Source organism: Ursus arctos, unplaced genomic scaffold, assembly GCF_023065955.2.
Source record: "Ursus arctos isolate Adak ecotype North America unplaced genomic scaffold, UrsArc2.0 scaffold_34, whole genome shotgun sequence".
In the NCBI taxonomy this organism is placed as follows: Eukaryota; Metazoa; Chordata; class Mammalia; order Carnivora; family Ursidae; genus Ursus; species Ursus arctos.
Window position 1 is genome coordinate 12,485,734 of NW_026623030.1, and position 246,729 is coordinate 12,732,462.

The 246,729-nt window shown below is 44.6% G+C and overlaps 4 protein-coding genes across 15 annotated transcripts; 2 read left to right on the forward strand and 2 right to left on the reverse strand.

Annotated features, from left to right (window-relative positions):
* Window positions 1-29,849: 29,849 nt before the first annotated feature.
* DRG1 (developmentally regulated GTP binding protein 1) lies at window positions 29,850-51,245 on the forward strand. Its single transcript, XM_026484874.4, has 9 exons — window positions 29,850-30,022; window positions 30,931-31,054; window positions 32,884-33,059; window positions 39,302-39,371; window positions 42,667-42,836; window positions 45,222-45,352; window positions 46,697-46,864; window positions 47,138-47,260; window positions 50,556-51,245. Exons 1-9 carry the CDS (start codon window positions 29,981-29,983, stop codon window positions 50,653-50,655), a joined length of 1,104 nt encoding a protein of 367 aa, XP_026340659.1. The 5' UTR covers window positions 29,850-29,980; the 3' UTR covers window positions 50,656-51,245.
* A 3,849-nt stretch (window positions 51,246-55,094) lies between these two features.
* On the reverse strand, window positions 55,095-98,939 carry EIF4ENIF1 (eukaryotic translation initiation factor 4E nuclear import factor 1). 8 transcript variants are annotated; one of them, XM_048221414.2, is made up of 19 exons: window positions 98,833-98,939; window positions 97,778-97,900; window positions 85,381-85,454; window positions 82,663-82,790; window positions 79,817-80,103; window positions 79,338-79,539; window positions 74,629-74,804; window positions 69,437-69,572; window positions 69,033-69,212; window positions 68,025-68,257; window positions 64,967-65,038; window positions 64,340-64,523; window positions 63,348-63,427; window positions 62,881-63,020; window positions 60,179-60,263; window positions 58,718-58,850; window positions 56,860-57,204; window positions 56,420-56,584; window positions 55,095-55,848 (listed from the first exon to the last, which is right to left on the reverse strand). In XM_048221414.2, the coding sequence occupies exons 2-19, from the start codon at window positions 97,871-97,873 to the stop codon at window positions 55,607-55,609; spliced, it is 2,958 nt and encodes a 985-aa protein (XP_048077371.1). In that variant the 5' UTR covers window positions 97,874-97,900; window positions 98,833-98,939; the 3' UTR covers window positions 55,095-55,606. The 8 variants fall into 8 exon arrangements, with proteins under 8 accessions (XP_048077371.1, XP_026340656.1, XP_048077369.1 ...); XM_026484871.4 differs by having other exon boundaries at window positions 62,881-63,023; window positions 98,833-98,931; XM_048221412.2 differs by lacking the exon at window positions 98,833-98,939 and adding an exon at window positions 98,536-98,650.
* Window positions 98,940-101,632: 2,693 nt separating this feature from the next.
* Window positions 101,633-191,532, forward strand: SFI1 (SFI1 centrin binding protein). Its single transcript, XM_057305897.1, is given in 33 exon segments — window positions 101,633-103,646; window positions 110,160-110,230; window positions 110,232-110,287; window positions 116,215-116,388; window positions 118,452-118,523; window positions 127,495-127,605; window positions 131,956-132,050; window positions 143,476-143,593; window positions 145,145-145,247; window positions 154,371-154,527; window positions 155,771-155,932; window positions 157,724-157,794; window positions 159,417-159,509; window positions 161,167-161,264; window positions 162,574-162,640; window positions 166,217-166,347; window positions 178,916-178,997; window positions 179,327-179,505; window positions 180,492-180,567; window positions 181,002-181,097; window positions 181,471-181,547; window positions 182,482-182,584; window positions 183,766-183,862; window positions 186,306-186,466; window positions 186,795-186,869; window positions 187,494-187,568; window positions 187,689-187,865; window positions 187,939-188,195; window positions 188,952-189,056; window positions 189,153-189,384; window positions 190,572-190,900; window positions 191,129-191,240; window positions 191,319-191,532. Coding segments are annotated over 32 exon segments (3,885 nt in total). The 5' UTR covers window positions 101,633-103,646; window positions 110,160-110,191; the 3' UTR covers window positions 191,424-191,532.
* On the reverse strand, window positions 191,479-233,564 carry PISD (phosphatidylserine decarboxylase). 5 transcript variants are annotated; one of them, XM_026484877.4, is made up of 8 exons: window positions 233,460-233,564; window positions 223,335-223,414; window positions 219,607-219,782; window positions 194,406-194,642; window positions 194,076-194,214; window positions 193,727-193,873; window positions 193,361-193,521; window positions 191,479-192,768 (listed from the first exon to the last, which is right to left on the reverse strand). In XM_026484877.4, the coding sequence occupies exons 1-8, from the start codon at window positions 233,522-233,524 to the stop codon at window positions 192,544-192,546; spliced, it is 1,230 nt and encodes a 409-aa protein (XP_026340662.1). In that variant the 5' UTR covers window positions 233,525-233,564; the 3' UTR covers window positions 191,479-192,543. The 5 variants fall into 5 exon arrangements, with proteins under 5 accessions (XP_026340662.1, XP_057161881.1, XP_026340664.1 ...); XM_057305898.1 differs by lacking the exon at window positions 233,460-233,564 and adding an exon at window positions 226,424-226,610; XM_026484879.4 differs by lacking the exon at window positions 233,460-233,564 and adding an exon at window positions 195,951-196,116.
* Window positions 233,565-246,729: the final 13,165 nt, after the last annotated feature.

Below are 246,729 nucleotides of genomic sequence, written 5' to 3' on the forward strand. Positions count from 1 at the left end.
GTGTTCTGGTGTTACTTGGCTTCTCTGAAGCCTCTGTTAAACAGAGTCAGTTTCCTAACATATACACCCGGGATAGTAGCACCTGTCTCATGAAGAGATGAGGATTCGAAGGTCACGTCTACACAGCACTTAATTCTGTGCTAGGTCTCTCTCCTTACACACCGCCGTTCTAGGGCGTAGTAGGTGCCAAACGCCTGTTGGAGAGAATACGTGAACTTAAGAGGCTTGAGGAAAGTTCCCTTTATCTGGAGGCAGGCGATCTATGCTCTAAGTCCAAATCAGTTGTGTGACATCGGGCTAGTGGCCTTATCCTCTCTGAGCCACAGCTTAGATATTCTTGGCCAGATCCCAGGAACTGACAATATTTGTGTTCAAGAGCCATAAAGAGGAAAGGGATCTGATTATTGAGTGCTTACGGTATACGTACATCCTCTCTCGAAGGTAGATGTAAATACATTCTACCGCTGAAGAAACAGGAAGATGAGTGACTCGCCCAGGGCCACACAAATCCAACCGGTTAACCTGAGTGTGCTCTTTCCATAAGAGTACCTCATGAACCAGGAACTGGCTCTCATTGTACCGTGCTTAGAAGGCAGTCCTGTGATTGCCTTCATCCCAAAGGATTCACAGAGTGCTCTCAGGACCCTCATCCACAGTGCAGTGAGGATAAGGGAAGATGCATCGGCCCCATTCTGCAGATAGGTAGCCTGAGACTCAGGGAGCTTGAGTGAGCGGCCCAGGATTCCACCGTGGAGAAGTGGCCAGGGACAGATCCAGATCTCAGTTCTGGCCACAGCTACACGTCACCTTGGCAGTATAATTGGGGTGGGGGCAGGGCTGCTGTGATAATCTCTCAAATTCATCTCTAGCTCAACCTTCAGTTTTGTTCATCTCTTAGGCTCCCAAGATTCAATTCTGTAACTTCAGGCTTCAAGGTGTGCTTACAGGACACACTTTTGTTTTTTGTTTGTTTGTTTTTTTGGTAATTGAGGTGAAATTCACCTGACAAAAATCAACTATTATAAAGTGTGTAATTCAGTAGCGCATATTACATTCACAATGTTGTACAACAATACCTCTATCAAGTTCCAGAACATTTTCATTACTCCCAAAGAAGATTCTGTATCCATTAGGCAGTCCCTCCCCACTCCCAGCCCCTGTCAACCACCAAGCTGCATTATGTCTCTATGGATTTACCTGTTGTAGATATGTAATATAAATGGAGTCATATAATATCTGATCTTTTGAGTCGGGCTTCTTTCACTTAGCATAATGTTTTTGAGTTCATCCACGTCATAGTACAAATCAGTGCTTCATAACTTTTAATGGCTGAATTCCATTGTATGGATATACCATCTTTATCCATTCAGCCATTGATGGTGTTTTGGCTATTGTGAATGCCATGAACATTCGTGTACAAGTATTTGTTTTAGTACCTGTTTTCAATTCTTCTGTTTATTTACCTACTGATAGAAGTGCTGGGTCATATGATAATTCTATGTTTAACTTTTTGAGAAACCAAACTGTTTCACAGCTGTTGTACTATTTTACATTCTTATCACACACATCTTTTTATAAGTAATTCTAGAGTTGGTCAAACTTCCTATAAATGAACATGAGGCTCAGAGAGGTTAAGTAACCTGTCCAAGGTCACACAGCAGGGTCAGACTAGAACAAATCTTTCCTGAGTCCCTAGCTTTCCACCCATTAAGAGCCTCCCACCCTCCTTCAAAGACCTAAACCACCATTCACTGATATATTTGACAGACCTGTACAGTGAAGAACTGAGTTAACCATATTTATGAAGCTCCTTCCCTTCCCTCAACATTTGTGGAAAAAGCCCACTGCCATGTTCCCAATTTCCAGGCTGCACCTTGAAAAGATGCAGAGCTCACAGTCCCTGCATCTGCCTCCTGCTGCTGGCCAGCGGCCCCTCTTCTGTTGCTGTGGAAACCACGCACCGCACCTCGGTTTTGGCAGTGCACCAGCTGGACAGGGAACTGAGAGCATCCTTGTATCCCAGGCTAAGTGGAGCTGTCAAGGTTATTCGCTCACTAGATCCGTATTTATTGAGCACCTACTAAGCACCAGATTTGGGGCTTCTTTGTTTTAGATGCTAGGGATACAGCAGTGAACAAGCTAGACCATGGACGGGGCCCCTGGGAGCCCACAGCCTAGGAGAAGAAACAGATAAAACACAAAGAAATAAAAAAAGGTTTTTTTCTGGCTCTCCTCCCCAGTTCTTCAATTCTCCCATCTTTTCAAACCCTGCTCAAATCCCACTTCCCCTGGGACATACTCCTCACAAGCTCAGATCCAAGTGATAGCTCCTCTCAGCTCTCACAGAGCACTTTTTTTTTCTGATTGCAAATGGTATGTGCATTGCAGAAAAATGTAGAAAAGACATGAAAAGACAAAGAAAAATAAAGATCTCTTGTCATTTTACCACCAAGAGTTAAGCACTGTCAACATTTCCTTCTGGTCTTTTCCCCTTTCTACATATGTATCATACTTCGGGGTTTTTAAAAATATAATTGGGTCCTATTTTATATATCGCTTTATAATCTTATCTCATAATAATACATTTTCTTCCCAACACGTTTTGAAGTTCCCTGAGGGCAGAGACAGGGTGCTGATAACAACAGAGAACATTCACGAGCGCTAACTGTGCCATGGTTCTGAGTACATTAGTTGGTCGATCTTCTGTAATTCTCAAAACACCCATATGAGGTGTCTACCCCGGGATTCTTATTTTACAGATGAAGAAACTTAAGGACTGGCCAGGTAAGGAAGGGAAAGGGATGGCCGAAAGCATACATGAGACAGAGTGGCCCCTGAACCTTGGTTTGCTTCTGGGGCCTTCCCCATGCACCCCCACTGCCAGGCTTTGTTAAATGATTGACCATGAGCCAGGGACCCAAGGGGGGGAGATGACAGAGTAGAGCATAGGAGAGAGGCACTGGCATTTCTGCGGGATAACAAGAAACCACCCCTCCCACTTTTATTTTTTTAAGGTTCTCAATTTTTTTAGTAATTTCTACACCCAAGGTGGGACTCGAACTCACAACCCTGACATCAAGAGTCCTACGCTCTTCCAACTGAGCCTGTCAGGCACTCCCCTGCCCCCACTTGCCTTTATTGGGCTTGCTTAGAAGGCATGTGAGGCTAACCCACCTCCTTCGTGGGCTCTCTTCAATGCTGGCCTGTGTCTGGCGCGCGCTCTCTTTTTTTTTAGAGAGAGAGGAAGAGGAGCAGAGGGAGAGGGACAAGCAGATTCTACGCTGAGCGCAGAGCCCAATGACCCCAAGATCACGACCTGAGCCGAAATCAAGAGTTGGACTCTTAACCACCCAGGTGCCCCTGTGTCTGGCTCTCTAATAACAACAGCGACAAGATTATTCATGGTATCACAGTACCTCGTGCAGGAGCAGAGCTCTGGGTTTGGAGCCAAAGAGACGTGAGTTCAAATTCCAGCTCTGCCTCTTGCTGACAGTGTAGCTCTGGGTGACCTGTGCCAGTGTGTTTAGTCCTGCCAGCCTCCCTCTGACGGTAGGATGATTGTCCCCTTTTTAGAGGTAACTGGGAAGTTAGGTGGTTCATTCAAGCCTGTGCCAGTGAGGGGTGGGGGCCAAATTGAGTGCAGGCCTCCCTAACTCCTAACTCCAACAGCCAGGCTCTTTCCACTGAACCCTGGGCCTCTTTTCTTTCTCCTGACAATTGGGTTTCCTTTGTGACTGGAAGGAGTGTGCAGATCATCTGCCTGTTCTGTTCTTCCTGTTCTCTTTGAGCTTCACCAGGGATCCCGCAAGAGGCAGGCACAGGCTCAGAAGCTCCTGCCTCCTGCCCCCACCAGGGTTATCTAGGGCCCTCTGTGCTGTGGTCTTCGGGGTGACAGTGCTCTTGTGGGCCATGGTTTATCATCAACAGTATTTCCTGCCTCTTTGTCACCAGCAGGACCGTAACTCTTTTTCAGTTAATCAGGAACAAGAAAGGAAAAAAAAATCCTCATATGCAGTTGTTCTTGATTTTCTATACTCCAATTTACGAAGGTTTTCTTTTTTTGTTCCTAAAGGACAGTTAAGGTGCTGCTGGTGACACAGGGCAGGGAAACATGGCAGGTGATAAACTACAGTGCACACCGTGTGCGCACGCACACGCACACACACACACACACACACACACAAAAGGCAAATGGCCAGTGGAAGAGAACTGACTATACGTGACAGAGAAAGAGTTAAGATCCTAAATGTCAACAGAGTTCTTAAAGATGGATAAAAAAATCAAGATACTTGTTTTACTGCTTTTTAGACATTATCCAAAATAAATTAATTTTGAAAATTGTTCATTAACTTAAATGTCACTGAATTGTACACTCTATTTTTTTTTAAGATTTTATTTATTTATTTATCAGAGAGAGCGAGAGAGCACACGCGAGGGAGCTGCAGGCAGAGGGAGAAGCAGGCTCCCCACTGAGCAAGGAATCCCAATGCAGGGCTCGATCCCAGGAGCCTGAGATCATGACCTCAGCAGAAGGCAGGCGCTTAACCAGCTGAGCCACCCAGGCATCCTGAATTGCACACTTTAAAATGGTTACAAGGGTGACTTTTATATGTTCATTTTACCTCAATTTAAAATTTCTTAAAAAAAAAAAGAATGCGTGGGGTCGCCGTGGTGGCTCAGTAGGTTAACTTAACCATCTGCCAGTAGGATCAGGTCATGATCTCAGGGTCCGGGGATCCAGCTGCGCGTGGGGCTCCCTGCTCATTGGGGAGCCTGCTTCTCCCTCTGTCTGTAGCTCCCCCCGCTTGTGCTCTCTCTCTCTGTCAAATAAATAAATATGAAAGAAAGAAAGAAAGAAAGAAAGAAAGAAAGAAAGAAAGAAAGAAAGAAAGAAAGAAAGAAAGCCCTAAAGGAAAAAAAATATGCAAAGGACACCAGGAGGCAACTCACAAAAGAGGAAACACAAACGGCCTACAAAAACTAAATACTGTTTCCAATGTACTAATTGGTCTCTGCCTAAATGCTGCTTTCTCAAAGAGGCTGCCCCAGACACCCTCCTAGTTAAGTCCTAGTACATTTCCAACAATGTCCTGAGCTTCCCCAACACTGATGCCACTACTCCTTAAGGTAATAATTACCCCCTAAGTTGGGTTCTCTCCCAACTAGACAGTCTCCAAAGGCAGGGTCTCCTACAATCTTGACCCCATACCATCTCCATTGCTCAGTGCAGTGCATGGCTCTCATAAATACTGTTGAATGAACACACGAAACATCATCTTTGGCTATCAAGTTATCAAATATTTTGCGACCTGCCACCCTGGCTGGCGATAGCCTAGAAGGACCCAGAGTTCTCATATCACCCTGCTGGGAGGATACGCTGGGGCAAATTTCTGGAAAGTGGTCTGGAGATACATTTTAAAAGCCTAAGAAACACACTTAACCCTTTGACCCAGCAATTTCACTTGTAGGAATCTGATGAAATAAGCACAGCTGGGCTTCATGATGCAGGTTCGAGAGTGTTTGCTGGAGCACTCTTTCTACTAGTGAAAACCGGAAACCATCTAAATGTCCAACAGTAGGGGCCATTTGCATTAACAAAGGTGATGGTGCTTGGATCAAGTTAAGCTTCTAGCTGAAGATTCGATTCGGGGTGCTGTGTGATCGAACCAGCGGCTCCTTCTGAGCACTTTGTGTCAGCACAACCGCACCGTGCGAAGGCAGAATGGTCCCTGGGATAGACTCTGGCTCAGGAATTTGGGGTGTCAATCCAAGTTGGTCAATGGTCATCCACCTCAACCCCCCGCTGGGGCAAGGATAGGTGGGGATACAAGCAGAAGTTTGCGATTCATGGTTCACATTTAAAAAACATCACCAAGCTCTTTGAGGTTCCTTCCTGGGGTGACTCCCCAGCTCCCATCTGTGCACGCCTGACATTTTAAGATTCACATGGGGAACCTGGAAAGCCAAGGTGATGGAGTAAAACCACATCCTCAGGACTTTGGGCTTCACTTGGTTCTGAAAATCCATTTCTAGCAACTGAGGGACAGAAAATAGGAAGCGTATCAGTTTCTTGTCAGACAGAGGTCTGAACCCACTTCCAGCTGTGGGATTTGGGGTAAATTCACTTTACTTCTCAGAACCTAGGGAGTTCTTATGGGAAATTAGTGAGAATATTATTATGCACGTTGTAAATGTGTAAGCAAATGGCAGCCATTTTGTTGTTATTGTTTGCAATTCAGTGTTAAATGCTTTGATGAGGGAAGCTCAGGATCACAACTCATCTCTGGGGATGATAAAAACCAGTCTGGGGTAGCAGGGCAAGCTTCCTATCGGACACTACAGACACATTCCAAATGGTAAAGGAGAAAGGCCCAGGATATTTCTTTTCTAGACCACTCTGAGTGAGAATGTGACATATTCTAGTGCCAGGGGATTCCCAAACCTGGCTGGGGTAGGGATGAGGAGGTGGAGGGGTTGGGCTGGCGGGTTACAGCGGGAACTGCTGTTCCATTCTGTGTGAGGCCCCTGGCATCCAGTAGGCTTTTGACCTTCACCTCAAGCTGAGGATTCCTGGTTTTCTGGTCCATGGCTTGTTCTCCAAAAGAAACACAGAACCGGGAATCATACCCTGGAAACCAGCTGCTCTCTCCAGTCTTTGTGACCCCAGCTAAAGTCCCTTCTTCTCTCTAGGATTCAGTTTCCTCACTTTGTAAAACATGGTAGGTCAAACTCATATTCCTCCAGGCCCCAAGGTAACCTGGTGAAGTGTGTAGGCCCACTAGGGACTCCAAGGTTGAGGAAGGTACCACAGAATGGGGCAGCCAGAGTCCAGCCAACCATGGGAATGTGGACCCACTGTTGTCAGGTCTTCTTGTTTTTCACGAAAATCTAGAAATCTGAAAATCGCTCATTTTTAAATGTTTGGTATCTAGTCCAAGCTTTTCAATAAACATTGTGCTGGCCAAGCGAAACAGACCTCTGGGCCAAAGTGGGCCTCCAGCCACTAATTTATCATCCCTGGGACGGCTCTTCTCAGAGTCCTCCGACTCACGGTTTGCCATTGTATGTGCCTGGAGATTGCTCCCGGGATTCCTGGGTGGGCCTTTCTCTGACAATAGTATGTAATATATGACCTTGGGTAGCGAGGTCAAGTGCTTTGAGCCTGCAGGCTGTACCCCCACCATAGAAGCGCTGTGAGATGGGGCCTGGGCCTTCAGGTAAGCCCCTGGTAGCCTCTCACAAACTCAGCTCTTTCTTAGAAATTCCTAGAAACTCTGGCAGTCTCCCAGCTTTGGAAGACTCATCTAATCCATTAGACGCAGGGTGGCAGACAAATTGTAAGTCAGAACTTGGATTCACAGGAAGTAAGCCTGGACTGAGCCTTAGGTATCATGTGGAGCAGTGCCACCATTGTACAGACACAGAGTAGAAAGCAGTCTGCCTCAGATCCAGAAAGGCCCAGATCCTCGTAGCAGAGACAGCGGTTACTAGTGAGCACTTAGAGGAGCCAGACAGGCCTCGGTTCAAATCCTGGCTTTGCCACTCGCCAGCTCCTGATGTTAGCCCTTTTTTCAAGATAAATAAATCTGTCCCATGATGCACTTCTGTTTCTCACCTTTACACCTTTGCCTTGCTTGAATTCCTACAGGAATTCCCCTTTCCTTTCATTTTTCTCTTCTAAAAAAAGCATTCTTCTTGTTTTTCAACAGTTGGCTCAGATTTTAACTCCTCTCTGAAGACATTCATCCATCTATTCATTTGAATGGGTGATATACTCACAAACACACTCAAAGTTCAAATGCAGTGAAGTCCTTCTTAATCTCTATCCTCTATCCCAATAGCTTTGACCTCTCTCACCATTAAGTTTCCTCAGTGTCCAGGATGGGGTCTCACAATGAAGGGGGAATGGTTGTGAAAATAAGATTCAGCCGTGAGAGGAAATCCTACGCAGCCGTTAAAAATGAAGTGGAAAAACTGTGGAAAAGACTTAAAAAATTGTTGCTGAGTTGAAAGAGTAGGTTACTCCTTTCTTCCTTTTTTTTTTTTTTTTTTTTTAAAGATTGTATTTATTTGAGAGCAAGAGTATGAGCGGGGCGGGCAGGGGCAGAGGGAAAAGCAGACTCCCTGCTGAGCTGGAAGCCCCACTCAGGGCTCTATCTCAGGACCCCGGGATCATGATTTGAGCCGAAGGCAGTTGCTTAACTGACTGAGCCACCCAGGGGCCCCTAGGTTACCCCCTCCTACAAAACAGTAGGATTCTAATTTTGTCAGGCAAAAAAAAAAAAAAAAAAAAAAGACCTAACTTACGGCATTTAGTCAGGGGCAGAATTACAGGCAAAAATTTTTTTCTACTTCCCTACTTTTTTTTTTTAAATATTTTATTTATTTATTGACAGAGGGGCGCCTGGGTGGCTCAGTCAGTTAAGCGGTTGCCTTCAGCTCAGGTCATGATCTCAGGGTCCTGGGATGGAGCCCCACATCGGGCCCCCTGCTCAGCAGGGAGTCTGCTTCTCCCCCTCCCTCTGCTCCTCCCCCCGTTCGTGCTCTCTCTCTCTCAAATAAGTAAAATAAAATCTTTAAAAAAATACATTTATTTATTGACAGAGAGAGAAAGAAAGAACACAAGCAGGGAGGAGGGGCAGAAGGAGAGGGAGAAGCAGACTCCCTACAAAGTATGGAGCCCAACTCGGGCCTCAATCCCAGGACCCTGGGATCATGACCTGAGCCAGAGGCAGACGCTTAACCAACTGAGCCACCCAGGCGCCCCCTACTTCGCTTTTCATGTTATTCTTTATTTTCGGAATTTTCTACATAACCATGTATTCACTTTGTAGTCATTATAAAATAACTTCTTTACACCATCGAATCTCTTATACTCTGTGACCACCCAACAACTCCGGTGATCAGTAAGGTGAGGACTATTATTCCCATTTTACAGATACACAGACTAAGATTAGAAGGGGAGCTAGGGCTTGCCCGAAGCTTAAAACTAAGATGCAGAGCAATGACTGAAACCCAGATCCTCCCAAGTCCTGTTCTTTGCTTTCTTTTTTTTTTTTTTTAAGATTTTATTTATTTATTCGACAGAGGTAGAGACAGCCAGCGAGAGAGGGAACACAAGCAGGGGGAGTGGGAGAGGAAGAAGCAGGCTCATAGCGGAGGAGCCTGATGTGGGGCTCGATCCCATTACGCCGGGATCACGCCCTGAGCCGAAGGCAGATACTTAACCACTGTGCCACCCAGGCGCCCCTGTTCTTTGCTTTCTTAAGGGAAACCCCCCAGTCACTTCCTGCATTCCCCTAGCCGTGCACATGTGGCGTCTAAAGATTGGGCAAGGGGCAGAGAGACTAGTGAAAACAGACATGAGGCGACATCTTGTAATAGGGCGGGAGGAGTTTTGTCCAAAGTTGACTTCCACGAGCATATGGGCATGTGTCGATACCTACATTGATACAAATGTGTTGTTTTAGTCAAAGCTCTTTTGGAAGCAAAGAGCAAAGATCTATTTTAAAAAGTTTAAATGAACAGAACAGGAATTTACTGGAAGGGCACTGTCAGGTCTTACTAAACCCAAAAGTAATGGGGCCTCAGAGGCCTAGAATGAGACAGGGGAAGGAGTCAGGAGTCCTGAGAATCAGAGCTCTTTTGGGTGCAGGTAACAAAGTTAACTCAAACGCAAACTCAAAAAAACAAAACAGGGGCGCCTGGGTGGCATAGTGGTTGGGTGTCTGCCTTCGGCTCAGGGCGTGATCCCGGAGTGATGGGATCAAGCCCCACATCGGGCTCTTCCACTATGAGCCTGCTTCTTCCTCTCCCACTCCCCCTGCTTGTGTTCCCTCTCTCGCTGGCTGTCTCTATCTCTGTCGAATAAATAAATAAAATCTTTAAAAAACAAAACAAAACAAACACCTCTATTTGGAAGACACCAGGGTGTTTCCTAGAACAAAACAGGAATGCCGGCAGGTCCGGAAGGAGGGACAAGAGCACTCTGGGGACCGAGGTAGTCTTTTCTCTCCATCATTTATCTCCAACATGCTTTTCTCAGGCTGCAGACCCATTTCTCTGCTTCTCTGGTCTCTTTGGGGAAGAGAACACGTCTGCCCCCAACTCTCCAGTGTCACACAGGTAGTTCCAGCACACAGAGAGACTGGACCTCTCGTCAGATTCTTAGGGGAAAGACTAACTGGCCAGACTTGGATCTGCTGCCATGTGGGTCCATTCAGCTGGGGTCAAAGGCAGGACAGTACAAAGCTGCCAGGAGCCGGTTCTCGTTTCTTCTTTCGCCTGAGCATCCTTGCCCTCTAGAGATTGGTTTCTCAAAATTTTTCCAGATTTTGTTATGTTTGTCATCGCAGCCACACTAGAAACTGACTAGAACCGCGGAGCCCAAAGCTGAATCCCTCGGACAGAGAATTGGATGCGTCCAACTCAGATCCCTCATCCACCCCGGTGCCAGTCTGTGGCTAGGAAAGAGGGGAGGGGTCTTGTCCTACCACATGGCTACCTTGGCCCACACATGGGGAGAGGGCCATTCTCAGAAAATGTGGATTGTTATGAACTGGTCAGATACCTCACAAGATGATGGTTCTTCCCAATGCAATGACATCATGTTGCCCCGCTAAGCTCGAGAGCATCTTCACAAATGAAGCTCGCTTCATTATCGTCTCTTGAAGCCCCAGAAAAACTGGGGCGTCTATTCATTTCAGGGACACCAGGATTAGAAACTTTGTGCACAGCGACTAATTCAATTTGGCCAACACACTGGGCACCTACCTTGAGCCAGGCGCCGTGCCATGCCCTCACCATCCAGAGACGACCAAGGATCATCTCTGCTCAGTAGATCCCTCTCCCTGCCCCCATTATGGTGTTTATATCAGTCAAGCTCATTTAGAAATCTGTTCTTTCTTTCCTCTTTTTTTTTTTTTTAAGATTTTATTTATTTATTTGACAGAGAGAGAGACAGCCAGCGAGGGAGGGAACACAGGCAGGGGGAGTGGGAGAGGAAGAAGCAGGCTCCCAGCCGAGGAGCCCGATGTGGGGCTCGATCCCAGAACGCCGGGACCACGCCCTGAGCCAAAGGCAGATGCCTAACGACTGAGCCACCCAGGCGCCCCAGAAATCTGTTATTTCTGACACAGCTGCTTTGGAACTTCCCCCTGACTGCATCAGGAGGCACTGAATTGCATGAATTCATCTGAGAGTCAAGATCACAGGAACTAATAATGTACTTGATCTCCTTACTCCGAATCATCATTTTTTAAAACAAAAATATTATGAAGGCCATTGACAGTGGTGAAATTAATATCCTGTTGGAATTTCCCAAGCAGCCGTGGAGGCCCGTCATGATGGAGTAGAATCCGGGCCAGACACTCTCGTGATGCTCTCCAGTGTCTGTGTTGGCTTGTTGTGGTTCTGCCGAAGGCATGAGGGGAACACACACAATACGGGAGGCAGACCTCTCTGGATTTAAGTCCTGACTCTTCCGTGTACCAGCCGGGGCACTGTGGATGGCTCACGTCCTCTCTCTGAGCCTCAGTCACCCCCACTCTGGAAAAGGGCACAGAACCACGCATTAGCTGCTGATTCTTCTGGGAGGAGTGGGAATTCCAGTGAGCAGCACAAGGACATTTTCACATATTACTTCATCAGATATTGTCTGAATTAAGTACAGAGAGAGTGTGTTTCTGTTGAGATTTTCAAAACAAATTTTAAAAACTCAGAGGAAAATAGACAAACGCAATTTTTTTTAAGTTGCATATCAGCTTTTTTTTGGTTTGTTTTCTCAAGAATCGGGCAGCATCCCACGTAGCAAGCAGAGAGATACTCCCTGCCTCTCAGTTTTGAACATGTCTAGGCACAAATTGCTGCTAATCTCATCTTGTACTCCAGCCAGGTAACTGGTGCTGCTGTCTCAGCTTTGTGTTTTGTTTTGTTTTTTACTCTGAGCACCTCACTCAAAGGCAGAGAGATCCTAGGATTTCTTGGATCTTGGCTGCCCCTAGGGCTGGCTATTATCATTGGTGGGATCCCATGCAAAATGAAAATGTGGGTCCCCTTGTACAAAAAGCAGAGAAGAGTGCTGTTAAAAGTAGTAACATGTACAGCTTTTTCCTTTCTCCTTCGGTCTCTCACCACTTGTCATTTCTTATGTGCTATTTACGTGCTATTTATGTCCTCCTCAGAAAAGAAAAAATAAAATGTTAAGTTATTAGCATGAATTTTACCGTCCGTGTTTATCCCATACAATACTAGTTTCAAATGCAAAAAATATAGGATGTAACTCATGTGTGGAATCACCAGATTTACACAGTTTGCGTTTTGTAACACGTACGTGCATTTGTGTTTTGTTCTTGCTGCGGCAGTGGAAATACTGCCCCAAACAAATTCATCTGTTTTTGTTTCATTTCTTGATACGCGTTCATTCTACCAACACTCTCAGCTCACCGATGAATAGGGATGGACTGAAAGGAAAAGCAACTGTGGGTTGTCCTATCTTTCCCTTTTATTCTGTCATTTTTGGCATAAGTAGTTCGCTAATATGGAGAAGGCACGTGAGTAAGAAAGGATATTACTTCTTTGAGAGAGAGAGAGAGAGCGTGAATGTGAGCGGGGGAGGGGCAGAGGGAGAAGCAGACTCCCCGCGGAGCAGGGAGCTCCATAGGGACAGACACTCGATCCCAGGACCCTGGGACGGTGACCTGAGCCAAAGGCAGATGCTTAACTGACTGAGCCTCCTAAGCACCCCAGTCATTCATGTTTCTAAGACTATTAGTGACTTCTTCCTGTGCTCAAACAAGTTCGGATTCAAATGGAGGCCATGTCCTCTCAGGGCTGTGCCCCGCTTACTCAGTCTGTGAGTACCCCAACGACCTTGTACTTGCTTTGAGTATCGCTGAACTCCCATGCTGGGGGCGGGGGCACGCTGGAATTCTGTGCTCATGGGGCATCAAGAAGGCTATGACCAGGGGCGCCTGGCTGGCTTAGCCGTTAAACGTCTGCCTTCGGCTCAGGTCCTGATCCCAGGGTCCTGGGATCGAGCCACACATCGGGCTCCCTGATCAGCGGGAAGTCTGCTTCTCCCTCTCCCACTCCCCCTGTTTGTGTTCCCTCTCTCACTGTGTCTCTCTCTGTCAAAGAAATAAAATCTCTAAAAAAAAAAAAAATGCTGTGACCAGTCTTGATACATAAGTATGTATAATTACGTAGAAGTGCGTGTTTTGTACTTACCTTCTTGTTCCATTGTCCCATGGGACTTCGCTTACAAAATGCCATTTCAAAGATAAAATTATGAAGAATTTCAAGACAGGGGATTACATTTCAAGGTCAAAGCCCTTCCAGATGAGGAGCACCTGTGGGACTGCATGGGTTGCACACCCATGATGCCAGCTTTGGCTGTCCCCTCCTCAGCACGGTGGAGCCCACACACTGAACGGGCCGCAGTCGAAGGCAGAGGGCCTTGGATGGGGAGTTAGGAGTCGTGCTCTGGTTCCAGAGATGCTGCTGCTTTTGGCAGGAACTTGGATTAAATATCTTTATTTCATCGGCTTCCAGATACATCTAGATTATTCCCCTGCTAGCTCCAAAGCCTACCCCTGCCTCCTTTTGGTTTCAGGTCTCAGCTTAAAAGTCATGTCCTTACAAAAGCTTCCCCGGCCTATCCAAACAAATCCTACCCCCAATATTCTTTTTATCACCACACGCTCTTTATTTCCTTAACAACATGTTCTCCAAATTATGATTATACATTGTTTTGTGTGTTTGGTTTTTTTCTGCCTCCCCTACCAGAGTATAAGCTCTAAGTTGGGTTGGTTTCTGGTTATAGCACAGAGCAGGTGCTCAGTTAATATCTGCTTGAATGTGAGTTGAACTCCAGAAGTATTTCCCCACAGGGATTCTAATGAACTGAAAATTGTTAACGAAGAGAAAAAAGCGTTCATGATATAATATTGAGTTCAAAGAAATAGGGGTACAAAACTGGTTATGAAGAACGATCCACTGGGGGTTGCCAGTGGGAAGGCAGTGGGAGGATAGGTGAAATAGATAGAGGGGATTAAGAGGTACAAACCTCCGGGGTGCCTGGGTGGCACAGCAGTTAAGCGTCTGCCTTCGGCTCAGGGCGTGATCCCGGCGTTATGGGATCGAGCCCCACATCAGGCTCCTCTGGTATGAGCCTGCTTCTTCCTCTCCCACTCCCCCTGCTTGTGTTCCCTCTCTCGCTGGCTGTCTATCTCTGTCAAATAAATAAATAAAATCTTTAAAAAAAAAAAAAGAGGTACAAACTTCCAATTATAAAATAAATAAGTCATAGGGAAGAAAAGTACAGCATAGGGAATGTAGTCAATAACACTGTAATAACTTTGGCGACAGATGGTAATTACACTTCATAAGGTATGGAATTGTTGAATTACTGTGTTGTATATCTGAAACAAATACGATATTGTATGTAAACTGTACTTCAACTAAAAATAAAAGTTCACCCCCGCAAAAAACCCCACAAAAACCAAATGATCTCCAATTTGATGTAGAGAAAAATTAAATGCAGAGAAAAATGTCTGTAGGCTACGTTTGATCTTCATTTTCTTCTTTTTGTGTATCTGTGTTTTCTAAAGTTTCTGTACTGAATACTTATTACTTTTGTAATAAGAAAAAAATTAAATATAAACTAATACGTGTGCATTCAAAGAAGGCCTATAAGGAAACATACAAAAACAATAGTGGATGGTGGGGTTGTAGGTGTTTTATATTGTTTTCCTTATATTTTTTTGTATGTTCCAAACTGTCTACAAGGAGACATTTTTATTTTTTAATTTAATTTTATTATTTTTTAAGATATTTTTTATTTTTAAGTAATCTCTCTCTCTTTTTTTTTTTAAAGATTTTATTTATTTATTTGACAGAGATAGAGACAGCCAGCGAGAGAGGGAACACAAGCAGGGGGAGTGGGAGAGGAAGAAGCAGGCTTCCCGCGGAGCAGGGAGCCTGATGTGGGCCTCAATCCCAGGACTCTGGGAGCACGCCCTGAGCCGAAGGCAGACGCTTAACGACTGAGCCACCCAGGCGCCCCTAAAATAAGTATTTCTAAATTTCAGAAGCACTACTGAATGTACTTGGTTTTGGGGTTTTTTTTTTAAAGATTTTATTTATTTATTTGACAGAGACAGCAAGAGTGGGAACACAAGCAAGGGGAGTGTGAGAGGGAGAAGCAGGCTTCCCACCTGAGCTGAAGGCAGACGCTTAATGGCAGAGCCACCCTGTATGTACTTGTTTTAACAAGTGAAACAAATCTGGGGCACCTGGGTGGCACATTCGGTTAAGCGTCCAACTCTTGTTTTCCACCCAAATCGTGATCTCAGGGTTGTGAGATCAGGCCCAACCTTGGGCTCCACGCTCAGTCCAGAGTCTGCCTAAGCCTCTCTCTGCCCCTCCCTTTGCCCCCTCTGCCACACACATGCTCTCACTCTGTAAAATAAATAAGTCTTAAAAAAAACAAGTGAAATAAATCTTAATAAACTCTTCCCATCTGCCTCCATTTCCACCCCCTTGATGTGACAAGGATCTACCTCTTTCTCAACACCCATACACATATCTATGGATAAACATAACCGTATGTATACATATAGGATTTTTGAAAAATAAACTTTAATTTTTAGGACCGCTTAATTTTTTTCCTTTTTTTTTCTTGAGTGAGTTCTACACTCCATGTGGGGCTTGAACTCACAACCTTGCCATAAAGTCACATGCTCTACCAACTGAGCCAGCCAGGTGCCCCTATTTATTTTTTCTTCTTTAAATTGAAGGATAATTAATAAATAATGTTATATTAGTTTCAGGTGTACAATATAATGGTTTGAAAAGTCTATACATTACTCAGTGCTTATCAGGATAAGTGTACTCAGTACCCTCTGTCTGCTTCATCCCTCCCCCAGCGTCTCCCCTCTGGTAGCCACAAATTTGTTCTCTGTATTTAAAAGTCTTTTTCCTTCTTTTCTCTTTGTTTTGTTTCTTAAATTCCACATATGAGCAAAATCATATGGTGTTTGTCTTTTTCTGATTGACTTATTTCCCTTAGCATTATACCCTCTAGGTCCATCCCCATGTTGTTGTAAGTGTCAAGATCTCATTCTTTTTTTTTATGGTTAATATTCCATTACACACACACACACACACACACACACACACACACACACACACACCACGTCTTCTTTATCCATTCATCTATGAATGGAATGAACACTTGGGTTACTTCCATATCTTGGCTATAGTAAATAATTGTAAATAATGCTGTAATAGGGGCGCCTGGGTGGCTCAGTTGTTCAAGCTTCAGTCTTCAGCTCAGGTCATGATCCCAAAGTTCTGGGATCAAGCCCCACATCGGGCCCTCTGCTCAGTGGGGAGCCTGCTTCTCCCTCTCCCTCTGCCTGCCCCTCCCCCTGCTTGTGTGTTCTCTCTCTCTCTGTCAAATAAATAAATAAAATCTTCTAAAAAATAATGCTGCAATAAATGTAGGGGTGCATATATCTTTTCACTCTAGTGTTTTAGTTTTCTCTGGGTAAATACTCAGTAGTGAAATTACTGGATCATATGGTAATTTTTTTTTTTTTTAAGATTTTATTTATTTATTCGACAGAGAGAGACAGCCAGCGAGAGAGGGAACACAAGCAGGGGGAGTGGGAGAGGAAGAAGCAGGCTCCTAGCGGAAGAGCCTGATGTGGGACTCGATCCCGTAACGCTGGAATCACGCCCTGAGCCGAAGGCAGACGATTAACCGCTGTGCCACCCAGGCGCCCCTATTTTTTTTAAAAAAAGATTTATTCATTTATTTGAGAGAGAGAGAGAGAGCAGGAGCAGGGGGAGGGGCAGAGAGAGAGGGAGAGAATCTCAAGCAGACTCCCTGGTGAGTGTGGAGCCCAACACGGGGCTCCATCCCACAACCCTGAGACCATGGCCTGAGCTAAAATCAAGAGTCTGATGCTCAATGGACTGAGCCACCCAGGCGCCCCAGTAATTCTACTTTTAATTTTTTGAGGAACCTCCATACTGTTTTCCACATTGGCTACACCAGTTTGCATTTCCACCAACAGTGCATGAGGGTTTCTTTTTCTCTACGTCCTTGCCAACACTTGCCGTTTCTCGTGTATTTGATTTTAGCCATTCTAACAAAGATAAGGTGCTATCTCATTGTGGTTTTGATTTGCATTTCCCTGATGATGAGCGATACTGAGCAGGTTTTCATGTGTCTATTGGCTGGGACTGTTTTAGATTTACAGAAAATCTGAGAAGATAGTATAGAGAGTTCCCATATACTACACACACAGTTTCGCCTACTATTAACATCCTACATTAGGATGCTACATTTATTACAATTGATGAGCAATATTGATACATTAGCAAAGGTCCATAATTTCGTTAAGATTTTCTTGGTTTTTTACCTAATATCCTAGATCCCATCCAGGAGACCATGTTTCATTTAACTGTCAAGTCTCCTAGAATGTCCCTCTATTGGGATCTGTCTGATGTTTCCCTCATAATCAGATTGGGATTATTGGTTTGGGGGAGGAAGACTGCAGAGGTAAATTGCCATTTTCATTACATCCTGTGAAGGGCACATATTATCTACATGACTTACCACTAATGATATTGGCCTTGATCACCTGGCTAAGACAGTATTTGTCAGGGTTCTCTGCCGAGGTACTCCCCACCCACCCCCACCCCCATACGCACTGTACTCTTTAGAAGAGTCACCATGTAGAGCCCACACCTAAGTATTGGGGACTTATGTTCCCTTTCCTTGTTGATGGAGTGTCTGTATAAATCATCTGGAATTCTAAGCAGACTTGTCTCTTCTCCCTCATGGATATACTTATTCAATCATTTATATCGGTATGGACTTGTGGATACTTCTTACCTATAGTTTGGGTTATAATCCAATACTTCTATATTTATCTTGTTGCTCAATTGGTTCCAGCTTTGGCCATTAGAAACTCGTATCTAGGGGCGCCTGGGTAGCGCAGTGGTTAAGCATCTGCCTTCGGCTCAGGGCGTGATCCCGGCGTTCTGGGATCGAGCCCCACATCAGGCTCCTCCGCTAAGAGCCTGCTTCTTCCACTCCCACTCCACCTGCTTGTGTTCCTTCTCTCGCTGGCTGTCTCTCTCTCTCTCTGTCAAATAAATAAATACAATCTTTAAAAAAAAGAAAAAAAAGAAACTCGTATCTATAGGATTTTATGTGAGGTTTTTTTTTTTATTTTTTTAAAAATTAGGTAAACTGTACATATTACTCTATAAACTGATTTTATATACTGTATACCATGTATATGCCTCCTAGGAAAAATAATAAAGACCTTACTCATTCTTTTTTAGTAGCTCTGTAACATACCATATTGTTCATATACATAGTGGATTCTACTCTTCCCCTACTGATGGATGTTGGATTGTTTCAGGCTTTTTCCTTTTCTTTTGTAACTACAAACTAAACAGCCATAAACATTCTTGTGTTTATTCAGGAATTATAGGATAGATTCCCCAAAGTGGGAATGCTGGGTCGAAGGGCATGAATGTTTTACATTTTAGTAAATATTATCATTTTATTTCCCAAAAAGATTGTAACAATTCACCTTTTTTTTTTTTTAAGATTTTTATTTATTTATTGGACAGAGAGAGACAGCCAGCGAGAGAGGGAACGCAAGCAGGGGGAGTGGGAGAGGAAGAAGCAGGCTCATAGCGGAGGAGCCTGACGTGGGGCTCGATCCCAGAACGCCGGGATCACGCCCTGAGCCGAAGGCAGACGCTTAACGACTGTGCCACCCAGGCACCCCAACAATTCACCTTTCTAGTAGCAAGGAATGAGGGTGACCTTTTTTCCACATTCGTACTAACACTGGATGTCATTTCTTTCTTTTTTTTTTTAAGATTTTATTTTTTAAAGTAATCTCTATACCCAATGTGGGGCTCGAACTCATAACCCTGAGATCAAGAGTTGCATGCTCCACTGACTGAGACAGCCAGGTGCCCCTAGATGTCATTTCTGTGTTTTTATGAATACGATAGCAGCAAAATGCTCTCTCGTTGTTTCTGTAATTGGAATTTCCCAGATCAGTAGACAGGGTAAGCAGTTTTCATGTTTATTGACCATTTGAGTTTCCTCTTGGAGTCTCCTGTTCATATCCTTTGCTCACTTCTCCATTGGATTGTTTTATCTTTTTTTCACAACAATTTGTAGAGGCTTTTTTGTATAGTAGGAATTGTAAACTCTTGTCTTTCTTGTGTCTTGTGTTGCGAATTTTTTTTTACCAATTGGTCGTTTATTTTTTACTTTGTTTTGGTGTCTTCTGCAGTCCAGAAATACATATTTTTTGTAGTTAAATTTGCCAGTCATTTCCTTAAAGGCCCCTGGGTTTGCCTTATTTTAGGAGGTTTCTCTCACCCACAGTTTTATAAATGTTTTCCTGTAGTTTCTTTAAATTGTGGTCATTTTTAAAAGATTTAAAATTGTACCATTTCATGTGAAATGTGAGACTCTTACAACAGTGTACAATTGACCCTTGAACCACACAAGAGTTAGGGATGCTGACCCCAGGCACGGTCAAAAATCCATGTATAACTTTTGACTTCCCAAGAACTTAACTATTAGCCTATTCTTTTTTTTTTTTTTTATAATTTCTGTCTTAGTCTTTTTTTTTTCTAAAGATTTTATTTATTTATTTGACAGAGATAGAGACAGCCAGCGAGAGAGGGAACACAAGCAGGGGGAGTGGGAGAGGAAGAAGCAGGCTCATGGTGGAAGAGCCTGATGTGGGGCTCGATCCTGTAACGCCGGGATCGCACCCTGAGCCGAAGGCAGACGCTTAACCGCTGTGCCACCCAGGCGCCCCTTATTAGCCTATTCTTGATCAGAAGCATTACTGATACATGAACAGCTGATTAACACATATTTTATATGATATATATATATATATACTGTTATATATATATACTGTTATATATATATATATATATACTGTATTTTTTACAGTAAAGTAAGCTAGAGAGAAGAAAATGTCATTAAGAAAATTGTTGACACTAAATTCTACACGTGAAACTAATATTAAATGGTATGTGTTAACTAACTGGAATTTAAATAAAAACTTGGAAAAAAAAGAAAGAGTAAAGTGTAAGAAAGAGAAAATATTTTTACAATATTGTACTGTATTTATTGAAAAAATTCTGTGTATAAGTGGACCTGTTCCATTCAAATCTGTGTTGCTCAAGGTTCAACTGTAATTCCATTTACACCCCTAATATTATCTTTTGTCCCATTAGTCTTATATTTCATGGGTATATACAAACCTGGCAATACAATAGTACTGTTTTTGTTTTAAACAGTTGTCTTTTAAAGAAAATAAGAAAACAGGGGCACCTAGCTGGCTTAGTCAGTAGAGCAAATGACTCTTGATCTTGGGCTTGTGAGTTCGAACCCCACGTTGGGTATAGAGATTACTATTAATAAAAAAAAGAATAAGAGAGCACCTGGTTGGCTCCCTTGGTAGAGCCTGCGACTCTTGATCTCTGGGTCCTGATTTCAAGCCCCACGTTGATTGTGGAGCCCACTTAAAATAAAAAAGAAAAGAAGGAAACATAAACGACAAATTTTCCAGTTTCACTGAAATATAGTCAACCTATAATTGAGAAGATAATTATTAAAATATTTATCCACATATTTCTCATTTCTAGTGTTCTTCATTCCTTACTGCAGATCTGAGTTTTATCTGGTATCATTTCCATTCAGCCTGGAGGATTTCCTTGAGCATTTCTTGTGTCTGGCAATGGACTCTCTTTAACTTTTGTTTATCTGAACACATCTTTATTTCACTCTTTGTTTTTGAGGGATATTTTTACTGGATGGAGTTCTGGATTGACACTTTCTTATTTCAGCATTAATTTTTATCTATTTTTTTTTAAAGATTTTTTATTTATTCGAGAGAGAATGCATAAGCAGGGGGAGGCACAGAGGAAGAGGGAGAAGCAGGCTTCCCACTGAGCAGGGAGCCCGATGCGGGGCTGATCCCAGGACCCGGGGATCACGACCCAAGCCGAAGGCAGCTGCTTAACCAACTGAGCCACCCAGGCGCCCCTATCTATTTTTTTTAAAGATGCTATTTTTAAGTAATCTCTCTACCCAGCATGGGGCTTGAACTCACAAGCCCAAGATCAAGAGTCGCATGCTCTCCTGGCTGAGTAAGTCAGGCGCCCCCCTATTTCAGCACTTTAAAGATCTTGCTCCAGTATCTTCTGGCATTTGTTTTCAATGAGAAGTGAGTTGTCATATTCATTGTGTTCTATCTGTGTGTAAATGTATCTTTACCCCTCTTGCTGCTGCTTAGATTTTCTCCTTATTTGTAGTTTCAGTGCTTTGAATATTATGTTCCTAAGAGTGTGTTTGTTTGTATTTATCTTACTTGGGGTGTGCTGGGCTTCTTGGATCTGTAGGGTGATGTTTTCTGCCAAATTTGGGAAATTTGGACCCTTACTTCTTCACGTGGTTTTTCTTTTCTTTTTTTTTTTTAAAGATTTTATTTATTTATTTGACAGAGATGGAGACAGCCAGCGAGAGAGGGGACACAAGCAGGGGGAGTGGGAGAGGAAGAAGCAGGCTCATAGCAGAGGAGCCCGATGTGGGGCTCGATCCCATAACGCCAGGATCACGCCCTGAGCCGAAGGCAGACGCTTAACCGCTGTGCCACCCAGGCGCCCCAATTCACGTGGTTTTTCTACCCCTTTATCTCTCCTTTACTTTTGGGCTCTTATTACAGATAGGTTACAGTTTGATATTGTCCTATGGGACACTAAGAACCTCTTCATTTTTTTCTCAACTCTTTTCCCTTTGTTTTTCAATTTAGATAATTTGTATTGATCCTTCAAGCTTATTGAAGCTTTACTCGGCACTTCTTTGTCTTTTGTTAACTTTGCATGGTGAATTTTTCAGTTCAGATATTGTACTTACCTGTTCTATAGATCCCAATTTTTAAAATTTTCCATTTCTCTGCTGAGTGGTTCCCTCATTAGGTTCATTTTTTCCCCTTTAAATCATTGAACATGTTTATTATAGTTGTGTTAAATCCTTTTCTAATTCCAACATCAAGGTCCTCTTGGGATCTTTTTCCACTGACTTTCTCTAGATCGTTTATCTCATTTTCCTTCATCTTTGCATACATAATATCTTTTTATTGTATGGTAGACATGAATGACACATTCTAGGGAGTCTGGATTTTATTGCATTCTTTTCAAGGGTTTTGAATTTTGTTCTGATAAGTGGTTAAATTACTGGTGGAGTTTCTCATACCTATCAGGATTGGTTTTAAATTTTATTTGGGACAGTCTCTTGATTTTGTCTTTGGTTCTAGGGCATGGTCCTTACTCTAGGATGCAGTCCTTACTCCTACAGCATGGCCTTTTGGGGTCTCAACTAAATACCCAAAATGTTCAACATGCCTACTCTGGTTGGGCTTGAATGCTAAGATGTTCTAACATTGAGCAAACTCCGGTGTCTCGGATCAGTTCTCAGCCCTGAGTGAGCAGTTGTTCTCTGCTAAGCCTCATGGAGTCTCACTCTGTACACACACAACCCACAGCCCAGCCTTCTTTGGCCAAGGACTCAAGAATTCCTGTGTAGACTTCTGCCTCCTCCCACCTCCTGTTGTGCTGTTATTCCCTGCTTTTCTGTACCCTGACCTGCAAATTCCTGCTGCTTCAGCAACCCCAAATACTGATTTCTGCCTCTTAAGCTCGGGAAGACCACTGCTTTGCTTGGGATTCACTGTAGTTGGGAAATTGTTCCAGGCAGAAAGCCAGGACAAACAGGGGACGCATCTAGTCTATTCTTTTCTCAAGAGTCATAGTGTACGTTGCCCATTTGCCAATGCCTGAAAACAATCATCTCCAGTTTTATGGTTGTTTAGGATTAGAGGATTAGCTCATCATCGCTGGAAGTGGGTGTCCTACTTTCTCTGTCTTTTCATAAACATCTTTTTCGAGGTATCATTGCCATACAATACATTGTACATATTTAAAGTGTACAATTGATGAGTTTTGATTTATGCATATCCCTATGGAACCATCACCACAATGAAGAAATGAAGATAATGGAACATATCTATCACCCCAAGTTTCCTCTTGTTCTTTAAAATTGAAGACATCTCAGTTGTAAATCCATCTGTACTTGGTGCCTTCTAAGATGATTGATACTTACCTTTTCAGTCTCTCTTACAGTTGGTTTACTTAGGCTTCCTTTCTCTTCTGAGATGAATTATAGGTTGGGTTGTTGTTTGTTTTGTTTTGTTTTTTGTTTGGGCCAGGAAGTTATTTCCCCTAGATTATCTAATTATTTGGCACACATAATACATAATAACCTCTTTTAATTGCTATTATTGCTGGTTATATTTCCTTTCTTATTAATGAGTACTGTTTATTATTATTTTTTGCTATACTTTACCCTTTATTCAGGCTTGCCAAGATATTTTTCTCTTCTATTTTATTGGTCCTTTCAAATCCTTTAAAATATTTTTTTAAAGATTTTATTTATTTATTTATTTGACAGAAAGAGGGAGACAGAGCACGCGAGCACAAGCAGGGGGAAAGGCAGAGGGAGAGGGAGAAGCAGGCTCCCCGCTGAGCAGGGAGCCCAGTGTCGGGCTTGATCCCAGGACCCTGGGATCCTGACCTGAGCTGACAGCAGATGCTTAACTGACTGAGCCACCCAGGTGCCCCTTAAATCCTTTAAAATATTTTTGACCAATTGTTATTTTGTTAATTTTAGATTTTAATGTTTTTGAATTTTCTTTTTCTTTTATTTTGGTGTACATGGTTCTTATACTATTTTAGATTTTGAATATTTAATTCATTCATCTTTTTTAAATAATAAAAACCTTCAAGGCTATACAATTTCCTCTGAATACAACTTTAGCAGCATTCCCATGTTTGGTATGAAGTGTTTTGTTGTTGTTGTTTTATTTTGTTTTGTTTTTAAGATTTTTTATTTATTTATTTATTTATTTATTTATTTATTTATTTATTTATTTGAAAAAGAGAGAGGGAGAGAAAGCAGGGAGAGGAAAAGAGGGAGAGGGACAAGCAGACTCCATGTGGAGCCTGGAACCCTATGCAGGGCTCAACATGGGGTGTGATCCCACAACTCTGAGATCATGACCCAAGCTGAAGCCAAGAGTCATACGCTTAAGCTACCCAGGCGCTCCTGGTATGAAGTGTTTTATTCATAATATTATAGGTGACTTGAAATTTCACTTTTTGTTTTTACTTATTTAAGGAAGTGTTTCTTAATTTCCAAGTGGTTACATTTTCCTCCTGTTTTTGCTGCTGATATTTCGTTTTACTAGATTATGTTCAGAGAATGCAGCCTATGTAATCTCTACTATTTGGAGTATTTGAAAGATTTTCCAGAATATTCTTGCATTTTTTTACTACAATGGCTTTTAGTATATTCACACGTTTATGCAGCTATCATCACAATCAATTTTATAACATTGTCATCACCTCAAAAAGAAACTTCATACCCTTTAGCAGTCATTCTCCCCAGCCCTCATTCACCAAAGTCCTAGGCAGCTGCTAGTTCACTTCCTGTCTCTACAGATTTGCCTATTCTGGACATTTCATGCAAGTGGAATCATATAATACATGTTCTTTTGTGGTTCGCTTTTATCATTCAACATAATGTTTTTAAGGTTAGTGTATCAGTACTTCATTCCTTTTTCATTGCTGAATAATCCATTCATGGGTATACTACAGTTTATCCATTCATCAGTTGATACACATCTGACTTATTTCCAATTTTTCCCTGTTATGAATAATGCTGTTTGCTTTTTGTTTGCATTTATCTGGCATATATTTGATCACATATATATCTATTTTCGTTCATTCATTTTTTGAAGTAATTTCTACACCCAACATGGGGCTCAAACTTACAACCCTGAGATCAAGAATCACATGCTCTACTGACTGAGCCAGCCAGGACTCCCATTTGTTTATTTTTAACTTTTCCTGTCACATTGTTTAGGTGGGTTCCATCTCTCTGTCTCTGTCTCTGTCTCTCTCTCTCTCTCTCTATATATATATATTTAAAATCCAGCTAGGGGTGCCTGACTGGCTTCTTTGGTAGAGCATGTGACTCTTGATCTCAGGGTTGTAAGTTCAAGCCTTATGTTGGGTATGGCAATTAATTAAAAATAAAATCTTAAAAAAAAATCCAGCTAGATTAAAAAAATCCAATTTGTCACTATGCGTGTGAAAGGGGGATTCAGCCTGTTTATTGTATAACAGATACATCGGCTGTTATTCCTTTCATTCCATTTTATGCTTACTATTTATTCTAATTTCCCCTTTGTCCTTTTCCTTACTTTTGCTGCCTTAATACCATTTCCTTATCCCTTATTTTAGTAATCTCGACACCCAAAATGGGGCTCAAACTCATGACTCTGAGATCAAGAGTCACACGCTCTTCCAACTGAGCCAGCCAGGAGCCCCCATTCTCCCTGTTATTTTAGAAACTCTATTATGCTTTTCAGTTCTACCACGGTTACCTTCCCATTGCTAACCAATGTGTATTTTTTAAATAACATATCACAATTACATAATGACTAAGACTTTAGGGCACATTTATTTCTCTAGTCTGCCCCACTCTCAATGTCTCCATTTTGCTACGCTAGATTAACATTTCTAGTCCAGGTTTTTTGTTTGTTTTTTCGTAGTCCAGGCTTTTTATCTTCAGTTCGTATCTTCTGTTTTGAGCATACTTAAGAACAAACAAGTTTTTCGACATTTTTACAACTTTCTCAGAAGGTGGCTATGGAAGGAAAGTGAATTATTTTTTTGGCAAAGTAGTATTTTGCTCTTTACTAAAAAAAAAAAAAAAGAAATAACTGCCTATGTGACCATATTGGCAATCTCACATAAGTAAGATGTGTGCTGATGTTCAAGAATAATTTTCTGGGGCGCCTGGGTGACTCAGTCAGTTAAGCAGTTGATTTGATTTCAGCTCAGGTCACGACCTCAGAGTTGTGAGATTGAGCCCCATATCGGGCTCCATGCTGAGTGAGGAGCCTGCTTAAGATTCTCTCTCTCTCCTTCTCCCTCTGGCCTCCTCCCCCATGCACCACTCTCTTGCTAAATAATAATAATAATAATAATAATAATAATAATAATAATAATAATTTTCTGTTTTGGGAAGTCAGCATATACACTCTGACCCAGCCCAGTGGCATTTACAGAGAATGCAGATGTGTGCCGTGGCTCCCTTGGCCCCGTCCTTGTTCATCTACCTGAAATGTTTCCTTTCTACCACCTCCATTTCTATCTTCCCAGGTTCCTCTTCTTCAGATCCTTTCTTTTTTTTTTTTTTTTTTAAAGATTTTATTTATTTATTTGACAGAGACAGCCAGCGAGAGAGGGAACACAAGCAAGGCAAGTGGGAGAGAAAGAAGCAGGCTCCTAGCGGAGAAGCCTGATGTGGGGCTCGATCCCAGGACTCTGGGATCATGCCCTGAGCCAAAGGCAGACGCTTAACAACTGCACCACCCAGGTGCCCCAGAGCCCCCCCCCCTTTTTTTTTTTTTAAGATTTTATTTATTTATTTGACAGAGGGAGAGAGAGCACAAGCAGGGGGAGCGGCAGATGGAGGAAGAGGGAGAAGCAGGCTCCCTACTGGTAAGGAGCCTGATGTGGAACTCAATCCCAGGACCCTGGGATCATGACCTAAGCCGAAGGCAGAAGCTTAACCGACTGAGCCACCCAGTTGCCCCCCACAAGGCTTCTTGTTTATATCTCTTCTGACACTTTCTTCACTGGGCCTTCTGTTACTGAGATTTGGGTTTTTACATACCTTCACCCTCTCCTATACTCTTCCTAGGACGTAAAAAAAGAGTATCCCGTCTTTGTACCCCTACTGCCTAGCACAGTCCCTGGCACATAATACACACTGAACTTAAATGACCAGAATGTACTATATGGGTCAGGGAATCACCCACTTGGCAAAAAAAAAGAGCAGACTTTGCTTTAGTGAAGACTTTTTTGTACTTTTATTGTTTGCATTTAAGAAACAAAGTGTTTGTGGGGAAGAATTATCTTCATCATGCCCTGAATGAGCACATCCTCCAGATATCTGTTTCTAAAAGCAAAACATTTACCACTTAGTAATGATATGAATAACTGTCCTTCATCAAGGGCTTCCTACTCTCTACTGCTACAGTATCCTGGGAATTTTGATCTCTGTTTAGAAGCTTGGCTTAAAAACGTGGTAACATGGATTTTTCATGTGTCATCCTGTTACTTCTCATTCCATGAATGAGAACGAGCTGTTCAGCTCTTAATTACTGTGGTGTCTGTAATAAGGTAAAAGGGCTCATTTAGGGGGGGAAAGCCATTTAAATACCTCCTCTGCTTAACATTTTTTCCCAGTCTCTTTGTTTTTATTCCCACTTGATTAATAGATATGTTTCAAGAACTTGGTATAGCTGCCTCCGTGCTGGTGCTATATACTGCTTCCCCCTCCTGAGGTCATGGCTTAGTGGGGAATCAGACGAACAAAGAAGCAGAGTGATTGCGCTCTGATGGAGTGAGAACCTGTGACTGCAGAACCTCGAGACGGACCAAGGATGTTTCTCAAGGGCTAAAAGTCTCAGAAGGCTATAAGGTTGAGGATGAGTTAGCCAGACATGGGTGCTGGAAGAAGAAAAGGGTGGGCCAATAGGATACTGAGCAGAAAAAACAAGTGCCAGAGAGCACCTGCACATTCAACCAAATGCAATTATTGCAAATGGTTGGAGTGTCCTGGCAAGAGATGAAGCTTTTTTGTCTGTCTTCTGTTTCGTTAAAAAAAAAAAAAAAAAAAATTTTTTTTTTTAAAGAAATACAGTGCCAAGGCACTGGTGGTTTAGCCATATGGCAAAACAGGTTCTCTGTTGCAGTCAGTACAAAGCAGAGCTGGGCTAGCTACAGCTCTTGGGAGCTGAGCTTCAAGGTCTGGCCTTGGCCTCCTAACCTAGATACTTCTTAAGCGTAGAGACAGTGTCTGATTCACTCTGCTCTGTCCCCAGCCCTGGTACAGTGCCAGGTAGCAGTCAGAGCCCAGTAAATATTCTGACTGGGACGAATAAGATGGTCACCCACAGAACCCTGGGGGAGATATTACCCTTTGACACAACTTGGGGCCCCCAAGGTGGGCCCTAGGGTGTCCTTGAGTAGTGAAGTTTTTAACTGCAGGCCTCCTATGACAGATTTACTAAGGAGAACCTACTCATGGAGCAGTGATGCCCTTGATACTGTCAGCCAATTAATTCTTTAAGTACTTCAAGTTAGGAAAGGCCTGCTGATTTGATTTTATCTGTCTTTTAAGATTGATCTATCTTCATATCCCATTCCAGCTGGACTTCCTCTCCTCTTCTTCCTCCCCCATTACTGATGGTACAGGATCTAATTACCTCATCACCCCTTAATTTATTTATGAAAGGGCTGAGGTTAAAGAAAAGAAGAACGAAACTCCTGGGTCCTTTGGGGACCTTCTGTAAAAGCTTTCCTTTCCCCATTCCCTCCCTTATGCCCAATAAAAACCTCCTTTTCTGTTTCTGGCAAGTTGGAATTGTTCTTACTTACAAATTTAAATAAATAAACTTCCCTCCCAGGGCTGAGTGGAAGCCAGCCGCGTGGGTTAAGCCTAGTTTGCGGGCTCCCGGTGGATCAATCAATCTATCAACAAGAATTTATTGATCCCACAGGAAGCAGCTTCCAAAACCAGCACATAGCTCCTGGATGTCGTGGCTTCCTCTTCACAAGACACTTGGGGAAGAGGAGTCTTTTGAAATTTTTAATTTAAATTAAACAATACATGGATAACATTCATTTTTTAAATTCAAAAGACACAGATACGTAAAATAACAAGTGAGAAGTCGTTCTCCCTCTTTCCTTGCATCCCACCCCACTGTTGAGCTTGAGACTCTATGCTTTTTATTCAGACCTTTGAACAATGCACTTTCATACAAGTACACCTGTATAAACAACTCATTTAAAAATAAAAGAAATGGGATCACAACATAGGTGCAGTTGTTCTTTTTTAAACAATATGTCCTGGACATTCTTCCAGTCAGACCACACAGATCAACGTTTTAATGGTTGCAATAGTATTTTACAGCATAGGGGTACCATTATTTATCCATTTCCCTACTGATGGACCTTAACATAGCTTCAAATTTTTCAGTATTACAACCTATGTTGCAAACACTGGTTCTTTGGCAATTACCCAATCACCCATTTACTGCAGGCTCACCACGTGCCACGCACAGTACTCGGGGTTGGGGGATAAAACAGACACCTAAATACAGTTTTGAGTGATTGAAAGGAGGCATTTTCTTTTTTCAAATGCGCCAGACAGGCTGAAGATTAGTCTCTATTCAATCCAGGAGGCCGAGGAGTCGCCGCGGTGTCTCCCCGGCTGTGAAAAAGGGGGCCTCTGGACCCGTCGCTGCTGGCGAGGAAAAGGAGTAGACAGCTCGAGTCCGCTTTTAGCTCACGCCCTAGGTCGGAAGGCTGCGGGTCTAGCCGGCAGTAACGAAACACCATTCCTCACACACCACGCGCCGGGCGCGGAACAGTGCGTGGGCGCAGGTCCGGCAGGGCGGGGCCGAGCGGCGCGCGACCCTCCGCGCGCTCGGGGAGGCACAGACCCGGGCGGCCTCTCTGGCCCCCACTCCCGCGGGCTCTATGACACCGCGCTGGCTCGCGGGACGGGGCGGGGTTGGTTGAGGGGGAGGAGACCTCTCCAAGCTGTACATCTCGCGGTGAGCCGCGAGTTGAGCTCTCTCGCGAGAAATAGGAAGTACCGCGCTTGCGCGTTGCGTAGGACTTCCTGGCCTTGGCAGGTTCCCCCGGCGGTTGTCTGAGGGGCGGTAATCCGTGCGGAGGCCACTACGCTTTCCCCCCAACCCCGCCGTGACTCGCCACCATGAGCAGCACCTTAGCCAAGATCGCGGAGATCGAAGCCGAGGTAATGGGCAGAGCTGGCGCTTCACTGTCCCTCGGAGTGTTCTTTTTTAGGTAGCGGTGCTCTTGCCTGTACTCCCTTGAGCTGCATCAGGACCGGCCCAGTTTCTCCGACCCGCCTCAGCCCGGCCCCGAGTCCCCCGACTCCGCTTAGTACGGGCCCGCGTCCCCCTCTACCCGGTCCTGCGTTCCCCGACCTCCCTCAGCCTCCACTGGAGGCCCCCCCCCCCCGACTCCCCTCAGCCGGGGCCTGCGTTCCACACTCCTGCTCCTTGGTCGGTACCCCGTTCCGTGTTCGGTTCCTGTCCGAACATCGATCCTCTCAGTCTTCCTTTTTCTGTGAGCAACACAATCCTCTCCGCCCCCCTACTCCAGCCCTGACCCGCTCACGCACTTCAGTATCTTTCATCATCTCCCAAAACTCATCTCCCTTTCTTCAATCTCTACTTTGAAGACCGCGTTTCCCAGAATATTGCTCCCAGGAATGGATCTGGGATAACATGTGCGGTAGCTGTTGATTCCACCTGAATTACTATGTGATTCTGTTGTCTGAAGTGCTCAGAGCTCTTTAAAATCCGGAAAGTGGTGACCTTATATCAGATGGTGCATACCAGGTACAAGCAGTAGAAAAGGACTCCGCAGCTGAGTTTTAGTCTGATCTGTGGATGCTGATTGCCATGACCGTGGTCATGTTTCTTCTTTGGGCCTCAGTTGTTCGCCCTGTAATGAGAGGAATGGGGTGGGTAATGAAGAGAATGACTTTTCACTCTTTTTTAAGTATGACTAAAATGGGTATATTGACATTAGGTAAGATCTAGAAAAAAATCATTCACAGTTGGGGGAGAGTTCATTCTGGATATTTTACCCTGTAGGAACTGCTTCTGATTTATGGCTGTGATTCCTCCCTTTCAGATGGCTCGGACTCAAAAGAACAAGGCCACAGCACACCATCTAGGGCTGCTTAAGGCTCGCCTTGCTAAGCTCCGTAGAGAGCTCATTACCCCAAAAGGTGGTGGTGGTGGTGGGCCAGGAGAAGGTTTGTGTTTTTCTTCAAAAAAATTTTTGTGGTGTAATTTCTGTCAAAATAATATAGGTGTATGGTTTAAAAGTAATTTTAAAATTTCTGTAATAGTAGTAGGTTTGTATTTTCTAATCCTTAATTCATGAGTTGTGTTTATTCTGTTGGTTTCAGAGGCAAATGAATGTTGTCTAAGTGATAAACTAGAGTTTTATATATATCCTTTTTTTTAAGTTTATTTTTTTATAATCCCTATGCCCAGCGTGTGTCCCGAACTCAAGATCTTGAGATCAAGAGTTGCATGCTCTTCCAACTGAGCCAGCCAGGCACCCCTATGTGTATCCTATATTGATCCAAAATAGGTTTTAATTGGCTTACAGGAATACCTAAATACATACATCAACAAGGTAAAAAATAAGTAAGGAAATTGATGCAAAGGGAAGTGAAGGTACGAAGAATAATTTGAAGCAAGAGAGATAAGGTTAGGACCAAAATAATGTCATAAAGTCTGTACGCTTCCCAGAGGAGGGCCACGAATTTGGCTTTGAAGTTGTTTGCAGCTATTAAAAAAAAAAAAAAAAAGAAAATCCAGTCAGTCACAGAGTTCCTAGAGTTTGTAAGACAAAGAAGAAACCCATTTTTATTTATTTATTTTATTTTATTTTTAAAAACTTTTTTTAACTTAAATTTTGTTTTTAATTCTGGTAACATTAACAGTGTTATATTAGTTTCAGGTGTACAATATAGTGATTCAGCAATTCTATACATTACTCAGTGCTCATCACAATACGTGGGCTCTTAATCCCCTTCACCTATTTCATCCATCCCTCCACCTCCCTTCTAGTGACCATCTGTTCTGTTTAAGAGTCTGATTTTTTGTTTCTCTCTTTTTGCTTTTGTTTTGTTTCTTATATCCCACATATGAAGAAACCTGTTTTAATTAATTAATTTATTAATTAAAAGATTTTATTTATTTGACAGAGCCAGTCAGAGAGGGAGCACAAGCAAGGGGAGTATGAGAGGGAGAAGCAGGCTTCCCGCCGAGCAGGGAGCCCGATGCGGGGCTAGATCCCAGGACCCTGCGATCATGACCTGAGCCGAAGGCAGACGCTTAACGACTGAGCCACCCAGGCGCCCCTGAAGAAACCCGTTTTTAAAAGATTTTATTTATTTATTTGAGAGAAAGAGAGCACATGTGCGAGTGCACACACACAAAGTGGGGGGGATGGACAAGGATAAGCAGACCGCACTGAGCGCAGAGCCGTATGGGCTTGATCTCTTAACCCTGAGATGACCGGAGCAAAATCAAGAGTTGGCTGCAGCTTCACTGACAGCCACCCAGGCGACCCACCCATTTTTAGATCAATTATTATATAATCTTTGAGTGTTAAATACTACGGGTATTAGAAAGGTGTGTAATAGTGTAAGTGGTAGAGGAATAAAATTTCTAAATAAATACTCCATTAAACAATGTTAGGGGTGCCTGGGTGGCTCAGTCAGTTAAGCATCTGCCTTCAGCTCAGGTCATGATCTCAGGATCCTGAGATCCAGCCCCATGGGGCTCACTGCTTGGCGGGGAGTCTACTTCTCCCTCTCCCCCCCCCCCCTCCCGCGCTTGTGCACGCATGCTCTCTCTCTCTGTCTCAAATAATTAGATAAAATCTAAAAAAAATTAAAACAGTGTTAATTGCTATTTTGTGTGCTTAAGTTCTGGAGAGGTAAATTATACAAAGTTGGAGAAATATGTCCTAGATAGATAGGCTACTAGAATGTGAAAGAAATTTCATGAATCTCAACACTTCAAGAGATAACTTTCCTCTTCTTTTTGATATTTATTGATTTTTTAGGTTTCGATGTGGCCAAGACAGGTGATGCTCGAATTGGGTTTGTGGGTTTTCCATCAGTGGGGAAGTCAACACTGCTTAGTAACCTGGCAGGGGTATATTCTGAGGTGGCAGCCTATGAGTTCACTACTCTGACCACTGTGCCCGGTGTCATCAGATACAAAGGTGCCAAGATCCAGGTAAGTCAGGCCTGCAGGCCACAGATGGGAAGAAATCCATTCTTTCATTCATTTAAAAAGCACTTATTGGAAGCTCTCTGTATGCTAGACCTGATCTTTGACCTACTAGGCCCTTCCTGTCTAGCAAGGAAGATAGAACAGTACATAAAGACAGTAACCCAGTGGGATAGTGTTTGTGAAAACACGGAGAAAGAAGGGACTACTTTTTCACCTGAGGATATTGGGGAAATGTCTGGTAAGACTAGAAAAGCTTTATGTAGAAAATGACAGTGCAGGTGGTTGTTGAAGTTCAGGTAGAATTTCATCAGCCAGAGAAGGTAAAGGGCAGTTTCAGGTAGCCCTAATGGTAAATAGCATGCTTGGGTGCAAGCTGAGGTGTGGGACAGGAGTGGTAGAAACTGAATCTGGAAAAGTAGGCTGGAACTGAATTATGAAGGGCCTTGTGTGCCTGCTAAGGAATTTGAATTTTATCTTATATGTAGCTAGGAACCATCAGAAACTTTGTAATAAAGAAATAGCAAGATCCTTTTATTTTTTATTTTTGTATTATTTGGTGAGATCCTTTTTAGAAGATAATTCTTGTCTGTGAGACCTAATGAAGTTGGTGTCATAAGTTTTTCTTAGGTGATGGATTTAGGGCTTCCAAAGGAAGAGTCCCTTTGGGTATGAAAGTGGGTGTATGCAAATGTAAGCTTTAATGGGTCATATTCTTGTTGGCTGCACAGCTAAGAAGGCAAGATTCTGAATTCTATGACATTTAAATCTAGGCTGGAGGTTCCCAGACTTTCTTGGCTCACAGCACCCTTAGTGTTTCAGCAATTATTTCCTGGTCCTTTTCTTGTCCCAGTAATTTTTTTTGTCGTGCCCCAGGCCAAAAGAAATACCTAATGGTTCTGTTTGTTAGGTCCAAACAGCTTAAGTATTTATGTCCTTAAAGCCATAGTTATTTATTTACCAGTGGGATGTGTGCGCTCTTACGTACCACGTAACTTCTCAAACCTTGGAATCAGATTGGATACCACCACACTTGTTTCCTTTTCCACATTGGTTTTTGTGTGGTGCTTTTTATTATAGCAACTGATGAAAAATCTAACTTCTCAAAGATTTGGATATGACATAATTGAAAGCAGTGTAGAGTGGGATGTAATGTTGAAATTGTGAGCTATGTGGAGCTACTAGTTCTTTCATTGTTTGACATATATCAAGAATTGCGGTCCCTCTTGAAAATTTAGAGTATCCCTTGGCACCCTTAAGTTCTCTGTGGTGCCCCAGAGTACCTTGGCTCATGGCTTGGAAACTATTGGTATAAGCATTTGTTTTCCCTCTTGCTGAGCTACAGTGAGTTGTGAGGTGCATTTGTGCTTCTTTATTAATCTGAAGTAGGAAGGGACCAGTGTCCTGGTGGTATTTTCAATTTTCCTGCCCATGCGGAGACCATGTTGGGACATGGACCTTTCAGGAACTCCATGTCCAAATGTATATAAAAAGAATGAGGATGCTTGAGCATATCTGGACCACTGCTTGATACCATCTGGTTTTAGAGCCTTGGTGATAATCACAGTTTTGGCAGCTCAGAGGATAACTTCTTCCCTGATGAGATGCTGTTGACACCTCTTTCAGGGCTTTTGAGTATATCAGAGTAAAGAACTATTTAACCCTCTCTTTTCTTGTCTTTCCCGCAAAGCATGCATTTCAGTGTCTCCTGACATGTTAGGGTTTGTTTTTTTTCCCCCCTTTTTTGCACGATGCTTTCTTTTCTGTGCCACCCAGGCGCCCCTTCTCTTACTACATGTTATTAGTACTCTCCTCTCCCTCCCACCCCTGCCCCGACTTTATTCAGAAACCAAGTTAAGGTGTACATAACAGGATGAAAATGACCGCCCTTGAATGTTTTTTAAGTAGCTGTTTTGTGGCAGAGTGCTCATTATCTGTGACATGGAGGGAGAGGTGTACAAAATTAGAACCATTTAATAAGCATTATAAGGAAGGAAAGTTCTGGTTTTCTGTTAGGAAGGATGATGTTTTTAACAGTAAAGGTGCCTAAGAATGGAATGGTACCTCTTGAGGTAATGAATCACTGTGTCTGGAGGTGTTTTAAGTAGTGGGCTGTTATAAAGCAAACTGATGTATCACATAGGCAGAGATTAGCCTGCAGAATGGGTGTTCAGTTTTAAAAATTATGGGGCTTATTTTCACCTTGCTAGGGTCCCTAGGACTTCTTTTGTTCTATATAAATAATTGCCTTGCACGTTTAACTGCTTTAACCTCTAAAGGCATTTGAGTTTGAGTTAGTTTAATGTTAAATTCTTAAAATCCTCCAGTTTCATGATTTAAAAAAAATTTTGTTCTTGTCTCTTTGTTGTAATATGGAATTCAGATATGTAAAGCATGGGTTATTTTATTGAGTGGAATTTAATTGCCATGTCTACAGCCATAGCACCCTGAACGTGCCTGATATTGTCTGAAATTTAGTTGCCACGTTTAAATAGTTTGATGTAACTTTAAAAATATTTCCCTGTCAAGAAAAGTTAAATTTAGGTTGTTTTTACTTTTGTAGGGGCTTCAGTAAATTTCCCCCTGTTTTCAGTTGCGATAGTTAGAAAGCCTGTGCTCTTTTCTCTTAGTGTAATATTCTCTCTTTCAGATGGTCTTTTATAGCCATATTCTAGGTTTAAGAGTTTTAGATTTTCCAGATGGATTTTCCTTTTTGGGTTCTTGAGAACATTAGCTAGGCTCAATATACACTAAAACCTTTTGCTGATGTAATATATATGTGTGTGTGTGTGTGTATATTTTTAGCAGAAGTAGTATATATATTTTTTAGCAGATCAGGATTTACTAAGTGTTAGAAATAGATTATAGAATCTTTGGGAGAGTTGAAGAAGTAGAGTGTAGACTTAGTTTCTAGGAACAATTGATGGTGAACTTTTTGTTTTTTCAAACATCCTTATTGAGGTATAATTCACATACAATAAACTGCAGATAAAGTATACAGGTTGACATAGCTATATACTGGTGAAAAGTTTCTGCGTGCCCCTTCCCTCCTGGTCCCCTTCATCTCCAAGCAATTACTTACTTACATTTTGTCACTACAGATTAGTTTACATGTTGATTTTTACAGAAGTAAGACCATGTGTAAATATAAATGTACTCTTTTTTGGGTGGCTTTTTTCATTCAACGTAATTATTTTCAGGTTCTCTTGTATCACTCATGTTGCTGCCCCTTATGTGAACATCCTACATAATCACTGAAGAATTATGAGGAATAGATTAACATTGATGCAGTAGTCACTAAACTACAGACTTTATTCAAATTTTTACCAATTTTCCCACCAACGTCCTTTTCCAAGATTTTATCTGGGATCATCCTGTGTTGCTTTTAGTCATTCTTCCTTATTCTCCTGCCATCTGTAGTAGTTACTTGGTCTTGTCCTTTAAAACCTTGACACTCAAAGAGTATTGAGGAGTTGTTTCATGGAATGTCCCTTAGTTTGGGTTTGTCAGATGTTTTTTCACAATTAGGTGGAGATATTAGTATTTTGTCAAGAATACCATGAAATGATGGTGTGTCCTTCTCAGTGCATCTTACGGGATTCATGATGTTATATGTCTTGTTTTTGTTTTTAAAGATTTTAGTCATTTTTTGAACACAGAGAGACACAGCGAGAGAGGGAACACCAGCATGGGGAGTGGGAGAGGGAGAAGCAGGCTTCCCACTGAGTGGGGAGCCTGATGTGGGGCTCCATCCCGGGACCCTGGGATCATGACCCGAGCCGAAGGCAGCCGCTTAATGACTGAGCCACCCAGGCGCCCCCATGATGTTATATGTCTTGATTGGTGATGTTGACCTCCATTAGTTGGTGGTATCTGCAGGACTTCTCTACTGTAAAGCTATTATCTTTTTAAAAAAATTATTATCTTTCTTTTTGTAGTTAAATATCTTGGGAGCGGTACTTTGAGAAGATACAAATCCTGTCTCTCAAACTTGCCCACTCATTTTAGTATCCATCTGGATCCTGTCTGCAGCAGTTAGTACTCTGCTTCTTGCCTAATGGTGATTCTTTATTTTTCTCTTACTACATGTTTTTTTTTTTTTTTAAAGATTTTATTTATTTATTTGACAGAGATAGAGACAGCCAGCGAGAGAGGGAACACCAGCAGGGGGAATGGGAGAGGAAGAAGCAGGCTGCCAGTGGAGGAGCCTGATGTGGGGCTCGATCCCGTAACGCCGGGATCACGCCCTGAGCCGAAGGCAGACGCTTAACCGCTGTGCCACCCAGGCGCCCCTTCTCTTACTACATGTTATTAGAATTCTACTATTTGGAAGAGCTGTTCTTTCATTTATTTATCCAATAATATGTGTCAATGTGGGCTTGTGGATATTTGTTTTATTTTGTGGGTTATAATCCAGTACTGCCATTATTTTATTACTCGTTTTGTTCCAGCTTTGACAATTAGGAATTCCTTCAGGTTGGCTCCCCTGTACTTTCCATACCCATCTTTTTGTGAGTACTTTCTTATTTTTTGGCATGACACGATGTTCCATGCTAATCTTAGATTTTTCCCTGCTCCAGGCCTGAAATCAACCACTTCTGAAGGAGCTCTAGTTTCCTTTATTGGAAAATGGTGTTTAGAAATCAAGATCTGGTGTGCTTAATCCTTCCTATGTAGCCTTGTAAATCAATGTAACTAAAGTTTCCAAGTCAGGGCTGATGTATTCAACATAAATTATAAAAGGGTAGCTCAGTTTGGTGTGTTGTGTTAGTCTTAGAGGATGTAACATTATTTATTATGTAGTGAAGAATAGGGAGGAACTTTGAGTAGGCTCTTGAAAGGAAAAGTTGAACTGTCTAACACCTCCTGAATTAGTTCTTTTTCATTGTGGTTTAGTTACTTTTAAAATTTATTCATTGTAAGTAATCTCTACACCCATCATGGGGCTCATCAAGACTCAGAGATCATGAGTCTCATGCTCTTCCAACTGAGCTAGCCAGGCGCCCCCATTGTGGTTTATTTAATGTGAAGTATATTTTTATAATGTCAGATAGGCTTATAGCAAAGGCTGGTTTTAAATGATGTTTTGATAAGTTACCACTCTGTTCATTGTCCATTCATGTGGATAATACAATATTGGCCATATAGTGGACCCTTGATATTTTCAGATTTTATATGTGCTCTTAACTGTTTTCAGTGGACTCTTTAAGGGTTTATAACTAATAGTTCGTAATTTTGCTGAGATGTGCATTTGATTTGTGTGCTATGAAGTTGGGTTTTATGTTCTCACTGTTATGTACATACACTATGAGTTCTGTGAAGTTTTACCTTTACTGCATTTTCTGGGCAATTAAGCAGTCATTTTCAATTGGGGACACACATCAGAGTCACCTGTGGAGCCTTTTGAAGTACAGATCAATATCTGAACCATACTTTGCCCTTTTAAATTAGAATTTGTAGGGATGGGGCTTGGATATCTGCATTTTTAATGGTTTTACAGGTGATTATTTTGTGCTCTCCTGGTTAAGAATGACTGCAGAAATTTTTGTGAATTGGGGAATTTGGAGGATTTGCAACGCTCTCAGTATGTATCATGTGAATATCAAGATTCAGCTATTATCTACAGTAAGGAATTGGTATGGAGGCTCAATCTTCTGAAAAGAAGGAATATTAGAAGATATTTTCTAATATTATATATAAATATATAATACATATATAATATATATTATTTATTTTAGAGAGGTGGTGGGGAGCAGAGGGAGAGAGACAATTTTAAATAGGCTCTGGGCCCAACTTGGGGCTCGATCTCACAACCCTGAGATCATGACCTGAGCCAAAATCAAGACTCAGACACTTAACCGACTGAGCCACCCAGGCGCCCCTAGAAGATATTAATGTAGAATAATGGGTTTGGCCCTCAAAATGTGACTTATAATCTTTTTGATTTACTAGGATTGTGGTCTTGGGCAAATCATTTAACCTCTGTGAACCTTAGCTAATATCTTTATCTCAGAGTTGTTAGGCATTTTAAACTAGGTAAAGTATATAAAAAACTTGCATATAAAAAAGTATATAAAAACTGACATTTAAATGCATAGTAAAAGTAGTATACACTCAACTTAAAAGGAAGGGTGGATTTGGATCTTTTATACTTTGGATACTTGAAAAATAAATCATTCTTTTTGATCTGTTCAGATTCATGACTTCCTTTTCCCCCTCTCTCCTTTACCCTGTCCTTAATCTTACAGCTCCTGGATCTTCCAGGTATCATTGAGGGTGCCAAGGATGGGAAAGGTAGAGGCCGTCAAGTCATTGCAGGTGAGTGGTCCAGGGCCACCATCATGGGATATCATCCCTTTATTGGGTAGTGTTCCTTTAGTTGGGGACTGTTGGACTTAAGAGATTTTACCACAATGAAGGGCCTAGTTTTACCTGACTTCTTATTGGAGTAGCTGTCAGAATGTGAAGGAACCTCAGAGAGTAATAGTCCAGATCTCCATTTGAGAAGAAACACTAAGGATGGGAGAAGTGAAGTGCTTCTGCTCATTGTTGCACTGGTTGTGGCCAATTCAGAACTAGAACTTGGGTTTCCTGACTCCCGCCCATGCCTTTCCTTCTTTTCTTTTACTTGAAGTAAAATATTATAAAAGGCTCATCATAAATTGGAACAATCTGCTACTCCACCATTCCTCACCTCCACTGTCATTCCCCATAGGCAACTATTATCATCTCTTCAACTGTTCCTTCTGTTATTTACCTTCATATTTTCAAGTATTATGCTTATATTGCTATTTTACTATTAGTTAATTAATTTTATTATTTTTTTTTAAGATTTTATTTATTTATTCGACAGAGATAGAGACAGCCAGTGAGAGAGGGAACACAAGCAGGGGAAGTGGGAGAGGAAGAAGCAGGCTCATAGCGGAAGAGCCTGATGTGGGGCTCGATCCCGTAACGCCGGGATCACGCCCTGAGCCGAAGGCAGACGCTTAACTGCTGTGCCACCCAGGCGCCCCTAATTAATTAATTTTAGATATCATCTGCTGGTTTCATGTTATGGTAGAGAGTTTCTATACCTTTTTTCCCATTCTTCTTAAAAAATTTTATTTTTATGTTCAAAATCATTAGCCATCAAGGAAATTCAAATCAAAACCACACTGAGATACCACCTTACGCCAGTTAGAATGGCAAAAATAGACAAGGCAAGAAACAACACTTGCTGGAGAGGATGTGGAGAAAGGGGATCCCTCCTACATTGTTGGTGGGAATGCAAGTTGGTACAGCCACTCTGGAAAACAGTGTGGAGGTCCCTTAAAAAGTTAAAAATTGAGCTACCCTATGATCCAGCCATTGCACTACTGGGTGTTTACCCCAAAGATACAGACGTAGTAAAGAGAAGGGCCATATGCACCCCAATGTTCATAGCAACAATGTCCACAATAGCTAAATCGTGGAAGGAGCCGAGATGCCCTTCAACAGATGACTGGATTAAGAAGTTGTGGTCCATATATACAATGGAATATTACTCAGCTATCAGAAAGAACGAGTTCTCAACATTTGCTGCAACATGGACGGCACTGGAGGAGATAATGCTAAGTGAAATAAGTCAAGCAGAGAAAGACAACTATCATATGATTTCTCTCATCTATGGAACATAAGAACTAGGAAGATCGGTAGGAGAAGAAAGGGATAAAGAAAGGGGGGGTAATCAGAAGGGGGAATGAAACATGAGAGACTATGGACTATGAGAAACAAACTGAGGGCTTCAAAGGGGAGGGGGGTGGGGGAATGGGATAGACCGGTGATGGGTAGTAAGGAGGGCACGTATTGCATGGTGCACTGGGTGTTATACGCAACTAATGAATCATCGAGCCTTACATCGGAAACCGGGGATGTACTGTATGGTGACTAACATAATATAATAAAAAATCATTTAAAAAAATTTTTTATTTTTAAGTAATCTTCACACCTAATTAGCATGGGGCTCAAACTTAAACAACCCTTAGATCAAGAGTCACATGCTCCACTGACTGAGCCAGCTAGTGCTGCCCCGTCCTTTCTTTCAAATAAATTATATCACAGTTTTTAGTTAACTTATCAGTCATAGTTTACATTATTATGTAACGAATGTGTAACTTTTGTTCAGTGCTAAGATAAGTGGAATATTATGACGTGGTTTCTTTTCTCTTGACATCTGTTTTTGAAATTTGTTTTTCATGGAGTTAATAATTGTTTCTTTTTTGTTTTGTTTTTATTTACTTTCTTTGTGTTTGCTAATATTTTTCAAATGTTCTAACAGATCAAATGCCTATCAGTCAGTTTTCTAGATAGTTAAATATAGCTCCAAATACAGTCTTACTGATTTCATTCTTTCCCTCACAACCCTGACAGTACTCTCCTGTACCCTGTCTTCTTGCAGTAATCTGGATTGGTTGCTTTCTAGATCAGCACTGTCCAGTAGAGGAAATGGTGTGAATCTGTGCTTTCCAGTATGGTAGCCCCTAGGCATGTGTTGTTATTGAGTGCTTTAAATGACCCTGGTGCAATTGAGGAACCAAATTTCAAATTTTATTTCATTTTTATTAGTTTACATATCCCCATGGCTAGTGGAGTATAGACTTTTTGCCTGGCTATCATCCTGAGACTTTCTTCTCTGTTTTTGTGTGGGATCCTGCTTCCTGGAGAGTCCGTGTCTTTTTTGGGTTCACTTTCATGTTTTGCTGACGCACATGCTTTAGTAAACTTCCAGAGAAAGGATGAATGATAGGTAAATTTTTGTTTTTTCATGTTCGAAAGTGTTTTTGTTCTACCCTTATATTGAATTACTAACTTAGCTATTTATACAATTATGTATTAGAAGTTATTCATGGATGAATATCAGGAACATTATGCTAAATTAAAAGAGTGAGGCACATAAGACTATATTTTGTGTAATTCGATTTATATGAAATTTTTTAAAAATGCAGACTAACCTATGGTGACAGCAGATCAGTGGTTGAATGGGAATCAAGGGGAAGATTGATTTTAGAGGTGATGGAAATGTTCTCTATCTTGCTTGCCTGTGGTGGTTACACAGGTATATACATTTGTCGTTAGACCATATGCTTAATGTGGATACAGTTTTTTTTTTGTAAATTACACTGATTTTATATATACATAATATATATACACACACACACACACATATATATGTGTTATATATATGTGTGTGTGTGTGTGTATATATATAATTACACTGATAATAGTGTTAACTAAAAATGTGCCAAGCAGATAGTCTTATGTTTTTAGAATCTTACTGTTTTAAATCTTTCTGAACTTTTTCAGGGATTTAGGTTATTGCTCGGTTCTTACCTTCATTCTGACTTGTTTTTCTGCTAGTGTATCTAGAAGTTAACACATCTAGATATACCAGTGGAAAACCAGGCATACATTGCAGATTGACTTCTGGCATAGAATTCAGTAACCTTAAGAACTTCATGTGTCTGTGTATTTATTAAAAAATCCTTTGTCTTAATGGAACGCCACCACCCCGCACCCCAGCTTTTGAGTATTTGGCTTAGTTAAGTCTTTCATGAGCTTTGCTTGGATATAAATTATTTTTTCCATTCTTCAGTGGCCCGAACATGTAACTTGATCCTGATTGTTCTGGATGTCCTGAAACCTTTGGGACATAAAAAGATAATTGAAAATGAGCTGGAAGGCTTTGGCATTCGCTTGAACAGCAAACCCCCCAACATTGGCTTTAAGAAGAAGGATAAAGGAGGCATTAATCTCACGGCCACTGTAAGTGGAGGTGATATGGGGGCAGGCTGCTGAAGGGACTGGGGTAGAGAGTGGATTGAAGCACAGGGATACTGACCTTTGGAAATTACCTGGCTCCTGCCAGCAAGCACTAACAGAGGTGGCACAGTGACCTTGCAGTGACTAACAGAGTAGGACAGGAATCAATCTCAGACTTAACTTCATTTCTTCTTTTGGGTTATTTATTTGGTGTGGTATGGGAGTATAGACCAGTTTTAATGCTTACATGAAGTAGATGGCTGCTAATATCTTGTGTTCAACACAGATTTATAGAGTGCCTACCATGACCCAAGCATTGTTTTAGGCTCTTGTTGGGCAGAGGGGTAGGTTGGAAGAGAGAGCAAAATAGAAATCTCTTTCCTTACATTCTATGTGGAAAAGTAGTGAACAAGATTAATGAGTTAATACATTATATTAGATGATGATGAAGCTAAGGACAAAAATGAACTAGGAAAAGGGATAGAGAGTGCTGGTGGGAGAGTTAATTAGAGAAATCTTCACTGAGTTGACATGAAGTACTTAACAAAAGGGATATCTTTTTTTTTTTTTTTTAAAGATTTTATTTATTTATTTGACAGAGATAGAGACAGGCAGCGAGAGAGGGAACACAAGCAGGGGGAGTGGGAGAGGAAGAAGCAGGCTCATAGCAGAAGAGCCTGATGTGGGGCTCGATCCCAGATCGCCGGGATCACGCCCTGAGCCGAAGGCAGACGCTTAACCGCTGTGCCACCCAGGCGCCCCCAAAAGGGATATCTTGGGGAAGAATTCCATATAGAGGGACATCCCAGTGCTGCAAAGCCCTGAGGTACAGCATGCCTTTGCATGTTTGGGGAAGAGCCGAGTGAGCAAGTAGGAGAGTGGTAAGAGATGAAGTCATAGCATAGGGCCATATGTGCTTTTACTTTGCAGGAGATGGATAACTATTGGTTGGGTTCCATCTATGGAGTGAACATGATTTGATTTAGGTTTGGTGGAATCAGTCTAGCTGTTTGTTGAGATCAGGTTGGATTGGGTTAAGAACAGAAGAAACAGAAGCAAAGAAGCCATTTAAGAGGTAATTGCAATAATCCAATCAAGAAGTGATGTTTCTCTCAGAGCAGAGTTTTATAACTGTGGGAGAGATGAGAAGTGGTTGATTATCAAATCAAAACATTTTGAAAGTAGCTGGTAGGAATTAGACCTGGATTGGATGTGGGTTGTGAGAGAGATAACTATAAGATTTTTTCCTGAGCTAGAAAAATAGACTCTCATTACTAAAATGGTAAGACTTTGAATAGGATAGGATTGGAGGGGAGGGGAAGATCAGGATATACAGTTTGAGATGCTAGACACCCAAGTATTACCATCGAATAGGCATATGAGGAATTATTTAGGCTAGAGGTATAAATTTAGTGGATAGCAACTCTAGAGCCATGAACTTAGCTGAGATAACTAGGAATGAATATAAATAGAAAAGAGGTTCAAGGATTGAGCCTTATGCCCCCCCCCCCCCCCAGTGATTATAGGTTGGGATATGGGAAGAATCAGCAAATATGATTTTTTAGACAAAGAAGGAGAAAAACCAGGAGAGTTTGGAATCTTGGAAGCCAAGTAAAGAAACTGTTTCAGATTAGAGGAGTGATCAGCTGTCCAATTCTGCTTGCTTCTAAGTCATAGAATTGAGGACTGAGAATTTACTACAACATTTAACATTCTAGAGGTCCAGATGATATGACTAGCTCAGAGTTAAGTTGTCCTGCCCAGAAGATCTTTCTTATCCTGTCATAATGTTTGAATTTGAACATTTAGTATTCTTTCTTTCTTTGCTAAGGCTGCCGTAATAAAGTGCCATAGATTGGGTGGCTTAAACAACAGAACTTTATTTTGTCTTAATTCTGGAGGCACTAGATATCTGAGGTCAAGGTATGAGCAGGGTTGGTTTCTTCTGAGGCCTCTACTTGGTTTGTAGATGGCTGTCTTCTCCCTGTGTCTATACCTGGTCTTCCATCTGTGTGTCTGTATCCTAATCTCCCTTTCTTGTAAGGATGTCATTCACATTGAATTAGGGTTCATCCATTTGACCTCATTATAACTTAGTCACCTCTTTAAAGACCCTATCTTTAACCATAACAGTCACATTCTGAGATACTGGGGTTAGAAATTCAACATATGAATTTGGGTGGGAGTGATTCAGTCCACAACACCTTCATTTGAGGTTGGAAAGATTATTAGTTTTTAAGTATTTCCTAATAAAAGCCAGTTACTCTCATCGAGAATAACAGATTTTAGAAATGAATTTGTACTTTAGAATTATCCAGGTATAATGGTGGATATTTTTGGGAGATTGTTTTTGCTCTGTAACCAGTCATTGTCTTCATGCACATTCAGTGCCCTCAGAGTGAGCTGGATGCTGAAACTGTGAAGAGCATTCTGGCTGAATACAAAATTCACAATGCTGACGTGACACTGCGTAGTGATGCCACAGCTGACGACCTCATTGATGTGGTGGAAGGAAACAGGTACTGACTAAGTATACAGTCTGGTGCCTGAGTTTGAATTTGAAGCCTGTGGTGGAAACAGTATTGGATTATGAATCTGGAAGACATTGATTCTAACTGGCTGTGCAACTGTCTCAAATAATAGTGACCTTGGTTTTGTTAGCTGTAAATTGAAGGGTTGGTTTTGATTTCTAACATTCTTCTTTCCTCTGAAATTTGATTATGATGGTCAAATTCTCCATTTCTATTACTTGCTGAGAACTAGGCCGTTCTCTGAACTGCTGTGTCATATGATGGTGGAAGAGAGTAATTCTCAGTCTGCTCTCTCAGAATTAATCCATCCGAGAAATCCTATAGGCTGTCGTATAGAACTCAGAGCATGCTGGGCTGTATTTGTTCTAAGGGTAACCTAAAGGTATGTAGCTGAAGCCCTATTCCATGAAAAATTACTATTATTAACATTTTAAATTAAACATAAGCCACTGTTAAACTTTTTCCTGGCATTTGAGCATAGTATTGTTCAGTTGCTTTCCTGTTCATTTGTTCCTGTTTATTGGTTGGAATTATTTGATTCTCATTTGAAAACAAATGCCAGTTCTTTGAGTTAGGCATTGTATAAGTGAGGCAATTGAAGCCTGAAAAGTTGTGGCTTGCTATAAATTATTAGTAACCTTAGCTGCCATATTGATATGGACATTAGGATTGTGACATTGTTAGATGTTACGTTTTTTATTTTAAAATTTATCATGAAATATATATACATACATATATATATATTTTTAAAGATTTTATTTATTTATTTAACAGAGAGACAGCCAGCGAGAGAGGGAAGACAAGCAGGGGGTGTGGGAGAGGAAGAAGCAGGCTCATAGCGGAGGAGCCTGATGTGGGGCTCGATCCCATAACGCCGGGATCACGCCCTGAGCTGAAGGCGGATGCTTAACGGCTACGCCACCCAGGCGCCCCTATCATGAAATATATTAAAAATATATTTACATTTACAGTTCATAAAACAATTTGTGGGAAATTGAGACTTGCCCAGGGGATTTAGATCAGGAAATGACAGAGCTGGGAGTAGATTGAGTCTGTGTGATTCCAAAGCTTGTGTTCCTTTGTGATGCCTCTCAGCTGCATGGCTCATACTGGGGCCTGAGTTTTGTTACTTCTCAACTCATAGTTCAGTTTTTGGACATTCTACCTTATTTTGGGAGGAAGCCTTTTGGGGGCGGGGTTGAGGGGTTGGTCTGCCTCTTACGTTTTGCGAGTCTCTGATTTGGGGTCCTGGGCGAGAGGATGCTGATAATCACACTGACAGCCTTGTTGACGGCTCCAGACTAATGTCCTGTTTTTCTTTTACTTCTGTAGAGTTTATATCCCTTGTATCTACGTGTTGAATAAGATTGATCAAATCTCCATTGAGGAATTGGATATCATCTATAAGGTGCCTCACTGTGTACCCATCTCTGCCCATCACCGCTGGAATTTTGATGACCTGTTGGAAAAGATCTGGGACTATCTGAAACTAGTGAGGATGTAAGTCTTAGTGGAAGGGGTCATTTTGCTGTAGGAATTAAACCAGATTATCCTAAAATGATACTTCTCTGGAGCTCATTGACATAATTTGTCTCTTTTTGGAGATATAAACAAATTAATTTCTGTCATCTGCTAGGCCATATTGAGGACACTTTCTTCCTTAATTGGAGGTTATCTGTGTCTCATCTTTTCAGGGGTGATGGAGGGTTGATTTGCATTCAATACATGAAACATTCCAAGAAGTAGGCAACCTCTGCTCCCTCTCTGTTCTAGTTACACCAAACCCAAAGGCCAGTTGCCAGATTATACATCCCCAGTGGTGCTGCCTTACTCCAGGACTACAGTGGAGGATTTCTGCATGAAGATTCACAAAAATCTTATCAAAGAATTTAAATAGTAAGTATCATGGGCATGTAGTGCCGCCTTTTCCCTGTGAGCTCTTGATTCTACTAACTAGCAGTTCTTAGGTTAGCATTAAAGAAAATGGCATCAGGGGGCCTGCTAAAATGCTTGTTTGGTTAGAACTCTGCAGTGTCTTCCTAAAACCATGCCAAGTTGGAGCAGGAAGAGCTCTAGAAGCCTTGTCAGGTCGGATGGGCTGACAGTACACAGGGCTCTGATTTTCTGTTGTTAATTGGTCTTCCTCTTGGCAAACACAAATGTTAATTCTTCTTGCCAGCATCATACTGGCCTCCAGTGGGTACTGAGACCACCTCTAAACCTTAAGCATGGGTAAATGCCCCTAATTCTCCTTAGTATACTTTCATTGCTGATACAGGCTGAAAAAAATGTTCTAACATCTTTATTTTGAGCTAATTGAGCTAATTTTATTTATCTTATTTTTCTAAAGATTTATTTGTGTGTGAGAGAGAGTGTGTGTGCACCCATGAGCGGGGACAGGAGCAGAGAGAGTCTCAAGCAGACTCCTTACTGAGTGTGGAGCCTGACACAGGGCTTGATCCTACGACCCTGAGACCATGACCTGAGCCAAAACCAAGAGTCGTACGTTCAACCGACAGAGCCACCCAGGCACTCTGAGCTAATTTTAGACTTACAGAAAAGTTGAAAAAATAGTGCAAAGAGTTTCCTTATATCCCTTACCACTTTTCTAACATTATCAGCTCAAGTAACTATAGTATAGTTGTCAAGAACAATTTTTTTCCCCATCGGTTGATGAGAAGATGTGGTGTATATACATAAAATAGGGTATTATTCAGCCATAAAAAAGAATGAAATCTTGTCATTTGCAATGACATGGATGGAGCTAGAGAGTATAATGTCAAGTAAGTCAGAGAAAGACAAATACTATATGATTTCACTCTTGTGGAAATTAAGAAACAAGCAAAGGGGGGAAAAGGAGAAAATAAGAAATAGACTCTTAAGTATAGAGAACAAACGAATGGTTACCAGAGGGGAAGTGGTTGGGGGGATGGGTTAAATAGGTGATGGGGATTAAGGAGTAGTGCACTTGTGATGAGCACTGGGTGATATATGTTGAATCACTATCTTGTACACCTGAAACTAATATAATAAACACTGTTAACTGGAATTAAGGTAAAAACTTTAAAAAAATACTTGTTTCTGATCCTAAGAATACTGGAAGAGTGAAGGCCTTTATTAAACTTCGCATTCCTTTTATCCAAAATAACTGTTTCCCCGTGCAGGTGCTGATTTCCACTATCTTCAGACCTGTACATTTTGGCATATATTTGAATCAGTGAAGGAGAGTCTTGTGAAGTTAGATTATTTTCCTTTTTCAAACTTCATAGATTTCTTTGTAAGTCTTGCCTTCCATGGTGGCAGAACACTGTTCTGTGTCTAGAACTATAAGTTAACAAGGGAATTAAATGAGAAGGGAGAAAAATATTTTGGGGGAAAGACCTGTCAAAGCAAATAGAATTTTATCTGGTCACTATTTTCCTTTTTTTTTAAATTATGGAACAAATAGCATTTAAACCATCTTAATAGAAAAAAATTCAGCGTTAGACCTACAAATTATAACATTTGTCCTTGTTACATTCCGTTTGTCCTTGAATACACGCACATGTTCTTTGATCTTGTACTATGTGTTTTCTGTTACAAGATTCACATTTTTATAACCACATTTTTCCTATTTATTGCTACTTTACATAGTTTTCTTGTGTTCATACACAAACCTTTTAATTTCTTTAATCTAGGATTTATGATAATATGGCCTTTGATATATTTTGCTTCATTGCTCTCCAAAAGAGCTGGACCTATTTACACTGCCATCAACAAAATGGGAGGCACTGATGTTGCTGCAGACACTGAATATGATCGCTAAAAACTAGTTTTCTGGGGACCTGGGTGCTCAGTCGGTAAAGCATCGGCCTTCAGCTCGGGTCATGATCCCAGGGTCCTGGGATTGAGTCTTGTGTTGGGCTCCCTGCTCAGCGGGGAGTCTCCTTTCCCCTCTCCCCTTCCCCTGCTCTCTCTCTCTCTTGCTTGCTCTCTCTCAAATAAATAAATCATCTTTATAATTAAAAAAACAAACTAGTTTTCTAGTTTAAGATTATAAAATGGTTACCTTGCATTTATCTTGTTAGTGTTTTGAAAATTATATATATTTTACTAATGCTGTTATAGTTGTCTTTTTTTCAAAGTGAAATCTTGTTCAGTGATTTCTTTTTGGAACATAGGTTATTTTTGGATTGATTTATTTATTTTAGAGAGAAAAAGGGAGAGAGAGCGCACACGTGAGGCTGGAGGGGTGTGGAGCCCTATGTGGGGCTCTATCCCATGACCCTGAGATCACGACCTGAGCCGAAACCAAGAGTTGGGCACTTAACCGACTGTGCCATCCAGATGCCCTGGAGCGTAGGTTTTTAAAGATGTTTTGTTGCAAAGGCAATACAGTAGCAGTAATGTGGCCGCTATTTTCTATCCCTTGGTACATAGTTCCTAGCCTTTGTGAGGCGGGTCTCAGTGTCTTCACCATTTTCCATCACTAGCACAACATACATTTAGTATTGGAGGTCTGTAGATAAAAATTACCTTCGTGAGGCGCCCGGCTGGCTCAGTCTGCTTCTCCCTCCCCCTGCTCTTGTGCTCTTGCTCACTTTCTGTTTTTCAAATAAATAAATAAATACAATCTTAAAAAAAATTACCTTTGTAAATTCCAAAAAATCAGAACATACCAATTATGGTGTCTTGGGAGGGAGAGAGAATTTTCCTAGCATGAGTAAGGAGGGAGGCTCTATATTTATTAGTACCCACTGATGGTTTTAGTAGACCCAATAAAAACTGGTATTCTGTAACAATCTATAACTGACACTGTAAGACTCAATTTCTAATCTGAATTATTTCAGAGTACTTTTCTATAACAAACCCATGCTTTCTTCCTTTTAATTTTAAACTAGTCTTGTCACATTTCTTGTTTGTGTTTTTTCTCTTTGACTTTCCTAAATTGGCTCTGGAACAAGAAGAACCACACAACTTCCAGAAGTCTTTGCCACTTTGTATGTGAAGGCTCCGTTGTGCCATACTGCTGGGGAAGCTAACGCCTGTGGGCTTTGAATGTGGTCCTTGACGGGGGAGAGAGGATGTTGCAAGCCTATGGTTCTTAAAAGATGGAATGCTAAATCTAAGCAGAAAGGTAGCACCCACATAGCTAGGGTAGAAGCTAGGTGATTATTTACACTGACTTTTTTTTTTTTTCCCTTCCATACAGCGCTCTGGTCTGGGGTCTGTCTGTGAAACACAATCCTCAAAAAGTGGGTAAAGATCATACGTTGGAGGACGAGGATGTCATTCAGATTGTGAAGAAATGAAACCTTCCCCTCTGCCCATCTGCTGGGCCAACTGTAGCAGCTTTTCCCATGATCAAGCACCCTACCCTCCTAGCTTTGGCAGCCATTGGATCAGGATTCAGGGGAGGAAGATGAAGGCACCCAAGCTGGAACTTTACTTGTCTTAACTTAGTGTCACCTTGTAAATTCAACTGCATAAAGGACCTGGTAGGCGAGCCAGCTATGTGCAGTTCATGTGTCATTGTCAGAGTTTGTTTTGGGATGGACTAAATGAGGATGGGTATTGAGGCATTTGCAGAAAGGGTACGTGGGAGCTTGGTCTTAAGTGTGAAATGGATAACAGTGTGACTGCAACATCTTATTTGATGTTTAGTCATGGGGAACCCTTCCAACTTTATGTGGCCTTTACTCAAGTGGTCTTTCGCAGATGATACTGGAAAGAGGAAGGACATGATGTAAGGTAACTGATTATGCCCTGCAAGGCTGGCCCATGTGGGGGATAGTGTCGTGTGGCAGTTGAGTAAAGTACTCTATCCAGACACATCAAGAGTTTGAATTGCGTGGCCACTTCTAATTAGCTGTGAAACCCTGCATAAATTATACAACCTCTATACCTGTCTGTTTCCTCATGTAACATGGAGATGGTAGTAGCACTTACCTTCCAGAGTGGAGACTGTTAGTATTAAAGGAGACGGTACTTGTAAAATACTTAGCATGGTATTTGGCATAGCAGCTTAGTGAATGTTGGCTGTTATCGCTGGTCCCTTTCCTTGACCTGAGCAGCAGGTTTGTGTGTATACATGTGACGCATGGAGGTGGGATGTTAGAAGGAAAGGTGGGGTCAAGACTACTTAAGAGGGTACTGAGGACATAATGAGAGGTTTTGGGCTGAGAATACAGGAATATAGAGGGATCACCCGATACCGGGAAATTGGCAAAAATCTTTGTGCGGTAGACTGGGTTAATGGGAATAATGGCACAGGGAGGGTGTGGTTATGTAGGTACACAGAAGTCTAAACTTGGTAATTGATTGACTTCCTCTTTGGTGAAAAAGAAGACAAAGATTATTTCAATATGGATTACAGGGATAGAGAAGGGTAGTCCCTGAGAAAATTAGGAATGGAAACAGATTTGCAAGAAGACAGAGTTTGATTTTAGATGAAGTGAGCTAGAGCTTCTAGCAGGTTGTGACAGATGGGGATGTGGGATTATCCACATATGACTTAGCCTTTTCCAGTATTTGTTTTTCATGCCACCTTAGTAACAGTTGTTTCTCTGATCGTCTTTCAGGAGCTTGGACTTAGAATTGTCTCCAGACCCAGGAGATAAGCCTGGTATCCTGGTCACTTTGTAGAATATAGACCTTGAGATCACTGGTGCATTCATGATAGAGGTCAAAATCTAGAGCCTACCTCAGCTCTTCAGAGAAACATTGGCTTTCTGAGCTTTGGGATTTCCAGCAAGGTTTGCTCTCCAGCCAGAGCAAATACTGGGTTTCAGGGAAATCCTCCTGCTCAAATTCACATCATTGAGCAAGACCTCAGGATGTGCTTTGAACAGGCCTTGCTTCCATCATTCAGAATCCTCCTCTCCCCCTCTCAGTGGCCCCGATGCTTGGCCCCGATGCTTGAGGAGAGCATTACTCTACTATTTTCCTTTTTTTCCCTTTTGGGCTCAGACTTGAGGGTTCTGGGAAAGGAATGCTGTCTGGGGTAGGGCTGCTAAGGAGGGGCATTCCTGTAGTAAAGGCTTTCTCTTCATGGACTCCAAGACTACAGTGGTTTGGCTGTCACAGCATGGCTCGAATTTCCTGTATGGTTACACATTCCATTTCTTTCCTGATCTTTTTAAAGTCTGTTTATTTAAGCAATCTCTACACCCAGTGTGAGCCTCCAACTCATGACCCTGAGATTAAGAGCTGCGTGTTCTACCAACTGAGCCAGCCATGTGCCCCTTTCCTGATTTTTTTTAGTACGGCTTAACAGACTCACTGTTTTGTGCCATTTGCATACTTTTAACTGTGTTTAACAGCAAACACTTAACCAGCTGAAGCGGAAGGAAACTTATCTCAGACATAAGTTTAACGGAGCTCAGATGGGCTCATGGCAGCTGTAATGCCATTGGAGATACAAATTTTTTCATCAGTCAGCTCTGTCCGCTGCAGTTGGTTGGCTTTGCTGAGCATCTGGCTTCCCTTACAAGCAGAATGTCTGCTGCAGTCCCCGGCTTTACTTCCAGAGGATAATAGTGAGGACTGATGCTTACCTTTTTGGGAAGCTATTTGCCAGAAACGGCCCAATGTGTCCTTGGGTCTTCTGGCCTAAATTGGGTCACAAGCCTATTCCTGAATCAGCTGTTGGTAAAGAGAACAGAATTCTTGAAGATAAGAGTTTACTCCTGTCAGTTATCTTCATTCCTGGATTTGGTTTGTGCTCATCTCAGTCCTTTACAAAGAAGGGCCAGTGGAGCTGGCTACTCTTCTTGGTAGAGCCTGGCTTAAAGATACTCAGTAGCTATCTCCTGAAGAAGGGTTGGCTGTACTAGCCAGTTTTTTCCCCACTTCTTACTGGTTGCACTGACTTCTCGAGTACTGGCTGCTCAGCTGCTTCCTTTGGGAGGCACTAATTCTTTCCTCTCCTGACCACCCTCCTTAAAGGTAGATCTTCCATGAGGTTCTTTGTGGTGTTCCTGTTTTATTTTGAGGCTGCCTTCCACATCCTTAGCTTTTTTTTTTTTTTAATTATAGCTGACACACAATGTTACATTAGTTTCAGGTATACAAGGGCTGATCCAACAAGTCTACATGTTATGCTCACAGGTGTAGCTAACGCCATACAGTACCATTGCCCATATTCCCTGTGCTGCATCTTTTATTCCCATGGTTCTCTTGACCTTTGTGTTGCACATCCTTCTAGTCCTGATTGCTACTAAACTCTGTTCATGCCTTCTAGACTTCCCAAAATTGTTCCGTGTATGACCCCTCCTGGTAGCAGAGACATCACTTCCATTTGCCCTGACCCTTTTATCAGGCTCTTAGCTCCTGGAAGACTGCATTAGCTTCCTCTTTTGCTTCCACTCCCTCCCCTACAGCAAAATAGTTTTAAAATCTATCATCTGCCTTCTGCAGCACTCCCTTACTTCCTTCTGGCTCGGTCTCATCAACCACTGGCAAATGGCTTTGCCCATTGCTTGGTGCCTACATTGTTCATTTTGGTCCTGTCAGCTTTTAGCCTGAAAATTCCTGAAAATTGGCAGCTCCAGCCCAGTTCTTCCCACCGAACACCTACAACTCTTGGTTCAACACGAAGGGGAAGGAAGTGAGGGAAGACACAGGACAGGTGGAACTGGATTCAGGCATCTGTGTTCTTTTGTTACTTGAGACTGCTTTCCAGCTTCTACCTGTGGAAACAAAGCATTTGCAAGAATTCTGAACATAGGCTTTATTTCTAAAGCTAAGGAATCCCAAGAGCAAATCCCATGGGGGCCTGGGCTAATGAAGTTGAAGTACCAGGAAGACAAAGACCTCATGTTCAGTCCACAAAGCTAGGTTTTGCTGAAGGGCAACCTCGTTTCTTGTGTTCCTGGCAGTAGTAAGTAAGGGTGGGCAGCTCCCCGTTTATATGCAACACTCCTAACACTGAAGACTCAGGCTATTTTTTACCCTTGCAGTCAAAATCCAGTCACCTTGACCTTCACCTGTGAATTAGTGAACCACCTCCGTATTTGACCCTCTAGCATCAAGTCAGAGTAGCTCTGATGGCACTACATGGACAAGTATTGAGAACTAGGGCAAATTAACGAGTTTGAGAAAAGTTAACACCTCAGAGAGGACTGAAAAACCTTCGGTCAGGAAAGGGGACTCAAGACCATAGCTATAGTATTCTGGCAGAATACTGTTCTAATGCTGTGCATATAGTTAAGGTGAATAATGAATAATTGTGAGCTGAGGAATGAGACACAAAACATAAGGAGTCTGCTAACACAGTCTTGAGGGCAGTTTCATATGACAAAACTTAATGGGTTGAATGAGAACTCTCAGGTCCTGTTGTTCTTTACAGAGGACTTCGAGGTGGAGAACGGGAAGCCAACAGATGATTCACTTTTCCCCCAGTAAACGTGGATTTGTTTGGGAGAAGCTACCGTATACATGATTACCCAATAAATTGTTTTTACTAGGTGGTTTTAATGTAAGACAGTACACATTACAAGCTGGTGTTAACCGCAAGGCTTCCTATAAGGTCACTCCAGCCTAAGCTGGCCCGTTAGGGTCTTCAGGGCTCAAAAAAGGCGGCCAGTGCTGCTTCCTTCTAGATGAGATAAAGAGTTCAATTCTGGGTTGTAAAGAAAATTTAAGACTTCTGATCACTTCCCTCAGGGAACCTACTGAACCTCACAGGTCAGCTGGTTATAAATGAGAAGGAATGAATTCAGGAAGAAATAAACACAACAATGCCATTCGCTTCATTCACACACACCATATGCAACTTTAATCAACAAAAGAAAAAGTCCCAAATGTACAAGTGGAAAAAAAAATCAAACTGTTGACACAGGCTTAACTAATATCAGCTACTTTTATGTACAGCTGTATAAGTTCAAAAAAGCTATCCTATATGTATATACAAAAGTTGTTTATACACAAGTCTGTACATAGGGTCTATACATTTATTTCCTCAGAACCCTTAGGTGCCACCTCTTGGTGAGGACACCAACACTTCATTCACATATCTTACAGAAAAAGACTATTTCCAGGATTAACAACACTGTGCATCCTGTATTCAGACCACGTAGGCTCCATTCAGTCGGTTAAGATCCTTCCGTCAGTGCAGACCACACCAGGTGCCTGGGCTTCCCTAAACAGCTTCGCACAGAGTGCCCCGAAGTAAAAGTCCATAAACCAACCCGAGATGAGGAAGCAGAGTCCTAATCAGGGTGCCACCATAGGTCCAGGCACAGGTGAGCCTGCCTGCCCTGTTCATTGACGGTACTCCAATTCGTCTACACTGATGACTTTGGCAGGCATGGAGGGCAGGGGCTGCTGTAGCACATCTGAGCCAAACCACTTGGCGAGGCCCACCGGGGAGCTGCTCCTCTGGCTGGGGCGATGCTCCAGCTGGGAGTGCATGTGGGGCAGGCCTGACCTGGTGGGCACATTCTGAGGGGTCGTCTGAACGCTGACAGCTGCTGCCTGGGAACTAGAGCCTGGAGGATGAAGAACTATGGGGATAAGAAAGAAGGTTATCATTCAGAACATGGGGGAAAGTTCTGTATCAGGCCTTGCCTCCCTCAAATCCTATCCATAAAATGCCAAACAGAATTCTGTACCGGAGGTTTTATTCTAGGGCTTCCTTAACTCCCTTGTAAAATGCCCACAAGACAGCACCTTGGAAAGTAGAGCTATTCAGAAGCCATCCTAAAGGACATGACCACTACCTTCCCATGACAAGCAGCCGCATCACAGAAGTACTAACATTAGATGGGGAGAGGCATCTACTCTGGATAGTCTCTATGCTAAACCTGTCAGGATTCTCAGCCGCCTCTAAGAGGCAGAGGACAAAAAATGCCAAAGCATAGTCAGCTCTCCTGCTATCTTTATATGGATAGGAATTCCATGTTCCATAGAGGTTGTTTTACTTCATCCCATCCTCTGGTTATCCCCTTATCCCAGTCTTGCTAGGTATAAGTTAGAGAATGAATCAGGTAATTCATCCTCTCCACTAGAAACTGGTCCAAAAGCTTTAAGCCCATTCAGGCCATCCCCAGCTCCCCGGCCCACTCCTGAACCCACCTGAGCGCTGTAGCTGCTGCTGCATCATTGCCAGATGCAGAGGTGTCCCAGGGCGAGGGTTTAGGAGAGGGTGACTAGCCGCAGGTAAAGGGTAAAAGGGCTGACCCAGGATTGGGCCAGATAGTCCCTGTAAATGAGTCAGGTCCATCCCAGGAGGAAGCACACCTGTTGGGCAGGGAAAAGAAAAAAAAACAAAACTGGTAAGAAGTAATCAATCTGCCTGGAAATTTTCAAGCTTTGCTGATCTACAAGTTTAAAAATGAGCAATGCTTAAGCTAGCTTCATCTTTTAATGGACTAAGGGATAGTTTGGATTGGACACACTGCCCACCAGTTAGATGGAAAAATCTAGCAACATTTTTCTAGGGATAGAACTTGTACTTCACAGTATAGTACTTCATCAGTTCTGGCAAGTGTTGTCATGTCAGGTCAGAAACTCACCAGCCTGGAGCAAACTTGGAAGATGCTGTGGATGTACTCCCTGGGCCAGCATCCTTTGGACCAACCCTGGGTGAAGCTGGTGAGCAGGCCGAACGATCGGGACATGGGGGACAAGGGGAACTTGGTGGACAGGGCGGAGAAAAGGTGTTCCTGGAACTGGGGATGCCAAGGTGGGTGTTTTTCTCCCAGCTGCTTTAGGTCGATAGTCTTGCTCTTTGGTGTAACGGTTAGTCTGAGACAGTGGGGTAGAACATGACGACCGCTGCAACGTTGAAAGTTTGGGATTTGTAGTGGGAGAAGAGTCCCGATCGGCACTGGGCACAGAGCTGGATGACAGCAGGTTCTCTGTAAGGACCCAGACAGTATTTTGGTATTGGCAAACTTCTCCCAAACACGGTCTTCCCAATGATCCAGCAAATCTCATTTCTTAGAAAGTTTACAGTCCTTATTTGATGCCCTCAGCAGATTTAGAGGACTGTATCCTAGGAATCATCATTTGCCTTATGAACAGGCCTAGTCAGGGTCATCGGAGTAGTTAGGGACAGAGCTGGAACTAGACCCCAAGATTTCTAGTCTCCAAATACCTTGTTGGAACAGAGTTTATTTTTCTTACAATCCTTGCAACCCAGGAATAGCTATGGGCAAGTGAACCTGGCTTTAGGTCTGGTGGTCTAACTTAGGCACCTTGCTCTGCCTGCCCATATGGCTGTGGTTCAGATCTGGGTGGGAGCTAGTACTGTCCTAGTCGACTGCTTGGGATTAACATGCTTTTTTTAGCCTAAGGGGAAAATCTAAAGTAAAATTACGCAAGTCTATCACAACAGAAATTACAGTCTAGTGAAGGAATCTGAACTGCCTTTTAGTAGGACTAACAGGATTTCCTTTTTTCCAGAAGTTTTCTCATAGGCAAAAAAGCTCTTGGACCAATACTGCAGACTTGTGTAAACCTAACTCACTAGAATCTACTTCACCACATCCTTGACAGTCCCAACTGTGGGATTTCTAAAAGCCTTGCTCACACTTTCAATATCTTTTTTTTTTTTTTTTTAAGATTTTATTTAGCGAGTGAGCGATCGCACACACGCAAGCAGGGGGAGGGGCAGAGGGAGGAGAATCTCAAGCAGACTTCAGGCTGAGCACACAGCTGGGGCTCCATCTTATGACCCTGAGGATCATGACTTGAGCCGAAATCAAGAGTCGGATGCTTAACCGACTGAGCCACTCAGGCACCCCTTCTATATACTTCTAAAAGGCTCTCCACACCTTATGCTTCACCCATTGCACAGACTTTGTTGGATACTTAGTCTCCATAGACTAGAGAGGACATTTCAACAGTAAAACTGGTTGTACCACATTAATTCGCCAAATAAATGTAGTAATCAACTTGGAAGCCTCAATAAGGATTCTAAGCTAGGGGCGCTTGGGTATCTTAGTTGGTTAAGTGTCTGCCTTCGACTCAGGTCATGATCCTAGAGTGCCGGGACGGAGCCTGGCACCCAGCTCCCTGCTCAGCTGGGAGTCTGCTTCTCCCTTTGCTTCTCCCACCGGCTCGTGTTCATTCTCTCTCTCTCACAGAAATAGAAAAAAATCTTAAAAAAAAAAAGGGGGGGGGTTCTAAACTAAAACTCCTCCTCATACTAGCACTCATACCACTATGAGATTGGTCAGAATTTCAAATGGCTAAGCAACTGTGAACTAGTACAGTGCTTTTCTCACGGTCAAGACAGCGAACTGTGGTCCAAAGGAGGGAGGGTTTTCTGTAGGGATCTGCAGAGAGTAAGGTCAGCTAGTCAGCACTCAGGCCCATGCTCTGTCACATATTTTCCTGGGCACTGCACCCTCGACAGCTCTGCATTACCTTCACCGGCCTTCTGAGTGTCGTCCTTACTGTCACCAAGAGCCGCTTTTCCAGATGTCGGCTCCTCCTTGCTTTTCTCTTTGCTCTCGTACATCTTACGAATCACTGAGGTAGGGGTGAAGGAAGGAGAAAGCTGCAGAGAAAAACAGTATTAGCATGTTCTCTAAATGCCTTTCCTCATCAAGCCAGGCTTAACTGGTCAAACTACTCGACAAGCTGAAGAGTCAGTCCCCTTATTGGCTACCTGTGGCAGAGACCAACTCCAGTGTTCTGGTGTCTAGCTCCTGGAGGAGAAGGAACAGGATGGGCCGGACAGGTGGTGCCCCAAGTGCATCATCCCTTGCTCACAATGCATTTTCATCAAAACCTAGATTTAGCTCTAGCACAAAGGGAGTTAAAGCACAGAGCTTCAACCTGTCCACCCGTCGGTGTCTGTGGTGATAGGGGCTGACCGATGCAGCCCCTGCTTCAGCCATTTCCCTAGCCTGGGATTCGGCTGAGAATAGGGAAGAACAAGGCCAGAAGTACACCCTAGAGCAAGGGCCCTACCAGCTGGGAAGGGACAGTTCAGACACAGCCTCAGAACCTAAATTTCTCTATACTCTTAATATACTCTTATGTATCCCATCTTGACTTGGCTACCAGAAAATTCACAATTAACAGTCTCCTCAGCCCCTAAGATTCACCTTTTGGGGTCATTTGTTCCAATCTCTTCACTGCCCATTTTTACTTTGATGATTTTATTGTGCATGTGACTTTTCTCATTAACCCTAACTCCTTGATGGCAGGAGACAGGGCATGAATTATGAACAGAGAAGGCCCTTCTAGACCCTATCTGCAAAGTGCTTGATGCAAAGACCCACTTGGGGTCCTGAAGCAGAGTTACAATTTTTCCCCTTGTCTATCAGCTTTGACTAGGTGATAAGAGGTTTCTGGGGGATAAAACTTAAAAAAAAAAAAAAAAAAAAAAAAAAAAGGAAAGAAAAGAAAAGCTAATATATGAATGAACCAGTTGTAAAACTAGATTTAACAACACAAAGAAGCAAACTCTTTTGTCCTAGCGTTAATTCATATCACAGACCTGAATCTGTGAAGTCCCCACCATGTTTCACTGGATTCTCCATGATCCAACCCGTTCACCCCATCCATCTCCCCTCCTATCTTTCACCCCTTTCATCCTCTACTCCCCACTCCAACTGTTCATTTGTTTGAACATACTATATCACCTTGTATGTTTTAGCCATATGCATCTATCCTCAATGTAGGGGCTTCACTAGAACCCTAAGAGCGAGACTGTATCCTGAAAGGGGAAGATCTAATGCGCAAGCAGGTATGAAAGACTATTAAGTCAGTTATTCCTGTGAAGGTATTTAAGGACATTTTGGGGTACACAGTGATACATTAAATGCACAACCAAACAGAGATGGCTTCAAGTCATTCACAAAAGCAAAGGTCACTGACCATGCTTGTGATGGAGGCAGCGGGGGCAGGGGAAGAGGAATTCCCTCGGTGCACGGGTGCTGGTGACTTGGTCACTCGCTGTTGCCTGTGAACAAACCAAGTATCAGTATGAACTCCAAGCTGCTCAAACTCCAAATCCTAAAACCAAACAATACTCAAGACCAGACCAGGGCTTTAACATGCCATTTCTCCCATCCATTTCCATTTTCCAAGCATTTATTAAGTGCCCAACATATGCAAAACCACATGCTAAGTTCTGAGGGAAGACAAATATTAACCATGGTCCTGGGCCTTGCAGGAATTCTTGTCTCGTGGGGAGACACTAACCAGGACAAACGAAGGCACGTAGGTATTCGATAACAATAAGGTGAAATGGAAAATGAAGTCCAGAAGGAGTGACACAATACTACTGAACAGACTTCGGGAAAGCTTGTCTGGGAAGGAGCTGTGTTAAATTGAGTGTGACCAATGAGACAGCTAGAAGATGGAGAACAACGATTCAGGCAGAAGGGTCAGGTACAAGGCCTTGAGAAGGCCTTGGGGATGTAGGGTTATCCAGGGCCGGTGTACAGTTTATTTGCAGATTAGGCTACGGGCAGCAGGGCAGGCTATGAGTCTTCATTCTGTGGGCCAGGCTGTGCTCCAGAGAGCAGGGAGCGGTACTGACTAGCACAAGGCCTGGCACAGAACTGCTGCTGTATAAGCCACTGTTTCAGATCAAACAGAGCACCAGGAGTTTCAGCTACCGCAAGGCCCAGTACCGTGCAGCGTTCCGCATCACTCCCCATCACTCCTGGTCCACACACAAGGCTGATCCCAGGCCTCCCAAGTTAAAGTTTAAATGAATAGACTTCCCTTCTCTCCCCACTCTACTCATTCTCCCTTCACTTGGAGAAAACAGGAAACAGTTGATGAAGATGTAGAAAGACTGAGAGAAGAATGAATTATAGGAGCTCACTGGTTAATGAGAGTTTCACTGCATTTCAGCTGTCAGACCTTGCACCACGAGGGCCAAAGCCTTAGTCAGTGATTCTGAGGAGTTCCTAAATCGTAAGCACATGAGACTCCTAACCCATGACTTCTTTCCAGTCTGTACCAGGTAAGCCCCACTGCTGCCACACAGACCCCAAGGCTGGTGGTTCTGCACACCTATCATTTATTCCTTCTATGAACACACTGAGCATCCACTAGGTGCTAGACACTGGGCTCAAGTGTGGGGATATACAGCAATAAAACAGACAAAAAAATCTCTGGCCTCATTACATTCTTTTGGTTGCAGGGTAGAGGGGTTACCATGGGCAGAAAGATGAAAAATAGTAACCAAGAAGGTGGTAAGTACAATTTAAAAAAAAAAAAAGACATGTCTGTTGGGGGACACAAATGTATACAGGGCGTTCAGGGAGGGCCTGAGAGGTTGACATTTGATTCAAACAACATGAAGGCTCTGCTGACACTGACTCGGGTCTACTTATTAGTTTTGAGGAACTTTTATTTAAAAAATCCAAGTTTCTATATCTGTAAAATGCCGTTATTTATACCAACTATCTCACAGGGTTGTTGCCAAAAGCCAATAAAATTTTGGATATCAAAAATGCTTTGAAAGTCAATAAATCAAGTCAACGATTTATTAAGAAACTACATTACAGAGAGAAATCCAGTGAGGGGCTCAGCAGACCAGTCCTGAGTTCTCTGTTTAGGCTGAGGGCTACTACATACAGATAGAATATATTTATGCAAGAATACAGGGTACTTACAGGTTTTAATGTTTTCTGAAAGTATCAACATATAAAACCAGCTGAAGACAATGAGACACTGATACGACAATTTTAAGAATCAAAAATATAAGTACTTCTTAATTACCAAGTATATTGTATGGGCAGGACTTAGTGTTCAGGGATAAACATTTTGGTGATAAAACTGAAAAAATGAAAGTGGTATTTACTTTTTTTTTTTTTTTAGTAATCTGTACACCCAACGTGGGGCTCGAACTTACAAACCCGAGATCAAGAGTTTGCAAGCTTTTCTCACTGAGCCAGCCAGGCACCCCTTTTAAAGGCTGGATGGGATCTGAGAGAGGGAAGAGATATCACCAGGACAGGGCACACAGGGGGCTTCTGGGTAGCTAACAAAGGAGTTTGTCTTGTAATAAACTACACATTTGTTTAATGCAGTTTTCTGTTTTGTAACAAAAGAGAACGGTATTGCTGCCCCTTTCCCCTAATTTATGGTTCATTTTACTACTTGTTGCAACTACTGGAAGGAACAGAAGGAGAATGAAGTCAGTAGTCATTTGTTTATAGCTTTGATCACAAACCCATTAGCTCTAACAAATAATGGATCAGCAAACCTGCATCAAAGGACAGTTTGGTACCTCCACAAGGAATGTGCAGGGGAGGAAGCTAGGTGGAGTTTTACTTTTCATCATCTTACAACAACAAATAAGGAGTTACGCTAGCTAGCTACATTTGTAAAAATGAATCCTTTCAATCAAGAATATAAATAAAATTACGTAGAATGAAAAGCCTATGACCCTGCAGAATCCAATTGTATCACTTCCTCCACAGCACATCTGGAGATGGAATTCTCACCATATATCGTATAAACTATCAGTGTGTACCACAGAATGTCACTGTGGATAACTAATTATTTGTGGAAAACTAATTTGCAAATCCCTACAAGGGTAGGATTAGTCAGTAACTTACCTGTTTCTGAATCCGTCTCTGGTTCTGTCCACCTGCGGTTTGCCAAAACCAGGCTGGTAGAAGTTTGCTGCCTGCACCGCAAGGTCATGTGGCAGGGCCAGCCCCTCCAAAGCTGCCTGTTGCAATTCCAGCTGGCTCATCTGCTGAACGGAGGCGGCATTGGAAGATCAGCAGAAAAATGAGGATCGTCCATGCACTTTCTACAGAGGTCTCTCTTCACTCTTAGAAAGGTATGTTTAGGCAGCGGCTGAGAAATGAGGCACTGCAAGCCTTACTAAATTGTGCTGCCATCCACTGAACAGGATTTTAATGAACTAGGACTTTAATTGTTCTCCAATCTTCTAGCCTTTACTGAGCTCATATTGTAGTTCAAAACCACGTCCAAGCATTGCAACGATTCTCCATCCCACAGTCAACAGTAAGGATGAAAAGCAAGCAAAAAACTTAGAGAAAAAGCTCAGACAGACCTGGGCTGTGACAGGGCTCACGGGCTTGCGCATGCCTTGGAATGGATCTCCGAGTAGCTGCTGTGGTCCTGGTGTGAAACCTGATGGGAAAGTTGCATATCAGTGAGTGTCGAGAGAGCACACATCCATGAGAGAAGCATGAGCACTGCTGCATGCTGCTGCTTGGTGAACACCGTCTCTTTCAGGCAAGTAATGACTTCCGGGCTGATCATGTCCCTCTTCTGTGCTCCCACACTGAGCTATGTGGACCTTAATCAGAGCACTGAATGATCCAAATACCTGGTGTATTCATCTACCCCACTAAGCTGTCAGCTTTGTCCCTTTCAGAGCTGAGACCTCTATCTGAGAGAGAAGTGCTGTTCTAGTCTCTGATTTGGCTCATCATCACCGAGCCAGCCGATAACCAAAGTAGAGTCCAGGGCTTTGAGGCTTATACTCTTGCCATTCTATCTTGCTAACTGGGGGACAAACAGTACAAAAACTTACTCTCGAGGTATGACTGGCAGGGGCCAGAGTGGCCAGCAACCTAAAGTGGTCCAGGGTGACAGGAACACTGAAATTTTGCACAACATTTATGCTAAGACAGCTTTTGGCCACAAGACCCCACAGCTGATTATGTACCAACTTAATGAAGTTGGTGGAGAGCCACCACCCTGACTCCCACCCTATCAAGTAAAAACCTAGGAAGCCAAATTAACTTCTTTGAGTTCCCCAAATAAGGAACAAGATTAAAGAGCCAGATCCAATTTATACAATGTTGGTCAATCTTAGGAGAAAGAACTGTGAATATATTTATCTAGAAGGGCAACCAGATAAACTATCTTCTAATTTTGTGCCTCACCATCTCCCCAAAAAGGCATAATAAATTCACACATTTCTTTTTAAACTCTTCAGGGACGCCCACGAAAAAGACTGCCGGTTCTAGGGACAAGGGTAACCTTTGTGGGGGGTCGGGGGAGAATGGACAGACATCAACGCACAACAGCATTTACCAATTGGTGATGGTATTCTAGGACGAAGGTAGTCTGCTGAGGCTGCTCGTGTCTGAAACACCTGTGACAAGGGAGGAGAGGGTGCTCTTTGGCCCAGTAAAGATGTTGTAGGCTCCAAACTCCCCATAAGGCCACTCAGAAGATTGGAAGAAGCAGGTCTCTGAACTGGCGGACCCAGAAGTTCCTAAGGGCAGAAAAAGTCATGCTTCTGAACATACCTAGCTCTTCCTCCTAGTCAGAGGCTGTGAATTACAAATTAACTTTTGGAAGCCAGCAATGAATCTCCCTCATGCTCCACTGAAGGACTTGGCACACGTACGTGCAACACGTCTGTCCCCGTTCAGCTGGCAACATCTGCTTTAAGTTAGTAGGTTGGATACTTTCAAATTCTATAGAAATTGCAAACCTGTAAGCTGGAACTCAAGGGCTTACGTTGTCATCTTCAGCCACCTCCCCGCCCCACAATGAGATTAATGGCAACACAGAACTACATCAGGCAGCAACACAGGATCCTCAATTGCCAGGCCACACGGATCATTCTCTAAGGCCCAAAGCTGGACCACTACACAAAACTGGTTCACACTAGTGTTCAGGACTCCGAGGCCTTGGTATAAGATGGTGAAGTACCTGCAGGATGTTCTTAGGGACAGGCTGGCCTGGAATCTCAGCAGGGGACATCAAATGGCTTTCAAGGTTTCGCTAAAAAAGTCAAAGGAAAACTGGTTTTAACCTTCGTACACACTTAACTTACAGGTGCATTGGGGACCATAAGAAAGCATTAAAAACTCCCCAGGGAGTGAGCACTTAGGCAGAATGAAATCCAGGGCACAGAAAACTAACTCAGATCCACTTGTTCCACTTGCTCGGTTCCAAAGATCTGGAAATGGAAAGAATATTCACATGTACATGCAAAGTTCACTCAGAGACTCTCAGATGGTCTTTTCCTCCCTGTGGTAACCCTAGTGCATTTCACTGTTTCTAACACTGTGACCAAAAGAAGGGAGAAAAAAATGGTGAAATACAGGAGCACTACGTAAGAAGCCACAAGCAGGAAACTGCGATCATTTATAGATTTTAATTTTCAAGGCAACTTTTGCTACCCATTATCTTTGAAACAAGATTTACAGACCACAGACACTAGTTAAAAACCTAGTGAACAACATGAAAGTTTGGCCAGAATCGTTACGTTTCAGAGTTTCACACTTCAGGAAATTTTAACTTTATTATTTTTAAACAGGCTGTTCCCAAATGGCTCTCACATTCGGGGCAGAATTCAGATCCTCCACTCTTTGTTCTTTTAATGCGGCAGCAGTTATCCAACTGACATTACCTCCCGCACTTCAGGACCTCCTTGTGCCTGTTCAGCTTTGCCTGAAGTGCCTTCTCTGGTGCAGTTTTCCTTCTACTAGGTGACGCTGCAGAGGTCCACAGCAATGTCCTCAGGCGTGACACAGAGCCCCAAGACAGCCTAGTGTTTTACTGTTGGTTTTAGAATCGAGACTGACTGCAGATTTTTTTTTTTAAGTAGGCTCCACGCCTAGTGTGGAGCCCAACTCGGGGCTTGAACTCAAGACTCTGAGATCAAGATCTGAGCTGAGATCAAGAGTCGGACGCTCAACCGAGGCGCCCCTAACTGCAGATGATTTTATTTTTTTATTTTTATTTTATTATTTTTTAAAGATTTTATTTATTTATTCGACAGAGATAGAGACAGCCAGCGAGAGAGGGAACACAAGCAGGGGGAGTGGGAGAGGAAGAAGCAGGCTCATGGCGGAGGAGCCTGATGTGGGGCTCGATCCCACAACGCTGGGATCACGCCCTGAGCCGAAGGCAGACGCTTAACCGCTGTGCCACCCAGGCGCCCCTAACTGCAGATGATTTTAATAAGAGATCTCAAGAGTCATTTAATGCCATCTAACAAAAACGGGCAACTTTGCACTACACGGCTTACTGTATTTGGAGGCTAGAGCCTCTACAATTCAGTTTGAAATGGAGTTTAGACTGAACCAACATGTCCGATTTTGGTGATGAAACAATAGGCCTGAACCTAAAAGATGGAGGCAGACCAGTAGTACACATAACACATAGAGCCACAGTAACTGAAGACTTGATGTTAGAGCGGACCATGACTTAACGACATGCAAATTAAGCAATATTTTGGGATAATACCTGGTGTGCTTATTACATTACTTTCCTTGTTGCTTTCTTTTCTAGGTTAGGTTTGTGTTACTTTTTGTGTAGCAACTTGAATTATATTATCCATCCCTTTACACATGTGTTTGAGGGTCACTCCCTTGGCCAGATGTATTTCAGAGAACTGAAACCTCAACATCAAACCAGTTACCCTCACAACTGCAGGGCCAACTGTTATCAATATCAAACCCCAGCATCATATCTGAAACAAAATGTTCAAAACATCAGGTAAACTACTGAATCCCCCTGCTCCCACTTCTTTACTCATTCACACTAAAAGAAGATGCTTACAAGATTTGACCTAAGCTGCTTATAAGCACCCAATCACCAAGAGCCAGCTGAACAAGAAAAAAAGGATAGTTCGTGATCTTTTAATCTGGTCCTCATTTGAAAAGATCTGTATCTAATAACTCATTGTATGGCAATAACTCTTAAGTAATTAGGCAGTGGTTTAGGAGAAACGTTCCCCTATAACTGGCGTGGTGTGCTCAGACACAAGGAAATAAGTCTACCCGAGATGCCTCCTGTCAGAGGTAGAGTCGGTCCCGGCACTAAGGCCAGGAACAACGGCACCTCTACTGGAATCTATTGCCAAGTGCTGGTCAGATAAAAAAAACCACCAGTTTCCTTCCCTTGGTACAAGGCACAATGAATCATGACCAACTACTGATATCATGACCAACGTGTAGTTCCCAGAAAAGATGATGACAGGAGAAAACAAAAGGCAAAATTCAATTTAATCAATCTGCTGTAACTTAGCAACAAGAAGAAATCTATGTTTGTGTCTTTATTACTCAAGTTTGCCCGGCGCCCTCTATCACCTTTACTATCAAGGGATAGCAATATTGACACAAAGGCCATGGCTGGGAGCCACGGCTAATGTGTCATGACAAAGACCAGTAAGTGTCACGCACCTGCATTTTCTGACACGCAGTCACCACATGCATAACCCAAATTCATGCCCCAAAGTGTTTTTACGAGTCACAGCTTTTTCTATTTGATAAATTGACAGAATGCAACTATCTTGAAAAATCCGTCTTAGATATTTTACAAGTGATATGTACAATGCCTAATCAAGAAAGCAGGTTATTCCATGTATATAGGGATGATTAAAACATGTGAGAAGAAAGACTTTACTATAAAAACATGCTGAGTTACTTTGTCTTAAGTAGCTGAATAAACAGAAAACTTTTTTTGGAGTGCATCCAAAAAGATATTTTTACACTTTTTTTTTTTTTAAAGCAGTGACTTAGTTATATCCAAATCTTTCAATTGTTATACTGTCACCCTTAAAACATACAGACTAACCACAAGCCTACTTTTTCTAGTAACAAATAGCACAGTGATAATTAAAGAACACACAAAAGCATCAAGGACCAAATGACTATTAAAGAACTTCCAACTTACTCACAATACCATTTTTTAAGTCCATTTATTATAGTGGGAAGTAGAATAGAAAGGGAAAAGGCTGGGGTTTGTGCCAAATACTTACGCTGACTTTGGGCTGAGAAGGCAAAGTCCCACTTGCCTTCATGGTGCTCACTAGTTTGTTGAACGCAGTCATATCTCCATCTTTCTTGAGCTGTCGATTGCTGGCTACAGCACTCAGGGTCTCCTCTAAGTGTTCTGCCATGAAGGGGGTCGAATTTTTCACTTGCTGGTCCACCTTCAAGCCCTTGAGCCCCGCTTCTACCTCTTCCACTGACAGTACAACTCCTGAATGTGCTGAAAGATTGAGAAAATCCAGATCAAGCCAAGCAGGGAATACGTGGCAGGAATGCTCTTTGGCTACCGTGGTGGTTAAAGTGAAAATAATTTATTTCACAGTTGAACTAAGGTTGTCAGAAAAGGCTGACACCAAAAACAGACAAACTGAAGACTCTTAAAATCATGGTTGCTCAGTGGAAATAAGGCCATAATTATGTATTTGGGAAGAGAGGGCATAAAATAAATCTAAAATGTTTAGATGCTAGAAGCTGGGGGACCATAACCATGGGGTGTTATGCTTTAAGACTTGATAAGATCCGAACGTGCATCCCGCAGGAGGGCCTCTCACAATGAGTCTACTGGAGACTTGTCACCAGGGACGAGAATCCCAGATAGCCTAACCCCAGCACGACTGCCACCTGTGCTATGGTTACTGTATTACTAAGGTTTATGTTGAGGGTGCATAACCTAAGCAAGAACATGGCAGACTGGGGCAGAGCTGTGAGAAGCTGCCAAGTTATGCCCAGAAGAACTACGGCATTAACTGGAATATAATGATCAGGCTCCAGGTCAGGAGGAGGACTTGGGAGGAGGACTGGGGAGGAAAAGCCCATGACCCACTAACTACTAGATTCTCAAGGAGGTGGTGTTTGATAAAAATTTTGAAATACATTAAATAAAACCCACTCTCTACTTGACTTCTGATGAAACAGCAGTGTGTGAGAATCAACTGCCCTAAGACTGAGATCCACACTTTTTCAAATGCCTTACGCAGACTCTAATAAACACTTACAGCTTTCCTTAAGCTTTTCTTTATTTGCAGAAAGACTGGAAAGAAGAGGTTTTAAATCCACTTTGGCTTTCTGTAGCATTTCTAAAATATCCACTTTATTTTCAGCATGGTCTTCCAGTGGGATAGGAGCAAAATAATTCCCCGAGTTCTGCCCAGGAGAGAGGATGGCTTGTTCCAGACCTGATATTTTAAGTAAATACATTCATTAATTAATTGGTCCCAATAAAGCACAGAAACAGATCTTCAACAGTATTAAAAGGGCACAAATGGAAGGTGTTTTGGTTGTTGTTGTCGTTTAAGCATCCAGAGACCCTTTAGCCCTAATGGACCCTAATGAAGACAGAATGAACCATGTCAGAGAAGACTCAAAACCACATTAAAGTCAGAATCTGAAGCCACCTTACCTGCTAGTCTCTCCAGTTCTTCATGTGGTGTTGACCCAAGACTGCTGGATCGGCTTCCTGATCGGCTCGGGTTCGAAAACCACCTACTGAACCGACTGGCAGAAACTGACCCTTCTCCCAAAACATCTTCTATCATCTAAAGGGAAAGACAAAAGGAGCTAAGATAATGGTTTCTAGGCGAAAAGAATTAACAAGGTTCAAATTTTTAGAAAAGGTCACTTACTTTGAAACTTCCTTTGATGCTGCTGACCTGAAGGTAAACACCCTCAGAATTTACGATTTTCAAGATCTTTAATTTTTCTTCCCCTCCAGGGTCATTTCTGAGTAACCCAGAGGTGGGCATTACCGACCATGTACTTTCTGAGCATATAATGAAAAACCTCTGTGTCACAGAATATGTTTTGGTTTTCTATCCTTTAGTCTCATTAGAAAATCCATCAATGACTTAATGTTCTCAGAGGACATAGTTTCAAAATCAAAGTCAGCACCACAGTAAAGCATTCCATTGCCAAGCCGATGAGTGGCCTTCAACTAAATATCAAGTATGGAGAAATGATGAAAGAAAGCCCTCGCTTCAAACTTTAACTTTCGCAAGGTTGTGATGAACATCATAAAATTCAATGGTGACAATTTCAGAAGCTAAGAAGTAGAGCTCATAGAGATCATAATTCCAGTCCACGTTTAGAAAGTGTCGGAATGTGAAAGACGAACTTTTAACTGAGCTCTAATATCTGTTTGAACTTAATAGGGAGTTTGCAGGTATTTGCTGTCTTTTAAATTCAACCTCAATAGTTTTTAGTTTAGTAATAACTGATGTGCTACAATCAGAAACAATTTCACACTATTTCATAACAGTAACTTCCATTATCAATCCTTAAAAACTAGACTGACGCATTAAAAATATTTCAATTCTGTTCTATCGTAAATCCAGTTAAATATCCAAATTGATCTTTATGCAGCGTTCTTATCGGTATTTCGGAAAGACGAGGTAAAGCATATGTCAATGCTTTACAAAAACGAGGCACACCTTGAAAGGCATAAACTTTCATTTCTACAGCAATGATAAAGAGCAAACAGGTTTCCCCCAAGGGCACACGGATGGCAAAGGAGTGACACTGTTTTACCTGAAGACTGGAACCCACAATTTCCAGTCAAAATTCAGCAACAACAGGTTAGATTTATTATTTTATTCTCATCTGGAAGAATTTTCTCATAATGTACCCAAACTAATAAGCCATGGAATACTTCTCTCAAACACAAGAATGAGAGATTTTAATTCATGATGCTAATTTATTACTTGCGGTACTCTTATTTTCTGAGGTATTATTCAGTTTCACTCACTCACTTTTAGACTCACGGACTTTCAACTGTACTAACTTTGCCATAATTAAAATATGAGAAGCTTTCATCAGTAAATGTTTCACTGTGGAAAACTGAGAACTGTATCTAAAATATACCACCTTAGGGATAAATAGGATTATTTTAAAACTAAAAGCTATAGCCATTAAAAAGGTTTTAATGTTGAAAAGAATGTGAAATTTTACACATAGCCAAAAATCTCTTTGCATTTTAACCCTTTAATTTCCTCTAATCATAGTGTATCTGAAAATGTCAGAAGATACACAAGAGGGACATGAAAAAGTAAAGGACATGAAGTTAAAGCATCTGGACATCTTCTAAAGAGGACAGTGAGAGAGTCATTTCCATATTTTGATCAGTGACCAACTTTGTTTCTGTTAGAACTGTTTTATTACAGCTACAACATAAAAAGTAGAAACAAAGTTACTCTTACACACATTTACTGGAAATGCCAAATTCAAGAAACTAAAGCATGTTAAGCCCAAAATGAATCCTAAGAGGATTTATCTAGTCAGTCATTTTTACCACCCAGCAAGCCGGGATGACTCGACAGCAGTGAGATTTCCTGAACCTTGGTGAAGGAAATGGAGCGGCGGACCCGCTGCTCTGACTTCTTGGTCAAGACACCCTCTGCTACATTCCTGTCAGCCACCAGCTGGTCAAGAGGAGGAGCCTATGAACTGTAATCTGGTATGTTTAAACTGTTCCTTCTGCATTTTTAATAATATTTTAAGGTAACTTATGACTGTTACTCTGGTCCTTCAAACAAGTCATTTAGACAAGTCATATCTTAAAATTCACATAATTCTGATGGTCAGATACTGTGAAATATTTTGTCTTTGACAATTACTAAGTTTTACTGATCAATGTTCTCCTTCTAGTACTTTCCACTTTTATGGAAATTTCTATAGTTTTGTATTTGTTTCACTCCAGTTTGATTTTTGGGATTTTAACAAATGTACTTAAAGATATACATTTTCTTCTGAGTACGCTTTTGATTACACCACCAAGGTTTTTCTACGTCATGGTCCTTGTTCATCCTCTGAATAGTTCATGATTTCCACTCTGATTTCCTTTTTCTTCATTCAACATACGTAAGCACCTCGTATGTGTCACGCGCTGTAGTAAGACTTGCATCGTATCTAAAATAAACTTATTTTTAATTATTTAACTGAAAGTACTTGCACATGTGATCCAAATTTTCAGTTTGATTTTTTATGATTTTCAACTTCTAATTATTGTAATGCCAGTACATATAGCCTATAAGTACAGGTATAATTCTGTTTTTATCTATTAATACCTAACATGTGTGGAGCTTACTGAGTGCCATGTACTACTTCAAGCTCTTAGATAACCTTTGTCAGTTGATACTCAAATCCTATACAGTTCTTATTTTTCCTAATTGGTCAATTATTGAGCGTAACAGAATTACGCAGCACAATTTGTTTTTAACTGATCGCGGATTTGCTTCTAAGTGAACCTATTATAGAATATACGCCTTAATGAGCAGGACCTTCATGAAAAACATGGAGACCTCCTAGCCTAGTAGCAACTACTGCTCAGCTTTAGCCAAATTTTGGTGGAGGGTGAGGGCCAAAGGCTAAGATACTGTGAAGCTCCCATACCACCTTTTATGCGTTAGAGGCAGTATAGTTATGCGGAATTAAAAACAAAGACCCTTAACTGAAACTGCCACAAATCAAAATTCAGTGCCCACCACTTACTGGGTGTGTGACTTTGGGCAAGTTATTTAAGCCTCGGTGCTGTCTCCTCATGTGTAAAATGGAACCGGTAGTCATCTAATTTACAAGGGTTTGTGAGCATTAGATAACTTATTGTATGTAAGCCTAAAATAATCAGCACTCTAATGAATGTTACCTATTATTAAAAGTTTAGCTTTGAATTCTTCTGTGTAAGCACACGGGTTAAGTTTCACAGGTGCTCACATTTGGAGCCAAGAATAGGCCTATAAATTTTGACCTTTTGCTGTGAGAACTTTTTACGGTGAGATTTCCACCTAAGAGTAAAGGGGGGGAAAAAGCAACTAATGCCCCCTCAAAAGCTAAGAATTTTCCACCAAGGAAATAAAGCTCCTGTGTGAATGCAACCCTTCTGCTCACGGTGAGCCAAAGGACTATCACTGACTAGCTGACCGCACGCGAGGTATGTGACTGGGAGACTTACAGTTAAAATTACTGCTAGAGCTTAAGGACAGAACCCACCACGCAGCTGCCAGCTGGTTCAGAGCCACACTCCACAAGCTCCCGAAGGGCACTCTAGACAAATGTGCTCTTACCATGCGGACAGAAGTTCAGAGAGTCAAAGTAAATGCTTAGGCACTTTTATAGCAGTTTGGCCCTGCTGTGACATTTGTACTTTATACTAAAGTATTGGTCCTCATGGACTGGAAATACAACCTGGCCCCTCATCACAGAGAACTTCAGAAGCGCTGCCCTAGAACTCACCTGTGACCTTGTACCTATCAGTGCTATGCAGGGTCTGCCCACCTATTCTGGGTGGCCATCTTTTGGGGACTGGGGCTGCAAATGACAAAGGAGACAAGCCGATGTTGTCTGTTCTGTCATGCCCAGTTCTCTCTGCTCACGCAATAATCAAACTTACTTCTACAGTTAAGAAGTAGAGTCATTTAAATTCCATGAACCACCAATTTTAAAGGACTGGTCAAATGTATTTGCCGTATTTGGTGCTGTAAATGGGACCTCTAGAACATACAGATGCTTTTGAGCAAATGTAGGCTTTGGTTTTGTTTTGGTTTTGAGAGAGAGAGAGAGAGAGAGGTGGGGGAGGAGCAGGGGGAGAGAGAATCTTAAGCAGCTCCATGCCCTTCACGGAGCCTGACGCACGGTTCAATCTCACAACCCCGAAAGAAATCATGACCTGAACCAAAATCAAGAGTCGGACGCTTAACCAACTGAGCCACCCAGGTGCCCCAAATGTTTAAAATTCTGTTTCATCATGGGGCACCTGGGTGGCTCAGTTGGTTGAGTGTCTGCCTTCAGCTCAGGTCATGATCCCAGGGTCCTGGGATGGAGCCCTGTATCAGGTTCCCTGCTCAGCGGAGAGTCTGCTTCTCCCTTTCTCTCTCCCTCTGACACCCCCCCCCCCCACTCTCTCAAATAGCATCTTTTAAAAAATCCTGTTTCATCGTGATTCTATGTACTCTTTCAATAACCACAGAACAATCTCGTTTCTGTGTGCACAGGTCAGAGTTCTATCTTTTCTCCAACTTGTCGAGGCTACAGTAATCCCTAAAGGACCAAAGGGGATAGGAAAAGGGCAGGCAGCAAGTGAAGATTTGGGATGTCTTACTGCTTCTACTTTGAAAGTCGAGAAAAGATTGGACCGCAACAGTTCAACAGCAACACTGATAGTACTTCAAGGTGCTTTTCACTAAAGGTTTTCAGAACCATCACAGCACAAAGTTACCACCTAACTAGTCAACCTTACGCAAGGAATACGCATCAGCACGACGCTAATCACCAGTCATAAAAATCCACCTTCCACAGCACGTCTTTATAACAAACACTTAACTACTGAAAAATAAATGCAGACAATGTTCTTTAACATCTGAAGAATTCTTAGTCCAATGCTGCCAGGCTGGAAAAAGAGGTAACTGGTACAGAATTCTCACTTGGTCATTTCCACTAGGCCTCTCAAAACAAAACCACGAAAACTCAAATATTTAGGAATAAAAGCCCAAATCCCCCAAACATCTAGCAACACAATACTTTAAAAAGAGTATCTTAAATACTCAGGTCAAATTTAACCATCCAGTTGCTCCATCTCGTTTGTAAGCGTGCTGCTACACTCACCGAAGCCAAGCCTGGCACCTTATCAAGGTTAAAGAACTCATTAAAGTCAAATTCTCCCGGGGACTGCTCAGGCAAGACGGCGTCCCTTGGCACTTCCTGATCAGCAGCCGGCTCCTGTGCGAGGATGACCTCCACCTCATCCTCTTCAGCCACTCCTCCATTGCATTCGACTATGCCTGAAAGCAAAACCAGGACAAAAAATGGTCTGATCAAGTGAACCACTCTAGACTTATTCTGTGGCCTTAGCCATCATCACACGTGCAAAAGAGCCACCGATAACTTTAACGGCAGATCTCGTGTGCCGATACGGCATTTGCAAGAGTAAAACCTTTCCTACGGGAGCTGGGGGAAGAAAGCAGCCTTAACAACGAGCCAGAACACCAGCACAACGCAGGACGGATGGTCCCTCCACCACCCATTCTTCAAGTTTTCTATAATGTAGCACATTCTTTTTCTAATGTTTTTTTTTTTTTTTTAAGACAGTTTTTGCAAGTCTGTTACTGCTTAAAAATGCAACCGTATTAATTTGGCCCTGCCCTCATCCATGTATCCGCACCACCACTTCAAGCCGGGGTTCGGCAATCTAAGGTATTCACGTGAAACCCAGCATGAGGGCAATTTTCACCTGCCTACAGGTTGGCTGCCACTCGTCCTTCAAGGCGAAGCTCAAGTATTACCTCTTCTGGGAAGCCTGACCTGCCTCCCCGTGTTTACCATGCCCAGAAAAATTAATCACTGCCTTCTCTATAACCCTCGTGTTGTCTCTCAGAGTACTTATCACACTGTATTATAATAATTGTCTAGTGAGACTGTGTCTCTGAAGACAGGTAATCTGCTCTACTCAGTTTTGTCTTACTCTGTGGTGCCTGGTCAATTTAAAACGAAGTATTGTTCAGTTGTTGTCAGGATGTGAGGGTAAGGGCTAAGTGAAGCTACCAAATGTTAACATTTAAGGAATCTAATACTATAGTTTTAGCTGGAATATGGGCAAAAGGCAAAATCCTTAGGATAAAACATTTTCTTTTAAATAAGTGCACTGAGAGATACTAGACATTCAACTTTTTGAAGAACTCCCAAAGCCCCACCCCACAAAAGCACCTATATAAGAGCTGCCTGTGGTTTCAAGATCTACAGCAGACATCAAGTTCTCCTGGGGAAAAGCCATCTCCTGGACCCATCCCTTCTTAAAAGTCCCCAGATGTTATTTCAGTCTTTTTTTTTTTTTTTTAAGATTTTATTTATTTATTTGACAGAGAGAGACAGCCAGTGAGAGAGGGCACACAAGCAGGGGGAGTGGGAGAGGAAGAAGCAGGCTCCCATCAGAGGAGACCGACATGGGGCTCGATCCCAGAACGCCAGGATCATGCCCCGAGCCGAAGGTAGACGCCTAACGACTGTGCCACCCAGACGCCCCTTCAGTCTCGTTATTAATCAGACCAAGAGTCGCTACACGCTATCAGCTGCTTGCACTCCACTCATGCTTCAAAAGCTAGAGAGCAGCGCAGGGGACTATAACTGAAGGATTAAGTGGCTTGCTGACCCAAGGTCTCAATACCAGCCAAGTGGCAGAGGCGTCAACCCTAAGACGGCCACCAATACTGTTCCACACCAAGCCGTGTGTAGCAAGGCAGCACGGCTCCTCCACAGGGGTGGCTGCCACCTGCCTACCCTGAGCCCTCTGAGTGCCTGCGCAACCAGTGAGACAAAGTGTGTGAGCCACGGACAAGGCAATCAGCGGTCTCTCCAGTGGGTAGGCACATGCTTACTGCCAAACAGAAGCAAATACCGTTCGTTACAGACTGACATTTAAACTCAAATGACTGCTTTCGTGGAGGTACTGCCCTCACTTTAGAAAGAAAGGGAGCCCTAGAAAAATGAACAACTCAACAGCCTAATCAGTGCCAACTCTGTATCCTTGTCCACTAGAGCAGTGCTTCTCCCTGACCCATTTTACCCAGCAGAACCTGCCTGCCCTCCTCAGGACAAGTGACATTTTGCTGCATTTTGGGTCCCAACTTAAGGATGAAAGGTGGCAATGAGAGTGTGTACTTGGCTCAAACATTTACAAAAGCTTTAATACGTCTCCTATCCCTTTTATTTTGTGTCAATATGGGAACATCTCTTAACAGATAAATAGCTTTTGCAGGCAGCAGGAGTGTCCCACATGCAATTTTATGCCACTGTCAAGCTCTCTGGAAAGCAGATGGGGTCTGTCACCTGAGAGTGGGTAAGAGTGGGTAGGGATGTGCACTAGTAGACAAACGCAACTGGCCATTATGATAGACTCATAAGGCAGAGACCTAGGAAAGAGAACTAGGGGGAGGTTTTATCACATGGATAAAAGGATCATATGCCTTCATTAGAGAATGCAAATTAAAATTTTTGTTTGTTTTTTAGAGAGAGCATGTGGGCTGTGCAGAGAAGGGCAGAGGGAGAGAGAATCTTAAGCAGGCTCCATGCCCTAGCATGGAGGCCAAAACAGGGCTTGATCTCACAACCCTGAAATCAAGAGTCGGATGCTTAACTGACTGAGCCACCCAGGAGCTCCTAAAATGTTCTTTCCTATCAATGGAGGGTTTTAGCCATTTCTAACATCTAAATTTTTTCTGGTTACAGGTGTAATGCATATTCAAATTACTTCAATTATTACCATTTATATATTATCTAGCACTGGGCCCTGTGTAGAGTGAGTGCTCATTACACATCGGTCTTAAAACTCAAACAGGCAAGGAATAGGTTTGTCTTGTTCACTGCCACATTCCCAGCACTAGGATGTACCTGCACAGAACCGCTATGTAAAAAAATTCTGTGGAGGGGCGCCTGGGTGGCTCAGCAGGTGAAGCGTCTGACTCTTTGATTTCGGCTCAGGTCATGATCTTGGGGTTGTGAGACTGATCCCTGAGTTGGGCTCCATGCTCAGCGGGGAGTCTGCTTGAGTTTCTGTCTCTCACTCTGCCCCTCACCAACTCCCCCCCCCATAAAAAAAATTTGTGGAAAACTAGAATATAGATACGAAAATGGACTAAAAGGCACTCACCAGCCCTCCCCTTTCATTCTTGCAGCCAAGATGGAATTCAGGGTACCTGTTTATCCTAAATACAGTAGCTAGGACAGCCTGGGGACCTTCTGCAATTAACTACTGGGGTGAGTGAGCTAGGACGCCTGGATTCCACTCGAGGCTCTGCCATGAAATCCATGTACAGGGTCTCAGGTTGTCCCATTTCCAGGCCTCTCTTTGTATCTATAAGGTAAGGAGGTGATACTCTCAACTCCCTGTGGCTCACCCACTTGTTGATACAAGAATGGGTAAAATTCAGACTGCACCTCAGTTAAGAAAAACATGTGCTTTTTTTCACCAGAAGCCTTATCTTTATCATTGTGTGAAAAGACCACACTTGGCTGGTGCTGCTTTAGCCTGAAAATGACACAAGGGCATGTCTCAAAGGCTATTTAAGAGCAACATCTCCCCAGTTACCCATCGATTTCCTCCATCACCCCAGGGAACAATGTGTAGCAGCATAAAGATAATATCTATTGTATCTTAAAAATATTACAAAAAAAGCACAAGTGATTTCTCCCTTTTCTTTCCCTGAAATAATTTCCACTAGCTCATTTTCTGCTTAAATATATCTTAGCCTCAAAATATTAAGGTGCCACTAAACACTTAACGTATTAAAATAGCTTTCTACTTTTGTTAACTAATATCTGCCAAATGGTGTTTTCCAATTAAACCTGGAAGCTGAAGAGAACCAGAACTTACTCAAGAAGTGCCCACAAGAAAAAAAAAAAAAAAGTGCCCACAAGAGGCTGAGCTCTGATGTTCTCATTCGATCTTTAATGCTAAAAGTAACCCTTCAGTTATGGAGTAGGCACTGTCTTCACCTTACAAAGAAACAGGCCCACCTCAAGAGTTTTATCAAAGATGGATAATCTTTTTGTAAGCAGCAGCCCCAATACTCGAACCCAGGCTAGCCAGCCTGGCTCTTCACTGCCAATTCTCAGGATCACCAGTCCAGGACTGGCCACCCTGGAGCCAGGCTACTGCCCTGAAAACAACTAATGGGCCCCCAACTCTGCACCACGCACCTCTCCCACATTAGCTCCGGCGTCTTCAGCTTAGCAACGGAGATACCTCACCTCGTCTCATAGCTAACTGAGTCTGGGAGAAGCTAAGTCACAAACAACTCCTTTAGGAAGGTCTAACACCATTGGTGACGAAGGTGGGCTCTGAAGGACAAAAGGACTTGTTCACCCAACTTCACTACTTACTTCCTCAGCATCCACAGACAAGTCCCTCGAGTCTCCTGTGTCTCCATTTGCTCATCCATAAAAGCAGCGACCTCACAGGGTTGTTAGAAGTGGGATCGTACAGACAAAACGCTTACCACTGTGCCTAGTGCTCAATAAATGAGGCTCCTTCACGACTTCCGCCATGTTTTCATCTCTAGGGACCCTTCTGTGTACACAGTGCTCCCATAGGGTAATGTGAGACTTCTCTGTCTAGCACCACAGGCAGAACAAGTTGAGGACAGAGTATAATATACACCTAGTAATTCATACTTAGGAAGCAGCTTCAAAATCAGGCTGCAACATTAGAAACTTGCCACTTGCTGGCAACTGGTGCAGTTGTTCTCAAATGCATAATTAAGCTACTTATAAGCACATCTCATATTAAAACAGTGACCTCCCCTCTCAAAGCTTTTGCTTACCTTCCTTCACAGAGGCTGTCCGTCGCCTTGTTCTTTTTCTCCCCTTATGATCTTCTTCCAGTATCTTATCATCAAAGCCAGTCAGCTCAATGGTCTCAGACTGACTCGTGGGTCCAGCTGAGAACCATTCTGGTTCTTCTTCTGTGTAGGAATCATTTCTTCTTCGCTCACCAAAGACGCGCTTACTGTCGCCAAACTCCCTCTGGAAAAGCAAACAATGCAAGATAAAAAATAAGGTTCTAGTTAAGGCATTTCTATCTCAGTCAAGGTCTTGATGAATTAGGTAGTGCTCAACAGTGCAATGACGATACGATGCTGCAGACTTGAAGCCCCGCCCCGCCCCCCGCACACACTCTGTTCCTTTCTATCTGGCTGAAGAATGGGCCGTGTTCATCCAGCATCCGAAAATAACCTGGCATAAATGAAGTGCATGTCAAGTCCCTAAGCACATGGAGGGCCAAAGGATCTAGAAGACAAACCCTGAACCGCTTGTCCTTATAGTCCCTCTCTCGATCTCGGTCTCTCAAGTCCCGCAGCTCCTTATCACTAAGACGATGATCCTTCTCAAAGGTCCGAGCAGAGATTATCCTCCCACTGCCAATCCTTCGTCCGCCAAGCAGGCGAAGCCCATCACCGTCTTTTTCCAATGGGCTTCCTGAGTGCCGGGAACTAACAGCAGCCGTCACATGGCAGCCCCCTCCAAAGCTTCGTCTCTGTGGGCTGAGAACAACATCTAAGTCATCTTCTTTCACACGCTCTCGTGGATCTGGAAAAACGCCAGAAAGAGAAAGATAAGCAGATCAACAGAGTACTTCCCCTTTCTCAGTGGTATGTCCACTAGTGGTGGTGAGGTGCCAGAAAAGAGTCACCACTGAAACAGCTACAGAGTGACATGTACCTTACATATTTAAATAAGACTCTTTTGCTTTTTCTCCTTGGAGCGATAAATGTACTTCATAATGATTTTCCATGATTAGTCTCCATAGTCCCTTATTTTTGACAAAGGTCTTACCTATGTAACTACTAGAAACTATTTTGTCATTAATAAACTACAGTAGGTGTCAGTATTTGAAAAAGTAACTACTTAAAAAGTTGACGTGTTTCTTCAACAAATGGTATTTAACAGGTAACCATATGCAAAAAACTGAATTTGAATTGATAACTCATACCACACACAAAACACAAATGGATCATAGATCTAAATGATATAAAACTTCCAGAAAAAAATATAAAAGGAAATCTTTGTGACACTGGGTTAAGCAGAGTTTTCTTAGACACGACACCATGAGCGTAATCCATTTAAAAAAATGGTAAAATGACAAACTGGGCTTGATTGAAACTGAAAACTTCTGCTCTTTGAAAGATACTGCTCTAAGAGTGCAAAAAAAAAAAAAAAAAAAAAAAAAAAAAAAGCCACAGACGGGAAAAACATTTCTAAGTGTGTATCTGATAAAGGACGGACCTGTATCAGGTACATACAAAAACTCTTCAAAATTAAAACACAATCTGATTAGAAAATGGACAAATGCTTTGAACAGATACTAAAGAGGATATATGGATAGCAAATAGACATATGAAAAGATACTCAACATTATTAGTCATTAGGGAAATGCAAATTAAACCATAACGTGATACCATTGCGCACTTACTAGACTGGCTAAAATCTCAAAGAGGTGCAAGGATGTGGAACAAGTGGAACTCTTGCTGCTGGTGGAAATGTAAAGTGGTAAAACCATGTTGGAAAACAGCTTGGCGGTTTCTCAAAATGCGAAACATACATTTACTAGAGGACCCAGCCATTCTACTCTTAGGTATTTACTCGAGAGAAAAGAAAACATATGCCTATACAGAGACTTGTACATGAATGGTTGTAATAGTTTTGGTTAATAGAAACTGGAAACAACCCAAATGTGCATCAACAGATAAATGGATCCACTGTGGTGAATTCATACAACGGAATACTACGAGGCAATAAAAAGGAACTATTTATACCCCCAACATCACGACTGAATCTTAAAACAACCATTCTGAGTGAAAGAAGCTACCCAAAGAGTGCACGCTGTAGGATTCCATCTACACGGAATTCTAGAAAATGTAAACTAATCCGTAGTGACAGAAAGCAAATCAGTGCTTGGGGGAGAGGGGCGAGGGGGGATGGGAAGTATGAGGAGGGACTCACAGGTACCAGGAACTTTTGGGGGTGATGGAAATGCTTATTACTTTGATCATGGTAATGGTTTCACAAGTGTATACACCTGCCAAAACATCAAATGGTACACTTTACATGCAGTCTATGTCAATTATATCTCAATAAAGATATGAGAAAATCAAACATGTTACCACACAAAAATTCTTCCTAGAAAAACCAGAAAACCCAAGTCCAAGTGAGAAAATGTTCCTTTAATCTTTTCACCAGAAACAGTACCTAAAACGTATGTACTTCTCCAGAATTTCCATGGGGTGTCTCCATGTTTTCCAAAAACGACACAGTATGGACGAGTTTCCAATTTATAGCTGAACAATTCAATACTCCTACATATGGACGTACCAAAGTTTATGTAACCCGTTTCTACCCCTGGACATTTAAATTGCTTACTAGTTTTCATCATTTAATAAAGTTTCTGCGCACATCTTTAATGAGTCTCCTAAAATAAATTCTCTGTTCAAGGGACGTTACTGCATTAAGTGGACTGTAAGATTGTGTAAAAAGATCTTATATCTCAAACTAGAGTCACCCCTATCTTCTTTGCCCAGTTCCACATTTGTTTTATGATGGGTTTTCCTCTTCTCTCCAAAGAAGTCCCTCTTTCAACAAGTTCCTTCACTAGCTTTCTCCACTGCCAGCCCTCCACTTCACTTTTCAGTATCTTTTCAGGTTTAAAGAGTAAAGGTATGGAAAACCAAACTTTAGTCCAGTCTCAAATCATATTCAAACCCTGTATTCAGACCATAATCCACTATTAAGAATTGCCAGAAAGGATTTATATCTGAGGACTAGTTTCAGAGATGAGACTAAGCGTAACTGGTTTCCAGCAGTTTTATGCTCACTGCCATGCTCCCCATCACATCTTACTCAGTGATCCCTATCAGCGAAAGACAGCAGTACTTTTAATTCCAAAAGCACACAGTCTAATGCAGTCTACTTGCCACTGCTGTATAGGAAAGCTGATTTTTTTTCTCTGCTAATCAGGGAAAACCCAGTTAATAAACCAGTTTCCTGATAATGACATTTTCCCTGAATGCATAAAACTCTCAGCTAAGAATTCAATCAGTGGCAAACAAACTTGCTGCTCCAAAACTGGTGCCCCGACTTTTACCCGCTCACCTACGATCCTGCGCACAAGGGAAGGCCGGTCTGGATCCAACTCTTTCTTCAGACCTTCCACTGGTGAGTTCCGCCCTGAAGCTGGGTAGAGAGAGGCATGCCACTTTTCAGGGTCCCAGACGCCATCACTACAAGTCAAAGGGTACCAACAGTTAGCACTTCCACCCACAGACCACATATGTGGTCTAATTTCTAAATTTCTTCAGGTAGTAAGTTATGGAAACCCTTTCTGATATAAAACTTCATGGTTGCCATCAGAATGGTTACCCCTTTTAAGATGAAAACAAACAGCTACAGATGGTCCCTGACTTACTGTGGTTTCACTCAGGAGGGTGGCACTTTGCAGCGGTACACATTCAGTAGAAACTGTGCTTTGAACTGTCTGATCATTTTGCAGGCTAGCGATACGTGCTACGAGAGCCTCCCGCGACGCTGCACGTCGGCAGTGAGCACCGCCGCAGTTCCCGCTCAGCTGGTGTGAACGCGGGGTAAACTGCACCGCCGCAGCTCCCGCTCAGCCGGTGTGAACGCGGGGTAAACCACACCATTCCGCGTTTTACTTTCAATACAGCACTCACTAGGTCATGAGATATTTGACACGGTGTTATAAAACAGGCTTCATGTTAGATGATTTTGCCCAACTGTAGGCTAAGTGTTCTGAGCACCTTTAAGATAGCTAGGTGAAGCTACGATGTTCAGTAGGCCAGGTGTATTAAACGCATTTCCGACTAACAAGGTTTTCAACTTATGATGGGTTTATTGGGACATATCCCATTGTATGTTGGGGAAGATCTGTATTAATTCAGTAACATTTTGTGGTTTTTCTTTTTTTTTTCCCCCATAGAACACCAATAGTCACTTGAAGACCAGTGTTGTGTGTGAAAACTGAAACCTCATACGCAGACCTTGGGGTGCATAGGGATTACAGTAACTCTGCCTATCCTACGCAACCAAGGTGCTCCACCAATACTGATTCATTTGTTGAATGAGGAAAAAACCCAGCTGACTGAAGATTAATAAAAGGGACGGAGAAAAAACTCTCCCTTGAAGTAGTTCCTGGAATGCCTCGTATGTACGTTTCCAGAATTTCTATGCATACTGTCTCAGTTTTTCCCCCACAGGCAAGACAGAAGGCTCTTAAGAACTAAAATGTGTGACTTGGGTTCCATTTTGTTACTCCCTAATGAGAAGGTGGCAGGTGGCAGAGTGTGCAGAGCAGAAGCCCTGGAGTCCAATGATCTGGGACGGAATTCTAGTTTTGCCATCACCACCGGGGACGTCCTGGACAAGTTAAAAAGCTAGGCCCCTCACTCCCAACACCCAGATCAGACCAGGCTGTGCTAAACCTGAGCAGCAGGGTACTCTGCGCTTGCTCCTCATGCCTGTAATGGCGGTAATGCTAAACTCTCGAGTACCTGACCGCGTCCTTCCACGGACCAGTGCTCCATTAGTGCATCTCTGACAGCACCTGACACGGTATTTGCCACACCGCAGCCAGTACTAACTGAACGTTTCTCCAATGAGTGAGTCAACCTCTCAATCTCAAACTCCTCACAATAAAGGAGATATTACCTACCTTCTGGTGCGGCTGTGAGGGTTACTTGGAGCTCAAGAATCAAACAAATTTTAACTCTGAGATGCGAAATACCAGGATGGGAAGCTCTTTCCTCTTTCTTATTTTTATTACTATTACTAGCACGTTTCCACTTCAGAATAAAAGTATGTGTATCCTGATAATTTTATGCTGAGAAGAAATCATTTTAACATGAAAATTCAACTTGAGGCATAAAAAAGATTGACAGCTTTAATGAAAAACAAACAAAAACAGCTTATCTGAGCCATATCAAAAAATCCTAACCAACTGGCACAGCCTTTATTCAAGTACCACCTTCATCAGGGGAAAGTGGTGAGGAATTGAGACTTAGCAACCTTCTTAAGAGTAGATATACAAATAAAAACAGTATGGCCTATTCAACCAAGAAATTAAACATAATATACTTTATAGGTTAAAAATGTGGGCCATCTGAACCATCTACCTTGACATTTAAGAAGTGACCCTAAAATCTTAAGGTGGCCATAACGAGTGCAATGCAGGGTTATGGTAAGATTTTCAGACCATAATTTAGCTCTAGTCTTCTCAGACTAAAGCCTTCTACCTCTTACGAAGGAGCCCAAGATGCAAGAGGGCTAATGTAAACAGCTGAATGGTTCTTCGGGCTGGGGGCAGGGAGCGGGGTGGAGCAGTGCTACAAGGCTGAGTCCTCCTGACCACCCTTCGCAAGGCAGGCCCTCGAAGGACCCCCAAAGCACAGTGCGAAAACAACCACTGACAGCAAAGACCGCGGAGAGGACTCCTGTGTTCAAATCTCAATCCTGCTTTCTGACTACGTGCCTCTGACCAAGTCATTTTCTAACTTTAGTTTCATCATCAGTTCGTTGAAAGGAAATTGGTTTAGTCGTCCTTAGTCCCGTGAAGCTCAGCTTTTTGAGTAGTTTAAAGTTTAAATTAATAATAAAACTGATGAAGACAATGCAGTAAGGTGCTACTTAGTCCACAGTTTATCTGTGATGTATTTGTGCTGAAGCCTAATGTCGTCATCCCTGAAATCTCCCCACTCATCATTCTACCAAAAAATTCCAAAACAATTCTTAAATTACCAAGTTTGGTATAACAAGAAGTTGACTAGAAGGAGCACATCCCTCCCCCTGCCCCCATACCTGTCATATTTTTCAGAGAGGCATGATGGCCTTTGTTTGGAATGAGGGCGTTCTTTTATATCCAAGAGCTCCTCCTAGAAAGAGAAACCAAATGGTGATTTTTTTTTTTTTAAGATTTTATTTATTTATTTGACAGAGACAGCCAGTGAGAGAGGGAACACAAGCAGGGGGAGTGGGAGAGGAAGAAGCAGGCTCGATCCCAGAATGCTGGGATCACGCCCTGAGCCGAAGGCAGACGCTTAACGACTGTGCCACCCAGGCGCCCCCCGAATGGTGATTTTGAATAATACTTCTCATGCCACATATTTTCACCTTACATTTGTTCTCAGTAATGACCGGACTGTCTATCTTAAGCATGTCACACAGTTATTTATTTATACCTTGACTTATTCCAGAAAGGAATGGAGTTAGCTCAAGATTCTTACAAGAGGAAGCTCAAGCAGAATTGGCAAATAACTTCATAGTGATCGGTTTTCTTGCGGAAACACAATTCTCTCACAGATTGCTATCCAATAATATAGTTATAGTCCACAACACTGAATGCTCATTGAGCTCTGGCAACTTCAGGCTTAAATAAAACCTCCAGTTAATTAATATTCTTAAATGCATTAGATGCCAATTTACAAGCAGGTACATTTTTTAAATGTGAAGTTGCAAGAAAACAAAGCACCCAAAACATCCATTTACCATTTCTCTGATTTGCCTGTTAACATCTTCTCCCATTTCCTGTAGCATTTGGGTTCTCTATACCTTTTGTTTTTTAAACCATTTAAGAGTAAATTGCAGAGTCATGGTCCTTTACCCTCAAACACTTCAGTGCTTATTTCCTGGGAATGAGGATATTCTTTCGGTCTCTTATCCAGTTCCACGAGAATTAAGCACTACAGAAAATAATGTGAGTGACTAGTTTTCCATTCTTCCCAGGATTATATTTGGCCAGTTATCACTGTAGATGCACAGAAGAGAAGCAAATCCATTACGGGCGTCAGCTGCCTGAGGGCGGAAGGGCTTACTTTCTGCAGAACCTGGTTGAGAAGGGCTGCCAGTTTTATACAATCAGTTTCAAGAATACCCTTACCTAACCTACCCCTCCCAGATTCCAATTTCTCAAATGACCCAATAATGTCCTTTATATTGTTTTAGCCACCAATGCAGGATACAGTCTAGCATCAGATATCGGCTGTCATATTTCTTCGGGACATTTCTACAACTGGAACATCTCTACGATTTCTTCTTTTAGGACGCTTTTTTTTTTTTAAGATTTTATTTATTTGACAGAGAGACACACAGCTAGTGAGAGAGGGAACACAAGCAGGGGGAGCGGGAGAGGAAGAAGCAGGATCCCAGCGGAACAGGGAGCCTGATGCGGGGCTCGATCCCAGGACCCCGGGATCATGCCACGGGCCTAAGGCAGACGCTTAACGACTAAGCCACCCAGGTGCCCCAGGACACTGACATTTCTAAAGAATACAGCCTACTCCTCTCTCCCCCACAAGAGAACATTATTCATTTGAAGTTTATCTAATGTTTCCTCGTGATTACACTGAGGCTAAGCATCCACAGAAGAGAATACTAACCTTAGAAATGTTGTGTCCATCTGCCCCTTAGTAGCGATCCTGATTTTGACCACATGGTCAGGGTATTCTCCAGTTTCTCTACTGTTCAGTTGCTACTTTCCCACTTGCGATTAGTATGCAATCTGTGGGGAGACTGTAAATACCCTGGTCTTCCTCAAAATTCCCCCCTGAACTTATTAGCACCTATTGATGAATCTTGCCCAAACCAATCTTGATTTCCCAACTCTAGGCCTCTCTCTGTATTTACCAGTCAGCGGCTGGCATTTCACCGGGAGGGAAAAGACAAACCCTCCCTCTTCCCTCGTGTATTTACCTGTTATTGGCGTGGACTCACAGATTCCTAGTTTTTCCAGTGGTCTGGAATTCCATTCATTCATGTCCTTAAGTATTTGGGGCTTCAAGTTGGGAGCCTCTTCAAGCTGGTTCTGTGTCCTTTGGACATGCCCATCATTTTTTAAAAAGCACTTCCTCACTTTCTGTCTTATCTTGTACCTATTCTAGCCCTCATGTCAGCCATTTCTTGGAGAAATCCAAGTTCCTTTAAGTGAGGAATGGTATCAGAAACCAACGTCTGGGAACTAGATATCCTCACCTGCTTCTCAGTTCTTTCAGCAGAGCTAGGAAATAAGTGCAATCACACATGCACACGTATACAGTACACACGCGCGTCACTATACACACATCTGCTCGTACACATGCACAGACACGAAGAACCACTGCCTCGTTACATTTCGACATGTTCATAATAAAGTAAAAAAGGCAATTCCCAACCTTTCACTGCATAAAATGCTACAACTGCTCTGCATAAAAGTACATACATACCACTGTGCCGTGACCTCAGCAATAGCCCCATGACAGGCCTCCTAATAGAATGCTTGCTGCTTCTCTGATCACTGTTTCCCATATTTTGGGGTAAACACAGATTTACTCTCTCAGCCTATAGGAATCACTGCACACAAGCATACCACGAGTTCACTCAGTGTCTTCAGACACCTGAAGCATCTAAATATTTTCTTCACGAAAGCAAATGCCCTAGGACCAGATGACATTTTAGTTTTAAAACCAGCACATCAATCATTTGCATTTTTTAAAAATTTTTATTTATTTGACAGAAAGAGTGAGCAAGTACGTGCAAGAGCACAAGCAGGAAGAGTGGGAGGGAGAGGGAGAATCAGGCTCAGCAGGGACCCTGACGTGGGGGCTCGATCCCAGGATGCTGGGATCATGATCTGAGTGGAAGGCGGACACTTCACTGACTGAGCCACCCAGGCGCCCCATCATTTGCATTTTTTAGGATTTATGAATTATGTCTTTTTAACTGGGAAGAAATACCTAGAAAAATATAGAAGTCTGAGATAAACAGAATTCCAAGTATAAGAAAATATCTAGAGACTGCCCCAAATTCTGAAATAAACTGTCAAAACAATGACCTACAACCCAGAAATCACCAGTAAAGACTGGAGTCCAGTGACATCGTCAGGGCAAAGACCGTGTCAGGGATGCAGAGTGACACCAGTTTGGTGGTGGGTGAAGGGTGGATGGACCAATAGTAGTTATAATGATAGTAAATACTACAATACAGAAATCCTGAGGACAGGAAGACTTAAAACATATTCCAGTAGAAACAGGAAGGACCTTATAATATAGGAAATACTTATTCATATTACTACAGGAAAAATACTGCAAAGCAACTTTCTGCTATTAGAAGCAACCCAAAGATTATTTCATATCCCTTACCCCACCACCCTCAAATCCAAATATTAAACTAAGAACCCTAGTATACTATTAAACCAAGAGCAACATATTTTATACTTAAATATGTATACTCTCAATATACTCAAGTTTCTATGTAATAAGGCTTTGTTTGAAACGTAACTGCCAAAGAGAATAGGGAGCCCAGGTGATAGGTGTCTTCTATTACGACTACACCTGTTCGCTGAATCTAATGATTTTACTTATTTATTTAGGAGCCAACTGGAAAAAAATTAACATTTTAACATACCCACAAAACAAGCAGGAGGAACAAATGTTCTATTTGTGGGGATCAAAAAAAAATATTTTCACAAAGGTAACAATCTTATAAAAAGGGAAATAGGGAGACTAAGGAGAGATGATGACTCTATTTAATGTGGAATCCCAAATGGGATCCTGGAACAGAAAAAGACATTAGATAAAAAACGAAGGACAGGTGAATAAAGTATGGATTTTAGTTAATATCAATGTATCAACATTGCTAATTGTAACAAATATTACATACTAACATATCAACAGAGAAAACTCTACTATGTTCCCAGTTTTTCTACAAATCTCACAGTGTTCTAAAAAATAAAGTTTATTTCTACTTTATACCATATACAAAAATGAGCTAAAAATGTATCAAAGACCTGGACGTAAGAGTTGTAACTATAAAACTCTTAGAAGAAAATGCAGGTGTAAAAAGTTCACGACCTCAGATTAAGCAACGTTTCTTAGCTGGGATAGTGAAAAAGCATAAGCAACCAAAGGAAAAAAACAGATATGCTGGACTCTTAAAGTTTAGGAACCTTTGTGCTTCAAATGATTATCCAGGTGAAAGACAACATACAGAACGGGAAAAAATATTTACAAATCATGTATCTGGTAAGGGTCTAGTGTCCAGAATATGCAGAGAACATGTACAATTTAACAACAAAGACAGCAAACAACCCAATTTACAAACAGGTAACAGATTTCAATAGATTTTTCTCCAAAGAAGATACACAAATGGCCAAAAAGCACATGATGGATCTTCAAAATCATTAGTCACTAAGGAAATGCAAGTCAAAACCACAGTGAGATGCCACTTCACATGTACTAGGATGGCTATTAGAAAAGAAAAAAGGGAAAATAACCAGTATTGGCAAGGATGTGGAGCAACTGGAACCCCTGCGCACTGCTGATAGGAATGTAAAACGGTGCAGCTGCTGTGGAAAACAGTGGCAGTTTCTCCAAAAGTTCAGCAGGTTACTCTGTGACCCAGCAAGTCCATGCCTAGGTATTTACCAAGAGGAACTGAACAAATTATGTCCACACAATGTCCAACTTGTAAACAACTGCTCATAGCAGCCTTATTCACAATAGCAAAAAAATGGAAACAACCCCGTATGCCCATCACTGATGAATAGACAAAATGTGGTAAACCCATACAATGGATTATTCGGCAATAAAAAGGAATGAAGTACTGATACATGCTATAACACAAACCTTGAAAATGGTAAGTGTAAGAAGCCAGACAAAAAAGGCCACATACGGTATGATTCTGTTTACATGCGATGTTTAGAACAGGTAAATCCATGGAGTCAAAGAGTAATCAGGGGCTGGGGAAAGGGGACAATGGGAGAGACCGCTAACGGGTACAGAGTTTCTGTATGGGGTGATGAAAATACTCAAGAATTAGATAACAGTGATGCTTGTACGACTTTGTGAATTTACTGAAAACCAATGAATAGTACACTTTTAAAGGGATGAATTTTATGTATGTGAATTATATCTCAATAAAAAATATTTTTAAGTAAACCAAACTAAGGTGTTGTTACCAGAGGTTAATATTTTCTTTTCTTACAGACTTACTGCCCTAATCACAGACTAATGCCAACAGCCCTCAGATACGAGTTGCTCAGGTTGCTTAAAAATCTTTTAACTTTCCCTCCCATATTATTCCAGTTGACTTTATACTACACACACACACACACACACACACACACACACACACTTAGTGTGAATAAACTGACTATATGACTTGACAGGATTCTAAGCACCCAGTTATACACACGGGCATGAATGATGCCAGCAACACAAACGGCTCTGCTGACCAAGTGCAATGGCTAAGACCTAGCCCACCTGTCTACAGAGGATGAAGAGCCATTTTCTTTGGTAACAGGCTGGTAAATGGGAAAACAAAACAACAGTTCTGCTGGGAATAACTTTAAACATCTAGGTAAAATGAGACTTACAGTTCTTGAAAGCGGGGATTCTTTTTTGTTTGTTTTTTTAAAGATTTTATTTATTTATTTGACAGAGACAGCCAGCGAGAGAGGGAACACAAGCAGGGGGAATGGAAGAGGAAGAAGCAGGCTCCTAGACGAGGAGCCTGATGTGGGGCTCGATCCTGGAACGCCAGGATCACGCCCTGAGCCGAAGGCAGATGCTTAACGACCGCACCACCCAGGCGCCCCAGAAAGCGGGGATTCTTAAACCAATTTCATGGCCCCAAGGAAACCACATGCAAAACCGTGCATTTCTGCAATTCCTGCAGTGAGTATTCATACCTTCAAAAGATCTCCAATGGACCCCAAAGAAGTTAAGAAGTAGTGCTTTTAAGTGGATGTTTCTGAAAATGTGGCTCAAAGTCCACCTGGACATCTAGGGACAATGAGAGGCCCTCTTCGTGGGGTTTAGACAGTTAAATCTGTTACCTTCCACCAGTGTCTTAAGTTACATAAGATGGTATCCCAGCCTAGAGGTCCCCCACATAAGTGGGGAGGGGAGAAACCACGAGCTAAGTGAATACAAAAATTGCTCTTTTCATAGCTGTCCACAGAACGTTTCCTGTGTGCCAGGCTTAGTAGCTAGCATATGCAGAGGACTCTTGGCCCTGGCCCCATGGTTCTCCAGTCTCTCAAGGGAAATGTTCTTGAACTTGCCATCTCATCGAGAGCCCTTAAGAGCAATATTCCTGAAAAGGAACCCATCTGGGATATTTTCAAAGAAAATCTTCAACTTTGGCTAAATGCAAAATACTTGGAAAGTGCCCATTCTGAGCTGGGAATGCTCTTTCCATATGAGTATTACAGAAGGAAATGGGAGATTACCCTTTTGCAGAGTCCTAAGAACCCAAAAGGAACTAATTATAAACAAATTCACTACAATCACCATCTGGACAAGAAGAGTTAATATCTGAAACCTTATTTTTTGCACAGGTTTTAAAACCTCACTAAGCAAGAAATAAGCTGCTAATTGCCCAAGAGCCACACAGCCAAAAAAAGTATAAACACATTTTCTTAGTTTTAGCAGCCTTCCTTAAAGAAAATTTGTCAAGCCTCCCAAAACAATCTATTTGGGAATTACTAATATGGATACCCACTTTCAGGAATCAGTATTGAAGTAGAAAGCAAATGAATGTGAACATAAGCTCAAAACAACAGTGGTTAAAATCCAAATCCAGTTTCTTGTTGCAGAAATTCCATGCAGAAGCAGCTATGCATTCTGATGACATTCTAACATTATAAAAGAATTTCACACAAGTCACTTACATAAGACGAAAAGAAAATAGTCTTTACCTTTGTAAGCTGAATTCATAAGAGTAAAAAGCTCAACTTTTAAAAATTAACATAGATATTTTGTAAAAAACAAAACCAAAAACACCCAGAGTTTTACTTGTTAGTGGTCAAAAGACTCTAGAAGTGACCCAGTACCTTACCTGTGTGTGTGTGTGTGTGTGTGTGTGTGTGTGTGCGCGCGCGCGCGCGCGCCTGACTCTTCCTAAAGAAGCACATGTCCCTGGAGCAGTGTTTGGGTTGGGTCATCCGCCTTTGACCTCCTGTCCCAGTCCCCACCCTCCACATACCCACTAGCACCGGGGTTGGTCATCAAGCTCTTAGACGGTTGCTGACTGACCAGATATTCATTCTGCCGAGTCAGATGACTTTTCTGAAAGGATTAGAAAGCTGTTAAAAATAGATCACAACAGGGGTAATGGTACCCACAGATGATAGCCAACGCAACGGTGAACTAACAACATAGGGGGTACATGGGATACATTCCACCATCCCGCACTTAGGAAGTTTGTTGCTGCAGGCATCATTTAGAACAGTTCTTACAGGCAGGTCAGGATTTGAACGATCCTGCAGAGCTGTTAAGCATGACTTCGCACCTGAATTCATCCAAGCATCGAATGGTGGCTCATTTGATGCAAAGACTTTCTTCTATTGAAAGATTTGAAACTAAGGAAATGGGAATGGGGGGAAAAACCAGAAAAGTCTTGTTTTCTCTGTTGATCTGGCCAAAACAATAAAAATAAACCTTGGCTTTTAAATGTGTTTATACAACTGATAAAAATATAAAACGTTAAACAGGTAAACACTAGAAGGAAACTTAAAATCATTTTCAGGGTGGTGGCATTACATATTCAACAGGACTTTCTGGTTTCATATTAAAATGGAAATGGTTACTGTGACATTTAAAAAATAAGCATCTTGGTCTAAAGCTGGATCTATTATCTTTTAGTGCGCCCCTTATTACATCATAAACAGTTTTCGGCACTTACTGTGTGCCAGTCACTTTTCTAAGCACTTGACATGCATTTTTCTCATTTATTCCCCACAAAAATCCTATGAAGTAGACACTATATTCCACCCACATTTTACTGAGGAAAAGGATGAGAATCAGAGAAGCTAAGTATATGGATGAAGGCCACACAGGGTAATTAAGTGGTAAAGTAGGGGATCCTAAACCAGGAAGTGGGGCTCAATGCCCCTATCCTCCCCTCTTCACTGCTTCTCTTGAGAGGACAAGGGAAGGTACATGACACCTCCCAGCAGCTGTCACTCAGTGTTGGGTTTGTCCCTGCCCAGTGGACTACTGGGAACTCTTGAGTCAAACTGCCACATCCTTGGGCAGGCTTCCCTTAAGCCAGCCTCCATTCATAGCACCCCTTCCTGAATGAAAGGCCCTACCCACAAATTCCTATGTTAAAGGTTCCAACTGTAAAATGACCAGTTCCTTATCTAGTTAGAAGTTCTCACCATGAGCAAATAGGAGAGGATAGTCATGGGGGTAATGGCCCTGAATCCCAACTTTTCAAGATGACTGTTCCAAGAACTGGAACAGGTAGGAAAGAGCAATCAGAAGACAGTATGTATGGTTTTGCCAGCTGACCCCCTCTAAGAACTTCCAGCTAGCTAGGTTTTCTGAATAGCTGAAACATTAAGACTGTATAATAATTCCTCATACCATAATTCTGCCTTTCCAAAAGGCATCCTTATTTTTATTTTAGCTTAAGAAGTTTGTAGCAAAACAGGTCACTGAAAATCCACCTGTTAGAGGTTACTTCTCAACTCAGTTTTTGGAAAATATCTACAAAGTGATCAAACAAGATCTCTGTATAGTTAAACTTGACCATATGACTACTGACTTCAACCTAAGATTTAAATCCTTCTTCCTCTTTTCTCAGAGGCTGGACTGATTGTCTCCAAAAAGGCTAGGAGAGTTACTCAAATCAGTCCACTTCAGGTGCTTGTCTATTTTTTTCATGTTTTTAAAGCAAAGACATAAGGGTGCCTGGGTGGCTCAGCTGACTGAAGTGTCTGCCTTCAGCTCAGGTCATGATCTCAGGGTCCTGGGACCGAGCCCCATGTCAGGATTCCCACTCAGTCGAGGGAATCTGCTTCTCCCTCTTCCTCTGCCCCTCTCCTCCACTCATGCTCACTCTAATAAAATCTTAAAAAAAAAAAAAAAAAAAAGCAAAGACATAAACATGGCTGCATCACTGTGACTAACTGCCCATCAGCTACAAATTAGGGTGAACTCCTTTGAATCCCTATAGACACTGGTGACTAAAATGGTGCCAACTTATAACTAATCAAGGCAATGAAGAGCACACATGAAATTAAGCTCAGATAATCCAATGCCTACTTTTTAGCTGGTAGATTTACCGTATATGATTAACACTGGTCAGTATCAAGCTGAATGTTATGTGTGCTCCCTGCTTTTATACCCTGTTCAACTGGCAGGTGGTAACACTTAATAAGGAATCAATGGCAAGATACAGGTGCAAAGGAAGAACAGCACCAACTATGTATACTCTAAATTCAGTCTGTCCGCTCAAAGAAAAAACATGGATCTGAAGAGCGGAACAGTCCAAAGCATTTCTACTCTATTTGAAGCAGTAAATGGTATCACTAATAGTAGGTACTGTACCTCAAGAACTGGTAAAACAAGGTAAGCTGATGGGTCCCAAAGTTTTCTCCATTAATAAGCATGACCACTTCATCTTGTTTTCTAAACTAATGGTCCTCAAATTTGAATCAGAGTTCCCTGAAAGACTTAATACATGTGGATGGCTGGACCCTACTCCTAATATCTGATTTAACACCACTGAAGTGCGACCTGAGATTTTGTATTTCTAACTAGTTACCAGGCAGTGCTAAATGCTAGTTTAGGGACTACTCTTTGAGAACCACCGTCTAAAAACACTTTTAATCCATGATTTTGAGGTGAGATCCCACTCTGTAGCTCCAAAAGTCCTTCAGCATCATTCAATCACTTTATAAATAGCACATTTAAGTACCACCAGGAACAGTCTTTGGTCTTAGGAACCTGGCCTGGCAAAATGGACCTGAGTGGACTTATAAATTAAGGGCTCAGACTCTCAGGATAACAGGTGCATATGATAAATCCACTGATAACCATCCCAATTAATCATCACTGAGGCCTAGGGGTAGGCCTGAAAGTATCTAATGTGATTCTAACTTGACTTCCTAAGGCATTCATGGAAAAACAACGGACACCAACCGAACCCTAGGGAGTAATTATGCATCCAAGTTGCTTGACAACATCAAGACCATACATCAAGTTCTCCAAAGAAGACTAAAGCCTTGCTACTCAAAGTATGGTCAGTGGACCAGCAGTATGGGCACCATCTGGAAGCAGATTAAAAAGCTAGATTTTGAAGGCCGCTCATGACCTAACAACCAGAATTCACACTTTATGAGGGTTCATGGGTAATTCCCAAACAGATAACATTTAGGAAGCTGGACTAAAGAATGCCATAACACACAGGAGACTCTGCTGTTACCCTATAAAGCACTAGGCCAAACTCCTGGACTCCTCCACCCTCATGGAAAAAACCCTAGAATTCTGAACAGACTATTAATGTTATCTCCTAAAACGAATGCTAAAAACTAAGGTCAAAGTTTAAGAAGCACTCTCATCTGGAGAACGTGTTTTTTTGATTTTGTAGTAAACATCCTACGTTTATCAGTTTTCACAAACCATGTAACTTGTAAAATCACTGAGGACAATTTCCTTCTCTTGCCCATGAACTTGAAGCAGCAGAAACATTACTAAATGCTTTATTTATGCCAATAGTCTGATCTCAATATGGAGATAAGGAGTAGGATGGCTCAAGTATTATTCCAGTTGTGCACCAGACCATTTATTATAGTTCTCAGAACACAGGATTGTTTCAAGCTTTCTTCAAAGAGAAAGGCTTAGTTTGCCTCAGTACCACATACTCGAGTGTGAGAAACACATATGTATGAAAGCACCACCCAAACACTGCCTAAACATGATCCTAAAATTGCCATTAACAAATCTTCTCTAATGGAGTGGACAGTAAACCAATTTCCAACTAAATTTGGTAGAGAAGACAATTAAAGCTAAGCTCCGCTGTCATCAATCTAAAAAATGCTTTTCTTAATCATTTCTTTGAGGAACATTTATCTAAGTCTGATAGAATTCTGAAACTATTAAAAATGGGCAATACTGAGCTTCTTAATCTTTAGACGCACGTAAGTCCTAGCCTAAGATCACTAGTATCTTTCCCCAAAATGACTTGAGCCTAAATATGGATATACATAAAGATGACACACACACGCGACCCTCTGATCAGTGTGAAAGTGATGCAGAAGCCTCTGTGTGGACTCTACAAGTAGAATACAAGTACTTTTATTCAAAAAGTGCTAAGAGAATTGAAATCATAAGCTTACGAAAGCAGTTCAAATTAGTTCCCCTTCATTTAATAAGCTTTTCTCCATTCGGTATTCACCTGTCAACATTTTAGGTAATGAATTTAAGTTGTGAAATGTTATTCAAGCACTCTCAGGTCTGAGAAAAACACTTGTGAAGACCAAATCTGAATGAATAAAATGCCATCAGTTTTTTAATGCTAAAAATGAATATTCCTCTGACAGCACTAGATACTTTATCAAGTAGGTATGAGTAGTGGCACCAGTACACAAATAAGGCCTGACTCCAAATATTAATCAGTCAGTGTTCTGGAAAGTCAGGGACAATAACCACATCAGAACCCTTGATTGAGTCCATACTTAGAAAATAGAGATATGGGACCAACTAGACCATGACTCTTCCCACCAACAGTCCCAAGCACATTTTTTGTACTCTGCCAATACATTTCAGGGAATGAGAAATGAATTCACACCTCAATGAGTCCTGTCAACCCCTTCAGAAACATCCAGAGGCCAACAAGCAACAGCTTAAGTACAGGACCTTGAGTGATTTGTATACCAGAACTGGAATTCTTACTCTACAGCATATAAGTCACTAACACACCAGTTACACACAATTGTTACAGAACATGTGTGCCAACATAGGCTGATCCACAAATCCATATGCTAAATGGGCCAATATTTCCTCTACCCGAAAGCTAATTAGAAGCAAATTCTAGGTTAAACTGCATATTCACACTTGCAGAAAAAAGTTCAAAGCAATTCTTTATTAAATCTAGTTAATATTTAGGGGCGCCTGGGTGGCGCAGTCGTTAAGCGTCTGCCTTCGGCTCAGGGCATGATCCCAGCATTCTGGTATCGAGCCCCGCATCAGGCTCCTCTGCTAGGAGCCTGCTTCTTCCTCTCCCACTCCCCCTGCTTGTGTTCCCTCTCTCGCTGGCTGTCTCCCTCTCTATCAAATAAATAAATAAAATCTTAAAAAAAAATCTAGTTAATATTTAGTCTATACAGTCAGAATGAGACTCTGGCTTTAGATAATACTAATGAAATACCTACACAATGTTACTAATCTCCCCACCTATAAAGAAACACTATTTCATTGGTAACAACGCTTACTTTTGTATAGCGATGGGGGGATTTGGAGGACGGTTGCTTCTTCAGGTCAAGGAAAGCATCTCCATTTTCTGTTTCACCCAAACTTCTCCTATCCATGGCTCCTTGGTCTACAATTCTTTGCACCTGGAAGATAAATCAGCAAGACTGTCATGGGGAACAATACATTTTCAGAAGTCTTGACCGTTTAAAACACTGAAACTCTTCTCTGTTAAAATAACTACCTTTACAAAACAAAGCCTCACCCAACAAAACCAGAACCCATTTAGAAATAGAATGACTGGTACTTTATCTCTTCTGGTAAAGTGCTCTAAAAATCAAAAGGATAAGGAAAGCCTAAGTGGAAGGAACCCAAATGAGGGCACAGCCTTTAAGAAGCTTTAGGACAAAAAGAAACCAAAATTAGTCATTGCCACCCATGAGGACCGTTCAGACAGTCGTGGGGAAGTTTCCCGAGTGGGGGCAGGTAGGAGACTGGTTGGGGATCCGGGAAGTCGGACTGTGGTAAAGTGCCTGTCACTTGCCAAGGGACGGCGCCAGCTGCCCCTTGTTATCTAGGGGCCGGGGGCTGGGGCCCGAGCGCCCCTCACCCGGCCGGCGGCACCTGTGGCCATGTCAGGCGCGCCCGTGGCAAGGAAGGGGCGAGCGCCGGCTCCAGCTCCGAAACTCGGCTTTCCCGGGCCGCGACCCCAACCCCCGGCCTCTCGCGAAGGCCCCGGCCCAGCGGCCTCCTTCGGAGGAAGGGCGGGGACTGTACTCACGGAGGGGAGGCGGGCCGGAGGGAGCTGGGAGGCCGAATCCACCGGCCCGGCCGCTCCGTGCTGGAGCCGGCGCAGGCCCGCCGCCGTCCGCCCCGGCCCGGCGGCTCGGGCCCCGCCAGCCCGCCCGCCTGCTGCCCGCCGGCCGCCCCGCTGGCCTCGCGCCCCTGCCCGCCCCCCGCGCGCACCCCGGGGCTCGCGCTCACGCACGCGACCCCAGGAGCAGCGCGCCCGCGCCCCTGCCCTCCCTGCGGCCCTTGGCGCGAGGCGCCCCGGCTCCCGCTGCCGCCGGGCCCTTACTCGGTGCCTCCGCCGCTCGGCGGCTCTTCGCCTCGGTCGCCGCTCCCCTCCCCGCCGCCCGCGCCGGTCCGAGGGCTTCTCCGCGCGGCCTTCGCTCTCGCCCCCCCCCACCCGTTCGGACTGTCTCTCTTCAGCCGCCGTAACCACGGCCCAGCCCTCCGCCCCTCCTCCCAGGTCCTCCTCCCCCTTAATAACTCCCTCCACGCACCCGGGCCCCAGCACCGCCTTCGCCACTGCGCGCCCGGATGTGAGGTGGCCGCAGCGGTGCCGGGCGGAAAAGAGACACATTGCGGCGCGCTCCCTGGGCGCCGGCCCCAGCGTGCGCCCGGTGGCGGCGAGGCGGAGGCAGGGAGGAGATGGCGGCGGCGGGGAGGGGGCTGGGGCGGCGGCGGCGGAACCCTTTCCCGGTGCGCCCAGGCGGTCGTCCCGGGCAGCCCTAGGGAGGACGCTGCGTTCCCACGCGCGCTTCGGGGCGGGGCGGAACGGGGCGGGCGATGCTTGGAGTCGGCAGTTCTCGCCTGGCAGCTCTCCCTGGAAGTCGATGGTACCCGCGATGTGGGCCGGGGTTCCCGACCTGGTGCGACTTGGGAGCGCGTCGACTGCTGCGTTCGCACGGTTCGCGGTGGCGGAGAACCGTGGGGCTTTGAGGGTTGCAGTCTGAGGCGAACCTGGGGGCTTTTGTGGGCTTGCATCTCAGGTTTTTCTTTAGCGGTGTAATGTTAGGCAAAGCCCTGACTTCTTTTGAGTTTTCTCTCTTCTCCTTTCTAAAATGGCTCCTGTCTATAATTTATGTGACTGTGTTGTTGCATTAACAAACTTGCCACGATTGCTTTTGATTGAGCTAAAGGCGACTGACAGGTTCATTGAAAGGTTTTTTTCCCCGCCCATAACCCGAATCTTTCCAGAGCCTGCACGGGAAGGGGAAGTGCGAATGTGTTTGGGTGAAAATGAGACGGCGGATGTGAAGCGCATAGTACACAGTGGCGAGACTAGCAAATGGGAGCCCAGCGATGCAAACACAATTTCCCTACTCTGAGAAATGAGAGTAATTGCCGTGCTGGGAAGAAGCCATCAATAAAGGTTTGACGGAGATCACCTGTGAGCCCGGTCTGCAGGAATATTCCCAGCCCCAGTTTCTGTCACGTGGGACCGCCCGGGATTTGTGTAAAATGATACAGGGGCGTAGAGGGAAACGCAGTTTTTCTCGCTGAAGGGTAGAGAAGTCTACATTTCTTTGAAGGGGCATGCTTTCTTTGAGCTTCACTTGTAAAATAAGGGGACTGGGCATTGAGTGGTTGCTAAGTTCCCTTCCTATGAGTCTTGGCAACAGCGAAAATTATGAAAACATTCTTCTTTTCGTCTGTAATATTGAATAAAATGCATGGTTTTTGTTTTTGTTCTTTAATGTGTTAACTATCTTTGCAGGCAAGACGCAGAGGAAAATGTTTGCAAATTGGGCCCGAGTTTGCATCCCAGCTCTGCCACACCCTACAGGCTGGGGAAAATTAGTCCAGTTCTTTATTCTTAGCCTCGGTTTTCTAATCAGTAAAATTGGAAAGATGATAACCCAATTCACAGAGGCTGTTGTCAAGATTAAGAAGGATTAGGTGGGTAAAAAGCCTTATCCAACCTCCATGAAGCTCCTGTGTTGTGTTTTTTTTTTTTTAAATAAAGATTTGGTTGCTTCTTTTTTTTTTAAAGATTTTATTTATTTATTTGACAGAGAGAGACAGCCAGCGAGAGAGGGAACACAAGCAGGGGAGAGTGGGAGAGGAAGAAGCAGGCCCCTAGTGGAGGAGCCTGATGTGGGGCTTGATCCCAGGACTCTGGGATGATGCCCTGAGCCGAAGGCAGACGCTTAACGACTGAGCCACCCAGGCTCCCCTGTTTTTTGTTTTTTTTTAAGGCTATTCAGTTGTAGGTAATCAAACAGTGCTTGTCTTATTATTTTAGAAATCAAGATGCTTTGGGAATCCAGGTTCTTCCTAAGGTTGAGGATAATGGTATAATCCTTTTGCTATCAGGAATAATGAAGAAGGCCCATTCTTTGAAGCTCTCTGTATCTTGGTTCTGCTGCTTGGTGTGAAACCTAAGCCAGTCTTTTCATTTTTTTGAATCTGTTTGCTCTGTCAAGAAGGGGTATCAGTACCTACTTCTCAGGGTTTTAATGGAAATTAGAGATATTAAGAACGTTGTTCTGGTCATCTATTGCTGTGTAAAAAACCACCCCAAAACTCAGTGGCTTAACTCAGTATTTTGCACCCAAATCTGCAGTTTAGGCCACTTCTAGCTGGGACACCTGGTTTCTGCTCCATTCAGATGGGTGGGAGGCTTGGGGCTAGGATCATTTAATGGCTCGTTTACTCAAACATTTGGTGCTTGATGGTGGCTGTCCACTGGGACTCCTGGAGCTTTGGGCTGGAACGTGTATACACACACCCTCTGTGGCCTGAGCTTTTCTTACCACATGGCGGCATTCTGCGGGCACCTAGTTGCTGAATTGTCTTTTCTAACCTAGCTTCAGAGTCACTCAGTGTTCTGCCACATGCCATATTCTGTTAGAAGTCAATAAAGGGGGGCGCCTGGGTGGCACAGCGGTTAAGCGTCTGCCTTCGGCTCAGGGCGTGATCCCGGGGTTATGGGATCGAGCCCCACATCAGGCTCCTCCGCTGTGAGCCTGCTTCTTCCTCTCCCACTCCCCCTGCTTGTGTTCCCTCTCTCCCTGGCTGTCTCTATCTCTGTTGAATAAATAAATAAAATCTTTAAAAAAAAAAAAAAAAAAAAAAAGAAGTCAATAAAGGGAGGGGACTTGACTACTTTTATATAGAAGTGTTAACAAATTTGTGGACATACTTTTAAATGACCACAGATACACATAAAATCTGCTCAAGGCATTGTAGCTACCATGATAGAGGCCTAGCCTGGAGCTAATTTCTTGGGCCCTCTGGTTTATCCTAGTTGGGATGCACTTATCCACGGAGTTCTCCTTTAGTATCTTGTAGAACCTTGGTCTTAACTCACTTCTTATCTCTCAGAGACTCAATTTGTCCTTGTGAAAGGAGATGCAAATTAGTACCTGGGAATAAAGGTAATAATTTATTGAGGGAAGGTATCTGTGAATGTCTTTCACCTGTGTCATGCAAAACCTAGATGCTTGCAAGTCCTTGTTTCATTGTAGCTTTTGAATATTCTTGGTAAGAATGATAATTTGTGGGGCACCTGGGTGGCTCAGTTGTTAAGCATCTGCCTTCAGCTCAGGTTGATGGGATCGAGCCCCACTTCGGGCTCCCTGTTCAGTGGGGAGCCTGCTTCTCCCCCTGCTTGTGCTCTGTCAAATATATAAAATCTTTAAAAAAAAAATCATTTGAATTCTAAATGCCCCTTTTTGCAGTTAATTTTCAAATATCAGTATGAGAAGCCTCTGAGAATAAGAAAAAATATTTACTCTTGTTCTTTACTAAATATTTGTAAGATCTTAGTTTAGCTTCAATTGTTGGTTCAAATCGTGGCATAAGGGGACTCAAAAGTTAAGTCATTTGGGGAAATTAGCAGTCCAAGAGCAGTAGAGAAGCAAATGAAAATAGCAGAAACCTAGTAATTTTGAGAGCAGCCTCATCTCAGCAAGTTGGGATTACACCTCAGGTTGTCAGTGTCTCTCTAAATGGGCTTTTTTAGTGTTCAGTTTGTCTTGCTCTAAGGGTAATCCCCGGTTCTGAGAAAAGAGTTCAATGGTTTCACAGGTGTGTGGCGTCATGTTAGGTTAAGGGCTATAAAGAATTTAAAGGACTTTTAGAAGACCACACAACAAATTCTTTGCTGAGCCTCTACCCTTTCCGGTGCTTTACAGGTTTAATTTTACTTATGGGAAGTACTTAACAGCAGAGACAACTGAAATCATGTAAGTGCTACTGCACTAGCTGTTGTTACTCTATACTGATTTATGTTCTAATCTTTCCTGACAGGAGTAATTATTTACATTGTAACTCAAATGAAAATGCCTTTTATTCCTTCCGAAATTAGTCAAAGTTGACGGTAGTAAAGGTACATGACAGGAATAAGGCATCAGCAAATCATCTAGAAAGCATAAAGTACTTATAAGAAAGACTAATTTTACAGTTAGTAAATATTAGCGTTAATTAGGACTTTGAAACTCACTAAAGTAGTCATCCCTAAAAGTTTGGTTCCTGTGTCCTGCTAAAGTGGAACTTCTCCTTTTAAAAACCCGTTTGTTTTTACAAAAATTAGCATATGTAGAAAATAGAGCAAAAATGCAAACTACCTGTGTGATTTTAATCCCGGAACACTCAAATTATTTTACCTGATATTTGTAATATAAAATCTTTCAAGCATTTAAGTACATAATGCTAACCTTTGCTCTCCACCAGATATCTCATGTGCTTTCAAATGTTTTACAAAACACAGGAGAAAAGCAGATAAAAGTGCCCCACCTATCTTCCCTTACTCCTATTTTAAAAAGATGATCAGAGTTTTAAAAAAATTTAACAACTATTTACTAACAATTAGTGCTTGTTAACTACATTTTTAAAGGAAGGGTTCAGAGAAGATCCCAGCCTGGGATAATTTAAATTCGGAGGCGGCAGAACAACTTCCGCCGCCCTTTAGTTTGACAACCTCCCTGGTCCACGCATGCGCGCGCCCTATTCCTTAGGGGCTGGCTTGCACTCGCTGGGAACCATGGAGAACTAAGAGCCAGAGAGGCTCACGCGGGAGCCTGGAAGTAGCGGGGGGAAGGAGGACCGTCATCCGCGTGGGCCCCCAGATGGGAACCTCATCCCTAGTCCTTGCCGCGCGAGGTATAGCTCGGAAGTCCGATTCGAAACAACTACTCTAAGAGTGGGTGTAAGAAGCTGAGCTCTGAGAGGAGCGAGTGGGCCAAGGAGGCAGAGAGCCCCCCCTTGAGGTTCCCCAGACGGTGCGTTCATCCGCGCACTTTGGAGCAAACTCAGCTTTTCAGGTGCCTCTTGGCGGCCAGAGGGAGGCGTGTCACCTATCGGACTGAGGCTGCGCGAACTCCTGAGGCGGGCGGAGGGGCGTCTCGCACGCACGCCGCGTCGCCGTGGAGACGGGGGCGGGGCCGGCGCGAGACTCCAGAGACGGCGGGAAGCCGTGAGGCGGATGTGGGCCCGGCGGGTAGAGGGAGCGCGGGCCGCGTCCGCCCACTACTGCTGGGACTTCCCGAGGCGCGAGACAGTGTTCGGCTTGTCAGGTATGAGGCCCGGTCGAATCGTCTCCAGCCTGAGTGGCTTGGCTTCTTCGGTTTGGAGTCCGGCGGCGAGCTGGACCCCGAACTGGGCCTGTGACTCTCCTCTCGGAGCCTCCGCTTTCTTCTCTATAGGAGTGCAGGCGATGCTGCCTACCCACGGACTGTGATTTGGGAGTGGAAGAGGTGTGAAGAGAGTGCGCAGGGCTTTCGGAACCCGCCCAGCGCGGTGCTTGCGCCCTTCTTGCCGGGTGCTGCTTCCCTTCAGCGTCAAGTTGCCCGGGCCCAGGACGCCGCTTCCTCCCGCGCGTCTGGTGCTGCAGGCGGGTGCCGGTGCCTGCATCCTTGCAAGGCTCAGTAGCGTGCGCGGATCCGAATCAGGAGTTTCTGGATCCCTGCTGCGTGGCCGGGCCAGGGGCTAGTGTGCACAAACCTCGGGGGCCTCGTCTGAACCCAGAGGGCCCAACAGGGCAACAACAGTGAAGCCTCCCCAGCGGCAGAAGATAAATGCTTCGGTTTTATCTCGTGGGAGGTGGTTCAGGTTTCTTGTCAACCTGTGTAGATGCATAGTAAATATTTGCTGAACGAATGGTGTTAGGTACCTGAGTACCACCCCCAGCCCTACCACTTAACTAGTGACCTCAATTAGATACTTCGTCTGTAAAATGAAATGGCTACCACCTGTTCGGGTGGTTGTTAAAAGGCAGGTTATTAATGAAAAGTGCTTCGTACTATCTATACCTGACACAGCGTTCCTGCTCCGCAAGTGGTTTTTAAATCTATTCGTTTTAGATTTCATGGTACCCGCCTAAGTGCCGTGAGAGTATGAGACTTGGTGGCAGGGAAGGCTTCCTGGGAGAAGTAGTTGAAACATTTTGGGGCTTAAGATATAAGTTTAGGTCTTTCCTTGCTTTTCTTTAGTAGGATCATTGATTTCTCAGTCATTGTTAGCAGCTGCAAAATACTGTAGAAACTTCTTTAATTTTTCAAGTTAACGTACATGACTTTAAAAACCAATATTAAAAGCTTATAATAGGAAATAACCCCATGCGCCAGTTATAATTTCCATTCTGCTAGCTGTTTTTCCTGATCTTGGAAGTAAATATCCTTATGAGCGATATTTCCTGATTTTTTAGTTTTATACATAAAGTGTTGACTGTTACTCATGGAAGATAAATGCTTAGCTTGCAGTTTTCCTTCCATCATCTCACCAGTGTGGTTATGTGTTATTGTTAAATTAATGGCCAGTGTTACACAACATTTCACAGCTATACCAAGTAGAGTACTGCAACTGTTCTTTCTTGTACATCCCATTTTCTCTGAAAATTAACAATTATTTTTTCATTTGCCTACTACTCATGCATTAATTTTTTTTCCTGAATGCATCAGCATTTCTCATATGCCTGTCTAATTTTTTTGCAAAATTACTCTCAAAACTGTCCGTTTCATCTTTTTCCTGGAGATCCTCCACTTCTCTGATCTGGTGGCTCTGTACCAGCTGTACTCAGTTCAAATCCAGAAACTTCTTTTCACGTCTATCTTGAGATTTGCTTCTTTTTGCTATTCTCTTGTATTGAATTTGCTGTTGCCTCGGTTCCTTTTTTTCCCTTTAATTTGCTTCCTTGGTTTTTGGGATACATTTTCCTTTACTAACTATTGCTTCTACTTCCTCCTCCTCCTCCTTTTCTTCCTTTGACAGCTTTATTGCAATATAATTCACATAGAATACAATTCAACCGATTGAAAGTGTTCAGTGGTTTTTCATATATTCAGTTATGCAACCATCACCATAATCCATTTTAGAACATTTTCATCACCCTGAAAAGAAACCCTTAATGTTAGGAGTCACTCCCCATTTCCCTTCAGTCCTTCCAGCCCTAGGCAGCCAAGCATTTACTTTATGACTCTATAGATTTATCTGTTCCGGACATTTCATATAAATGGAATCATGATATATGGTCCTTTGTGATTGGCTTCTTTCACTTAGCATGTGCCAGTATGTATCCATGTTTTAACATGTAACAGTACTGCATTTCCTTTTATGGTTGCATGATACTTCATTTGTATGGATATACCATATTTTGTTTGTCCATCCATGAGTTGGTGGACATTTGGGCTTTCACTTCTTTGGCTATTATTAATGTTGCCTTGAACATTCATATACAAGTTTTTGTGTAGACGTTTGTTTTAAGTTCTCTTGGCTATGTACCTAGGAATGGAACTGCTGGATCAAATGGTAACTCTATCTTTTTGAGGAATTGCCAGTTTTCCAAAGTGGTTGCACCATTTTACACTATCACCAGCAGTGTATGAGGGTTCCACTTTCTCTACATCCTCACCAACACTGGTTATTATTTTTCTGTCTTTGTTTTTTTTTTTAAGTTTATTTATTGAAATATCTCTACACCCAGTGTGGGGCTCGAACTCACGACCTTGAGATCAGCATTGCATGTTCCTCTGACTGAGCCAGCCAGGTGCCCCAATCTTTCTTTCTTTTTGATTGTAGCTGTCCTAATGGTTATCTCATTGGGATTTGATAATGCATTTCCTTGATGGCTTATGATATTGAATGTCTTGTAATGTGCTTATTGGCCATTTATGTATTTTCTTGGAGAAATGTCTGTTCACATCCTTTGTCCACTTTAAAATTGGGTTTTTTAAAAATTACTGAATAGTAGGAATTTTAAAAAATATAACCTAGATATGTCTCTTAGTAGATTTGCCAGTATTTTCTCCCATTCAGTGAGTTGTCTTTTCACTTTCTTAATGGTGTCCTTTGAAACACAATTGTTTTTAATTTTGACAGCATCCAGTTTTCCTGTAACTTCTCAAGAATGAGATAGCTTAGGGGCGCCTGGGTAGGTCAGTCAGTTAAGCTTCTGTCTTCTGCTCAGGTCATGGTCCCGGGGTCCTGGGATCAAGCCCTACATGGGGCTCCCTGCTTAGTGGAGAGCCTGCTTCTCTCTCTCCCTCCGCAGCTCCCCCTTTTTTGTGCTCTCTTGCTCTCTCTTTCAAATAAATAAATAAAATCTTAAGAAAACAAAACAAAACGGGATAGCTTAAACTTTTTCTCCTTGTGTGGGGGGGAAAAAGTGTTTGATCTCTGACATTTGGCCTCTGTGCAGGATCTCTCATCTGAGGATTTGCATCCTTCAGTTTTGAAAGACTTTCTTCTTTTCTTTTTTAAAAAGATTTATTTTAGTGAGAGAGAGAGTGTGCACGAGCCAGGGGAGGGGGAGAGGGAGAGGGAGAGAGAGGATTTCGAGCAGATTCCATGCTGATGCCGAGCTCAGAGCCCAACACAGGGCTCAGTCTCACAACCCTGAGGTCAAGACCTGAGCTGAGATCAAGAGTCGGACACCCAACCAACTGAGCCACCCAGGTGCCCCCCCCAATTAATGATACATCTTTAATAACTCATTAAAATATTTTTAGATTAGAAAAAGTTTAAAGTTTAAGTTTCCCCGATTGTTTCATATTTTTTGTTTGACAGTTAGTTTGCAGTTAGTTAAAATCAAGATCCAAAATCAAAGAACATACATTGCATCTGATTGGTCTATATCTTAAGTGTCTTTTAATGTGTAAGTTTCCGCCTCTTTCCTTTGCACTTTATTTGTTGAGGGAACTGGGTCGTTAGTCCTGTGAAGTTTCCAACATCATCCATTTTGCTGATTGCAGAATCATTTTTATTTGTTCCCTGTATTTTTGTAAGTTGGTACTTAGTTGTAGATGAGGCTTGATGACATTTAGATTCAAGTTCTTAGCGGGGGTACATCATGGGGTCATGGCACTCCCTCAGATTTCTTTGTTTGCTTTGGTCTCTTTCTTGTTGGAGGTCGCATTCAAATGTCTTGTGATTCTTGATTGTCCATTCATACGTAAGTGTCAGCAACTGAGAAATTAGAAGCTCCCAGTGTCTGAGCAGGACTTGTAGGTTAGTGAGCTTCTGTCTAGGGGCGAGCCTGCTTTTTCTTTTCTTTTTTTTTTTTTTAAGATTTTATTTATTTATTCGACAGAGATAGAGACAGCCAGCGAGAGAGGGAACACAAGCAGGGGGAGTGGGAGAGGAAGAAGCAGGCTCACAGCGGAGGAGCCTGATGTGGGGCTCGATCCCAGAACGCTGGGATCACGCCCTGAGCGGAAGGCAGACGCTTAACCGCTGTGCCACCCAGGCGCCGAGCCTGCTTTTTCATTGAGGGAGGTGGGGCACAGATGTGAGACTCTTGAGGGCTTTTAGTTCTTAGCTGCTTCTGCAAAGATTCTTCCAGTCTCCCGACTTGGAGGTACCAGTCGAGCTGCCAGAATTCCGGAAGCAGGGTGTGGAGAAGGAGCTGGATATCCTGCCTGGCAGGGTTGGGAAGGACACCAGGGGCCCCAAATGCTCACCATGTCGACTTTGATTCAGTCCCCTCATTTGTGGCCAGTGGTTACAATTTTGGGAGCCACTCCTTGTTCCTTCTAGTTCGGCGCTCTGCTGAGATTCTGTAAGCCTGCGTCTCATTGGTATCCCACTTGGTAGGTATTCCAGAGAATCATTATAAACAAGACATGAAACCAAGGCAATGACCCATTTATTATAGCAGTATCTAGCCAAAAATCCCTGTTTGAAATATCCTTTAACTTACAGAAATAGTCGCTAATGGTGACCTTTGTTACCTGGAGTATGATACCAGAAAGACGAGGCGGACAAATGTTTGATCTCAGTAAAGACTACTCGTTTTGTACGGATGAACTCTCTTTTCTGGTTAATTCCTTCTCTAATTGTCACTGAAATAGGTGACCTTGATTATAAAGGGTGATTTCATTCTTTTAGAATGAATGTCTTATTATAAATGCCTCACAGTTACTCAACATAGGGCAAGTCCACTCTATTAGCTTTCTTCCACCACGTACTTAAATCTTACTCTTTTCCTTACTACTCGAATTAGTTTCCAAGGGCTGCTCTGACAAAATAGTATACACTTGGTGGCTTATAAACAACAGAAATGTATTGTCTCATGGTTCTGGAAGCTAGAAATCTGACATCAGGATGTCAACAGGGCCATCCTCTTTCTGGAGACTCTGGAGGAGGATCTGTTTCATGGGTTTCTCTTAGCTTCTGGTCTTGCCAGCAGTCCTTGGTGTTCCCGTGCTTGTGGACACATCATTCTGGTCTCTGCTTTCATCATCACGTGCTGTTCTCTCTGTATGTCTGTCTTTGCATGGCCTTCTCCTATCTGTGTGTGTCTGTCCCTCTGTCTCATCTCTTCTTTTTATAAAGATGCCAATCCTATTGGATTAAGGGCCCACCTTATTCCAGTGTGACCTCATCTTAATTACATCTGCAAAGACGATTTCCAAATCAGGTCAATTCATAGGTACTCAGGGTTGGGACTTCTTTTAGGGGGGACGAATCCAAACCACAACATTGCTGTTCTTTGCTTTAAGAAATAAATAAAAACTATGTTGCTTATTTGGCTCATAATGAATATTACTGGTAGAAATTATCACCAAGTGAAAATGGAAACTATACACAGTAATTTACTATTAACCAAAACTGCCTGGAGATTCTTAGAGGTAACATTGACAACCAAAAAAATTAATGTAGGCAAAAAATAAGAAATCTAGGCCCCTCTTGTTCTTACGAAGGAAAGTCAGAAGTCTTAGAGCATCACCTGGACAAGAAGAATGAGCCAGTTAAAACTTTTTGAGTGTCATTCTCTCTCCTCCCAGCTTCCTTTCTTATAAAATAACTTTTTAAAAATACAATTAAAAAATTTCAGAGACTTGCCATGTTCATCTAATGTTGACTTAAGAAGAGGAGATGAGAGGGGCGCCTGGGTGGCACAGCAGTTAAACGTCTGCCTTCGGCTCAGGGCGTGATCCCGGCGTTATGGGATCGAGCCCCACATCAGGCTCCTCCGCTATGAGCCTGCTTCTTCCTCTCCCACTCCCCCTGCTTGTGTTCCCTCTCTCGCTGGCTGCCTCTCTGTCGAATAAATAAATAAAATCTTAAAAAAAAAAAAAAAAAAAAGAAGAGATGAGGAGCTGGCATGTAGCTATTCAGAAATGTGGCTGTTAAGAGGCTTCAGACAATTTACTCTCCTTTTCCCTCTTTTTCTTATAGTTAAAAGGGGAAGATAAAAGACTTCTTGATTCATGAAGAATCTGCTCACCAGGAAGTGTATATCAAGCCACTGCCGATTTCCATCAAAAAAGGAGTAAGCAGAGAATGCAGAGGAAGGTAGACCCCCGGTGAGTGATAGAACTTGATAAAAAAAAAAAAAAAGATAACTGAAATGGTGGCCCATATAAAAACCTGTAAACATTTTGTGTGTAAAAATGATAAATAGTAAAAAAGTAGTTTCACCTAAATCATGAATGGTGAGAAAGGAACTTTGGGTAAGGATTTTTTTGTTGATACTTTAGGTTTCTCATCTAGAGTATAATGTACATTTCATACCTAATGTTACAGTTTAAAACCATTTTGAGAGTGAGGAAATATCCATCATTAAGATTATAAGTTTGAGCAAGAATGAGGGTGATTTTCCTGAAATTGGAAGTTCTTCCCCCCCCCACCCACAAATGCTTTATTGAATTCAATTGTAGGCATGTATATAAAATGCTGTGAAAGGAGTGACAGCCTCAGGCTATGGGCAGCTGCTAATAGCTTCCATAATATTTTATGTTCTCTGAAATTGCTTAGAAAATTGTCAGTGAGCCAGTGGCAAAAATAATGATGTGTTGGGCTTCCTGCTCAGCGGGGAGTCTGGTTCTCCCTTTCCCTCTGCCACTACCCCATGCTCATGCTCTCTCTTTCTCACAAAGAAGATCTTTATTTTTTATTTTTAAAAAGATTTTATTTGTCAGAGAGATAATAAGCAGGGGGAGCAGCAGGCAGAGGGAGAAGCAGATTCCCTGCTGAGCAGGGAGCTTGATGCGGGGCTCAATCCCAGGACCCTGGGATCAGGACCTGAGCTGAAGGCAGACGCCTAACCAACTGAGCCACCCAGGCTCCCCTAAATATAATCTTTAAAAAAGAAATACGAACATAATGATCAGAAGGAGGCCCAAGACAAGGGCGCAGGTGTTCAGGCACTTCGCGGTGGAGGCATAGGCCTGGGTCCCGGTCACATCACACGCCATCTTCTGGTCAGTAGACTTCATGGAGTACGTGAATGCCGTGAAGCCCAGGCAGCACAAGTTCGTGAAGATTGTGTTGAAGGGGGACCGGGCGATGTGGTTGGGCAGTGCCGTCTTGCTGCGGATGGTGATCGTGGTGGTTGCCATGGGAGCTGAGCTCTAGGGCTTCTGGAGTACAGCCACCTTGTGCTCCTCCTTGAGCATCTCGTGGGTTGTGGGGACGCCAGTGTGGACACCAGGGAAGAAGCACTGGGAATTGCAGTTCGTGGTGCAAGATGAAGCAGCTGTGCTCTGGGTGCTGGACAGTGCTCTGGGCCCTCCGTTTCTCCAGTAGTTTTGATTTCTCCAAAGAGTTCTTTTTTGGTGTTTGGGAAGTCCCGAGGTTGGAAGCTTTAACACCCAAGGCTGACTGGATGTTGAAGCTTTCTCCTGCTTTTGATCGTGGTGACTTTCAGCCTGATGAAGGTTCTTTTGATTCCAAATAGCAGAATCCAACTCTGGCTAACCTTGACAAAAGGAACGAATTTACAGGAAAGAATGCAGTTTACTAACAAACCTCAGACTCAGGGGGGTGGGTATATGGCTTGTAGCTGGCCAGTCATGAGTGTCCCACTGCCCTGGGCACTGTGATTGGTTCAGGGGTGGGCACATGACTACAAAGGCTAATCAGGGGTTTTTCTCTACAACTGAGACAGCCATTTAAGGAGAGGGTAGCTCTCTCTTGCTGAGGTTGCAATGATAGCTGTTACGGTATCCACCACCAGAACCTTGTGCTGGTAAACAGGTCAGCACACTGAGAGAAGCAAGAAGATCTGACAATGTTGAGACACCAGTTCTAGTTCTTGTACAGAATTCTTCCAAAGCGCAAGAGCTAGGGAATGACTTCTTTGTGCTGGATATCTAACCTCCACTCATCGGCATCCAGGGTTTCCTGATGGGATTAGCTAAAGAGGACTTCCGGCAGGAGGTAGGAGGGAGGGAGAAGAATGATGCCAGACTATTTATTTATTCCCTTGGCTCCCTCCTTGCAAGATGTTTTGGGTTGGCTGTGTCCCTCCGCAGAAGCTCACAGAGCACCTGGTAAGGCAACAGACTCTGACTCTCCTTCTCCCTTTGGGCCTAGAGGTGGCACTAACTTAGCTTCTGCTTGCTTCAGGTTCCTGCACTTCCCCTTGTGGTTCCTCTACACCCACACCTTTGTAAATATGCCGTCCTCAAATTCTCCTGTTTTTAGTATATCATCAGTTTTCTTTGGGAATCTTGGGACTTTTTATCATGACTGGTGTTGGATTTTGTCAGATGGTTTTTCTGCATCTGTTGAAATGATCTTACGGTTTTTGTCCTTTATTAATAGGGTATATTACATTGATTTTCAGATGTTAAACTAACTTTGCATTCCTAGGATAAATCCAACTTGGGCATGGTGTTTTTTTGTATGGTTCTTATATGTTGGATTTGGTTTACTAATATATTTTGAGGATTTTTGTGTTGATAGTTCTGTTTATTAGATATTGGTCTATATTTTGTGTGTGTGTGATTTTTTTTAAGATTGATTGATTTATTTGAAAGAGAGAGAGAGAGAACACAAGCGGGGAGGGGCAGAGGGAGAGAGAGAAGCAGACTCCCTGCTGAGCAGGGAGCCCAACATGGGGCTTGATCCCTGGACTCCAGGATCATACCTGAGCTGAAGGCAGACACTTAACCCACTGAGTCACCCACATGCCCCAGTGTGTGTGTATATCTTTGTCTGCCTTTGGTATCAGGGTGTGATACCGGCTCAAAGAATGAGTTTGCAAGTGCTCCTTCCTCCTCTATTTTCTGGAAGAATTTATAGACTATCGGTGTCATTTATTTTTAAAATATTTGCTAGAATTCATCAGTGGAGCCATCTGGACCTGGGCACTTCTGTATAGGAAACATTTTAATTACTAACTCAATTTCTTCACTTGTTACAGGTCTCTTCAGAGTTTCTACTTCTTGAGTCAATTTTGGTAATCTGTGTTTTTCTGGGAATGTGTTCATTTCATCTCAGTTATTTGTAGCATAAAGTTCATGGTATTCCTTTATATTCCTTCAGTTTATGAAAAGGTAGTGGTGACGTCCTCTTTTTCATTCCTACTCTTAGTAATTTGCTAAAGGCTTGTCAGTTTTGTTGAAGGACCTTACTGTTGTTACACTCTTTTTTCCTTATGCTAATCTGAATTGGGTTCTTATATTACCTGCAACCTATGATACTAACAAACATACAGAAATTTTCTGCAGAACTGCCTAGGCCTTGGGCACGGTGGAAGCCAGGGTGGGAGGGACCTATCTGGCAGTTGTTTTGCCCCTTCCTCCTGAGGGGGGCCGTATTGGTGCTTCAGCCTCCAACTCCTGTTCAGTCTGTGTTTCAGCTCAAAATTCAGCTCTGGGTTGCTCCCGTGTGAGTCAGGTTTCTCCTCCTGCCCACCAGGACTTGGAGAAGGGTTGTGGAGTTCCAGCATAGCTGCTGAGGTCTGCCCCTGCTGATCCCACAGGAAAGGGATCCTTGAAAGCTGAATCAGCACCCTGACCGCGTTTACCGTATGACCTGCAGGGTACTCTTCTGGCCAGCCTTGTTTCATCCTCCGAAGCAAATGAGCCGTGGCTTAAAGTGAAGCTCTGGAGCTTCTAACTCTGGCTTAGTTCCCCCGATTTACAACTTTAGATGTGGGAACTTGAGAAGGGAATGTGTTTGCTTTAAAAAGGAAAAAATGAACCTTCTAGAACACAGTGTAGATTCAGAAAGGTTCATAGAATGTACTGTTTGTTTATTATATTATTTTGAAACAAACATGTAACCATCACACCTGTAAAGAAACAACATATTGTCAACACCTCAGAAGTCCCTTTTTATGTACCCTTTCCTAATCACACCCGCTCCTTCTTCCCTAGAGTAAACCAGTGTCCTACCTTAATAGTAATCACTTTTTCAAATTTCTTTGTTTTTACTAAGTATGCATTCTGAAACAATAGTTTAGTTTTGCCTCTTTGCCTTGTATAAATGGAATCGTATGTATTCTTTTGTGTCTTGATTCTTTCTCTCAAGGCTTTAAGATTCCTTCTTGTTATTGTCTGTAGTTGTAGTTTGCTCATTCTCCTTGCTTTGTGATACATTATAAGAATATTGCACAATCTGTCCGTTCCGTTGATGGGCATCTGGGCCGTTTCCAGTTTGTGAGTGCGATGAACATTCTCACGTGCGTCGTGTGGCCCACAGCAGTTCTCAAGTTTGAGCCTGCGTCAGAATGGTCTGGAGGGCTTGGTGAACACAGATGGCGGGACTCCACCATCAGAGTTCTGATTCAGTAGATCTGGGGTCATGCCCAATGATTTGTATTTCTGGTAAGTTTTCAGTTGATGCTGATGCTATTGGTTTGGGAGTCACACTTTGGTAACCACTATTTTGGGTATATGTATTCATTAGTGAGATGGATGTAAACTTTTCTTTCTTAAAATTTCCTTGTTAGGTTTTGTATTACAGTTATGGCTAGTCTCCTAAAATAACCTGGTTTTATGTAGATTTGGGGTGGGTAGTGTTTTTTTGTTTTTTGTTTTTGTGGGTTTTTTTTGTTTTTGTTTATGTTTTTTTTTTTTAAAGAAATCTCAGGGGGTGCCTGTGGGTGGGTTAGTTTGTTCAGTGTCTGACTCTTGATTTCGGCTCAGGTCATGATCTCAGGGTTGTGAGATCAAGTCCCATGTCAAGCTCTGTGCTGAGCGCTGTGTGTGGAGGCTGCTTGAGATTCTCTCTCCCCCCCTCCCTCTGCTCCTCCCCTGTTCTCTCTCTCTCTCTCTCTGTCTCTTTCTCTCTCCAACAGAATAGGATTGAATAAAACAGTAGAAAAAATTTTTTAAATTCTCGGAATAGTTTATGGGAGATTGGCGTGAATTTTTCCTTACATTTTGGTAGAACTTGACAGCAAGACCATCTAGGCCTGGAGATTTTGTTGTGGAAAGGTTTTTACTACTGTTTATTCTTGCTAATGGTTATTGGACTGTTGACATTTTATACTTCTTGTGTGGTTTTGGTAAGTTTTGCTTTTCTAGCTGTTTATCTGTTTTACCTATATCTTCAGATTTATTTTTATCAAGTTTTATACAGTATCTCTTAGGATCTGTAATGATGTGTTTCCTTTTTCCCCCCAGTATTGGTTTTTAGCCTTCTGTCTCTCTTCTTGATCAGTTTCATTGACTATTTGTCAATTTTATTAGTGTTTTTAAAGAACTCACTTTCCTTCTTGCTCTTCTCTGTTATGTTTGTTTTCCATTCATTCAAAAGAGAATTAACATTGCAGGCCTGAGACTGCTATCCTTAGAAAGTCCTGCTTACGAGGTTGGCTCTTGACTGGTGTCTAGAAACTTAGATTTCGAGAGGGTTCTCACCATTCCTTGACTGATAAGTGTAGTTAACTGTGCCCGAACTGTTTGTGCAAACAATGTGGTTTATACTGAGCACATGCTTTCCTTCTAGGAATCTAGAATTTTGGTATGTGATAGGCAGAGGGTGCCTGTACGACCAGCCCTCAGTAAGAACTTTGGCCACCGAGTCTCTAATGAGCTTCCCTGGTAGATGACACTTCACATGTGTTCACGTAATTCGTAATTCGATGCTGGGGAAATTAAGGGTATCCCGTGTGATTCCACTGGGAGAGGACTCTTGGAAGCATGCATCTGATTTCCGGCAGCCTTTGCCCCATGCTCCTTATCTCTTTACTGATTTTGCTTTGTGCCCTCTTGCTGTAATAAATCATAGCCCCAAGTGCAACTATATGCTAAGTCCTATAGTCCTTCTACCTAATCGTCACTGAATCTAGGGGGTAGCCTTCGGGATGTTTGACACACCATTGTGAATGGCAGGTATTTCTATCAGAGATTGGGCTCTCATTGTCCTTGAAGCATAGTTACTATCAGTCTGTCCCACTGAGCTTATCTATTTAATTTCACTTGTGGTTAAAAGATATTTGCGTCACATGCGGAGATGATTTGATTCTTTCCTTTCCCCATTGCTCCTCAAATTTAAGGTCTTTTAAGGATGGTACAGTTAAGAAAACTTATCCTCCAAAGATACTGGCCAACCAGAAGTCTCCTGCCTCCTCTGGGATCCAGAGTGAGATATCTAGGGCCAGTCATCCAGTTCAGCATCATGCCTCACATGGTTGGATCCGAAGGAACCGGTTACGAGAATTGCGTATCAGGTGAGCTTGCAAGTTGTCACCTGCCTGCAGTGGCTTTTCCATTGTTCTCCCTTCTTGGTTAAAATGAGGGGTTCATTGTTATTCTCTGATCTCAATTAGTCGAGACTCTGATGCCTACTGTTTGTGACAGAATGTTCAGAAGAAAAGGATATTTAGGAATCTGCAGACTTAAAGTCTGTCATTTGGTGTTTTCATTCACATTCTCTAGTTGTACCCACAAGGTGTAAGCTCTAGAGAATCTTCCAGAAAAAGTCCAAACATAGCCCGAGAAAAATTATCATTTTCCTGTACTCTTGATTAGGTCTCTCAAAGGCATTCATTTATTCACTCAACAAAAATTTTTTTTTAAAGATTTTATTTATTTGAGAGAGAGAGAGAGAGAGAGAGAGCGAGAGAGCATGAGCAGGGGGGAGGAACAGAGGGAGAAGGGGATGCAGACTCCCAACTGAGCCCAGGACCCTGGGATCATGACCGGAGCCGAAGGCAGATGCTTAACTGACTGAGCCACCCAGGTCCCCTCAACAAAAATTTATCAGGCTTTCTCTTCCTCGGCGCTGCCTGAGGAGGTGGCAGCCATCTCCTACTCAGTCAGCCTCATGGCCTCCCTCTGACCCCTGCTGAAACCCAAGATCATTACAAAGAGGACCAAGAAATTTATCTGGCACCAGATATGTCAAAATTAAGTGCAACTGGAGGAAACCCAGAGGCATTGACAGTTGGGTGCTCAGAAGATTCAAGGGCCAGATCTTGATGCCCAGCATATGTTATGGGAGCAACAGGAATACCAAGCATTTGCTGCCCGGTGGCTTCCGGGAGTTCCTGGTCCACGGCGTCAAGGAGCTTGAAGTGCTGCAGACGTGCAACAAATCTCACTGTGCAGGGACTGTCACAGTGTCTCCTCTAAGAACTGCAAAGCCATCGTGGAAAGGGCAGCCCCGCTGGCCGTCAGAGCCACCAATCCCAATGCCAGGCTGCGAGGCGAAGAGAATGAATAGATAGCTTATGTGCACATTGTGTTTGTGTTAATAAAACCATAAAACTACAAAAAACAATTTATCAGGTGCCTGCTTGGCCAGGTGGTGTGCTAGATGCTGAGCATACGAGGTGATTAAGACGTTCCTGGCCTGTGACCTCATGAAAGCTTAAAATCATGTAGACTTGACAGACTGCTAAGTCACACCAAGAAAGCAGGATAAATGCTATAAGATGAGAGGATGTGGTGCTGCAGGCCCCACAGGGCTAGAACAGCCCCACTAGTGTAGCCAGAGGAGCTTCCTGGAAGGAGTGGGGTTTCAGGTGAGTCCTAAAGGATAGTGTAAGAATAAGCCAGATAAAGGGCAGGAGGAAGAAGAGTGTTCCAAGCTGAACCTGGAGACTAACTGGCCAAGACAAGCCACCATTTTTCGTGTGTACCAGGCACTGTGCTAGGTACTTGGGATACTATAAGACATGGTCCCCGTTCTCAGGGACTCACAGTGCAGAGGGAACAACAGATCCCCTGTGAACCGATTACTGTGATTTGGTATCATAACATTATATTATGCTAAGGGTTGGATCAGAGCGTTTGGGTTGGGGAAGGTCCAGGAAGGCTTCACACAGGAGCAGGCATTGAAGATGAGTCTTGATAGGTGAGTGGGCATTTGCTAGGTGTTTTAGGCAGTAAGAATAATATGAATAAAAAGCATTGTCATATACTTTCTTTTCCTCAACTCTGAAGTCTTCATTGATGAAAGACTTGATATTGAAAGTATTTTTCAAAAATAACCAGCTTGGGGACACCTGGCTGGCTCAGTCAGTAGAGCATATGACTCTTGATCTCAGTGTAGTGAGTTGAAGCCCCACAGTGAGGGTACAGATTACTTCTGGAGATAAAAATAATCTGCTTGATCTTTGCTTTATAAATCTGTCCCATCCTGTGCTTTATTTGATGCGAGATTATCTGTGATTCACCTTTTGACTCATGCTACCGTCTCTCCCCATGGGACCTTAGTTTCCCTCTGCTTTCCAGAAAATTATAAGCCAAATGGAGTTTTAAAATGTGTATATATCCTTTCTTCTTTCAGATGCGTGGCCAGAAAGTTCTTATATTTGTGGATTCGAATGACTTTTGGAAGAGTATTTCCCTCTAAAGCCAGGTAGTATTAGCTCAGAACACCAGACTTCTCTGAGTTCATTCTAGGTTTTTGTTTTGTGTTAAGCCCATGTGTAACCTTCGTTACGGCATGTGTTACATTCCCCCGCCCACTCCACCAGCCTCCAGCAGGCATATAATGGTAACCCAGCATAAAAACGAATGTGTGAAGGAATCCTGACTAAACCAGGATAGCTAAGACCTTCTCTGAAAAAAAAGTATTTGCCCAGAAGTAAATAATCTCTCTTTCAGGGCACTGTTGAGACTGACCACATTAACTAGGTCTAGGACAGAACCTGGGCGAAAAGTTGGCATTGGCAAGGGGAGTGACATTTTAGTCCAGAGAATGTCCCTGTGCCGCAGCTTCACTTCGTATGGGCCACTGCCCCCTGCTGCGGGTTTTGGTTAAACTTGCTTGAGCTGCAGCACGAAGAACGAGGGGAGCCCCCAGGGTCAGGGACATGTGCAGCAGCTTGTGGGGTCCAGTGGAGGGTATATTTCAGAGGAAGAATTGGCAGCCATTGAGATGTAAGCATTTAAAAAAAAAACAAGCAAACGTTGTGGGTTCTTAACCCCTCCACTCTTCCCTTATTACAACATTTCTTTTCTTTTTTTTTTTTTTAAGATTTTATTTATTTATTCGACAGAGAGAGAGACAGCCAGCAAGAGAGGGAACACAAGCAGGGGGAGTGGGAGAGGAAGAAGCAGGCTCCCAGCAGAAGAGCCTGATGTGGGGCTCGATCCCATAACGCCGGGATCACGCCCTGAGCCGAAGGCAGACGCTTAACCGCTGTGCCACCCAGGCGCCCCTCTTACAACATTTCTTGTTTCATTTTTCTGACATTGTAGCTTTCCTCATCTGGAACATCATCCAAATCTTTTGATTCAAAGTCTTTAAAGCAAATTTGGCCTGTGGGTGTCCTCTGAAATCTTTGCATATGCCCTGTGGGGGGCCCATGCTGTTCCCACCTCCTTTGTGTGTCTTTACCAGTGAAGCTCCCAGTGTGGCAGCGGTCCGTCCCAGCTGCACAGGGTAGGCACAGTTCACCTCTGCTTTTCCTTCTTCTCCTGGACCTTGACCCTGTCCTTTTCACTTCCTTGATAGCTTTTCAGTACCTTCAAATAAAGTTGTTGTGTGTTTCTTAAATTCAGTTGAGTATTTCATTTATTACCCCCCCATTAGCTTAGAAGTTTTATACTTTTATTCTTCTTTTAGTGACTGCCCTAAAGAATATAATATATATCTTTAATTTATCAGAGTCTAATGTTAATTGGCCCTTTTGCCCTCTTCCCAAACAAGGCAAGGTTCTTAGAACACTTTAACTCTGTCTGTCCCTCTCCTCACTTACATACCCTTATCATAAGGTATTTTAATTCGATTTCTATTTTAAAATCCGCAAAACATTATTTTTTCTTGTTTTATACAGCTAATATTCATTTAGATTTATTCACGTATTTACCCTTCCTGTTCTTTTTTTTCTCTGCGTCTCCAGGTTTCCATCTGTGATTATTTTCCTTCTGTCATTGGAACATCGTGATCATTTGCTTTAGAATAGATCTGCTTGTGATGAATTCTCTGAGATTTTGTCTAAAATTTTTTTTATCTCACTTTCGTTTTTGAAGGATATTTAACTGCATAGGGAAGTCTAGGTTGCCAGTTTTTTCCCAGCATTTTGAAGATATTTCATTGTCTCACGGCTTGATTTGTAAGTCGTTAGTCTTAATTATTGCTGTTTGGAAGATTCATTATCTTGTTTTTCAGAGTTTTTTTTTTTTTTTTAAGACTTTATTTATTTGACAGAGTGAGAGAGCACAAGCAGAGGGAACAGTAGAGGAAGAGGGAGAAGCAGACTCCTCGCTGAGCGGGAGCCTGAAGCAGGGCCCGATCACAGTACCCTGGGGTCGTGATCTGAGCTGAAGGCAGATGCTTTACCCATTTGAACCACCCAGGCACCCCTTATATTTCAGAGTTTTAATATGATATGGCTAGGTGTGGATTTATTTTATTTATTTTTTTTAAAGATTTTATTTATTTATTTGACAGAGATAGAGACAGCCAGCGAGAGAGGGAACACAAGCAGGGGGAGTGGGAGAGGAAGAAGCAGGCTCATAGCGGAAGAGCCTGATGTGGGGCTCGATCCCATAACGCCAGGATCACGCCCTGAGCCGAAGGCAGACGCTTAACCGCTGTGCTACCCAGGCGCCCCTGGATTTATTTTCTTAAAGTCTTTTAGCTCATTCTGAGATAATAGGTAACAGGGTTTTGTATTTTTGCTTTGTTTTGTGGACACATCTTTCTGGCATACTTTGTCTGTAGGCATGTTATTCTCCTTTTCCTTTCTCATACAATAACTTCGTATAGGATTTGACCTCAAATATCTTGTTGCTCATTTTAATGTGGAATTGATCTTTCTGAACTTTTCAGAGTGAGGTAAGATCAGTTAACTTTCCTATTTCACAGAACTCCCACTTCTGTCTTATTTGTAGTATTAAAAAATATGGCGCTTGCTCTATGGGATATCCTAGTTCTGTTCCCCTAAAATACTTAGTGTGATCCTCTCCTTCCTTGTCTCTCTTATTCCTCTCCTGCTCAATTTCTATTCTACTTCCAGCAGTTTTTCCTCATTCTGAAGCTCTGGCCTAAAGGGGAGCCTGGCATGTTTCTGAGACGAGGGACAAGACTGCTTCAACTGTTATCAGTTCTGTCTACATGAACCCTGGTAGTGGAAAGGAGAAAACTGCTCTCAGGTTCAGCTGCTAGTCTCAGATGGGGCCTGGACACTTTGTGGTGACCATTTATTGGCTGTTTTGGGGTTTCCCCATTCTTAGTTTCCTTAGATGCCACCCCCATTGCTCCTTCTTCCTCCTGTAGAAATGTTAATACCATGGGGGTCTTTTGACTATGGATGGTTTGTCTTCGCTTGCTTGCATTTTGTTTTCATGGGGATACCTTGTCCCCTGGTTTTGTTTTAATTGATACATGAATTTTTGGTTTTGCTACATGGTTGCTGTGTGTGTTTTATGGGGATTCAGAGACTGGAAAACTATGTTGTCCCCTCCACTATCTTCCCCAAATTCTTTTCCTACTTAATGTTATTTAACTTAATATTTGACCCATATTTAACTGGAAATGTCTGTTTAAATAATACCCATTTATAGTCCCAGTACTTGGGAAATGCTGATTATATTAGAAATGCATTTGACTCTTAAGAGTAAGTCTGACAGTGGCTTTAACAAATTGCGATTTGCTTTTTCTCATAAGCAATCTGGAGGTTGGTGTAGGTTTAGCTGCTCGGGGAAGCCATCAAAGATTCAGGCTTTTAGTACCTTTCGAGTTCACCATTCTTAACATATTGGTCCTTTGTCTTCACAGATGACACTGCATAGTTGCAAAATGACTGTTCTGTTTTACACAGGAAGGAGTAGGGAAGGGTGGTGTCAGATCTGTCTTTTACACAGGAAAACAGAACTTTCCTGGAAGCCCTCAGCTGCATTCTGCTTCTGCCTCATTGTCCAGAGCTGTCCATTGGCTACTTTTTGCTACAGAGGAGGCTGGGAAAGAAACCTTTCCAGCCTCTGCACCAGATGCCTATGAGGAGGCAGAGGCTTGACAGTGGGTGTCAGGTTAGGCAGTGACCAATGTCTGCCATACTACTTGAAAATCATCCTGTTATACTCTACTTTCTTTGCTCTTAAGTGGTAGCAGGGTCTGGGGGAGAGAATACTGGACTGGAATTTGGGAGACCTGAGTTTTGGTCCTAGCCCAGACCCTAGCTAATTGTTTGATCTGGGGATAAGTTATGGCTCTGGGCCTTAGTTTCTCAAATTGTGAAATGTGAGAGTAAGAATACTGCTTGTTCTCTAAGCATCTATCAGAATTAAAATTCTGATACTGTGTTGACCTAGAAATGTAGGATAGGATTTTTTTTTTTATATCCAGGTTGTAATCTCTTTTTAAATCAAGTGGGTTTTTTATTAGTTTGGGGAAGATTGGACATATTTATGTTTGCTTTTTTGTTTGTTTTGCTCTTTTTTTTCATGTTATTCCTCACTTTTAGGAATATTAGGGAAGAATTAATGTCTACCAGAAAATGCAGACTAATGTCTTTATGTTCTTGGAGATGTTCTTAGAACTTTTATAAACTGGCATTGTTTTATCATTAATAAACCGAACCAAAATGACCATTGACTTAGTAGGGCAAAAATAATGCAGTAGATGTCCATATATAAGGTAGTCTTAAATATGAAGTAGTCACCTATTTTCCTGGAGAGAAGATCTGAACAAAGTTTTTTTGTTAACTTGAGAAGTAGGTGAAACAGTCATGTCCTCTGCAGTATTTAGTTCATCAAGATTTCTTCCTCATTCTTAGCTAATGGCCTTGCTTCCTACCTCCTTGATAGAAACAACGGAAGAGGGGCACCTGGGGGGCTCAGGTGGCTAAGCGTCTGCCTTGGGCTCAGGTCATGATCTTAGGGTCTTGGGATCGAGTCCCACATCGGGCTCCCTGCTTGGTGGGGAGTCTCCTTTTCCCTCTCCCTCTGCTCGTGTGCTCTCTCTCTCACTCACCCTGTCTCTCAAATAAATAAAAGCTTTAAAAAAAGAAGAAGAAGAAAAAGAAACAACAGAGGAGACCCGTACAAGCTCCCTCCATCACATCCACCCACCACCAACATGTCACCGTGCAAGCTGCTTTCCCTACCATCAGGCAGGTGACCTGTCCTTGCTCTCGCCTGCGGCAGAATCTTGGCTTTTGCACCGTTTCCTTCATGCCCACTCAAGGCTGTTACTCGAGCAATTTGTTTTTCTCTCTTCCACGTCAATTTTTTGCCTTTGACTGGATCATTTGCAGCAGCATATACCCTTATTTCTCTCAACCTGAAAAAAAATCTTTTGGGCGTCCTCCTGCAGCTCGCAGTGCGTCTGTTTGCTCCCCTTACATCAGCTCCCCTGGCCGTACTGCCTCTGACACGTCTTACAGTCTCTCTTAAATCCATCCCGCTAGGCCTTAGATCCTACCTGTCCACCGAAACTGTTTTTGTTAAAGTCACTACATCATCTTTGCACTGCTTCTGTGTCCCTCACAGCCGTGGCAATCTCATCAACTCTCAGGACGATTGCCAAATATATCCGCCCTGCCCAGACCTCTCCCTTGTCCAGACTCTGCTATGTACATGACAGTTCCACTGTGTGTCTAATACATGTCACAACTTAATATGCTCAAGACCAAAATCTAGGTCATCCCCACAAACCACTCTGCCAAACTTTCTCCCTCTCAGTTAATGGAAACTCCCATATTTCCAGGAACCCGGGTCAGAAACCTGGGAGTCACCTTTCACATCTCTTTTTCTCTCACACCCCAATTTGCAAAGCCAAATGCCAAAATTGTGGTGACTCCACTTTCAAAATGTATTCAGACTCCAGCTCTCTCCAGCACCTCCAGCTACTACCACCCTGGTCCAGGTCATCGTCGTGTCTCCCCTGAATGACCGCAGTAACTTCACTGGTCTCCTGCTTCCAGCCCTGCCCCAGTCAGTCCCTTCACGACAGGTATTTTGAGTAGATCAAGTCCTGTCACTCCTCCACTCAGATGGCAGATGGCTTCCCTTCTGGCTGAGATTACGTAAAAGCCATAGTCCTTACTTGGCCCATAAGGCCAATCACCTTTTTGTTTTACCTATCTATGGATTTTTTTTTTTTTTTTTTTACTTTCTGCTGTCCTGTTTTAAATTTCATACACCTCATTTTGTTCTCTGATTATTCCTTTTTTAAAGAATAGCATCCTGGAGATTCATAATTTTTTGAGGTTAATGTAGCAATTTGTTTTTAAGATTTTTGCTTATATTGTCTCTTTCTCCTCAGCCCCTTTTTTCTCTGTGCTTTTGGTCATTGTCTCATATGGGAGCCTTTCCCTAAATGTCAAAAGATCCTTTTATTGTCTGTTCATTTTTAGGAGTTAGGCACTAAAATGCTGATTTTGGAAGCTTTTCTATGTATGCACAGGGACTCGTAAATTGAAGGCTTCACTTTAGGCTTTTGAGACAGAAACCAGAACGTTTTCACTGGGAAACCTCCAACTCTCAGTATCTAAAAGCCTTCTCCCGGGGGTGCCTGGGTGGCTCAGTCAGTTAAGCATCTGCCTTGGGCTCAGGGTCCTGGGATCAAGCCCTGTGGTGTGCTCCCTGCTCAGTGGGGAGTCTGCTTCTCTCTCTCCCTCGCTGTTCCCCCTGCTTGTGCGCTCTCCCTCTCTCTCTCTCAAATAAATAAATAAAATCTTTAAAAAATCATAATAAAAGCCTTTTGCTTAGGCTGATCAGTTTTCCCCAGAGGAGAAGAATCCTCCAAACTCCTTCTGGGGTTGAGTGGCTTGGAGGCAGGTGGTAGTGGGTATAAGCTTGGCTGTAGGCACAGGAGAGGGAGTGCAGGTCTCACTGTTGAGCGTGTGGACTCTGTTGAAGACCCTCTCCAGACTCTGCCTGGTGTTCTGCAGTCCAGTGCCCGGCTGTTCAGCCTCTGCGGAGAGAAGCCGCAGTCTCTGCTTGGGTGAATAACAGGACCTAGGGGCCTAACTGCTTATGCCCCAGCTTGCCAGCAATCCTGTGTTTTCTTCTCCAGCCAGGGCTCCCCCATTCCTGATGCCACATGTTCCCTGCCTTTCCAGGGTCTCTGCCACCAGCTGGTTGCTCCTTGATTCCCTCAGCACAGGACCCTTAGCTGTCCCTCTGCTTTCTCTGCCCTGTTGATTCAGTCGCCACTCGCCTGCCTGCTTTACTATCATCTAAAAGTTGTTGACATCACTTGTCTATCCTGGTTGCTCCTATTCTCCGTCTTTGTGGGCTTACACCTTTCAGAAGCTGTTATTTTAGTGGAGTTTTGGGAAGAGAAGGAAGTAGAGGGACCGTAGTAGATGGTAGAAGGAAGTACATGTGCAAATGCAAGTGGTTCTTTTCCATTAACATTTTTAAAAATCATGAACAAAGTTGTTGTTTAAAAAATTTTCAGGGGCGCCTGGGTGGCATAGCGGTTAAGCGTCTGCCTTCGGCTCAGGGCGTGATCCCGGCGTTACGGGATCGAGCCCCACATCAGGCTCCTCCGCTATGAGCCTGCTTCTTCCTCTCCCACTCCCCCTGCTTGTGCTCCCTCTCTCGCTGGCTGTCTCTGTCTCTGTCGAATAAATAAATAAAATCTTTTAAAAAAAATTTTTTCAAACTATAGACACGTGTAATAGAAAACACCAGTCTCCTATAATCTCACCCTGAGAGATAACCGCTGGTAATATTTTGGTATACTGGAAACTTTTTCACGCTTTTAATAAGTATAACATAATCATTTATGTATGTGCACAGAGTGTATGCATATACACGTAGGTATGTTTTTATGTATGCATACAAATATGTGTGCATACATTATATATATATAGAAGTATATGTAAATTTGGTACTGGAAATACAAAAAAATTAATTTTTAAAAATGGTGTCATACATACTATGAGGTAGCTTTATCTTTTCACCTAACAGCTTCTCTGGAACATCTCTCCATTTCAGCATCACTTAGCTCTACTTCAGGAAAAATGACTAGGTGGTATTGATTGAATTTAACCTGTCCCCTTTTGAGGGGCATTTGTTGTAATTTTCTCTCTTTCTCTCTCTCTGTTTTTTTTTTATTACGAACAGTGGTGAAGTGAATTTCCCCGTGTGTGTGTGTGTATATATATATATATATATATTTTTTTTTTAAGATTTTATTTATTTATTTGACAGAGATAGAGACAGCCAGCGAGAGAGGGAACACAAGCAGGGGGAGTGGGAGAGGAAGAAGCAGGCTTCCAGCGGAGGAGCCTGATGTGGGGCTCGATCCCATAACGCCGGGATCACGCCCTGAGCCGAAGGCAGACGCTTAACCACTGTGCCACCCAGGTGCCCCTCCCCATGTATATTTTTGCTAGCTAGTCTTTTAGAAGCCATGAGCAGTGAGGAGGAAGGACATGTTAGTAACCTGCAGAACCATGAAAAGAAATTCAAAGTGACTGGCACAGAGTTCTTGAGTCACTAGTCACCTTGACAGTGCCTGTTAGCATCGACACAATCTGCCATTGCTCTTGTTTTCTTTCTGATTGCCCTGATGGCCCTGTCTTTATTTCCTCTACCTATCTTTGGCTATTTTTATAACTCCTCTGGCCAGATTTCAGTTAAACTAATATGCTCTCTTCCTGTAAGTACTAGGAATACCATTAGGCATTTGCTTATATCTTTTAATCTCCTGTATAGGTAAATGGGAAGTGTAGCTACCAATCAAAAATATTTTTTAGTCTGATTATGCTAAGTGAAGTAAGTCAAGCAGAGAAAGACAATTATCATATGGTTTCACTCATTTATGGAACATAAGAAGTAGCAGGGAGATTGGTAGAAGGAAGGGAAGAATGAAGTGGGGGTAAACAGAAGGGGGAATGAACCACGAGAGACTGTGGACTCTGGGAAACAAACTGACGGCTTCATAGGGGAGGGGGGTGGGGGGTTGGGGTAGGCCAGTGATGGGTATTAAGGAGGGCATATATTGCATGGAGCACTGGGTGTTACACGCAAACAATGAATCATGGAACACTACAGCAAAAACTAAGGATGTACTGTATGGTGACTAACACAACATAATAAAAAAATTAAAAAAATTCTTTAGTCTGATGAAGGAAAAAAAACGAGAATAATTATCAACTCACGGTATTTGGAAAGTCAGATTTTTATTTTACCTTAACCTCTTTAATTGGTAAGATCTGTAGTATAATATTTTTCAGCTTTCTTTCTAATTTAAGTAGTTCTAAGGTTTTGATCTGAAAAATATCTGTTTTTATTCTATTCTGGTGTTGTCAAATAATGAGCCACACTTTTCTGTGAGAAAGCAAAGGCAATATGAAACTGATTTGGAAATAAATATCAGCTCCCACATCATCATGGATCTCTCTGATTTTTGTTCATTGCTGAAGGTTTTACTATGAGCAAAGAATACTTCGGAAGGTCTTTGAGGAATGGAAAGAAGAGTGGTGGGTGTTCCAGCGAGAGTGGAAACTCTGTGTTCGAGCAGACTGTCACTACAGGTGAGGTTTCCTGTTATATTACTTTAATTTTACTGATACACATTATTAAACAGTTGTTAGCACGTTTTTGGTCAAAAGGAGAAAGTTTATTTGTTTGTTTTCCAAAGATTGACTTATTTATATGAGAGAGAGAGAAAGAGTGCGAGCAGGGGCAGAGAGAGAGGGAAAGAATCTCAGGTAGACTCCCAACTGAGCGGGGAGCCTGACATGGGGCCCAATCCCATGACCCTGAGATCATGACCTGAGTCAAAGTCAAGAGTTGGACGATCAACCAATTGAGCCATCCAGGCGCCCCAAAAGAAGAAAGTTTTTTGCCCCCAGTTTTATTGAGATAGAATTGACATGTCACTGTATGAGTTTTAGATATACAGCCTGAAGGTTTGATTGTGAAATGATTACCACAATAAGTTTAGCTTACGTCCATCATCTCATACAGATACAATAAAAAGAAATGGGGAAAAAAGAAAAAAGCTGGGTGGCTCAGTTGGTTAAGCATCTGACTTCAGCTCAGGTCATGATCTCAGGGTCCTCGGAACTGACACTCATTGGGCTCCCTGCTCATCAGTGAGTCTGTTTCCCCCTCTCCCTCTGTCTCTCCCCCCACTCATGTTCTCTCTCGCTCTCTCTCTCAAATAAATAAATAAAATCTTTTTTTAAAAAAAAGGTTTCTTTTAGTTATAATGGAAAGTCTTAGTATTTATTCTCCTAACAACTTTCACACATATCATACAGTAGTGGTAACTGTAGGCATTGTGTTGTACATTTCATCTCCAGGACTTCTCTGTTTTATAATTAGAAGTTTGTACCATTTGACCACTTTCCTCCAATTCCCTCTCCCATCCCTGCCTCCAGTAACCACGTATCCGATCTTTTTCTCTGAGTTTTTTGTGTTTGCTTTTAGATTCCACCTGTAAATGAGATCATACAGTATTTGTCTTTGTCTGACTTAATCACTCAGTGTAATGCCTTCAGGGTTCATCCATGTTGTCACAAATGGCAGGATTTCTTTGCTTTTTATTCCATTGTATGTATATACCACACCTTTTCCATTCATCTATCCAAGTTCCATGTGTTGGCTGTTGTAAATAGTGCTGCTGTGAACATGGGGGTACAAATATCTTTTCGAGTTAGTGTTTTCATTTGCGTTGACTATATTCCCAGAAGTGAAATTGCCGGGTCATGTGGTAGTTCTACTTTTAATTTTTTGTGGATCCTCCATACTGTTTTCTATAGTGGCGGTAGCAGTTAATAGTCCCACCAACAGTGCACAGAGGTCCCTTTTCTCCACATTCGTGCCTGCTTTTGTTATCTCTTGTCTTTTTGATCATGGTCATTCTAACAGGTGTGAGGCGATAACTCCTTGTGGTTTTGATTTGCATTTCCCTAATGACTAGTGATGTTGAACATCTTTTCATGAACCTGTTGGCCTTTCATATATATATATATATATCTTCTTTGGGAAAATGTCTATTCAGTTTCTTTGCCTATTTTTTAATTGGATTATTTGGAGGTTTTTTTGCCATCAAGTTGTAGGAGTTCTTCATATGTTTTGGATATTAACCCTTTATCAAATATATGGTTTGCAGATATTTTTTCCCATTCCGTAGGTCATCTTTTTCACTTTGTTGATGTTTCTTTTGGTGTGGGGAAGTTTTTTGGTTTGATGTAGTCCCATTCGTTTATGTTCGATTTCATTGCTTGTGCTTTAGGTGTCATATCAAAAAAATCATTGCTAAGACCCATGTGAAGGAGCTCTTTTCCTGTATTCTTTTTGGGAGTTTCATGGTTTCTGGGTCTTATATTTAAGTCTTTAACCCACTGTGAGTTAATTTTTGTGAGTGGTTTAAGATAGGGGTCTAGTATCATTCTTTTATACGTGAGTATTGAATTTTCCCAGCACCATTTTTCGTAGAGATTGTCATTTCTCCATTGAGTAGTCTTGGCTCCTTTGTCAAATATTAGTTGACCATATATACTTGGGTTTGTTTCTGTTCCATTGGTCTGTTTTTATGTCCGTGTCATACTGCTTTGATTACTATAGCTTTATAGTACAGCTTTAAATCAGGAAGTGTGATGCCTCCTGCTTTGTTCTTCTTTCTCAGAATTGCTTTGGATGTTTTGGGTCTTTTGTGGGTCCATGGAAATTTTAGGGTTGTGCTACTTCTGTAGAAAATGCCATTAGAATCTTGATAGGGCTTACCTTGAATCTATAGATGGATTTTGGTAGTATTATTTTAATTGTTTTAATAATATTTTAATATTAACATTTAATTATGTAATTAAATTACATAATTTAAAAACATTTTAATTGTATTAATTCTTCTAATCCTTGAACGCGGGATACCTTTCCATTTATTTTTGTCTTTGATTTCTTTTGTCAGTGTTATGCAGTTTTCAGAATAGAGATCTTTCACCTCCTTGGTTAAATTTATTACAGAATTTTTTTATTGTTTTTGATGCTGTTGTTAATGGAATTGATTTGTTTTTCAGATAGTTCACTGTTCATGTATGGAAATGCTACTGATTTCTGTGTGTTGATTTTGTATCCTGCAAAGTTTACTGAATTTTTTATTAAATATAATAGCTTTAGGTCTGAGTCTTTAGGATTTTCTATATATAAAATCATGTCGCTTACAAGTAGAGACAATTTCACTTCTTCCTTTCCAATTTTGATGCTTTTTATTTGTTTTTCTTTCCTGATTGCTTTGACTGGGACTTTCAGTATTATGTTGAATAGGAGTGGTGAGAGTGGACACTTTTGTCTTGTTCCTGATCTTAGAGGAAAAGCTCTCAGCCTTTCTCCTTTGAGTATGATGTTAGCTGTGGGCTTGTTATATATGGCCTTTATTAGATATGTTTGGTCTATCTGTAATTTGTTAAATGTCTTTATCATGAATGGTTGTTGAGTTTTGTCACATGCTTTTTCTGTGTCTATTGAGGTGATCCTGTGATTCTTTTTCATTCTGTTAATGTGATGGATCACAGTGATTGGAGAAGAGTTTTGAATCCTATTCTCTTTTTCTTCAAATTCTTTCTAGAATAAGTAAGATCAAAGTCCTAAATTAAACCCAAGCACATGTGCATATGGGCACACACACAGAGACACCTCTTTAAGTAACTATTATTTGTTGCTCATGTTAATGATTTGAATAGGGTTTTCTCACTGATTCTCAATTCTGTATAATTGCTAAGAGTGTTCTGTTTTTTTAAAATAGTAAGTTGCTTTAATTTTTATTGATTATAGGAGAAAATAAATGCCCAATATGGGACATTAAGAAAATAGAAATAGAAAAAACTAAATCTTGATATTGGTACTCCCAAGTATAAGTAGAGGAAAAAGTAAAAATTGGAATTATATCAAATACACATTTTATACCTTTTTTATACAATAAAAAATTAATGTATCTTACACATTGTATCTTTTAAAAATAGTATTTACTGTCATAATCACTTCTTTATTTAGGTTCTTTGGGTCAGGGTTTCTTTTTTCTCTTTTTTTTAAGATTTTATTTATTTATTTGACAGACAGCCAGCGAGAGAGGGAACACAAGCAGAGGGGGTGGGAGAGGAAGAAGCAGGCTCATAGCGGAGGAGCCTGATGTGGGGCTCGATCCCATAACACCGGGATCACGCCCTGAGCCAAAGGCAGACGCTTAACCACTATGCCACCCAGGCGCCCCTGGGTCAGGGTTTCTGATTTGTGGATATTTCAGATAAAGTAAAGACAATGTTGAATCATTCTAATAAGCTTATAGAGTATCAAATCAAGTCTTAGGAAATGGGATAGTGAAAATATGGAGGGACTGACAGTCTTAATGTGTATAGTGTATGGAGAAGGAAAAGACAAAAGTATCATTGACCATGTTTAGTGCAGAGGAGAGGTAACGTTTTCATAATGTGGATGATTAAAGTGATAAGGGTATGACTGCTACTCCAAATGTCACAGCTTTGTGAATGCTGAAGGTGAAGTCATTCTCAGATAATTCAAGCCTATTTTTCCTTAGTGATACTGTGAGGTGAGGAGAATGACTGTCCATCAAGGAGAATAGGGTTCACTGTGACTATGGGAAATAAAATTTTAGCTTAGGATATAGATATGGCTTTCTTGGATCAGAAGCCTCCATGTTAATTTCTGAGTACAGAATGGACTGGGTATATTGAATTAGGAGGTTTTTTTTTGGTTTAAAGAAATGCCAGTTGGGGCACCTGACTGGCTCCAGTCTGTGGAGTACGAGACTCTTAATCTCGGGGTTATGAGTTCAAGCCCCATGTTGGGTGTAGAGATTATAAATAAACTAACTTTAAAAAAATAAAGAAATGCCATTTGCTTTTTTTTTTTTCCCTCCTCAGATATCACTTGTACAACCTGATGTTCCAGACCTGGAGGACCTATGTGCATCAGCAGCAGGAGATGAGGAACAAGTACCTTAGAGCTGAGAATCATGGTGAGAAAAGGAAGTACACGTCTAAAGAAAATGCCTCCGTTTATTTGATTGTCTTTTATGAACACATTTTTTGAGAGCAGTTTTAGTTAGGTTCATAGTGCAAAATTAAGGGGAAGATACGGTGATTACCCATATACCTCTTCCCTCACACATGCGTAGTCTCTCCCACTATCAGCATCTCTCACGAGAGCGGTACGTCTGTGACAGTGAACCCACATCAACACATCATAATCACTCGAAGTCCATAGTTTACACTAGGGTTAACTCTTAGTGTTGTACCTTCTGCGGACATGTATCCATCATTATGGTATCATACAGAGTATTTTCACTGCTCTAAAGATCTTCTGTGCTCTGCCTATTTAGCTCATCTTCTCCACTTGGGAACTTTTTTTTTTTTTTTTAAGATTTATTTATTTGAGAGAGAGAGCACGAGTGGGAGGGGCAGAAGGAGAGGGAGAGTGACTCTCAGGCAGACTCCACGCAGAGCATGGAGCCCAGTGCAGGGCTCAGTCTCCCAACCCCGAGATCATGGCCTGATCTGAAACCAAGGGTTGGACGCTCAACCGACTGCACCACCCAGGCACCCATCTACCCCACCCCCAGATCTACCCCACCCCCAGCAACTTTCTACTGTCTTCATAGTTTTGCCTTTTCCAGAATGTCCTATAATTGAAATCATATAGTGTATAGCCCTTTCAGATTGGCGGCTTTTACCTAATATGAACTTAGGGTTCCTCCATATCTTTTTATGGTTTGATACCTCATTTCTTTTTAGTGCTGAATAGCACTCCATTGTCTGGATGTACCACAATCTGTTTATCCATTTCTAAGAAGGACATCTTGGTTGCTTCCAAATTTCAGCAGTTATAAATAAAGCTGCTATAAATTTCCATATGCAAGTTTTTGTATGGACATAAGTTGCCAGCTCCTCTGGATAAATACCAAGGATGGCAATTGCTGGATCATATGATAAGAGTATGTTTAGTTTTGTAAGAAACTGCCAAACTGTCTTGCGGAGTGGCTGTACTATTGTGCATTTCCACTAGCAATGAATGGGTGTCTGTTGCTCCACATCCTTACGCATGTGGTGTTGACAGTGTTCCGGATTTTGGCCATTCTAATAGGTGTGTTGTGGTATCTTGTGGTTTTAATTTGTATTCTCTGATGACATATGACATGGAGCATCTTTTCATATGCTTATTTGCCATCTGTATATTTTTGCTGAGGTGTCTTTTGTCCATTTTTTAAATTGGATTGTTTTTTTGTTGAGTTTTAAGAATTCTTTGTATATTTTGGATAATAATCTTTAATCAACTGTGTCTTTTGCAAATATTTTCTCCCAGTCTGTGGCTTGTCTTCTCATCTCTTTACATTGTCTTTTGCAAAGCAAAAATTTTAATAAAGTCCAGCTCATCAAATTTTTTTTTTTTTTAAAGATTTTATTTATTTATTCGACAGGATAGAGACAGCCAGCGAGAGAGGGAACACAAGCGGGGGGAGTGGGAGAGGAAGAAGCAGGCTCACAGCGGAGGAGCCTGATGTGGGGCTCGATCCCGTAACGCCGGGATCACGCCCTGAGCCGAAGGCAGACGCTTAACCGCTGTGCCACCCAGGCGCCCCAAGCTCATCAAATTTTTCTTTCATGGATCATGCTTTTGGTGGTGTTATCATACCCAAGGTCATCTGACTTTTCACCTATGTTATTGTCAAGGAGTTTTATCGTTTTGTGTTTTACATTTAGGTCAGTAGTCCATTTTGAGTTAATTTTTATGACGAATGTAAGATCTGTGTCTAGATTCTTTTTTTTTTTTAATGTCTAAGTCCATTTGATTCTGCACCATTTGTTGAAAAGACTGTTTTTGCTCCATTGTATTGCCCCTGCTACTTTGTCAAAGATAAATTGGCTGTATTTACATGGGTCTGTTTCTGGGTCCTCTCTTCTGTTCCATTGATCTATTTGTCAGTTCCTTCACCAATACCATTTTGTTTTGACTACTGTAGCTTTATAGTAAGTCTTGAAGTCCGGTAATGTCATTCCCCAACCTTGTTCTTTTCCTTTAATATTGTGTTGGCTATTCTGGGTCTTCTGTCTCTCCATGTAAACTTTAGACTCAGTTTGTTGATATCCACAAAATAACCTAGTGGGATTTTGGTTAAGATTGCTTTGAATCTATATATCAAGTTGGGAAGAAGTGACATTTTGACAATACGGAGTCTCCCTATCCATGAAAATGGAATATCCCTCCATTTATGTAGTTCTTTGATTTTGTTCATCAGAGTTTTGCAGTTTTCCTCATATTGACATTGTATATATTTTGTTAGATTTATACCTGAGTATTTTATTTTTGGGGGTGCTAATGTCAATGGTATTGTGCTTTCAGTTCCAAATTCCATTTGCTCATTGTTGGTATATAGGAAAGCAATTAACTTTTGTATATTAACTTTGCATCTCAGCCTTGCTATGGATTGCTTATTACTTCCAGGCATTTTTTTTTTTTTTTTTTGCTTGTTTTGTCAGTTCTTTTAGATTCTCTGCATGGACAGTTGTGTCACCTGTGAACACCTTTCTGATCTTTATACCTCTTACTGCTTTTTCTTGTCTTGTTGCATTAGCTAGAATGTCTATTATAATGTTGAAAAGCAGTAGTTGAGGGGTGCCTGGGTTGCACAGTCGGTTGAGTGTCCAACTTTTGGTTTCAGCTCAGGTCTGATCTCACGGTTGGTCAGGAGATCAAGCCCTGTGTTGGGCTCCGCACTCAGCACAGAGTCTGCTTGTTTCTCTCTCCCTCTCCCTGCACGCGCTCTCTCTCTCTAAAATAAGTAAAATAAATCTTAGAGAAAAAAAAAGAAAAGGAATAGTTGAGAGGGGTCATTTCTGCCTTGTACATGATCTTAGTGGGAAAATTTTGAGTGTCTCATCATTAAGTATGATACAGGCTTTTTGTAGATATTCTTTATCAAGTTGAGGAAGGCCCCTCTCTTTTTTCCTAGTTTCCTGAGAGCCCACATTTACTTTTACAGAAGCTCTTGGGGAAGACAAATACATTATCTCTGAGAGAAAATAACTCCAAGTCAAAGGGAACATTTGTTTGATCCCGTTTCTTATTATCCAGAATCTCTATCTCTGAGCAAGAACTGCCGTATCTCCTATATAGTCATATCCCTTTTTCTCCATATGGCATGGTTTTGGCACCTCCAACTCATTTAAGCATGATTTCTGTGAACTGGCTCTTCTTGCCCTCCCACAGCATCTGGAGCAGTTGTCTGTCTAGTTGTCATGTGTCAGGTTGCAGTGCTTACTTCTGGTCTTCCTTGTCCAGGTTGCCCCTTGGTGATCTTGTGGCCAGTTTAGCTCTGGTCAGTATCTGGTTCCTCTGTGCGTTGAGTCCAGAAACCCATGTTGGGAGTCTAAGAGAAAAAGGCACTGAGTTTCAGAATGATAGTGCAGCCTGCGTTAGCAGCTGCCTCATACCCATTTCACGTGAATGCCTTGCAGATACCTCAAACTCAGCAAGTTCCAAATACAGCTTGTCAATTGCCCCACATTTAGATCTGCTTTTCCTCCTACTTTTTCCTAGCTCAGTGAGAAACCTTACTGAGGCGTGGACTATCCATTCCTCATGCCTCACATCATTCATCTACGCATATAATATGGCTCTCCGATGTGTCACTTGCGCTCGTCTTTTCTTCACTATTGCCGTATCGATCCTCCTCTTTTCCCCCAGAGTTTTATAATTCCTCTTCTTTCATCACCCTGCATTTATTTTCTCTCCCTTCTCACTGTCCACGTGGCCAAAATAGTGGTAAGACATAGATAAGATCATGTCACTCCTGTACATACAAATTCATTTGGCTCCTCTTTGCTGATAAAGTCAACACTCCTTGGTATAGCATACGAGGTCTTCACCTTTTCTCTTCTGTACCTTCCATACACCCTACGCCCTTGCCACACTGGATGTGCGCCTCCATATCTTTCCATGTTTGCCCCTGCAGTTCCTCCAGCAGGCCCATTTCAAATATCATCTTCCCCATGTAGCGTTCCCTTCTCTCCCCCAGCACAGTGGGTTCTTTCTTCCCTTGTCTGTTTCCCCAGAAGGTAAGAAGCTGTTCCAAGGCTTCTTAGTTATAGCACCAGGTGCATGGTTTCGGTATTTAGCTGGTAAGTTGCTTATGTTTTGTTGTTTCCTTTTTAATTTATACTTACTCCTTTATAAGAATCTTTTTGGTGTATAGTTCTTTGAATTTTGAGGAATGCATAGTTGTGTAACCACCGCCACAATCAAGAGACAGCAAGTTCCATCACTCCTGACCTTGTGCCAACTCTCTAATACACCTTCCCTCCACACTTGATTCCTGGCAACCACTGATCAGTTCTTTATCACCAGAGACTTTTCTTTTCTAGAACGCCGTATAAGGGGAAGCATACAGTAGGTAGTATTTTGACACTGCCTTCTTTCACTTAGCATAATGCATTTGCGATACATCCAAGTTGTTGCATGTATCAGTAGTTCGTTTCTTTATATTGCTGAGTAGTATTCTGTACACTGCACAGTAGGAGTATATTGTTTATCCATTTCCTGACTGAAAGACATCTGAGTTGTTTCTAGTTTTAGACAACTATGAATAATAAATCATAAACATTTTTATCTAGTTTTCCATGTGAATACTTCCCTTGGGTAGATTATCTAGGCATAATTATCTAGTGTGATTAGGCATAGGATTGCTGGGATCTTACAATAGGTGTATATTTAACTTTATAAGAAACTGCCAAACTGTTTCCCAAAGTGACTGTACCATTTTGCATTCCTACCAGCAATTTATGAGAGTTCTCCTTGTTTTGCATCTTACCAGCACTTGGTATTGCCATTTAAAATAAAATTTTAACTATACAGATAGGTGTGTGAAAGTATTTCATTAAGGTTGTAATTTGTATTTATGTAATGATTAAGGATGTTGAATATCTTTTCCTATGCTTACTTGCTATTTATATCTCTCTTTTTGGTGAAGAGTCTGTTCAAGATCTTTTGTCCTTTAAAATTGGTTGTTTGTGTTCTTGTTGAGTTTTGTTAAAAATATATTCTGGTTACAAGTCTTTTGTGAAAAGCATGATTAGCAAGTACTTTCTCCCAGACTGTGGCTTGTCTTTTCATTCTCTGTCTCTCTCTCTCTCTCTTTTTCTTGTCTTTTCATTCTCTTAACAGTGTCTTTGCAAAGCAAAAATTTTTAATTTTGATAAAGTCCAATTTATTATTTTTTGGTTTTATGAATGTGTTTTTGATACTGTATCTAGGAACTCCACCTACTTCAAAGTTACAAAGATTTTCTCCAGTGTTTTCGTCTAAAAGTTCTATGGTTTTACGTATGGATCTTGTATGTCCTGCAAGCTTGCTAAGTTCATTTATTAGTTTATAGGAGCTTTTTTGTAGATTCCATGGGATTTTCTATACAGATAGTTAAGTCATATGTGAACAGAGACAGCTTTATTCCTTCCTTTCCAGATTATTTTTATTACACTGGCTAGAGCTTCCAGTAAGATATGGAATAGGAGTGGTCAGTGTGGACATCCTTGCCTTGTTCCTGATCTTAAGGGACAAACATTCAGTGTTTAATCATTAAATATGATGTTAGCTGTAGGTTTTTTGTAGATCTCCTTGTCAGGTTAAGGATGTTCTATTCCTAGTTTTCTGAGCATTTTTATCAGGGGCATTAAATTTTATCAAATGATTTTTCTGTATCTATTGAGATGATTCACTGCTTTTCCTTTTTAGTCTACTAATTTGGTGAAACAGCAATTTTCAAATTTTGAACCTCAGATTAATGCCATTCTGTATATATTGCTGGGTTAAGTTTGCTAATTTTTTTGTTGAGGATTTTTACATCTGTGTTCATTAGGATATTGGCCTGTATTTTCTTTTGTTATAATGTCTTTGTCTCATTTTGGTTTGGGGTAATACTGGCTTCATAGAATGAGTTGGGGAGTGTTTCATCGTCTTCTATTTTCTAAAAAGGATTTATAGAATTCATATTGTTTCTTCCTTAAATATTTGGTAAAATTCTCCAGTGAACTCATCTGGTCCTGGTGTTTTCTTTGTTGAAGAAGTTTGAACTTTGAATTCAAGTTTTTGAGTAGATGTAAGACTATTTAGATTACCTCTTCCTTCTTGAATCAGTTTTGGTAATTTGTTTTTCAAAGAATTGGTCCATTTTAAATATGTTGTTGAATTTATGGTATAGAGTCATTTGAAGTATTCCATTATAATGTTAATGTCTGTAGGGTCTGTAGTGATAGCTCCTCTCATTCCTAATATTTGATCATTTATGTCTTTAGCCTTCTATTTTTGGTTTAAGTGTGGCTAGAGCTTTATCAGTTTTTAAAAATTTTTTTTTATTTTAATGTTTTTTTATTATATTATGTTAGTCACCATACAGTACCTCCCTGGTTTCTGATGTAAAGTTCGATGATTCATTAGTTGCGTATAACACCCAGTGTACCATGCAATACGTGCCCTCCTTACTACCCATCACCAGTCTATCCCATTCCCCCACCCCCTCCCCTCTGAAGCCCTCAGTTTGTTTCTCATAGTCCATAGTCTCTCATGCTTCCTTCCCCCTTCTGATTACCCCCCCTTCTTTATCCCTTTCTTCCCCTACCGATCTTCCTAGTTCTTATGTTCCATAGATGAGAGAAATCATATGATAATTGTCTTTCTCTGCTTGACTTATTTCACTTAGCATTATCTCCTCCGGTGCCGCCCATGTTGCAGCAAATGTTGAGAACTCGTTCTTTCTGATAGCTGAGTAATATTCCATTGTATATATGGACCACAACTTCTTAATTCAGTCATGTGTGGAAGGGCATCCTGGCTCCTTCCATGATTAAGCTATTGTGGACAATGCTGCTGTGAACATTGGGATGCATATGGCCCTTCTCTTCACTACGTCTGTATCTTTGGGTAAATACCCAGTAGTGCAATGGCTGGGTCTTAGGGTAGCTCAATTTTTAACTTTTTAAGGGACCTCCACACTGTTTTCCAGAGTGGCTGTACCAACTTGCATTCCCACCAACAATGTAGGAGGGATCCCCTTTCTCCACATCCTCTCCAGCAATTGTTGTTTCTTGCCTTGTCAATTTTTGCCAGTGTAACTGGCATAAGGTGGTATCTTAGTGTGGTTTTGATTTGAATTTCCCTGAAGAGCTTTATCAGTTTTATCCATCTTTTCAAATAACCATCTTCTGCGTTCATTTTCTGTTGTTTTCCTGTTTTCAAGTTCCTTGATTTCTGTTCCTGTTTTTATATTCTCTCACTTCTGCAAGGTTTGGTTTTAGTTTGCTTTTTTTTTTTTTTTTTAAAGATTTTATTTATTTATTTGACAGAGATAGAGACAGCCAGCGAGAGAGGGAACACAAGCAGGGGGAGTGAGAGAGGAAGAAGCAGGCTCATAGCGGAGGAGCCTGATGTGGGGCTCGATCCCATAACGCCAGGATCACGCCCTGAGCCGAAGGCAGACGCTTAACCGCTGTGCCACCCAGGCGCCCCTTAGTTTGCTTTTTTCTTCTCTAGTTTCTTAAGATGCAAGCTGAGATTATTGATTTGAGGTCTTCCTTTGTTCTAACACAAACATTTACTCTAAGAAAGTTACCTTTAAGCACAGCTCGACTGCACCCCACAGATTTTAATATTTGCAATTCTGTTTTCATTCAGTGAAAAATGTTTTCTTTCCTTTTTTTTTTTTTAAAGGTTTTATTTATTTGCCAGAGAGGGAGCTAGCGAGAGTACAAGCAGGGGGAGTGGCAGGCAGAGGGAGGAGCAGACTCTCTGCTGAGCAGGTAGCCTGATGTGGGACTTGATGCCAGGACCCAGGGATCATGACCTGAGCCAAAGGCAGATGGTTAACCAACTGAGCCACCCAGGTGTCCCTGAGAAATGTTTTCTAATTTCCATTAAGACTTCCTTTTTGACCCAGAGATTATCTAGAAGTGTGGTTAGTCCTATATTGGGGACTTTCTAATACCCTTCTATATTTATAGAAGTAGTTCAAAATATGTTTATTAATTTTCTAGTTTACCCCATTAGGAATGAGAGAACAGACTTAGTATGATTTCAGTTCTGTTAAAGTTGTTAAGGTTTGTTTTATTTTGTTTGTTTTAGGACATTTATCTTGTGAATATTCCATATTTGAGGAATATGCATTCTGCTATCTCATGTTATTTGCAGTTATAATAAATACAGCTATATTATGGAGTAGAAAGAATAGTCACTTGAATTCTTCAGGGTGGCTGAAGTCCATTAAGTGTCTGACTCTTGGTTTTGACTCAGATTGTGAGCTCAAGGTTATGATCTCAGAGTCATGAGAGCATGGAGTCTGCTTAAGACTCTGCTCACCCCCATGTTTGCGTTTGTGTGCACGTGCGGGCACTCTCCCTAAAAGAAATAAATAGATCTTTTAAAAAAAGAAGAGTTCTTTCTGACGTGTGACAGTTGTCTCAGACCATGCCCACAGACCTCAGGGAATGTCTGTTCATTTTTGCACTGTTTTTTTTAAATTTAATTTTATTTAAATTCAGTTAATTAATATAGTGTATTATTAGTTTCAGAGGTAGAGTTCAGTGATTCATCAGTCGTGTGTAACACAGAGTGCTCATTACATCATGTGCCCTTCTTAATGCCCATCACCCAATTATCCCATCCCCCCCACTCACCTCCCCTCCAGTAACCCTCAGTTTGTTTCCTATGGTTAAGAGTCTCTTACAGTTTGTCTCCCTCTCTGATTCTGTCTTGTTTTATTTTTCCCTCCCTTCCTCTATGCTCCTCTGCTTTGTTTCTTAAATTCCACATATGTGAAATCATATGATGATTGTCTTTCTCTGATTGACTTATTTCACTTAGCATAATGCCCTCTGGTTCCATCTATATCACTGCAAATGGCAAGATTTCATTTTTTGATGGCTGTGTAATATTCCATTTGTATATATACCACATCTTCTTTAGCCATTCATCTGTCGATAGACATCTGGGCTCTTTCCACAGTTTGACTATTGTGGACATTGCTGCTTTAAACATTGGGGTGCAGGTACCCCTTCAGATCACTGCATTTGTATCTTTGGGGCAAATACCTAGTAGTGCAATTGCTGGCTTGTAGGGTAGCTCTATTTTTAACTTTTTGAGGAACCTCCATACAGTTTTCCAGAGTGGCTTTACCAGCTTGCATTCCCACCAGCAGCATAAAAGGGTTCTCCTTCCTCTGCATCCTCGCCAACATTTGTTGTTTCCTGACTTGTTAATTTTAGCCTTTCTGGCTAAGTGTGAGGTGGTATCTCGTGGTTTAGATTTTTATTTCCATGATGCGGAGTGATGTTGAGCATTTTTTCGTGTGTCTTTTGGCCATTTTTGTGTCATCTTTGGAGAAATGTCTGTTCATGTCTTTTGCCCATTTCTTGATTGGATTATATGTTCTTTGGGTGTTAAGTTTTGGTAAGTTCTTTATAGATTTTGGATACTAAAATCAACTATTTCCTTTGCTGTGCAAAAACTTTTTATCTTGATGAAGTCCCAGTAGCTCATTTTTGCCTTTATTTCCCTTGCCTTTGGAGACATGTCTGGCCAGAAGATGCCACAGCCGTGGTCAAAGAGTTGCTGCCTGTGTTCTCTTATAGAGTTTTGATGGATTACGGGCTCACATTTAGGCCTTTCATCCATTTTGAGTTTATTTTTGGGTATGGTGTAAGAAAATGGTCCAGTTTCATTCTTCTACATGTGGCTGTCCAATTTTCCCAGCACTGTTTGTTGAAGAGACTATCTTTTTTCCATTGGATATTCTTTCCTGCTTTGTCTAAGATTAGTTGATCATAGAGTTGAGGATCCATTTCTGGGTTCTCTGTTCTGTTCCATTGATCTATGTGTCTGTTTTTGTGCCAGTACCATACTGTCTTGATAATTACAGCTTTGTAATACAGCTTGAAGTCTGGAATTGTGATGCCCCCAGCTTTGGTTTTCTTTTGCAACTTTCCTTTGGCTATTCAAGGTCTTTTCTGGTTCCATACAAATTTTAGGATTATTTGTTCCAGCTCTGTGAAAAATGATGGTATTTTGATAGGGATTGCATTGAATGTTTGAATTGAATATTGCTCTGGGAAGCATAGACAGTTTAACAATATTTATTCTTCCAATCTATGAGCACGGAACATTTTTCCATTTTTTTGTGTCTTCCTCAGTTTCTTTTGTGAGTATTCTATAGTTTTCAGTCACTCTTCCACTGTTAAGTAAAAAAGTAACAAGTACTTTCAGGCCTTAGCGAAGTGTGGTTCTCAGATTGTCCAGAATCATGGCAGAGACCATTAATGCAGATTCTTGGGTACCACCCTCAGAAAATAACAGCTTGCGTTTATCGGAGACACTTTTCATTGATGATCTCATTTGCTCTTGGCAAACACACCTTTAAGGAAGGCACCATCTTGCAGATGAGGAACTTGTATGAGGTTACTCAGCTCAGTGACGAGGTCAGTATTCAAACCTCGTTTGTCTTGCTCAGGAACCCAAAACTCTAAACCCAAACTCTAAACTCTAAACCACAGCAGGCCCCCAAGGGGCCTGAGGAAGCTACATGTTAAGTTCATGTTTTGACTTGACTTGTCAGTTGCTGTGAAATATAAATATAGCTCCCATCCTATTGACCACACTTTGGAGAATGTCCTGAAAATGGTTGACATAATTTTGTTTTCTCCTTTGTGTTCTAAAAAAGAAGAGAAATTTATTTCATTAGTGATGACTTGATAATGAAAATGGGATTTACTGCAAAGGGAGACCTGTGGACCTTTGCAGTTCCTGTATCTAGTAAAGTCTGTTTTCTCCAGGATCATTACTGCTCCTTTTCATTCTGTTTTCCAAGCAGATATAGATGGTGTCCTTTTCTTATGTCTTGCTTATTCTACTTTACAATTATTGTTTCAGACATCAAGTTTTATGACGTGATTTCTTCTTCTCCTTTAACTTTATACTGTGGAAAATTTTAAATATCTACAAAATTGAAAGTTGGAATAATGAACCTCCATGTACCTGTCACCCAGGTTCAACAATTGCCAACTCAGACCAGTCTCACTTCTCTGCTTTTTATTATTCACATCATTTTATCTGTAAATATTACAGAACATATCTCTAAAAATAAGGGATTTAGAACAAAAGATTTCTGAGCAGCGCAGTATATTGATTTTCCTGTGTTTTGTAAATGTCATCACTTACATAGCCCTTCTTGTGTCCTTGCGTCCTTATTTATTTTGTAGAGCTTCACAACTTTTCCACCAGGGGGCACTCGAAGGCAGGAGGAATTTAGATCTTCAAAAGGAGGGATGAATAGAGAGCCCATGAGCTTTTGTCAGAGTAATGTAGCTCTCCCTACTCCTTTTTGAAAATCTTTTTGTTGCCTCTAGACGCAAAGCAAAAAATGCGGCAGGCCTGGAAGTCCTGGCTGATCTACGTGGTTTTCCGTAGAACCAAACTTCAGATGCAGACCACCGCCCTGGAGTTCAGGCAACGAAGTATTTTGTGGTGAGTGCGCTCCTTTGCCCCACAGATCAGCCACCGCCATCTTACCTCAGCCTTGTTTTACGAAGTATTAAAACCCACCTTAAAAACAGTGTTTCGAACATAATCGATGCTTAATAAATATTTATTGACAACTTGTTCAACTATACGATCAGGTTTTCACACAATCAGAAGTAACACCGATTGAGTACTTACTGTGTTCTAAACCCTGGGTTTTGTGTGTGTGATTTTTTTTTAACGTAAAGTCTCATTTAATCGTCACCATAAACTAAACTAAGTACTGTTTTGTAAAGATGAAGATACAGTCTCCGAAAGGTTGAGTATCTTGCCCAAGCTCATAACAGTTGTATTTGGCAAAATAGGGCTCACCTACCCACCTTTCTGAGGCCAAAGCCCATGCTCTTAACTGCCGTGCACAGCGTTTTGTCAGCACTGTCCACACTTTAGAGAGACATGAGTTAGAGGACTTTGAAAGCCAGACTTGTGTAACAGTGAGCTGCTTTATAATGGGACTGATCCCTCTGTACGCTATCTCTGGTAGTCCTTTGGTGTCCTGAATGGCAGCATATTAAAAGCTCAAAAGAGCTAGACCCTCTGTGTAGTATGGATAAGGGCAGAAGCTTTGCAGACGAGCTCAAATCCATGTTCCGACGTGCAGTGTTGGGTCGTTTCATCTCTTCACATTTCACTTTCCTCATGTGTGGGACAGGCACACCATTAAGTGTCTTTCAGGGTTGTCATGGAAGAGATAATATCTGAAGTATTTAGCGCAGTATCCAGAACATCAGTATACCTAAAAATTCTTTTTTTTAATAATATTTTTTATTATGTTAGTCACCATACAGTACATCCCTAGTTTTTGATGTAAAGTTCCATGATTCATTACTTGCGTATATCACCCAGTGCTTTATTTATTCAGTGATGTTTATTGGGAGCTTTAAATGTTTCTGGTACTACACTGGGTGCCGGGGCTGCGTTCAGGGAACTTGTAATTCCCTGAATGCTTAAAAAGATAAGCAGTAATGCAAGACTGTGCGAGATTTTGAAGTGAGTGATGCAGCTAAGCCTGGCCCAGATTAGGAGGACAAAGATTTTGCTAGGTTAGAGTAACCAGGCAAAGTGAGTGTTTCTGTGAAAAAGAGAGGTTGCAGACTCTCTTTTCCTCACTATTTTCCTACAGCTAATTAGAAAATAAGCAGAGAAGAGCCAAAACAGGAAATCCAAAAGCCATGTTTTTTGCAGATTATTCTGTAAAATCTCCTGTTTTTTTTTTAATGTTGGCAGTAATTCATAAATATATATTTTAAACCTGTGTAGTTCCCAGTAGAGCATGTCTATAGTTTCTAAGGCTAGAACCTTAGGAGCCATCAGTTTCCAACCCTTAACTGGCTCTTCTAGAACGATTTCTCGATTGTTTTTTTCAGCAGTGGCTCTAACAGATGTCAATCAAGATGGCTGGCTTGAGCCGAGGTTGTGGGGCCCAACCCTCACTGCCCTTCTCCTTTCTGGGTGGCTTTTTTTGACTGGTTCCATCTTCGATTTGTTCTTTGACAGGGTGTGGTGGAGCCAGTGGAGGCAGCAGCTGGGGCAGGTGCGTGTGGGCCATGCCCTGCTTGCATCAGCAGTGAAGCACAGGGTCCTGAGCCTCCAACAGCAGGTGAGTGCAGCTGAATCTGGTTTGGTATCTTCTGTCCACATTTTCAGCCCCTACACCCACAGAGGTGGGGTTGGACTCCCAAGCAGAAGGCTGGCCATCATGCGGCTGCCACTGTCCTGGGCCCTCCCTGCAGTGAAGGGGGCTGGGCAGGGGGCAGAGGGCAGAAGCAACAGGGAAGGCTGGCCTCAATGGAGAGAGGCTGCTATTAGGAATATGGTGAATGTGATCACCAGTGGTTTGCACAGTGCGTCTGCTAATCCTGGTGCTGGGAAGGGATTTATGAATTAGTTATAAATATGATTAAAGAATCAGAAGTAGATTCTTTATTTCCTTGTTACTGTTTTCCTACAGCAAGTTGGAAAATAATGAGGGCAGAAAAGAAACTAAGGCTGTAAAGAAAACCTGGCTTCTAAATATAATTTTGCTTGTATTAGAGGAAGCCACTAGCTTTTGGTCAGTAAAAAAGGCCTCACTTCTCTACCAAGACGATGCTGTGGTGAAGCTTTCTTATGACCTTTGATAGACTCTGAATTTCTGTCACTTTTTTCGTCTGCTGGGTATTTTGGGTTTGCCAAGTCAATTACAGAGAATATAATAGGGAATAGGAAAAAAAAAAGAAGTGTCTGTTACTATACATAGGAGTAAATTTCTTTTTAATCTGACAACATGTTGCATAGGCTATGCAAATGTATGTACTATGTGGAAATCACATGCGATTAGCATGTACGATCATCTAGGTTAGGGGTCCGCAAACTGGCCCACAGGTCATATTTGGCCTGCTGTGCGCTGTTATAAATAAAATTTTATTGGGATGCAGTTACACCTGTTCATTTATGTATTGTCCAAGGCAGCTTTCAGGCTACAAGGGCAGAGTTGGGTAGTTCCCACAGAGAGACCGTGTGGTGTACAAAGCCTAGAAGAGTTATTATCTGACTTTTTTTTTTAATGTTTTTTTATTATATTATGTTAGTCACCATACAGTACATCCCTGGTTTCTGATGTAAAGTTCGATGATTATTATCTGACTTTTAAGAAAAAAAAGTCGCTGACCTCTGAACTCATGAGGTCTTCAGAGGCAATAGCAAGGAAATAAGATATTTCTTGACGGTGATAATAATAGTAACAGGAACAGCAGCAATGGCAAACAGCATTTGTGCGGTCTAACTGACACTGGGTGCTGGACTAAGTGCTTTACATGCATTATCTCAATTCGTTTTCATCATTCTTTTTTTTTTTTTTAGATTAATTAATTAATTTATTTATTTTAGTAATCTCTACACCCATTGTGGGGCTTAAACTCATGACCCTGAGATCAATGGTTGCATGCTTTTCTGACTGGGCCAGCCAGGCGCCCCTCAACTCTTTCTTAAAGTCCCATATTCTTACTATGGAAACTAAGGAGGTTAAATAACTTGGACACAAGTCAGACACCTAGCAAAGGTCAGAACCAGGGTATAAACCCAAGCAGCCTGACACCTGGAGAACCATTCTTTTACCCATCCTGCTGCTGCATTGTCCTTAATAGACTTGTAATCTCAGGAAGGAGAGGAAGCTGACAAATGTGAAAATGCCGTCAACATGGCAATATAATGAGACTGATTTTCCTTCCTAGGGCACTACAACTGCGCGAGTGTTCTTTCTTTCAAAGAGCCGCTCTGAGGCTCTTGAATGTAAACTCATTCTGCTGGTGCTACTATTGCTCAGAACACTTTCAGAATTCCCTTTTGACTGTTGTCTTCAAAGCTTGCAACGGATTTGACTGAATATGGTTAGTGATAGCAGGTTTTCATGGTTAGCGGTTGGATTTAACATATAAAACAGCCAGGAGTCACTCAGTCAAATCCAGTGAAAAATGTGAGTTATCAAGATCATACTGATATGGACCAAAAGCTGTGTGAGACTCTAAGACCAGATTTTATTGTGTGAATTATGAGCAATAGTGCCTTGTGTCTGATAAGTACCGCATGGTTTACTGAGAACTTACACTTCAGACATTTCTTTTAACCCTCAAAACATCTCTGAACTAGAGAGGGCAGACATCATGAGGTATGGGAAATTTTTATAAGCATATGTACTTCAAACATAGAAACACTAAATATAAAACATTTATAAAAGCAGATACCCAAGTACCCACCACCCAAGTTTAAAAGGTGTTAGCATACTCCACACCTGCCCAGACACGGCTCAAGCCCTACCTTTCCTCCCTTCTGCCACTGTTCCTCCTCCGAGATGGCCCCTGCACGGACACAGGTTGTCATTCTCTCCTGGTCTTTTTACTTGTAGAAATGTGCGCATACATACCCACAGAGAAGAAATGGTTTTGTGTAGTTAGGAAAGTCATGAATGATGTCAGACTGTACATTTCCTCTGCAGCTTCCTTTTTTTATGCAACAGTATATTTTTGAAGCTTATCCTTGTAGGTACGTAGAGATCTGTTACCCGTGTACACTGTGCCGTTGTTTGAATAGGCGTGGTTTCTGTTTCAGTGGTAGTCAGTACTAATACTCATGATGGACTGTTGATTACATTGTTGCAATTACAAACGGTACGGCAGAAAGATCCTTGTGCAAGAGTCTGAGGGATTCTTCAGTCTGGTTCCTAGAAGTGACATCGTTGGGTCATCGGGTATTCATCTCTCCATCCTTTTTAAGGATTGTCAGTGCTTCCCAGTGCCAGTTTATGTGCTGACGTTTCAGTTGCCATTTCTTCCAGCCCCCTCGGCACTTGCATTGCTGGATTTGGTCCTCCGCGCGGTGCGTGTGAAGCGCTAACTCCATTGCCGGTTTAACTTGTATCCCACTGATTCCTAGTGAGGCCCAGCATCTTTTCAGATGCTGTTTGCATTTCGTTTCTGCTTTTGAGCTGGTTTACATCCCTCACTCTTTTCTCTGTTGGGTTATTTTGGCTTTTTCTTTTTTAATACTGATTTGTGGACATAGTTGTAGATTGTGCTTACTCATTTTTTGAGTGTTACGCGCTTGACAGGTACTTTCTTCCAGTCCATAGCTTGTTTTTTTGCTTTGGTTATGGTGCCTTTTTTTTTTTCATACAGATGTTATTAATTCCAATCTAGCCTAATTTATTATTGTATCTTACAGTTTGGTCTTTAATAGTCTTGGGTTTAATTTTACAAATTGTGTGAAAAAGGTCTCAGTTTCTCATCTTCCATATGGATAATTAATTGTTGTAGCCCTGTTTGCTGATTCATCCATCCTTTACCTTTTTTATACTGATTATTAATCTACTTTCATTATAGAGCAGGGTCTCATTTCTTCATGGGTCTGTTCTGGGCTCTCCATTCCATTGGTCTGTATTTCTGTCTTTGAGCCAGTACCGCACTGTTTTAATTGTGATTTAATGAAGCAGGTAAGAAAGAACAGATTCTTCATAAGACCTTGCAGTTTTCTGCTTCCATTGCCTATTAGCTTTGTACCCCTGAGTAAGTTACTTACCCTCCCTAGACCTAGGTTTCATATATGTAAGTAGATAATAATAGTACGTACCTCATAGGGTTGTTGAGGATTAAGTAATATGCTTAGAGCAATGTTAATGTAATATTAAGGTAATGTGCTTAGAGCATTGCCTGGCATATGGAAAGCTCAGTAAATGCTAGCTGTTTATTACTATTCCTACTTTTATGATCTCTTTTTTTTTTTTATTAAAGATTTTTATTTATTTATTTAACAGAGATAGAGACAGCCAGCGAGAGAGGGAACACAAGCAGGGGGAGTGGGAGAGGAAGAAGCAGGCTCCTAGCAGAGGAGCCTGATGTGGGGCTCGAACCCAGAACACTGGGATCACGCCCTGAGCCGAAGGCAGACGCTTAACCGCTGTGCCACCCAGGCGCCCCTATGATCTGTCTCTTAAGTCTTTTATTTATTTAAGCAATCTCCACACCCAACATGGGGCTCAAACTCACAACCCCAAGATCAAGAGTCCCATGCTTTTCTGACAGAGTCATCCAGGCTCCCTTATCTCTTAACTCTTTGTGTATGGAAAAGGATGATCTTTTTTATTCTTGTTCTTTTTAAAATCACCTTGGCTATTCTTTACTCTCTTTTTTTGGATCGACTTTCAAGTTCCACAGCAAAGCCTACGAGGACTTTTATTGTAATGCACTGACTTTTTATATTAGATTGGGGAAAGTTGTCATGTTTATGATACTGTGAGTCATCCCATCCATGAACTTGATCTATCTTGTGATATGTTGTTGAGCACGAGAGAGTGAGAGTAGGAAGGACTAGGTCATGAGGTAATAAGGAGGAGACCTCAGGGCCTTGCAGGCTGCACCCATAAAGGCTTTATGTTCTTATTCCAGTGGAAGTGAGAAGCTGCTGGCTTTCAGTGAGGGCGATATGATCGCACCTACTTCTTAATGGGATCCCTCTGGTTCATTGTGTGCTGCCTTTGGAGAGGAGAGGCGGTGTATGTTTGTGTGGGTGCGTGTGTGTATGTGTGTGTGTGTGCACTAATATTTTCAAGACGAACTAATGGAAAAATAAATCCAAAACTAACAAAAAGTGGTTACCCATAGTGAGATGGAGGGAACAGTGTGGGAACAAAATACTTTTGTGAATTTACTTTGTTACGCAATTTTAACTTTGGAACCATATAAATATTTTATATAATTAAAAAAAAACACAAATCAAAAAGGAAAAAAAAGCAATCCCCAGAATTTAAAAATTCATTGAAACAAACTTAAGTTCATAGCCGTGATTATATAGAGAAAAGAATTACTTCAAGTAACTTTAAAATACGATATTTTGGCTATTCATCCCTAGTGGAATGCTTAGTAAGGACACAACTGCTGGGAAGTGTGAAACCTGCGTTCAGTAGTCTTATTGTTAGTGCAGGTTTAGAATTGTCATGTTGAAACTGTTATAGCTACATTGTGAGATAAAGCAAGTAACTACGGCAGTGTCATCAGGAATCATGATTTTCAGTGTCAAAGAGAAGATTACAAATATAAAAGAAATAAAAGCTCTGTAATCTGAGATTGGAAATGTAAATATCAATAGGGACTTAGGACTTTTTTAACCTTAAGAAATGTATTTCTCATTTTATTTATGGAAAAGTTAGAAGCAGTGAGCAGCAGGAATATAGGGCATTTAGTATTCATAGTGCCTGAGTTGTGGGCTCTGTTATTTCCTGGCTGAAAGGAGCAGAGGCTTTTTGGAGAAATGGCTGATTCCTGATTGACAGCAGGGTGTGCACATCACAGGCCTAGAATATAGTGCTGGAGAGTGAGGAAATTAACCAAGGTTAATGGGATGGTGTCAGAAGGACTCGGGAGCCAAAGAACCTTCATAGACTAATGATAGAACAGTTGGGACGTCAAGAAGAAGAGTGACTGCAGTGAATTGAAAACACATCACCTATGTAAAAATTCGTGCATATATAATGAGGGGAGGGGAAGGAACTCACTGGTCGTATATTTAGGTTGTTAGAGCAGTAACTCAGTTTGAAAATTAGTGACAGCAAAAATCAAGACTTTATCCTGCCTTTCCTGTATAAACTATATCTTTGCAAAACCCAAGGGTTAATGAGAGTGGGCTTCTTTACAGAATTCTGGTTAGTAGCTACAGAAGGATTACTAGAAATAGAAAATTGCTGTTTTGCCACCCCTAATGAGAAAATGGATCTAAGCAACAACCACAGAGTGGGAAGACAGTGGGGAAATAAAAATGGAGGGATCGGGCTGCCATCATCTGAAGCCACGCACAGTCTTGACGTTGTTCAAACTGGCGGCCAGCTGTGATGTGCCTCGTGATGCGAGGTAATGGGAGGTCCCCAGCACCACTTGAGACGTGCTCTTGCCTAAAAATTTGAACATGATTCCAACCAAGCCTAACATGAATCTGTCTTTCAGTTCCCAGGTAATACAGGGATCAGGGGAACAAGTCAAAGACACCTTGAGGAGACCATCAGCCGGACCTAAAGTGAGGGACATTTTATAGGATAAATGACCTAGTTTCTCCAAGTTTCTCCATTGGTGGCATGAAAGAGGGGAAAAAGGCAGGGAGGAAAACTGTCCCGTAAAAAGGAGAGACTTAAGTGACATAACCAAAACAGACCAGAAAGGATTGCTCTGGCTTTGTAGCAAACCACGCGAGAGTTCATCCACCCAGTGCCCAGCAAGCCAATAAAAACTGACACAGGCTTTTGCAGTGAAGAAAGGTAGACTATTTACCAGTGTGGCGCCGCCCAGGAGAACAGGGAGCTCACGCTCAAAAGTCCCAGACTCCCTCATGGTTTACAAGCGGGGGTGGGTGTTTAAAGGGTGAAATTCAGGGGAAGGGTCTCAGGGTCGTGGATCATGCTGATTGATTAGGGTTAGGTCAGCTAGAATGTTCCCTTCTTGATCATCTTCTCCCTTCTGGCGTCTCCCTTCCTGGTTTTGGGGTGATTGTAGTGAGGTGGTGGTTGTGCTTCAGGGACCCGGTCATTCCACTTTCGGGGCCTAGAACTGTAAAGCATTCTTAGCAAATGGCATAAGCAGTGTTGTCTCTAGAGCACAAAGGCAAAAGTTCTACATCCTGTGACTATTGCTAAGCTGCAAGTTATTAGTATTTTTTATACAAACCCAGCACATTGTGTTCGTTATCTCAGGCAGAACAGCATCCCGCAGACTTGGGAAAGGCAAGTTTGTGTTATTCCCGGAGGCATTTTTACAGGTTTTTAAACAGTAAGGGATACGTGACTCTGGTCCGAGGCAGTTAGAAGCCATAGGTCTAAATTGTGGGGTCTGGGGGGAGCTTGCATCCCTGGTTTCAGCTGTCATGTTAGGAATAGACCATAGAAGATCAAGGACGAAAGCAGGGAGAACAGTCAAGAAGCTGTTACAAAATCCCAGGTGAGATTCTAGACAAGGATGATAGCAAGGTGGTGTTGGATTCTGGGTATACATTGGAGGTAGTGCTGACAAGACTTGCTAATAGATAATTAAGACCTGACATTTCAGAGAAGGAATCCAAGGTGACTCCAGGTTTCTGGCCTATGTGACTGGAACAGTGGAATGGCCATTTAGTAAAAAGGGGAAGATGGAGGGAGAAGCAGGTTTGTCGGAAAAAAATAAGCTCCATTCTGAGCTCCACGTCTTCAGCCTGAAAGGCCTTTTGAATATTCCCCAAGGAACTGTGAAGGAGGCAGTTGGATATATGGGGAGTATGGAGGACGGGTCCAGACCCGAGATGTAAATTGGGAGTCCCTGACTTGCAGTTGGTACTTACAGTCCTGAGACTGCGTGAAAGCACACAGGGAGTGAGTATAGCTAGCAGAGGGGTCCTGGGACCCCGCCTGGGAGGTGTAAAGACGAGAGTGCAGGTAGCCTGGAGAATCTCCAGGCCTGACTGGCCGCAGCAGATGCTTCTGGCAGGTCAGGGAAGGTGAGGAGTGGGATCTGACCCTTGGATTGAGCAACGTGGAGACCGTTGATGTGTTTGGGAGGAGCAGTTTCAGCAGGCCTGATGGGGAGAGGGTTCGTGAGAGCCCGCCTGCGGGAAGAGAAGTTAGAACATAGACTGCGCTTTTGAGGAGTCTGGAAAGGAAAGGAAAGAACTGGAGTGTTCGCTGCATGGCAAAGTGATTTAGTGGTGGCTTGCTCAAGAATCCGATTTATTCCTTTCAGAAAGTATTTTTATGACCGTAATCTTTTCCTGCCAATGTTTTATTTTTGAAAAATATCAAATGACAGAAAAGGTACATACTGTATTCACTGGTTTAACCCACTGCTAACATCTTGCCACGTTTGGCTTCTCTAAGTATATCAATATATTTCTTACATTTTCTGAGTGGCTTTAAAGTTGCAGACATTAAAGTTTACTCTAAATACTTCAGCTTACATCTCCTAAAAATAAGGATGTTCTCCTACATAATCACAATATCATCCAAGACATTCAGTATTGATATGATAATATCTACGGTACGGTTCATATTCAAAGCATAGATTATTGCTGTTTTAGGGGCAGGTGCAGGGTCCAATCAGAGGTTGTATCCTTGAAGGGGTTTGTTTTTGAGGATGGGAGAAATAGTAGCACGTTCATATGCTGCTTTAGAAAACCCAGTAGAGGGTGAAAACCGATGATGCAGAAGGGGGGACTTGAGAAGGTGAGAGATGATGGGATGTATCCACAGTGGGGGTGACTTTTGATTGAAGGGAGCGTGGACACTTTATTCAGAGTAGCCAGAGAGAAGGCAGAGCCTTTGGGCAGGTGGGTGGGTAGATGTGGAAGAGCTTGAGAAAATTCTCTTTTGATTGCTTTTATGGTCTTGGTGAAATGGGAAGAATGGTATTCAGCTGAGAGGAAGGAAAGGAGAAGAGGTGTTATAGGTTTAAGAAAAGAAGGTATGGGGGCGCCTGGGTAGCGCAGTCGTTAAGCGTCTGCCTTTGGCTCAGGGCGTGATCCCGGCGTTCTGGGATCGAGTCCCACATTCGGGCTCCTCCGCTGGGAGCCTGCTTCTTCCTCTCCCACTCCCCCTGCTTGTGTTCCCTCTCTCGCTGGCTGTCTCTCTGTCACATACATACATACATACATACATACATGCATACATAACAAAAATAAAATAAAAAAAGAAAAAAAAAGAAAAGAAAAAAGAAAAGAAGGTATGAAGTCGTCCTCTGAGACCATCCTTTTCAAACCAGTGATGCATATGGCCAAGCACACACGGGGACTGCGCTGACGTTGCACAGTTGTAGATAGTCTTCAGGGGATCCCTCTGTAGGCCCTCGGCTTCTGTAGCTGACACTTCCCAGAAACGAATATGCCTGAGACAATAGGCTTCCTCCCACTTGGAAGGAACAGGCAGACCCCAAGCTGTCCCAGATCTGATTTAAGTGTATCACCCCTCGGATTGTCCCTGCTTCTTGTCTACTCATTGATTTTATTATTCTTTTTTTCCCTTGTTGTTCTTAACCCAGGAAAAAAATTACTTTCTGAAGTAGAATGCGCTTCTTAAAGAGCCCTTCACTGCAAGTTTCCGTGGATCGTGATCCTCCTGGGGGTTGCCACATCCTCGTTTCTGGTTTTCGTTTTTCCAGTGTGTCTGTTTCTCTTTTCCCTTACTGGTGCCTCACCTCTGTTTTCCTGCCTCTCCTCGGGTTGTCGCCTTTTCTCTGGTTTTCAGGCGTGGTCACGGTGGTGGGAACAGTTCCTGCACGTCCAGAGAGAGAGACGGAAGATGGTCTCCGCAGTGAAACACTGTCAGCACTGGCAAAAGTGGAAATCCCTGAAGGCCTGGCTCGAATACCTGCGGGTCCGCAGAGTGAAGAGACAGCTGAATGGTGAGCAGAGGGTCCCAGGCTCTAGAGACAGAGCAGCACGTCACAGTTTCCACTCTTTTGCTGCCAGTGGTGCTAATTTATTAAGGAGAGATATAACCATATTATGCCACAAATTTTGAAAAAAAAGATTGAGGAGAACTATACATCATCTTCAATTCACATTTAAGTTATTTACTTCTGGCCTTTTCTTCCACGCACACACACACACACACACACGTATGTATATATTAGATTTTATTTATTTGAGAGAGAGAGAGCATACGCGAGCAGGAGCTAGAGGAGAGGCAGAGGGAGAGGGAGCCCAATGCAGGACTCGATCCCAGGACCCTGGGAGCATGACCTGAGCCAAAAGCAGACACTTAACCAACTGAGACACCCAGGCGTCCCCGACTTTTTTTTTTTTTTTAACACTATTCTTATGGTTTAGTTTCCCAGTTAGTGTTCACAAGTAGTAATATATAGGTCATGATCGTTGGTACCTTTCGTACTTTGGTTTCTTGAGCCCACACAGAAGTAAGTCAAGCAGTTTGCTAGACGCTGGCTTTCATCTCGGCCTCCCTGCAGAAACCTCCTGTGTCGCCAGGCCAGCACTGTCTCTTGGGAGAGTCTGAATGTGTCTGTTTGAGGATAAAGCGGATACCCAGGGTCTGGTTGCCCAAGCCTGGAAGCCGAGGACGTTAAGCTCTTTAGCATGATAAGCTGCAGACTAATGCGCCTCTCATTTCAGCATTTGAATTCCAGGACCAGTTCCCTCCGACTTCCTGGACTTAGGTTAGTTCATCAGGCCATTGGCTAATTAGTGTTAAAAGCCTGTGACCCTGGAGCCAGGATGAGCCTGGCTGAAAGCTCAGAAACACCTTTGCCAGCGTGGTGACCAAGCTGTGTCATTGACTCAGTCCCTAAAGCCCTACCCGAGAGACATCAGTATTGAGAGGCAAAAAGGGTCTTCTTGGAAAGCAGCAGCTGCCATTCCTGCTCCTCAGGAGTTAACTAGAAGCCTCGCTCTTTGAAATAACTGATTGTATAGCATCCTCCTCCCTAAAATCACAGACCTTTTCTCTTCCCTTGGAGAGAAGAGGTGTAGCTAAGGGCTTCCAAATAACCCTCTCCTGCCTAAAAACACTTTAATTTTAGGATTCTTCAAAAGAACAGCCTCCGATCCCTGCCGACTGTCGGTAGTAGGGTGCAGCTTATCTTAAAGATGCTTGCAGGGGCAGCACATAGTGATTCTCTTTGTTTGCAGAGATGGCTGAGCGATTCCACCGGGTCACTGTGCTCCAGACACGCCTCTGTGATTGGCACTGGGCCTGGGAGCGGAAGCAGAGCTTGTACGCCCAGCACGCCCGGGTGGAGGGGCTGGCCAGGAGGATGGCGCTGCGGCGGGCCTTCACTCACTGGAGACACTGTATCCTTTTCAGCCGCCCAGCCTTGTCCACCACCCCAGCCAGGCCCGCAGGAGCTCAGCAGCCTGTAAGATAAAGGGCCGGGGATATGTGAGAAACGATTACTGAATGATATAAGGTGGTCCTGATGTCTGTCGATTTCTTTTTTAAAATTTTTAATTGGAAGTATGCTTATAAAACAGTATGTATATGTACATTTAGAGTTTAATGAATAGTAGTAATATGAACATCTGTGTACTCATCACCCAACCTAAAAATTAGAACATTGCTAATACCCTGTCTGCCCATCCCTGATTGCGTTCCTTTTCCTCCCCTTTAGAGGTAATCCCACAATCCTGAATTTTATGTTGTCATTTCGTTGTTTTTCTCTACCCACTAGGTGGTGGAAATAAGCATGGCAGACTTTTTTTTTTTTTTTTTTTTTTTTGGCTTCCCTGACATTATGATGTAGCTCCCATTGTCTTTTACCATGTGCAGACATTCTGCCTTACCTCTTTCACCCTCATAGCAACCCCGGGGAGTAGATGTCACTATCCCCGTCTTACAGGTGAGGAAACAGAGATTCATGGGGGCTAAATGATTGTCAAAGTCACAGCATGTCATTGGCCGAGCAGGGAGTTTTAAACGTAGGCCTTTGGCTCCAGTGAGCGTGTTCTTACTCACGGCCCCTGCTACAGTATGTGCCCAGCTGTGCGGATTCGGACTGCCCTACATGTCCGTCCACACGTCCATTTGTTCATCAGACTCTTGCTTTGTCTTAAGCTCCTGCCTCAGTTCTGGAATATGGGGAAGCTCAAAGACAAATAGTTCATTGTCTAGTGGGGTAAAGAGACCTGATAACGGGGCTTTACAGTGTGGTGTGGTAAGTGCTCTCATAAAGGTGTGTATCAAGTCCTGGGAGCGCATCTGTGCAGATTTGAGCTGACTTCGTCCTAGAGGATGACAAGGTCACCTAGCAGAGAAATTAGGAAGGGTGTTTCAGGTGGAAGGAATGGCGTTTACACAGGCAGAAATGAGGAAAAGACCCAAGGACAGCAACGGGGGTCTGTGGTGACTTGAGGCGGCGTAGACGGCAGTAGGGCAGTGCGGATAGAGGCAGGACGAGGCCAGCTGGTAGAGCCCTGGGTGCAGTGGTCGGGAGTTTGGGCTTTCTCCTGATGGCGCCGGGGAACCTCTGGAGGTGTGTAAGCAGAGGAGTGATGCAACAGGTTTGTACTTGAGGGGACAGATTTGGATTACGGGGGCAAAGCTGGCTCGGGGGGAGCAGTTACTCGAGACTCTCCCCGTCTGTGTGAGGGCAAGGGGGATGCCCTGCAGGGCGGTGGGGGTGGGGGGGGAGCAGGAGAGATTTCAGAGGAGAGCAGATGGACTTGGCAGCCCAGTAGATGGAGGGAGTGGGAGGAGAAGGTTTGAAAATAACTCCAAGGTTTTTCGCTGAAACATCTGACTGGGTTGTGGTGCCAAAACAGAGGAGGCAGGAAGACAGGAACGCTTTAGATGGGGCGATTTGGAAATGTTTACCGTAATCTGTGGCAATTTATCTCAGCTGTTCTTGCCTGCCATCAAATGGGCATCAGAGGGGAGAAAGGCAAGGCCAGCTATTCGATAAGCAACTCACAAAGGTTCCCTTTGTGTGCTCTTCCCTGGGTCATTAGGAGGAGACAGAGGTGGACGTCAGCCCACCTGGCATGCCTGTTGTCCCCCACAGCCACGACCCTTCTGCTGGGTCACTAGGATCACGGTGTGCAAGGGTGGGGACATTTTTGAGAGGAGAGGCCTTAACTCCCTGGCAGATGTGCTGCTGTGTGCCGAAGATGCGGCCCAGTGGAAGGTGGCGGAAGAACACAGGAGGCGCAGCTTGCTGGTAAGAGCGTGGAAGCCTCTTGAGGCTTTTTTTTTTTTTTTTTCCCAGGAACCGCCAAAGTTTTTAGTGTTTAATATTTAACAGCACAACTGGCCAAAGTCCAAGGTGTGAAGTTACCATGTTCAAGAAACCAGGGGGAAAATCACTCTATAAACTATATAGTATGCGGTAAGGAGAACACACACCTTATAGCAGAAAGCCTGTCTGCACAGAGTAGATGTTTCAAAAAGCCATACTTAGGGGCGCCTGGGTGGCACAGTGGTTGGGCGTCTGCCTTTGGCTCAGGGCGTGATCCCGGCGTTACGGGATCGAGCCCCACATCAGGCTTCTCCACTGGGAGCCTGCTTCTTCCTCTCCCACTCCCCCTGCCTGTGTTCCCTCTCTCGCTGGCTGTCTCCATCTCTGTCAAATAAATAAAATCTTAAAAAAAAAAAAAAAAAAGCCATACTTAGCAGCTTGCTCAGGCGTCCCCTCTTGGAGGAGCCAGGCGGACATCATGCCGTTCAGGTGTATCTGGTTATGGGATTAGCTTCACTCACGAAGCCCTGTTCCATTACAAGTGTCCCTGTTTTCAGTTTGGACCAGAAAAGTTAATGGTGTGGGATCAGAGGGGTCTGGAGCTATAAGGAAATCTTGGAGGTGATCTAGTTCTGCATTTTTTTTTTTTTTACACGTGACGGGCTTCCTTTTTATTTTTTTGAAGATTTTATTTTTAATTGATCTCTACACCCGACGTGGGGCTCGAACTCACAAGTCCCAGATCAAGAGTCACACGCTCTACTGACTGAACCAACCAGGTGCCCCTTTTAAAAATTTTTTTTAAGTCACCTCTACCCCCAACACGGAGCTCAAACTCGTGATCCTAAGGGCGGACTCCCTTTAATGTTGGGAGCCTAATCTGTAAAATCGATCCAAGTAGAGATGCTGTGGCTGAAGCAAGGTCTGGGAGTAGTCCCGGTTCTACCGCTGCTTCCTCCACCCTCACCACACGAGGAGGTCTTCAAACACTTTCAGGTGCCTCTGGGGTTCCACAGAGCACAATATGAACCCCCTGATCGCTTCACTTCTGTCTTAGGAAACTGGAACCCAGGGCTTTGCTTGGGTCTTACATGAGGCCGTGTCGATGGAGCTGGAGCCGGTCCCACTAGGTCTCCTCCTCTTCCTTCTATTCTGCTCTTGCAAAACTGCATTTGGAATCGTATAAGTGTGCACGTTGGACTCCCCCACCCCCAACACTTCTTTACAAAGAAAAAAAAAAAAAAAACCCACCATAAGCTAAAAGTCTCTTTTTCTGAGAGGCAAAGTTGATGTTTTTAACCTTTGTCCATAGTGTTCCCCTCTGGGCCATGGGGATCTCTCCTGGTCAGAGGCGAGGGTGTGTTTGTTCCTGGGCAGTATCACTGGATAGCGGGGACAGTTCGACAGCTACTTACTAAGTGCCTGCTGTGCGGGCTGGCTTGTCCCAGACTCCAGCTGAATCTCAAAGCAGAGAAACGCTCCGGGACCCGGGAGCAGCCGTGAACATCCGTGCCTGGGCCTCTCGCTACCGGACTCGGGCACTGCTCTTACTTTTGCAGATGCTTCTGATTTGTAACTGGTTGTGTCCTTCCTCCTATTCACAGCACTTCTGTTTTCGAGCCCTAAAAGACAATGTGACCCATGCCCATCTCCAGCAAATAAGAAGGAATCTCGCTCATCAGCAGCACAACGTCACGGTGAGGGTCATCTGTATGGAGGGACCGCTGGCGTCCATTGTCTTTTCTTTTAACCTTTGTGCCTCGAGATGTGTCCAGACCTTTTAGACTCCAAAACCTTAGTGTCCGTATTCTCTAGTTAGCCCTACCAGCTGACAGAGTAACCCTTGGTTTTTCCTAGTTTAACCCCCCCCCCCCCTTTTTTCTTAATCTGTTTGCTAAGAAACTTGATAGTTGACTCAGAGGTCAGGGACTGTGGATTCCAGTCCTGACCTAGGCAGTGCACTCTGGGCTTGCATTCCAGGCGGCTTCGGTTGTATTTGCACTTTAAGTTTGTTGTCTTCCGTGGTTGGTTTACCCGAGGGCACAAACATTCTATCTCTACTTACAGATCGTGTTTCTGGGTGTAGGAGGATGGGGTTTTTGTTTTGTTTTTCATTATGAAAATGTTCAAACTTACCGAAAAATATAAAGAATAGTAGAATGAACACCTGTATACTTACCATCTAAATTCAAATATCAGCCAGTTGTTAATAGTGACTTCACTTGTTTTGCTGAATCGTTTCAAAGCAAATAACAGACATCGTGACACATCACGCCTGACATTGCGGCTTGCGTTGCCCAAAAACATTTTCCTTCATAACCACGGTATCGTTATCATCCCTAACAAAATGAACAGTAATTCCCTAATTTTATCCAATACCCAGCCCATATCCGAATTTTTAGTTGCCCCCAGAATGTTTCCTTTTCTAACCAACTAAAGGCTGATAACTTGCTGTATTTGGCTATTTCTTGTAAGGCTCTTAATAACAGTCCCCCCTCCCCACTCCTTTTGTTTAACACATTTATTTTTAATTGTGGTAAAATTCACATAACAAAATTTATCATCTTAACCATCGTTAAGAGGACAGTTCAGTGACATGAAGCACATTCGCATTGTGCAATCATCGCCACCATCCATCTCCAGAACTTGTTTCATCTTGCAAAACTGAAACTCTGTCCCCATTAAACAATAATTTCCCATTCTCCTCCTCTGCCCCCCCCCCCCCCCCGCAGCAGCTGGCAACTACCTTTCTCCTTTCTGTCTCTGAATCTAGGGACCTCATATTTACAGCACATGCCCTTTTGTGACTGCCTTATTTCACTTAGCATAGTGTATTTTTTTTCAATGACACTGATATTTGGAAAAGGAAGGCCAGCTATTGGCCTTCTACAATATTGCATGTTCTCAAGTTTTCTGTTTCCATTTGATGTCGTTTGATTTTTCCTTGTTAAAATGTTGCTCCCATAAATTAGAGTTTGATCTAAGGGCTTGATTAGATTGAAGTTAAACACTTTTTTTTTTGGCAAACTACGTCATGAGCAGTAATGGGCGATAAGATCAGTTTTAACTTTTAAAATGGCATTATCTTCTGTGTGGCCCAGATTAGGGATAGCTTCAACGTCTTCATTCTGATTTCCATAGACTGGCAAATTCATCTTTTTGCCTTTTATGTTGGCCTCGAATAGCTCCGTACAGCTTAGCCGTAATTATTTTGTAAGGCTGTTACAAATTGTGGCATAATTCCTCCTTTGGGGAAGCTAATAGTATCTTGGGGCCAAGATTTGCTAATAGGGTAAGAGAGATCATTTTATCTTTTGCCTTAATAAACTTCCATTTCTTTTCTGTTTGCTTCAGCTGCTGCACAGGTTCTGGGCCCTCTGGCAGTCTCGGATTGAGCAGAGGGAAGAGAGAGAGCAGCTCCCCTCGCTGTGTGCCGCCAGGGACCACTGCAGGTAGGGACTTTGGCCTTCTCCTTGGGCTCTCCAGGGACTGACTCGCTGTTCTCCAGGGGAGAGCACTTACCCTTCCATGGATCCCTGGGCAGATTTGGAAAGGCCCTGCTGTAAACCAGTGGTTCCTAAGCTTGTGTTTTCTTTTTGGCTGATCAGATGAGAGGTGCAATAAAGATGTTTATACTGGTTCTTGGTCACCATAGCGTGGAGGATGTGCCTGCCAGCTCCCTGCCTCAGTGCTTCAGGTTCTGGTGATGTTCACATCTTAGGGTTCAAGCCTTGGTAGTGTTAAAAAGCCGGCTCAGGGGCGCCTGGGTGGCTCAGTCGTTAAGCGTCTGCCTTTGGCCCAGGGCGTGATCCCAGGGTCCTGGGATCGAGCCCCACATCAGGCTCCTCCACTAGGAGCCTGCTTCTTCCTCTCCCACTCCCCCTGCTTGTGTTCCCTCCCTCGCTGGCTGTCTCTCTCTCTGTCAAATAAATAAATAAAATCTTTAAAAAAAAGCAAGCAAGCAAGCAAACAAAGCAAAGCAAAGCCAGCTCAGGCAAGTGGCTTAGCCTTGGAAGAGTGCAGAGTGTCCCGAATTTTAAATAAAAGCACCACATGTCTATGAGGAAAACTCAGGGTATAGGAGGATAGGTATAAGGTAAAAAATAAAAGCCTGGATCCCTCCCTCTGATCCCTTTGTCTTACTCTTCAGAGGTAACCACTCTTTACTTTCTGGCTGCCGGAAATGTTCAGTATACCCTCCCCCCAGCCAATAATACAGTCAGCTTAATACACATAGTTAGAGGTCCCATTTTGGGACTTTTTTTTAATGAGTCAGTGAGAATCTCAATATTTAACTAAATTTGGAGTTTTCAGGGTCTATCATTATTCTGAATCCTGGTTTACAGAACTGAATGTGGCTCTCACTCTGGGTATCACTGTTGTGGAAGGAGCTTGTCACAGACCCAGTACACAAGCCCCAGAGTTTGGTCATAAAACCAGAAAGTGCAGGATAGTTAGGGGATTTAACACATATTACCTAAGTTCCAGGGACACTGTGCTTGGCGGTCTAATTAGGTTTATAAGAAAATTGTCAAAATCTGGGGGCAAGCCATAGCCCCAAATTAGGGACTGACAGATTTCATGTTGAATAATAGGGTCTTTTTTCCCCTGTTTTGTAGAGTGAAACTGACAGGGTGCCTTTAATGCTGAAGATGTAACTACACCCAGATTTTCTGACCTTAGAAACAAACAACATTTTTCAGACCTCACACCTGAAAAGTGCAGTAGGCAGTATGTGGTATGTTATGTGTTTTATTTCAGAATAATGTGGCTACGCAAGTGTATGAAATCGTGGTTACAGTACACTCAGAAGAGGCGATACAAGCAGGTATGGAGTGGTTCATAGCAAGTAACTCCACAGGCTTGCATTCTTGGACCCAGTTGCTTTGGAAAGATTCTTGGAAAAGACCTTTGCTAAGAGGTCTTGGTGCTGTTGTAAAAGGCTCAAGGGTACTTTCCCCAGCCCCTCTAGTGATATCAGAAAGTGTGCGCAAGCCCCGTTCCTTCATCTGCTGGGAAAATGCAGGCGCTGAGAGTGACGAGCTCTTACTAGCCATTCATTCACGTCATTGCTCATTTACTCGAGTAGTTAGCCAACCTTCAGGAAATACTGGGAGAAGTACAGAACATACGTGATGTGTTCTCAGCGCCGAACAGTGTGAGACAAGTGCCCACAGCGGGCGGGAGGACCTGGGGATCAGGCTGGCAAATTAGGAAAGGCGGATTGAGAAAGGACTTAGTTCCATTTCTTTTTTAAGCTTTATTTATTTAAGTAATCTCTACACCCTGATATGGGGCTCCAACTGACGACCCTGAGATCAAGAGTCACATGCTCTTCTGACTGAGCCAGCCGGGAGCCCTGGCTTCAGTTCCATTTAAGAAAGACTCAGTGAGGGACGCCTGGGTGGCTCAGTCGGTTAAGTGTCTGCCTTCAGCTCAGGTCATGATCCCAGAGTTCCAGGATCGAGCCCCGCGTCAGGTTCCCTGCTCAGCGGGGAGTTTGCTTCTCCCTCTGCTCATGTGCTCTCTCTCTCTCTCTCTCTGTCTCTGACAAATAAATAAATAAAATTAAAAAAAGCCTCACTGAGCCGCTGCTGTGCCTCAGACCCTGTACTAAGCACTGAGGGTACAGTTATGACAGAAAGCAAACACAAGTCCTGCTCCCACGGGCCTTGTAATTTAGCACCAGGATGGCAAGTAAGTGTGATCTTGCAGGCCAGCTCGAAGGATGGCCGCAGCTGTCTAGAGCGCTGAACCAGGAAGGGTGTCGAGGCCACGCTTAGGCTTGGGGGAGTTTGCGTGCCACCAGTCGTGTCTGCATGGGCATTGCAGGGGTTAGTGTGTCGCCCGGGCCTCGGTTTGGCCATCCCTGGTGAAATGGGGGTGGGGGGGACACAAACAGCTCCTGCCCCCACCCACCTCCATCTGTCGCTAGAGCCTATTATGGGAATCTAAAGAATTTGGCTGTTTCCTCATAGTGTTGGGAGAGAATCTGAATTTTCTAGCAAGGTGTACGAACTCCTGTGGAAGCCGATGTCTGCTTATTTCTCCTCCCTTTCCTGTTACCAACCTCTCCATTCGTTCGCAGCTGTGCCCCGGCCAGTTAGGCTGCTGGTCCTTCCCTGAACGTGCTTCTCACTGTACATGCGGTTCTCTGTCCCTCTGACCCTTCTGGCTCCGGTGTTACCCCTTCCCCCAGCCCCCTGGGTGGCTTTGTCAGCGTATTCTTCGCCTAGGGGTTTCCCGGCCTCTCTCCCTGCCAGACGTGAGCTACTTGAGGGTGGACCCTGTCTCGTTCTTCTCCTCAGCACAGTGTGGACAAAGGGGAGGTGCCAACTAATATTTAGATGAATGAATGAACAGACGGACTAACTGCCATGCGTTGCTACAGTGTTTTTCCTAAGGATCGTCTCAGTTCTTGGCATTTGGGTGGTGCCAGCCCAGGGCATGGCTTGCCTTCCACACCTGGAAAATGCTTAGAATGGCTGCACTCTCTGACATTGCTTTGGATGACGTGGCTGTTTCTAACAGTGGCCATTTGGTCTCTTAAGCCCGTTTAATGTAAGCTCAACAAAAGGTAGAGACCTTTTGGAAAAACTGAGTGCCAGGGTTGAAAGGTCGTGTTTATTCAAGAAAAAGAAGTGGAATCTCCTATTTGCCCCCCTGGAAAAAGAGCCCCTTGACACTGGGGCATAGCAGTGGTGGAAGGTCAAGGGTCAGTGTTCTTATCTCTTTACACTGCTGTTGCATGGCCTGCGTAATATAGAGGGTCTGAAAAATAGTAAGAGCCCTGTTCAGTTGCTGTTGCTTTTTTTCAAATCTTTTGCTAACAATCTGAATGTCATTTAAGGAGATGACATCAGAGAACATCAGGTTCTTTAAAGAGAACATCAGTTCTTTCTATTTCAGGAAAAGATAAAAATATTTATTGTGGGTTCCTTTCCTTTTAAAAAGTAATACATGAAGAGTGGCAGAATGTTTGCCAGTTGTTGAAGCTGGATGGTGAAGTTCATGGGGATTCGTTACGCTGTTGCTTCTACTTTTATTTACATTTGAAAATGTAAATGCCCAAAAGCAACATATAGACATTGTAATTCGAGAAGTGTAGGAAGAGCTAGAAGAAAAAAAAATTAAAACACCCAAATTAAAACACCCGTAATCTTAAAATAACATTTGGTGAGTAAATTTGGTATCTTTTTTCCTCCATGTGCGTGGGAGTATGATACCATATGTTCACACACACACATATGCTTACTGTTCAGCTCTCTGCTGCTATGTGAAAAATCACCCCAAACTCAGTGGCTTAAAACAACCACCGTGTTATTATACCTATGGGTTCTGTGTGTCAAAAATTGAAACAAGACATAACAAAGATGGCTTGTCTCTGCTCCATGATTACTGGGGCCTCAGCTGGGAAGATTCTAATGGCAGGGGGTTAGGATCCTCTAGAAAGTTTCTTCACCCACATGGCTGGTTCCGGGACTGGAATAACTTGAGGACTGGGCGCATCCAGGGCTGTTAACCAGGGAACCTACGTTGGGCCTCTCCGAGAAGCTTGGATTACCTCACAGCGTGGTGGCGTCAGGGTAGTCAGACTTCCTGTGCTGCTGCTCACTCCAAAAGTGTCCCAGTGAGCAACACACACAAGCTGTATGGCCCTTCATGACCCAGCCTCAGAAGTCACATGGTCACTTTCGCCATTCTCTATTGGTCAAAGCAGTCACTGTCCTGCCCAGATTCAAGGGGCGGGGGCTTCTCAATGAAGGAGGAAATCCAAAGAATTTGAGGTCCTGTTGTAAAAAGCGTCGCATGTACATATTTGCTTTTATCCCCCCAGAGTTTTGGATCATGGAGACATATATATATTTTTATGTTAGTTGTCTGTCTTCCTGCTGATAATCAGTAAAATAGTAGTAGCCTTTCATAATGACATAAAAATTTAAAGAATCTGTATTACCAATAAACATCACAGACAGAATCAAAAGCTATAGTACAGGGTGGGAACGATGTTGATAATACACGTGACCGAGGACTGATAAATTTCTCAAGGTTCAAAAAGCCCATATATATCACCGAGCTAAACACTGGCAGGCAGACAGTACACAGGCAGTGAGTGTGAACACTTAATACACAGGACAAACCATGTGGATACATACGTGTATGTACGCGTGCGCGCACACGCAAATATGTGAAGGGATGCTTAACCTGGCTCTAATTAAAGTAAAAATTCTTACCCATCGTATTTCATTTTTCACCTATCGTGTTGACAAAGATTAAAAATAACGATTTTCATCTTTTTCTCAGTTTTGTGTAGAAAGCAACCCTCCCTCTAGAGTGTGACCCCGAAGGGTCATTTTTTTTATAATGTAAGTACAAGTGAAGGTCATTCGTTGTTGCACCGTAGCGGCTGCAGTCCAGAGCAGACAGCCACTTCCAGCAGAGAGTCCTGCCTGCGGCCTTCCACGCGTGGAGAAGATTCTGGCGATGGCACCAGCAGGAAAGTGTTCTCAGTGCGAGAGCAGCACGATTTCACAGGTACGTGGCGCCGCACCTGTCCGGCTGGGCAGGCTTCTTGGGGCTCGCCTTGCGGCCCGCATGGCCATTGGTGGTGGTGTTCAGCGTCCCAGCCCCCTAGGCCCTGGCTCTTCCTGGTTTTTCAATTAGGTGGGCTCATTGATTTCATCTGGCAGGAAAAGCCAGTTAGTATTTCCCCTGGGAAAGCTTTTGCTCATCTTTATTGCAAGTGCTTTCAAAACGGCCTTAGTTTTATGCCCCTGTCCTCACTGTAAGCCAGTGTGAGCTCCATTAAAGCTGCCCATTAGCTTTCTGGATCAGAATGTGGTTGGACCTTGCATCGCCTTGGCAGGCATTCTTGAGTGTGATTTCCCTGAAATGCTTGCTCCCTGTTCTGCTAGACCTGGCTTTTTCAAATCTTGAAATACAGTCGTCAACAAAATTAAGACGAGCAAGCTGCAGAGCTGCGTCTTTTGGCTCCCGCAGAGGCAAACCTGCCCATAGCAGGTCCTTGCTGCGTGTTGATGGAATGTAACAAAGAAATTATTAATTGCTGACTGTGTGTCTGCCACTGTGGTGGGCATGGTGTGATGGGAGAAGGGAAATATGTAAGTTCATTCGCCTATGACATCATCAACTTCATTAATAATTTCCTTCTCACCGCAGTCCTGAGAGAACAGGCTCAAGATGACTAATGACTCCCCACGTGAAACAACCAGTAAGGGGCAGAGCCAGGGTTTACATTCAGATCTCCTTGACTCCAGGGACTTTCTGCTAGATCAAAAGGAAGATCTTTTTGATGACTTTGTAGAAACTTTGAATCTTTGTGAGGAGGTAAGAGTGATACACAAGAAACAATCGAAGAATAGTTCCAGAGAATAGGTCCATGTGTCCTCACTTAATGTCAGCCCCGAGCTCTTCTAGAGCTCAGAGCTCGCACTGAGGGAAGTCCCTGGGGGAGGGCATGCTGTGAGCCAGGGGGTGAAGATGGATGGCAGGAGTGGGCAGGATGAGGGCCAGACTGAGGGGATTGCTGAGCCCATGAAAAGATAACAGATAGATGTTTGAACTGGTACATACAACTAGTAAAGTGATGGATTTGGAGATTGCCCTGAGAACAGAGTCCCATCAATTTAGGACAGAGAGACAAGAGGGAGGGACACTGAGAGAAGTTGCAGTGATCTTGACTTTGAAAGAGTGTGAATACTAGTCTGAGGGGATCAGCCAGAACTCCAGGAGTTCTTTACACAAAGTCCAAGGAGAAGCTTTTAGGGGGTGGCCATGGGGAATTGGAGGCTGGCAAGGGAATAGCACTCACCTCTGCCCCTTCTGCAGAGTGACTTCACCTTTACCTACTTCCTGTGCTGAGGTCAGGTATAAGATTCCATTTGAAAAATGGCTTTACTACTTAACACATACACACTCCTTTGTTTATCCTACAAAGTCATGATTGATTCTGTTGCTTTTTTATTTTGGTGTGCCGCAGGTATTTTCAGAAATCGAGGCTTTCAAAATAGCCAAGGAGAGTTTCCAAAAGGATTTTTGTTGGGGATCATTCTTGAGACAAAAGGGTGTCGGGTGAATTGGAGATGGGGAGTAGCCAGGAGGCTTGAAGGATAACCAGGGCCTGATCTGGATTTTATCTTGTCTTGGTTTAGTTGGATCTTTCTAGAAAACTGAAGTTTTTTAGGTTCCTGCCTTCAGCTCATGAGGGAGCAGAGTGATGGGGAGCCCGACTTGGAAGCTAGAGAGGCCTGAGGTCAGACTCTTGCTCCACCGCTTGCCAGCTCCGTAACCCTGCGAGAGCCACTCAGTCTGAGCCTGTTTCCTCAGATGTAAAATGGAGATGAGTTGATAATAGTCCCATCTCATAGGGTTGTCATGAAAAGTGAGGTAATCCAATTGGAATGCAAGCAGAATGGCAGCACAAAGTATCAGCCTTCCCCCCCAACCGCTAGAATTGATTTGTGACTCTTAAGGTAAATGAATATTCATAGGTTTGGTTTGAAGTTTAGCAAATCACAGTTTCCCCAAAATATGTATGTTCTGTCTTTCCATAATTCTTAGAGTATTTGTTTAATGTTTTAGGAATATGGGCAGAATTTATAGTGGGATCTCATGAATTATAACTAAAAATGTTAGTTTCTTGGGGCGCCTGGGTGGCTCAGTCGTTAAGCGTCTGCCTTCGGCTCAGGGCGTGATCCTGGCGTTCTGGGATCGAGCCCCACATCAGGCTCCTCTGCTGGGAGCCTGCTTCTTCCTCTCCCACTCCCCCTGCTTGTGTTCCGTCTCTCGTTGGCTGTCTCTCTCTGTCAAATAAATAAATAAAATCTTTTTTAAAAAATGGTAGTTTCTTAACCTACCAGTGAAATAGTATATTGAGAATGAGACAAGACTGGTTTGTCTTTTTTTTTTTTTTTTTTTTTTAATTGAGCTCAAATTCATAGTGAAAGGCACAGATGTGTTAAGTAAAGAGTTTGGTGAGTTTTCACAGATTGTATACCTGGATAATCAACAGCCCAGTCAAGGTCTAGAACATTTCCGTCACCCCCAAAGTTTCCCTCATGCCCCCTTCCAGTCAGTCCCCCCCCCCCCCATAGGTAACTACTGTCCTGATTTCTATCATCCCAGGTGAATTTTGCATCTTTTTGAACTTTAAATAATGGGATCATACAGTAAGTGTTCTTTTGTATCTGGCTTCTTTTAAAGTCCAGTGTACAGTTTTCGAGATGGAACCATGTTGTCAGTAGTTCAGTCTTCGCTGAGTGGTATTGTATGAATATAAGACAATGTTTCCATCCATTTTCACATAGGAGTTGTTTCCAGTTTGAGGCCATTATGAATAAATCTGCTATGAACATTTATGTGGGTTATGTTTTCATTTCACTTGGTAGATACCTAGAGGCTGACTCTGGCTCACAAGGCGGGGACGAGCTTCATCGTACAGGGGGTCCCGCCCACCAGCAGATAGAAGGCTGGTTGTTCCCGTGGTCATCAGCATTTGGTTCTGACCGTCTGTAACTGAGCCATCTGGTGGATGGGGTGCCGTCTCATCTCCCTACTGAGTAATCATGCGGAGCATCTTTCTAAGGCCTAATCAGCCAGGATCAAAATCCTGTAGTTTTACCGAGTCAGATTGATTGCCTTGAAGGAGGGAATGCCACAGGAGTTCTGGAATGGTGCTCTCCCTGAGGGAAAGGAATTTGTAAGGTTTGGGTTCCCACGAAAGGATTCTGAAGAGGGGAAGGAGAAACGGGGATTGGTTTTGGATTGCTCGCTATTTCTTTCTTTCTTTTTTTTTTTTTAAAGATTTTATTTTTTTGACAGAGACAGCCAATGAGAGAGGGAACACAAGCAGGGGGAGTGGGAGAGGGAGAAGCAAGCTCCCAGCAGAGCAGGGAGCCCGATGCGGGGCTCTATCCCAAGACTCTGGGATCACGCCCTGAGCCGAAGGCAGACGCTTAACGACTGAGCCACCCAGGCGCCCCTGCTTGCTATTTCGGAGGCAGAGTTAGGGATGAGAAGTGGGGTTCACTAGGGAGTACTGTTAGCGTACCCTCAGGAGTAAGTGAAAACAGCAGAGCTTGTCTGGGGCATCACTGGTAAGGAAGCAGTAACCACTCAAAAGAGGCCCTAGTGGCATTTTACAAGTGCTGCGTGGCCTTGGGAGAAACCATGTCTCCTTGTAGCTGGCTTTATCTGTGCTGTCCTGATCTGGTGAATGGTTGGGCTGCTTTTCCCCTTTTGTGAGTGAAATTAGTCTGAGCTCCTTTTCCTTCCTTGAATTCCAGACAGATTTTGACTGATTCAGCCTTTATCATGTGCTTATTGACCATTTGTATATCTTCGTCTGTGAAGTGTCTCTTGAGTTCTTTCCCCTAGCTTTTAAAAAAAATTGGGTTTTGTGTGTGTGCGTGTGTTTTTTTTAATCATTGATTTGTCGAAGTTCTTTATGTATTCTTTGTTGGATATATGTATTAAAATATTTTCTCCCAGGGGTGCCTGGGTGGAGTTAAGCATCTGACTCTTGGTTTTCGTTCAGGTCACAATCTCAGGGTCGTGAAATTAGGTCCAGTGTCGGGCTCCGCGCTCAGTGGGGAGTCTGCTTGAGTTTCTCTCTCCCACCCCCACTTCCCCTCCCCATGTTCAAGTGCTCTCTCTGTGTCTCTCAAGTAAATAAATAAATCTTTAAAAAAGAAAAAGAAAAATATTTTCTTCCAGTAATGTGGCTTGCATTTCCATTTTCTCACAGTATTTTTTTTATCGAGAGCACAGTGGTTTTATGTGTATGTGTGTTATATATATGTTGAAATGATCACAGGATGGGGATCTATATATCGGCTACATATATATATATATATATATATATATATATATATATAAATGAATTAACAGTATTTTTTTGGTGAGCAGAAATGTTTAAGTTTGTTACAGTCCAGTTCATCAAATTTTTTCTTTTATGATTAGTGATTTTGGGGTTTTCTCTAAAAAAATATTTGCCTACACCCAAGATCTTGAAAGATATTTTCCAGCATTTTCTCTGGAAACTTTATATAAAGTTTTAGCATTTATCTTTAGGGTTGTGATCATCTTGAATTTTTTCCATATGTGGTATGAGGTAAGAGCCAAGGATGATTATTTTTTTTCTTCTATTTGTTTTTTGGTTTTTCCAGCACTGTTTGTTGAAAAGACTTTTCATTCCCCCATTGAATTGCCTTGGCACCTTTGTTGACAATCAGTTGTCCTTATAAGTTTGTATCTATTTTTGGACTTTCTCTTCTGTTTCATTTATCTGCTTGTTTATCCTTATGCCATTATCATACTGTCCTGATTTTTGTATCTTTATAGCAAGTTTTGAAATCGGTTTTTCAACTTTATTCCTCCTGGGATTTTTTGTTTGTTTGGGATTGCACTTAATCTCTATGGATGTTTAAGGGAGATAGGACATCTCAAACTTACTGAGACTTCCCCATAAATGAACATGAACTTCTCCATTTATGTAGCTTTAATTTTTCTCAGTGTTTTGTAACTTTGGGTAGAAGTTTTGTATATATGTGTGTTGTTAAATTTATTCCTAAATACCTTATTTTTTGATGCTATTGTGAGTAGAATTATTTTTAAAATTCATTTTCCAACTGTTTGTCCTAATATATAGAAATACAACTGAAACTGTGCTCTGTGACCTTTCTAAAGTTACTTAATGGTTTGAGTCCGTCCTTTTAAAAAAAAAATTACGTAGGGTTTTCTGCATAAATAATCTTGTCGTATGCAAATAAGGACAACTTACTTTATCCTTTCCGGTCTGTATGCTTTTATTTTTGTCTTTACTGGATTAGCTAGCATCTCCAATAAAGTATTGAATAGAGGTAATGAGAGGGTACATACTTGTCTTTTTTCCAATCTTAGGGGGAAAACAAAAGCAGTCAGTATTTCACCATTGACTATTTTTATAGATACCCTTTATTAGATTGAGAATGGTCCCTTCTATTCATAGTTTATTGAGAGTTTTTATTATGAAGGGTGGTTAGATTTTGCCAGATGTTTTTTCTGCATTTATTGAGATCGTATGGTTTTCCTGATTTCACATGTTAAACCAACACTGTATTCCTGAGATAAACCCCACTTGGCCGTGATATATTATCTTCTTCACGTGTTGCTGACTTTGATCTGTTAATGTTTTATGAAAAATTTTTACGTGTACTTTCATGAGGGATATTGGTTGTAGTTTTCTTGTAATATGTGTCTTTGGTATTTCTTTAAATTTTTTATGGAATTTGCTGGTGAAATTATCTGGACCTAGAGTTTCCCTTATGGAAAGGTTTTTGGTTACAAATTTAATTTTGAAAATAGATATAGAGCGACCAAGAGTTTCTTTTCATGTCAGTTTTGGTAAGCTCCATTTTTCAAGGAATTTTTTATTCTGTCCAAAGTGTCAAATACATTGGCATAAAGCTATTCATAAAACTGCCTTATTATTCTTTTAATGTCTGTAGACTTTCTGATGATACCACATTGTGCATTCCTGATTTTGGTAATTTGTATTTTTTCTCATTTTTCTTGATCAGTCTTGCAAGGAATTATCATGGGTTTTGTTTTTTCTTTTAACTTTCGCTTTGTCAGTTTTCTTACTGTATATTTTTCTTACATTGATTCGAACTCTTTATTTTCTACCTCTTTCTACTTACTTTGGCTGTTTGCCTTCCTTTTTTTTTTTTTTTTTAACCTTAAGATGGAAGCACAAATCACCCACTTTTTTTCACCCATTTTTTTTTAAGTTTATTTATTGTTTTAGCAATCTGTACACCCAGCGTGGGGCTTGAACTCACAGCCCTAAGATCAAGGGTCACATGTTCATCCAACTGAGCCAACCAGGTGTGCCCACCCCTTCTTTTGTTGTTGTTGGTAAATTATCAATTTTAAATCTTTCCCTTGTGAAAATTTTAAGCTATAAGGTTTCCCTTTCCTTTAGCTTTATCCCACAAATTCTGACATGCTGTGTTTTTATTATTCAACTAAAAATACATTCTAACTTCCCTTGTGACTTCTTCCTTGACCTGTGGTTTCTTTAGAAATGTTATTTGATGTTCAAATAGGAATTTTCTTGATACTTTATTTTTTTTAATTACTAATTTAATTCCATTTTGGCTAGAAAACACCTTATATAACTTCAGTTTTTGAAATGTATTGACATGTTTTACAGCCGAATATATGTGGTCTATTTTGGTGAACCTTCCACGTGCACTTTATTTTTTCCCATGTGCACTTTAAAAAAATATTAATACTACAGTTGTTGGAGATAGTGTTCTATAAATGTCTATGAGGACAAGTTGGTTGGTAGTCATCTTCAAAGCTCCTGTATCCTTACAGGTTTTTGTTTGTTATTGGTTTTCTTTGTTTCTTTTTTGATGGTTGTTTCTATTTTACTGGACTGATTACATTTCACCATCTGAGACTAAAGCTAACATAGGACTAAGAATGTAGAATAGGAAAGGGGGAGAAGCCATCCACAAATTTGAGTCACCTAGAGAGGTCCATAAATCTTTGTGTTGGAATCGAAGGAAGAACCTGTTCAGAGCTGAAGGGAGGTCCTTGGTTTCTAACAAAAATCTCCGAAAGGCTCTATTAATACAAGGGGGTCAGTTCATGGAAAAACTTTGAATTGCACAAAACCCCATTAGGCAGGAGAAATGGGCAGGATGGGACATGGGCTGTGGGGACAGCCGGTCTGCAGGTGGGATGGCTGGACTGGAGGCCACGGCTCAGGCCCAGGATCTGTAGGTAGGAGCAGGCTGGAAGAGAACTGTAGAGACAGAGGTTAGTGTGTTCACTCAAAGCCCTGGCTTTCCAGTCAGTATCTAGGATGCAGATGCTTTCCTCAGACAAGGTGTTTGTTTTTTAAAGATTTTATTTATTTATTTGAGGGGGAGAGAGAGAGATAGTGAGAGAGAGCACAAGCAGAGGGGGAGAGGGAGAAGCAGGCTCCCCACTGAGCAGGGAGCCCAATGCGGGGCTCGATCCCGGGAGCCTGGGATCATGACCTGAGCCAAAGGCAGACACTCAGCCAACTGAGCCACCCAGGCGCCCCCCCCTTACAGTTTTTTTTTTTTTTTTTTTTGTCTACTTGTTCTAGAGAGAAGTGTTAAAATTCTCTAGCTATGATTATGGATTTGTCTATTTTTCCTGGTAATACTCTCAGTTTTACTTCATATGTTTGGAGCCTCTTTTATTTGGTCCATGTGGAGTTAGGATTGTTGTGTTTTCTCATGAATTATCCCTTTTTATCATTTTGAAATGAACCTCCTTATTTTTGGTAATACTTCGGTATTACCGAAGGTAATAAAATAACCTCACGAGCTTTTTTTTTGTATTTACAGTTTATGTGGTTTACCTTTCCCACTCTGTCTTCATATTTAATAAAGTTTGCCTCCTGTAAACAGCATATAGCTATGTCTTAATTTTTTATCCCGTCTGACAATCTCTGCTTTTTTTTCTGCTTTTTTTTTTTTTAATATTTATTTATTTGAGAGACAGAGACTGAGCAGGTGAGTGTATGGGAGGGGGGGTTGGGAAGGGTAGAGAGAGAGGGAGAGACTCTCCCAGACAGTCTCCACACCAAGTGTGGAGCCCAGCTCAGGGCCTGATCCCACAACACCAAGATCACAACCCGAGCCAAATCTGAGTCAGACGCTCAACTGACTGCACCACTCTGGCATTCCTGACAATCTCTGCTTTTAAATTAGAGTGTGTGGTTCATTTATATTTAATGTAATTGTTGGTGTGGTTGGGCTGAAGCCTGCATCTATTTTTTTGTTTCTCTGTTTCTCCTTTTCTGCCCTGTTCATTTAGAATCTTTTACTATTACATTTTTTTTCTGCATTGACTTCTTAGCTCCGTACCTTTTGTATTTTTTTGTCATTCTAGGAATTACAGTACACATTGTTTTTGTTTTTTTTTAAAGATTTTATTTTTTTAATTTATTCGACAGAGATAGAGACAGCCAGCGAGAGAGGGAACACAAGCAGGGGGAGTGGGAGAGGAAGAAGCAGGCTCATAGCGGAGGAGCCTGATGTGGGGCTCGATCCCAGAACGCTGGGACCACGCCCTGAGCCGAAGGCAGACACTTAACCGCTGTGCCACCCAGGCGCCCCTACAGTACACATTGTTAACTTATTACAGTTCTATTCAGTTCTGTTGTACCACTTCGTGTTAAATGTAAGAACATAAAAACAGTAAAATTGTTTCCTCTCCATCATTGATGGCATTTGTTGTCATATATTTTTGCCTGTGTAATTTTTGCTTTAAACAGAATTCTTTTTTAAAAATTAAGAGATTAAAAAAAGTCTTTTATATTTACCCACATACTTTCCATATCTAATATTCTTTGTTTCTTCCTGCAGATGTGAGTTTTCATCTGTATGCTTTTACCCTTTAGCATTTTTATACTATAAGTCAGCAGGAGATAAATTATCTCAGCTTTTGTTTATGGTTATTTCACTCTCGCTCTCATTTTTTAAAAAATTTTTAAAGATTTGTCAGAGAGAGGGGGAGAGAGAGCACAAGCAGGGGGAGTGACAGGCAGAGGGGGAGGGAGAAGTAGGCTCCCACTGAGCAAGGAGGCCAATGGTGGGACTCGATCCCAGGACCCTGGGATTGTGACCTGAGCTGAAGGCAGACGCTTAACCAACTGAACCACCCATGTGCCCTCTCGCTCTTTTTTAAAGGACATTTTCCTGGATATAGAACAATGAGTTTTTCCACCCCTCATTCCTGAGTCTGGTTTTTTTTTTCTTTCATTTTTTTTAAGATTTTATTTATAAGAGAAAGAGCATGAGCAGGGGAGAGGGGCAGAGGGAGAGGGAGAAGCAGACTCCCCACTGAACAGGGAGCTCGATGTGGGGCTTGGCTCTCCCAGCATAACCTGAGCCGAAGGCAGACCCTTAACCATCTGAGCCACCCAGAAGCCCCTCCCAAGTCTTTTAAAGACATTCTTCCCTTGTCTTCTGGTCTCCGTTATTTCTGGTATAAAGGCACCTATCATTTATATTGTTCTTCCCCTAAATGTAATCTGTCTCTCTTCTTTTGCTTTTAAGATGTTTTTATTCATCTTTGGTTTTTCAACAGCTTGGAGTGTGATGTGTTTAAAGTGTAGTGTTCTTGTGTTTATCCTGCTTGGGGTTAGTTGAGCTTCTTGAATCTGAGGTGTTCCCCCCACCATAACCAAATTATAAAAGTCTTTTACTATTATTTCTTTAAATAATTTATCTGCCCTGGGGCACCTGGGTGGCTCAGTCGGTTAAGTGTCTGACTCTTGATTTCGGCTCAGGGTCATGATATCGGACTCCATGCTGGACATGGAGCCTGCTTATGGTTCTCTTCCTCCCTCTGCAGCCCCCGCCAGGTACATGCACGCGCTCTCTCTAAGGAAAAAACAACAACCATCTGCCCCTATATCCTCTCTTCTCTCCTTCTTAGACTCTAATTACACTATGTTAAACCAGGTGATATTGTCCCACAGGTCACTGAGGCTCTGTTTATTTTTTTTCTATTTTTCTTTCCATTTTTCAGATTGGATAGTTTCTATTGATCTTTCAGTAGAAAGTCTTCAGTGATCTATATCCTTCAGTTTCTTATTTGTAACTCATCCAGTGATTTTTCTCCTTCAGGTATGGTTCTTTTCAGTTCTGGAATTTTTTTTTCCCAATTATAAAACATATATAACATAAAACCATTTTAGTCATTTTCAAGTGTATTGTGTATTCAGTGGCATTGGGTGTTATGCAGCCATCACCACTATGCATTTCCAGAGTTTTTCATCATCCCAAACAGAAGTTCTGTATCCAGTAAACACTAACTTTCCATTTCTATCTATTCCCAGCCCTGAGAACCTCTAAACTATTTTCTGTCTCTGAATTTGCCTATTCTGGGTAGCTCATATATGTGGAATTGGGTGATAGTACACCTTTTGTGTCTGGCTTATTTTACTTAGCATAACGTTTTCAAGGTTTATCTACGTCATAGCCTGTATCAGAATTTCATCCCTTTTTGTGACTGAATAATACTCAGTTGTATGGATATACCACAATTTATTCGTCCGTATGTTGGTGGACACCAGTTGTTTCTACCTTTTAGCTATTTTGGATAATGCTGCTGTGAACTTCGGTGGACATACATCTGTTTGAGTCTCTGCTTTTAATCCGTTTGGTTGTATACCTGCAAGCAGAATTACTAAATCAGATGCTAATTCTGTGTTTACTTTTTGAGGAATCACCAAATCATTTGGTTCTTTTTTGTAGTTTCTATTTCTCTGCTAAGATTCCCTGTCTGGTAACTAATTTGTTCATCCTTCATTTAAGTACACAGACTTACTATTTTTTTAAGTGTTTGCTGATTCCAACATTTGGGTCATTGTTTCAGTTGACAGCTGTTTTTCCTTTAAAGGGTTTTGCATTTTATTCTGGTAGGCAGTGGTTGCTGTCTATTCTGGTGATTCCTGTTGATCCTAGTGAGTGTGGCTCTATTCTTTCTTCATGTGGGTTTTGTGTGTGTGTGTGTGTGTGTGCGCGCGCGCGTGTGTGTATGTGTGTGTGTTTTAAATTTTAATTTTATTTATTTATTTATTTATTTATTTATTTATTTATTTATTTATTTGAGAGAGTGAGAGAGAGAGAAAGCACGAGTGGGGTGAGAGGGAGGAGGAGAAGCAGGCTCCCCGCTGAGCAGGGAGCCTGACGCAGGGCTCGATCCCGGGACTCTGAGATCGTGACGCGAGCCGAAGGCAGACACTCAACTGACTGAGCCACCCAGGCGCCCCTAAGATTTTATTTTTTAAGTGATCTCTACACCCGGCGCAGTGCTTGAACTTACAACCCTGAAATCAAGAGTTGCATGCTCTACCAGGCAACCCATGTGTGGTCTTTTTTGACTTTTGTCTTCAGAGTTAGGGCATGGCGCTTATTCCTGAGGCACAACCTTTCTGAATTCTGGGGTTCTCAGCAAAGTCTCTTCATTCAGACTGGGCCAGAATCCCATCTTCTAGCCCTTTCCAGCCTCTGGTAATCTCCATCCAGCAGTCAGCCCTGAAGAGGCCACACTGCTAGGCCTCACAGAACCTGCCTGTACGGCCTTACCTGAGCACCGGGCAGACTCACATAGAATTCTGGGTACTGCTCTTGTGGAGTGTGCAAGGTGTGTGTGAGCGTGCCTCTGAGGCAGGGCGAGGGCTCTACGTGCCCAGGTTCAGGAAGGTGACAGGTGTCTCTACAGCCCTTCCCCTGCAGTCTTAAAGTCCAGTCTCTGCCTCAACTCAGTGAGACTGTCCTGTCCTCCTTCCCCCGCCCCCAGTGTTCAGAAGGTGCCCTCAGGCAGAAAGCTTGGGCAGACAGAGGGCTCACCTTACTCGTTTCTCAATTCTAAGGATGACAGTCTATGTTGCCTCTTGTCCAGGGCCTGAAAACAGTTCCCGCATATATACTGTCCCATGGTTTTGCCAACACACAGCTCCTAGTGGCTGTTGACCAGTTGTCCAGGCGCTGCTTTTGCAGGCCTCCGCGTCCTTATGCTGAGTGCGGAGGCTTGGCAGAGCTGACAGCAGTGGTTCTCAACCCTGTCTCCCTGCCTGCCTCACATGGAACACTTGTTTAAATACTGTTTCCTGGGGCCCACTTGAGACCTGCTCAGTCAGCCCTGGAGACCTGGCCTCTGTTTTTAACCGCTTCCCCCAAGGATTTGTATAGCAGCAACTTGGCTGGTCAGCACGGACGGGAGAGGCTTTCACTACTGATCATTGAGCACTGTTGGTAATTCAGTGTGGAACTGAATTGATGAAGAGCCCGGGGTTCGAAGTCAATCTTATTCATACTGTGTGAATCCTTGGCTGACACCGGAAATAACTTGGAGAGTATTGGGTTGTTTGTGGGGTTTTTGGCTACTGCTGTCTGCTTTCCTTCTCTTTCCTTTCTCCCCATCTCAACTTGTTCACCTGCTAATAGCATAAGAGGAAAAACCCAATTATTTGGAACTTCTTATTCTTTTTTGTAGGGATTTTGTTTTATTTTAAGTGATTTGTTTACCTTTTTTTTTTTTTTTTTAGGGAGACATTGGAGAAGCAAGTATTTGCTATCTGGTGGCAGAAAATGTTTCAGCATCGAGAAAACCGGTTGGCGGAGAGAATGGTAAGTGGCCGTCCTTGAGGAGGGGCCTGGAATGGGCAGGACCTGCTTCAAGCTTTCCACTCACTGCCTCCTCTGCTCAGGACACCGCCCAGAGCCCAGACCCACACTGAGGAATGTCCTGCCTGTGACCAGGACTCATGAGGCAGGGCAGGGCCTGGGGCATCTGTTGACTTTGTCAGTGGACTTTCCATATGGCTTCTGGGCCAGGGCGGCTTGTTAACGCCCATTTCTTTTGCCTTGGTCAGTACTTATGCCCTGTAGATTCTTCCTGGCTTCTGTACCCCCAGCTGCTTGACCCCCTCTGTCCTCTCCCCGCCATCCTGCCCCAGGCCATCCTTCACTCCGAGCGGCAGCTCCTGCAGAGGTCTTGGTCCACGTGGCACCGGCAGGCAGCAGCACGTCACCGGGAACGGCAGTGCACAGCAGCGGCCTGGGCCCACCACCGCCACCACCAGCTCAGGAGGGCTTTCTGCATCTGGAGGGACAGTGCCCGAGGGCTCAGAAGAGAGTGAGGGGGTGCTTCTGCCCCAGCTGCTCCCCCTCTCAGGCCAGCTTTGACCATAGTGGTAGCACCCTTAGCTCTGAGTGCCCCTTGGAGGGTCATGTTAGCCTAGACTCTGGTTTTAGGTTCCAGAAAGTCTGCCTGATACAGTCTACACAAAATCAGGGCTGTAGTGAGAGGATCCTGGGGTACCTCATGGAGCTCCCAGCCTCCAGAACTTGACTAGGGACAGACATGTTCCATGGATCCTACCCATGGGATGCACCCTGCTCACTGGTTGGGGCCCATTCAAAGTGGCCATGGTCAGGGAATAGACTGATGAGCCCGTTGCAGGAGAGCTGAGCCCCCAGGACCAGCAGCTGTGGCCCAGGGGCAGGTTGTGGCCATTGTTACCACACCATGTGGTTGGAGAGACGGCGGGGCAGGCAGCCCACACGGGCACTGCAGACACTGTCCTGCTTTAGTGCCTTTCTGTATCCACTTTGTGCTGTGAGGATCTCCCCCACTCTCAAATTCTGGCCGCATTTAATCTCCTGAGTTGCCAGCACATGAATGCACTTCAGGGTACTGGAGTCCTGTCAGGTTGGCTGAGAGAATTTGATTAGATGCTCACTTTCCCGAGGGAAGAGCCCAAATCCTTCGACAGCTCTTCAGAGAAGGTGTTTTTTTGTTTTGTTTTGTTTTAAGATATTATTTATTTGACAGAGTGAGCCAGAAAGAGAGCACACAAGCAGGAGCAGAGAGAGAGGGAAAAGCAGACTCCCCTGCTGAGCAGGGAGCCCAACCCAGGGCCCCATCCCAGGACCCTGGGACGTGACCTTGAGCCAAAGGCAGCCGCTTAACTGGCTGAGCCTCCCAGGCGCCCCCAGAGGCCTTGATAACTCCCTGTCCACCAACTTAAGTACCACTAGGCAGGGGCCAGGCCGTGCGGGCGCCCATCGAAAGGAACCTGGCCGGTGCAGGCTGCCTGCTGACTCGAGCCCTCCCCGCAGGCAGACGGGCCTCGTGCTGGCTGCAGAGTTCCACTGGGCGCGGCTCCGGCACCGGGCCTGGGACAGGTGGAGGGAGGTGAGACTGGCGCGGAAGCCTCCCGTGCGGGTGTGGGCGGGGGAGCCGTGACTCCAGCGACGCCCTCTCCAGCCCCTCGGCAGCCACCTGCCCGAGCGTGGGAGACCGACAGGCTGGGCGACAGAGGAGCAAGCGCTGGCCTGGTCTTGTGAGGTGATTGGCTCAGAGTCCCGTGTTCTTCTGGTTCTTGTCTGAACTCACTGAACCTAAAATTCCTGGTCTAGCTGTTTGCCCGCATCCATTCAGGGTAGAAAGTGTTTCAGCGGCCGCCATTGCTGGAGCGTTTGCCCTAAGCCAGGCACTTGAGCCGTGTGAGCCCCCCCCCCCCCTGAGATACCTATGCGTAGATGAGCCCTGGGGGGGAGTACCCCACGGTGGAAGCTGGAGGCGCGGCTGAGCGCCCCCCGGGCCGCGGCCCTCCCTTCTGTCCGCAGGGCCTGGCCCTGCGCGCTGCCGAGCGGCGGAAGCTGACGCGCGCCCTCCTGCACCAGCGGCGCGCCTCGCTCGGCCGGGCGCTGCGGACCTGGCTGGTACGGGCTGCCGCCGGCCTCCGCGCCTCTCCTCGCCCCGGGCGGGGGGGAGGGGGTTGTGTCCTTTCCGGTTCTCCCTGCCCCTCCCGGAGCGAGTCCTTCCCCGAGCCTCACGGGGAGCACGTGCCCCGCACGGTGGGTGTCGCCGCCGGCCGCGGGCATGGCTCTTCCATCCTTGCTCAGCAAAGGGCCCCGTGCAGGAGTCCGGGGCTCGGCTTCCTAGGTGAGGACTTGCCGAGACCGCCCTCTCCCTGTGGTCCGGGCGCTCGGCTCTGTCCCGCCGGCGTGAGCGCGCTGGGCGTCGGCGCCCGTGGGCCGAGCGGGGACGGGGGTCGGGCACGGCCGGCGCCGCCAGCCTCTCGGTCTCCTGCAGGCGTACCAGAGCCAGGTGCGGAGCATCCTCCAGGAGGCGGCGGCCAGGGAGCGGCGGCACAGGCGGCGGCGGCTGCGGTGAGTCCCCGGGCACCTGCGGGCCCTTCGGCAGCAAGCAGCCTGGCGTGGTTCACCTCGTGTCTCGCAGCCGCTGTGTGCGTGGGGCCTTGAGGCAGCTGTCAGCTGGACATCTGCGAGAGCTGGCCCTCGTCTTCTCTCAACCCTGGACCCTCCCCAGCAAGCTTTGGTATCTCCCCCTCCAGAGCTGCAGGGACCCCCTTTGTCTCAGCCCCCAGTCACTTGCCTCCCCGCCGCTTGGCTTTCCAGGCCTTTCACTGATTCCAGAGACATCTCTCACAGCCTTGGAGGTCATGCGCTCTCTCAGCTCCAGCCCCATCATGAGCCCGTCCCCCAGCTTGTGCTAAACCAAGCTCTCACTCTCTCCTTCCCGGCAGGCCTCCCTCGTTCCGTCTCTTCCTCCCCCTGGATTTGTTCAGCACGTTGTATCCCTGGCTGCCTGTGGGTAGTGGGCCTTGTGGACTCAACACCTCCACCCTCCTTCAGGGAAGTGTCCGTCCAGCTCCTCAGAGGGAGTAAGACAGACAGAGTGACGGAGCTAACTCCGCAGCAAGCACGGTGCTGGGGCTCCGGTGGCCTTCCGCTACCTTCCATCTCTCTGTGCCTCGCTGTGGCTGGATGCACCTGTACCGTCACTACCTGGTCACCGCTTTGTGCCCTCAGCACATGCATGCGCAAGGACCTGGTATTTGGTCTTGTTCGCCGTGGTGCCCCCGGTGCTCCCCTGGTGCCCGGCACAGAGCAGGTGCTCACCAGCCGTGAGCGGAGTGTCTGTGTCGGCATGACCCTGCCCATTGGTGAGACATATTCTTAGGTACAAGGAGTCCATCCTGGATTGAGGAGTGGTCTGAAGCACCTGGAATGACTCACAGAAACCTCCCACCATCTCTCCGCACTGGTGTCACCCCTATCTCTCCGGCCTGTGTTCCTGCAGGAGCGTGTTCCGTCGCTGGAGAGAGAACACCCTGGCCCGTGTGAATGAAGCCAAGCAAACCTCCCGAGCAAGCGCTCACTACCGGCGAACCTTGTGTTCCAAGGTGAGGCATGGGGAGACCAGCCGGTCGCCCAGGAGGGTTTGGGACCTTGCTCCTGCAAGGGGGTGGCCCCAAAGCTAGGCACTGAACAAGGAACCCAGGACGTGGGCTTACTCACCCCCCTCCATGCACACATACAGCCGTGTGAGCACTCGAGTTTTATTTACTTTTTTACTGGATTATGAACCAATATCCATTAAAACAAAAACATAGCAAACTGGTTCTTAGCAGAACCAATATTTCCTACACATGCGGAATTTTCCACTGGGACAAACTAAGTCAGCGTGCACCTCTGTCTCTTCATCTGTCAGAGGATGCTCATCGTGGCTGGTTTTGTGGCTGCAGAGGCTTTCTGGAAAGCGTAGGGCACCCCAGGAACGTGAGATTGTTGGTCATCATCAGTGGGAAGTGGCCCCCAAATGCCACGCGGTGGGGCCTGTCCTACGTGCTGGAGGAGGGAGGGCGTGCCAGCACACGACCGTGGGAGGAAGGCGTGTTACGCAACAGGGGGACTCAGAAATGAAGGGACAGGAGTGGTCCCTGCGCCAGGGGCTGTTTCAGAAAAAAGCATTTTGCCAGGAGCTCTGAACAGCAGTGGCTCTCCTGCTGGAAGGCTGGGGAAGACTGGTCCTGACAACTCGGAAGCCTCCCGAGGGTGAGGAACCGTGACAAAGTCAAGGCCTCGTCTGTTGTCAGACAGCTCTGAGGCCAGCCCTGGAAGGAGGGTCCGGACTCGGCTTGGCTTCAGGGCTCGGAAGGGAGGCCTTTTTGGAGGGAATGGAGTCTGTGCCTGAGGAACCGGGAAGCAGGCAAGCCTGGCTGCCTGACTTCTTTTTCAAGGGCTCTCTTGGTGTGATTTCGGGTGTCTCAGTCAGAAAGGCTGCACGTATATAACGTACAGCTTCGTTTAACACGTAGTAATGGACAAAAGCCCAGGTGATGCCTTGACTTCTTGATGGCGTGCTTGGAAGGTTAACTCCTTCTATAGAACAGTCCGTCGCCTGAGATACTGGGCTTCCTGTGGGGACTGGAGGCTTGGTCCGTCGCCTGGGGTCTGTGCGGCTGCTGGCATTTTCCAGAATGTGTGTGAGTGCCGTGTCCCCGCCTGGGCTTGTTCTGAGAGGAGCTGCCTGCAGAGCTGGGCGTCCCGGAAAGTCAGGCTGTGCCCTGCGTCTGCCCCTTAGGTCCTGGTGCAGTGGCGGGAGGTGGCATCCGTGCAGATATACTACCGACAGCAGGAGGACTGTGCCATCAAGGAGGCCCAGAAGGTGCTGGATAGAGGTAAGCGGCGTTCCTGGCAGCTGGGGAGAGGACTGGGAAGGACACAGAACGGTCTTGTGTTCCATTTGCTCCCCCTCTGTCTTTGTATTCTTCTCACGCGTGAGTTTCCTGTTGCTAAAATAACAGTACCGAGGACTGGGAGGTTTCCACCAACAGAAAATTGTTCTCTTGGCGTTCTGGAGGCCACGTCCGAAGCCAGGGTGTCGGCAGGGCCGTGACTCCTGTGCAGGCTGGAGGGGAGAATCCTCCCTTGCCTCTTCCAGCCTCCGACAGCCCCAGCAGTCCTTAGTGTTTCTGGGCTTGCGGACCTATCCCTGCAGCCTCGGCCTTTGTGGGCACAGGGGCTGTCTTGCCTGCGTCTGTGTCTCTCTTACAAGGACGCCAGTCCTCCTGGATTAAGGGCCTGCCCTACTCCGGGATGGTGTCAGCTGATTGCACTGTCTTGCCAATTCCCATCAGTTCTGAGGTTCGGGATGAGGTTCCGGGTTTGGGAGGGGGTAACTGTTCAACCCAGCAAGCACGTCACAGCTTTCTCTTCCCAGTCAGTTGCCAACCAGTTGGTGTTCAGATGCAAGACTGAGGCTTAATATCTGATTCTTAAGGAGTCAGGGGTGGGGTGGTTTTGATAGGAAAGCCCTTCCAGGGGCCCCTACTCCTCAGCTCAGCCCCATCACGCGGGGTCCGCCTCCTTGGGTAGCCAGGCCCTTGTGCGTTCGGGGGCGGTCTGACTCCCTGCTATACAGACAGCCTGGGGAAGACGGTCCAGACAGGAGCAGAGGTGAGATGCAGGGAGACTGAGGCCCGTAGCCCTGCAGTAGGGACATGAGGGGACAGCCAGTGGTTAGAATAAGTGGAAATACAACTGGAAATGAAAACAAACAGTAATGGTTTAAATCAGACCATAGGGAAAACAGATCAAGTTATTAGTTTGTTCCCGGACAAAAAATGATCAGCTTTGGTTTGGTTCTGACTGTGGTGTTTATGGGGATAAACACACATCTCTGCTTTGCTCCGGACGGAACCCTGGGGTCAGACATCCTCACCTACTCCACCCCTGGTGGTCTTCGTGTCCTCAAGCTGCCCCCCATCCCAGAAACCAGCGCTGTGTTTCCAGTTCACTCCCAAGAAAGAAGCTGAGGGGTTCCGCCCATTCCGTGGCCTCTGTTTGGACAGAGCTTTGGCATCCAGCGCTGCAGAGGCCTTGCCAGTGGGGGTCAGGCGGCCACGGCGGGTGTTAGGGGTGACAGGCGCGGGGTGCAGCCTGGAGCTGCTTCTCTCTGCGGGACCAAGGGGCAGGCAGCTTTCCGCAGGAGGCAGTGGCAGCACATGGTGGGCCCTGGGATTGCCATGTCCAGGACAGGTAGTACAAAGGATTTGGGAGACCATGTGACAAGACGCTGTGTTCTCAGCACATAGCAATGCGCACTCAGTACCCGTGGAACCATTTCTGGGCTTAGTTAAGGCCTCGTGTCTCAGGCACATCTTGGCAGCCCAGGGGTGGGGCTGGGTGCTGGAGGAGGACGAGCTCAGGGTGACGTGTTGTAAGACACATTCAGCAGAGTGCCTGGTACAGGCAGGGTCAGATGCTGGCTGTGCGGTCCAGCAAGGCCTCTCTGAGCCTCAGTTTCTCCATCTGTAAAATGGGAATAATAGTACCTGCCTCTTGGGGTTGTCATAAGGATCCAGTGAGATGAACACACTTGAAGCAGTATCCAGAAAGTATCAGCGCTTGGTTCTAGGCTTCACCTCCAGTCGTGCAAACCTGCCCTCCCTGCCCCCTCCAGCAGGTCCCGGAGGACACCCCATCTTGGCATCAGTGCCCTGGTACCAACCTGCTTCTGTTGTCTCGAAAAGTAACTTGTCTCAGGGCTTAAGAAAAGGGAAAAACCTAAAAGAAAATAAAACAAAAAACAGAAGAAAGTGCTTGCTCTCCCTCAGGAGAGAATCTGGTGACAGAAACAAAACGGATGCGGTAGCCTCTGCCCGCCTGCAGAGCCCCGGATATCAGACACGGCCCAGCAGACACTGCGCCTCCTCCCAGGCCTGGCTGGGGCGGCGTGGACTCTCTGAACCTTGGTTCCTCCCTGGCCAAATAGGGCCATGGCCCCCAACTCCCTCAGACAGAGGGTCTTCTCCTCCGCGTGTCTGGCAGCATCCTGCGGGCCACTCTGCAGGGGCTCTGCAGACATGTGGCCACCGTGGACAGACTGGGGGTTCTGGCAGACCCTTGGGGGTACAGCAGACCGGGTTCGGCTCCCAGGGTGCTCGCAGCCACTGAAGGTGGCCGGAGCGGCCACCGTCCCCATGTGGCAATTTCACCGAGTGTGGCCTGACACCCCACTCTACCCCCACACGACCTTTTCAGTTCTCTGAACCCTGCCCGTTGCAGATTGGTTCGCAGAAACCCTCCAAAAGAGCGAGCTCTGACTCGGATCTGCCTTAGGCTGTCTCAGGACGTGGTTTCGGCGCTGGCGGGACCGAGGCCAGAGGGCGGCCCAGCAGAGAGCCCAGCTCAGGAGGGCGGCGGCGCACCACGGCCGGCGGCTGCTGCTGCAGGCCATGGCCCGCTGGACGGCGCACCATCGGGGCTGTGTCAGGAAGCGGGTGAGGCAGGCGGCAGCTCCCCACGTGCTGCCGTGCCGGGGGCTCTGCGGCAGGAACCGTGGCCATCAGGGTGGGCGCCGGGTGATTGTGGGAAGGCTGAGGGAAGCCAGCCTCTGGGTCGGGTCTCCCCGGACAGAAGACGGCCCAGCAGAGAGACCTGGCTCATCCTGAAGCATGGGGTGTCAGAGCCGGAAGCCCTCGGCTTCATCCGAGACTCCTCTCGGGGACGGGAGGACAGTGCTCTCGGGCCCGGAGCCTCTCACCCTAAGGATGTGCCCGGGTGATTGGGACGTAGGGCCCTGACCGCTTTTAGCTGCTCTCTCCCCAGCTCCTGCAGAGGCAGGGTGCCCAGCTCCTGGCCCAGACCCGCAGCCGGGCCTGCTTCCGCCAGTGGAAACAACAGGTGGGAGCCAGCGAGAAGCCCCTTCCCCCCTACTGTCTACTGAACCCATGTTTAACTTTTTTATTATTTGTTTATTTAATCTCTACACCCAACCTGGGGCTCAAACTCATGCCCCCAAGATCAAGAGTCCCATGCTCCACTGACTGAACCAGCCAGGCGCCCCCACATTTAAAATGTTTAATTCCACCCTCTTCCCAGGGCTTCCCCAACCCCGGTCATTTCCCAGCCCTGCCCAGTTCCTTCCACCTGTGGTCTCTACAAGGCCAAGTCACTTCAGGGCTCTGTTTCTACAGTGTCACATTAAAATATACTTCAGGGTAACATCCAGAAATTAATATGAATGCATTTTAAGTCTTTGCCAAGGACTTGATGGAACACGAGGCAGGATTGCATGGTGCCCAGGACACTGCCCCCGCTTGCTCCCTTCCCCGGAGCTCTGCCTTTGTTCTTCCCAAAGGATCACTCCTTGGTCCACCACCTCACCGCCAGGCAGCGCTGGGCCCTTCCCAATGGAGGGAGGGCAGCACCTTACTAGAAAAACTAGGGTCTCGGAGTGACCAGGACCCTGTGGTCAAAGTGGCCTCCCTGAAGGCAAGACTTCCATAATCTTTTTCTGGCCCATAGCTGGTGAACAGGAGGCGGGAGCAGCAGGGCACAGCCCGGGCCCTGTGGTTTTGGTCCTTCTCACTACAGGCAAAGGTAATGGGGCCCCATCCCTGTTGTCCCTGCCTCTCCCTGGAGGACGGAGGGTTGTGGGTACAGACCCAGGCGGAGCCTTAAGCAGGGAAAACCGGGCCTCCTCTCCTCCCCTCCCTGGAGGTGTGGGCCGCGTGGCTGGGCTTTGTGCTGGAAAGGAGGAGAAAGAAGGCGCGTCTGGAGCAGGCCATGCAGGCCTACCACCGGCAGCTCCTCCAGGAGGGCGCCACACGCCTCTTGCGCTTCGCAGCCAGCATGAAGGCCTTCCGGCAGCAGCTGCATGCCCAGCAGCAGGTGCAGGTGAGGGGACCCCCACCCCTTCTCGCGGGGAGCGGGTAGGACATGGCAGGACCTGACCAGAGGCCTGTTGCAGGCGGCTCACAGTCTCCACCGTGCGGTCCATCGCTGTGCCATGCTCTGGAAACAGAAGGTTCTGGGCCAGGGCAGGGAGCCTCGGCCCCCCACATCCACCGTGCCCAGCAGGAGAGTGACATTTGACAGTCCCCTTTCCACCTGTGCTGGGGCTGGGGATGCCGCCCTGGGGACCAAGAAGCCACGAGGTCCTCATGGGCCCCGGGGAGCTCTGGGCAGCCTGTCCCTGGCTGCCGGGGACCCCCAACTCCAAGAGCTGTGAGTAGCCCGTCCCTCACCTCTTCCTCCTTGCTGCTTGCCTGGAGCAAAAACTTGGACTATACAAGGAGGGAGGTCATAGCTGAGCCGCGTGAACCCCTTTCTCCAGCAGGATCCTGTCCCTCCCGTTCTATCGGGCCCCAGCTAAAGGGACTGCAGCCTCTGTTCCTGCAGAACATGGGGGAGAGAACATGTAGTTTAAAAAAGAAAAAGAATCGGCTATAGGGCAGCCCCACACTCGTGCCCCCAGACCTGCCAGTCCCCCTGCTTTTCCCCTTCCAGCCAGGAAATGGGCTGTCTTGAGGAAACGCCAGTGTTTGTGACCTGGCCCATCCCCGCACACCGCGCTGACGCAGCTGTCGGCTCCCAGTGACCAGCACTGCCTGAGCCTGGTGGAGAGGTCACCAGCGGGGTGGGCGACTGGCCTGGGCCTCAGTCTGCTCTGCTGCCCTTGCCACCAGACCCTGACAGGGCCTGACCCTCGTGAGCCTGCTCCCCCTCTGATGTGGGAGGAGCACCTGTGGCACTGGGTGGCTGCAGAGGTCAAAGAAAATGAGGCGGGTGAGGCATCCCCAGGGCATCAGGCTCACTTCACTGGAATCACGGGAAGTACTATGTGGCCCAGGCCCAGTCCAGCTCACCTGCTGACCTCGGGCCAGGGCCTTGCCTTCTCTGGCCCCTGCTTTCCCTGTGATTGGAGGGGTCAGACTGGATGCCCCAGGCAGCCGAGAGAAACAGGCCTGTGTTTCTTCCCAGCAATGCTGCCCGCTTGGCAAGAAAGCAGCCTCGACGCCCACATTTCCTGCTGGAGCCCGTGCCGAGCCAGAGGCCCCTGGGGTGTGGCACCCTCGGGGGGAAAGGGTACGTTGTATGGTCCTAGGGTGGGCGGCCTCCTTTTCTTCCTGCTCCTCAGGAGGGTACCACAGCCTGACCAGCTGCTGCTGTCCCTCTGCTTAGGCCTGAGGCACCGCGGGAGTGTGACCCAGGCGTGGCCCAGCCAGCAGGCCCTGCCCTGACGAGGCCTTCCCTGCCAGTGGCCTGGACAGCACTGGTTCCAAGCAACCCCCTGCCCCAGCCCGGGGCCCTGCCAAGTCACCCTGGCCCGAAGCTGCCCCCCATGTTGAATACAGGCCCAAAGTTGCTGCCCCCTTCATCCTTCATGCCACGTGGGGTGGAAGCACCTGCCAGGGTAAGTCCTCCTGGTCACCTGGGGTCTCATTCTTTGGTCTGGCCTTCGGTGCTCTTCCTCACACACTCGGTGCTGTAGGCACAGCTGTGCTCACAGCTTCCAGAGCACTCCCAGCTCAGGAAGACGCAGGGAGGCCGCTCGTGCCTTCACCAAGTGCAGGTGCCCCTGTCCTAGGGACACATGGGGAAAGGCTGCTGAGGCCCTAGCTTGTGAAGCTTATGTCCCAGAGGTGGAGACCAAAGAGCCCTGGACATACACAGATGAAGACATTGCAGACCATGGAGGGTCCTGCAGGCCCTGGGGAAGCATCTGGATTTTAAGAAAAATAGAAAGTGGGGGGGGTGGTTGGCAGCTGTGATCCCATGGGCCAGAAGGTGCCGGGAGCCAGGATTAGGTGGTGGCTGCAGCTGTGGGCAGAGCCCATCGTGGGAGGCAAACTAGGCAGGACCTGCTCTGATGGGTTTGATAAGGGTGAGGAAGGAATCCAGGAGGGCTCTTGGGTTTCTGGCTTGAATAACTCCAGGGAATAATGAGTTCTTTACTGATAGAGGGAAAATGGGGGGTTGGGGGAGAGGCCTGTTTGGGGTAAAGCCTGAAGAGTCGGTCTAAACCCCTGGGAACCAAAGAGGTAGCCTGGGAGGAAGGGGGCAGTGGCTCCTCGGGGCATATGACAGCCGGGTGAAGGAGTCTGGGCAGGGACAGCAAGGGGTTGCGAGAAGGCACGAGTGCTCAGTAATAGAGGAGACAGCGGCAAGGTTGGGTCACCCTAAGAGTTGGTGCCCAGAGAGAGCTGGTCGATGGTCACCACAGGACATAGTCACCAGAAGGGAATGGAGGGTTGTGACCCTCCAAGGTGGTCAGACCAGGACAATTGTCCTTGACCACATTGCCTCACTGAAGTGCAGGGGCACAGCTCAGAGCAGGGTGGGGTAAAACAGCTGCTCGGGGAGGTGCTGAGCCAGGCCCTGGGGCAGGGGTGGGACTGGACTGCAGATGTGGGGTGGTCCTTGGGCTGCCTGTGGGACTTCCTCATGTCAGGTCTGAAGAAAGGCACGGGGCCAGGCCTGGACTGGGTGAGCTGGTCAAGTCCAAGGCCTCACCTTCCCACACCGCTGCAGTGGGTGGCCTGGGTGCCTCTCCCCCAGCCTTCCTCCCTATTTCCGTGCTCATCCACCCTCCCTTTACAGGCGTCTGCACAGCCCACCACCCCTGGGCTGACACCCCAGGCGTCGCCATCCCCAGCCCCTGTCCCTCACTCCCGCCTGCTGCTTCCTGGGGACTTCACAGGCCCTGGGCCCGGCTCCGCAACCACGGGTGTGCATCTGAGGCCCGTCAGCACTGTGGGCGCTCAGGCTGCTCCCGGTGCCTGGGATCCCTCCATTCAGCCTTGGCCGAGCCTCGAGGGTGGTCAAGATCCAGCTTGTTCTGTCACCAAAGGCCACGTGGACCTGGAGGCTGAGCTGGAGGGCATCCAGCAGCAACTGCAGGACTACCAGACCATGAAGCAGAACCTCTCGTAAGACCCAGAAAAAACCCCAGAGCTGGCTGCCAGGGTCCTTGGGGGGTGGGGAGGGGGTGGCCTGGGGCCCACCTGAGATACTTGTGGACCTGGGTGGTGGAGGCTGGCAGGGGAACAGAACCGTCCTCCCCGCCCCCCATCAGAAGTAGCAGATGTGCTGCTTCCCCACCTGGAGGCGCTGCCAAGGGCCCAGCCAGCCAGGCAGCAGGTGTCTCCCTGCGGCAGGTCCTGCCAGCGGCAAGCAAGAAGCCTGCGCCGGTGGCTGGAGCTGAGCCAGGAGGAGCCCGGGCCTGAGGACCAGGAAGCAGAGCGGCAGGTGCAGCAAGAGCTCCAGGAGGTGAGGCCCCAGGCAGCCCTGGAACAGCGCCCCCCGCCCCCGGCTTTGTCTCTGCTCAGCCTCCCCCCCCCCCCCCAGGTGGAGCGGCAGATCCAGCAGCTGGCCTCTGAGCTACAGGCCCGACGCCAGCCCCTCCATGCCTGCACCGCCCGTGTCCAGGCCCTGCGGCGGGCTCTGTGCTAGTCACTGCCCCAGGGCGGCCGCAGTCCACCTCCAGGAACAGAACGCAAAGCTGCGATGAGTTTTATTTTTTATTTCAAAATGTTGCAATTAAATGAATTACTGTTCAGAAGTCTCCCACTTTTCATACAAAAATACTGTGCTACTGATACAGTTGAAAGAGTTCAAATGGCTTCTCCTGCAGGAGAAATTCACAGCGTCCCCGGGAAACCTGAACCCTGGCCCCCACTGTCAGTGGCTCCCTAAGGACTGTGTACCTGTTACCTGGGGACAGGTGTTGTAGGCACTGACCTGCCCCCCTCCCAATACACCAAGGCTCCTCTGCCTCCAACACAAGCCCCTGAATCAATAGCAGCAACTTACCATGTTTCTGGGGGTCTGGATCTGAGGAGGGGACGAGCTCGCCCCTCCCAGGCCACCACTACCTGCCTGTCCATTCACTTTGGACCCCATTCGGGGGGGGTTCAATAATTGGTCCTGCGTATTGGAAAGAGGACTCGCCAGCTCTGGAAGGTCACGTACTGGGGCCTGTAAAGCGCCATGCCATGAGTCCCCCTCAGAAGATGCTGGTGGAGTCAAGGATGGTGTTCAGCCACAAGTGCAGAGAGACAGCTTTTCCCAAACGAGCAGGGTGGGGTGAATTGGGAACAGAAAGCAGTTGTGTTAAAGGCCACATGGCGCTGCTCTGGGGGCAGCACGGCCCAATCAGTGCAGGGGAGTCAGAGGGGGAGGCTGAAAAGCAATGAGAGCAGCAAGAACGTATATAACCACTTCTGTCTTACAACAGCAATCAAGACCAACTGAACACCCAGCCAGGAGACGCAGGGTCTCCGTTTATACAGTAGGTTAAAAAACTCTCCAAAAGGGAATTTGAGATCATCTTGGCCTGCACGTTCTTTCTCTTCAGGGTGGGAAGAGGGACGACGTAGGGCCAGGGCCGACAGGGGCTCTGACCTCATCCACACCTCGGGACGGCAGGAGCTAGTCACCCAGCTCCTGCCCGGTCGGGCCCCACAGCCCTGAGACTGTCCCCTCCCTGAACAGCCGTGGAGGCTCCCTGTAAAAGACCCTCCCGTTTCTGTTTAAAAAAGCTCCCTCGTTAGCCACCGCCAGGAAGGAGGCTCTAGAGGGAGCCCAGAGCCTCTCCGAACCGGATCTTCTGTCCCGCTTTCAGCTTGAAGTTGAAGTCCTTGGGAGCCTCAAAGATGAGCACGATGGTGGAGCCCAGGTTGAACTCGCCCAGGTGCTCGCCCTTGCGCATGGGGACGCCCTCCTTGTTGGCGTGTGTCACGAAGCTGAAGTCGTTGTAGGAGCCCTTGCTGTAGCGCGGGCTGTTCGTGTGCAGGTCCTGCAGGAGGCCCGGGGCAGAGCGTGTGGAGTCTGCTCCTGGACCCAGGACACCTCTCTGCTGCCTGTCCCCAACCCAGCCTGGAAAGGGAGCTGGGGACAGCGACTCGGCCCACAGGCCTAACCAGACAGTCCCCAATACCAGCTGTGAACAGGGACCCGGGGGCACATAGCGGAATCAGACCCCACCCAGAGGCGGCAAGGGGCAGTCACAAGCTGACACCAAGAAAGGCAGCCCTGCCCCCCTTCTCGGGGAAAGGTGGGCACTAGCCACCCCCTCAGACGCTCGTCTTCCCATCAGCACGCCCCACCCTGAGCGCCATATTCCCCAGCAGAAACAAAGTGCAGGCTGGGAGGTGAACCCCATCCCTGTCCAGCCATCTTCAGATGAGCAAGTGATGAGCACATCTGGGGTGGGGTCTGGCAGAGTAGGAGCCCAGGGCCCAGCCCCACCTCAGGGCAGTTGCTCCATAGAGCCAGGCCTTGCAAGGGACATGCCTTTCTAGAACTTACAGTCCCAGCAGATCCGGCTCCACAGGAGAAGGGGTGGGGGGACCCCAAGTGGCCCAGCCCTTGGGCCTGGCTCTGCTTACCTGGTCAAAGTAGATGCGTATGGAGCCCACGTTGGTGGCCCCCACGGCCGTCAGCGAGAAAAAGCCATGTTTCCAGTCCCCAGTCAGGACCACCCGCTCGTTGTGACAGAAGAGCTCTTTGATCCAGCGGGCCATGCCGGGGTTCACGGACATCAGGGAGCCTGTGGGGCAGGGACACTGCCATTCCCCACCCGGCAAGAGCACCAGCCTCCCAGAGCCCCACGTCCACCCATATCCATCCGAATACAGAGTGGGCTAGACCCCAGGCTACCCCTTGCTGCCCCCACCCGGCCAGACTAAAGCAGTCACCCCCCAGCCTCAGCACCTCACTCCCTTGATACCAAAAAAAGTAAGGTTCTGGCCAACCTGGGAAATGGCGCCGGTGAGAAACGGTCCAGTCAGTGGGCGAGTGGAAGCAGTGGTAGTCCCCGGGGGCCAGGTAGATGACACAGTGGTAGAGCTCGTTCCCTTCTCGAGTGACCAGCTGGTTCCTGAAGGAGCCGCAGGGGGTGGCTGCGGGAGGCAGACACGAGGACCAGGTTCTCAGACAAGCACTGAGCCCGTGCAGTCTGGACATGGGCTTCAGGGAGGCCCCAAAGCTCCATGCAGCGATTCCTGGCCCTTCCCTCCCCGACGCATTCCCGTCCCCCTCCCTGACGACCAGCCCAGCCACGCTTCCACGGGGTCGCAAGGCTGCCACCAGGCAATGACCCACCTGGTGGGAAGGGCACGTCATCTGTGGAAGTGCGTGGACCCAGGAACGACTCCAGCGAGTAGGTGACCCCCTTCACCTGCTCCACCTCGCAGTTCTTCACCTGCCCAAAGTTTAGGATCTTCCCATCTGATGGGCTGATCTGGAAGGGCCAAGAAAGGCTTGCTACTAGAGAGGAAGGGGGACTCGGGGCAGGGTCTCCACCTCCCTGGGGGCCCAGCCTGGGAGGAGTGCCCACGGGCCACCTGCGGAGACTGCTGGGACTCACTGCCAAAGGCAGGGGCAGGAATCCCATTTCTGGAGGGAGGAGTGGGGGGCAGGGCCAGGCCTCACCACGCTGTGCAAGCCACAGACAGGCCGGGCCTGCGGCTTCAGCTTGCGCCGGAAGAACTCGCTGAGGTTGCGGTAGTGGTGCAGGTCCTCCACAGCGGCCTCCTTCATGTTCACCCCGAAGGTCCAGATGTACAGGCTGTAGACGGGCCGGCGCAGCCAGTGCGGCAGCTCCACCTGGTTGAGGCGGCCCCAGGCCCGCGACAGCAGGCGCGTGGGCACCGACTTGTACAGGGCCACCTGCGGGCCACAGGCAGGCAGATGAGTGCACAGCCCCGCGTGCCACCCCCACCCCCCCGAGACCTGGGCACCCCGAGACGGCTTTGTGATGTGGTTGTTGCCCACTAGGAACCAGACTGAGCTTCCCAAACACTCTCACAAACCGAATACTGGCCGAGACTGACAGTGACTTAAACTCAGGGGTCTCAGTCACTTTATGCACCGGTCCAATAGCAAGTGCCCCACGTCCCCAAGGACAGACTGGCCATCGCAGTCTTCCTTCTTTAGGAAAGGCGGGGTGTGACCGGCTCTGCTCCCTGCACAGAGAGGCTGTGGCAGAAAGGGGCAGGAGGCCCCGGGGGCGCGGGGAAGCCTACAGCCCAAAACACGCGTTCTGGTCCAAACAACGGGAAGCACAGGGAACCCCCCACACCAGCTCTGGGACTATCGCATGCAGATGCGCGGTACCCCGGTCACCAGAGCCAATCTGCCGGGCCGCCTGGGCTCTGAGGCACTCCACTGTGAGGGCACCTGGGGCTGCTTCCCAGAAGTAGAGAGGAATCGCCCCCTGGCCTCCCCCACCACTCCCTGCTGTCTCCTGGCACCCCCAGCCAAACTCTCAGGGCCAGGCGACCTGGAGGGGGGTGCCCCTTAAAGCTCAGGTGCCGCTGCCACAGCAGGACCTGCCTCCAACTGGCAGCTGCTGCCTGTCAGCCCGACCTAGACACCAAGTCCCCCGGGTGTGAGGGCAATTTCATTCCAACTTTAAACACCTCTACAGTGTACTGAGTGGCGCCCAAAACCCTTCCCAGCTGACGCCCACCTGGTTCCCTGCTTGGGGTCAGCCTGCCCAGAGAGCCCAGGGCCAGAGAGCCAGGCGGCCCTCACCCAGCCCTGCCTGGGGATCCCAAGTCCATCCACACCCTACGGGGCCCAAACAGGCACCAGTCCTCCCGAGTCACCCTCTCGCATCCAGGCATTAATATGCATCTTTCTCAAAATCACCTCTAAGCTCTCTTCTGCCCAAACACGGGAAATCAGACACAATTTTCTGAATGCCCAGTGTGGGTTCCTTCCAGAAGCAGAGCCCCCAGATGGCACGAATGCAGGCAAGGAGAAGAGGCAGTGTACAGCAAGCCCCCGGTGTACAACCAGCCTGGCCTTCCCAACCAACTTGTCTGTCAGAATGACCATCCCGGAGGGCTCAGCACCCACACCATCGGCTCTAATCTGACAACCGTCTCCTCCGTCTCCCTGTCCTGGGTCCCAACCTTAGGCCCGCCCGTGGTGGGGAGGGGGGAGCCGGACCAGCAGCCTGTGCACACTTACCCTGCTCACGGGCCTCCATCCCACCCGGCTGAGCGGTCTGAGGGCACCGAAGGGCAGGAGGTAGTAGAGGACCGTCAGGGGCCAGGAGCGCAGTTTCAGGGCAGGTCTGGACATACAGCTCAACTGTCCCAGCCTCCGCCTCAGGGCCAGCTGGGGGAAGTGCAACCTGCAGAGCCGACGTGGTGCACGGCCGGTCAGCGGGCAGGGGCTGGAGGCCCCGCGTGACCCTCGGCGAGCTTGCCTCTCCATGGACTCGGGCAGCACCGGCCGTGGTCCCGCGAGGCAACCCCAGGCTGAGGTGGGGGCTCCGCTGCCTTTGCTCGGCAGACTCCAGCCCAGTCTCACCCACCTGCCTACCAGAGGAGGGGGACTGGGGATCGGGGGCAGCACAGGGAAGACGGGGGGCACAGCCTGCCTCACAGCCCCCTCTCCCGGGGCCAGCTCTGGCCGCAGCGGCGCCAGGAGACAGTCCGAGCTGGGCCCCAGCAGCGCAGCAGTGAGAGCTACGGCAACCGTTGCACCGCGGGCTCCTGGAAAACCGCTTCCTGGCGCCAGGCCTCGTCTCCTCCTCTGATAGATGAAGGGATTGGACCCGACAAGATCCCAAAGGAAAAGCCCCGCGAACATGCCCCTGCACACGCGCACCCCAAACGGCTAAAGCTCCATCCACCCGCCTGCTCCTTCTACAGCAGACCAGGTGCTCCAGACAGACCCAGAGGGTGGTGGGGGCAACCTCCCCACCAGCCCTCAGACCACCTCCCAGGTCTGCTGGGGCCGCGCGCCTGAGCCAGGCCCCTGCTTTCAGCAAAGGTGGTGGGTCTCTCCCCAGACCCCACCAGCCCAAATTCAGTGCATTCAGCACAGGCTCAGCCTCGTGGGGATCTGAGAGGCTGGGTGGGCCTTTCCACCAGAACCCTGGCCTCCTGAGACACAGCAGTGACACCCAAGTCCCCTGGTCTCATGCCTAGGCACTAGAAAATGCTCCTGAGGCCCAGTGCAGCCACCAGGAGACCACATTCCCGCCCACTCTGAGAAGGTTCCCAGCCCTCCGTTTCTTCATCTGCAAAGACTGCATTCAACCGGATAATCTAAGGCTCCCCTGTGCGCCTCTGTGCTCAGAGAAGCCCTGTCCTCTGCCCCCGGTTGCTGAGCAAACCAAGGAACAAAGAGGCATCTCAGCTGATACTAAAAAGAAAAAACGGGAGAACCAAGCTGATAGTTGGGCACCTGCTGTTCAATGATGGCAATGGAAGATGCTTCTTTCCACAGCTCGCCAGGCTCCCTGTGTTCCTTCTCCCCCACCCCACCCTACCCCACCGTGTTTTCAAAAGGTCCAGGAAGGGGGTAGGGGCTGAGTAAAGCTGAACAAATCCCTGCTGTCCCCAGGGCTTCCCCCACCCGCCCTGATCACTGCAGAAGCCCAGGGACCAATCCCGGAAGAGCGGCACCTCTCCCCTAGCGGGGGTGGGGGGGGCCACTCGGGGGTGGGGGCCTGGGAGCAGCAATCAGGGTGCAGCAGACACAAGGCCACCAGCCCGCTCCGCCTCCCCAGGTACCTGAAGCGGGCTCTCCGACTCAGGCCCCCTGGGCCGGGCCCCTCTAGCCTCGGGGGCTGGTCCCCCGGCCCCCTGCCGCCACCTCCACCGCGGGGCCGCTGGACGTGAACTCTGACCTTCCGGAGGTCGTGGCGGGGCACAGTGGGGTTAGGACGGGGCCGGCAGCATCTCACCATTTCGCCGCTCGGAGCTCAGGTCCTCGCCGTGCCTCTGACTGACACATGGTGGGCGGCGCCAGGCACACTCGCCTTTGTTTCTCCTCCTTCCTCCCTTCCCCCCAGCCAGGAGCTCCTGCGCTGTCACCACTCCTCGGGCTGGCCGCCTGGTGGCTGGTGGGCCGCTTCCCAGCTTGCTTGGGTCCCGCTGGCTCACGGGGCGCAGGTTAGAGGTCGGGGCTATTGCAAAGACACCTGCTCAGGAAGCGGCAGGGGCCTGCTGCCCGGGACACAAGCCCCTGCCCTCCGCCCACTCTGTCCCCAGGCTCGGCCACCTGCCCACTCCAGCGAGCTGATGGCAGGAAAAGGACCAGGTGCCTATGAGCCCAAGAAGCACAAGTGGGAATCTGAGCCCTGTGCTCCAGGCGGGCGCCCAGCGTCGCCCTGTCTGCAGCTCGGGCAGCGCCTCCCTTGCCAGGACCTGACCTATTTTCCATTCAGGTGACGAAGTAGCATCTGAGGAATGAGAGAGCAGGAAGGCAGGAGAGGCACAGCGGGTGAGACGCGGGACATCCGACCTGCTCCAGCTCTCTCCTTACTGCCCCCCCGGGGCCTCCGAGCCTCCCATCCCCGGTACCAACCCCCACAAGGCCTCCTCACCAGATGAGCACACACATGACCTGACCTGAGGGAAAACCAACCACGACTGAAGCCCAAAGCAGCCCCCCCCATCTTTGCTTTGGACAGCACTTTGGCCCTGCCTGGCCATCTGGGAGGACACGCCCCGCCTCCGCAAGGCCCTCACAGATAACAGGGAAGGAGAACAAACATTCCACAGTTGTTGCTCTCTAAGCCCAGGGATCGTTAAGGCCCCACCCAGCCTGGCCTCCAACCTCAACAGGCGCCTGCCACCATCTTTAGATGCAGAGATGCGGGCCCCAAGCGAAGCTCCCAAGGCAGAGAACTGACCCAGCCTCGGACTCGGTCCCAGGCCAATGCTGAACCCCCACACGGCCAACTGACTGACAGCAAGAGGCCCCGCTCAGACGCGGCTCCACCCCCACGAGGGTGAAACGTCTGATGCCTGGCAAAGCCACCTCCGCCAAGGTGAAAATGCCAGCCCCTGGGAGGGCAGCCCCTGGGAGGGCAGCGTGCAGTGGGAGCCGAGATGACTAAGGTCCGAAAGTAAGCGCGGATATCCAGACCAAGTAAGCGGCAAGGCCTGGGAAGCCCTCCAGCAGAGCTCGTCTCCCCAGGCCGCTCGCCCGAGTGGCAGGACAGCTCACTGTGGGTGAGCCAGGCGGGACAGTGCCCACCACCCGGCCTCACCCAGAAGCAGGTATGGACACAAACCTCTTCTGTCCCAAGGGCCAGGCCCAGGGACCCATGGACATCCCCCACGCAGGCTAAGCCTCCTAACTTTCCCACCCATGACAGTCAGGTCACCTCAACTACACCGCCCATGAACTGAGCACACACCCTGCCCCTCCACGGCCCACCACACTGGCTCCCTGTCAGCGCCCCAAGGAAACAGGCCCCAAGGGGTGATAGGCAGGGTCCCACACAGGGTTGGCTTCCAACCACTCTTTCCCCTGTTCTAGAAAGCTCGGACTGAGTGCACACCTGGGATTCACAGGAAGGCCAGTGAGGCCTTGCGGGAGAGGATGGGAGCCCCCGTCACCTCTTGCCCATTTTCCTCACTATTCTACCGCATGGGGCAACGACCACTGTGCGTGCTGCCAGAAAGGCATCTGCAGGAGCTCCTACACAAGCCGAGCTTGGCCCAAAACCTCCCGTCCTCAACAGCAGATTCCTGTGTGCGCCTCTCCCATTTCATTCACCCCAGGGCCTCCAGCCCAGGGACTTGGCTAGGCCACACAGCCCACCACGGCCAGGTGGGTCTTCACCCTTTCTCCTGCAGTGCACGGTGTTCAAGGGGGCCAGCCCAAGTTGTTGCTATCATAGAGACTCTAGAAACTGCCCCAAAGGGCCGGCAGGATGTCCTTAGCCCTCAGTCCTGTCTCCATCACCACTCTTACTACCTCTTTGGATATGGGACAGGAACCAGACTGTCAAGCTTCTTCCAAATCACCATGCACGGACCCCAAAAGGTCCCCAGGGAGCAGACATGAATTCACTTGACCCCAGGAAACAGGCCTGGCACCCTCTGTCCAGCTCAAAGCTACAGGATGGAGGGAAGGGGGTCCCTATGGGTCATTCATTCCTTCCTGCTTCCCGAAGGCTGAGCCACTTCCTAGGCAAACGGGGCTCCTGCCCTCCCCATCTCAGTGCCCCACTTGCCCCCACACCTGCAATGACCCTTGGAGCCCAAGCCAGAGCTTTCTCACTCTCTGGCTTGCTCTCTGGCTCCTGGAGTGCGACTAGAAGCTCAGGCCCTGATGAGGAAACTGCAAGGAGGGTACCCTGAGGTGGGGAAGTACAGACACCCTCCCTCTCTCCCGAGTCAAGAATACTCTGTGGAGAAGCATTGTGAGCCGTGACGAGTAGGAGTTTGAAGCTATCACAAGGCCTAAGGGCCGGCCACAATGAACAGGAGAGCTCAGAGGCTTTGGTAGGGGATGGGGACAACCCAATTACTGCAATCCTAGCTGCCCTGCCGGCCCTGAGAGCTGGGAGAGGCCTTGCAAGTCACAGGTGCCCTGTGGCTATCAGTGTCCCCATGTGGAAAATGGGAAGGGTCACTCCTCCTGCTCACCCTCTTGAGGCTCAGATCATAGCAGTGACCCTGGGCCAGAACCCTACTCTGTTCAGAAACACCACTCCTCACTTCCACCCAAGACCTTGGTGCAGCCTCATTCCCTGGACCCGACTCCCAACACCTCGCCTCCGTTTCCAAACCCACACTCTGGGAGGAAGGTTTGCTCCCACTGGCAAGATGGAAGGCACAGAGTAGAGGCAGCAGTTCTGAAAAAGCCCAAACCATGGGGGCAGTGGCCACTGAGTAGGAGCAATGGCCCAACAGGACCAGGTAGGAGGGGTCACCTTTGTCTGGATGTCCTGTTCTGGGGGTTCACACCTGAGCAGTGTTCAACATCCCCATCTACCCCTCACAGCCTGTGGTGAAGGCAATACTACCCCCTCAGTGGAATGGAACATTCCAACTGAAGTCAGATGAACGGACCCAGACCAGCTACCGGTTGCTAGAGGTGTGGGGGCAGGGGGACTGCAGGAGACAGTCTCCTGCCTAGTTCCCCTGGACTTCGGGGGATTCAGGTTTGAGTTCTGGCAAAGCCAGGAAGGCAGGGACAGAGTCGGGACTGTCTGCCCCTAACAAGCACTCCCTGAGCACCAAGGGCCTTGCAGCCAGGCACAGGTCCTGCCAGAGACACTGAGAAATCTGCTCCTGCTGCCTGAGCGGAACTCTCACTGGGCGCCGGCGTCACTCCTCCCGAAGCCTCAGCAGAAAGCCTCGGAGTCCCCAGGCCCTAGTCTACCTGCCTTTCCGAGCCCACTTCCACCCTGGAAGGCGGGGCCGCCTGCCTCCCCCAGCCCACCTGAAGCACGCGCAGGCCGCTGAGTCGGGGGCCACCAACCCTCCCTCCCTGTGTTCCAGGGCTAGAAGCAGACAACACTTCAGGAATAGGGCACAGGGAAAATGGCTTCTCCCCAGGTGAAGCGGGCGAGCCATCTTGGGGAAGCTCTGGGCAAGAGAAGAGGAAGCAAAGACAAGGGCCCAGAGATGCTTCTGTAAAGCCGGGGGCCAGGGAAGGGCGGGCGGAGGGTGGGGAGGTGCTCCCCCCAGCTCCGGACTTCCTGAAACCTCCCAGAGGAAAGGAACCTTCTCTCGGGGATGGGGCTCTGCGAAGGGCAGCGTGTCACCCCTGTCCGCCCCTCGGCTGAGGGACTGGGAACACCCCCGGTCCCACCCAGGAACAGGGCCGCCTCCCTCCCGGACTGGCGCCGGTCAGACCCCGTGGGCAGCACTGAGGAAACCACCCGGAGCTCTGGGCTCAGGAGGGGACACGGAGCCCCAGCCCAGCGTTTCCCCTTTCGGCTGGAGGGCCAGGAGATGCTACCCGACGCGGCGGAAATGAGCTCATCCCGCGCGGCCCGTGAGCCACCATGTGGGGCAGGAGAAGCCCACAGCGGGATGGAGACTGTGGGGTGGGCTCTCCGGCCCAGGGTCCCGCAGTTCTAGGGGGCGACGGGCACCAGGACGCCCGCTCCGGCCCCGGGCGCTCGCCGGCTCACTCACCCGCAGGCGGTCCGGTCCCGCTGGGCTTCAGGCACCGACTCTCGGGGAGGCACCGCTCGGCGGAGGAAGCCTATAGGCGGGCGGGGACTCAGCTCCGGCCACTCAGACCGCCCGGGGGCGGGGGCAGAGGCAGAGGGCGGACACCGGACGCCGGCGGACCGACACGCTCCTCCCCCCGCCAGGCCCCGCCACCGCGCCCAGGGCCCCTTTAAGGGGAGGGGCTGCCGCCCCGGGACCAGCCCCTCCGGTCACGGGATTTCCCGGCGACACCTCCTGGGCCTGGGGCCCGTCCTCCTTGCCCATCCCCACCCGGGTAGTCCCAGGCCCCTACCCAGGCCTCCACGAGCGGCTGACCTCACCCAGGGCCAGCTTCCTGGGATGGAGCAGAAAGCCACCTCCAGCCACCTTTTCTAGTCCTCGAAGCACACACAAGGCGTCTAAGTCCTGGCTCTTTCCCACACCCATCCTGAAGGTATAGGCTGCCCCTACTCCCACCCCCGCCCCCTTTCCTCCACGCAGACACACCCCTACCAAACAAAACCCCTGAGACACAAAATCTGGCCTAGACCAAAAAACCAGCCCCAGGAAGCAAGGTCCCCTCTGGCCTCGGACCCTGAAAAATCCGTGCTGGGAATTCGTGCAGTGTCCCTCTACCCCACTAGATGGCAGGGCCCAGCCTGGGAGGTCAGCACCTTATCCCTTGCCCACCAAGCAATCTCTCCACAAGGGATAGAGAGAGGGAACCAGCTTAACATTTTCTAGGCGAGACAGAGTGTCTGACAGGCACACCAAAGACAGGGAGTGGAATTCGGGAGCCGGGATTAGCATCTGGGTATGTCAGCACCCACCCCCGCCCCCCCACAACGGTCAGACTGCCTCAGAAGGCTCACTCTTCCCACTCTAGGCTACTGATCAAGGGTACAGCCCTAGCTTCTTCCCACAACTGAGGATTTGGTTTCTAAAGCAACATCTGGAACAGGAACAAAGAGCCTTTTGGCTTGTAAAGAGATGGACAGCTGGGCCCAGGCAGCCTGGAACAGGACATGGTGCTGTGCAGACACACCTGTCCTCCTCATCTCGATCCATCCCAGCAAGTGCTCTGTGAAAAGCTACAGACCTGGGATGCTGCAGCAGGGAGAAGGCCAGAAGACAGGGTCCCTCCTCATGGACTTCCGTAATATTGGACACCTACAACGCATAGCAGCAACAGAGCAGCAGGGATGCGCTCTGTAGGGCTCCAGCCCCCTGGGGCTCAGGTTCCAGCACACGGCTGGTGAAAAGCCAACAAGGGCTGCACCTCGAAGTCTCCTAGTCTGGGCCCACAGAGCTCTCTAAGCCTCACTGACCCTCCATAGCTCCAAGCAAACACACCGTGAAGATGGGATAAAAAGGCTTTAAAGCACGGGAAGATAACACAGAATTCTGGCAACACCAAATTCCAGAACCAGAAAGATCCTGGAAGACCATTCTGACTTCCCCAAAGCTCCAGACCAGGCCTAGTCCAAGTTACACTCGGGCAGGAAAACAAAAGCCCGGGTTCTCATTTGCTGAGCAGCCTTCGGAGCACCAATGCTCTCCCTGTAAAATGAGCAACAGAGCCACGCCACATCCACCAGAGTTCCCTTATAACCATACTAAGCCTCTCGGCAGACTGGTGTTTAGCAAACATGAACCACCCCACAGGTCTGTCCTGAGATCAGCCTTCCAGCCTGACTTCCACCTCATATGTTTCAGTAAGGAAATGGCTTCTAGGTTCCAGACAATAGTTAAAAATGATTTCTGGGAAAAACAAAAACCCTTCGGTAAGTTTATGTTCCCACCTTGAATGAGGTCCCTTCCCGTCACACTAGGTCCTCCCACCTTGCTGGGACTCCCCTGTGTGAGAGTGCCACCTAGTGCCACTTCAAGGCTCTGCAGCTCCCAGGCTACTTGGCCACCGGCACCTGCGGACAGGGGTCCCAGGTCAGTCAAGCCACTGCAGCTCCCTGCTGAGTGAATTTCATGCACTGCTGTGCCAGGGGATGAAGGTAACGGTGGGGCAGGGGTGGCAGGTGTTGTCTGCTAGTTCTCATTCCCTGGGGGCCAGCAGAGGCCTCCTGAGGAAGACCAGTGATGGCTGGTGTCTCACGGCTGGCACAAGAAGCCGTGGGCAAGTCAGCAGCCTCACAAAAGTCTGGCCAAGGAGCCAGGACAAGCACGATGTGCCCTCAGGAGATCTCTTCACCTGAAAGCTTCTCCCAGCCCTGCCAAATTGCCCCCTCAAATCTGCAAATGTTTCTCAGCACTCCCACCAGCAGCTCCCGGGAAGAGGGGGCCCAGAGGAGGGGTGCTCTGAAGCATGATAAGGAAACAAAGTGATTTGGGGCAGAACAGCCTAGCAGAAAGCTCCACATGGGGCCCTGAAGATGTCTGAGTCAGCCTCCCTGGACTCCTTCCAGCCCCAGAGCCCAGCTCTGTCCTGTTCTTCATCTTCTTTGGGCAGAGTCCTGGGCTCTTCCACACACTGGCTGCTCAAAGCCTCAGGAGGCAGGCAGTTTCCAAGTGGTGAGTGGTACAGGCACAGAGCTGTCCCTGGGCTGGGGGAGGCAGGGAAGAGGCAAAGGCTGGAGTAGGGGGGCCTGGGGCTGGCCATGCTCTGGCATAGCCTGAGCGACTGGGGGTGGGGTGGGGTGGCTGCCACAATTCCTCCCAGGTGGGAGTCCTGAAGCCCCTGTTAAACCCTCCCGCCCTTGAATGAGCCCCAGATTCTCTGAGGACAGAGCTGGGCTATAAAGTAAACTGTACCTGAGCAGGCAAGGGGATCTACTTTCCTGCCAACTTGACTGCCCACTTCAACATCCCCATTTCCTCAGCACCTATGAGGTAAGATAAAACAGTCCAGGCATACCTCAGAGATATGGCTGAGCTTGGTTCCAGCCTACTGCAACACAAGTAAAGCAAGTCAAAGGAATTTTTTTATTTCCCGGTGCATGTAAAAGTTATGTTTATGTTATACTATATATTAGCATATTAAATATGCAATAGCATTATGTCTAAAAGAGCAATGTACGTGGGGCACCTGGATGGCTCAGTTGGTTAAGAGCCTGCCGGCCTTTGGCTCAGGTCATGATTTTGGGGTCTTGGGATCAAGCTCCATGTCAGGCTCCCTGCTCAGTGGGGAGTCTGCTTCTTCCTCTGCCTCACCCTCCCCTCCGCTCATGCTCTCTCAAATAAATAAAATCTTTTTAAAAAGGCAATGTACGTAATTGAAAAATATTGCTAAAATGGTAGTCATCATCTGAGCTTTCAGCAAGTTGTAGTCAGTGATCACAGATCACCGTAACAAATGTAAGAATGAAAACATCTGAAATATTGAGAGAATTACTAAAGTATGACACAGGGACACAAAGTGAGCAAACGCTGTTGGAAAAATGGCACTGACAGACTTCCTGGACACAGGGCTGCCACCAACCTTCCATTTGTAAAAAGAACGCAGTTACCTTTGGAGCACCATAAAGCAAAACGCAATAAAATGAGGTGTGCCTGTATGCACCGACTCTACTCCCTGCGGCGCGGGATGAGGTATTCACACATCTGCCCTCCTCACCTAACAACCCTATGAGGAGGTTAATAGCAGCCTGTTTATAGAGGAGAAGAATAAAGCTATAGTAATTACATACGGTTGTAAAAAGTGCAGACCATGGGCAATACCGTCCAGGGCCACGGACACCACAGCACAGAGGGGCACGCTGCGTGCCCTGCCGGGCGGGGGGCAGGCACAAGGACACAGGGCAATGCGCGGGCCCAGGCTGGTCTGTCCTCATTCCTTTTCACAAACAGGAATGCTGCACCATACATTTTTTAAGGTTCTAAACTGAGGCTAGAAATAAGAAAGCAGTGCTAATGCAGGGAGTGAGTGTGGATGCGGGCCCAGCTGCTCCTGACTGAGGCCTATTGTCTACGTTGCTGGTCCCTGACCGCCTCAGACCTTGCCAGAAGCCCCCATGGCCAGGCCAAAACTGAACAACAAAACCAAGCTGTTATGCTCGGATACAAACTGAACTATTTAGAGTTGAAGTTTCATAATGACCGCAATGTACTTTAAATTGGTTCAGAGAAAAATTTTAAGAATATATGTATATATACACACACAGAGATAAAGCAGATATGATAAAACATTAACTGTTCAATCAAGAGGTGTGCATGTGGGTGTAACTCTATTCTCTCAACTTTTCTACTCTGTTCCAAAATGTTCACGATACAAGAGTTGGAAGAGTTTGCTTTAAACCACAGAAAAGTCTCTAAATTCTGTTACTGGGGAGAAAAACCCAAGTCCACATTCCCCATGCAGAGCTTCTCCTGCTCTCGGGTGAGGCGGAACAGCCAGGCCTGCTCTCGGCTGGCAGCCACGGCAGCTGCTTCACATGGAGGGCCTCAGGACTGAACCACTTATCTGCTGCCCACTCAGCCTGGGTTTATTCAGCACCCCCAGGTGCCCGACTCCAGGCTGCGGAGAGCCCTTCGCACCTGGCAGGAGGGCCAGCTTCAATCACGTGGGCCCACCCCTCTCCGTGGAGTTACGTCAGAGGCTGGCAGGAAGAGGGACAGGACGACTGCTTCCTCCCCAAAGGGCCCACCATGTCCATCAGGCCAATTTTCCCACCCCATGCATCTCTGTCCTCAGGTCCAGCAGTCAAGGAAGAAAGGACACCTTGGAAACGCTAGAGACCGAGGCCGAGTCTGTCACCGGATGTCATCCTGCATGGAACTCAAATCACTTGCGTCTTCACGGGAAACCCTGGAGTCAGCAGGCTGCACAGCTACGCGCTGCCCACCCCACACCTGACACTCCATGTCACCTGGTACCTTTAGGTTTAGATGCGACACACCTTCCTCCCCCTAGCTAAGAAGTGCCTCTGAAGAAGGTGGTGGTTCCCTTTTTGACAATGAGGACACAAAAACAACATATCTGGAGCCACACAAACTCAGAACACGTGACAGCTCCAGGCACACCTGGTTGGCTTCTATCCTCTGTGCTGCTCACTCACAGCCAGCTCTCTGCAGAGACCCGGGTCAACCACCCTTCTTTCTAAGGCCAAACAGCAGGCCTGGGCAGCCTAATTGAACAGGCACTTTGACCATAAACCCAGAGCTTTTCCAGGACAACATGGGTTCCTGAAAAGAAACTCCTGGAAGCAGCTCTACTCTCGGCACTCGGACTACCTTGGCGCCTACTCAAAGGGCAGGGCGTCTTGGTGGTTTGACAAGGCGGGGAGCCCTGTTTCTGGAGGAGCATGGATTCCTTGTTCCATGCCATTCAGTGTACATGTGAAATTTACAAATACTCTGAGCCAGTATAAACAGAGAACAAATGGGAAAAATGCTGAAGCAGACTTGCATTTAAAGGAAAGCAAGTTACAACTTGAATTAACAGAGTCTAGCTGTTCCCGATTTTTTCCACAGCTCTATGCAAAGAGTACTCCACCCCTCCATCTGCTCAAGTCAGAAATCATGAATCCTTTCCCACCTCTCCCCACCCAATCCTCAGTGCATCCTGTCCACTCTCCCCTCAAAACACACCCAGAATCGAGCCCTTCCCCCACCCCCAGCTCCCAGTCTGACCAAAGCCACCACCTTCTCTTGCTGGGATACTATCAGATCCTCCCACCAGTCCCCCTGCCTCCGCTCCAGCCTACCCACAATGTATCTCCACAGCAGCCAGAGCGACCAAATCAGAACACGGATTACTCAACCCTCACTCAGAGGACAGGACCAGACTAATGGGGTCCTCCAAGGCTCCCACCTCTCTGCCCTCTGCACCTCCAGCCACAAGGGCGCAAGCACACTCTGTCCATCTCAAGACGCTGCCTGGACTGCTCTCCTTTCAGCTGCCCCTGTGGCACACCCTTTTGCTCCTTCAGTCATCATTCAGGTGACACTGAATGACATACATTCCTTCCTTCCCTGACTGCCTCAGTCCCAGCCTGGCTCTACCCTGGCCCAGACATCTGTGCCCGTCACCTGTTTAAGCCTTCTCCATGGCATTTCAACCACTGGACATGTCCATGTGTCCATTTGTTTCTTCTATGTCCGTCCCCCCCCCACTAATAAGGGAAGATCTCTGAGGACAGAAGCTCTGGTCTACTCCCTAGTGGATCCCCAGTATCTCAACAGGGCCTGGCATGTAGATGGAACACAAAGATTTGTTGAATGAATGAGTGAATACAAAGGGAATCACGCTCGTCTATAACAACTTTTGTTTTGCCAGTACCCAGTGTGGTTCATGTACTCAACAACGCCAACTACAAATGGGTACCATACTTTCAGAAGCCACACACGTGCTGTAAACCGTGGTAGGCATCCACACCCTTTCACAGAGCAATTCTATACCTAGGCATTCACCCTAATGAAAAAGCCTATGTGCAAAGACGTGCTCTACAACATAATTCACAACGGCGGAATCTACCGGTGCACCACAGTCCACCGCGTAGTAGCAGAGCCATTTAAAGTACTTCCATGCAGGCTTGCAAAATCAGCACATTTAGCAATGCACAGAAGGTAAAAAGGCATGACACAAAAGAGAGACAGTAAGTGAATGTATGAAAAATAAAGCCCAAGAGCACGCACTCACAGTCATACAGTGTGAAGGGATCATAACTGTCCTCCCTGTTTTCCAACATTGTCTCATAGTGTTATACCACCTCTGTCATTTAAAAGAGGAGAGGGGTGCCTGGGTGGCTCAACTGGTCAAGGAACCGACTCTTGATATCGGCTCAGGTTATCTCTCAGAGTCATGAGATCGAGCCCCACATCAGGCTCCACACTGAGCATGGAGCCCACTTAAGATTCTCTCTTCCTCTCCTTCTGCCCCCCCCAATCGTACTCACTCTCTCTGAAATGAAATGAAATAAAATAAAATAGGAGACAGATGTCCATGAGGGTGCCATGACCACCCAATGGGAAAAGGACAGTCTTTCCAACAAATGGTGCTGAGAAAACGGATAACCACATGCAAAAGAATGAAGTTGGACCCTTAGCTTACACGATTCAAAAAAACCCTTAACTCAAAATGTATCAAAAACCTAAACGTAAGACCTAACATTTTTCTTAAAAAAAAAAAAAAAAAAAAAGACCTAAAATTTTTCTTAGAAGAAAACCGGAAAAAATCTTCACAATATTGGACTCAGCAATGACTTCTTGGATAGGCCACCAAAAACAAAGGCAATAAATGTAGAAATAGATAAACTAGACTTCATCAAAATTAAAAACTTTTGTATATCAGAAGAGTGAAAGTACAATCTACGGGGGGTGGGGGGAAGGGGATAGGTGGTAATGAGTCTTAAGGAGGGCACGTGATGCATGGTGCACTGGGTGTTATTTGCAAGTAATGAAGCATGGAACTTCACATCAAAAACTAGGGATGTACTGTATGGTGACTAACATAATATAATTAAAAATTATAAAAAAAAAAAGAATACAATCTACAGGAGAAAATATCTGCAAATACATATATCTGGTAAGGGTCTAATATCCAGAATATACAAAGAACTCCTACAACTCAACAACAAAAAACAAACCACCCAATGTAAAAATGAACGAAGGACTTGAATAAACATTTCTTCAAAGAGGCTACGTACATAGCCAAGAAGCACGTGAAAAAGACGCACATCACTAATCATTAGGGAATGCAAATCAAAACCACACTGAGATTCCACTTCACAGCCATGAAAGTAGCTAACATCAAAAGTGAGTAAGTGTTGGGGCGCTTGGCTGGCTCAGCCATTAAGCATCTGCCTTTGGCTCGGGTCATGATCCCAGGGTTCTGGAATGGAGCCCCGCATCGGGCTCCCTGCTTGGCGGGTAGCCTGCTTCTCCCTCTCCCACTCCCCTTGCTTGTGTTCCCTCTCTCGCTGGCTGTCAAACAAACAAACAAATAAATAAGTAAGTGCATAAGTGTTGGTGAGGGTGTGGAGAAACTGGAATCCTCCTGCACTGCTAGTGGAAATGTAAAATCGCCACTGTGGGAAAGTTTGGCAATCCCTCTAAAAGTTCAACGCTTATGAGCATATGATCCAGCAATCCTACCCCTAGCTATATACCCAAAAGAACGGAGAGCAATGACTCAAGCAGATACTTGTACACCCAGCGTTCACAACAGCACTATTCACAATAGCCAACAACCCAGGGGAAACAATCCAGTAGCCATCAACAGGTGAATGGACAAACAAAATGTGGATACATCCATACAATGGAATATTATTCAACCTTAAAAAGAAATGAAACTCCGATAGATGCTACAATCCAGATACCTCTTGAAAAATATAGGGCAAATGTCGTATGATTCCACTTATAAAAAGTACCAGAATAGGCAAATTCACTGAGACAGAAACGGTGGTGACTAAGGGCTGCAGAGGCTGCGGGCAGGAGAAAAAAACAGTATTGTTTAACTGAGTACAAAGTTTCTGTTTGGGACAATGAAAAAGTTCTAGAAACAGACATTGGTAATGGAATGTACTATGAATGTACTTAATACCACTGAATTATGTACACTTAGAAGTGCTTAAAATGGTAAATTTTATGTGTCTCCCACCCAAATTCATATGTTGAAGTCCGAACTCTCAAAGTGAAGGCATCTGGAGATGGAGCCTTTGGGAGATAATTAGGCATGAGGGTAGAGCCCTTCTGATTTGAGTAGTGCCCCTATAAGAAGAGACATCGGAAAGCTTGCTTTCCCTCCGTGGCACGTAAGGACACAGTCTACTAGCCATGAAGAGGGCTCTCATCAGAAACTGACCGTGCGACCACCCTGATCTCAGACTTCCCAGCACCCAAAACTGTGAGAGAGTAAATTTCTACTGTTTAAGCCACTCCCGTCCATGGTATTTTGTGATGGCAGGCTGAGCTAAGACAGTCCAATTTACCAAGAGTAGAAAAAAAGGGAGAGAATAGAGACCAAGACTGTGGCTAAGTACACAACACCAAAATATTTTGGAATGGTTTCTGTGAAGAGAGGAAGAGAGGGTGCTGTTAGCCAGAATAAACAGTAAAATGACTCAGGAGAAGGGGAGGAGAAGAGGAAGATGCCAGAGGGGTCTGGGGAGAGCACACGGACCAAACACAAAGCCAGACACACGCAGAGAGAGGGTAGAGGCGATGGAGAAAGGGTGGTCTCCATGTCACTCTCCTAGAGCTGCACTCCCCAGGGATTATGGATCATCAGTTTCATGTTCATGTGACCCTGTGACCTCTCCTTTCCTCCCAACACCTCTCTCAGCCAGTGAGGAAAGTGAAGTCACTGGTAACACACGTAAAGGACGGGCTGGATGGCTGCAGCATACAGAACGGGGCTCTGGCTGAACTCAAAGCACAGGCGCAGAAGGGCAGCCGGCGCCTTATCACTGCAACAGAGGGGCAGAAGAGCCTTAAATGGTGGTGACAGCTTCTATGAGCAGTCATTCCTGATATACAACTGTAATACTGTATATGTGCTGCCGAAGCGAGCACACGACTGTAATTTGTAAAAAATATATATTTGGTCATTCATATGAGCAAAACATATTTCTCATAAATAATTGGTCGTGGTTCCTGGCTCACAGCTCCCAAAACCCTTGGAACTGCCTCAGTGACAAGAGCCATGGGAGCATCTTTTATTATACTGCGTGGTCTTTTGTCCTCAGCTCCCCAAATCACTTGACAGCCAAAAAAGGTGAAATGGGCGTCTTGTTATTCATAAAAACTCCCTTTCCATCACTACTGGATTTATGTTAATGAGGTGACTTTGGGAAATCCTGTAAGGATAGGGAACCAACCACAGAAAGGGGGGGACTTTTAGTCCCACCCCCTGACCTTGGGGGAGAAGAGTGGGACTGGAGGCTGAATCAATCGCCACTGACCAATGGTTTAATTAATCATTCATGCCTATGTAATGAAACCCCCATAAAAAACCAAAAAGATGGGGTTTGGAGTGCTTCCAGGCTGGGGAACCAAAAGGGTTCTATGTGCCACTGTGTGGAGCCCCAAACTCCATGAAAACAGAAGTTCCTTCGTTCGGGACCTCACCCTATATCTGGCTGTAGACTGGAATCCTTTAACATCCTTTGTAATAAACTGGTAATCCAGCAAGTAAAATGTTTCTCTGAGCCCTGTGAACTGCTCTAGCAAATTAGTTGAACCTAAGAAGAAGGTTGTGGAAAACTGCGATTTATAGCCATTCAATCAGAAGAACCTGGACTTGCAACTGGCATCTGAAGGGAGTTAGGGAGGCAGTCTTGTAGGACTGAGTTCTTATTCTGTAACTCAAAGAGGGGGTCGTTGGAACCTCCAATCTACAGCCAGTCAGAAGCACAAGTGACAACTTTTGATGGCATTTGAAATGGAAGGGGGGGGCAGTCTTGTGAGACTTGAGCCCTTAACCTGTAAAATCTGATGCAATCTCTGGGCAGATAGTGTCAAAACTGAGTTGTACTGTAGGACACCTGGTTGGTGTTAAGAGCACTGCCTGTTGGTGTAGTGAAACACAACCCCCCACCCCACAAGCACACACACTGAATTGCTTCTAGAACCCTTTAAGGATAGAACAAACCCCTCCAAGTGTCCCTGCTGAAATGAGTTCTGCTTATTTGTAATGAAACCCAAGTGACTACATCAATAAAGAGCTCGGTTCTCTAAGGTGAAGAACCAGAAAGGAGGGAGCTATGCAGAGAAGAACCCCATAAGGGATGCCAGGGTGGGTCAGTCGGTTTAAGCATCTGCCTTCAGCTCAGGTCATGATCCCAGGGTCCTGGGATCAAGCCCCACATCGGCCTCCCCACTTAGCGGGGAGCCTTGCTTCTCCCTCTCCCACTTCCCCTGCTTGTGTGCTTTCTCTCTGACAAATAAATTTTTTAAAATATCTTAAAAAAAAAGTAAAGAGTATATCCCATTTATTAAAATTTCTTAAAAAACAAATCTAATTTATAGTGACAGAAAGCAGATCAGTGACTGTCTTGGAACCACGGGTGAATACTAATTAAAGGGGCACATGCTCCCTATATTAAGTGTGGTAATGATTACACAGGTTTATATATTTATAAAAAAAAAACAAAAAACAAAAAACCCAATGAACTGACACATAAATGAATGGAACGGAATAGAGCCCAGAAATAAACTCATGCTTACACAATTAATCTACAATAAAGAAGGTAAGAATATACAATGGAGAAAAGACCATCTCTTTAAATAGTGCTGGGAAAACTAAAAAGCCACATGCAAAAGAATGAAATTGGTCCACTTTATTACACCATATACAAAAATAAATTCAAAATGAATTGAAGTCCTAAAAGTAAGACCTGAAACCATAAAACTCCTAAAAGAAAACACAGGCATAAACTATTAGATATTGATCTTGGCAATACTTTTTTGAATCTATCTCCTCAGGCCAGGGCAACAAAAGAAAAATTAAACAACTGGGACTACATCAAACTAAAAAGCTTTTGACAGCAAAGGAAACCATCAACAAAAAAGAAAAGGCAACCTACTGAATGGGAGAAGATATTTGCAAATGATACATCTGGTAAGGCGTTAATATCCAAAATACATAAAGAATTCCTACAAGTCGACACCAAAAAAATCAATCAATTAAAAATAGGCAGAAATTAACATCATTAATCATCAGGGACATGCAAATCAAAACCACAACCCGCTATCACCTCACACCTGTCAGAATGGCCAGTATCAAAAAGACAAGAAATAGTAAGCATTGACAAGGATGTGGAAAAAAGGGAACCTTCATCTATTATTGGTGGAAAGGTAAATTGGTGCAATCACTGTGGAAAACAGTGGGAGGATTCCTCAAAAAATTAAAAAGAGAACTTCCATACAACCCAGCAATTTCACTCCTGGGTACTTATCTGAAGAAAATGAAAATACTAATTCAAAAAGATACATGCACCCCTATGTTCACTGCAGCAGTATTTACAATAGCCGAGATACGAAAGCCACCTAAGTGTCCACAGATAAATGACTGGATAAAGAAGATGTAGTATATATACATAGTGAAACATTACTCAGCCACAAAAAAAGAATGAAATCTTGCTATTTGTGACAACGTGGATACACGCGTAGGATACTACGCTAAGTGAAATATAGACAAATACTGTATGATCTCACTTATGTGCAGAAGCTAAAAAACAAAAGAAAGCAAAACAGAAACAGACTGGGGCACCTGGATGGCTCAGTAGGTCGAGTGTTTGACTTCGGCTCAGGTCATGAACTCTGGGTCCTGGGATCGAGTTCAGCATCGGGCTCCCAGCTCAGTGGGAAGTCCGTTTGTCCCTCTCCCTCCCCGACTTGTGCACACGAGTGTGCTCTCTCCCTCTCTCTCAAATAAATAAAATCTTTAAAATTTTTTTTAAAAACCCATAGAAACAGACTTATAAATACAGAGAACAAAGTGGTGGTTGCCAGAGGGCAGGGGGCTTGGGGGATAGGTGCAATAGGTGAAGGGAATTAAAAGGTACACACTTCCAGTTATAAAATAAATAAGTCATGGGGATGTAAAGTACAGCCTAGGGAACAGAGTCAATAATAATTTTGTATAGTGACAGATGGTAACTTATCAGGTGTTCATTTTGTAACGTACATAAATGTCAAAGGATGCTGTACATCTGAAACTAATATAACATTGTATGTCAACTATACTTCAATTAAAAAACCAACAATGAGGGCACCTGGGTGGCTCAATCAGTGAAACATCTGCCTTCAGCTCAGGTCATGATCCCAGAGGATCATGCCCCCAGGATCGAGCCCCAGGTTAGGCTCCCTGCTCATAGGGGAATGACCTCTCCCTCTCCCTCTGCCCCTCCCCCTGCTCGTGCTCTGTCTCTCTCTCTCTCAAGTAAATAAAAGCTTTTTTAAAAATTTAAAAATAAAAAATAAAATAAAAAAGCGACAATGAACTGTGTGCTTAAAAAGGGTATGTTTTACTGTATGCAAATAATACCTCAGTAAAGTTAACTTAAAAAATTAAATCATCAGGGCACCTGGGTGACTCAGTCAGTTAAGTATCTGCCTTCCACTCAGGTCATGATCCCAGGGTTCTGGGATCAAGCCCCACATTTGGCTCCCTGCTCAGCAGGGAGCCTCCTGCTTCTCCCCCTTCCACTCCCCCTGCTTGTGCTGTCAAATAAAAATCTTCAAAAAAAAAATTAAATCATCATAGCAGCATTATTTACAATGGCGAAGACATGGAAATAACCTAAGTGTCCAACGGATAAACAAGTTTTGTGCGTGTGTGTACACACACACACACACACACACAATGTATATACGTACACACATACAACAGAATATATTATTCAGCCACAAAAAATGAGGAAATCCTACACTTGCAACAACATGGATGAACCCCGAAGGCATTATGCTAAGTGAATTAAGTCAGAGAAAGACAAATACTGCATATTTCATTTATACGTGGAATCCAAAAAAAAACCAAAAGGTTAAAAAAAAAAAACACAAAGAAAGAAAAGAAAAAACCAAGCTCGGAGGAAAAGAGATGACTCTAGGGAGTGGGGGGAGATGGGGAATTGGAAGAAGGTCAAAAAGAACAAACTTCCAGTTATGAGAGAAGTAAGTACTAGGGACGGAATGTGCACCACGATGCCTGTAGCTAACGCCGCTGTCTACCACACAGGAAAGCAGAGTAAATCCGAAGAGTTCTCATCACAGGAGAACATTTTTTTCTTTTTTCCTTTCTTTTTTTTTTTTTAAAGATTTTATTTATTTATTCGACAGAGAGAGACAGCCAGCGAGAGAGGGAACACAAGCAGGGGGAGTGGGAGAGGAAGTAGCAGGCTCCCAGCGGAAGAGCCTGATGTGGAGCTCGATCCCAGATCGCCGGGATCACGCCCTGAGCCGAAGGCAGACGCTTAACCGCTGTGCCACCCAGGCGCCCCTTTTCCTTTCTTCTTTTTTTAAAATCGTATCTATAGGGATGATGGATGTGAGCTGAATCTATTCTGGCAATCATTTCGCAATATATGTAAATCAAACCATCATGCGGTACGCCTTAAACTTACATAGTGATGTATGTCAATTATTTCTCAATAAAACTGAAAAAAAAATTAAATCACCTTTGAATAGCCAAAAAATATTAAGTAGAGAGAGAGACATTCTGGAAAGATACACTAATGTTAAAAATGCTTGCCTGCTTCTGGAGACCAGAACACTTCTTTCTTTATATGCAAACCCTTCGTTGGTATTTGCATTTGTACCTGATGGTGTTTTATTTAACAATTTTAAAACTATCTCATTAAAAATAAAAATCAGCAAAACATATTCCTAAATACCCAAAATGTGAACTGTGGCTTCAGAGCCTTGTAGGATCCTGGGTCATCACTGTTCATCGTCATACTTTGTAACACTTTCTGATTTTTAAAAAGTGAACATTTAATCTTTATAAGTAAATAAATGACAAAGCCATTTCCACACTGGGGAAAGTGAGGCCATATACACATAAAGAGAGAAAGCATGGAGCTGCTGGAACCGGGATGCTTCTGAACACGCAACAGGCTACTCACTTGGCTGCTAGTTACAGAATTCCCTCATCCCATCAAGCAACACAGAGGTTTCATTTCTACCCAGCCAACTGCATGAGCTTTTTTCCCTACATGATTCTTAGAACAGGCAAAGAAACATTTTCTTAAGTATATAAAAACAGAACCCAGTTGGGGCCTGGGCGGCTCAGTCGGTTAAGCGTCTGCCTTCAGCTCAGGTCACGATCCTAGTGTCCTAGGATCAAGTCCCGCATCAGGCTTCTTACGGGGAACCTGCTTCTCCCTCTACCCTGCCTCCCTGCTCATGATCTCTCTCTCACTCTCAAATAAATACACAAAATCTTTTTAAAAAATTAAGAACGGGGGCACCTGGGTGGCACAGTGGTTAAGCGTCTGCCTTCGGCTCAGGGCGTGATCCCGGCATTATGGGATCGAGCCCCACATCAGGCTCCTCCGCTATGAGCCTGCTTCTTCCTCTCCCACTCCCCTGCTTGTGTTCCCTCTCTCGCTGGCTGTCTCTATCTCTGTCAAATAAATAAATAAAAAATCTTTAAAATAAAAAAAAATTAAGAACGAACGAACCCAGGAAGGTGAAACAACTTACACCGTGTCCGACACCCACCTCCCTGCTGTCCCTCCTGCAAGAGCCGTGCCCTCTCCCCACACCCCCGACTGGAGCTTGGAGTTAGTGAGGCGGCACAGATTTTGGAGTGATGGTTTCTTCTACACTGTTGGGAAGGGAAGTGAAGGGAGAAGGGAAGGCAAGGGAAGGCAAGGGTGGAGGGAGGGCGGGCGGGAGGGAGGGTGGGAGGGAGGGAGGGAGGGCGGGCGGACGGACTTAAATTGAAATAAAGGAAAGATACGGGTATAAATCCTTAAAGAGCCCCAGGGGCTCATCTCAGCATAAGTACCAGCCTGTCCTCTTTGAAGCTCTAGAGATGCCAGACTTGACCCAGAAATATGAAGAGATTGTATTCCAGAAAAATTGCCAGCAGAAGTTTTCATTTTCCACTTAAAAACAGAGCCCTGAAGGGAAGCTCACAGCTCATCTGCCCATGGTCCCTACATCTGGCTTATCAGAATCACTGAAGGGACTTTTTAAAAAACAAAGATCTTGAGCCTTGCCCCAACTTTCTAAATCTCCAGGGGTGAGATCAAAGAATCCATAGTTTTTAAAGCTCCCCAACAATTCTGATGATCGACCAGATTGGGGTAGTCTCTCATTTTTCATGAAAGGACAGTGATTGGCGGGGCAGGGGCGGGACTACGATCCAGTCTGCGACTGACAGTCTGCACTCTCCCTTCTCACGACCTGCTGCCTCTCCTGAAAACCTACAATGTCTACTCAGAGTCCAGACCATTTCCCCTTCATAAAGTGAAATGTTGGCATCCTTCCTGGAAATCCAGCAGTCCTGTGGCCATCTTACTCAACCAAAAGAAGAGTATCTAACTGAAACCCAGCTCTTAACCAAAAGGGGCTTCAGATTTCACACTGCACTGGGCCACTCGGACCCAGTGTTCCATCACTGTCCGGGCCCTAGCATTTATAAGCCAATCAACCCAGTCCTCTTTACAAACGGTCATCTTTCAGGTATTGATTCCCACATGGCAGTAATCCTAATTACACAAATGGTGAATGCTAAAAAAATACTACTGACATTGGTCTTTTATGATTTTGGAAGTCACAGATTTCTTCCAAATGTAGATTCTCTCAGAAGATCTTTGAAATGGGTGGGAATTTGCTGACAGCATGTGAGCTCGTCACAGGGTGATTCGGCCTGCAAATGCGTGGGGTCAGAGAGAAGCCACCTGGGGTCTAACACTTGAGTGGGGTCATATGATCACAGTCTAACAAGTACTTTATTAACTTAAAGGAAAAGGTTTATTTACAGAGGAAACCACCAGTGTCATGGGAAATAGAGTACAGCAAATTTTAAAAGCATGACTCACGTACTACGCAATTGCCCTTCGCTAAAAGGATTTTGTCATATACTACCAGAACACAAAAAGCCTTTTTTCTTTCTTGGTCTGAGATAGGCTACTATCAGTCCAAGATGTATGAACAGGCCAAAAAAAGGGTAGATATACAAGGGCAAGCAAAAACGTATCTCTCAGGGTAAGAGCCACCTCTGGATCTGTACGGCCAGCTAAGTCCCAGTTTTACGGGACTGTTGGAAATCAGATGAAATCCTTACACTGGATTCTACTGGAGGAAGAGAGTCAAAACCAAAATTCAAAACAGGATTTTAGGAGGAAGCCTATAAGGTAGCATGTGGTGTCCACGCCAACAAATACTCCTAGCTAAACTATGCTAGAGCTAGAAGGATCTCAGCTGGGTTCCAACCCAACCTGCCTTTTAGCTGTTTATACTACTTACAGCGTAGTCACACAGAGGACCAGACGGCAAGTGACAGGTTCAAGTCCACACAACTAGTGAGGGACGTGGTTGCGCCTCGCCTTCAGGACCCACGTGCCCTGGCCACTGGACTCAGCTGAGCTGGATCACTGATACGAAGAGGCTCAGGAAGAAACCCAAACGCATCATTCCAAACACCGTAAAGTCTCTATTTTCACTCTTCACCCCCCGGTTTTGCCCAGGCTATGAGATCTACTGATATTTCAGATCTTTCATTTGTTACACTATGGCTGAAAAGAAGGCATTTTTAAATTTATACCTTAATATTCAATTTCAACATTTACTGGATGTCTACTCTGAGTTACGTATCACCCTGGACCACCGAAGCACAACCAAGTAAGAGCTCACTGTACGTCACGCATGGTTCGACATCATCAAAGCCTGCCTCTACTGTGTGGCCCTGTTGCGGGGGAAGCATTTTGAGCAATAACAATAAGAATTTGATTATTTCAGTCTGGTTCCTGGTAAGAACTTATCCACATCACAAAAGTCCAATTGTTTCAGCTTATCCTCTTACAGAGCAGGGCATGAACGACTAGGATGCCAGCCGCAACACAAGGCGTGAGCTCTGAGGATTTCAACAGCAGGTAATTGCTACTCAGAGCCCTTGGGGAGACCAGGGGTAGGTCTGGACACAGAAAGGAAGCCTAACATGACGCCAGAGGCATAACGTCCGTGTCTGGCCAAAAACCCACTGGAGACACAAACTCCAAAAATGCACATTTCAACTTTGGGGCAATTTAAAAAGTGACAGAGACAGTTGTGCTAAAAGAGAACTCGAGGTAGCTCCCCCTTAGTCCTACCTCCCAGTGACCAGCAAGTTTGGGTGGAATCTCCAACCCCAGCTTCTCCAGCTCTCGTTCCCTGTAGTTCTCATACTGCCGGTAACCCGCATACCCGCCGCCTGTCACCAACAGAAGGGGCAGGGGACGCAGCAGGAACAAGGTTCGAGCAGAGGCAGTGTGGACTCTTCTGGCATCTGTAACAAAAAAAACGGAGAATTTTGAGACTGGGAGAAGCAACAGGGAGAGTCATGCAAACAGCACTAAAATGAGGTCCAGGAAACATCAGTGCATCTTTGACAGGCAGGTGCGACCCTGAGTCACTATTCAGACCCTTCTGTCTCCAAATTCCACCAATAAGTAAGGGACAAACATTTTAATTTTTATTATTATTATTTTTTTTAGATTGTATTTATTTGACAGAGAGAGAGAGAACAAGCAGGGGAAACAGCAGAGGGAGAGGGAGAAGCAGACTCTCTGCCAAGCAGGGAGCCCGATGTGGGTCAATCCCAGGACCCCAGGATCATGACCCGAGGAGAAGGCAGACGCTTAACTGACTGAGCCACCCAGGCGCCCAAGGAACAAGCATCTTTCCTATGAAACTACAATGGACCTCAATTTCCACCACAGCCAGAGAATTTAAGATGAAAACACTGAATCACAGAGAGGTCAAGAAACTAAGCAAAGTTGCCAGGCTGGCTACCACCAGGTCCAGGACTGGGAATCGGGCACCATTTCTCACCCAGGACTCTCTGACCTTACTTTTACAGTCCAGAACCAATTCTGACTAGACACTAGTATTCTCAAATGTGAACTTCCATAAGCTCTTACAATTCAATGATTAAAAAAGACAACCCAATTTAAAAATATACACAGCATCTGAATAGACATTTCTCCAAAGAGGATATACAAATGGCCAATAAGCACATGAAAAGATGCTCAACTCTATTATGGGTTCAACTATGTCCCCCCAGAACTCACATGCTGAGTCCTAACTCCCAGTACCCAGAATGTGACCTTACTTGGATATAGGGTCTCTAGAGAAGTAAACAAGATAAAATACGGTCATGGTGATGGGCCCTAATCCGATATGACTGGTATCCTTATAAAAAGGGAAAATTTGGAGACAGACATGCTTATGAAGAGAACGCCGTGTGAAGATGAAGGCAGAGACCGGGATGATGCTTCTATGAGCCAAAGAGGCCGCAGACTGCCAGCACACCATTAGAAGCCAGACCAGAGGCATGGAACAGGTTCTCCCTCCCAACCTTCAGAAGGAAGCAGCCCTGTGACACCCTGATCTCAGACCTCTGGTCTCCAACTTGAGTGTCTACTCTTTAAGCCTCTCGGTTTGCAGTACTGTTAGAGCAGCCGCAGCAAACCCGCACAACATCATCAGTAAGCAGGGAAATGCAAATCAAAACCAGAGGGAGGTACCACTTCAAACCCACTAGGATGGTTATAATCAAAGAGACAATTAAGTGTCGGCAAGGACGTAGAGAAAGTAGAACACTCATACGCTGCTGGTGGGATTGCAAAATGGGCCAGCCACTTTGAAAAACAGTTTGTCAGTTCCTCAAAATGTCCGTAAAATTACCATTATGACCCAGCAATCCTGCTATTAGGGATACTTCTGAGAGAAATGAAACCTACATCTACACAAAAACTTGTATAAGAATGTTCAACAGCAGCCAAAATGTAGAAACAACCCAAATGTCTATCAACTGGCAAATGGATAAAATGTTGTGTACCCATACAATGGAATATTATTTGATAATACAAAGGAATGAAGTACTGACATATAATAAAACATGAACCTCAAAAACATTATGGGAAAGAAGCCAGCCACAAAAGGCTGCATATTGTAGGATTTCATTCGCACGAAGTGTCCAGTATAGGAAACATACTATAGAGACATAAAGTAGATTAGTGGTTGCCAGGGGTTGGGGGGAGGGAGAAATGGGGAGTGATAGTTTACTGACTTGGGGCAGGGGGGAGGAATGAAAATGTTCTAAAATTAAATAGTGGTGATGGTTGCACAATTCTGAATATACTAAAAACCACTGAATTGCACGTTAAAAAGATGACTTTTATGGCATGTGGATTTTAACTCAATAACGCTGTTATTAAAACAAAATCTCAAGAGCCAAATCCCCAGGAGCCTACAGAAAACTGGAACATACCCTTCGTACTGCCTCTGACTTCCAATGGGAGGGAACCCTCCTGCTCCTGACATCACCAGCCCCCCACCACATTTTGGGTGTTCCTGTTTCTTCTTTTAATGAGCACGTGTGGATGTCCTTAATCTCTTCCATCTTCTAATTATTCCTAATGAAACCTTACTACTTCCCGACTAAATGTTCTATCTCTGACCAAGAAAGACTGACCATAAAGCAACTTTTTTTTCCTCTTTCTGAAATATTTGGTGCCAAGAGATCTGTTGTACCCTCCTCACTGCAGTGAGCCACCATCCTAGACTGACTAGTCACGCTCCGCTGAATGCTGCCCGCTACACTAGTCCTTTCTTTGATTACATGTTTCGCCTTCTCAGAGGCTTACTTTGCCTCTCCAAAAAGTAGTAGTTAAGTAGAGACAGCCCTCTGCTACTGACCACCTCTCTGCTGGGCTCGTCACTTTATAAAAGCACTGCTTCCCTGCAGATCCAAGATTATGGCTCAATTTCTGAGGCTCCCCTTCTATCCTTCATGTGATTCCTACGTGCTGCAGCTCGCAAGTCCTAACGAAGCAGCGCCCAGATGTGCTGCTATTAACTACCATAAGAAACGTTCTGTTCTCGCTCTCACTAACCAATTTGTTTTATTCCCAAGGTACGCTCACTGGACAGTTCAAGATGGCTTCCGATACGATCGAATAAAAAGGACATGTAGATAACAAAGACATTTTCGTACAGGTTCAAATGGCTGCTTACAAAATCAGAGAAGTTCATAATCCGCAGTTTGGATGAGGGTGTGGGGAACTGATGTGCTCATGAGCACGTAAGCTGGAACAACCCTCTGTGAAAAGCAATTTGGCCTCAACACCGACTTGTACGGTTAGCTCTAACTTATGAAAAGCCAACTACAGTGAATCCACTTGCCTTTTTCTGCTTCTCAAATTCAAAGACTTTCTCAGAATTTTAATGTTCAACAAATAGTTTTTTTTTTTAAGATTATTTATTTATTTGAGAGAGCATGAGCAAGGAAGCATAAATCTTTTTTTGACCCAGTCCCTTTATTTACCCTGAAGCTGCACTAAGATGTTACCACAGAAATGTCTGTAGTAAAAAAAAGCCTAGGGGCGCCTGGGTGGCACAGTGGTTGGGCGTCTGCCTTCGGCTCAGGGCGTGATCCCGGCGTTCTGGGATCGAGCCCCACATCAGGCTCCTCCGCTGGGAGCCTGCTTCTTCCTCTCTCACTCCTCTGCTGTGTTCCCTCTCTCGCTGGCTGTCTCTCTGTCACATAAATAAATAAAATCTTAAAAAAAAAAAAAAAAAAAAGCCTAGAAACAACTTAAATGTCCAACACCAAAAGGTAGTCATCCGACAGAATCCTACGCAGCCAGTAACAACGATGAGGTAATGATCACTAGCGCTCCAGTGATAACTACATGCCAGACGCTCCAAGCACCCCACAGATAGAAGGTCATTTAATTCTACCGACAGCCCTACGAATTAGGAGCTGTTTCTCCCGGAGTGCTGATGAGCAAACTGAAGCACAGAGAGGAGAGCACCACCTCTAATTGCTACTTACTTGTGTAGAAGGCTCTGACAGGCAGCTTCCTTAAGGACGGTAGGAAGTGGCTCACGGCAGTGTTCTCACAGGAAAGGAGGCTATAATCAAGCAAAAATTAACCGTTAAACATTTATTTTAAAAATAAATAAATAAATAGAAAAATAAAATGTTTTTAAGTAGGCTCCACGCCCAGCGTGGAGGCCAACGTGGGGCTTGAACTCACAACCCTGAGGATCAAGACCTGAGCTGAGATCAAGAGTCAGCTGCTTAACTGACTGAGCCACCCAGGTGCCCCTATCTTAAATTTTTTTTTTAAGATTTTATTTATTTATTTGAGAGAGAAAGAGCACAAGCGGGGAGAGGGGTCCCTCTCCCTCAGCCCCTCCACCCACTCCTGCTTGCTATTTCTCTCCCTCCCTCTCTCTCAAATAAAACCTTAAAAAAAAAAAATTTCTTTAGGGACACCTGGGTGGCTCAGTTGGTTAAGCACTTGCCTTTGGCTCAGGTCATGGTCCCTGAGTTCTGGCCCACATCGGGCTCCTTGCTCAGCGGGAAGCCTGCTCCTCCCTCCACCGGCCGCTCCCCCTGCTTGTGTGCTCTCTCTCACTCTGACAAATACATTTTTTTTTTTAATTCTTTTAAAAAAAGTGACGGGGCGCCTGGGTGGCTCAGTCGGTTAAGTGGCTGACTTTGACTCACATCACGATCCCAGAGTCCTAGGAATGAGCCCCACATCAGGCACCCCACTCAGTGGGGAGTCTGCTTCTCCTCCTCCCTCTGCCCCTCCCCTCGTGCTCACTGGCTGGCGCGCTCTCTCTCTCTCTCACAAATAAGTAAAACCTTAAAAAAAATTTTTTTAAATGTGGATCAATTGGCAAAACTTGGATACAATGTATGCATTCAATAACTTATATTAATGTTAATTTCATAGGTTTGACCACTGTACTATGGTTGTGAGAAAATGATCTTGCAGGAAGAAGGATGAAAGTTCATAGTAAATGAGTATCAAATCTGTAATTTTCTCTCAAGTGTTTCAGGGGAAAAAAAAATATGTATATATATATATACACACACACACACACAAACACATAGAGAAGAGGGAGAGAAAGGGAGAATAGTAAAGCAAATGCGGTCGACATTTGGGGAATCTGGGTAAATGGTATTTGGGAATGCTATTTATTACTTTTATAACTTTTCTGTAAGTCTGAAACTATTTCACAATAAAGTTATTTTTTCTTAATTAAGCATAAGATCATAATAGGCAGTAGAGCCAGCACTCTTACACAAAGCCGTATGTTTCCATACCACAAAAGAACAACTGTACACAGCCTTGTAAATGTCCTACTCACTGAAGAATCTAATACTGAAACTTTAAATTTTAAATGTTTGGCCTGGAAAAAAAAAAAAATGACACAAACAAACCACGTGGGACTATTCTAATATACCTCAGGTCCGGAAGGGTCACTTAATTAAGAATTTTTGAATTTTCTTTTGTGGCTACTTTGCTATTTTGTCAAGCTAGTTTGACAGAGTGAATAGGTTTCAAGCCTTCTCGGAAAAAAATTACCAACAACTTTCACAGCTTTCTACCCTAAGAAAACATTATTTCTGATTCAGTTTGTTTCTCTGTTTCACCTTCACCCAGGGAAACTGGATATTTTCCCAGTGGGAGTAAGGGACTGCCATCGAGGAAAGCATTCATGAACTTTTAGTTAAAAACTGGATCTCCTGGGGCGCCTGGGTGGCTCAGTCAGTTAAGCGTCTGCCTTCGGCTCAGGTCATGATCCCAGGGTCCTGGGATCAAGCACCGCGTCAGGATCCCTGCTCAGTGGGAAGCCTGCTTCTCCCTCTTCCTCTGTGGCTCCCCCTGCTTGTGCTCTCTCTCTGGCAAATAAATAATTTTCTTTAAAAACTGGATCTCCCCTAATCAAGGAGCAAATATCCCCCTTTCAATTCAGATAGCACTTTGGTTTCCCCAAATTTTGACCTGAAATTTAAAGTAAAGAAGCTATGTCCTGGTCAGTAAACACTTCTTTTTCTGCTGGAGCCCTTTATGATAGAAGCAATAATTTAATAAACTGTCTACATTGCTACTTTTGTGGAAAACAGAACTGCGTGTATGAGCTTCCTACAATAATACTCACTTTCATGGATATTTAGTAGTTGTGTCTTATACAGATATCCTGCAAACTGATACAGATATCAGATTAAGGCACCTTCATTTTTTTTTACTTGAAATTGACTTAAAACATCCTCACGGCATGGTGCTAATATGGCTAATGTGATGGATCTGATTCTCTGATAGGCGAGTCAGGTTTGCATGGAGAAAAGTGTGGGACCATGATAATCACCACCATGAAGGCCAGGGAGACGTACAGCTATTAACACAAAGAAGGGTAATGTTTCAGTATATGAATGTTCTTTCAGCACTGAACAATGCTCATCTCTTAGACTGGAAACTCCCACTACAAAAGCCAGAAGCCTCAAACCCTGCTTTCCAAACAGAATTAGAACAAGAAGCATAAAAACTGACTAAAGGTACATTGTTGTGTTCTGTACACTGCTGTTATGTGTTCCAGAATGAATGCTGAACCCCCCAACTAAAAGAATGTTTGCAGACTGTTTGAATAAGGCTTCCCCCCCACCCTTGGCTGGGGGAGGTATGAATGAGAGATAATTGTCTAGCCACTGGAACCAGACACACGGCACTCAGGTGGTTTCTCTTGCGTGTGGGTCTTCCCCCTTGGCAGCCGTGCCCCAGAACACAGAGCTCGGCTCTCCTGTATACCACCGTAGCCCCATCTCCTGGAAAAAATGCCCAGCAAATGTGTCATTACACCAATTTCTCTTTTATTACTGGATCATTTTTTTTTAAGATTTTATTTATTTATTTGAGAGAGAGAGAGAGCACAAGCAGGTGTAGAGGCAAAGGGAGAGGAAGAAACAGACTCCCCACTGAGCAGAGAGCCCAATGTGGATCTTGATCCCAGGACCCTGGGATCATGACCTAAGCCTAAGGCAAATGCTTAAGTGACTGAGCCACCCAGGCACCCCTATTACTGGACATTTCTGTCCTCATATAAATCCTGTACTTTCTCCAATCTTACCTAACATGTATCTCTGGCTTCCACCCCACTTTTCTTCTCTCCTTCATAACAAGCTCTTAAAAAGAGCTAAGTTCACTCTTAACCAGAAAAATCCTAGAAGAGAACACAGGCAGTAATCCCTCTGACATCAGCTGTAGCAACTTTGTCCTAGATAGGTCCCCTGAGGAAGGGAAACAAAAGCAAAAATAAACTACTGGGAAAATAAAAACCTTCTCCACAGTGAAGGAAACAGCCAACAAAACTAAAAGGCAACCTATGGAATGGGAGAAGATATTTGCAAATGTTGTATCCAATAAAGGGTTAGTATCCAAAATATATAAAGAACTTATAAAACTCAACACCCAAATAACAAATAATTCAAATAAAAAATGGGCAGAAGACATGAACAGACATTTCTCTAAAGAAGACATCCAGATGGCCAACAGTCATATGAAAAGGTGCTCATCATTTGTCATCAGGAAATGCAAATCAAAACTACAATGCAATATCACCTCACACCTGTCAGAATGGCTAAAATCAGCACAAGAAACAATAGGTGTTGCCAAGGGTGTAAAAAAAAAAGAAACCCTCTTGCACTGTTGTTGGTTGGAATGCCAACTGGTGCAGCCACCGTGGAAAACAGTATGGAGGTTCCTCAGAAGTTTAAAAAAGAAATTATGGGGGCACCTGGGTGGCACAGCGGTTAAGCGTCTGCCTTCGGCTCAGGGCGTGATCCCAGCATTATGGGATAGAGCCCCACATCAGGCTCCTCCGCTATGAGCCTGCTTCTTCCTCTCCCACTCCCCCTGACTGTGTTCCCTCTCTCGCTGGCTGTCTCTATCTCTGTCGAATAAATAAATAACAAAATCTTAAAAAAAAAAATAAATAAATAAAAATAAAAAAGAAATTATGATCCAGTAATCACACTACTGGATATTTACCCAAGAAATACAAAAACACTAATTCAAAGGGATACATGTACCCCTATGTTTATAGCAGGATTATTTACAATAGCCAAGATATGGAAGCAGCCCAAGTATCCATCTACCGATGAATGGTTAAAGAAGATGTGGTGTGTGTGTGTATGTATATGTATGTATACACACACACACACACACACACACATATACATAATGGAGTATTATTCAGCCATAAAAAAGAATGAAATCTTGCCATCTGCAATGACATGCGTGGACCCAGAGAGTTAATGCTAAGCAAAATAGGTCAGATAAAGACAAATAACAAATGATTTCAGTCATATGTGGAATTTAAGAAACAAAACAAACGAGCAGACGGCAAAAAAAGAAAAAAAGGGAGAGAGACAAACCAAGAATGAGACTTTTTTATAACTATAGAGAACAAGTGGAAGTTACCAGAGGGGAGGAGGATAGAGGGATGAGTTAGATAGGTGATGGGGATTAAGGAGAGCACTGTGATGAGCACTGTGTGTCGTATGGAATTGCTGAAGCACTATATTGTACATCTGAAACTAATATAACACCGTATGCTAACTAACTGGAATTAAAATAAAAACTTAAAAAGGGCGCCCGGGTGGTTCAGTCACTTAAGCATCTGCCTTTGGCTCAGGTCACTACCTCAGAGTCCTCGGATTGAGTCCCAAGTCTGCTTCTCTGCCCCTCCCCTGGCTCATGCACATTCTCTCTCTCTCTCTGTCTCTCTCGTTCATGCTCTCTCAAATAAATAAAATCTTTTAAAAAAATAAACAAAAACTTAAAAAAAAAAAAGAGCTAGGTCCACTGTCACTACTTCTCACTTCCCACCTCCCACCCTCTCTTAATCCTGCTCAACTAGGCTTTTGTTCCTATCCTGTTACCCCGTCAAGGTCACCAACAACCTCCATGTTGCCGACACCAGCACGTTTCTTGGGTCTCATATTATTTGAACTCTCACCTGCCACAACTGATCCCTTTCTCTTTTTTTCTTGAGGTATAACCGACATGTAACATTGTTAGTCTCAGACAACATGAGTCAATATCTGTATATAATCTGTAGAGATTGCAAAATGATCACCACAGTAAGTCTAGTTAACATGTGTCGACATACAGCTACAAAACTTCTTTTCTTGTGATGAGAACTTTTAAGATGGACTCTCCTAGCAACTTTCAAGTATGCCATACAATATTATTAACTATATATCCCCATGACTTATTTATTTTAGAACTAGAAGTTTGTACCTCTTAACCTCCTCACCCTTTCTCCTTCCTGAAACACATCTCTCACATGGCTTCCGGGATCCTGATTTTCCCCCTGCCTCTCTGGTCTCTCCCTAACTTCAAACTGTTGCCATGCCCAAGGTTCAGATCCCTTTTCCATCTACACTCTTCCTAGAGTTGCTCATCTAGTCCCCCGCCTTTATTTTTTTTTTTTTAATTTTAATTCCAACAGTTAACACACAGTATTATATTAGTTTCAGGTGTTCAATATAGTGATTCAACAATTCCATACATCACTCAGTGCTCAACAAATATATGGCTTACTCCCCATCACCTATTTCACCCATCCCCCCAGTCACTTGTCTTTAAATAGCCAGACACTGATGATTCCCTCACTGCTCCTCCAGAGATGTCCAGATCCATTATTTTCAACTGGCTACTCAACATCCCGACTCTTCATCATCTCAAACTGTGTTTGTCCAAAACACAACTCCTAACCCTCCCTCCCTAACTCCCCTTCAACCTGCTCCTTCCCCCAGAGGTGTCCATCTGCAGTGAGACTAGTCAGGTGTTTATCAAATCCACTTCTTCTTCTTCCTGGGCACCCAAAACATGGTGTTTCCCAGCTTCCTCTGCAGTAGGGTGTGACCACAGAACTGCGTTCTAACCAATGTGAAGACCATTCAGGTTTCCAGGCATCCACCTCCAGGCTTTCCCCTCGGCCTGCTCGCTGCAGACAAAAATGCAGAGCTTGGAAAGCCATGTGCTAAAGACAGCAGGAGCATCCCTGAATTACTGTGGCCCCACTGATCAGGAGCACCCCCTGGGACTTTACAAGATCGAGATATAAACCTACTGTGTTAAGTCAGAGATCCTGGGGTTTACCTGTTACCATAGCAACATTACTATAATATACCATCTCAGCAAAAGGTATCACCCTTCACACAGCTACACAAATCAAAACCCTAAGACTCATTCTTACAGAAGTCCCTTCTTTCTCACTATCCATATTCAGTTTACTGGCGAGACAGGAAGACTCTTCCTTTAAAATATATCTTTATCTGCCTAGGGGCACCTGGCTGGCTCAGCTGGAAGAGCACGCAACTTGTTCTCAGGGTCGTGAGTTCAAGACCCAAGCTGAGTGTAGAGATTACTAAAAAAAATAAACTTAAAATGTGTGTGTGTGTGTGTGTGCGCGTGTGTATGTACCTTCTGCCTATTTCTCACTGCCTATTTCTCATTGCCACCACTACTCACACCCAGCCCAAAACACCTGATTCTCCTACCAGATGACTGTGAAGGCCTGTTCTCCAATCTCCAGTTTTCACTCTTGGCCCTCTGTATCCCATTCACCGCAAAACAGCCAAAGTCATCTTTTCAAAACAGAAAATAAAACCAGACCTATGTACTTGGTCCTTGCTGGATTCTCAGATATCCTGCTGCCTTCCATCTCCTTCCTACTCATTCCTCTTGCTACTCCTAGTACCCACCACACCTTTGCCTCTTTCCACAACCTTGCATTCGCTGTTTGTTCTACTGGGCACACCCTTCTATGTGACTCACTCCCTCATCAGTCAGTTCCCTGTGAAAAGGTTTCCTCCTGAGTTTGGCTTTCCTGACCACCATATGCCCAAGAGTTGCCCCTATCAAGCACTAACCCTTTAATTACTTTGTTTTTTTTCATAGCACTTCTTGCTACCTGGAATGAACAGATTACATATATACATATACATATATGTGTGTGTGTGTGTATCTATCTATCTCCATCTATTTACTGTCCATATCCTTTTGAAAAATTTTATTTATTTATTTGACAGAGAGAGAGAGAGAGAGAGCACGCGCACAAGAAAACACAAGTGGGGGAAGCAGCAGGCAGAGGGAGAGGAAGAAGCAGGCTCCCCAATGAGCAAGGAGCCTGATGCGGGGCTTGATCGCAGGACCCTGGGATCATGACCTGAGCTGAAGGCAGACACTTAACCATCTGAGCCACCCAGGCGCCCCAACTCTCCATATCCCTTGATGAACATAGGGGTTTGTCAACCTTCTCATTGAACTCCAATCTCAATGGTGAGATTAAGCCCCAAGGGATGAACAGATAAGTTCAATCAGATGTCTCTTCTAGCTGGTGACTCATGTGGGCATCCTGCAAACAGGTGGTTAAAGCCCATGAGTGAGCACACAAGTCTGACTGTATGGCTCACTGCCACTCACTAGCAGTGTGACTTTAGAAATGTAATTAATTCTAAGCCTCAATTTCTCCACCTGTAAAAACAGGATCTACCTCATTAAGACTACCTAAGACAATCATGAAAAATTGGCACCTGGTTACATATTACTATTATTTAAAGTAACAGAGTTTATGGGCTCCTGGTTGGTTCAGTTGGTTAAGCGTCTGCCTTCAGCTCAGGTCATGGTCCTGGGGTCCTGGGATGGAGCCCCGCATCGGGCTCCCTGCTCAGCAAGGAACCTGCTTGTCCCTCTCCTCCCCGCTCGTGCTCTATCTCTGTCTCTCTCTCTCTCTCAAATGGATGGGTAAAATCTTTAAAAACAAACAAACAAATAAACAAACAAACAAACAAATAAATAAATAAATAAAGTAACAGAGTTTATATTCAGGTGGCACACCCTGGGATGGCTCTATCAATTGGCTACGACTAAGGGGCAGCTGGCTGGCTCAGTCAGTGGAATATGTGACTTGTGACCTCAGAGTTGCGAGTTTGTGCCCCATGCTGGGGGTAGAGATTACTTAAAACAAAACAAAAAAAAACAACTGTCTATGACCAATGTTCATGCTGACTGGTCTGTGCCCATACTGCCATGGTTATGAAATACTTTAACATCATCTCTGGTGGTGATGCTTTAACTGTAGTCCTTCTATCTCTCCTGCTTTCTGAAGTTACGAAAGCTCTCCTAAAAATGACATGGCAGACCTTCTGAAGGCCTTATTCCACATTCCCTCTCTTATTAGTGTTTGGTGTTTTCTCTCTTCTACTAAACTGCAAAGTTCTTTAAACACAGAGCTAATTTCAAATACTGTATCTTTTAATTCCTCTCTTCCCTCCCTTTCCCCATGGTTCCTGGCACTGTGTTTTGCAGTGGTAGTAATATCATAAATACTTCTGAATGAAAGTCTTCCATAAGCAACCACTCCCTAGGTACTAAGTCCATACTTACCTGAACCTAAGAATCATCTGAGGCACTTGGCAGCCCCAAGCAACTACACCTACTGAATCTGAATTCGGCAGCAAGGTGGGGATATATCCAGGAATCGCAATTTCTAATAAACATCCACCCTATTATTTTATCAAACAAGTTTGAGAAACATGGCCATTAATTATCACCCAAGATGTTGCTTTCTCTTTGTTCTATCACCTGCCACACATTGCCCAGTTACTGAAAAAAAATTCCCCTGCAATACGAGGCTTTCATCTATATGTCTCACACACATGCTTTACTTAAAACTTAAGGAAATGCTGTCTTTTTGGGTTTTGTGTTATCAATATATACCTTTGAAAATTAAAAGTTCTTATTGTGCCCAAATCCTCATTCCTTCCAACCACTACACCTAAATCCAGTCTCATTTATCTCCATTGATACTAAAGTATGACTCCCCACCTCCAACCCCTTTTGTAACTATGGTGAGTACATCCTCCACATCATCATTTTAAAAAAATATCTTAAGAGTGTCATTTTTTAGTCTAACTCATGACACAGTTTAGCTGAATTCATGGCAGACTCATAAACAGCACAGCTGGTATTAATACGAAATCAGAGACCCTCCAGTCCAAATCCCAACAGTTACTCCACATTGCAGAGCCCCCTCTTGAGAGAACTACACCATTTCTGAATAGTCAATGATAGGAGAGTAAAGCGTTCATGGTAAGGCCAGTTTCTGTTCCCTCTCAGCCCAAATCCAGTGTCCTTTTACTTCCCCAAATTACAATGACAGGTCACCACCTCTGGTCACAGAGCAAGTTTTGGTTAACGCTGACAAAATTAACCCTGCCGGAAAAAACAAAAATCACCGTGAGACTCTCACACCCTCGCTCTTTGAAATGACACCAAGCAGCCAACTCTGAGTCATAGCTACCAACATTTTAATCCATTTTCCGGGAGTCCAAACGCTCCCAAGCTATTTCTGAATAATAAATGCCCTCATGGTGGGCAGTCTGGGGGGAAGGTCCATGCATGAGAGAGAGAGGTAGGCTGGTCGGGGTCCTGGTTCTGCCACTAACTGGCTGGGTGAAACTGAGCAGGTCCCTCCCGCTCTCAAGGCCTCAATTTCGCCAATTCCAAAACCAGCTAGATTTAGATGATCCCTCAGATCTCTTCCAATTCTAAGAACCTAAAACTTGGAAGTCAGTCCCCACAGTAACAAAGATCCTAATTCCTTATAGACTATTCTAGATTACCAAATCCAACCTCTTCGCTTCAAAGACCAAGAACCCGAAATGAAAGCCCCCGACGACTTCCAGTCCAAAGCTCTTCCCACATCTTACTGCTCCTCCAAGAACACAAAACTCGAAAACTGGAGTCCACACCAGCCTCGACTCTAGCGGAGGGCACGCAGCCTATTCCATCTGTTTCGTTTGTTTGGGTTTTTTTGTGGGGTGTTTTTGTTTTGTTTTGTTTGGTCCCTTCTGCACTTCCACCTAGCTAGAAAGGGCAAAGCGAGAGCGCTTAGGACAGACCCTAAATAAATCCGGACCTCCCTACGCGCCGGCAGTCGCACCTGCCCCCGAGCTCTACGTGAAGGTGGATGGCTGTCTTTACCCGACCCCTCCTCAGGGAGCCCGCAAAAGAGAAACGTTTTCTCCCTCCTGACACTCCGGCTCGGCCCAGGCCGCCTCCCACCCCGAGACAGCCTCCCCAGGAAGCTATACCTGCTCCGCCACGGCGCGACCCCGCACAGCAACCTCAGGTACCGCCGCCCCACGGACGCCGCCATCTTATCTCCTCCTTCTTTGCGGGCCACGCCCCCTTTCCACAATTGTGGCGCATGCGTGTGACGTTACGAGCATAGCGCTCACGGAACCAATGAGGAACGCTGTGGGCTGTGGGCGGAGACGGCTAAGCTCCTCCCCATGGGGGCTCCCCGCCCCATCAGCCCGGCTCTTCGGGCACCTACAGAACCGGGTTGGGTAGGTTTCTGTTGTGTTGCATCGGAATCTGGGTGCAATGTCGCCAGTCCTCTTTCTTTCTACTGGCGTGCGTTTCCTCATGCGCCTGGAAAATGATTCACCCAAGATCTGAGAATGTATCAGCTTAGCCAATTCCCTTATTTACAGACGGAGAAGCTAAGAGAATCCACCGCTCATCTACCATTTACTCCGCGCTCCCTAAGTGCGAGGCTCCGCTCTGAGCATATCTCGTTCTTACTTTCCCAAATTGGAGAAATATAGCTCCACTTTTCCCTCCCCAGTCTGCTAATCACAGTTGTCTTCACCAGACATTTGACACAAGAGGATATATTGCCTGGTGCCTGCAGTTATTTCTGTGTGGTTCTTTAAGCCCAAATAGTGCACAACCAACTCCCCCAGAGAGCCTAACAGGCATCAGGTTTCCTGTTGGAGGGAAGACACCTCCTTCTATGGGCCTTTAAAATATGAGGGGGGGAGGAATGTATAGAATTGGTTTACTATTCAACTGTGACTAATAACTCAAAAGGAGGGGGCGGGGTTATTTCAAAATAAAGTGCATTTTGGAAAACTGAAATATCCACATGCAAAAGGATGAAGTGGACCCTTTCCTTACACCACATACGAAAAGTAACTCAAAATGAATCAAAGACCTAAACTTAAGAATTAAAACTATAAAACTCTTTTTTTTTTTAAGATTATATTTATTTATTTGAGAGAGAGCGCGAGAGGGAGGGAAGGGCAGAGGGAGAGGGAGAAGCAGACTCCCTGCTGAGCAGGGAGGTGGGGGTGGGGCTCTGGGATCGTGACCTGAGCCCAAGGTAGACACTTAACCGACTGAGCCACCCAAGAGCCCCAAACTATAAAACTCTTAAAAGAAAATATAAAGGAAACCATCATGACTTTGGATTCAGCAGTAATTTTTTGAGTGTAACACCGAAACGCAAAGACAACAAAATAATATCAATTGAACATCAAAATTAAAACTTTCGTACACCAAAGGACAGTATCAAGAGAATTCAAAGACAATCCACAGAAATCGAGAAAATATTTGTAAATCCTATATCTCTGATAAGCATCTAATATCCAGAATATATGAAGAACTTCTAAAATTCTGAAACTTCTAAAACAAGCAACCCAATCAAAATATGGACAAAAAATGAGCAGTCGTTTCTCCAAAAAAAATCATACAAATGGCTAATAAGATGCTCGACATCACTAGTCATTAGGGAAATGCACATCAAAATCACAATGAGGAGATCATTGTGGAGGGTGGAGGGTGGAGGAGACAGAGGGAGAGGACGAAGCAGGCTCCCCACTGAGCAGGGAGCCCGATGCGGGGCTCGATCCCAGGACCCCGAGATCATGACCTGAGCTGAAGGCAGAAGCCCAGCCAACTGAGCCACGCCCAGGCGTGGCGTGTATTGCTTAATTTAAAAAGAATTTGGGTTTATCTAGTTTTATTTTTGTTTGCAGTTGATATTTAACACAACTCCACTGTGTTCAGAGAACTCACTTGGAATTTCAATCCTTTGTATTTGTTGAGATCTGCGTTGTGGCTCAAATATGGTTAATGTTTTTTTAAGATTTTATTTATTTATTTATTTATTTATTTATTTATTTATTTTAGATTGAGAGAGAGAGAAAGAGAGAGAGAGAGTGCATGACCAGGGGGAGGAGCTTGGGGGGGGGACAAGCAAACTCCCTGCTGAAAGCAGAGCCCAGCTGGGGACTTGATCCCATGACCCCAAGACCAGGACTGGAGCCGAAATGAAGAGTCAGCCACTCAACCAATTGGGCCACCCAGGTGCCCCCGCTTAATTTTTAAAATATATTTCAATTAAGTTAAATGGATTAATTAGGTTTTCAGATCTTCTATAACCTAATTTTTGTTTACTTGTTCTATCAGTTGAGAGAGATATGTTCCTATCTCCAACTTTAACACAGACTTGTCTATTTTTCCTTGTAGTTCTATTATTTAACATTATTTCAATGTTTATATAAATTCTAGATTGTTATGTTTTCCTGCTGGATTTGCCTTTTTTTGTTGTTGTTTAAAGATTTTATTTACTTATTTGACAGAGAGAGACAGCCAGTGAGAGAGGGAACACAAGCAGGGGGAGTGGGAGAGGAAGAAGCAGGCTCTGGCGGCGGAGCCTGATGTGGGGCTCGATCCCAGAATGCCGGGATCACGCCCTGAGCCAAAGGCAGACGCTTAATGACTGCGCCACCCAAGTGCCCCTGCCTTTTTTTTTTTAAACCATTATCAGTGTCCCTATTTGTCTCTAGTAATGCTATTTGTCTTGAAGTCTAACCATATCTGATATTAATACAGCTATGCTATGCTTTCTGCTTTTTGTCTGGTGTTTGCATAGTACGTCTTTTTCCATCAGTATGTCTGCAGACTCTGTGGTCCTTGTATTCACAGTGTGTCTGTAATATAGAACATTTGGTCAAATAGAAAATACATGTTAGAGAGTCTATTTATCCAAATGTATTGATAATTTAATTGATGGACTAAAAACTCCAACTGAAAGATAAATATTGTCAGACTAAATTAAAAACAAGACGCAGCAATGTGCAAAGGCAGGTATTCCACCAACTGAGCCACCCAGGTGCCCCTAGAATAATGTTTTTGAGATTCAAGCATGGTGTTGCAGTAGTTCTGTCATTTTCACTACCAAGTAATATTCCATGATAGAAGCACACCACAGTTTGTCCCGTCTCCTGTTGATAGGCATTTGAATTCTGGTTTGGAGTTATTATGAGTAAGACTGCCGTAAACTCACTTGCACACGTATCTTTGTGAGCAGAAGTTTTCATCTTTCTTGGAGCTGGAATTCCTGCACTGTAAGGTAGATAGGTGTTTAATTTTATAAGAACTTGCCTAAAAGTTCTCCAGAGTGATTGTATCAACCTACATTCCTACCATCAATGTGTGAGTTCTAGTTGCTCCTCGTTTTCGCCAACGTGAATTTTAGCCATTCTAATGTATATGATGTGATTTCTCTTTATGGTTTAAGTTGAACATTATTAATCTCCTGATTCATTTTTCCATAAACTCATCCAATTTTTCCAGCACTAATACTGAAAAGACTTTCCTTTCCCCATTGAATTGCTTTGGCATCTTCAACAAAATCAACTGACCATACATATGTGGGTCTATTTCTGGATTCCAGCGATCTCCATTTGTTCCACCCATGACTGTCGCTTTATTGTAAATCTTTTTTTTTTTTTTAAGCAACCTCTCTGCCCGACACGGGGCTTGAGCTCACAACCCTGAGATCAAGACTCACATGCTTTACTGACTGAGCCAGCTGGGTACCCCTGTTTTGGCTTTTATAGATTCTTTTTTTTTTTAAGATTTTATTTATTTATTCGACAGAGATAGAGACAGCCAGCAAGAGAGGGAACACAAGCAGGGGGAGTGGGAGAGGAAGAAGCAGGCTCATAGCGGAGGAGCCTGATGTGGGGCTCGATCCCATAACGCCGGGATCACGCCCTGAGCCGAAGGCAGACGCTTAACCGCTGTGCCACCCAGGCGCCCCTGGCTTTTATAGATTCTTTTCACTTCCCTAAAGGTGTTAGAATCAGTTTGTCAATTTCAACAACAAAAAGCCTGTGGAGGGCTCTACTGTGCTTGTGCTGAATTCAGAGATCAATTTGATGAGTAATAATATTGAGGCTCCCAACCCACGGACCTAACAAATCTCTCCACCTTGACTTTTCACAACCAAAAGTATGGTAAAAAGTATGTTAGTACTTTTATTCATTCTTAGTCAATGCAAACATCTAAGAACATTTAAAATTCCATCTACCCCATTTTTGCCCTTTGTGTTGATACTGTAATACATCTTTATTTCACTAGATTTTGTTTCGTTTTTACAAGAGAGCATATAGCAGCTATAATCATAAGGCTCCCAAACTAGAAACAATCCAAACGTCCATTACAAAAATATTACATTGAGCAAAATAAGCCACATACCATAGAGTAATATTGTCTGACTGCAATGACACAAAATTCAAGAACAGGCAAAACTAATCTATAGGGGCGCCTGGGTGGCACAGCAGTTGAGCGTCTGCCTTCGGCTCAGGGCGTGATCCTGGCGTTATGGGATCGAGCCCCACATCAGGCTCCTCCGCTATGAGCCTGCTTCTTCCTCTCCCACTCCCCCTGCTTGTGTTCCCTCTCTCGCTGGCTGTCTCTCTCTGTCAAATAAATAAATAAAATTTAAAAAAAAAACTAATCTATAGGGATGGAATAGTGAACAGCTGCTATCCTGGAAAGATGCATGAGGGAACCTTCCTGGGTGATAGAAATATCTGGGCGGTTGCACAGGTGTATACATTTGTCAAAACTTCTCAAATGAGAAATGTAAGTTCTGCTCGCTCTCCAGTAGTTAAATTATAATTTAATCAATAAAATGAAAGAAATCTGGGAAAACCAAAAACAAAGACAAAGACTACTGAATTAAGCTTGGCTGAAGAAGTTTGCTCCATGAAAACTCCAGTTTCTCCCTGATTGGTCCCAGAGCCAAACAAGTTTTAGGGGGAAAACAAATTGTCTTCTACTTTTCTCTCCCAGAGACCATTTCTGGAGCGACCCTGTCAGAGCTCAGACTCGATGTATAGGTGAGGAACATGAAGACTTTTCCTTCCGGTGTATGTACTGTCGCACCTGTTCCCAGTAGTACAGAAAGGAGGAGAGATGCCTGCCTGGCTCAGATGGCAGAACATGTGACGCTTGATCTTGGAACTGTGAGTTTGAGCCCCACATTGGGTGTAGGGGATTACTATAAATAAATAAATAAATAAATAAATAAATAAATAAACAAACTTAAAAAAAAGAAATCTTAGCACAATTTTTTCAGATGAGAGTCACCATTACAAAACTTTTCAAGAGTGAGTAGCAACAACAACAAAATTAAAAGGCACCAATATATAACCTCTTATATTTTAAGAAAACACACACACACGCATAAGAATATATACGTGTGTGTGTAAAATCTTTACATATAAAATCTTTAGGGCCTCCTTCCAGCTATGAAGTTCTATGATTTTAAGGCAATATGGGCCTGATTTGGGATCCTGTTCCATAAAATTTTCAAATAACGAATAAGTTCTAGATTGTGTGTCTTTAATGGGGAGAAGGGAGAGGGGTAGGGCATGGGAGAAAGAGGGAGAGACGTAGGGAGAACAAGGAAGACACGGCATGAGAAACAAACATGAGCTACAAACAGGAAAAGGGGACTATAGGAGGGCAGGCAGGTGCCCAGGGCCTCTCTTCCAGCTCCTGGCCTCCTAGAGAACATCCTTGCAGTTCTTTCAAAGCTGCATTGCTAACCTAAATGGGCAGGTAGGTAGTGTAGTCAGTGGGGCCAAGTTCACTGCAGGCTCATGGCCATCTTCACTGGCCCAGGAAAAGCTGGGTTCATGTACTGGGTGCAGAGGAACACCTGATGGGTGGCGGCAGCTTATTTACCTGAAGCAGGGACATGCAGTTTGCATGATGCGGTCAACGTGAAAGAATTACCTCTGAGGTAGCTTCTAGGGGACTCTTGGACAACAGTAACCAAATTCTAGCCCTTCCCGTTGCGACTGATAACCCCTGAAAGCATCATCTCTACTGTGATGCTGGTGGGTGGGAGAGAGCCTGCTCTTTTCCAAGCTTAAGGAAAAGAAAGAAAGAAATGGATAACGGGATGGTTTTAGTAAACTTTAAAACATGCTCCCCGTCCATCAGCGCTTGCCTTCACTGGCGCTCCTTCAGCAAGGAAAGGCACCCGCTCCTATATCCGGGAGGGGTGAGGCACCCCGTGCCTTTCTTTCAGAGAGGCTGACAGTGTGTGAGCAGATGAGATTCCAAAGAGATGTGAATGAGGCAGCCAAGTCAAACCTCTTCTCTAGCTCGAAAATGCAACCTCCTGAGAAGACTCACGTTCACTTAAGTTGCATTTAGAGACGGTCCGCATCACAGCCCTAAGCACAGGGCCTGGCTCTAAATAAATGCAGACAGCATGAAAGATGCTGACATTGCAAAACTCTCCAAAAGTGCTGCTCTGTCTCCAAACTCGACCATCTCAACAATGGGAAATCCAGAAAAACGGGGTTCTCCATAGTGCTGGGCCACAGCTGGAAACCAACCGTCCAACTAGTCATGTGACTCTGGTTAAATGCCTTAAGCACCCTGAGTCTCGGTGATTTATCTGGACATTGAATATCACTAAGTGCATGGGATTGTGAGGATGAAACCACATAAGATAATTTCAAGGTACCTGGTAGGTGTGAATTGTCCAACAGCTACTGTGCATTCAGTTCTTCTGAAATTTCCCTGCTACCACTAGGGGGCAGAGTTGGCCTAGGATTTAAGAATGAATCTGCAATCCCTGAGATTGAATTTTCTTTTTCTTTCTTTCTTTCTTTCTTTCTTTCTTTCTTTCTTTCTTTCTTTCTTTCTTTCTTTCTTTCTTTCTTCCTTCCTTCCTTCCTTCCTTCCTTCCTTCCTTCCTTCCTTCCTTTCTTTCTTTCTTTCTTTCTTCTTTCTTTCTTTCTTTTTTCTTTCTTTCTTTTTCTTTCTTTCTTTCTTTCTAGACTTTATTTTTATTTTTTTATTTTTATTTATTTTTTTTAAGATTTTATTTATTTATTCGACAGAGATAGAGACAGCCAGCGAGAGAGGGAACACAAGCAGGGGGAGTGGGAGAGGAAGAAGCAGGCTCACAGCAGAGGAGCCTGACGTGGGGCTCAATCCCGTAACACCGGGATCACGCCCTGAGCCGAAGGCAGACGCAAAACCGCTGTACCATCCAGGAGCCCCTATTTTTATTTTTTTTAAAGCACTTTTTTTTTTTTAATCTTGTTTATTTCTTTGACAGAGAGAGAGCACAAGCAGGGGGAGCAGCAGAGGGAGAGGGAGAGGGCGAAGCAGGCTCCCCACTGAGCAGGGAGCCTGATGTGGGGCTCGATCCCAGGACCGCAAGATCATGACCTGAGCCAAAAGTACATGTTTAACTGACTGAGCCACCCAGGTGCCCCCTTTTTTAAAAAAATTTTTAAAGATTTTATTTATTTATTTGGCACACAGGGTGGGGGGAAGAAAAATTAAGTTAAATCAACAAGGGGAATCAGCATATATAATTTGAGTTCAGTAGATTTTTGGGGGGATAAAGCAGAGGATTTTTAGATTGAAATTTTTTTTTAAAGATTTTATTTATTCATTTGACAGAGACAGAGAGAGAACACAAGCAGGGGGAGCAGCAGAGGGAGAGGAAGAAGCAGGCTCCCCACAAACAGGGAGCCCAACTTGGGGCTCGATCCCAGGACCCTGGGATCATGACCCAAGCCAAAGGCAGACACTTAACCAATTGAGCCACCAGCCACCCCTTGACTGAAATCATATCAATTGTTATTTGTGAGGAAGAACCCAAAATCAATGTTAAGTGTGTTTGAATAACCCAAGTACAACTAACTCTATGAGCAAACTGTTTTGACATGACGCTCAACACTCAATAAAAACAGTGACTTGGCAGCTTGTGAGAGCCTTTATCAACTCCCTGTATTTTCCTCCCCAGCACTCATCACTTTGTCATTGTTTATCTACCTGTTACAATTTAAAAATTACCACTCAGCTCTGTCTCCTTCCCCCAGAAGACAAAATCCATACCTCTGTTTGCTCATTAAGTCCCTAGCGCCTGCTACAAAGCATGGGACATGGGAGGCGCTGAACAAACACTTGTAGAATGAAAGATTCAAAGCAGTTTGTGCAGAATCAAGGGATCCTAAACCCGGGCCCAAGTGCTGGGAAAGGTGAAGCAACTGCCCTCTCAGCCCCATGCTGGGGGCACCTGGGTCGCTCAGTCTGTTGGGCATCTGACTCTTGGTTTTAGCTCGGGTCCTGATCTCATGGGTTGTGGGACAGAGCCCTACGTGGGGCTCTGCGCTCAGCAGGGAGTCTGCTTGAAGATTCTCTCCCCCTACCCATCCCCCCACCCACTCCCTCTCTCTCAAATAAGTAAATAAATATTAAAAAAAAAAAAAAAAAAAAAGAAAGACAGGGTGCCTGGGTGGCTCAGTCAGACAAGCATCTGCCTTCGGCTCATGTCATGATCCCAGGACCCTGGGATCGAGTCCTGCATTGAGCTCTCTGCTCAGCAGGGAGCCTGCTTCTCCCTCTGACTGACACCTGTGCTCTCTCTCTCTCTCACACACACACACACAAATAAATAAAGAAAATCTTTAAAAAAAAAAAAAAAAAAAGAGGGGTGGCTGTGTGACTCAGTGAGTTAAGCGTCTGCCTTTGGCTCAGGTCATGATCCTGGAGTCCTGGGATCGAGCCCCGAGTCAGACTCCCTGCTTATGGGGAGACTGCTTCTTCCTCTTCTCCCTCTACCCTGTCCCCCACCCCTGCTCCTGCTTTCTCTTGTTCTCACACAATTTAAAAAAAAAAAAAACTGAAAAATTAGTAAATAAATAAAAGAAGGCGCCATGCTTTTGGGTATTAGTCTATTGAACACAAGGAATTTATCCCATTTCTGCCGCGGTCTTCCAAGCAGTCTTTCTTCAAGGTCTCCCAACACCACCCAGAACTGCAACAGGCCCTGAGGCCAAGGAAAGGAGTGGAGAGGCTGATGCCCCTTTGTTCATTCAAGGACAGCTTCTTCAGAGACCCAGGACAGTTGGATCAAGAAGGCTTCCCTGGATACCCCCTACCCTCCCCCCCCCCCCCCCGCCACTGCAGCAGGCACCCAAGGAGCAGCCCACCCTGTCCACCTGTATTGATCCCTGCCCCCCAGGACAGTGCTTCAAACCAGATCTGGGCATATATATAAAATACAAAAAGACTCTGAAAGGTAGAAAGAGGCAGACTGACTAGGTAACTCAGGGTACAGGTAACAACATAGTGGTGAATTACCTGGGGTTTCTTCTCACCTCATATACCCCAGTCTTGGAGCTGGAAATGTGGGCAACTAGAAAATGCTAGTGGGCACAGACAAAAAAAAAAAAAAAAAAAAGCCACAACAAAAGCCTGTGGTCTCTAGCCAAAGGACCAGGAAAGGGGGAACCTTTCAGAAAAGAATGGACAGAGTCCGTATGGACTCTGAGAAACAAACTGAGGGCTTCAGAGGGGAGGGGGTGGAGGAATGGGATAGCCGGGTGATGGGTAGTAAGGAGGGCACGTATTGCATCGTGCACTGGGTGTTATGCACAACTAATGAATCATTGAACTTTAAATCAAAAACCAGGGATGTACTGTATGGTGACTAACATAATATAATTTAAAAAATACAATTATAAAAAAAAAAGAAAAGAATGGACAATAGCCATTCTACTCCAGCCAAAGACCGTAGATAAAACTGTGACTACACCCCCACCATCAGAGGCTGAATGGGGAGCCTAGACTTCCATCTTCGGCAGACCGTAATGAAGCCCCTCCAACTCCCCACTGAGATACCTCCCCACAGGAGGTAACCAAGCTCACCTTCTTCACCCCCACAGTACCATGGGGACCATGTGGGGAGGCTGACTTTCACCTACCTGGCAAGATCAAGGCACCCTCCCCCTTCCCACGGGGCTGGTGTCAGAGGAGATTTAGTGAAGAGTCAGAACTCTCAACCATTGACCCCCAATAACAAGGCCACCCCGCCCCCCCAACTCCGTGGTATCAATGGAGGCCACATGGGGGCAGTAATGAGGCACTCTTACCCCTCCCAGGTAGGGAGGCGTCAACAGAGTCCTCATGGGGAGCCAGAACTCCCACCCCAACCCAGTACTAGTGAGGAGGACGCCCTCAGGTAGTGAGAGAGGCTGGTGAATGGAAAACCTGGCCTTCCCCTTTAAGTGGCAGTAATGAGACAGCACCACCACTTCCCCTGTTGCAGTGGTATCACCAGAAATTAACTAAAACAGAAGTTTTCCGTAAGATCCAGGGTCTCGTCATGCCCAAAATGTCAACGTTTCAATGAAAAAATCAAATAAGATTAAAAATAATAATAATAATAATAAACAAAAACAAAACAAAAACCGATCAGCATATACCAACACTAAATGGCAGAGATGTTAGAATTACCTGACAAAGATTAAAACATTTTAAAAGTGATCATAAAAATGTTTCGGTGAATAACTACAAACACATTTAAAACAAATGAAGAAAGTAGTAAGTCTTCACAATGAAATAGAAAGTCCCAGCGAAGAGAAGAACCAGGGTTGCCTGGGTGGCCCAGCTGGTTGAGCATCTGACGCCTGATTTTGGCTCAGGTCATGATGTTGGGGTCACATCAGGCTCCACACTCAGTGGGGAGTCTGCTTGGGATTCTTTCTCCCTCTTTCCACCCTGCCCCCCTCTTGCATGTGCGTGCACACTCTTTCTCAAATAAATAAATCTTTAAGAAAGAAGAACCAAGTGAACATTTTAGAACCAAAAAATACACTAACAGAAATTTAAAACAAAACAAAACAACTCAGTGCATGGGCTCAGCAGCAGAATGGAGGGACAGAGGCAATAGTGAACTTGAAGATAGAATGATAGAATGACCCAATCTGAAAGAAATGTACTGTATCTTTTTTTTTTTTAAGATTTTATTTATTTATTTGACACAGAGAGACAGCCAGCGAGAGAGGGAACACAAGCAGCGGGAGTGGGAGAGGAAGAAGCAGGCTCCCAGCGGAGGAGTCCGATGCGGGGCTCGATCCCAGAACACCAGGATCACGCCCTGAGCTGAAGGCAGACGCTTAACCATCTGAGCCACCCAGGCACCCCCAGACTGGGTAATTTTATAAACAATAGAAATTTATTTTCTACAGTTCTGGACGCTGGTAAATCCAAGATCAAGATGCCAGCTTGGTCAAGGTCAAGTGAAGGCATCTTCTGGGTTTCAGACTTCTGGTTGTGTCCTTACATGGTGGGAGGGGCTAGGGAGCTCTCTGGAGCCTCTTTAGGCACTAATGCCATTCATGAGGGCTCCACCCTCATAATTTAAGCAGATCCCCAAAGCCCCACCTCCTAATACCATCATCTTTAGGGATTAGTACTTCAACATATGAGTTTTGGGGGACACATTCAGACCATAGCAGAAATGTACTATTATCTTGACTGCATCAGTGTCAATACTGTTGTCATATTGCATAGTTTTGCAAGATGTTACCATTGAGGGAAACTGGCTTACTCTGTATTATTTCTTACAGAACGTGCATGCAAATCTACAATTATCTCAAAATCAAAATGTTTTATTAAAAAACATCTCATTCCTGGATGCCTGGGTGGCTCGGCCGGTTAAGTGTCTGTCTTCAGCTCAGGTCATGATCCCAGGGTCCTGGGATCAAGTCCGACATCGGGCTCCTTGCTCAGCAGGGAGCCTCCCCCTGCTTGCTCTCTCTCTCTCTGACAATTAAATAAATAAATAAAATCTTTTAAAAAAAAGAATCTCATTCCAGAGGTCCCTGGCTCAGTCTCTTGATCGTAGGGTTGTGAGTTCGAGCCCCAAGTCAGGCATAGAGATCACTTAAAAAATAAATAAAAAATAATAATAATAAAAACAAAGATTAAAAAAAAAGATTCCATTCTTTATAAAAAACAAATCTCATTCCGGCCAGATTTGAGCCAGCCTTCTGTCCCCTCATTCAGCTGCCTGTGGAATAAACCCTTTCCTTGATGCATTAAGAAAAAAAAATCTCATTCTGGCTGTTGTGTAGAGTCGGATTGGGGGGAGCAAGAGTGGCTGTGGGTAGATTGTTCTTGCGCAAGTCTTTCATTTTGAAGAGGTCATGTGCATGGAACACTACATCAAAAACTAAGGATGTACTGTATGGTGACTAACATAATAAAAACTTAAAAATAAAAAAAAATTTTTAAAAAGAGGTCATGTGACTTTCTAAGGTTCTCGGGGTCAACAAGTGAAATGTCTGGTCTACTACACCCAGATTGTCCAATAATTTTCCAGGATGACTTTTTATGAATCCTGTGCCTTCCAAAGAATCCTGGGACAGTGTGGGTTCTGAAGGGTAACAATTGAACTCTGTTGCTGGTAACTGAATCCGGAGCTGAGGTGGAGGGGGATGTGAGGAATGCCAAAGGCATTTAACCCCATTTACCAAACACAAGCTTTGTTACATTGTTGTGGGACCTTTAACATCTGAGGGATTTGCAGCATGCAATCCTGGGAAGAAATTCCAAGGGTCCCTGCTGAGATTTTCATTTTTGTGACTTTGAAGCTGGGGCCAAAAATACTGGCAAAAAGTTGTTTGGCAAAGCAGATTTTTTTTTTTTTTTTTTTTTTTTTTTTTTTGCTGTTCTTAAGATTATTTCTCAGGTGGAGCAAGTTTCTGGCTCTTTCTGTCCATAATTGTTATCAATTTTCTTTTCTTATTTACACTCTATAGTAGGTTGAATTATTACCCTTTTGTTCCAGTTCTTCATACCTCCCCGTATTCCATTCATGTTCTTTCCCTTGTGGCTTTGTGATTCTTCCCACTATGGGTAGAATATTTTCCCCTGCTCTGTTGATATTGAGGTTGGCCATATGACTTGCTTTGGTCAACGGAGATGTGAGGAGAGCAGAGGCCTTCAATGTGCTTATGTGGCTTGGCTTGGCTCTCTTGCCCTGGGGAGCTATTGGTGCAAGGAGTGTGAGAGATACTTGGACCAGACTAGAATCTAAACTACAGCCAAACCCAGCTGACCTGAAGTCTGAAACACTGCCACTGAATGGAGCCCACTCTAGACCAGCCAAACCACAGCTGACCTATATAGATCCAAGAGCAGGATAGTAAATGCTCACTGTTGCTCTCCCTTGAATTTAGGGTGGTTTGTTATGCAGCAATATTGCAACCATAGCTCACTAATACACACTAGGAACGCTTGCCTAATTTAGAGTTTATACATAGAACGTAATCTAGTAAACTTTATATATCATTTCTATGATTTTTCTTTCCAAAGGAGTTCTTTCAAAATGTATAACTTGATCTTGCTCATTTTTATTTCAGTCGTAATCTTGCCTAAAATCTTATTAACATTCCGAGA

Excerpts from the sequence above, each read along its gene's own strand:
- DRG1 (XM_026484874.4), top strand. The coding sequence starts at position 29,981 with ATGAGCAGCACCTTAGCCAAGATCGCGGAGATCGAAGCCGAG. Across the intron at positions 31,055-32,883 it reads TGGTGGTGGGCCAGGAGAAG|GTTTCGATGTGGCCAAGACA; the intron begins GTTTGTGTTTTT and ends TTGATTTTTTAG. Across the intron at positions 39,372-42,666 it reads AGGCCGTCAAGTCATTGCAG|TGGCCCGAACATGTAACTTG; the intron begins GTGAGTGGTCCA and ends TCCATTCTTCAG.
- PISD (XM_026484877.4), bottom strand. The coding sequence starts at position 233,524 with ATGGCGGCGTCCGTGGGGCGGCGGTACCTGAGGTTGCTGTGCGGGGTC. Across the intron at positions 194,215-194,405 it reads TCTGTGGCTTGCACAGCGTG|ATCAGCCCATCAGATGGGAA; the intron begins GTGAGGCCTGGC and ends TGGCCCTTCCAG. Across the intron at positions 193,874-194,075 it reads TGACGTGCCCTTCCCACCAG|CCACCCCCTGCGGCTCCTTC; the intron begins GTGGGTCATTGC and ends TGCCTCCCGCAG.
- EIF4ENIF1 (XM_044379031.3), bottom strand. The coding sequence starts at position 98,388 with ATGGCCACAGGTGCCGCCGGCCGG. Across the intron at positions 68,258-69,032 it reads AGAAAAGCTTAAGGAAAGCT|CACATTCAGGAGTTGTACTG; the intron begins GTAAGTGTTTAT and ends TCAATCTTTCAG. Across the intron at positions 63,428-64,339 it reads TAGAATACCATCACCAATTG|GTTTCACACCAGGACCACAG; the intron begins GTAAATGCTGTT and ends CTTTCCCATCAG.